Genomic DNA, 266,126 nt, shown 5'->3' on the forward strand with positions numbered 1-266,126 from the left:
TGTATTTTTAGTAGAGACAGGGTTTCGCCTTGTTGGCCAGGCTGGTGTTGAACTCCTGAGCTCAAGTGATCTGCCCGCCTCGGCCTCCCAAAATGTTGGGATTACAGGCGTGAGCCACCGCTCCTGGTCTGTTCAAGCACTCTTGATACAAATGTTAGCGTTTTGTTTTTAAAACAAAACAATGATCCACAATAAACATTAAAGTGTCAGATTCCAGCTTTCCAATTTCAGGGAACAGCTGACAGTGACATCAATGAATGGATCAGGTAGGCTTTTCTGATTGCAAGCAGTAGAAACTCATTTGGGCTATATCTTCAGCAAAACAAAATTTATCCAGGACAAAAGATAGCTTATAAAGTCTAAGAAAAGCTGGGTCCACAGCCTTAAGAAAGATAAAAACCAGAGTAACTTTAGAAATCTTAAGTTACAGAAACAGGGACAGTCCTAGAGCCCTGCCATCAAAATATCTCAGCTCCTATATTTTCTATCTTATCTCATTGTGCTCATGAACCAAATTTCTAGCAGTCTTTTCACCCTAACTAGGATTATGTTCCTACCCTATGGCTCTAGGGGCTTTGATTGACAATCCTACTGTGATGGCCTAGAGTGAAAGAGTCTCTCAAGGAAAACTTAAGTGAAAAGATGAATGCTGGTCAGGGTGAAAGCTGTCCACTTACAGTCATAGATTATATTGCTTTAGGGCCTGGTCATTCCTTCCTAGGCCTAGACTGGTTACCATTGCAGAGTTGCAAAGTGACCATGTTTGTGTGATACCCGGTTACTGGCATACAATCTGTGGACAGTGTAGCAAGAAGATGCTGGTGGTACAAGAGAAATTATTGCAACCAAACAATATAACTGTGCTTAGAAGTTCAAGGTGATGTCAATGGAGGTAAAAAGGTAAGTCCTCATTTAAAGTCCATTACCTGTCTGGACCTCATCCTGGATGGCAGAACACCAACCAGGTGTTTTTCCTTTGAGAAACTGGGTCATTCCTCAAAGCTGCCTTTCCCAAACATGCCCCAGCCTGATGTTTACATTCTTCTGAGAATAGTGTGTGTGTGTGTTTTCACATGCTTATTACAGTAAATTAATTTCTATATAAATTAGGTCTCATAGTGCTCATTTTTGAGCCACTACAAATTGGTGTTTTTGTTTGTGTTTTTTTGTTGAGATGGAGTATCGCTCCATTGCTCAGGCTGGAGTGCGGTGGCACGATCTTGACTCACTGCCACCTCCGCCTCCTGGGTTCAAGCAACTCTTCTGCCTCAGCCTCCTGAGTAGCTGGGACTATAGGCGCATGCTGCCACACCCAGCTAATTTTTGTATTTTTAGTAGAGACGGGGTTTCACCATGTTGGCCAGGTTGGTCTCGAACTCCTGACCTCGTGATCCAACCGCCTCGGCCTCCAAAAGTGCTGGGATGACAGGCGTGAGCCCCCATGCCTGGCCCTACAAATTGATTTTTGACATTAATGAACATAAACCCTAATCCGTTATCACTAGGATCAAAGCTTTCATCCATTTCAACACCTATCTAATTTTGAAACTTTATTGCTAAATATAGATGTTTTAATATGTTTGATTTCAAAGAACACTTTTAATATTAGCTCTATCTGGAGACAGTATAGGTCATAAAAAGTTGGCTCTGAATAGTAATATCTGGAGTGACACTTTAAAGATATGTATTGTTGTGGAAAAATATTTTTGAATTTTTGAATTCAGTGATGATTGCCTCAACATAGCAAACTGATCATGTTCACCTATTTCTCTACCTGTTCCAAGTCCCATTAAACATCCACTGGGGAGGGGAGGGAGGTACATGAGGGAGGAATACACAGGGTGCATTTCAATGCTATTTGTGATATAGTATTTCTCAAGCTAGATGTTGGACACTGGGTATTCATTTTATTAGAGTCCATATTATGTGCATGACAAAATTCTGTTATCTTTTGTAAGATTAAATCCGTAATTCTAGTAAACAAAAAGAGTACTACTGATGTGGAGAAGTGTCTAAAATATGGAAAACAAATACAATTAGATTGTTAGAGAAACAAGAAAACCCATATCCCAAATCAGGGCAGGAGAAAACTACCAAAGAGGTAAGAACAATTCCACAGATACTTTAATCTCAGGACAAATACAGAGAGTAGGAGAAGGCTGGGCATGGCGGCATGTGTCAGCAGTCCCAGCTACTCAAGAGACTGAGGTAGGAGAATTGCTTGAGCCTAGGAGTTTGAGGCTGCAGTGTGCTACAGCTGCACCTGTGAATAGCCACTATATTTTAGCCTGGGCAACATAGTGAGATCCTGTCTAAAAAAAAAGAGTAGAAGGAGATCATGGGTTAGCCATTAAAAGATTGAAACCTACAGCTGTGCCCTATTCCCTGTCTTGTTATTGAGGCTGGGCAGCAAAAGGGGTTAAAGTGTAAAGGTTGGAAAGGAAAGACTAGAACCTGAAATAATTTCATATCCCCTAAGGGCATCAAAGTAAGAAAAAAATTTTAACGGAGCAGTGGGTTGTGTCACTGAACTCTGATTAAAGCCAAGAGCTTGGACCTCATTAGACAGAATTCTGACAGGGCAGGGCTGTAGGAAACTCAGCACATCTCCTTCCTGTTTCCCTCTCACCCCCCACAACAACCAGAGGCAAAACACCAAATTAGAACTTGGATTGGCCAGGCATGGTGGCTCACACCTGTAATCCCAGCACTTCGGGAGGCCGAGGTGGGTGGATCACCTGACGTCAGGAGTTTGAGACCAGCCTGGCCAACATGGTGAAACCCCGTCTTTACTAAAAATACAAAAAATTAGCCGGGTGTGGTGGCAGGTGCCTGTAATCCCAGCTACTTGGGAGGCTGAGGTAGGAAAATCACTTGAACTTGAGAGGCGGAGGTTGCAGTGAGCCGAGATCGTGCCATTGCACTCCAGCCTGGGCAAAAAGAGTGAAACTCCGTCACAAAAAAAAAAAAAAAAAGAAAAACTTGGATTCACCCATGGGTAAACAGGAATTCAGAAATGAAAAAAAATGAACAGACAACCAAGCATTAAATATTTGAGGGATACTTATCACCAGAGAGGCCCCAAATCTAACAAGAATGAATCCCTAAGGGAAGAAAACAAAGGAAAAAACAAAAACTAATATCCTCTAAAGGACTGATGGGGTCACTGTATCTATTGTAAAAAGAGCAGGTTGCTATAACAAAAATAGTTCTTAGAAATTAAAAATAAGTTATTAAAAATAACTTTTGGGCCGGGCGCCTGTAATCCCAGCAATTTGGGAGGCCAAGGCAGGCAGATCACCTGAGGTTAGGAGTTCAAGACCAGCCTGGCCAACATGGTGAAACCCATTCTCTACTAAAAATACAAAAACCAACTCAGTGTGGTGGTGCACACCTGTAATCCCTGCTACTTGGGAGGCTGAGGCAGGAGGATTGCTTCAACCCAGGAGGTGGAGGTGGCAGGGAGCCGAGATTGTGCCACTGCACTCCAGCCTAGGTGAAGAGTGAGACCCTGTCTCAAAAAAAAAAAAAAAAAAAAAAGACAAAAACTTTTGCTTAATAGATGGATTGAACAGCAGAATGGACACTAGTACTGTGCTGAAAAGCTGGGCCAGGCGCAGTGGCTCACCCATGTAATCCCAGCACTTTGGGAGACCGACGCAGGTGGATGGCTTGAGCCTGGGAGTTCAAGACCAGCCTGGGCAACATGGTAAAACCCCTTCCATACTAAAAACACAAAAATTAGCTGGGCAGGGCAGTGCATGCCTGTAGTCCCGGCTACTCGGGAGGCTGAGGCACGAGAATTGCTTGAACCCAGGAGGTGGAAGTTGCAGTAAGCCAGGATCACACCACTGCACTCCAGCCTGGGTGACAGGGACTCTGAAAAAAAAAAAAAAGAAAGAAAAAGAAAAGAAAGAAAGAAAAAGAAAAAAGAAAAAAGACTGAAAATCTGAGTTAGAAAGAAGCTGAGGGAATTTTCCCAGAATGTAGCATAACTGAGCAAGCACTGGGATGGCTGGGGAAAGAGGCTAACCAATGTCCCAGTGTATGCTATGCTGTCCATCTAAATATTAAGAGCCTTACCTACAGAAGATGGCTTTTGATAAGAAAGCTTTTGATAGGCTTTCACACAGGAAACAAATATCCTTGCATTTGGGGCCTATTTTGAGTTTGTCCACTTACTTCCCTAAAGCTTCTACTTCCCAAATTTCTTTTTTTTTCTTTCTTTTTTAAAATTTATTTTTATTTCTTTTTGAGATGGGGTCTTGCTCTGTCACTCAGGCTGGAGTGCACTGGCATGATCCTAGCTCACTGCAGCCTGGAACTCCTGGGCTCAAGTGGTCTTCTCACCTCAGCCTCCAGAGTAGCTGGGACTAAAAGCTTGCGCCACTACCCCTGGCTAATTTTTTTATTTTTATTTTTAGAGATAGGGAATCTCACTATGTTGCCCATGCTGGCCTTGGACTCCTAGCCTCAAGCAATCCTCCTGCCTTGGCCTCCCAAAGTGTTGAGATTATGGGCCTATGCCACCATTCCTGGCCTAGGTTTCTTATCTTGTAGTTGTCAAATCTCTGACCCTTTGGTCAAATCATTAACTGTCATCTCCACCCATGTCTTCATGTAAGTTGAACCACTAGAAATATTGCTCTGATTTCTCCCTGAGATAATTTCTCCTCCCCACTGTGGATTAGGTGTGCTCAGCAGCATGTGCTGCCATCAAGTGGAAGTGGCATATACAGGACTGGACTCAGACTGGTCTTAAGGACATGAGTCAATTTTATGAGCTACTCTCAGCTTCTCAGGAGGCTGACACAGGAGGATTGCTTGAGCCCAGGAGTTCGAGGCTGCAGTGAGCTAAGTGCACCACCGTACTCCAGCCTGGGCAACAGAGTGAGATACCGTCTCTTAAAAAAAAATGTTTTTTTGGCCAGGCGTGGTGGCTCACGCTTGTAATCCCAGCACTTTGGGAGGCCGAAGTAGGCGGATCACAAGGTCAGGAGATCGAGACTATCCTGGCTAACACGGTGAAACTCCATCTCTACTAAAAATACAAAAAATTAGCCAGGCATGGTGGCGCATGCTTGTAATCCCAGCAGAAGCAGTGAGCTGAGATTGCACCATTGCACTCCAGCCCAGGCGACGAGAGAAACTCCGTCTCAAAAAATAGTAATAATTTAAAAAAAAAAAGTTTTATGTAAATCATACTCAGAACACTGGCTACAAAGGATCTGGAAAATGAGGTTTTTAGCTTTCTACTCTCCGAAGTTTAGGAAGACACACTATAAGGAAGTTAGACTAAATGTTGAGCAACAGGAGCCGCAGTCCCTGGTCAAACCAGTATTCAACGCCTGGGGGCAAAATACAAACTTTTGGATAAACAAGGACTCAAAGTGCCACTCTTGAGACTATTTCTGAAATAACTGCTTAAGGATACAGTACTGTAGTAAGATGACAATGAATCTAAGAAAGCAGGGTAAGGATTCAAGAAAACAGTAGGGGCCCAGCAAGATGGCTTATGCCTATAATCCCACCACTTTGGGAGGCAGAGGCAGGAGAAGAACTTGAGCCCAGGAGTTAGAGGCTGTAGTGAGCTAGGATCATACCACTGCACTCCAGCATGTGTGACAGAGCAAGACCTTATCTCTAAAAAACAAACAAAAACACAGTAGGGAAAAAATAAATCAGGAAAATTAATTTGAATAATTATAGAAGCGCTAAAGAGTTAGCAATTGAAATACTGAATTGTGTAATTTTATAATTTGTATATCTTATTAACACAAAACATTTTTCAAATTGTGTTCACTCACATTTTCAATATATATTTAAATATATATTTATTCAATTTTTTTTTTTTGAGATAGAGTTTCGCTCTTGTTGCCCAGGCTGCAGTGCAATGGCACGACCTCAGCTCACTGCAACCTCCGCCTCCTGGGTTCAAGTGATTCTCCTGCCTCAGCCTCCTGAGTAACTGAGATCACAGGCACGCGTCACAATGCCTGGCTAATTTTTGTATTTTTAGTAGAGACGGGGTTTCACCATGTTGGTCAGGCTGGTCTCGAACTCCCGACCTCAGGTGATCCTCCCACCTCGGCCTCCCAAAGTGCTGGGATTACAGGTGTGAGCCACAGCAGCCGGCCTTCAAAATAGTTGAATTGCTAGTTATACCCCTTTTATTCTGAAGTATAAGCCCTAACTAACTTAAAATAGTTTCTAGTGACAATCTTTTTTTTTTTTTTTTGAGACTGAGTCTTGCTCTGTTGCTCAGAGTGGAGCGCAGTGGTGCGATCTCCGCTCACTGGAACCTCTGCCTCCTGGGTTCAAGGTATCCTACCTGCCTGCTTCAGCCTCCCCAGTAGATGGGATTACAGGTGCCCGCCACGCCTGGCTAATTTTTTTGTATTTTTATTAGTCGGGGATTCACCATGTTGGCCAGGCTGGTCTCGAATTCCTGACCTCAAGTCAGCACTTTGGCCTCCCAAAGTGCTGCGATGACCGGTGTGAGCCACTGTGCCCGGCAAATTATTTTAGAGTGTGTGTGTGTGTGTGTGTGTGTGTGTCAGGGTCACATTCTGTTATCCAGGTTAGAGTGCAGTGGCTCGATCACTCCTCAAAGCAAGTGATCCTCCCACCTTAGCCTTCTGGGTAGCTGGGACTACAGGTGTCCACCACCACGCCTGGCTAATTTTTTGTAGAGATGGGGTTTTGCCATGTTGCCCAGGCTGATCTCCAACTCCTGGGCTCGAGCAATCTGCCTGCCTCAGACTCCCAAAGTGCTGGTATTACAGGCGTGAGCCACCATGTCCGGCCCCTAGTGACAATCTTACAATAAAACACACAACAAATAAAACAAAGGAATAACTTTATCAAAATATCTTTGTCAATTTTAGCGTTTTATTAACTTTTTGTTGCTAATTTAATGGTTAGTATTTAGCATTCTTGAGCCATCTTTAAAGCACCTAGTTTTACTCTGAACTTGGACTTTAAGAATTAGGAAAATGGTGAAACCCTATCTCTACTAAAAATGCAAAATTTAGGTAGGTGTGGTGGGTCATGCTTGTAGTACCAGCTACTCAGGAGGCTGAGGCGGGAGAATCGCTTGAACCTGAGAGGCGGAGGTTGCAGTGAGCTGAGATCACACAACTGCACTCCAGCATGGGTGTCAGAGAGAGATCCTGCCTCAGAAAAAAAAAAAAAGAATTAGGAAAATGTCTCATATATTCATTTATAACTTTCGAAGTATCATATTCTTTCTGACAAAAGGTTAAGTAGTTTCATATTTTTAGCCTAAATGAAAATGCTAATAGAAACTTGAGTCAGTGAACAGTTGTGTAATTAGAAGTCTTTGCCAGGTGCAGTTGCTCACGCCTGTAATCTCAGCACTCTGGGAGGCCAAGGCGGGTAGATCACCTGAGGTCAGGAGTTTGAGACCAGCCTGGTCAACATGGTGAAACCCCGTCTCTACTTAAAAAAAATGCAAAAATTGGCCAGGTATAGTGGCATGCACCTGTAATCCCAGCTACTAGGGAGGCTGAGACTGGAGAACAGCTTGAACCCAGGAGGTGGAGGTTGCAGTGAGCCAAGTTAGTGCCACTGCACTCCAGCCTGGGCGACAGAGCAAGACTCCGTCTCAAAAAAAAAAAAGTCTTTGTATATGGGTTAATTCACATAATTTATATACCTCACAACTCCAATGTGATGGTTAAATTTCATAGTTTCAAGCTCCATCTCAGTAAATTAATTCATTAGGTATGGAAAGGCGTCATTGTGTAACAAGCACTCCAGGTGATTCTGGTGCAGGTAGACCTTGGGCCACTTTGAGAAACACTGGCCTAAGGCTGGGCACGGTGGCTCGCGCCTGTAATCCCAGCACTTTGGGAGGCCAAGGTGGGCGGATCACCTGAGGTCGGGAGTTTGAGACCAGCCTGACCAACTTGGAGAAACCCCATCTCTACTAAAAATACAAAATTAGCCAGGCGTGGTGGCGCATACCTGTAATCCCAGCTACTTGGGAGTCTGAGGCAGAAGAATCGCTTGAACCCGGGAGGCAGGAGGTTGTGGTGAGCCGAGATCGCGCCATTGTACTCCAGCCTGGGCAACAGGAGCGAAACTCCATCTCAAAAACAAAACAAAACAAAACAAACAAACAAACACAAAAAAAGAAACAGGCCTGGAGGGTGAGAGGATAGCACTTATTAAAATAGCCTAACCTGTGACAGGCAATGTATATACATATCATTTAATCCTAACTGCAACAATTGTATACTAGCTCCATTTTGCAAATGAGAAAACCTAGGTTCAAAACAGTGAGTAAACTGTTCAAGGTCACATTAGGTAGTGGACTTGTGAGTCAAACACAGGTGGGTCTAATTTTGAAGTTTATGCTTTACCACACCTTCAATTTAGATGTTCACAAGTATTTCACCCTAAACATATCAAAGTTAAATTTACCCTCAACTCCTCATCTTTCTAACCCAATCTGCCATTCCTATATACATACATATATATAATTTTCATGTATGCATATGCATACAGCCCCCTGAAAGACGGAAATATGTATAAAATGTTCTTGGCAACCCAGTCCCTTTAAACATTCTCGTCCCTCTTCCAGAGATGCTGTTACAAATTCTAACTCCCATTCAGATTTCACGACCAACTTTAAATACTGCTTCTCTTTCAGATGCCATAATAAATTAGTTGTATAGAGTTCTGTATTCATACCTCTATATGTTTACTACATTGTTAATGTCATGTTTATGTTCTCTGTATTAGAGTTACTTTTCCAAGGGTGGGACTATGACATCCACTTTATGTCTCCTACATCATACCTGGCATAGCTGAAAAGCTGAATGATTATACTCATGAATGAATGATTAGGTAGCATCATTGGTTATAGGGTTGCTAAGCATCAGAGACGAGGCTTCAGCCCCAATTTTTTTGATTTTCGTGTTCCAAAAATCTTTTTAGCATGCAAGGAATCAGCAAGTAGAAGAACTTCCAATCTACTTGTAGAGTGTACAGGAAGGAAATATTTCCAGGAAAAAGATCTCAATAACAGATTTCAGTCTTGAATTCTTTATGGATAAAAGTTATATAAGAAGAAAAACGTTTTGTCTCAAAAAAAATTTTTTTTTGGAGTTAGAAAATCTTTCATGAGCTTGGGCTACATAGCGAAACCCTGTCTCTAAAAAAGAAACTAGCTGGGCTTGGTGGCATGTGCCTGTAGTCCCAGCTACTCAGGAGGCTGAGGTGGGAGAACTGCTTGAACCCAGGAGGCTGAGGTGGGAGAACTGCTTGAACCCAGGAGGTTGAGGCTGTGGTGATCCATGATCACACCACTGCACTTCAGCCTGAGTGACAGAGTTAGACCCTGTCTCCAGAAACAAACAAACAAACAAACAAAACCTTTTATTTATGTGGCTAGTACCTGTCAACAAAAAAATTATTCAATGATATTTGTTAAAAGATGATTTTATTCAGGACCATCAAAATAGGTACAGGGACCACTGCTATGGGATTCTGTGGTCAGGGAGAGATACTAGCCTCAAATCTGAGTACGGCATGGCCAAGTAGTGGGAATTTATAGCCAAGAAGCAGGTCAGGGTTCAATGAAAGGAAAATTACTGAGAGGAAAAACCTCAAGGGTAAGGGAGATTCTGACTGAACTGACCTAACAGGATTCTCACCGAAGACTGGCCAGGATGATGACACATAACCTCTGGGGAATGATAAAGGATGAGGAACATGATTGCATATTGAGTATGATGAGATATTGACGGTGGGGGCTTCTTGCTAAACTGACACAGCAGGGTTCTTTGCTAAAATGGGATTTAAGGAAGAGCACAGATGGGACTAGAAGAAGATTCAGGAGCCTGACTAAAGTTTGGTCAAGCAAACAATCTTTGTCATCTCGTAGAGACTGAATAATCTAAGAAGTTTAAACAGTCTCAAGTGTTATGAATCAGACTGTTAATGGTCATGGAAATTTACTGAATATTCTATCAGGAGGAAAGTTTTCCAGTAATTGAAACTGGATTTATTTATACAGAGAAAAAAATGCTTTACATGTAAGTCCCTCCAAAATGTTTAGCCTAACATTGAATGATGATACCCTTGGGAACTTAATTCTTTTTAAGCCTAATAACTGTGCTTTATGAAGCTGTCACTAGGTGGCATGGCAATGCTTGGTTAGAAATTTCCCTTTAGAAATTAATGCCTCAGAACCTTCAAAAACTATTCAGTAGAAGTCAGTTTCTTTGTAAACAAGTTTTATTGTTTACAAAGTTTCATTGTTTACAAGTTTCATTTAGTAGTATGTATGGATGTATATATATTTACACACACATATACATATATATGTGTGTACATGTTGATAAAAATAAGCTCCATTAGGGAATGTTGTAGGAAATACTCAATTTAAATAATAACAAAATAAGACATTTAAAGTATGCTTAACAACTCTGACTTCTGGTAATTCTATTTCTAAACTATATTTTATCCTAATCTAGAATACTCATCTGATAGTATTTTCCCTTTTAACCCAAACAGGTCAAATCGTAAATCCAGGTCTATGATTCCAGAGCCCACATTCTTTTTTTTTAAGGTGTTTTTTTAATTCTCTTATTTTTAAAAATTCTTTATTTCCATAGGTTTTTGGGGAACAGGTCGTATTTGGTTACATGAATAAGCTTTTTAGTGGTGATTTGTGAGATTTTGGGGCACCCATCCCCCCAGCAGTATACACTGAACCTAATTTGTGGCCTTTTCTCCCTTACCCCTTTCCCACCATTTCACCCCCAAGTCCCCAAACTCCACTGTATCATTCTATTTTTTCCCCCCCAAGGTGGAGTCTTGCTCTGTCACCCAGGCTGGAGTGCAGTGGCATGATCCCGGCTCACTGCAGCCTCCGTCTCCTGGGTTCAGGCAATTCTCCTATCTCAGCCTCCCAAGTAGCTGGGATTACAGGTACCTGCCACCGCGCCCAGCTAATTTTTGTATTTTTAGTAGAGACGGGTTTCACCATGTTGACTAGGCTGGTCTTGAACTCCTGACCTTAGGTGACCCACCCGCCTCAGCTTCCCAGAGTGTTGGGATTACAGGTGTGAGCCACCGTGCCTGGCCCACTGTATCACTCTTAGGCCTTTGCATTCTCATAGCTTAGCTCCCACTTATGAAGGAGAATATACGATGTTTGGTTTCCCATTCCTCAGTTACTTCACGTAGAATAATCGTCTCCAATCCCATCCAGGTTGCTGCGAATGCCATTAATTCATTCCTTTTTATGGCTGCATAGTATTCCATTGTATGCATATACCACACTTTATCCACTTCTTGATTGATGGGCATTTGGGCTGGTTCCATATTTTTGCAATTGTGAATTGTGGTGCTATAAACATGTGAGAGCAAGTATCTTTTTGGTATAATGACTTCTTTTCCTCTGGGTAGATACCCAGTAGTGGGATTGCTGAATCAAATGATAGTTCTACTTTTAGTTCTTTAAGGAATCTCCACACCGTTTTCCATAGTGGCTGTACTAGTTTACATTCCCACCAGTAATGTAGAAGTGTTCCTTGTTCACCACATCCATGCCAACATCTATTATTTTTTTATTTTTCTATTATGACCATTCTGTGGGAGTAAGGTGGTATCGCACTGTGGTTTTGATTTATATTTCCCTAATCACTAGTGATGTTGAGCATTTTTTCATGTTTGTTGGTGATTTGTATATCTTCTTTTGAGAATTTTCTATTCATGTCTTTAGCCCACTTTTTGATGGGATTGTTTTTTTCTTACTGATTTGTTTGAGTTCCTTGTAGATTCTGGATATTAGTACTTTGTCAGATGTATAAAGATTTTCTCCCACTCTATGGGTTATCTGTTTACTGTGCAGACTGTTCCTTTTGCTGTGCAAAAGTGCTTTCGTTTAATTAAGTCCCACCTATTTATCTTTGTTTTTTTTGTATTTGCTTTTGGGTTCTTGGTCATGAAATCTTTGCATAAGCCAATGTCTAGAAGAGTTTTTCCCATGTTATCTTCTAGAATTTTCATAGTTTCAGTTCTTAGGACTTAAATCTAAAATGATTTTTGTATAAGGTGAGAGATGAGGATCCAGTTTCATTCTCCTACATGTGGCTTGCCAATTATCCCAGCACCATTTGTTGAAGAGGGTGTCCTTTCCCCACTTTCAGTTTTTGTTTGCTTTGTTGAAGATCAGTTGGCTATATGTATTTGGGGTTATTTCTGGGTTCTCTATTCTGTTTCATTGGTCTATGTGCCTATTTTTATACTAGTACCATGCTGTTTTGGTGACTATGGCCTTATAGTATAGTTTAAAATCAGGTAATGTGATGCCTCCAGATTTGTTCCTTTTGCTTAGTCTTGCTTTGGCTATTCAGGCTCTTTTTTGTTTCCATATGAATTTTAGGAGTTTCTTTTTCTTTTTTTTTTTTTTGAAACGGAGTCTCGCTCTGTTGCCAGCCAGGCTGGAGTGCAGTGGCGTGATCTGGGCTCACCGCAACCTCCACCTCCCAAGTTCAAGCGATTCTCCTGCCTCAGCCTCCAAAGTAGCTGTGACTATAGGCATGTGCCACCACACCCAGCTAATTTTTGTATTTTTAGTAGAGATGGGTTTTCACCATGTTGGCCAAGCTGGACTCAAACTCCTGACCTCAGGTGATCCACCCGCCTTGGCCTCCCAAAGTGCTGGGATTACAGGCATGAGCCACTGCGCCTAGCCTAGGATTTTTTTTTTCTAGTTCTGTAAAGAATGATGGTAGTATTTTAATGGAAATTGCATTGAACTATAGACTTCAGAGCCCATATTCCTGTTACCACACCACAGATTCTCCCTCACGAACGCACTATTTACAGATGGAGAGATGACTGTTATCCACCAAAGAGTTGGAAGGTACCTTTGGTATTACCTGGCCCAATCTTAAAAAAAATTTTTTTAAATTTATTTCTTTTTTTATTTCTTTGTTTCAACCTTAAACTATTAAAGGAATAGCTCAATCTTAAAAATATAGATCTGTGCATGTGTATTTTTATTTTAGAGATTTTTTAAAAACTGAGGCTCAGTGCAAAGATATTTGTCTAAGGTTATAATTTTCTGAACAGCAGACGCAAGGACGTGGTAATATCCTTAAAGCATTTGTCAAAGTATCCACCATTCATAGTGATGACTAGCAAATCCCTACCTGATTCACACTGAACATTAAAATGGCAACTTTCCAAATAGGAGACTCTTCTATCGAAGAGGGCTTGGTGGCATGTTTCCAGTATTTTCCTGGTATCTCTTCAGGTACCCTCTCAGGTCTTCCACTGGAAGTATATTAACTTCCTCCCCAACTTAAAAAAAGCCATATGCAGATTAGGGCAGTTTTATCTTCCAGTGTCATATAATTGGGTTGCTTTTTTTTTTTTTTGACAGAGTCTCGCTCCATCACCCAGGCTGGAGTGCAATGGCACCATCTCGGCAACATCCGCCTCCCGGGTTCAAGCAATTCTCCTGCCTCAGCCTCCCAAGTACATACCATGCACCATCACTCCTGGCTAATTTTTTGTATTTTTAGAAGAGCCGGGGTTTCACCATGTTGGCCAGGCTGGTCTCGAACTCCTGATCTCAGGTGATCTGCCTGCCTTGGCCTACCAAAGTGCTGGGATTACAGGAGTGAGCCACCATACCCAGCCTTTCTTTTTTTTTAAGTAGGAAGAACTTAAAAGTCATCTAGCTTAGTGCTTTATTTTATTTTTTATTTTTTATTTTTGTGCCCAGGCTGGTGTGCAGTGGCATAATCTCAGCTCACTGCAACCTCTGCTCCTGGGCTCAACTCATCCTCCCACCTCAGCCTCCTGAGCAGCTGGGACTATAGGCACCCACCACTGTACCTGGCTAATTTTTGCATTTTTACTAGAGATGGGGTTTTGCCATGTTGTGCAGGCTGGTCTTGGAACTTGTAGGCTCAAGCGATCTACCCACTTCAGCCTCCCAAAGTGCTGGGATTATAGGCGTGAGCCACCACATCTAGCCAATGCTCTTATGTTAATATAACATTGGGATATTTAATAGTTTATCCATAAGGTAAAAGCAAAATTTGGGAAATATATAAATATACATCAATAAAGACTTTTAGATTCTTGAACCCAGTGGTTCTTACTGTGCTTGCGCCACAGTCCTCGTGAAAATTTGCTGACAGCCATGGATTATCTTCCTAGAAAGATGCCATAAGCACAGATACACAAAAAACTGCCTGCAGTTTCACAAAGTGTATTGTACTTTGGCCCTTTGAAACCTTTTCACAGACTCTTAGTTGAGAATTTTTGTTTGTTTTTTTGAGACAGAGTCTCTCCCTGTTGCTGAGGCTGGAGTGCAGTGGCGTGATCTCAGCTCACTGCAACCTCCACCTCCTGGGTTCAAGCAATTCTCCTGCCTCAGCCTCTCAAGTAGCTGGGATTACAGGTGCCCACCACCACACGTGGCTAATTTTTGTATTTTTGGTAGAGATGGGGTTTCACCACGTTGGACAGGCTGGTCTCGAACTCCTGACCTCAGTTTATCCACCTGTCTTGGCCTCCCAAAGTGCTAGGATTACAGATGTGAGCCACCACACCTGGCCAATAATTTTTGTTTTTTGAGACAGCGTTTCACTCTATTGCCCAGGCTGGAGTGCAGTGGCACACTCATGGCTCATTGAAACCTTGAACTCCTCAGCTCACGTGATCTTCCCACTTCAGTCTCCTGAGTAGTCAGAACTACAGGGTACACCACACTCTGCCCAGCAATTAAAATTTTTATTTTATTTTTTTGTAGAGACAGGGTCAAACTATATTGCCCAGGCTGGCCTTGAACTCCCAGTCTCAAGCAATCCTCCTGCATTGGCATCCCATTGTGCTGGGATTATAGGTGTGAGCCACCAGGCCAAGCCTTAGCTGAGAATTTTTTTTCCCCGCAAGACAGGGTCTTGCTATGTTGCCCAGGCTGGCCTCTAACTCCTGTGGTCAGCCAGGCACAGTGGCTCATAACTGTAATTCCAGCACTTTGGGAGGCAGAGGCAGGAGGATTGCTTGAGGCCAGGAGTTTGAGGCCAGGAGTTTGAGACCAGCCTGGGCAATGTAGTGAGACCCCATCTCTACAAAAACAAACAAACAAACTAAACCTCCTGGGCTCAAGGAATCCTCCTGTTTCAGCCTCTCAAATAGTTGGGACTACAGCTACATGCCACCATGTCTGACTTCTTAGTTGAGAACTTTGAAACTAAGCATTCTAATTCAAGATGACTGATACAGGTTTTATGCAAAAAGATAAAACTGATGACATCTGTCTAATATAGTTTATTTTTCCGAGAAATTAATTAATTATGCTTCTCTTTCCCTGTGATCAACAATATAAACTAAGATGACCACAAAATACTTTTTTCCTTCTTTTTTTTTTTTGAGACAGGCTTGCTTTATTGCCCAGGCTGCAGTACAGTGGTGCAATCATAGCTCACTGCAGCCTAAAACTCCTGGGCTCAAGAGATCCTCCCACCTCAGCCTCCTGAGTAGCTGGGACTATAGGTGTGAGCTGCCACACCTGGCTACATTTTTTTTTTTGCAGTTTTTGTAGAGATAGGGGCAGGGTCTCACTATTACTCAGGCTGGTCTTGAACTCCTGGACTTAAAGCAATCCCCTCTCCTTGGCCTCCCAAAGTGCTGGGACTGCAGGCATGGGCCACCAAGCTTGGCCCATAAGAATTTTTCTGGGTAAAACTTCCCATAGGTATTGAATCTGTAACCTCTGCTACATTAGGGAATGATGCCATAAAGTGAACTAACCAATTTAAAACAAAGAAAGAGAGAGAAGCAGGCAAGAAAAAAGTGAAAGAGCTGGAAAGAGAGAGAGAAAGAGGAAAGAAAAGGAAGGAGCAGAGAAATAATGAGAAGGAAAGAAGATAACCATAAAATATGGACTGAAGAAGAATTAGAGAGAGAAATCTCAGTTTTGATGTTTACGAATTTTAAATTTGTGGCCTTTTAAATCTACTTCATGTAGCCAGGTGTGGTGGCTCACGCCTGTAATCCCAGCACCTTGGGAGGCTGAGGCGGGCAGATCACCTGAGGTCAGGAGTTCAAGACTAGCCTGGCCAACATGGCGAAACACCGTCTCTACTAAAACTACAAAAATTAGCCGAGTGTAGTGGCAGGCGCCTATAATCCCAGCTACTCGGGAGGCTGAGGCAGGAAGAATTGCTTGAACCCGAGAGGCAGAGGTTGCAGTGAGCTGAGATGGTGCCACTGTACTCCAGCCTGGGACAGAGCAAGACTCCATCTCAAAAAAAAACAAAAACAAAAACAACTACTTTATGCATCTTTCCCTATTTCAATGATTCATAGTTATTTAAGTTACAGCAGCTTAAGGGAGTTGCTTGAAAATAATCATATACTAAGGAAAATGCATGCTTTCTTCAGAGAGCTTGTGTATGAAAAGTTCCTTTCCTGTGGAAAAAAAAGGAAATTAACTGTACTAGATCCCTAATAATAGCAGCACATTTATTAAGTGATTTTAGCAGCATAATTAAGTGAATCAGCAAACATGAAGGCTAACTTGTATTCCTTCTTAAAGTTAAAAACTTCCTTAACATATTTTAAGCATGATTAAATTAAAAGTAATATTTTATAAAAATAAAATAATGGCCAAGTACAGTGACTCATGCTTATAATCCCAGCACTTTAAGAGGCCAAGGCAGGAGGATGACTTGAGGCCAGGAGTTCGAGACCAGCCTGGGCAACATAATAGGACCCCTGTCTTTACAAAATAAAAATAAAAAATAAAACACTTAAAATCCTTTGAGATTATGCTTTCTCTGAAGTGTAAGTATGGCAATTTGAGAAAACCACCAGAGAATTGTTTATATTTACAAATTGTAGTTTCTTGTATCAGAAATGTTAATTCAAAGCTTCTGGATGGTGTTTTTGAATAAATTAATTTCTTTTTTCGTTTCAGAGAGATGCTGGGGTTACTATTAATCTCAAGAGCCAACTGGTGTAGATACTGAATTGTCCTTCCCTTCTGCTTTTCAAACTCCTTGTATGTCAAGGGTTGGCAAAATGTAAAGCCTGGAAAAAAAAAGAAAAGAAAAAAAAAAGAAAAGTACCACTGGAAAAGCAAGTTTAAAAACCAGCTAAACTGTACTTATCCAAACTGGTCTTATGGTATGTTACCTATGCCTAGGCTTTCTTTGTTCCACAGTTTCTTTCAAAAGTGCTTTTACTTTAGCAAAACATACATGATGTTATTTTACATACATTATTTGATCTCTAAAATAACTAGAAGCAAGAGAAACAAGAAACTAGTATCCCAGTTTCAAGAGAAATACATAAAATATTTAAGTGACATGGCCAATAAGTCAAAGGCATGTTCAAAACATGAACAAAGAATGTCTGAATTCTATAGCATTGCTTTTTCACACTGCTCTGTGAGCTGTCTTAGCATGTACAGTCAACCTATGCTGATCTACAGAGGAAGCCACCATAGCCTGCACACTCACCAAAGCAGTTCTCAGAGTTAATGTTTGAAATCCTGAAGGCCATTAGTATGAGGGCTTTTTTTTTTTTTTTTTTTTTTTGCCTATCTTCACTATAATAGGACACACCTATGGAAATAGCCTGGAATTACACTGCCTCTGAAAACTTACGCTCCTATACTCAACTCTCTACTCAGAATCTACATTTTTCAAATAATAATAATATCTTACAATGAATGCTTACCATGTGTCAACCTTTTGGTACTTTTTCTCATTAAATCTCCAGTATCCTAAGCTGTAGATGTGTAGCTATTATTTTCAGCCATACCTTAAAGGTAAAGAAATAAAGCTTGACCACATGGCTAGAAAGTAGCTGAGTTAGGATCTGAACCCAGGGTTGTCCATTACTGGGGCTTGGTGTCTTCATCACTATGCTATGCTGCCTTTGGTTCTCTGTCAACTTTCTTCAGTCTCAGAACATGAAAACTTGATGTGCCAGTTTTAGCATACTTCTAGCATTTCTTCTTTCCCATCCTGAGTCCATAACATATCTGAACACTTGAACCACTGCTTCATCAATATGTGTCCTTAATTCTCTTGCACACCTATCCTTCTGCAACACGCGACAAAGCAAAATCCCAGCTCTTAATCAATGCTCTAATCTACTGTGTCCACTCCAACATTCAAGGAAATACAGTAATTCACCCTTATTCCCAGGGGCTACATTCCCCAGTGGGTGCCTCCAACTGCAGGTGGTACCAAATCCTATAGGTACTATGTTTTTTCCCATATATATATACCTATATTAAAGTTTAATTTATTCATTAGGCATCATAAGAGATTAACAGCAATAACCAATAATAAAATAGAGCAATTATAACAATATATTAGAGTAAAAGTTATGTGAGTGTGGTCTCTCTTTCTTAAAATATCTTATTGTACTGTACTCACCTATTTTCTAACTGTGGAACGTGAAACCACAGATAAAAGGGGGGTACTGTAAGTGTTGAAAAAAGATACCGTCTAATCGGCACCACTAAAATTTAGAATCTCCTGCTTTATGTGGTGCTCAGAACTATGCAACAATTCCTGTACTTAAACTTTCTCAACTCCCCTAACCATCACCTAAGCATCTATTTCAAACCATTCCCTTCTTCTCATGTCATCCATTCAGTGCTCCCCCTGTAAACCCTCAGACAATATGGTCTCCTCCTACTTTCTCAAGGAAAATGGATTCATTACTTAATGGTATCCCTCAACTTCCTACCCTTGGCACTACACATTTATTTACATCCATATACACTTGCCTTTACTCTAAAATCCCTCCTCCTGTTCCAGGAAAACCCTTGATCCTATGCCCTCAAACTAATTACCTCCTGCCTCCTCCAGGGCCTGCCTCCACCAGCATCTCTTTTTTTCAATACCCCCTTTCTTCTGATGCCTTCCTCTCAGCAGATCAGTATGCTAAAATCTCTCCTTTGACCTTGCACTGCTCTGGTTATTGCCCAGTTCCTCTCTTCCCCTTCTCACCATACATCCACTCTTCATTTCTCTACCCATTCTATCCTTCTCATCCCACTGCTACCTGGATTTTGCCTCTCAAGTGATTAAGATAGCTCTAATTGGCTCCACATATTCAGTGGCCATTCTGATCTCCCAATACATGGAACCCTCCATCCTAAAATGTTATATTTCTTTGGCTTCATGGGCATGACTTCTTCTCATTCCCTTTCTAACATATTTTTCTCTCATTCATAGGTTCCTCTTTACTCACCCCTTGACTATTGGTGTCAAAGTTTTATCCTTGAACTTTTACTTAGCACAGGCAGAGGTGTCTCCCTCTCTCTCTCTCTCTCTCTCTCTCTCTATATATATATATATACATATATACAAAATACAATAAAATACAATTTTATTTTATGGTTTTTTTGTTTGTTTGTTTTGAGACAGAGTCTCTCTCTGTCGCCCAGGCTGGAATGCAGTGGCGTGATCTTGGCTCACTGCAAGCTCTGCCTCCTAGGTTCACGCGAGTCTCCTGCCTCAGCCCCCCGAGTGGCTGGGACTACAGGCGCCCACCACCAGGCCACGCTAATTTTTTTGTATTTTTAGTAGAGACGGGGTTTCACTGTGTTAGCCAGGACGGTCTCAATCTCCTGACCTTGTGATCCACCCGCCTCGGCCTCCCAAAGTGCCGGGATTACAGTCATGAGCCACAGCGTCCGGCCTATTTTATGTTTGAGACAGGGTCTTGCTCTGTCACCCCACCTGGAGTGCAGCGGCGTTGATCATGGCTCACTGCAGCCTGGACCGCCTGCAGCGATCCTCCTGCCTCATCCTGCTGAATAATTTTTTATGTTTTGCCTGGCTAGTTTTTTATTTTTATTTTTGTAGGGATGGGATCTCACTATGTTGCCCAGGCTGCTCTTGAACTCCTGGGCTCAAGCAATTCTCCTGCCTCAGCCTCCCAAAGTGCTGGGATTGCAGGTGTGAGCCACTGCACCCAGATATTTATTTTTAGCTCTTATCTCTCCCCTGAACTTCCAAATTGTACATCTAGTTGCCCTGCTGAAAATCTCAACCACAACGTCCCAGGCTTATTTTATTTATTTATTTATTTTATTTATTTTTTGAGATGGAGTCTCACTCTGTTGCCGAGACTGGAGTGCAGTGGCGCAATCTCAGCTCACCACAACCTCCGCCTCCCGGGTTCAAGCGATTCTCCTATCTCAGCCTCCTGACTAGCTGGGACTACAGGTGCGCACCACCATCCCCAGCTAATTTTTGTATTTTTAGTAGAGATGGGGTTTCACTATGTTGGCCAGGCTGGTCTCGAGCTCCAGACCTTGTGATCCGCCTGCCTTGGCCTCCCAAAGTGCTGGGATTACAGGTGTGAGCCACCGCGCCTGGCCCCATGCTTATTTTAAATCAAAAGCCCCAAACGGACTCCATCACTCCCCTAAATATGGTGGTAGTCACCCCACCTGGAAACCTGAGATTCATATTTGAGTCACTTTTCTTTTTTTGGAGACAGGGTCTAGCTCTATCCCCCAGACTGGAGTGTAGTGGCGAGATCTCAGCTCAATGCAACCTCCACTTCCCGGGTTCAAGCAATTCTCATGCCTCAGCCTCCCAAGTAGCTGGGATTACAGGCACCCACCACCATGCCAGGCTAATTTTTGTATTTTTAGTAGAGACAGGGTTTCACCATATTGGCCAGGCTGGTCTCAAACTCCTGACCTCAAGTGATCTGCCTGCCTCAGCCTCCCAGTGCTGGGATTACAGGCATGAGCCACTGTGTCCCACCGAGTCACTTTTCTTCCTAACCCACAAGTGAAATCAATTGTTGCCAATTTTACCTCCTAAATATTTCTCAAACTGTTCCTTCCTCTTCATCCCTCACGCCTGTGCATTGTACAGGCCTACATAATTTCTCAGTGTGTTGTCATAGTAGTCTCCCAACCAGGACTGCTTCCAGTCCTCCAGGTCAATCCATTCTCTACACTGCTGCCAGCACTTTTTATCTAAAATACAAATCTGGTCGTATCACTTCCTTAAAAATAATTTTTAATGCCTTTCCAACTGCCTAGAGACTTGGTAGCTAAATATGGCCCTTCGTAAGATGATACCTATCCATCTCTCTAGTTTCAATTTCTGCTATCTCCTTGGCAGCAGTTTCTTTTTACTTATTTATTTTTATTTTTAAATTTTTTTGGTTTTCTGAGACAGAATCTCACTCTGTCACCCAGGCTGAGTGCAGTGGCATGATCAAGGCTCACTGCAGCCTTGACTTACTGAGCTCAAGCAATCCTCCCACATCTACCTCCCAAGCAGCTAGGACCACAGGCATATGCCACCACGCCTGGGTTTGTTTTTTTTTTTTTGTCATTTTTGTTTCATTTTGTTTTGCCTTGTGCCTGACTGCTGTTTCTAGTGCTTACCTATTTTTGCTCACACTCTTCTAATTTTTTAAGCTCCTATTCTTTAAGACTCCTATTATGCATTATCTCTTCTACAAGCTTTGATTCCCTCAGACTAGGTGGTCAGGTAATCCTCCTCCAAGCTTCTGTAATCTCCTCTGGCTTGAACATATCCCTGTCAGATTTTTATGATTCATTGATACAGCTGTCTCTCATTCATCAACTCTTTCACTGAATTTAGTCAACAGATGTTTATTGAACATCTACTATGTGCTAGTCATTTTGAATGTTAGAATGTGAGTTTATTGCAAGCAGGGGAATTATCTTATACATCTTTGTGTTTTGTGGTGCTTATACAAGTTCTGGCACAACTGTAGAGATTCAAAAAATATTAAGTGAATAACTGAATGAATAGATGGACAGACAAATCCTGGCTGTCAGAAGCATTTTAAATCAATACTTATGAATTTCAAGTAATCAGGCCAGGCACGGTGGCTCATGCCTGCAATCCCAGCACTTTGGAAGGCCAAGGCGGGCGGATCACTTGAGGTCAGGAGTTCGAGACCAGCCTGGCCAACATGAGGAAACCCTGTCTCTACCTAAAAATATAAAAATTAGCTGGGCATGGTGGTGCTTGCCTGTATTCCCAGCTACTTGGGAGGCTGAGGCAGGAGAATCACTTGAACCCAGGAGGCGGAGGTTGCAGTGAGCCGAGATGCGCCATTGCACTCCAGCCTGGGCGACAGAGTGAGACTCTGTCTCAAAAAAAAAGAAAAGAAAAGAAAAGAAATTTCAAGTAAGTTACAGAGAAAAAAGCATACAACACAAAGCATGGAGGCAATTTAAAAATTTAAAGTTGTTTACTGATATACTCTGACAGGTTTACTGAGTAAGAGATAAGCTTCAAGAAGAGATAAAATAGGTAAGCTATTTAGGGAAAAATATTATCAGAAAACTCTTTACTTTCCAAGTGCTTGTAGCACATGGCATTGTGCAAAACACTTATATTTATAATCTCCCCTTAGTGTATTTGTTTTTGTTTTTGTTTTGAGACAGCGTCTTGCTCTGTCACCCAGGCTGGAGTGCAGTGGCACGATCTTGGCTCACTGCAACCTCTGCCTCCTGGGTTCAAGTGATTCTGCCTCAGCCTCCCAAGTAGCTTGGATTACAGGCATGAACCACCACACCTGGCTACTTTTAGTATTTTTAGTAGAGACGGAGTTTTACCACATTGGCCAGGCTGGTCTCGAAGTCCTAACCTCAGGTGATCTGCCCGCCTCGGCCTCACAAAGTGCTGGGATTACAGGCATGAGCCACCGCGCCCAGCCTAGCATATATTGTTGAATAGAAATAAAGAGTAAAATGCTGACAATCCTTCTATTTTCCTCAAAAGTAATGAAAAGTTGAATGTGAAAAGATAATGCAGTAATGGCAGCCAATTAATGTTTGCTTTGAAATTAGCCAGATAAGATTAAATTAATCCAAAAGATTCTAAGTACTAGTTTCAGAATACTTCATTAGTATCATTGTTTAATTACAGCAAATAGGATGCATGTGGCAACATACTTGTTGCCATATACTCTGTATTCAAAGAAGAGAATGAGAGAAAATAGCATCTATTAGCTGAGAAATTCCAAGTAATTCAAGCAAGTACACTTATGCCCTCCTCTGTAAATGTTCTTTCCAACAATTAATAATGCCTTTGGATCATTTTTCCCCTGCCACAACCCTTGAAACATTTTTTTAAAGAAAAAAAGTCAAAGATCTTTCTAGTTCACCAAGTTACATAACCTCTCTAAGCTTCAGCTACCTCCCCTATAAAATCAAATAATAATAATATTAATATGCCTACACAGATTATTGTGAAGATTAAATAATTTCATAAGTCTATATGAATCTTCAACAGTTTCTGACACATAGTAGGGCTCAGTATATGTGTCAGCTAATGTCATATTAATTCAGATATATTAATCATAATTAATTACAACCAGCATTATATATTAATAGAATATTTAATATCGTATTAATAGCATAAATATTAAATATTTAACTGCACAAAGAAATAGATATTATCATTCCCATTTCGTAGTTGAGGAAACGGAGGCAAAAAGGGGTTAAATGACTTGCCCAGACAATTTGGTGCTGGCATTCACAGATATACCTATTAGGCTATTTTGTTTCCTGCATGACAATCTTAATAAACTTGGATTAAAAATACGTTATAGTTTTAAACAATTATAAGTTAAAGAATAAGATCAATAGCCTAAAGACACTGAATGAAAAGAATCATGGAGTCTATTCAACTGGGGGCCAGGCTACTCCTCTATAAAATTTGATCCTTCCCCTAGAAAAGAAGCGGGCAAGGGAGAGAGGATGAAAAACAAGAAAAAGAATCTGAGAGAGTCAGAAGACACAACAGAGAGCACAGGAGCAAAGAAGCAGGCACGTGGGTGATAATTGAAGAGGAGGTGAGAATTGGGAGCAGCAGTGAGAGACAGAAGGTTCCTGCCTTCTTAGTAGAAAAGGTAAATAATGGGTTTCAAAAAAGAACTAGAGAAGAACTTGCCCTGGAGATACTAAAAAATAACCTTCCTGTAACCACTTTTTACAACATTTTACATATATTTATTACATACTCATCTTTGATGCCTTCCCAACTCATTTGGCCACAACAGTCACTTAACGATAAAGGAGGAACAAGCTGGAATCCACACCTGATATTGCATCCGCATCTTCTCCATGTAGAAGCTTCTTAAGTTTCTTACTAACCAGATCCAATAAAGTAACTGGTGTCTACACAAAACAGGTATTTTCAAATATTTAATATGATTTTTTCTAGCCAGCATTTCAACATAGAAAGAAAAACATCTCAATATTTTTGACCAATGAGTAGAGGGACAGGATTGTAGATGAGTGGAAAGGGTGGGTGGTAGAAGGCCTCTGAATTATAAATTCTTGAAATTTTTTTAGCACTCTTAAAATCTTATTTTCTGCTTTCATGTATGTACTATATTTAAAAACAGGTTAACCCATCATTAGTGAAATGTTCTCCTATAACAATAAAAATTATTTGTACTTTAATTACAGCATTTATTTAAATAACATTACATTGTAATTACACAGTCCATATGTAAATAGTAGCTCTAAAATACATTAAAATTATCCTCCTAAAATAGGCAAATAGGCCAGGCGTGGTGGCTCACACCTGTAATCCCAGTACTTTGGGAGGGTGAAGTGGGAGGATCACTTGAGTCCAGAAGTTCAAGACCAGTCTGGGCAACACAGCAAGATCCCGTCTCTAATAATAACAACAAAAACCCCCAAACAAAATAGGTATACATTCCTTTTCTAATTTGGTTATACCAAAGGTAATCCCAGACTACTACATGTATCTGGAGAGATAATCCATTGACTAATACTGTCACAGAGGGCATGCCCTAGCCCTACCAATCCCAAAGCTCATGTCTAGATAGCTCCTTCATCCCGGCTCGCAGGCTACCTTTTCATTAGCTTCTACTTGTCCTGCCACTTTCCAGCCATGATGCTGTCCCCGTTACTTCATTCTGTCATTCAATAAAAATTGAGTGAGTGATTGTTATGTGCCAGGTACTGTTACAGGTGATGAATGAGTAGATCAAGTTCCCGAATTTATGGGAAGTTACATTCTCATAGGAGAGAAAGACAATTTAACAATAACAACAAAAATAGGCAAATACATAATACATATAATCTCAGGAAGTGATAAGTGCCACTATGAAAACAAAGCAGAGAAAGAAGCTAGAGTGAAAACAGTGGCCAAAGGTAGACAGCACAGGGACAGCCCTGTAACAGGAAAAAGCGTGGCATGTTCGAGAGCCCCTATCATAAATATCCCCACCTCAGCCTCCCTGAAATACGTCAGCCTCTAATCTCTAGAAACCAACCATCAGGGCCCTTCTCCCTGCTTCCTGATTCCCATATCCCCACTTCCTCCAGCCCATGTCAAGTTCCTTTTCTCCATTTGTGGCCTGGTACAAAATTTGAACCAGTATGTTTCTGTTTTTTTAGATGGAGTCTTGTGCTGTTGCCCAGGCCGGAGTGCAGTGGTGCGATCTTGGCTCACTGCAGCCTCCGCCTCCCGGGTTCAAGCGATTCTCCTGCCTCTGCCTCCCAAGTAGCTGGGATTACAGGTGCCCGCCACCACACCTGGCTAATTTTTTTGTATTTTTAGTAGAGACTGGGTTTCACCATGTTGGCCAGGCTGGTCTCGAACTCCTGACTTCCAGTGATCCACCTGCCTTGGCCCCCAAAATGCTGGGATTACAGGCATGAGCCACTGCACCTGGCTTGAACCAGTATGTTTCCTTATGACACTGCTAGTTTGAACATGAAGCGGGAGGTAGAAAGAGGAAAAAAAATTCTTCCTAATGTCTGTACCATGTGTAGGAAAGAGGCAGATTCATTTATGTAGAGGAGGGGGTAGAGTGAGAAAGAAGAAAGCAGAGAGAGGCTGAGTAGTACAGAAGAGGAGAGAGGAGAGAAGTGTTCTTTCTAAATTGCTAGTTGAAATCTGGGACCCATTTTAGCAGGTAAACTACATATGAGAAAAACTACCTATGAGAATTTTACTTTAGTGACTGTAGCATAAAACATTTACATAACCTGGGCCCTTACTACCATCTGTTATTTATTTATTTGGATGAAAAACTAGGTGTAGAGTACCTAACAACTGACTTACAAATGACCTTTTAAAATATGTTTCATTCAAAATTCATGAATGAAACATTTTTTAATGTTTAATGTTAATGGGGACTGCCTCTATTGTATATACTTAGTACCACCTTTTTCTTGTAAATAATGGAAAAAAAATTTCAGTTAAGGTCACAGAACTGTTACAAAATTTGGATCAATATGTTGTATTATGACATGAGACAAAAAAATTTTTAAAAATAAAATGGGGTCTTGCAATGTTGCACAGGCCAGTTGCAAACTCCTGGGCTCAAGTCATCCCACCCCAGCCTCCAGAGTAGCTGGGGTTAAAGGCATGTATCACTGTGCCCAGCTAGACACATTTTTAAGCCAGAAAACAGAAGAAAGGGAATTCTTTATAGAGGCTTTGGAGAAATAACACCATTAAAAGTATTCATACTATTGTCTGGTACTAAAATATAATAGTGAGGCTAAAAAAAAATCTATTTCAAAAACGTTTCAAAATAAGAATATGACCATGTTTTACTAATGCTACTGCTACTCCTAAGTGTTTTGTTTTGTTTTGAGACAGGGTCTTACTCTGTCACCCAGGCTGGAGTGCAACGGCATGATCACGGCTAACTGCAGCCTCAACCTCATGGGCTCAACTGACCCTCCCACCTCAGCCTCCCTAGTAGCTGGGACCACAGGTGTGTGCCACCACACCTGGCTTTTTTTTTTTTTTTGAGGCGGAGTCTTGCTCTGTTGCCCAGGCTGGGGTGCAGTGGCGCAGTCTTGGTTCACTGCAACCTCCGCCTCCCAGGTTCAAGCGATTCTCCTGCCTCAGCCTCCTGAGTAGCTGGGATTACAGGCACGCACCACCACACCTGGCTAATTTTTGTATTTTTAGTAGACACGGGGTTTTGCCATGTTGGCCAGGCTGGTCTCGAACTCCTGACCTCAGCTGAGTCCACCCACCTGGGCCTCCTGAAGTGCTGGGATTACAGGCGTGAGCCACTGTGCCCGGCCTGTTATTTTTCCGTATAGATGGGGTTTTGCTATGTTTCCCAGGCTGGTCTCAAACTCTTAGGCTCTAGTGATCCACGTGCCTCAGTCTCCCAAAGTGCTGGGATTACAAGTATGAGCCACTGTGCCCAGCCAACAAAACGGTTTTAAGTCTGCTTCCTTCTCTTTTGTGGGTGTTGGGAGTCAGCATTTCTTTAAACTTTGCACATTATAGGTACTTGGTAAATTATTTACTAAGTGAATGATTTGCTTTTCTGCTTGACACAAGCAGCTTAGTAATAAATGTGCCCAGGCAAAATGCCAGAGATACCTTGAAGAGCTCAGAGTGGTACTCCAGTAGAAACCAGATCAGTTGTTCTGCCCGCACTTTTAATAATGACTTGGCTTGCAAAACTGATTTGGCAAGAGTTTTCAGGACCACTGTTTTATTATCATACTGTAAACAGAAAGATTAACATTAGCATAAATGGTTTTTAGGGGAAAAAATAGCAAAAAAAAATGGTAAAACTTATTGCAAAATTTTTCACCTGTTTTTGCAACTTGTAGGCATTGGGCTCTGATGCCATTGCCATAAAAGTAAGTAGCCGTCGTAATTCTTCTCTAATGTTCAGCAACAGCAATCTTAGATATAGTTGTATTGCTTCAAGTGCTTCTGCTCTTTTCTCATTTTCTGTTATATGGGTTACAAAGAAAACAAAGCATAGGATGAAAAATGGAGAGTATAGTAAGTATTTACTTAGTAGTCAATTAAAATGCTACAATGTAGTATTAGTTTGCAGGTTCTTTTCTACAATTAAAATTTTTTATTATGGAATATTTCAAACACACAGGAAATTATCTATATAATTCTATGTAATATGCAATGTAGCTATATCCAGCATTATCAAACAGTATTTTGTTTTTAACATGAAATTATATGGCCACTTACATAGCTAAAAAATGACATATTATGTCACTCAATTTTTATTTTGCTAAAAGGTCATCAAATTAATAACTCAGAAGTTAGTATTTCTAGGTACCTCAGTTCTTAAATCCTTGTACTATAACATATGTTTCTTTCTTTTTTTTTTGAGACGGAGTCTCACTCTGTTGCCCAGGCTGGAGTGCAGTGGTGCGATCTCGGCTCACTACAATCTCCGCCTCCCGAGTCCACGCCATTCTCCTGCCTCAGCCTCCTGAGTAGCTGGGACTACAGGCGCCCGCCACTACACCTGGCTAATTTTTGGTATTTTTAGTAGAGACAGGGTTTCACCATGTTGGCCAGGCTGGTCTCGAACTCCTGACCTCAGGTGACTCACCGCCTTGGCCTCCCAAAGTGCTGGGATTACAGGTGTGAGCCATCGCTCCCGGCTATATCATGTTTCTTAGAATGTCCCTGTGATGTACTGCCTTAGATTTATGTACTATACTATATTAGTTACATTTGATAATACAATTTACAAGGTAGGCAATAGTAGTGAAGTAAAACAAGACTTCTTGAAGTACCCTGACATCATAGAAGAAAAATATTAAAATGTAATACTCATATAGTATACACAATTTTCTATTTCAACTTGTATATTTTAAAATGTTTTATTACACCAAAAATTAAAATGAAACATCCTATCTTACCTAAAAGTTCAATAATTCCTGAATGAATATAAAAATACTCATCAGTTAATATGCAATCTCTCTCTTGAGCATAGTATTTTGCTATGACATCAAAGAGTATCTTCTTCTGACTGTTCAATCTTGTCTCTTCATTTCTGTTTTGCATTAACTGCTGACTAACTGTAACTATTAACTGGTCAGGGAAATACTCCAAGCATTCAATTGCTGCATTAAGCCAGTTATCGATCCTAGAGGGAAAGTGCAAACCAAAATAAAGCAATGGTTAATATTTCCATTTAACTAAAGCACTATTTGATAAAACCTGATACAATCTGGCTTATTTAAGCTAGATAAATCTGAAGAAGAAATTATTTTTTGGGAGAAGAATTTCAACACATTTTGCTGGATGAGTGAAGGACTGTATGAGAGGAAATGGCTGTATTCCTTACTGAATACCACCATACCTTTATGGACCTTTATTTTCAAGAAGTTAAAATAATTTTTAATGAACCCTTCATTATTTATATCTAATTTTGTTAGTAGTTCCCCTCCCTTTTCCTGCTCTGATGAGATGCATAGGGTTCTATTATTATTTGAAAATAAGATACCAAATATTTCCCCAACCCAGATGAACTGTTTACCCCACCACACATTGTTTTCCCTTTCTTATTTGCCCATCCCAATAAGATAAGAAATTTAGGGTCCTGTCACTCCCCTGCCCTCCGGTGACTCCTTTGGAAGGCCTTTATTTCTCCCTTTTCCATATCTGCTGCCCTCCCAACCCCCAGGTTTTGCCAAGATAAGTTAGTATGTATTGTAATTTCCGTTAATGGTATGTCCCTTTTTTTTGACTTTTTTTTTTTTTTTTTTTTTTTGAGGCAGCGTCTTACTCAGTTGCCCAGGCTGGAGTACACTGGCATGATCTCAGTCACTGCAGCCTCTGCCTCCTGGGCTCAAGCAATCCTCTCACTTCAGTCTCCCGAGCAGCTAGGACTATAGGCATGCACCATCACGCCTGGCTAATTTTTGTATTTTGTATAGAGACGGGGTTTTGCTATGGTTGCTCAGGCTGGTCTCAAACTTCTGGACTCAAGCGATCCATCTGCCTTGGGCTTCCAAAGTGCTAGGATTATAGGTGTGGGCCCCTGTGCCTGGCCTGAATTCTTCAAAATCCTCAAATATCTTTCTTTCCTTCCTCTCTCCCTCCCTCTCTCCTTTCCTTCCTTTCTTTCTCCCTCCCTCCTTCCCTCTCTTTCTTCTTTTTTAAATATGACAGACAGTCTTGCTATGTCACCCAGCTAGAGTGCAGTGACATAGTCATAGCTCACTCTAACTTCCAACTCCTGGGCTCAAGTGATCCTTTCACCTCAGCTTCTTGAGCAGCTGGGACTATAGACATGCGCTGTCTTGCCTAGCTCATTTTTAATTTTTTTTTTAGAGAGACAGGGTCTCACTAACAGCCCATGCTGGTCTTGAATTCCTGGCCTCAAGCAATCTTCTTGCCTTAGCCTCCCAAGTTGCTGGGATTACAGGCCCTTTGGCCCTTCTTTCCTCCTTTCTCTTTTTTTCTCCTGACAGATGATTAGTACATCTTGCCTAATATGTGTGATTCATTGTCCTAGTATTGCGGATGAAAAATACTAGATTGTCCTAGTATTGCAGATCCTAGTATTGCAGATGAAAAGACTAATGACAGTTTGATTGCTTTTCTCTTACAGATAACCTGCCCTTTTTGCCTGGAAGCTTTTTAAGGCAGACTGGCTGCTGTGAGTTTCCTGAAGAGGCACCTGCAGAAATCCTGTTTCTTTTCTGGTGTCCCTATACCATCCCTGACTCAAGGGCAGGAAGACTCAGCCCTTTGTTTGGGTCTTTCTTGGCCTACAGCGAATAAGAGAAATCTGCCATGTACAAACAGGACCATAGTTGACTAAAAGGGTCCAGAGGTCTCTGATCACTAACCTCTTCACAAGATCTGAAGTTTTCTGGTCCTCAGCCTTGGTGTCTAATCTTCTTTTCTTGTTTGGCTCACATGGGAGGAAGCAGTTCTCCATCAGTTCTCCCTGCTGGAATCCCAACAGTACTCAAGGTCTAATGCCTATAGTTTCCAGCAGCTGCTTTATTCAGAAGTGAGAAATAGCTTGGGGTTGGGAGTAAAAGGGAAAGGAGCCTCATTCAGGGTTCCGTTAATCTCTTATCTATAAATTAGGCTGATTTTATGATACGGCTTATCTTTCAGACTATAATTTTTTCTCTCATGTATGTCTCCCCCTTCTAGACTATGGATTCTTTTAGGGCAGGGATAAATAAGCTGGTAGAAACTGGGATGGTTACATTATTTAGGGTAATAAAATGGAAATGACAGAATTTTGGATGGTGCAGGGAGAAGATGATTGACATACAAACGAACACGTATGAACCAAACCACTCTGATTTCCAATGATCTTATAGGTCATGACCAGTGGCTTTATTAGATCAAATGAGGATTCATAATGATAATTTATAAAAGAGAGATAGTATCAGCTTATAACATGAATATTTTCTCACATCTTAAAATACCAAGGGCAAATATGTGAAAAAAAACTGTTTATAAATTACTTGACAATAAAAATGGTCACTTACTCAGGTGGACATAAGCTTGGAATAAGTTCTCTGTCTAGGCAAGTGTTAGTGATAACAAGATCTTCCTCTTTGTTTAACTGAAAATTTTGTGTTTTAACTGGAGGCTCCAAAATATTGTCCAAGAATGGAAGGTGAATCAATTGAAGAAGACATAATAATGTTTGTTCTTTCCAAACATCTTGAAAAGTAATGCAATGATCAAGATTGGTAAATAAAACATACACATTCAACTAATATTATAAAATCGTTCTATTTCTAAATAATACAAAAGCAAAACCAGTTCAGTAGTAATATAATGGGTTAATTTAATGCTTAGATAATTTACATTTGTTATATTATGATTTTTCAAGATTGATCTTAAACATCAGAGTTATGAGCCATATTAATTTTATTTTCTGTTATGCTGATTATAAAGATATATTATCTAGCTCTTATGGCCAACATTAATTCTAAGTATAAAAAACTACTAGTCATGCTTATAACTTATATTACACATCTGAGAGAATATGAGATTACTAATTATTTATCTATTTATAGCAACATAGATAATTGTAGTTCATTGTTTTTTGTTTGTTTGTTTTGTGTGTGGTTTTTTTTTTTTTTTGAGATGGAGTCTCGCTTTGTTGCCCAGGCTCGAGTGCAGTGGCGTGATCTCTGCTCACTGCAAGCTCTGCCTCCCAGGTTCACGCCATTCTCCTGCCTCAGCCTCCTGAGTGGCTGGGACTACAGGCACCCACCACCATGCCCGGCTAATTTTTCGTGTTTTTAGCAGAGATGGGGTTTCACCGTGTTAGCTAGGATGGTCTCGATCTCCTGAAATAGTGATCCGCCCGCCTCAGCCTCCCAAAGTGCTGGGATTACAGGCGTGAGTCACTGCGCCAGGCCAGTTCATTGTTTTTAAACTAAAATACAGTATTAGGCTGATTTTATCTTGGATTTCCAGTCATTCCTGTTAAGTTCCTGTTAAGTTTTTCATCACCCTAACCATCATCATAATACTTTGTTTTTCCTTTATTTTTATTTTTATTTATTTACTTACTTTTTGAGACAGAGTGTCACTCTGCCCAGGCGGGAGTGCAGTGGTGCAATCTCGGCTCACTGCAACCTCCATCTCCCCGCTGAAGTGATTCTCCTGCCTCATCCTCCAGAGTAGCTGGGACTACAGGCGTGCACCACCACGCTGGACTAATTTTTGTATTTTTAGTAGAGACAGGGTTTCACCATGTTGGCCAGGCTGGTCTCAAACTTCTGACCTCAAGTGATCCACCAGCCTTGGCCTCCCAAAGTGCTGGGATTACAGGCGTGAGCCACTGTGCCTGGCCTGTTTTTATTTATTTATTTATTTTTGAGATGGAGTTTTGCTCTTGTTGCCCAGGCTGGAGTGCAATGGCACACCACAGCCTCTGCCTCCCGGGTTCAGGCAGTTCTCCTGCCTCAGCCTACCGAGTAGCTGGGATTGCAGGCATGCACCACCACACCCAGCTAATTTTGTGTTTTTAGTAGAGACGGGGTTTCTCCATGTTGGTCTGGCTGGTCTTGAACTCCCAACCTCAGGTGATCTGCCTGCCTTGGCCTCCCAAAGTGCTGAGATTACAGACGTGAGCCACTGTGCCCGACCTATTTTTTATTTTTTAAGGCTAGTCAAGAGAAGCAGTGGAAGTGGAGAAGGAACAAAGAAATCTGTAACTGGTTGTTATCAATTAGTTGTAAACACCATTGCACTTGGACCAGCCTGGTTTTCCTTTTATTTAACAAAATCACAAAAGCAACAGTTATAGTAAGTTTCTTGCAGAGCTCCCAAGCCAGTGGCCTGTGGACTAAATTTGGCCCACAGCCATGATTTGCTTGGTTATAGAGTACTTTGAAGAAAATTAATGTATAAAAGCGCAAGATTTCATGTGAAATTCTAAAATGTATTGATAGACAGATAGATAGGGTCTTGCTCTGTCATCCAGGCTGGAGTGCCATAACATGATCACAGCTCACTGCAGTCTCAAACTCCTGTTCTAAGTGCCAGAGATATAAAAGTAACCAAAACAAGCAACTATAAAACAAAAACAGGATGCCACAAGAAAGGAAATTCTGAGAACTTAAAAGTGATTTTAGGAAAAAGTAAAAAAAGAAGAAAAAAAGGAAAAGTGTTTTTAGGTATCAATAAGAAAACTGGAGGATACATTTGAAGATACTTCCTAGTAGGTAAAACAAAAAAATCCCAAAAACATGAATAATAAGAGAGAAAAATATATACAAATTAGAGGACTAGTTAAGAAGGTCCAATATCTGAATAAGAGATCGGAATTAGAACAGAGAAGGTAGAGTTAGGGAGAAATGGGGAAAATCGCCAAAGAAATTAAAAAAAAAAATTCTAGATTGCAACAGCCCAGTAAGTAAAAATAGATTTACCTTAAAGTATATTACTTTACAATTTCAGAAAGTGTGGAACAAAGAGAAGACTCTTAAGTTTTGGGGTGGAGATGGGGAACAAATCAGATACAAAGTGTCATTAATCAGAATGGCTTTAGTCTTTTTTCTTTCCTTCATATCACAGCCAAGGCTTTGCAACACCAACACAAGAAGCTAGAAGGCAATGGGGAAATACCTTTACAATTATTTGAGAAATTATTTCCACCTAGAATTCTGTCAATCAAATAAGAGGCTAGAATAAAGAAAATTTCAGAAATACAAACAAAAAAAATTATCTCAGGCCAGGTGCGGTGGTTCACGTCTGTAATCCCAGCACTTTGGGAGGTTGCGGTGGGCAGATTGCTCAAGGCCAAAAGTTCGAGACCAGCCTGACCAACATGGTGAAACCCTGACTCTACTAAAAACATAAAAATTAGCTGTGTGTCATGGTGTGTGCCTGTAATCCCAGCTACTTGGGAGGCTGAGGCATAAGAATCACTTGAACCCAGGAGGTGGAGGTTGCGGTGAGCCGAGATCGCACCACCGCACTCCAGCCTGGGCGACAGAGCAAAAATCTGTCCCCCCCCCAAAAAAAAAATATATATATATATCCCATGTACCCTTTCTCAGGCAACTACTAGAAAATGTATGCCACTAAAATCAGCAGTAAACAAGAAAAGGCACAGAAGACAGGACATAGGAGATCTACAATATAACAGGCAAAGGTAATCCCCATGATCACGGTAAAGGCAGACACCAGGATGACAACCATGCACCAAGTATAGAGGGCAGCCAGTCCATGATTGAGACATGAGAAACCTTAGGAAGGGGATTTCCCCAAGAAGATGAACTTGATAAAATACCTGATACGCCTGAGCGTGCCAGCAGGTGATTTGGATAAGTGTTGGAGTGTTTGTAGGTGAAAATGTGTATGAATGTAAAAAACCAAGCAAAACAGAAAACAAAAATGTATTTGGTCTAAGGAAAACAAAACGTTGTAAAGGAAAAGGAATAATATATATTTTTGGTTATAGCAACAGATGATTTATTACATACCTCAACTCTGAATAGCTCTTTTGGACAAAATAATGTAAACATGCTGTATTGCTCTAATCAAAGTAATCTAATTATATTAAAAGATGGGTGCATGGGGAAGTATTCATAAGATAGATACAAGCAGGGAAAGAGACACAAATCCCCATTTTCCCTTTTAGAAAATTAACGGATGTGCCTAAAACTGAAAAATCATAAAGTAACAATATAAGCATGCCATTTAGAGATATGAGTTGTAAATGGCTGTGTCTGGGGAGGAGGGAATGAGAGGGTGGGGAACTGCTATTTTTTTGTAACAAAACTAGAACAGCTATTTGAATGGTTACATTATGTGCCTATAAAACAAGGGTAAGGATAATACTTTTAAAAACCCACATTAGAGTGACAGCTTTCATTCCCTCCTATGTCTTTTTTTTTTTTTTAAACGTGATCCTTCTGATTCTGTTTCCCTAACTATAAAATGCAAGTTTTACCCTTCACTTTACAGGCTACTGTAAAATCATGGATAATAAATATAAAATGCATAACAAATTGCTTAGCACAGAGAAAGGTCCAAAATAAGTGGAAATTATTCTTATTATTACCTATAAATTTTTTTTTTTTGAGACAGAGTTTTGCTCTTGTTGCCCAGGCTGGAGTGCAAAGGCGCAATCTCCATTTACTGCAACCTCTGCCTCCCGGGTTCAAGTGATTCTCATGCCTCAGCCTCCAGAGTAGCTGGGATTATAGACACGCACCACGACACCTGGCTAATTTTTGTATTTTTAGTAGAGATGGGGTTTCATCATGTTGTCCAGGCTGATCTTGAACTCCTGACCTCAGGTGATCCACCCGCCTTGGCCTCTCAAAGTGCTGGGATTACAGGCGTGAGCCACTGTGCCCTGGCCTTTACTGATAAGTCATATCAACTTTTAGTTAGAAATTTCTAGAGGTACGTCATGACCTCAAGAAAAAATAATGGGAAAAGTTATTTTTTCATTTGTAATAGATAAAAACTGTACTTTTGGGGGACTCTGCTGCTTGCCCTTTAAATATTAGTCTTCATCAGAGTTCTCTTACGGCCAGGCACGGTGGCTCACACCTATAATCCCAGCACTTTGGGAGGCCAAGGCGGGTGGATAACTTGAGGTCAGGAGTTCAAGACCAGTTTGGTCAATATGGCGAACCCTCATCTCTACTAATAATACAAAAAATAAATAAATAAATAAAAAATTAGCCAGGCATGGTGGCACACGCCTATAGTTCCAACTACTCAGGAGGCTGAGGCACAAGACTTTCTTGAACCTGGGAGGCAGAGTTTGCAGTGAGCTGAGATCATGCCACTGCACTTCTGCCTGGGCGAAAGAGTGAAACTGTGTCTCAATGGCCAGCCGAGGTGGCTCACGCCTGTAATCCCAGCACTTTGGGAGGCCGAGGTGGGTGGATTACTTGAGGTCAGGAGTTCCAGACCAGCCTGGCCAACATGGTGAAACCCCGTGTCTACTAAAAAATACAAAAATTAGCCGGGGGTGGTGGAGGGCGCCTATAGTCCCAGCTACTCTGGAGGCTGAGGCAGGAGAATCACTTGAACCCGGGAGGCAGAGGTTGGAGTGACCCAAGATCACACCAGTGCACTCCAGCCTGGGCAACAGAGCGAGACTCCATCTCAGAAAAAAAAAAAAAAAAGAGTTCTCTTTTAGTTCCTCTTCTCAATTCTACACCCTTTCTTTGGGCACCCCGTATTTCCTTTATCATGCCAATGTTAACTATTGTTGATAAATCATACTCCTCCAGTGTGCAAGTCATAGCTAGTCTTGCTTCTGTCATGGTTTGACCAAATTGAGTAAAGGACCATTAATGAATTTTGTATGTATCTCTCCTAACTGCCCTGGCTATGGTGCTCTTTTATCTGCCATTAGTGGCATTTTAAGGAGAAAAACAAAAGTAGATGAAGTAAATAGTAAAGAGGAGTGGTGCAACAGGTAGTTTAGCTAGTTTGTTCTGAGAAAGGGAAAGAGTAGGAAGATGTATGGGAGGAGTTTATACAATGGACAAAGGATACACTCATAAGAAGATGGTCTTGCAGTACAAATACTAAGGACTGTGGTGAGTCCGTATGTTTTCACTTGCAGTGCAGACTATAGCATCTCCAGTTAATCTGGTCACAGTCATTGTAAAAAATGAATTAAGTGTTATTAGATGTATATTGCCTCACCTGTCTTATCTGATGTAATTGCTGTGTAGAAGGAAACTCCTACAGGGAAGAGAAGGAGGGAGTCAACACACTAATACACTACTTAAATCACATTTAAAACGTCAGTTCTTAGAAACAGTAAAAATATTAGTGGTTGCCTAAGGTTAGAGAGAAGGGAGGAATGAGTAGGTAAAGCACAGAGAATGTTTAGGGCAGTGAAACTATTCTGTATGATACTATAATGACAGATAATATGGCATCAAAAATTTGTACAAACCCATAGAATGTACAACACCAAGACTGAGCCTTAATGTAAACTATGGGCTTTGGGTGAAAATGAGCTATCAATGTAGATTCATTGATTATAACAAATGCACCACTTGGTTGCAGGATGTTGATAATGGGGAAGGTTGTATGTGAGTGGAAGCAAGGGGTATGTGGGAACTGTACTTTCTGCTCTATTTTGCCATGACCTTGAAACTGCTTATAAGAACCTGTTAAAAAGAAGTTAGTTCTTCCTTACCATGTTCTGAAAAAATAATGAAAACAAATTACCTTCTTTTGAAAGCCGGAGAAAAGGTTTCTGAACTGTGATATTTGGACATAAAGCTGGATTTCCATTTATTGTATGAATAAGTTCCTCAATTCTTTCCTCACCAATCTCTTGTGCTAGAGGATTTGAAATCACTTCATATTCTGGTCTGTTAAAAATAATACGTGGCTCTTTTCATTATACACAGAACCAAAATTTCAAATATATATTTAAATTAATGTATTAAAATTTATTCATACATTCTCTATTTCCAAAAAGGATTTCAGGCAGCTTATAATTAAAGATGAAAATAATTCATTTAATAGATTATCACCAAAAGAGGACAAATTAGAATTCTTAATAAAGAAGAAAAGCTTATATGCTAATTCTAAGGTTAACATAGTTGTTACGATGGAATAGAAAATTTTTGTTCTGAGTTTCCAGAAAACCTTGGCTTTTAGTACATTGGCTAAGTCATTTTTCAAAATTAGAAAGCATATCCATTTCTTAGAAGACATAGTTTTTCCTGGTATAAACTCTGAAAAACTTATGTGATAATGTCTTCAACAACTAAGCAAAACAGAAAACAAAACTGTATTTGCTCTAAGGAAAACAAAATATTGTAAAGGAAAAGGAATAATATATATTTTTGGTTACAGCAGCAGATGCTGCTATATTGGAAACAGTAAAAACTACTGCGATATAACTCACATCCCATAAAATTCACTTTTTTTTTTTTTGAGACAGATTCTTGCTGCGTCGCCCTGGCTGGAGTACAGTGGCACAATCTTGGCTAACTGCAACCTCCACCTCCCCAGCTCAAGTGATTCTTGTGCCTCACTCAGCCTCTTGAGTAGCTAGGAATACAGGCACCTGCCACCACACCCCGCTAATTTTTATATTTTTAGTAGAAATGAGGATTTGCTATATTGGCCAGGCTGGTTTCGAACTCCTGACCTCAAGTGATCTGTCCATCTCGCCTCAGTGTGGGCCACCCTGCCTGGCCAAAAGTCACCCTTTTAAAGTGTATAAATCAATGTTTTCTAGTACATTCACAAAGTTGTGCAGCCATCACTATTATCTAATTCTAGTCTATTGCATCATTCCAGTTTTAGAGGAAATGCGTAAGTGGATTAATTTTCACATGGATTTTTTTTAATTGGCTTCTGAAAAAAAGTACACATTCGAGTTTAGCTCAATAAAGATAGTTCTTCTAGGGTCTAAATAAAATATATTACAGTATCTTAGGTAACACTAACCTCAAGTTTTCATTGAACTCATTCTCAGCATCCTTTTGTCTTTTGCAACAATCGTAAGATGATTTATTGCCTAGAAACCTGTAGAGACTATTGTTGGAATCTTCAAATTCCAATTCCTTTTCTTTTTTGAAAAGCTTCTTCATTCCTACTGGTTCAAATACTTTGTGATTCATTAGAACTTGGCAAAGATGAACTCCTTTAAGACGAGAGATGTCATTGCTACTTAGGCACGTGTTTTGCACAAGATGACTTAAGACCACATCGACAGCATCAGAACCAGTAAAACAGTCTTTGTATGTTTGTAAATGATGCCTCCTTCTTTTTATTTCCACTTGGAACTGAAGAGAGTGAATAATACCATCCCATAGCTGAGCAGCTTGAAAAGGACCAGAGCATCCTGAAAAAAATTAAATATACATGTCTAACAAATCTAGATTATACAAAAATATGCAAATTTTTCAGTTTTGACAACCTTATGCTTGTTGAAGGCATATCTGCTGCTAATGTCCTTCTTACGTGTCATCTCACATCTTACATAAACTATAGTATATTTACTAAGTTGCACCATGTGGGTCTGCCCATAAAAACAGAGTAAACCTAGGAACTTGCTTTACTGATGTGAAATACATTATTATATGAATTTATATACCCTTATTACATGGTTAACTACTAGCTATACTGAATCTTCAAGAATGTTATTCTAGGGGACATTTAAAAGTAATGCAAATACACTTGAGTATTGATTATTACAGAGTTGTGGCTTCACCAAACTCTTTGCCTTTTCCTTTTTCTTTTTGCCCGTTTGAACAATGGTAAGTTCTTCATTAGGGAGATCAAGGCAAGGAACTAAATAATCAATTTTTTTAATTGTTTAAACCAGCTGTTTAAAAAGTTTGCTGAGGCCAGGCACAGTGGCTCATACTTGTAATCCCAGCACTTTGGGAGGCCGAGGCAGGCAGATCACCTGAGGTCAGGAGTTCGAGACCAGCCTGGCCAACACGGCGAGACTCTGCCTCTACTAAAAATACAAAAATTAGCCTAGCGTGGTGGCATGCGCCTGTAATCCCAGTTACTCGGGAGGGTGAGGCAGGAGAATCTCTTCAACCCAGGAGATGGAGGTTGTGGTGAGCCGAAATCGCGCCACTGCACTCCAGCCTTGGTGACAGAGCAAGACTCTGTCTCAAAAAAAACAAAAAAGTTTGCTGAAAAATGAAAGAGGGTCACATACCCACTTGAGTTGAATACTTGAATATAACCCAATTATCTAAATTATGAAGTGAAACTACCAAACATTGTAGAGATACTGGGCTCTAGAAAGTGCTTCCACTGTTGCTCCCGATTAAGTGGTTTAGATAAAGATGTGCCTTATCTTACATGGACATATTGCATAATGAAAAAAAAATTGCCTTATCACATGTTGAACTTACTTTCCAAATAACAGAAATCCCACTTCTCTGGGCAAAAAGAAAAAAAAATTGCTGAGAAATAATGAAAACCTAAAAACAATCAAAATGTCCATTACTAGCCAGGTTCAGTGGCTCATGCCTGTAATCCCAGCACTTTGGGAGGCTGAAGCAGAAGGATCACATGAACTCAGGATTTCAAGACTAGCTTGGGCAACACAGGGAGACTCTATAAAAAATACAAAAAATTAGTGGGGCATGGTGGCATGCTCCTATAGTCCCAGCTGCTCAGGAGGCTGAGGTGGGAGGATCACTTGAGCCGGGGTGGTCGAGGCTGCAGTGAGCTGTGACCTCGCCACTGCACTCCAGTCAGGGCAACAGAGTGAGACCCTGTCTCAATTAGAAACAAAAACAGTTGGCCAGGTGCAGTGGCTCACGCCTGTAATCCCAGCACTTTGGGAGGCTGAGGCAGGTGGAGGTCAGGAGTTCAAGACCACACTGGCCAACATGGTGAAACCCCATCTCTACTAAAAATACAACACAAAAAAATTTAGCTGGGTGTGGTGTCACACGCCTGTAATCCCAGCTACTTGGGAAGCTGAGGCAGGAGAATTGCTTGAACCAGGAGGTGGAGGTTGCAGTGAGCTGAGATCACACCATTGCACTCCAGCCTGGGCAAGGGAAAAAAAACAGTCTATTACCTGAAAAAAACAGTTAAATAAATTATGGTATGCCCTTACTATAGAATAGTAGGCAGCCATTAGAAAGAATGAAGTAGAGCTATGTTTATAGCGCGCAAAGATCTCATTAAGTAGGGAAAAAGAAAAACCCAAAACAAAAATTTTTAAAAATGAGCTGAGCAGAACAACTTGTATATTATTATCCTACTTGGGTAAAAATGAATTCTCAACCTACGTAAAAATGTATGTAAATAAATGGAAAGATCTGGAAGAATAAACTTCAAACAAGTAACCTTGGGGAAGAAGGATTGTAATGGTGGCTGATGAAAGAGGATGTTCATTTTTTAATATATGTTTTTCATTTGAGCCCAGTCAAGTTAACATCATTTTTTATTCTCTGTTTCTGACTTGTTATAATGGGCACATATAAATTCATTTTTTAATTAACTGGAGACAGTAAAAACTACTGAGATACAGTTCACATGCCGTAAAATTCACCCTTTTAAAGTGTACAATTCAGTGTTTCTAGTACATTCACAAAGTTGTGCAGCCATCACTATTATCTAATTTCAGACCATTGCATCATTCCACAAAGAAACCTATAGTTCGTAGTCATTCTTCATTCTTCCGTACCCCAGTAAAATTTTAATTAAAATTAAATTTAATTAAAATTAATTTAAAAAATTAAAGAATGATAAGGGAATAACTTAGAACTTCTAGAATTTTTTTTCTAGATTTGCACGGGGAAGTGGGTAGAAATCAAGAATTTAAGCTCTCTTCTCCGACTATGTATAACCGCAAAAGGTATGCCCAACTATACATATGTTTACGATAAAATGAAAGAAATAAAAATCCACCACCCTCAAATTCCTTCTGTAACAGAAGTAACCCATCTAATCACTCCATAAATCTTATCCCCAGACATTGTGGGCAGAGCGGAGACTGAGGAGGGGAGGCCAGAAAGTGATGGGCGGAGGTGGGCAGGAGGGTACTCGACGGGGTCGGCGGAAAACACAGCGGTGGAGCCTGTTTTCCATAGACAGTGTACCTCTCTAACCTTCATTAAACAAGTAGGCTAGATTAAAGAAATAACTCCTCTAGCTGAAGGAATTTGCCCTCTAGTACTTTAATAACCCCTTGTTGCTGTAAGTGTAGCCTAGGGACCAGCAGCATTGGTGCCATCTGGACATGTATTAGAAACGCAGATTATCAGACCCTACTCCTCAAACAGAATTTGCACTTTCACAAGATCCTAGGGATTCGTATGTATATTAAAGTTTGAGAAAAAATGCTTTCCTGCACGCTCCAAGGGCACTTCACCACAGTAACCCCTAAAAAGCCTCAGTCCCGAGTCCCCCAGTCCAGTGCCTGGGAGAGCAGGAAGGGGGCGGGGCTATGAAATGGGCGGGGCCCTGGACCAATGAGGAGCAGAGTCCCAGCCGCCTGCTCCCTTCAGAGGCCCCCTCCACCTTCACTGCACATTTGCCTAGGATATACAGGGCTACCTGTCCTCCTTTTCCGGCAGAAGCCAACTCTACGGTTCCTGGAACTTGGCCCGTTCAGCCCTGGGCCCGGAAGCTCGTTCTGACTGACAAGTCTACGGAACCGCGGAGTCAAAAGAACCGCCAGAAGCTAGCGCGCTGGCTCCTCCCCCGGCACTATAGCCCCGCCCCCACTGGCACCCGGGGGCGGAGAGAAGTCCTGGCTCCGCCTCTTCCGAACCAGCAGGAAGTGACGTCATGCCCACGGCCGGCTGGTCTTTTAGTCTTTTTCCCCCTCCCTTACTCTTCGTCCCCGGTCCCTCCCCTCCCCACCCCTTTCCCTCCAGCTCCGACGTTTGCGGCCGCGGGGGCGGCGAAGGATATGGAGTAAAGCTGGAGTCAGTGGCCAGGCACGAAGGCAGAGCAGGAACAGCCAGGCGGCGTTTATTAGGGGGGCGGGGGGAAGAGCCCCAGCACCGCCTCTCCTGGAAGAAGGAAGAGGTAAGTGACCGGCCGCCGGCACCGAGCGACCTCCCTCACCGGCCGCGCTCTCGCCTGGGCTCCCGGGGCCGGCGAGGAGGGAATGGAGGACTCGCGCCCGGGGTAGGCCTCCCAGGGCCGCCCAGGCTGGTGAGTGTTGCCTGGTGACGGGCCTGCCGGCGGCCAGCCGGGCGATCGGCGGTCGGCGCCCGCGCAAAGCGGGGCTGGGCGAGCAGCGAGCTCCGGGGAACGGATCCGAGAGGGCCGAGTCCTCGAAAGAGGCCTTGAGGCGACGGGAGACCCGGGATCGGAGTCAGCTGCCGGAGGGAGAGCCCCCCATGCCGGCTTGAGAGCTCCGGTTTCGGTGGTGGAGAACGTCGTACCTTTCGGGGACATTGGACACTACTCTAGGACCGGGTGAGAGAGTTCCCCTCAGTTCTGAGGTCCGGAATCCTGCAGCCTGGGTCACCAGCCAGGGCCCTGCCGCCCGCCGTCCGCCGTCCTTCTTTGACAGTAGCTTTAGTTCTGGAATGGAAGGTTATTGTGTGTGAGGTGGGTGGGGCAGGTATTTTGTTAAGACAAAAAACCCCACCGGTTACTCCTGCAGTCTTGTTTTTCTAAGCGGGAGAAAACGGATGGAGGAAGGTTTAGACCGATAAAGCTTGCAAAAACTTCTTGGACTCTGAGCACATACCTGTGATCCGTAATTAAGGAGACCGTATTATCAAATCCACCCTCTAAGGCACTCGAGGAGGTTCCAGACAAGCCGCTTAAAAGCGCTATGCCTGTAGTGACTTCATTAGAAGGTGTCAACTATTTTTTAGTACGTCAAAGTCAGGAATTATTTGTGATGACACTTTCTAAAAACATTGGATTCTATGAATGAGTTTTCTAAGTAGTATATCTCCGTTCTGAAAAATAAATAGTTTAGCAAAAATGCTCCAAATCAGCCTGTCACTGTAAAACCCCATCGTGTTCTGGTGATGGCTTGAAAGTCAGGTGCTTGAAGATTCCTTTTGGACTTTGCAGGTTTGTTGTTGTTTGGTTTGCTGTCTTATTCTTTAGCACAAATATTTTAAAAATATTTAAAAATGAAATCAGCTGAGTATATAAATTACTTCTTGAGGCAACATTAAACTGTAGTCATGAAGAATGCTTTTGGGGGATTGTGTAAAGGAAGGGAACCTAATGGAAGGTGAGGGCCTTCATTCTCTTTAGATTTACATTACTCACATGCAGAAACCTATTTTGTCTCTAAGATTCATACATACCCAGTAAAATAAATGCAGACACATTGTACTTCTATACTATGGAATACTTTCTAGACAGATCAACCCTGATACTGGGAATAACTACTCATATTCACATGTTTGAAATTCATGATATACCTCCCTTCCCCCACCCCAAGAAGAAAAATAGCTCCTCTTATTGTGTTTAACTCCGTGGGTAGCATCACTATCCATTCCTTTCTATAGAAATTGAAGTTTGACAATTCCTCTCTCATGCCTCATACTCAGTCTCTCATGAAGTCCTGTTGATTTTGCCTCTTGAGTATCTCTTGACTCTTGTCTGCTCTTCGTCTGTAACAGTAGTCCTGTTCCAAGCCTCCATCATCTCTCATCGTGACTACTTCCGTAGCCTGCTGATTATGGTCTGCTTGCATCTACTATGGTCTCCTGTAGTTCTCCAAACCAGACTTAGTGACTTTTTCAAAATGCAGACCTAATAACATTGTCTTAGTGTTTAAAATCTTTCAGTGGCTTCTCACTATTTTTAAGTAAGTCGAACACATTAACATGCCCTACAAGCCCTGCATAGTCGGTCCCCTTTCCAAACTCATCTCCACTGTGCTTTCTGACATTCCCTTTCTCCCCTAGTCACCCTGTCTTTTTTGTTCTCCTGCTTCAAGTATGTGGCCTTGGTTATGCTACTTCCTCTGCTTGGAAATGCCCTTCCTTTCTTTTTTTAGCCAATTATGCCTATTCATCATTCAGCTCACTTCAGGGAAGACTTTCCTGATTTGAATAGATGCTCCTGATTATATGTTCTTACCACACCATTGAAGAGTTGCCATGTTTATTAATACTTAATAAATTAATTAGACGTTCCTCATCTCCTGATGTGTAAGTGCTTAATGTTTGTTAAATGAATGAATTCATTTAATGCTTACTGAGTGTGCCAAGAATTGTACTAAACATTTTACTTCATCATCACTGTTAGTCCTTATAACAGTCACTTGAGGTACAGCTAGCTTTTCCCCTTTTTATAGATTAGAAATAGTGTTAGGGTGGGTAGTTAGTTGGTCATGGTTCTAGTAAATATTAGAATTGGCATTTGAACTCAGATTTCCTTACCACTGAAGAGTGTGTACTTAACCATATAACTTAATTTTAACACTTTGCTGTTCATCAGAATCACTTAGGGAGCTTTCTCGGGATACAGATACACTTCATCTTTATAGGTTCCGATTCCAAAGGTTTGAGATCCTACATAGGCATCTGTATGGTTTAAGAAGTCATCCAGGTTATTTAGATGTTCACCAGAATTTGAAAACCACTGTCTTAGACAGTACTTGTGTTTTATGAGTTTGTTTTCATACATTGTATTTGAGATTTTATACTTTTTTTTTTTTGAGACGGAGTGTCACTCTGTCGCCCAGGCTGGAGTGCAGTGGCGCCATCTCGGCTCACTGCAAGCTCCACCTCCCGGGTTCACGACATTCTCCTGCCTCAGCCTCCTGAGTAGCTGGGACTACAGGCGCCCGCCACCATGCCTGGCTAATTTTTTGTATTTTTAGTAGAGAAGGGGTTTTACCGTGTTAGCCAGGATGGTCTCGATCTCCTGACCTTCGTGATCCACCCACCTCGGCTTCCCAGAGTGCTGGGATTACAGGCATAAGCCACCACGCCTGGCTGAGATTTTGTACTTTATTAAATTAAGGAAGAACTGTAGACTTTAAGGAAGTGATCATTTAGTCTAATTTCCTACCCAGTTATTCCTTGTCCCTCTTCTCTAGCTGGAAGGCCTGAATAGTGAGAAACTGTCACCCCTCTGCTACTGCTTTAAAAAAAAAATTACAATAATTTCCAGAATCTGATTAACTTCTTGTTGAAAAACTATATAGTTCACTGATTACATGGGCTGGAAGTGGCTTCAAAAAACTTGGATGTAATCTTTCCTCAGATCTTACTTATTGTTTAAATTACTAATTTGATATTTAAGCATATGTTGCCTGAAATTTCATGTTTTTTTTTTTTTTTAAATATTTTTATTTACATAGAGGCAGGGTCTCACTATGTTGCCCAGGCTGGTCTCGAACTCCTGAGCTCAAGTGATCCTCCTGCCTTGGCCTCCCAAAGTGCTAGGATTACAGGCGTGAGCCACTGCGCCTGGCCTCATGTTGCTTTTTAAATCTCATTGTACAGTGGTCTTAAAATTTGTGACCAATGACAGAAACTGAATGTTTTACTTCTTGTTTCTCCCACTGCATTTAGCATGGTGCTTTTCACCTAATAGGTACCCAATAATTTGTGTACTAACTTGGCTGTACATTGCTAAGTCTCTTCAGTTTTTTATGTTCGTTTTTAAAATCAGGCTTGTCTTCTGTAATCTGTTCTGGCTCAACTGTGTCTGATAATTAGATACTCTTTGTAATTGTAAAGAGAATGATTATACTCAGCTGGTTTAATCTTTGTTCTGTATAAGATTAAACATGATTTCTGTATAGAACAAAGAAGAGCATTATCCAGTTTTTAAAAACTTTCTTTTAAAAAACTTCTAGTAATCTCTGAGTGCTCCCACAAGCAGAAATGTATATTTCAAGAATACATCTTAAGGCCAACTCTGGCCTTAAGGTTAGCCCTGCTCCTTGCAGAGCAGCAAGAAAAAAAAAAAAAAAAGAGAGAGAGAGAATATCTTAAGATCATCTTTCTTTAGATACAAACAGGTAAGTACTGCATATGGGAGTATAAGCACACATATTTTCCCCCAGATTTTGTGAAGCATTTAACCGTATTTCATGTCTTCTGAATGTAATTCTTGAATGTAATTCTTAATTAGAATTACAAAAATTCGTTGAATAACTATAAATGATTATATAAATGGTATTCTCTTATTTTCAGGCATTTACATACAAATCTCAGACCTTTGTGCCCCTTTAAGGGATAAAGCAAACTATTTTGAGTTTCTTTGTTTTATATTGTTCTTTGTAGTCAGTGTCTATTATTTTGTGCTTTTTGAAAGTCTAGTCTCTGCTAGGTGCCATGAGACTGAAAGTTATTAAATGTAACTTCATTGCCAGATGTAATTACAGTAAGCCTTTTATTTGCATTGCAGTGACTTCAACAAAAATGGAAGCTCATTCTGCTTTATAATATTTTATTCTTGGGATTGTAAGCTTGGGAAGCTGGGGAAAAAATAAAAATATATTGTTGGGGAAGTATAGGACTGTTTGTAGTCATGTTGTTTGAAAATTCAAGAAGTCTTTCTTAAGCATAAATATGATTTTACCTGTTACATTTCTTACTGTATCTAGAATTCATGAGCAGGCAGGACTGAAAGAATTGGCAGTTCCTTTCAGCTACCTGCTGTCAGGTGCTGTAATACTCATCCTACTTTCTGCCAGGTGCACGTAAAATCTAGTATTACAACAGATCTACATACAGGTTCTATTGAAAGCCAGGTGATGGCTGAGCTAGATGGTAGAGAGATACACAATCTTGGTATCATACTGAAGCTACCCCAAATCCTATTTTGACTGAGATTTAGGAAGGGAAGATGGTTGAATTTCAAGTGAATTATAATAAATGGTGTACAATGAAAAATGCCTTACATGACTAAGAATTTCCATCATTTATAACTTTGTCATTGGAAAATATAGGCTTTTTTCTTCATTAATCAAAGGAAAAATGAAAAGCTATCATTTTAAGAAAAGATATTTGGACTCTAGGTTTCTTACATGTCAAATGGCTATGCTAATAATTCAAAATCTCGTTTAAGTTCGGGTCTTATTTTACAGGCTCGTTGGAGGTTACTCTGTCTTTGGCCTTCTGTAATTTTCATGGTATTCTTCTTGGGTCTCCTTGGGTGATATTTTTCAAGGCCATAGTCTACCATACTGGCTCATGGTGCACCAATTTTTACCTTCAGTCTGGACGGTTTTTTCTAAGTTTTTGGCCTGCATGTCTAAATACCTACTAGATATCTCCATCTGAGTGTCATTCAGGCAGCTCAAATTCTACAAGTCCAAAGTTGAGTTCTTCCCCTATAAAACAACTGGCTTCTATATGTCCTTGGTAAATGGCTTCATCTTCCACCTAGACTCTGAAATTGGGGGTGGGGTAGGATTCTTAGTTTTGTCCTTTTCTTCTCTTGGTGTTAACTTATTTCTTAATTTTTCCTTTCTTCTCCTTTCTCACTGCTATTTTTGTAAATCAGCAACCCTTCTCCCTTGAAAATTTTGTTTAAAATGTGAAATATAACACATGAAAGTATATAACGTAGTTTAACATGTAAATACGAAATAAATATCTGTATAACTAGCACCTTTGAAATACCTCCTTTACCCGCCATCTCTTCTCTATCTTCCTTGTCCGTATTTCCTTTATTTTCTTGCTTCATATATATTCTGAATTATAAACATCCCTGAATTGCATATTGAAGTTCTCTTCAGTCTTGCCATATTCTCAGCCTCCACCTTTAGTATATCTTTCACTCTGCTTGATAGAGTGATTGATCATCTTACTGATGCCTGAGACCCTTCTGTGGCTTCCATAGCTTGATTTCTTACTACTCAGTGTCCTTGGTGATCTGGCTTTTTAGCCTCCTTTGCCATACTTTCTTCTTTTTCTTCAGCTTTTAACTGAACTTGGTTTTTACTTTGTGATTTTACTCCTACAGTTCTCCTATCCTTTATCCAGTTTACTCCTCTAGCATTAGCATTACTGTTTTTGGGAAACATTCTATTCCTCTTCTTTTTGTTCCTGTAACACTGTGCATGTATATTCTGTAGCGTTTTATCACTCTGTAGGCTAGTGCTGTGGTGGTTTTACTTGTCTGTCTTTCCCCTTTGTTGTAAGATTTTTCATAGCTTATTTTTCATTTACTTCCTTCCCAGTTTCTCATATGGTATCAGATACATAGTGGATACTCAGTAAATATTAAACCACCAAATGAATTTCCATGCCTGTTCTCTGCCGTACATACATCAGTGTTGACTCTGGATGATGGATAGCATCTCAAATTTGAATATCAATTCTGAAAATATACTTTGTTTTCATATGTAACTCTAGTTTGTAGACCACACGGTAGTCTTCCTCTCTTACATATCTTGGCACATGGTATTATAATCCCTTCCGGAATACTCCTTCCCCCCTTACTTTATAGTTTTGAGCCCATCTGAATATTTCCATAGCATGTACATTCTTACTACAAGTTAATTGCTGTAACTCTTTGGAGGACTGAGTCTGCTATAGGACGGAGTCCCTAAAAAGCAGAACCTCTGTATTCTCAGTGTATAACAAGATGCATGGCATTTAATATATAGCTTGTCAGGCAGTGTTAGAAGAATAGATATGTATGGTTTTACATAGAATTTTATATCCTTTCACCTTCCCATCAAAATCAACAGCAGATGTTCATAGAGAACAACTTGGCATAGCCAGTAAATGTTTTCATAATGCCAGTAGCAACATTTTCTAGCTGCTTACAAAAATGCAGCATTAAATTAAAAAGGGAAAGTGAGTCTCCATTTCCATTTACAGACAGTTCAAATCTTTAATAGAAGAAAGTGGGTTATATTTACGTAAGTATAATTTCATTAATAGAGAAAACAGGATACAAACTACCTGAGATCAGTGGTCTTCAAATATTTTTGCTTGTGTATCCAATAATTTTGAATAACGTGCTCCTTTTGCAGATTTTTTAAGTTGATCACAGCTGGAGTTTTTTGTCAAGAGTTTAAATAGTTGCAAAAGATCTAATTTCTAAATTGTTGTATATTGTGATAGTGCTTTACTTTATCAAAATCTTGGAGTTTATCAATTGAAATAAATGTGTTCCTGTATATCTCTGTGACAATCATCTTCTTAACTGTAGTTCTGTGATAGCTAAGGCATGGGTTCTTGTTGTTATTAACATCTGTCCTGAAAGAAGCAAGGTACAGCCTCCTTCAGTATTTTTTTTTATCAAACTTCCTTGTGCTTTACTCTTAAGTGGCTTTCTTTTAGAATTAAATCCACAGATTGCATCCCCCTCCTCCCACAAAATTTTTTACACCTAGGAAAATGGCCTACAGTAACACTGGGATGGCTGAGAGAAATACTTTGTTTTAGTCAAGTGGGAAAAAATTGTGAACAAAGAAGTGGTTAAGGAAAATCTTCAGGACATAGACTTGGTCTCAGGCAAATCAGTTTTAGGAAAGAGTACACATGGAAGTTGACAATTTGGAGAGTGATAGGGCTTTAAAACCTTGGTTTGTGCCATAGACCCTTTTGACAATTTAGTAAAGCCCGTGGATCGCTTCTCACAATAATATTTTAGAATCAGTTTGTCACTTTCTACAGAAAGCCTGCTGGGATTCTGGTTGAATTGCATTGAGTTTCTAGATTATTGGGGATAATTGACACATTAACCATATTGAATCTTCCAATTCATGATCGCGGTATATCGTTCCATTTATTTAGGTTTTCTTCAGTTTCTATTAGCAATATTTTGTTTTCATTGTATAGATCTTGCATAGCTTGTTAAATTTATTCATAGGTATTTCATGTCCTTGAAACAGTATTTTTAAATTTTATATTTTCTAATAGAAATACATAGAAATGCAATTTCTTTTTTTTTTTTTTTTTTTTTTGAGACAGGGTCTCACCCTGTCACCCAGGCTGGAGTGCATTAGTGTGATCACAGCTCACTGCATCCTCAACCTCCCAGGTTCAAGTGATCCTTCCACCTCAGCCTACTGAGTAGCTGGAACTGCAGACATGTGCTACTGCTCCTGGCTAATTTTTAAAAACTTTTTGGAGTCTTGATATGTTACCCAGGCTGATCTCAAACTCCTGTACTCAAGCAATCCTTCCACTTCACCCTCCCAAGGTGCTGGGATTACAGGCATGAATTACTATGCCCAGCCTAGAAATACAATCTTTTCAAATATGTTGTTCTTGTATTCTACTATCTTGCCAAACTCATGTATTCGTTCTGATAGCTTTTTTGTAGATTCATTCCTTCTGATGTTCTGTGTATGCAGTTGTGTCATTTGGGAATAAATTATTTTCTCTCTTCGCAGTCTGAATGCCTTTTATTTCATTTTCTTGCTTTATTGCCTTGGTTAGGACCTCTATTGGAATATTGAATAGAAGTGGTAAAAGTGGGTATACTTACCTTGTTCTGAAACTTAGGGAGAAAAGTGGTTAGTATTTTATCTTTAAATATAATGTTAGCTGTAAATATTCAGAGGTGCTATTTATCAGGTTGAGGAAGTTCCTTCCTGTTCTTAGTTTCCTGAGAGTTTTTATTATGAATTGGTATTGAATTTTGTCAATTTTTTTTCTGCCTCTACTGAGATTATCTTGCTTTTTTTCATTATTCAGTTAATGTGAATTACCTGGATTCATTTTTAAAAGTTGAATTAACATTGCATTCCTGAAGTGAACCCCATTTGGTCGTGAGGTTGGATGTGATGTTCTAATATCTTAAGGATTTTTACATATTAACAAGGGACATTGGTTTGCAATTTTATTGCCACGGGATTATTTGGTTTGATGTCAAGGTAATGCCGACTACATAACATGAAATGGAAAGTATCCTCTCCTCTTCTATTTTCTGGGGGAGTTTGTATAGACTTGGTATGATTTTTTTCCTTAAATGTTTGATGATATACCCTATTCATTTAGAAGCTTTAGAATTAGAATCTGTAGAATTTCTGTTATTGGTCATTTGTGTCTTTTAAAATTTTTATTTTCTTTCTTTTTCTTTTTATTTTTGAAACAGGATCCCACTCTTTGTCACGCAGGCCAGAGGGGAGTGGCACAGTCATGGCTCACTGCAGCCTTGGCCTCCCAGGCTTAAGCAATACTTCCACCTCAGCCTCCCAAGTAGCTGGGACCATAAGCACACACCACCATGCCCTGCAAATTTTATTTTATTTTTTTTTTTTGTAGAAACAGGGTCTCCTTATGTTGCTTGGGCTGGTCTTGAACTCCTGGGCTCAAGTGATCCTTCAGCTTTAGTGTCCCAGAGTGTTGGGATTACAAGCATGAGTCACTGCACCTTGCTAAAATTTTCTTGATCAATTAGCTAGAGTTTTACTGATTTCATTGATCTTTTCAAAACTTTTTTTTTTTACTTCATTGGATTTTTTTTTCCTCTTTTTCGTTTCTCTATTAAATAAATATTACATTAAATTCAATCTCTTTCATTGATTCCTCCTCTTCTGTCTACTTATTTTAATTTTCTCTTTTTCTGACTTCCTAAGGTGGAAGCTTAGACCATTATTATGGACTTTTAAACTCCCTAACATAAACATTTACAGCTATAGATTTCTTTGTAAGTACTGCGTTAGTTACGACCCACAAATTTTCATTTTCGTTTTCATTCTCTTCAAAATATTTTAAAAATTTCTTTGTGATTTCCTTTTTAGCCCTTGGATTATTTAAAAGTGTTGATTAATTTCCATATATTTGCAGTTTTTCTATATATTTTAATCTATTATTGATTTCTAGTTTAATTTTATTGTAGTCAGAGAATAGTTTGTATTATTTCAGTAGTTATAAGTATTTTGAGACTCGTTTCATAGCCCAACATATAGTTCATTTTAGTGAATGTTACATGTCTACATGAAAACAATTTTTAGTCAAGTGGTTACATGTCTACATGAAAACAATTTGTCATTTGTAGAGGTCAGGTTGTTTGATAGTGCTGTTGAAGTCTATCCTTACTGATTTTTCTCTCTGCTTGGTCTGTGTCTGTTACTAAGTGAGAACTCTTGAAGTCTCCAACTATAATTATGAATTTGTCTGTTTCTTCTGTCAGTTCTGCCACTTTTTGCTGCATTTATTTTGAAGTTCTCTTATTGGGTGTGTACATATTTAGTATTGTTATATCTTTTTGGTGAATTGACAACTTTGTCATTACAAAATGACCTCTTTGTCTTCAAGCTTATTCTGTTACTAATATTGCCACTCCAGCTTGGTATACTTTGACATTCTTTTACCTGTGTTTTTATACTTTTAAAGTGGCTTTTTGTAAGCAGCATATAGTTAGGTCTTGCTTTTTTATCCAATTTGACAACCTCTGCCTTGTAATTGAAATTTTAAATTATTTACACTTAATGTGATTTTTTGATATGGTTGGATTTAAGTCAACCATCTTGCTATTTATTTTGTATTTGCCGCATTTGTTTTTTGTTCCTTCCTCTTTTCTGCTTTATTTATATTCAGTTTACTTTAGGGTTTATTTTATCTCTACAATTTAGTTATATCACTTTATTATTTTGTTGTTATTTTTATTTTGTTATTATTCTAGGGTTTACAGTATATATCTTTTAACTTTAAATACCACAACCTGCCTTCAAATGATACTGTACTGCCTCAAATAAAATGTAAGGATCTTTAAAAAATATGCTTACATTTCCCCTCCTGTTCTTTCTTGTCACAGTTTCTTCTACATATAATAAACACAATACATTTTTATTATTTTTGCTTTAAATGATCAACTATCTTTTAAAGATATTGTGACATGGAAAGTATTTTTTAATATACCCACATCATTTTTTATTTTTATGGTTCTGCTTTAAAAACTTTTAAGTTTTTTTTTTTTTTTTTTTTTTTTTTTTTAGAGACAGTGTCTTGTTCTGTCACCCAGGCTGGAGTGCAGTGGTGCAATCACAACTCACTGCAGCCTCCACCTCCTGGTCTTAATTGATTCTTCTGCCTCAGCTTCCTGAGTAGATGAGACTACAGTCAGATGACACCATACCTGGATAATTTTTCTATTTTTTGTAGAGATGGGGTCTTACTGTGTTGCCTAGGCTCATCTCGAACTGCTGGGCTCAAGTGATCCTCCCAGCTCTAATAGTTTTTATAGTGATTATCTGTTGTTTTTCTGAAAATGTCTTTATTTCACATTGAGTTTTGAAAGTTTTTTCCCCAACCTGTAGAATTCTAGGTTGACAGTTTCCTTTAGCAGTTTAAAGACCTCATTCAGTTGTTCTTTGGCATGTGTTGTTTCTGCCAAATTTGGGGAAATTCTTTTTTTTTTTTTTTGAGATGGAGTCTTGCTCCCTCGCCAAGCTGGAGTGCAGTGGTGCGATCTCGGCTTACTGCAACCTTCACCTCCCGGGTTCAAGCAATTCTTCTGCCTCAGCCTCCTGAGTAGCTGGGACTACAGGCGCTCACCACCATGCCCAGCTAATTTTTGTATTTTTAGTAGAGATGGGGTTTCTCCATGTTTGCCAGGATGGTCTCCATCTCTTGACCTTGTGATCTGCCTGCCTCAGCCTCCCAAAGTGCTGGGATTATAGGCGTGAGCCACCGCGCCCGGCCAGTCTGGGGAAATTCTTATCTTTGTTCTTATATGTAATTTACCTGTTTTCTGTGGCTGCTTTTAAGATTTTTCTTTTAATCACTGATTTTCAGCTATTTGGTATATCTATGTATGGTTTTCTTTGTGTTTATCCTGTGTGTGGTTTATTTAATTTCTTGGAGCTTTGTATAGCAGCAGTCCCCAACCTTTTTGGCACCAGGGACCGGATTCGTGGAAGACAGTTTTTCCACGGATGGGGGGTGGGGGGCTTGGTTTCAGGGTGAAACTCTTCTACTTCAGATCATCAGGCATTAATTAGATTTTCATAAGGAGCACACAACCTAGATCCCTCGCATGTGCAGTTCACAGGAGGGTTCAGGCTCCTATGAGAATCTATTGCTGCCACCCATCTGACAGGAGGCGGAGCTTAGGCAGTAATGCTTGCTCAACTACTGCTCACCTCCTGCTCTGCAGCCCGGTTCCTAATAGGCCATGGACTGGTACTGATCTGCGGCCTAGGGGTTGGGGTCTACTGTTGTATAAGTCACATCGTCTTGCTTCTTGGCATGTCTGATAGTTATTGATTGCCTGCTTAATATTGTGAATATTACATTGTTTAGTATCTGAATTTTTTTGTGCATGTTATGTGTTTTTCATGACTATTAGGTTTTGTTCTGGTAGGCAGTTTAGTAATTTATTATTACTTTGGTCATTTGAGAATTGATTTTAGAGTAGATTTAGATTAGCTTTTACTCTAAGGGTGGTTTACCCCACTATTAAGGCATGGTTCTTACAGGTTTCTGCTGAATGTCTTAGTGGTCAGTGAAGACTCACTACTCTGGCTGACAAGATATCGAATGATTTGTAGCCTTGTGTGAACTTTGAAACTATTCAACTCATAGCTCTCCAGTTTGGTTCTTGCCAGACCTAGTGGAGTGTCACACTATGCATAAGCATGTGTGGGACCAGGGAACAGAGCATGAAGGGGACCGGTTTGCCTTTTCTTCAGCATAGCTTCATTCACTTTGAAATTGTATCTCAGAACTTTCATCTACCTCCGCATTCTTGAATGCCAGTTTGTCCCTCCACCTTCTCAATTCAGCTGGATAGCTACCTGGAATTCTGCTCTATGCTCTGTAGTTTGGAATGTGCCTCTGGGGCAATCCTGGTTCTCTTGTTCTCTTTCTTACTGGGATCAAAGGCTCTTGCTGCCTGTTTAATGTCTGAAAAAATGTGTTTCATACATTTTGTTCAGTTTTCTAGTTGTTAAAAGCAAGAGGGCAAATTCACTCTTTGTTCCTCCCTCATGGCCAGAAGTTAGAGTGATTTATTCATTTATTTACTTAGAGTAATATTTTTAAATGTATGAAATAAAATGTATAGAAAAAATTATTTTGAAATAATTGTAATAACATTTTCATAACTACAAAATGGTTTTATATATGTTTAATGCATTCAATAATAAAACCTAGTATGGGGGCCTAATAATACCTCTAATTCTCTTTGAAGTCTTTACCTGACTCCAGATTAGGAACTGCTACCTTCAAACTGTCTATGCCCATGTATTCCCTGAAAAGTCTTCATGTAACCCTAGAGATACAGACATTCTAGTTTGAAGAAAGCTTCCTTTAGCTTTCTTCAACTAAAGATGTCAACAGACATCATCACAATTAGAGTCTATTTTAATTTACCAAAGGAGAAAAGTTAAGCCTGGCAATTACTAATTATTAATACAGGTTGAATATCCCTAATCCAAAAATCTGAAATGCTCCAGAATCTGAAACTTTTTGAGCAGTGACATGGTGCTTAAAGGAAGTGCTCTTTGGAGCATTTCGGATTTTGGATTTTTGAATTAGGATTGCTCAGTCAGTAAGTATATAATGCAAGCATCCAACATCTGAAAAAATTAAAAAATCCAAAACACTTCTGGTCCCAAGCATTTAGGATAAATATTCAACGTGTAACAACTACTGATCATTATGCTTATTAAAAATTACCAATTAAATGATAAGTATTCATTAATGACACTAGTCATTAATAACAAAGCTATGTAAAATTCTAAAAATAATCTTCTGACTTTATGCTTGTATGTATTTTATTGTCCCTTTACCATCAGTGCTTTGTTTTTTTTTTTTTTTTTTTGAGATAGAGCCTGGCTGTCACCCAGGCGGGAGTGCAGTGGTGCTGTCTCAGCTCACTGCAGCCTCCCCCTCCCGGGCTCAAACGATCCTTCCACCTCAGCCTCCCAAGTAGCTGGGACTACAGGCACATGCTGCCATTCCTGGCTAATTTTCGAATTTTTTGTAGGGACAGGGTTTCTCCATGTTTCGCAGGCTGGTCTCGAACTCGTGAGCTCAAGTGATCCACCTCCATCAGCCTCCTAAAGTGCTGGGATTACAAGCCTGAGCCACTATGCCTGGCCAATGCTTCTCTTTTAGGAAATATTCTTAAATGATTTCATAGTTGAATGTAATTATTATTTTAATAACAAAACTTTTTATAAAATACCAATTTGGGCTAGGTGTGGTGGCTTATTTATGCCTGTTCTCAGCACTTCGGGAGACCAAGATGGGAAGATCACTTGAGGCTAGGAGTTTGAGACCAGCCTGGGCAACATAGCAAGACCCTGTCTCTACAGAAAAATAATAATAAAGAAAATAGGCTGGGTGCATTGGCTCACGCCTGTAATCCGAGCACTTTGGGAGTCCGAGGCGGGCAGATCACGAGGTCAGGAGATCGAGACCATCCTGGCTAACACGGTGAAACCCTGTCTCTACTAGAAAATAGAAAAAATTAGCTAGGCGTGGTGGTGGGCGCCTGTAGTCCCAGCTATTCGAGAGGCTGAGGCAGGAGAATGGTGTGAACCTGGGAGGCAGAGCTTGCAGTGAGCCAAGTTGGTGCCACTGCACTCCAGCCTGGGTGACAGAGCGAGACTCCGTCTCAAAAAAAAAAAAAGAAAGTACAAGTTTATTGCTTAGTAAAGCATTAGCATCTTTTAAGTTGTATATTGTTGTTTTTAATGTGAAGTGATCAACACCTGTGAAAAGGGGTGGAAAAAGAAAAAATAAGAATAAATGTTTAATGTGAAGTGAGAGTCAGACCTTCTATATTTGTTGTTGTTGTTGTTGTTGTTGTTTTTGAGACAGTCTCGTGCTGTCACCCAGCCTGGAGTGCAGTAGTGCGATCTCGACTCTTGACTCACTGCAGCTTCCATCTCCCGGGTTCAAGCAATTCTTGTACCTCAGTCTCCCTAGTAGCTGGGATTATAGGCAAGCGCCGCCATGCCTGGCTAATTTTTGTATTTTTTGTAGAGATGGTTTTTTGCCACGTTGGCCAGACTGATTTTGAACTCCTGGTTTCAAGTGATCCTCCTGCCTCAGCCTCCCAAACCCCACAAACCCCCACAAACCCCACTTTTAGTCTTTTTTTTTTTTTTTGAGATGCAATCTCACTCTGTCACCAAGGCTGGAGTGCTGTGGCGCAATCCCAGCTCACTGCAACCTCCACCTCCTGGGTTCAAGTGATTCTTGGGCCTCAGCCTCCCAAGTAGCTGGGACTACGGGCACCCGCCACTATGCCTGGCTAATTTTTGTATTTTTAGTAGAGATGGCATTTCACCATGTTGGCCAACGGGTCTCAAACTTCTGACCTCAGGTGATCTGCTTGCCTTGGCCTCCCGAAGTGCTGGTATTATAGGCGTGAGCCACCATGCCCATCCCCCACTTTAAGTCTTAAAGGATCAATGTTATACAGTTGAGCAATATTCATTCTCTTTCTTAATGTCATTGTCAAGTGTGAGTATATCTTTTCCTGGTCAGTGAGAACTGAGGTTGAAACGAACAGTTTGATATCTGGACTTACATTTGTACTAAAGTGTATTGGGTTCTCTGAAGATAAAACCAACATACAACTTTTATCTATATAGGATTATTCTGTTCACTGTTTGGGAGATCTTACACTTTTCAAATTAAACTATGAATAAATGCTTATACAGATAAGAAATGATCAGTTCCCCACTATCCTTCTGTTTTTCTAGGTAACTATAACTACCCAATATTGCAGCCATGGAGTCCATGCTTAATAAATTGAAGAGTACTGTTACAAAAGTAACAGCTGATGTCACTAGTGCTGTAATGGGAAATCCTGTCACTAGAGAATTTGATGTTGGTCGACACGTTGCCAGTGGTGGCAATGGGCTAGCTTGGAAGATTTTTAATGGCACAAAAAAGTCAACAAAGCAGGTAAGTTTTAATTCAGCATCCAGTTGGAAAAAACACACATGCTAAGAACCATAAGATGCATGTATGCATTTTTATGTTAAGAAATGCCAAAAGTTCTTTAATAGGTTCTTAAATGGGTTCTTTAGTTCTCATTTTATCTTATGAAGTCATACAAAAAAACAAATGCTTTTAAACATGCTCTGAATCTGCTGGCTACATATATACTGTTTGACATACCATATCATCTTGAAATCTAATTTTGCTTACTTAATAAACATGTCAGTTGAGCAAACGAGTATATTAGATTGTAATATTTAGCAAAGTATATGTTTTAGGATAGAAATTGCCATGTTTCTTAAATTTTCTTTTCATATTTGTCAATATGTTACCGGCAAAATACCCGGTTAAATTTTTCAACGTTAAGTGTGCCTCAGTGCAGTCTTAGTGCTGGGATTACAGCGTGAGCCACTGTGCCCGGCCAAAATCACTGTTTTCAAAAGTCTTTTACTTCCCTACAAGTGAAATATATGGGTTGTAAAATGTAAAGGATTTCTTATATATACCTCCCAATGACTACCACAATCATACAGTTGTGGGTATGCATTATTTGCTACTTTTCCAAGGTTAGCTTATTTCCCAGGTAAGTACATTGAAGACCGAATTGGCTTTGGTTATCCTTTTATGAAATAGGAATCTTGGTCCTATGATAAATTGCTGGTATGTCATTTGTATTCAACCTGTTAAATCTTGTTTTTATTGCCATTTGGAAGTCTTTATTGAAATTCAGAGTTGATCTGCATTTGAAATGCTGACGATTTGTTACTTTTGAACATTGCTTTTTCTTCAGTTCACCATAAGCTCATCCAAAAAAGTAAATGGTTTCTTGAGTATTGACAACCTAAAAACTACTAATGAGGTCATGAGTTTTGTAAATGAACAACCTCCTCTGATTCTAGCACAAATTGCTTTTACAATCAGTTATATAAGGGGAAAACAAAATAACAAATTTATAAAATTAGGCATTTTTATTAAGGATGTGGTAATATATAATAGCATCTCTGTGTGTAACTAGAAAGGTTCTAGGTAGTTGTGGTAATATCAGTAGTTCATATGCTGAAATCTCCTGATGATGTTGGAACTTCTAGAACATGAGAACCAGGCACAAATGATAGAACCCCATTCTCAACTGCTAACTGTCAGCACTGGATTTTCTTAGGGAACTTTTCTACATTCCACTTTTTTTCTATATTTATTGCTTTGGAATGAAAGATGGTACACCAGTGAGCTCAGTGGATATAGGTTCAAATTTTCTTTTTTTGCCTCCTTCAACTTGCAAGGGTCAGAACTGAATAACCTGTCTTTACTACTGGTTAATTTTTTAAAGAATAGCTAAGTCCTTAAGCACCTTGACATTGAAGCATCATTTAAATTTCCCCTTTAATTGAAAAGTTTTAATTCTTTTTCATTTGTCTCATTTTTATTCAGTGAATCATACCAAATATAAGTCTAGAGCTGTGCTACCCGATATGGTAGCCAAAGTTAAATTAATTTAAATTCCTTAGTTGTGCTAGTCACATTTCAAATGTTCCATGGCCACATATGGCTAGTCTAGGACCACTGTACTGGACAATGTAGATATAGAACTTTCTGTCATTACAGAAAATTCTGTTGATAGGACAGCACTGATCTAGATAACCTGGAAGAAAAATAATGAAAAAAGATAACTGTTCTTGATCTCTTTTTCTCCATAAAGAGGCATTAAGACTCAGGGTGTCTTTTGTACCCTCTCAGTCTTTCTTGTGCCATATTGCAGTTGTGTTTTATGGCAGCATATATGATCTTAAATTTGACATTGACTTTGAGGTAAACAATGGGTTAGGGGTTTGGGACGGGGGATTTTCACACATAGTTTTAATATTTGAAGACGGCCAGGTGCAGTGGCTCATGCCTGTGATTGCAGCACTTTGGGAGGCTGAGGTGAGCAGATCACTTGAGGTCGGGAGTTTTAGACCAGTCTGGGCAACATGGTGAAACCCCATCTCTACTAAAAATACAAAAATTAGCTGGGTGTGGTGGCGCACGCCTGTAGTACCACCTACTCGGGAGGCTAAGGCAGGAGAATCTCTTGAACCTGGGAGGTGAAGGTTGCAGTGAACCGAGATGGCACCACTGCACTCCAGCCTAGGTGACAGAGCAAGACTCCGTCTCAAAAAAAAAAAAAAAAAAAAAGAATAAAACATTAAGATTTTTCAGCTCTTATTTGGATAAATTTACCAAATTACAAAATTTGTAAACATGTTGAAATTGATACCTCTTTAATGATAGCTTATTGGCATTTTAAGCTACTATTTGAGTTTTATACTAATGGTGTATGCTATTAATGCACTTCTAGAGCTGTTTAGTTTCTTTTTCTTTTCTTTTTTTTTTTTTTTTTGAGGCAGAGTCTCGCTCTTTCGCCCAGGCTGAAGTGCAGTGCCGCGATCTGGGCTCACTGCAACCTCTGCCTCCCGGGTTGAAGCAATTCTCCCACCTCAGCCTCCCAAGTAGCTGGGACTACAGGTGTGCGCCACCATGCCTGGCTAATTTTTGAATTTTTAGTAGAGACGGGGTTTCACTGTGTTGGCCAGACTGCTCTCGAACTCCTGACCTCAAGTGATCCACCCATCTCGGCCTCCCAAAGTGCTGGAATTATAGGCATGAGCCACTGCACCCGGCCTAGTTTCTTTTTTGAGTGTTAATTTAGAAGCAGCTCTTAGTTTCTCACTATTATTTTTTTTCTGGAATCTCAGCAGGGATGCTAAAGACATCTCCAGGTAATATATAGAGAATAAAAATTGTGTTGGCCGGGCATGGTGGCTCATGCCTGTAGTCTCAGCACTTTGGGAGGCCAAGGTGGAAGGACCCCTTCAGCTCAGGAGTTTGAGACCAACATGCGCAATGTAGGGATACTCTGTCTAAAAAAAATTGTGTAGTCTGATTAATTTTTAAAATATAAACTTATTTTTAATAACATGTTCAGCGTATTATAGAATATTGCACAAATCATGAGTGTACAGCTTGATAAATGTTCACAGTGAATACACCCATGTAACCAGCATCCAGACCAATAAAAAAACACTACTAATACTCGTGTCCTTTCCTGTCATTATCCCTAACCCCCTTCTCTCCAGGGATAACCGCTACCCTGTCCTTTAACACTAGAATAATTTTGCCTGTTTTTGAACTTTATTTAAATGCAATTGTATATACTCTTGTATTTGACCCCTTTTCCTTAATAGTATATGGATAAACTATATCTGTGTTGTTGAACAATGCAGTTTTTCTTTTCATTGATAGAGTACAGCTGTAGACATTCTTGTATGTGCCATTGGCACATATGATGCATTACCTAGGTATGGGATTGCTAGGTTGTAGTGTATGTGTTCATTGCCAAATAATTTTTCCGGTGTGGTGCCAGTGTACACTTCCACCAGCAGTTACAGTTTCTTCACATCCCTGCCAATCTTGTTATATAATCTTTTTAATTTTAGACATTCTGGGTGGAGGGTTTATTTAATTTTTGAAAATTCAGTGGAATATTCCCTGCTCCCCTCTCTTCTGAACTTTAAAAATGTCTGATAGGTAATTCAAACATAGAATTTATACCATTATATTTTTGTTAATAGCTTTCTAACTGACTTAGTCTTTTTACACAGTTTCATGTTTTCAGGCTTAAAATGATCATTTGAATATAGGTATTCTTTTCAAACATTGTTATGTTCTTTGTTATAAATATTTGAGAGGTATTTCTGAGGCAAATACTCTTGGTTGGATTTCACTGACTTTGCTAATTTTTAAGTTATACTTTATTTAAACTAGCCATTAAAGATGGAAATTTTTATTTTGGCCAAGCTATATATAATAATAAATGAGAAATGTTTACCATATACATACATACATACGTACATGTATGTCCTTTAAAAATTGGAATACTGTTATCTGTTAGGTAGGAATATTATGACTATCAAGGCTGCTAATTTGTTTAAATAATTTCCAATAAAACACCACGTACGTCTAATTTCTGTCTCAGCTATGTCCCTAATTTTTACCTCCTTTCAAGTAGAATAATAATTCTAGACTTTGAAATTTCTTTCAACTGTCAAATATCAAGCTAAGGGATTTATTTTGGGAGAGGATGTTTAAAAAAATGTGTGTGTATGTGTATATGTTTATATATGTAATTTTGCCTGGTCATGTGATATTTAAGCATTTATTTATTAAGCACTTCTGTTTAGTTTGACATAAGATTCTGTGTAGTCAAGGAATTACCCTTCAAAATTGATTCATTTAACATTTATGAGTAGTCTTCTAGTATCCTACATTTATTATGACTTCTTATATTTGCTTTTGCAGTAGACCTTTTTTCTTGAAAAAAAAAAATAGGGTAGATTTGTGTTAGTTTGCTTTAAAAGTTGTATTTGTTGATCTGATAGTTTTGCCCTACTTCAGGGGCTTCATAACATCTCCCTGAAATGACTGTTTCTGTGAGGATAGTGAAGATTGATTGAGTTCTAGTAATTATTATATAATAAATACTTAATTGTTGTTCATATTTTATCCACTCTGCCAAATGTTGGGTTGGATGTAATCCCTTCCTTACTACAAAATACACATTGTGTTATCCAGATGCCAGTATTCATGGATGAGGCTTGCTAATATTGTATATACAAAAGCATAATTAAATTAGAATAATTAATAGTTTTAAAATAAAGGAAACTTTTATGTGAAGCCAAATTTGCTAGTCATGTCACTTAGACAAAATATGATCATAGGCTAGTAATTTTAAGGGGTATATGTTTTTACCTTTCATTCTTCTCAGCAACTTATTTTTAATTTAATATAAATAAAAGTTTATATTTTGCTTTACTGTTTTGAAGAAGGAACATTATCCCAAAATCAGATGAAAAATGAAGTGTGTGATGCTTGACAGTCACCACCAACCAGTCATGAGGGTCCATAAAATAGAGATCTCGGGGAACATCTGTGTTCCAGAAGCCACCTCTGGTGCCTCTGAGGGTTAGATTAGTGGAGGTCGTGATCGCTGTTAGAGAATCGTAGACACATTACTATAAATCATGTAATTTAAATTTTATTACTTAAAACTATCTTGTTATCAACAGAGCTCAACTTCGTAGTAAGCAAAATTGCTTCTTTGGTTTTTTTTTGTTGTTGTTTTTTTCCAGAGAGGGAGTCTTAATATGTTGCTCAGGCTGGAGTGCAATGGCTATTCACAGGCACAACCATAGCCTACAGCCTTGACCTCCTGGGCTGAAGCAATCCTTCCACCTCAGCCTCCCAAGTAACTGGGATTACAGGCATGTGCCACCATGCCTGGCTCACAAGTAGCTCTTAAAAATTACAAATTAGGTCTATATCAAATGGGACATATACTGTGTTGTGACAAATACTACGGTCTTTTAGAATACTTTCGTAGCCTTTTTTGTTTAAATTAGGCTATTGAGAAAAAATACTTTTTAGTAAGTGTCTTTCTTTGCCAATGTTTTTAAAGAATATGCAATGAATAAATAAATAATAGGATACCATATATTGCTTATATTTTGTTCTAATTTTTGTATTAAAAACCCTCAATTTAACTACAGTTAACAGTTGTTGAATCTTAAGCAGAGGATGTACTGGATGATTGTGCTATTTGATCTTTTCTGTATATTTGAAATTTTTATTAATAAAAAGTTTAAAAATATTTTAATTAAAGATGATAAAAAGCTTTAATTGCTTATCTTTATTTACTATCAGTAAGCAATGGACATCTGAGTATCTTCTAGGCATAACTGCTGAGTTCTGTGGTAGATACAGAGACACATAAGACATTGTTTCTTCAAGAAGATTGTAATATATATAAGATGACTGGACTTTTGCATAAGTGATATGTGTTAGCAGAGTGGGTAGTATAGAAAAGTAGTAAAAGAAAAATGTAAGTTAGAAATTAGATTATGGTGTATTCTGATGAAAGGCTTTGTACAGTGTAATGGTTTTATTTTAGGAAGTCAGTATGAGGCCTGAGGGTTAACAGCACAACCTTGTTAACATTGGTTAATTTTAATCAACTGATTGAAACAGAGAAAGTATTTTTAAGATAGTTGATAACTCTTCTGACTTATTTAGGACTTACCTTTGACCTAAAACAATGGACTATCTGAGAGAATTTTGTGAGTTTTTTTTTCTTTTCTTTTTTTCTTTTAAGAGATTTGGCCTTACTGTGTTGCCCAGGTTGGTCTCGAGCCCCTGGCGTCAAACCATCCTCCTGCCTCATTTTCACAAAGTGTTGGGATTACAAGCATGAGCCACCATGCCCAGCCAGTGTTTTCCTTTTCTTCATGAACTATAGTGTTCCTCTTTACTTGTGGTGAAACTGCAAGAGCTATTTCATGTAGTCCTTTTTTTATATATACTTAGAACACCTTGAGCTGAGCACAGTGGCTGACACCTGTAATCTCAACACTATGGGAGGCTGAGGTGGGAGGATTGCTTGAGTCCAGGAGTTTGAGACCAGCCTGGGCAACATAGTGAGACCTCGTCTCTACAAAAAAATGAAAAAATGTGCCGGGCATGGTGATGCATGGCTGTGGTCCCAGCTACTCGGGAGACTGAGGTGAGAGGATCACTTGAGACCAGGAGGTGGAGGCTGCAGTGAGCTATGATTGCGCCACTGCACTTCAGCCTGGGTAATAGAGTGAGACCCTGTCTCAAAAAAAGAAAAAAAAAAAAAGACTTGAAAAATAAAACATTTATTTATTTTAATTTTTTTTTTTTTTTTGAGATGGAATCCCGCTGTGCTGCCTAGGCTCCAAAGTGCTGGACACTTTGGAGTACCCAGGCCTCCCAAAGTGCTGAGATTACAGGCGTGAGCTACCACGCCGGCCATAACACATTTAAATTGGATACATTTATAAAATGTGTTATAGCAGAAGACTTACTAAAATAAGATTGTGCACATGAATGGCAAGATGGGAACTTGAAGTTTTAGGTCATTTACTTTTAGTTCAAATTAGTATTATGTAAAACTTACCTCCTGGCTGTCCTGTGCCTCATAATGATCAGGAGTTAAGATTAGGTGTTTATATGAGTGCTATTTAAAGCTGTTACTCAGCCTAAATGACTGATTTCTTTCTTGAAGACATGCATCGTGTTTTGCTTTGGTGTTCCGTATTTTCCCTGTGTTATTTCTGGGGCGACAGAATAATGTCTTGGCTAAAAATATAGTCCTGTGGACTAACTGTGTTTGAAACTCGACTTTTTTTTAATCTTAGAAAACATTTATCTTCTCCACAACATCCTCATTTGTAAAGTTAATATAATATTTGTCTCATAGGGTTTCTGTAAGGAATAGAATAATTTCTGAAAAGTACTTAGCACAATGCTTGGCACATGTAAATATGCAAATGCTATCTTGTTATTTCTATTATATAAATAGTTGACTTGGGAACCTCTTTATTTGTAAGATTTTCTAGTAGACTAATGCCTGAAACTTTAGCTGTAGAGTGTATTATATTTTCATTTTTTATCTCATTTCTTTTATGACTCTGGTCTGAAAATAACAATGACCAAGGTTTGAGTTCAGGGTCAACATAATAAATGGCAGGAGTTAAATTCCATTTTAGGTTTGTGTGACTCTGGAAACTGGGCTCTTGATCACTGTTATATTCTTACGCTGCATGTTTATTTCTGTGTGACATGGGAATGGTATTGAGTTTATATCACATCATTTTGTTTAGCTTAATGTATTAATGTTCCTTATCAAGTTGACAGGTTGTTGAATCTCTGTCTTTCAAAGTTGATTCTTGACCATGGGTCTTGAATGTGTGTCATTGATCATATATATGTGTCATTGATCAGATGTGTGTCAGCAGAAAACTCATCAGTAATAGAAAAATAACAAAATACAAGTCTTGATGTTAGTGGTGTAACGACGTTAGCTAACATTAATTGAATATGTCAGGTGTTACAATAAGTTCTTTTTATATTACTGTGTCACTTATTCTTCAGTGGTCCTTTGAGGTATTCATACTATTATTTATTCTTTTTTTTTTTTCTGTTGAGAAAACTTGCCCAAAGGCAGCTGGTCAGTTGAAGGGAAATTGACTCAAAGTCTCCTCTGATCTAATGCCAGTGCTGTATAAATACATCCTCTGTTGTTTTATTGTAGTAAATGCTGCCTTATTCACAAATGCTTGGGGGAATGTTGTGTTTTAATTGAGTTACAGTGCTAAATAATTCCTTTTTGTTGCCACTTTTCAGAGACTTACTCCTCTAATATCCTTAACTCATTTATATACATAAGGAACCCTCATTTTACAAGTTATGTTTGAGAAATTTATTGGATTGGACTTTTGGCAGTGAATCTCTATGAGACGGTTGAGTTGCCAGGCTGATTTATGAAAATAATAATGCTAATGTAGCAAAAATGCAGAACAGAAGAAAATAATTAGAAGAGAAAAAAATGAGAATAAAATAGAAAACTAATGTCTTGGATATTGATAGTTGAGTAGCAGTAGGTTTAATTTGAGGCTTTCAAAGACATAGAAATTCTGAAAGAGTTTCAAAATCTTTCAAGGAATTTTGGAAGGCTAGCATTCTTTGCTAATTTCTCTTCCAGTTGATTTTGCGTTATTACCAAGAACACACATCAATGATTTAAGACATCACCTATCAGTAGAGCTGTTTTTTTATTGATTTGTTAAGAGGGGGTAACTAGATGAGAACTGCTTTTCTTTGGGTATCTGAGGAATAATGAAAGGAAGAAGATGGTAAGGAGGATGTGTGCTTTTAGTAGTATAAAATAAGCTGTGAATGATTTCAAAGAGAGGTGGTGGGAGAGCAAGTCCCTGTACTAGTAACCGTTTACATTTACTGCCCCTAACAAGATGGGGGATAGGAAGGTATGAGATAGAATATAGATTATTCATATGTAAAAGGTACTACAAATACATTTTTCTTACAAACAAGTACTCCCTGACATACAACCTTTCTTTCAAAAAGCATTTCAAGATTTTGTAGTATACTTCACGATTATCATTGTAAGTTACATTTTAAATTTTTAAACATTTTCTTTGAATTCTGTGTCCATAAGAGATTACTACACAGGAAACAACATATTGTACGTAATTAATATGTACCTGTGATAGCAGAATTCAAAGGTAAGGTTTTTCCTGTGTTCTTTAGATGAGGACTCTAGGTTTTACACCTTTTAAAATGTTTAGATTTACTATCATAAGGAAACCAACTCTTTGATATCAGAAAAGTATTACAATGGTGCTAAAATTTTTATGGCATAGTTATTTGTAGATTGTGACATTCATATAATTTTATTACTTTTCTATATTTCTTGACTAAAATTACACAATTCTTTTATTTAGGAAGTGGCAGTTTTTGTCTTTGATAAAAAACTGATTGACAAGTATCAAAAATTTGAAAAGGATCAAATCATTGATTCTCTAAAACGAGGAGTCCAACAGTTAACTCGGCTTCGACACCCTCGACTTCTTACTGTCCAGCATCCTTTAGAAGAATCCAGGTAAATTTTTATAAAAACTTACATAGTAGACTTCCTGAACAAATAGTTAAAAATAATTTTATATTTGAAATCTGTCTGTTTCAAGTATTGTCAGTGAAAAATTCTTATACTCTAAGTGTTGAGTTCTTATGCATTAGTTTTCTCCCTAAAATTTATTTGCATTGTCTATGTATATGACTCTCTTTGAAATATTAATACTTTCTTTACTTTTGCCATGATTCTGTACTTCAGTGGCTACCCTGTGCTCATGACTACAATAGTCAAAATAGAAGATGCAAGGGTACAGAATACAGTTCTTGCCTGAAAGTAGCTGTCCTTGCTAATTTGCTAGAATTTCTTGTCTCCTTTTCATTGATACAGTATTTAGAGGCCAATTTTGTGTGTGTGCCAACTACTGTTTGAGACACTTAACCTTCTACTATGCCTAGCATGCCAGTCCATAGCCCTCAGTTACTTTACCATCTATTTTTCTCAAGGGTGAGCTTGGGAAGTGTTACTGAGAATGACAAGAAAATGAAATTTATGTAATCTTGACTGGACTCTCAAGCTTGTGGCACTTTTAATACTGCTTTAGATACCCTAGCTTTATAAACCTTTTCGACATTACTTTTAACCCGAAATTTATGCGTTTCTTCCTTCTTTCTCAGCAGACTGTATTCCCCTCTCTTAATTCAGAAAATCTTAATCAGATCATTTGGTATTTGTGTCCTGTGGCCCTGTTGGCCCTTAGGATTTTTAAGGATAGGGGAAGAATGGGAAGGTGGAGGACACAGAGCTGGCAGGGTTCCAGGCTGTGTGGGATGAAGGTCCCATCTCCCTTCAATTGTACAGTTTTGCTTTTATCTTTTATTATATATTGAGTTTCTGCAATTCTTACTTTGGAATCTTCAATAACCTCTTTCTACCATCTCACCCTTCAAAGGCACAAGATCTTTTTTTTAAACATAAAAGGAAAAATACAAACATTTACTATGTGAAAAACTATGCTAAATGCTTTACATTGTTTAATTCATCTAATTCTCACAATTACACAGAACAGAGGATCAAAGAAACTGTATGGTTTTAAGTGCTGGAGCTAGGATTCATTTTGTCATTCTGATTCCTGAGTCTCTGTTTTTATTTTTTACTGCACCATGCTGCATCTACCCAAAAATATGCTCATGTGTCAGTTGATTGATTGAGACAGAGTTTCACTCTGTCGCCCAAGCTGGATTATAGTAGTGCCATCATAGCTCACTGCAGCCTCGAACTCCTGGACTCAAGTGATCCTCCTGCCTCAGCCTCTCAAGTAGACTACTACAAGTATGTGCTACCATGCCCAGCTAATTTTTTGATTTTTAATTAAAAAATTTTTTGTTTTGTAGAAGTGGGGTCTTGCTGTATTAGTCAGGCTGATCTCGAACTCTTGGCCTCAATTGATCCTCCCTGAGATTACAGGTGTGAGTGACTGTGCCTGGCCTCTTCTTTTTCTTTTTTAACTTTTGGGGTGGGGTTTCGCTATTGTTGCCCAGGCTTGTCTTGGACTCCCGAGCTTGAGTGATCCTCCTGCCTCAGCCTCTCAAGTAGCTGGGACTACAGGTGCATGCCGCTGCACCTGGCTTGCTCATATGTCTCTTGTCATAAAAATATTTTTTATTGCCCTTCTTTTCATGGATAAACCTACAACACTATAGTTTCTGTCTGTTATGTAATACTATTGTGAATCCTGTATCCCAAAGTAGACTGGTTTTTTTTCCCCACACTTATCCTACACTTTCCTGACTCTGTATTTGTTGGTGCTATTTCCTCTGGAGTGTTTTCTATCAGTGTCTCTAGTGTCACCTATTAGAATCCTACCTATCCTTGTTACTTTATGTTGTATTTACATGTCTTATATCTCATAATTACATTTCAAGTCTCTTGAGGGGAAAAGGACTATGAGTTATACTTTTCTGTGTCCCTGCAGCTTTTTGTATGGTGATTTAACTATTATAGAATTAGGAATTTATTGGCAACCATGAAGAGAGACAATTCAAAGATTACTTTAAGGTATCCTAATTGTTAGGTTGTAAAATTATAGTAGCATTGATAGAAATAGGGACACTTTAGGGAAGAAAAAGAGAACTTCCAGTTTTTAATGAATTAATAATACTGACATGACACTGGAATTACCCAAAGGAAATGCACTACAGATAGAGTAATTCAGATGACAGTCCAGAGTTGGTGATGTATATGGGGGTTAGTCACTTACAGGCAGTAATTAAAACCTAAAAAAAAGTGAGTGAGTTTTTCAAGAGTATGAGTAAAAGGAGCAGAGTACTGAGGAAAGAACCTTGAAATGTAGGGAAAACAAGAGCCAAAGAAAAAATTAGGAGGAATATTGTCATATGGCAGGAGAATTGGCAGCATGTCATGGAAGCAAAAGGAAGGAAAAAAGAACCTGCTAACACTGGGGAATACAGAATAAAAAAGAAAATAAGGACAGAGAAGAATCCATTACATTTGACCAGTGAGAAGTTGTTAGTAACATTCAGTGATTTTAGTAGGATGACAGTTTGGAAGCTAAAAAAAATAGATTCAAAGGGACCTAGCAGAGAAGACACTATGTGAGTCTGTAAGACAGTTTTTTTTTTTTTTTAAACAGTACAGTTCAACAAAAGCATGCCTTATGGTCCAGTGTGTTAATGAGCTAAGTGTTGGGAGTACAGCACAAGGCAGCTTCCTTGATGATGGCTGAGCAGGGAGCAGGACAACGTGACCCTTTCTCTCATTCAACCTAAGCTCTGTTTTTATTTCTTATATATTAAGCTTCTGCATATGCTCTCATTTGAAAAACAGATTTAAGGCAGAAGAAAAGTTATTCACGTATTGAGACAGATGAGACATCAGTTAAAGGACATAACTGCCATTTAACAGTTACTATGCAGGCCCAGAAGCTTGTTATGTAGCCACATTACTGTACTACTTTGTAGTTCTTAATTGCCAGAGCCTAAAGCCCAAGGCCTAAAGTGTTAGGGCTTGGGTGGCAAATGCTTGGTAATTATAATAGCAATGGTAAGCTTATTGAGCTTACATGCTTTATGTATTTTACATGATTTTCTCATTTCATCTTTATACTAACCCTTCAAGGTGGGTCTATTATCACCATTTTACAAATGGGTGAAGTGAGGTTCAGAACAGTAGTGTCCGTTGTTACCAAGACAGCACATAGGGCTGCTGGGACTTAAAGTCAGGTATCTGTCCTCAAAGCCTGAGCTCTTGATCATTACCCTGTAAGGCCATTGAATGTTAATGTCTAACATTTTCTGAGTTTATAATCTTCTTGTACATGAAAGACTAGTAACTTAAAAAATTTAATAACTGTGACACCTTTCAAAATGACATATATAGATCAAAGCTGCTTTGTGAAGTGGGAACTGGGCTACTGGAGCTAGCTATGCCTTGTCTCTCTTCCTGACTACTGTTCCAGGGTCATCTGTGGGAAATCCAGAAGTTCCTTTGAGCGTATTCTGAAAATTAACAGCCTTAATAAATAAGGATAATACCATAAGTGTAATGTAACAGTATTTTGAATTAGTTTATTGGTTTTCCATAAAGAATATCAATCATTTGAACAAGGTGGTTGAAATAGTGTTTTATTTTCTCACTTTTTAAGTTTTAAAAAAAATCACAGTTATCACAACACTTAGTTTAAAAGACTGAGTGATTTATCTAGTATAATTTGTATGCAGAGGCTCCTAACTTTGTTGGTTTAAGTGGATTATGTCTATGCTGAAATTAACAAATGTAAAATAGTCTACCTTCTAATTGATAGTTTAATAGGAGCACTAATATTTTATGTATATTTGATTTTGATAATGTGTAATAATATGATAGTAAATAACTTTTTCTTTTTTAAAACAGGGATTGCTTGGCATTTTGTACAGAACCAGTTTTTGCCAGTTTAGCCAATGTTCTTGGTAACTGGGAAAATCTACCTTCCCCTATATCTCCAGACATTAAGGATTATAAACTTTATGATGTAGAAACCAAATATGGTTTGCTTCAGGTATGTATTTTTATTCATCATGTAAAAAAGAGTTGTTTCCTTTAAAATTGGTTTTGGCATTTCGAACTTATTAACCATGTAAAACTACTTTATGTAAACTTTTGGTTCTTGTTAGTAATTTAGTCATTATTCTTATGTTCTGGAAATTTTTTCTGCAGTTTGTTGTTAGGCTTAAATAATGTTTTAAATATATCAAACTGATAACATTGGTAACCTTTGGGGGGTCACTTATTGGCTAGTGGATGGAGTGGGTTCCTTTTGATTCTTAAACTGAATAAATTGTATAAAATATTCAATTGAAATAAAAAAGTATGATAAAAATAAAAATTTTATCTTTAAGGAATTTAGTTAGTGATATCAAGAGGTATTGTTACCCTTTTCTTTTCTTTTTTGAGACGGAGTTTCACTCTTGTTGCCCAGGCTGGAGTGCAATGGTGCGATCTCAGCTCACTGCAACCTCCACCTCCCTGCAACCTCCACCTCCCAGGTTCAAGCGATTCTCCTGCCTCAGCCTCCCCAGTAGCTGGGATTACAGGCATGCACCACCACACCTGGCTAATTTTTGTATTATTAGTAGAGATGGGGTTTCACCATGTTGGCCAGGCTGGTCTCGAACTCCTGACCTCATGATCCACCCACCTCAGCCTCCCAAAGTGCTGGGATTACAGGCATGAGCCACCACGCCTGGCTAGCCTTTTCATATATGCTCATTTTTTCAGATTTTCCTTTCCCTGCTTACCAAAATAATATCCTGACAGCTGACTTTGGTGGCTTATGCCTGTAATCCCAGCACTTTGGGAAGCTGAGGAGGGAGGATCACTTGAGCTCAGGAGTTGGAGACAACCCTGAGCTCAAACATAGTAAGAACTTGTTTCTACAAAAAAATTTTAAAAATTAGCGGGACATGGTGGCATGCACCTGTGGTCCCAGCTACTCAGGAGGCTGAGGCAGGAAGATTGCTTGAGCTTGGGAGGTTGAGGATGCAGTGAGCTATGATAGTGCTACTGCACTCCAGCCTGGGTGACAGAGTGAGAGCCTGTCTTAAAACAACAACAACAACAAAAAGAAAAACAAAATAATATGTTCAGCGCCATAGAATAAATTTATATAGTAGATTCTAAGTTCCTTTTGGGCAGACATTATTTTTATTACGTTTTAACAGCTTTATTAAGATATAATTGGCATACAGTAAACTACACATATTCAAAGTATATGGTTTTATAAGTTCGACATATACTTACCTATGAAACCATCACCACGATCAATATACTGCATCTATTCGTAACCCCCAAGAGCTTCTGCATACCCTTTGTAATCCCTCTCTCCTGTTCCTTGCAGTTTTTCTGTCACTTGTCTCAGAACATCATTGACCTGCTTTCTATCACTATGGGTAGATTTGCATTTTCTAGAATTTTATAAGTGGAATCATATGATACCTATTCTTTTTCGGTCTGGCTTCTTTTAACCAAAATAATTATTTGAGATTCACGTGTTGTGTGTATCAATAGTTGATTCTTTTTTTTTTTAAATTGCTGAGTAATTTTATGAATGTACCACAGCTAGTCCATTTGCCTGTTAATAATATTTGGGTTGTTTCTAGTTTTTGGCTACTGTGCATAAAGCTGCTATGAACATTCATGTACAAGTTTTTGTATGAACATACACATTCGTTTCTCCTGATTAACCAAGTACTTGGGAGAGGAATGGCTAGATCAAATGGTATGTGTATGATTCACTTTTTAAGAAAATGATACTGTTTTCCATAGTGGTTGTACCATTTTACATTTCTATCAGCAGCATATAAGAATTCCATTTTTTTCACATCTTTGCCAAAATCTGCTATCTTTGGTCTCTTTGGTATCAGTCATTCTAACAGGTGTGCAGTAGTATCTCATAGTGCTTTTAATTCGTATTTCTCTGATCAATAATGATAGCGAGCACATTTTCATATGCTGCTTTGCCATCTGAATATCTTTTTAGGTGAAATATCTCTTCAGATACTTTGCTCATTTTTTTGAGGGGTTGTTTTCTTACTGACTTACGTGTGGACACAGTACGTAATTTACATAATTTACAAAGATTTTCTCCCAATCTGGCTTATCTTGTCATTCTCTTAGCTGTATTTTTTAAAGAATTGTGGCAAAATACCATCTTAACCATTTTTAAAAATTATTTTTAATTTTTGTGGGTACATAGTAGGTATATATACTTATACATGAGATACTTTGATACAGGCATGCAATGCATAATAATTGCATCATGGAAAATGGGGCATCCATCTCCTCAAGCATTTATCCTCTGTATTACAATCCATTATACTCTTTTAGCTATTTTTAAATGTACAATTAAATTATTATTGACTTTAGTCACCCTGTTGTGCTAGCAAATTCTAGGTCTTATTCATTTTTTTCTAACTATTGTTTTTGTACCCATTAACCATCCCTACTTTCCCCCACCTCCTGCAACTGCCCTTCCCAGCCTCTGGTAACCATCCTTCTACTCTCCATCTCCATGAGTTCAATTGTTTTGATTTTTAACTCCCACAAATAAGGGAGAACATTCAAAGTTTGTCTTTTTGTCCCTGAGTTATTTTGCTTAACATAACAACCCCCAGTTCCATCTATGTTGTTGCAAATGACAAGATCTCCTCCTTTTTTATGACTGAATAGTATTCCATTGTGTATATGTACCATATTTTCTGTATCTGTTCATCTGTTGATGGACACTTAGTTTGCCTCTAAATCTTAGTTATTGTGAATAGTGCTGCAACAAACATGGGAGTGCAGATATCTCTTTGCTATACTGATTTCCTTTTTATTTTTGAGTATATACCTAGGAGTGGGATTGCTGGATTGTACGGTAGCTCAAATTTTAGTTTTTTGAAGAACCTCCAAATTGTTCTCCATAGTTCATGTACTAATTTACATCCCCGCCAACAGTGTACGAGGGTTCTATTTTCTCCACATCCTCTCCAGCATTTGTTATTGCCTGTCTTTTGTATGAAGGCATTTTAATTAGGGTGAGATGATATCTCATTGTAGTTTTCATTCGTGTTTCTCTGATGATCATTGATGTTGGGCACCTTTTCTTATGCCTGTTTGCCATTTGTATGTCTTCTTTTGAGAAATGTCTGTTCAAATCTTTTGCCCATTTTTGATCAGATTATTAGGTTTTTTTTCGGTAGAGTTGTTTGAGCTCCTTATATATTCTGGTTATTAATCCCTTGTCAGATGGGTCGTTTGCAAACATTTTCTTCCACTCTGTGGGTTGTCTCTTCACTTTGTTGTTTATTTCATTTGATGTGCGCAAGCTTTTTAACTTGATGTGATCCCATTTGTCTGTTTTTGCTTCAGTTACCTGTGCTTATAGGGCATTACTCAAGAATTCTTTGAGAATAGTGTGTATTCTGTAGCCATTGGTTGAAATGTTCTGTAAATATCTATTAGATCCATTTAGTCTATGGTGCATATTAAGTCTGATGTTTCTTTGTTGATTTTCTGTCTGGAAGATTTGTCCAGAATTGCCTTCAAGAGCCTAGGCCTGGACTTGGACACCTTAAGAACCCACTTGGTGCTCTTCTCTGCTATGGTCAAGCTGGTACCTAAGGTGCAAGACAAAGTTGCCTTTGCTTTTCCTCTGCTTTCTCAAATAAAAGGAGTCTTTCACCATAGCCACCGCAGATGGGAATGTGCTGGGTCACTGCCCTGAAGCCAGCACAGCCCAAGACCCATGGCGTACTATGTGGGTATCACTATTGGTTATTCAGGGCCCGATGGCTCTTTAGTCAGCAGATGATGAATCCCACCAGGACTGGGTCCTTCCCTTCAAGGCAGTGGGTCTCCTTTGGCCTAGGTGTGTCTAGAAGTGTCATCCATGAGCTAGGGTCTATATTGGGGCCCTTAAGACTGCCTGATGCTGTATTCTACTGTGGCTGAGCTGTTACCTAAATGCAATATGAAGTCCTTTTTACACTTCACTCTCCTCTCTTCAGACAGAAGGAAGGAGACCCTTTTGTTGCTGCCAGCTACATTGCCTGGGGTTGGGTGGGGGGGTAGTACAAGCACTCCCTTATCTGTCCCAGCTGTTGTCTCCCTAGATCTCCCTAGGACACTTGCCATCCTAGTCAGTTGACTCTAAGCCCAGCCTAGGACTAAGAGTTGCATAGAAATTGCAGTGCTTTACAATTTGGTATGTTTTTGCAGTGGCTGGTACCATTATTTCCTTTCCATATTTAGTGCTTCCTTCAGGAGCTCTAGTAAGGCAGGCCTGGTGGTGACAAAATCTCGCAACTTTTGCTTGTCTGTGTAGGATTTTATTTCTCCTTCACTTATGAAGGTTAGTTTGGCTGGATATGAAATTCTGGGTTGAAAATTCTTTTCTTTAAGAATATTGAATATTAGCCCCCACTCTATTCTGGCTTGTAGGGTTTCTGCAGAGAGATCTGCTGTTAATCTGATCAGCTTTTCTTTGTGGGTAACCCGACCTTTTTCTCTGGCTGCCCTTAACACTTTTTCCTTCATTTCAACCTTGGTGAATCTGGTGATTATGTGTCTTGAGGTTGCTCTTCTCAAGAAGTGTCTTTGTGGTGTTCTCTGTATTTCCTGAATTTGAATGTTGGCCTGTCTTGCTAGGTTGGGGAAGTTCTCCTGGATAATATCCTGAAGAGGATTTTCCAACTTGGTTCCATTCTCCCTGTCACCTTCAGGTACACCAGTCAAACGGAGGTTTGGTCTGTTCACATAGTCCCATATTTCTTGGAGGCTTTGTTCTTTCCTTTTCATTCGTGTTTCTCTAATCTTGTCTTGATGCTTTATTTCATTAAGTTGATCTTCAGTCTCTGATATCCTTTCTTCCGCTTGATTGATTCAGCTATTAATAATTGTGTATGCTTCACGAAGTTCTCATGCTGTGTTTTTCAGCTCCATCCAGTCATTTATGTTCTTCTCTAAACTGGTTATTCTAGTTAGCAATTCCTCTTTTTCAAGGTTCCTAGCTTCCTTGCATTGGGTTAGAACGTGCTCGTTTAGCTTGGAGGAGTTTGTTTTTACTCACCTTCTGAAGCCTACTTCTGTCAATTCGTCAAACTCATTCTCTGTCCAGTTTTGTTCCCTCGCTGGTGAGGAGTTGTGATCCTTTGGAGGAGAAGAGGCATTCTGGTTTTTGGAATTTTCAGCCTTTTGGCGCTGTTTTTTCCTCATCTTCATGGATTTATCTACCTTTGGTCTTTGATGTTGGTGACCTTCAAATGGGGTTTTTGTGTAGACATCCTTTTTGTTGATGTTGATGCTTTCTGTTGATTCTTTTCTGTTTGTTAATTTTCCTTCTAACAGTCAGGCCCCTCTGCTGCATGTCTGTTGGAGTTTGCTGGAGGTCCACTCCAGACCCTGTTTGCCTGGGTATCACCAGCAGAGGCTGCAGAACAGCAAAGATTGCTGCCTGATCCTTCCTCTGGAAGCTTTGTCCTAGAGAGGCACCTGCCAGATGCCAGCCAGAGCTCTCCTCTATGAGGTGTCTGTCGACCCCTGCTGGGAGGCGTCTCCCAGTCAGGAGGCACTGGGGTCAGGGGCACACTTGATGAGGCAGTCTGTCCCTTAGCAGAGCTCGAGCACTGTGCTGGGAGATCCGCTGCTCTCTTTACAGCCAGTAGGCAGGAATGTTTAAGTCTCCTGAAGCTGTGCCCACAGCTGCCTCTTCCCTCAAATGCTCTGTCTCAGGGAAATGGGAGTTTTATGTATAAACCCCTGACTGGGGCTGCTGCCTTTCTTTCAGAGATGCCCTGCCCAGAGAGGAGGAATCTAGAGAGGCAGTCTGGTTATAGTGGCTTTGCGGCTGCAGTGGGCTCTGCCCAGTGTGAACTTCTAGGTGGCTTTGTTTACACTGTGAGGGGAAAACCGCCTACTGAAGCTTCAGTAATGGCAGACGTCTCTCCCCCAACCAAGCTCGAGTGTCTCAGGTTGATTTCAGACTGCTGTGCTGGCAGCAAGAATTTCAAGCCATTGGATCTTAGCTGGCTGGGCTCCTTGGGGGTGGGATCTGCTGAGCAAGACCACTTGGCTCCCTGGCTTCAGCCTCCTTTCCAGGGTAGTGAATGGTTCTGTCTCGCTGGAGTTCCAGGCACCAGTGGGGTTTGAAAACAAAAACAAAAACAAAAAAAACTGCAGCCAGCTCGGTGTCTGCCCAAACGGCGCCCAGTTTTGTGCTTGAAACCCAGGGTCCTGGTGGTGTAGGTACCCAAGGGAATCTCCTGGTCTGCAGATTGCAAAGACCATGGGAAAAGCATAGTATCTGGGCCAGAATGCACCATCCCTCATGGGACATACAGTCTCTCACGGCTTCCCTTGGCTATAGGAGGGAGTTCCCCGACCCCTTGAGCTTCCCAGGTGAGGTGAAGCCACACTCTGCTTCAGCTCACCCTCTGTGGGCTGCACCCACTGTCTACGGGCAAAACCAGCTAGCATCATAATGACAGGATCAAATTCTCACATAACAATACTAACCTTAAATGTAAATGGGCTAAATGCCCCAATTAAAAGACACAGACTGGCAAAGACCAGTCAAGATGGTCTTTGATCTTGACTCTTGGATGAAGACTTAAGACCCATCAGTGTGCTGTATTTAGGAGACTCATCTCACATGCAAAGACACACACAGGCTCAAAATAAAGGGATGGAGGAATATTAACCAAGCAAATGGAAAGCAAAAAAAAAAAAAAAAAGCAGGGGTTGCAGTCCTAGTCTCTGATATAACAGCCTTTAAACCAACAAAGATCAAAAAAGACAAAGAAGGGCACTACTTAATGGTACAGGGATCAATGCAACAAGAAGAGCTAACTATCCTAAATATATATGCATCCAATACAGGAGCACCCAGATTCATAAAGCAAGTTCTTAGAGACCTACAAAGAGACTTAGACTCCCACACAATAAAAGTGGGTGACTTTAACACCCCATTGTCAATATTAGACAGATCAACGAGACAGAAAATTAACAAGGATATTCAGGACTTGAACTCAGCTCTGGACTAAGCAGCCCAAATAAACATCTACAGAACTCTCCACCCCAAATCAACAGAATATACATTCTTCTCAGCACTACATCTCAGTTATTCTAAAATTGACCACCTAATTGGAAGTAAAACACGCCTCAGCAAATGCAAAAGAATGGAAATCCTAACAAACAGTCTCTCAGACCACAGTGCTATCAAATTAGAACTCAGGATTAAGAAACTCACTCAAAACCACACAACTACATGGAAACTGAAGAACCTGCTCCTGAATGACTACTGGGTAAATAACGAAATTAAGGCAGAAATAAATACGTTCTTTGAAACCAATGAGAACAAAGACACAACATACCAGAATCTCTGGGACACAGCTAAAGCAGTATGTAGAGGGAAACTTATAGCACTAAATGTCCACAGGAGAAAGCAGAAAAGGTCTAAAATCAACATCCTAACATCACAATTAAAAGAAAAGCAAGAGCAAACAAATTCAAAAGTTAGCAGAAGATAATAAATAACTAAGATTAGAGCAGAGCCAAAGGAGATAGAGACATGAAAAACCCTTAAAAATAAATCAGTGAATCTAGGAGCTGGTTTTTTTAAAAAAAGATTCACAAAATAGACCACTAGCCAGACTAATAAAGAAGAAAAGAGAGAATAATCAGACGCAATAAAAAGTGATAAAGGGGATATCACCACTGATCCCACAGAAATCCAAACTACCATCAGAGAATACTATAAATCCCTCTATGCAAATAAAGTCGAAAATCTAGAAGAAATGGATAAATTCCTGGACACATACACCCTCCCAAGACTAAACTAGGAAGAAGTCAAATCCCTGAATAGACCAATAACAAATTCTGAAATTGATATAGTAATTAATAGCCTACCAACCGAAAAAAGCCCAAGACCAGACGGGTTCACAACCAAATTCTACCAGAGATAGAAGGAACTGGTACCATTCCTTCTGAAACTGTTCCAAACAATAGAAAAAGAGGGACTCCTCCCTAACTCACTTTATGAGGCCACCATCATCCTGATACCAAAACCTGGCAGAGCTACAACAAAAGAAGAAAATTTCATGCCAATATCCCTGATGAACATTGATGCAAAAATCCTCAATAAAATACTGGCAAACCAAATCCAGCAGCACATCAAAAAGCTTATCCACCACGATCAAGTCGGCTTCATCCCTGGGATGCAAGGCTGGTTTAACATATGCAAATCATTAAGTGTCATCCATCACATAAACAGAACCAATGACAAAAACCACATGATTATATCAATAGATGCAGAAAAGGCCTTTGATAAAATTCAACACCCCTTCATGCTAAAAACTCTCAATAAACTAGGTATTGATGGAACATATCTCAAAATAATAAGAGCCATTTATGACAAACTCACAGCCAGTATCATACTGAATGGGTAAAAGCTGGAAGCATTCCCTTTGAAAACTGGCACAAATGCCCTCTCTGACCACTCCTATTCAACATTGTATTGGAAGTTCTGGCCAGGGCAATCAGGCAAGAGAATGAAATAAATGAATATTCAGATAGGAAGAGAGGAAGTCAAATTGTCTTGCTTGCAGATGATGTGATGGTATATTTAGAAAACCCCATAGTCTCAGCTCAAAATCTCCTTATGCTGATAAGCAACTTCAGCAAAGTCTCAGGATACAAAATCAATAAAAAATAACAAGCATTCCCATGCAGCAGTAACGGACAAACAGAGAGCCAAATCATAAGTAAACTCCGATTCACAATTGATACAAAGAGAATAAAATACCTAGGAATACAGCTTACAAGGGATGTGAGGGACCTCTTCAAGGAGAACTACAAACCACTCCTGAAGGAAATAAGAGAGGACACAAACAAATGGAAAAACATTCCATGCTCATGGATAGGAAGAATTAATATCGTGAAAATGGCCATACTGCCTAAAGTAATTTGTAGATTCAGTGCTATCCCCATCAAGCTACCATTGATTTTCTTCACAGAATTAGAAAGAAGTACTTTAAATTTTGTATGGAACCAAAAAGAGCCTGTATAGCCAAAACAAACCTAAGCAAAAAGAACAAAGCTGGAGTCATCATGCTACCTGACTTCAAACAATACTATAAGGCTACAGTAACCAAAACGGCATGGTACTGATACCAAAACAGATATATAGACCAATGGAACAGAACAGAGGCCTCAGAAACAATGCCACACGTCTATAAGCATCTGGTCTTTGACAAATCTGACAAAAACAAGCAGTGGGGAAAGGATTTCCTATTTAATGAATGGTGTTGGGAAAACTAGCTAGCCACCTGCAGAAAACTGAAACTGGACCCCTTCCTTACACCTTATACAAAAATTAACTCAAGGTGGATTAAAGGCTTAAACATAAGACCTAAATCCATAAAAACCCTAGAAGAAAACCTAGGCAATACCATTCAGGACTTAGGCATGGGCAAAGACTTCACGACTAAAGCACCAAAAACAGTGGCAACAAAAGCCAAAATTGACAAACGGGATCTAATTAAACTAAAGAGCTTCTGCACAGCAAAAGAAACTATCATCAGAGTAAACAGGCAACCTACAGAATGGGAGGAAAATTTTGCAATCTATCCATCTGACAAAGGACTAATACCCAGAATCTACAAGGAACTTAAACAAATTTACAAGAAAAAACAACCCCATCAAAAAGTGGGTGAAGGATATGAACAGATACTTCTCAAAAGAAGACATTTATGCAGCCAACAAACATGAAAAAAAGCTCATCATCACTGGTCATTAGAGCAATGCAAATCAAAACCACAGTGAGATACCATCTCACGCCAGTTAGAATGGCAATCATTAAAAAGTCAGGAAACAACAGATGCTGGAGAGGATGTGGAGAAATAGGAATGCTTTTACACTGCTGGTGGGAGTGTAAATTAGTTCAACCATTGTTGAAGACAGTATGGCAATTCCTCAAGGATCTAGAACCAAAAATACCATTTGACCCAGCAATCCCATTACTGGGTATGTATATCGAAAGGATTATAAATGGTTCTACTATAAAGACACATGCACACGTATGTTTATTGCAGCACTATTCACAGTAGCAAAGACTTGGAACCAACCCAAATGCCCACTGATGATAGATTGGATAAAGAAAATGTGGCACATATACACCATGGAATACTGTGCAGCCATAATAAAGGATGAGTTCACGTTCTTTGCAGGGATGTGGATGAAGCTGGAAACTATCATTCTCAGCAGACTAACACAGAAACAGAAAACCAAACACCGCATGTTCTCACTTATAAGTGGGAGTTGAACCATGAGAACACATGGACACAGGGAGGGGAGCATCACACACTAGGGCCTGTCTGGGGTTGGGGGGCTAGGGAAGGGATAGCATTAGGAGAAATACCTAATGTAGGTGACGGTTGATGGGTGCAGCAAACCACCATGGCACGTGTATACCTATGTAAAAAAAACTGCACGTTCTGCACATGTATCCCAGAACTTAAAGTGTAATAATTAAAAAAAAGAGAGAAGAAATTGCAGTCCTTGTATAGTCCTAGAGTGCCTTTCAAGTTTATCTGGGTCCCCAGAACACTTTGGTCCATGGTGCAGAGGCCTGCCAAGAAACTCAAGTTCTGACCTCTGTGATGGGTGATTCTCATCTGGCTAGGTCTGGTTCAAATGCTCCCTTAGAGCGCGTGTGCTAGTTGAGCCCAGCATGGCTTTGCTTTCTGCTGTTACAGGGTAGCACTGAGATCAGTATAAAGTCTCCTAGTCACTACGCTGTCCCCCAAGTGCACAGATTATGTCTCTTTGCTGTACAGCCCCAGTAAGGGACTGGGGAGAGATGGTGTAGGCAATTGAGGACTGACTGTCTAACCAGCTATGAAAGAGCACTTCTTCAGTGCCTCTTTCAGTGATACGAAGTTAAAACCAGGTACTGTAAGTGCTCACCTGATTTTTGGTTATTTTGATTTGTGTGTGTGTGTGTGTGTGTGTGTATGTGTGTGTGTGTGTGTGTATGCAGGTAGTTTTTAAAATTTGGTGTTCCTGCACAGGGAGGATATACAGTGTAGGATTCTATTTGGCCATCTTACTCTGCCCTCTTCCATCTTAACCATTTTGAAGTGTACATTTGAGTCCGTTCATTACGTACATTCACATTGTCATGGAACCATCACCACCATACATCTCCACAACTGTTTTCATCTTAGACGTCTGAAACTCTGCCCCTGAAACAATATCTCCTTATTCTTCCAACTCCTCCCTTCCTGCCCCTGGCAACCACAATTATACTTTCTGTCTCTATGAATTTGACTACTCTAGGTACTTCATATAAGTGGAATCATACAGTATTTGTTATTTTGTGATTGGCCTGTGTTAGCATAATGTTCTCAAGGTTCATCCACGTTGTAGCATTTGTTAGAATTTCCTTCCTTTTAAAGGCTAAATAATATTCCATTATATGTGTATGCATAGCAATTCAAGTGTCCATTGATAGATGATAGTTGCTTATACACATTATAAGCAGCTTATGTGCCCAGTCATCTATCAATGGACACTTGAATTGCTTCCACATTTTGGCTATTGTGAATAATGCTGCTATGAAAATGAGTATACAAACATCTCTGTAAGACCCTGCTATCAATTCTTTGGAGTATCTACGCAGAAATGGAATTGCTGGATCATACACTGATTCTATTTTTAATTTTAGGGAGAACAATTATACTGTTTTACATAGCACCTATATTCCCACCAACAGTGCACAAAGATTCTAGTTTCTCCATATCCTCACCAGCAGTTATTATTTTTTTCTCTCTCTCTATTTTAATTATCCCATGGTATGTAAAGATGTGGATTTTCTTTTTTCTATTTTTATTTTTTTGGAGACGGAGTCTTGCTCTGTTGCCCAGGCTGGAGTTCAGTGGCGTGATCTCAGCTCACTACAACCACCACCTCCCAGGTTCAAGCGATTCTTCTGCCTCAGCCTACCGAGTAGCTGGGTCTAGAGGCGCGCGCCACCACGCCTGGCTAATTTTTGTATTTTTAGTATTGATGGGGTTTCACCATGTTGGCTAGGCTGGTCTCGAACTCCTGACCTGTGATCTGCCTGCCTCGGCCTCCCAAATGGCTGGGATTACAGGCATGAGCCACTGTGCGCAGCCTGGATTTTCTCTTTTTTTAAATAGTAGCCATCCTCATGGGTGTGAGGTGAGAGCTCATTGTGGTTTTGACTTGCATTTCCCTAATGATTAGTGACTTCAAGCATCTTTTCATGTGTTTATTGGCCATTCATATGTCTTCTTTGGAATGTGTGTTCAAGTCCTGGAAGTCAGTGTGCATTGGCTTGCCAAAAGCTACTCCTTGGAAACAGAAATCTAACCTTTAGTTTTGGTTGACACATTCCGTGGTGATGTCAGGGACAAATATAAAAATTACCAAATATTAATCCAATGTGAGAATAAGTGAACTTCAGTTGAATATTTGAGAACTGAGTACAATACTATTCAGGAAAACTGAATTTCAATCTGAAGCGTATGTATATAAAAATCTTAATATTCACTGTCTGCAACTCAAGAATCAAAGATTCCCTCACTTTTCAATCAGGAACTGAATAAATTTGGGCATCAAAGGATTCTTTATCTTTTCTTCTGTTTATATGCATATAGGAAGGAACTTAATAAATAGGTGTACTCTGGTTTTATAACTAGATTTTTCTCACTAATCTTCAGATTGTCCTGGCAATTGACTACATCTATGTATACTTTGGTATTTATGATGAAATTTGATTTTTAGCTGACACGCAAAACTTTTATTGTGAGGAGTAGCAATAATTATTATTTTTATGAGACATTTTATTGTAATTGAAAGGAGTTTTATTTAGTGTAAATGTGTTTTTTCCATTTACAGGTTTCTGAAGGATTGTCATTCTTGCACAGCAGTGTAAAAATGGTACATGGAAATATTACTCCTGAAAATATAATTTTGAATAAAAGTGGAGCCTGGAAAATAATGGGTTTTGATTTTTGTGTATCATCAACCAATCCTTCTGAACAGGAGGTAATGAAACTTTTAGTCTTCTCATTTTTGAGGCCAGAGAAATTTTGATTGCATCTGGAATGGACTAGAAATAGGCTATGTGGTACAGTGGTATGTTTAGATGTACAGCTTTAGAGAAAATTTCTAGTGTTCATTGCACTTAAGAGTATTCTTTGCCACATTACTACCACAGTAGTTAATGTTATTTGAGAAAAGGATGCCAGAGTTAAATAAATTTAAGAACTATTTGATTAAATAGGGTTTTTTTTTTCCTCAGGATGTCAAATGCAATAACACATGTGACTCTCTAGCAGTGTTTCCCATTTATTGGGTCATGGAATATTCTTTAGGGAGCATAATAATAGCAATGGCAATAGCTAACGTTCTTATTGAAACTTTTCCACACACTTTCTCTGTACTTATTTAATCCTCACAATAACTCAGTGGGGTATAGGAATAATACAGATAAGTTAAGTAGGCTCAGAGAATAAAAGAACCTGCCTAAATTTAGGTAGATGGTAAGTGATAGAGCCAGAATTTGAACGCAGCCTTTCTGCTTCCAAAGCACCTTTTCTTAATGATTAGGATACCTGCCTATTCATACTTAGAAAAACACTGCATTAAATCAATTCTGCTTTGTATTGATTGGGTCTGCATGGCATAGAAGATCCTTGGTGATATGGCACCTTATGATCCTTGGTGATAGGTTTTTATTATATGTAGTTGTTAGAGGGCCCGTAATTTGACCTAAGATTTGTAAGTTAAGCAGCCATTTTTAAGGTAATCAGAACTAACTAGTATTGGTTGAATATATATCATGAGTGGGTCAGACACTGCTAGGTCAAACTTCCACACATTTGTTTAATCCTTACTACAATCTTTTGAACTTTTTAACTAAATCACATAGCTAATTAGTGAAAGAACAAATTGCAAACAACAGTCTCTATCTGAGCTCATACAACTTTTGAAGACTGTGTATCATAAAACATGAGCCAGACCTTCACATGTTCATATTACATATTACAGTGATAATTTGTCTTCTGGAAGAGCCTCCAGTAATCTCAGTTGTAACAGTTCTTATTTCTCAGTTTGTTGCATGAACTTTTTTACATTTAGGAATTTGGGAATTTTGGGATTGAAGGTGTGATGGCATTTTTACTTGCATGACTGAGTAGAAATTTAAAGATAGATTGCTACTGCTTGATAGTTGTTTGGTTGAATTTGAAGTAACCCATGTAATTCCTTTTCTTACTACAGCCTAAATTTCCTTGTAAAGAATGGGACCCAAATTTACCTTCATTGTGTCTTCCAAATCCTGAATATTTGGCTCCTGAATACATACTTTCTGTGAGCTGTGAAACAGCCAGTGATATGTATTCTTTAGGAACTGTTATGTATGCTGTATTTAATAAAGGGAAACCTATATTTGAAGTCAACAAGCAAGATATTTACAAGAGTTTCAGTAGGCAATTGGATCAGGTATTTGCCTATAAATAATTTGCTTGCATTAAAAAATTTATTAAATGTGTCTTTGATTTTTTTCCAAAATGTGTTCAGGAAATTCTCTGAATGACATGAGTATCTCATTTTAAGTTTGCATAAGATCAGCTTAATAATTTATTATATTTTTATTTTAACAAATTTATAAGTAACCCAGACTAGGCCAGGTGCTCTGGCTCATGCCTGCAATCCCAGCACTTGGGGAGACCCAAGGTGGGTGGGTCACTTGAGTCCAGGAGTTCGAGACCAGCCTGGGTAACATGGCTAAACCACTTCTCTACAAAAAAAAAAAAGAATACAAAAAGTTAGCTGGGCTTGGTGGCACATGCCTGTAGTCCCAGCTACTTGGAAGGCCGATCGGGGTGGGAGGATCACTTGAGCCTGGGAGTTTGGGGCTGCAGTGAGCTGTGATTGTGCCACTGCATGCCAGCCTGGGGTGACAGAGTGAGACCCTGTCTCAAAAAAATATTTTTTTCAAATAAATAAAGAGGACTAGTTAAAATTTGTTGCTAGAACTTTACTCATGGCATTTGAGTAAATGTAAATACTGGAACATTTTACTGTAGGAATAGAAACAATTTTGGGTATTAAAGATAAGGGTTTTGTTTTGCAACAATAGAATTAACAATTTGTTTAAAATGTAGTCAGTATATTTGTAGTAAAATATTGAGTAAATTTTTAAATGTTTTCTTAAATGTATGTATCTTTTTAAATATTTTATACTCATTTAATGTTATCACTCTTTTGAATAGTTGAGTCGTTTAGGATCCAGTTCACTTACAAATATACCTGAGGAAGTTCGTGAACATGTAAAGCTACTGTTAAATGTAACTGCAACTGTAAGACCAGATGCAGATCAAATGACAAAGGTGAGTACATGTGGATTTCTGCCTAAGACGGAGGAACAAAAAATGAATTGAAGTAGATTAAGTTTTTGGGTTTTAAAAAAATGTTTTTCCCCAGAGATCCCTGTTCTGAGATTAAGTTCTTCTAAAGCAACAGTCAGATATAGCCCCAAATAACATCTGTGTCCCTGAATGTATTAAATATTCAACTTTGCTTAATCTTGCACAGCTAAATATGTACGTAATTGCTCTGATAGAAAATTAAGATTTCAAATAAGCAGAGTGCTAACAGTCACAATTAAGTAAACAGATGTTCTAGACTCCTAGAGAATTCATAGTCCTTTATTTCACTCATATAACCATGGATTTTTTTTTTTTTTTTAGACAGAGTTTCGCTCTGTCACCCAGGCTGGAGTGTAGTGGCACGATCTCTGCTCACTGCAACCTCTGCCTCCCAGGTTCAAGCGATTCTCATGCCTCAGCCACCCAAGTAATTGGGATTACAGGCACCCACTATCACACCTGGCTAATTTTTGTATTTTTAGTAGAGTCGGGGTTTCACCATGTTGGTTAGGCTGGTCTTGTCCTGACCTCAGGTGATCCGCCTGCCTCGTCCTCCCAAAGTGTTGGGATTATAGGCATGAGCCACTGTGCCCAGGCCAACCATGGATTTTAACTAATAACTGGTATTTTTATGCCTTCAAATTATTTAATTTTTCAATATTTTAGACTTACATAAAAGAAAGATTTTACCCAGCCAGTTCACAGGTACAGATTCCAAAGATTTGAACTTGAAAAATAATTTATTTTCTTATTCAGAGTTTTATAATTAGAATTTCTAAGGTGACCTTCAGCATTTTGCTAAATGTTTCTGAGTACTTTTTTTACCATATTGTGACAGTTTCAGGTATGAGAAGTACTTTCAATTTAACATTTATCAAAATACTTTATTTCCATTTTTTTTAGATTCCCTTCTTTGATGATGTTGGTGCAGTAACACTGCAGTATTTTGATACCTTATTCCAAAGAGATAATCTTCAGAAATCACAGTTTTTCAAAGGACTGCCAAAGGTTCTACCAAAACTGCCCAAGGTTTGCTGTTGTTAGTTTCTTATTAATAATCAGGATTTTAGAAGTTAAAGTTTATTTTGACTTACTACCATAACTCTTCCAAGGAAATAATATAACTTTGCCTGAGGTACATAAATGACTATGAAACACTGCCGACTGAAACCAAAAGTTCAGTGGACCTTTTTTTGCATGGTCCAAAAATAAATAGGCTAAAAAATTTAGAAGGATACTAACTAGGCAGAGACAGCAGTTGGACATTAAAGGTCAGAAGAAGAGTCCATAAGCTATCATGTGGAGTTCATTGTCTCACCAGCAGTTAAAGGGGTACTTCTGTTGATGTTAGCCTTTCCAATTCCTTTACTCCTTTTCTGACTTATTAAATGATGAGTGTAATACAGTTTTTAAAATGTTGGTGAATGCTTAAGAGGCACTGGTTGGAATACTAATAATTCCTGGTTGTAAAAACATTTCCAGTGTTTAATCTATCAGATATTCGTTAGTTACCTACTCTTTGTCTGACTCTTTACTTAGATGCTATGGAGAGTAAAGAGGAGGCATAAAATATTGTCCCTGCTCTCAGGCCCTTATAGTAAGTGTAGCTAGGGTTAACGTGTGAAACAGTTAACAGTACATGGTAGTGTTTATGTTGTGTGATATGAATCATAAGTAATGAAGGAATTAAGAGGAGAAACAAACATAGCAGTGGAGACTAATTAGGGAAAGTTTCCTACAGGTAGGGTGACCGTGTGTCCCCTTTTACCCATGACCTTTCCAGTTTATGCTATTTATCCTTGCATAATTAGCAATAGCATCCCACTCTACTCTCAAAATATACCAGTTTCAACTGTAAATTGTATGGTCACATTACCTAAAGGGAGTAGAGGTTTTAGACTTTAGCGTTAACTAATACTAAAAACCTTTAATACATTTTTTTTATAAAAAACATTTTTGCCTTTCAGCGTGTCATTGTGCAGAGAATTTTGCCTTGTTTGACTTCAGAATTTGTAAACCCTGACATGGTACCTTTTGTTTTACCCAATGTTCTACTTATTGCTGAGGAATGCACCAAAGAAGAATATGTCAAATTAATTCTACCTGAACTTGGCCCTGTGTTTAAGCAGCAGGAGCCAATCCAGGTATGTTATAGATATTTTTGTGTATTTATCTACTGTTATTTATGATGGTGACTATCACTGAAAACAGAAGGAATGAATATATGACTTAAAAAAAACTGAGGTAAGTGTATGAGACTTTCTTTTCCATTAGTCAGAAAGCTGCTTTACATCTTTGAAGCAAACTATTTTTAAAATTATGATTGAACTTTGCAGTTAAATGTCTGTAGCTCTCCATAAGTTACTATCTCAGAAAATAAACTGCAATGAAATTTTGCATGTGTTATACTGTTCTATATGTACCATATATATAGTTTGTAGAACGTTACAGGTTTAGGAAAATAAATACTTGTTTTTCTCTTGCACTTTGAAGTATCTGAAATATTTTTGATTATTTTGTTATTTAAGTCTTTAATATATAGGTGCTTTGTACCAGTTGTTTCTCTCCATTTTATTGCTAATAACTACTTCCACTAGAATAGGAAAATGCTTACAGCACCATGGGAATAATGTGTGTGTGTATTGTAAGTGAAAAAAGTAATCAGTCTCTCATGTACATAATATATATTTGCTAGATTCAAGGTAATGTCGGATTTAAGAACAGTAGGGTCACACACCTGGGTTGAATTGGGGCTTCTTTATCTCCTTACTTGAAGTATGACTTGCGTCGTTACTGTCTTAAAGCTTCTATTTCCTCATTTCTAAAATGAAAGGATTGTTGAGATTAAATGAAATTTTCTGGCACATAACAGGTATTATTACATGATTCTACCACTGTATAGGAATAGCTTATTAGTTATACTTCAACTATCTAATTTAATGGTTTTATGATTCTTTGTAGTCCTTCCCTTGAAAGGAGGGGAACAGAAGGAAGTATGTGGTGGTAAGGTGAGAGTTTCTGTGGATTAGGGAAAGAACAAGTGAGGGAGCTGTAGCCTGCGAAGCAGGGTTCCCCCAAATGGTCAAGGTGTCATGAGGGAAAGTTGGTGGAGCCACTGTTCCCTAAGCTATGCATCAGTCAAGATAGTACCCTAAGGGACCTATAATCTGAATTCTTATTTGCCTCCATTCTTTTTTCTCTTAGTTGTCCAGTTAAAAATACCTTTTGGGCCAGGTGCAGTGGCTAACGCCTGTAATCCCAGTTCTTTGGCATGTCAAAGCAGGCAGATTGTTTGAGCCCAGGAGTTCGAGACCAGCCTGGGTAACATGGTGAAACCCTGTCTCTTCAAACAAATACAAAAATAAGCCAGGTGCCTGCCTGTGGTCCCAGCTACTCAGGAGGCTGAGGTGGGAGGATCACCTGAGCCCTGGGAGGTCGAGGCTGTGGTAAGCTATGATCGCGCCACTGCGCTCCAGCCTGGGTGACAGAGTGAGTGAGACCCTGTCTCAAAAAAAAAAAAAAAAAAAAAAAAAAAATTTCTTCCGAATATTCTTCCCTGAGTCTTGGCAAAACTAATTTCTGTATAAATAGAAGGAGCAGTATGTTCCTTATAATTTAGGTATGTGGAAGAATGACCAGGGACAACTTAAAAACATTTTTTTCTAAAATAAAAAACAATTTTTTCAGAGAGAGGGTCTTGCTGTGTTGCCTTGGCTGGACTCAACTTCTGGGCTCAAGCAATTCCCCTGTCTCAGCCGCCCAAATAGCTGGGACTGCAGGTGTGTGCCACTGCACCTGGCGTCTAGAATTTTTTCTTATACTCCTTCTCAGTTCTGTACTTTATCTTTTTCTCTTGAGCTTCATAGAAGCCAAGTGATGGAATTTACTTCTTTGGGATATCTCACTTCACTGGCTTTTTTCACCCTGTAGCTTTCCAGATAGTTGGTATCTGTGGGCAAATGATAGATTACTGTAGATATGTGAGAGGAGATTAGTCTTTATTTAATTAACATTTAAACTCAGAGCAGATGTTAAATATTGTGCCTCCAGAAATGTAAGAGACTTGATTTGTATGTTTTTGTCTTCCACGCCTTCAGGCTAGCAACATGGTGAGTGTCAAAATATATGAGTTATTCTTTTGAAGAAGCTTTACATTTGGCATATATTGAATCTCTTAAAGATTCCAGGTTTTAATACATTGTTTCCATTTTCTAAACAGATTTTGTTAATTTTCCTACAAAAAATGGATTTGCTACTAACCAAAACCCCTCCTGATGAGATAAAGAACAGTGTTCTACCCATGGTTTACAGAGCACTAGAAGCTCCTTCCATTCAGATCCAGGTACAGTATCTGATTTGTTTTTCTTTAATGATGATTTTGATTCTTAAAGCAGAAGAACAGGTGTAAAGTACATTTTGGATTTAAGTCATAAAATACATAACTCAATAGTAAATATATTTATCTTTTGAATCACATTATTGAAATACTGTAACTAAAATATATTCACTCCTAACTAATTAAAGAATCAGTGTATTGTAAGTGAAAAAAGTAATCAGTCTGTGTACATAATACCTGCATTATGAGGTAGATTTGTTGCTTTTATCTATCAGAAATGTACTATTATGGAAGAAGATTTGATATATTGCAGTTTGTATTATTGCATACCTTCTTCTTTCTGCTTCTTTCTAAACTGATAATTATGAACAAAAATTCCGAAGATACATGTGTCTTTTTCTTTTCTTTCTTTTTTTTTTTTTTTTTTTTTTTTTTTGAGACTGAGTCTCACTCTGTTGCCCAGGCTGGAGTGCAGTGGCACAATCTTGGCTCACTGCAACCTCCCCCTCCTGGGTTCAAGCGATTCTCCTGCCTCAGCCTCCCTAGTAGCTGGAACTACAGGTGCCTGTCACCACACCCGGCTAATTTTTGGTATTTTTAGTAGAGATAGGGTTTCGCCATTTTGGCCAGGCTGGTCTCGAACTCCTGACGTCAGGTGATCCTCCTGCCTCAGCCTCCCAAAGTACTGGGATTATAAGCCTGAGCCACCGTGCCTGGCCACATGTGCCTTTTTCTCATGAAAACATTGAGTAGGTATTTTCCCATACTCATGATTTTTCTTCATGCTTGGTAACTCAGTTTTCTATGTAGAGATGCTGTTTCTTCTGCAATGAAGTTAATTTGTACAGCAGGTAGATGGAAAAGCAGACAATAATTTAGTGTGACCATTCTTAATGCATGTATAGTCATAACTTTTGTTCCACAAAGGCAATCTTAAAACACCATATACTTTGCCAAACTGTTAGTTTTGTAGTCTTTGTGATTAAAATTTTGGTTCTATGAGTTCTTTGTCTGAAAGAAATTCTGGATCACTATTAAAAGTGTAATTTAGTTTTTTCACTTTGAAAATACATACTTACATTAAGAACATCTCACTGCAGGATGGTTTTGTAGTAAAAGCTTATAGTCTCTGCTAGTATAGACATTTTAATAAAATAGGATTTTTTTTAAGTTATTTACTCTAAATATGAACCTAATACTACATATTTAAGGTCACTTTTTGGACTTAATTCAGTCTTTGTCTGCTAAGTTATTTCGTTTGTTCAAGGCTGTGAGGTTGATGTTAACATTTTTTTCCTTATAATTAGATTTGCCTTCTTAAAGGTGAGGGTATGCTGCGTTTGTCCAAATGACATGGATGAGTGGGGAAGGTGTGTCTACCTCTATTTCTTAGTTCTTTCTAAAGAAATTGTGAATTATAGCCTCACAAAACATTCCCACAGGCTCTGTGCAGCCAAACTTTTTTTATATTTAGTGATATTAAAGAAGAGGGAGGGGAAGATTAAGTGACATGAAATCGATTTTTCTTTATAGTTACTTTGGCCAATAAGTGTCAGCAAGTATTTTATTGAAGTAGTATATAATTCAGATTGACTTTTGTAACTTTGTTAAGATTCGGAAACCAGCATTTCTTCCTTTTTTTTTTTCCAGGCTGGAGTGCAGTGGCGCAATCTTGGCTCACTGCAACCTCCGCCTCCTGGGTTCAAGCCGTTCTCGTGTCTCAGCCTCCCAGGTACCTGGGATTGCATGCATGGGCGACCATGCCTGGCTAATTTTTTTTGTATTTTTAGTAGAGATGGGGTTTCACCATGTTGGCCAGGTTGGGGAAACCAGCATTTCTGGTATCATTCAGTGTTAAGTCTTTAGTCACGAAATTAGCACTGCTTAGTTGATAAAGCATATCTAAACAATTAGGAGAATCCTAGAGAAAGCAAGAAATAAGAAATCTTTTCCTCAAGGTTCTTGCAAATAGTAGGCTAGAAAGTAACATCTGAAATTCATTTTTAAATTGAAATTTTTAAAGTTAAATTTGATTAGAAATATTTAAGAGGCTAGAGATGGTTCTGAAAACATTTGGACAGGTAGAAGATGGTTTGCAAAAGGTAGAGTTCTTAAAAAGAGGCATTATAAACATGTATTTCAGACACAATTTTTGAAAATTAATTTACCTTTTAAATGGATATCGAAGTTATCTTCATCGCCACCACCCACCACCCATTATAAAGTGTAAAATAAACAGATGTTTCTGAGAATTTGCTAATTAGACTCCTTTGAGGTTTGATTTTGTGTTTTTCAATCTCCTGTTATTGAGTTCCTCATCCCGGCTGTTATTAAGTTCCTCATCCCTGGCTGGGTGCGGTGGCTCATGCCTGTAATCCCAGTGCTTTAGGAGGCCAAGGCAGGCGGATCACCTGAGGTCAGGAGTTCAAGACCAGCCTGGCCAACACGGCGAAACCCCGCCTCTACTAAAAAAATACAAAAATAAGCTGGGTGTGGTGGCGGGTACCTGTAATCCCAGCTACTCAGGAGGCTGAGGCAGGGAGAATTGCTTGAACCCGGGAAGCGGAGGTTGCAGTGAGCTGAGATTGTGCCACTGCACTCCAGCCTGGGTGACAGAGTGAGACTCCGTCTCAAAAATAAATAAATAAATAAAGTTCCTCATCCTGTCTCCTCTTCGGGAGAGAGCTCTCCCCTATGTTAGCTAAGTGATTTAGACAGAATTTAAGATTTGCCTCTTTGTAACCTGCTCTGAGTTTGATTGGATAGCATGGCACTTTCCAGTCGCTTTTTAATAATTCAGTTGTTAGGGGTTCCTTTCCTGTAAGTCTGCCTGTCTCTGTCTCTTTGTCTTGAAGGCTGGTCTTCTGTAAGGAAGCTCCTTACGGGAACATAGGAACATAGTGTCCCACTGACTGCTTACACTTGCCCATTCTCTTCTCCCTCTGTGGTCCTTAATTAATTCATTAATTTATTTATTTTTGAGAGAGGCTTTCACTCTGTTGCCCAGGCTTGAGTACAGTGGCCCAGGCTTGAGTGCAGTGGCACAATCTTAGCTCACTGTGGCCTTGACCTCCCATGCTCTCTCAGGCTCAAGTGATCCTCCCTCAGCCTTCCTAGTAGCAGGGACCGCAGGAACATACACCACCATGCCTGGCTCATTTTTAAATTTTATCAGTCACTTAATTATTAATAGTTCTGAGTGGATACAAACAATTAGCTCTCTTACATTTGCCTTTTGGAAGCCTAAGAATAAGTTAAAGCAAATAAAATATATCCAGTGTTCTGATAACAGATTCTTAGTAGTTAATTTATTTCTGTCTTCTAACTATAAATGTATGTCTTGAAGTTTGCCAGTATTTTCAGTAGTGTCCTTCCTAATTCACATTTGTGCTTCCATTTTCCTCAGTGATCCCTTCTCCTATGCTTTGCTACAAGGATCATCTCTCATAAACTGCCTGAGATGTGTGTACTTTAGCCAGTTAGTTCTCAAGCCATTTCCTCTTTTCATTTTCTCATTTAGTTCCCTAACCCCCAATCATCCCTCCATTTTCCTGTTATTCCCAGAATTACCAGTTATCATTTCTACTATGGCATCACATTAGTTAACAAGAATGTTTTAAATCTTTTTTTCCCCCATTTCTGAGTTATGCCTGCTTTGAGTTTCAGAATTTGGAAGTACTTACAAATACAAAAAGAAGAAATTAAAATTCGCTCTCACAGATGACTATGGTTAACATTTTCAGATATAGCCTTCTAGTCTTTTTTCCTAAGCCTACAGATAGACACAGGTACCTACACATTTTAGAACTTGGAATTAGGTGTGGTAGCTCGCACCTGTAATTTCAGTACTTTGGAAGACTGAGGTGGAAGGATCCCTTGAAGCCAGGAGTTTGAGACCTGCCTGTGCAACATAGTAAGACCCTGTCTGTACCAAAAATAAAAGATGATAAAATTAACCAGGCATGGCAGTGCATGCCTGTAGTGCCAGCTACTTGGGAGGCTGAGTTGGGGAGTAGGATCACTTGAGCCCAGGAGGCTACAGTGAGCTATGAATTTGCCACTGCACTCCACCCTGGGTGACAGAGCAAGACTCTCCAAAAAAAAAAAAAACCCAAGAAAACTAAAAAAAAAAAACAAAAAACTATTGGGATTATGTAATACTCTGTCCTCAATTTTCTTCTAAAAATTATTAAACACTCTTTTAAGGCCGGACTCAGTGGTTCATGCCTGTAATCTTAGCACTTTGGAAGGCTGAGGTGAGAGGATTGCTTGAGCTCAGGAGTTCGAGACCAGCCTGGGAAACATAGTGAGACCTTGTCTTTACAAAAAATGGAAAAATTAGCTGGGCGTGGGCCAAGGTAGGTGGATCACCTGAGGTCAGGAGTTTGAGACCAGCCTGGCCAATATGGTGAAACCCCATCTCTACTAAAAATACAAAATATTAGCTGGGTGTGTTGGCACGTGCCTGTAATCCCAGCTACTCGATAGGCTGAGGCAGGAGAATTCCTTGTACCCGGGAGGCGGAGGATTCTGTGAGCCAAGGTCATGTCACTACACTCCAGCCTGGGCAACAAAAGCAAAACTCCGTCTCAAAAAAAAAAAAATTAGCTGGGCGTGATGGTGTGTACCTGTAGTCCCAGCTGCTCAGGAGGCTGAGGCCAGAAGATCTCACAAGACTGGGAGGTTGATGCTGCAGTGAGCTATGATTGCGTCACTGCACTCCAGCCTGGGTGACAGAGCAAGGTCCTGTCTCAAGAAAAAAAACAAAACAAAACACTATTTTCAATATGTTTTTTTAAAAAAGTGTTTGTATTTTATCATATGGATATATGTAACAGCTAAGAGAATTACTTGAGAGGAGTATTTTTACATGATTTCATACTTGATTTTCTCTTCTTGTGAGAGATAGCAAAACTTATGTGTTCTTGTTATTTAAAGATAAACGAGGACTTGTGTTATCAAAGAAAGAGATTAGGAATGAGATCAGGGAGTTTGGATGTCATACACTAGTTATTATGACCTAGTATGACTTTGAGTAATGTCTTCTGAGCTTTTTTTCTCATCTGTAAAACTGAAAAGTGATTATAACTATTCATTCATTTTTCAAAGAGTTGTTGAAAGGACCAAATAATATATATGAAAATTTATTGCAAACTATATGACAGTTTTGCCATGCAAATGCAAAACTTTATAATATCGGAGAGGATAATATTGATTCAGTTTATTTTCTTGATAGGAGCTCTGTCTAAACATCATTCCAACCTTTGCAAATCTTATAGACTACCCATCCATGAAAAATGCTTTGATACCAAGAATTAAAAATGCTTGTCTACAAACGTCTTCCCTTGCTGTAAGTAATTGCATATTAATTTTTGTTTTTCTTTCACTTGTCAGTGCTTTAAATCATTTTATTATTGCTTAATAACCCTTTTATAGATTGTTGATGTATTTCATCTTGGCTGTAGATAACTTGTATATAGTACTATAAAAATAAGCTGTAGTTTTCTTTGATACATAATTTATAATATTGCATTCCTAACCTTACTTTGCTGTCCCTTTACTTTGAGTGCTTCAGTAAAAAAGTTGGGTGATTATTTTTTTCTTAATGCTTTTCTGCTTTAACTCAATTTATTTTGTTGTTTAAAAATATCATGAGAGTTTAACTTGTTATCTAAGCCTAAAAACTTGTTGAATAGTTTCCTTTTATAAATAGCCTTTATTTTTAGTTACTGGTCTCTAAATTTCTTATTTCTCACTGACTTGCCCACTTTTTAAAAAAGTAGAGTAATAAATTAATGTGAATACAAGTAGGATAAATAGTTGTACTAAAAAATGTAGACAAGGGAATAGTTACCTTCTTTGAATACAAAATTTTAACATTCAGTTACTTGTTAGTCAAGGAAGGTAGAATTAATAACGAAGTTTTCATTATCTCATATTGAAAGCAATAAATGTCCCCAGCCTTTTCTCTAACACTAAATATAATAGTTTATCACATTTATATTTCTTTATAGAAGTAATATTGAATGCTGTCTTCAAAATAGCAGCTTTAAAGAGGGAGAAATGTTCTCTTTTGCCTGACCAGTTCTTTATATTGATTTTCGATAACAGGTATATTATTAAATTTGCATTTTGTAAAACTAGTTCTCTGGAGATCCCGTCTTTATCTGGTGGAATGTGAATTTAAATAAAAATAAACAGCTTAATAAAATTATAAGCAAAAGTAATTTGAATGATATGATTTTATCTTATAGCCATTGAATCTATTTTAGTTCGTTTCTTGGTTGAAAGGCTTTGAAATGGAAAATGTAACACCAAAGTAGAAAAAAAAATCATTACTGAAACAAACAAGTATGAAATGAAATAAAGTCAAGAAGTTTTAGTTCTTATTCTCACTTTGTTACTAACAACCCCCGTGACCTTGAAAAGTCACTGTGCCTCTCTGAGTCTTCACCGTCATTAAAAGTAGCTGTTTTCTCTGAAATTCTCAATTTTACGATTGAATTTTCAAAATAGGTGGTAGTAATATACAGCTTAAAATTTAGTTTTCAAAATGCCCTTTTAAAGATCTTATAATCATACTATATACCTTATTTTATGGCAGCATAAATTTATTTTAACATACATTTTCTCAAAGTACATGTTGTAGGCTGGGCATGGTGGCTCACGCCTTTAATCCCAAACACTTTGGGAGGCTGAGGCGAGTGGATCTCGAGCACTGAGTTCAAGACGAGCATGAGCAACACAGCGAGACCTCGTCTCTACTAAAAATAAAAAAATTTAGCTGGATGTGATGGCATGGCAGGAGCATCACTTGAGACCAAGAGGTCGAGGCTGCAGTGAGTTGTGATTGTGCTGCTGCCTTCCAGTCTAGGTGACAGAGGAAGCCCCTGCCGCTCCCCCACCCCCCCAAAAAAAATCCAAAACCAAAGCAAAACAAGAGTACCTATTCTAGTTCAGTTCTGAGTATGTGCAGGGGTATGTAGAAATGGGAAACATGGATACTTAAATGATGTGAATTGCTGCCCAGTTATATATATGTTTCTTTTTAAGATGCCAACTGGCCGTTAAGGCATGTTGTTTACAAGAAGTTATAATGAATGTATTTGTATTTAGAGCAGTAACTAGGAATGGATTTACATTTTATATGTCACCTTTTAAGTGGATTTTGGATAGTATTTTCAGTGCTTCTGCCTACCTTCAGACTGGCAAATAGGAATTCCCAAATTGTATTCATAGTCCTGTATCTCTAAAAGTTTAAAATTCTGACTGGGAAATTCCTGAATCATGAGTTAGAATTGTATCTTAATACTCTTCCCTGAAAATAGAATTTTTAAAAATTCTACACAGAGTTAGGTAAAATCCTCCAAGAGCTATATTTATTCATTACTTACATGACTTAATATTTTATATATCCTAAAAGTAAATAAAATTAGTATTTTCAGTTTTAATTAAAATATATATATATCAGTAGAATGCAGCTGTTCCTTTTATAAAATGAATTATGAGTACAAGTTAAGCGTTCAGATACCTTTTTGAATTTATAATATCTCTTGTGTTTTAATTTCAGAAAACAATTGTACATTGTTTTTTAGAAATGGAAAATTTTCCCAATTTTTCCTGTAGAACTATGGTGCTTTATTAGCCAACAAAATTATTTTCTGCCTTTCTTGCTTTACTTTTTTTTGAAAACTGGAGTTTTATTAATACTATGGTCCTGACTTAAAGATATTCTGTCCTAAGAAATTCCAAATAGAAGTAGGGTATGATGTATTTATCAAATAGTCAAGTATATATGGAATTTTGATAAAAGCTTCTAAATAAGAGGTCTTAATAACTGTATATTTAGAAATAGAAAACAAATGTATGGATACCTTCACATGTTAAAATATTTAGTTTAAGAATGAATTGAACCCAAGTTAGAGTAAAATACTGGAATGTGGGTGAAAATGATCACTTGGTGCAAAGAATGTAGTCCTTTTTATTATTCAAATGTCCCCAAAGGAGTGCTCTTATGATAGTAACACATATGTAGTAAAAGTTTCTCAAATCCTAATCACTTTAAAATGTTACAAAATTGTAGTCATTCCTTGTCTTTAGCTCACTAGTAACCTGGTGAAGCAATCATAAATTCTTTGTGAAACAAGCCAGGAAAATTAGTAAATAAGTGAATTTCCTATGTTGATAAAGGATGAGGGCTTCTAAATCTACATTTGTTCTTGAGACTTTAACATATTTATATGAAGATTAAGTTTACACTTAAATATTTTGTTCTAGATTTTGAAAACTTTAAATGACTAATGCAATTTACCTCTTTTAATAGGTTCGTGTAAATTCATTAGTGTGCTTAGGCAAGATTTTGGAATACTTGGATAAGTGGTTTGTACTTGATGATATCCTACCCTTCTTACAACAAATTCCATCCAAGGAACCTGCGGTCCTCATGGGAATTTTAGGTAGCTGAAAATTTAATGTCATTTGATGCTATTTTATCATGCAAATAAAGTTTCCAATCTATAAAACCATTATACTCTCCTTTCGTGTATATAACATTTCATAATTGAAGAATGATGTGATAAATACCATAATATAACTTTTCTCTTTAAGTTTAGCAAAAGCAGTAGAATCTTGACATTTATAAAGGAATAAGATATTTAAGAATTCTAGCTTTACAAATATCATGGTAGCATGTAGTTTTCCCCATAAAATGATACAGAGTGAGAGAGGCAAACAAAGCTAATGGAAATGCTGATACTGGTCTTAGTAGTAATATCTGAGGTTTATTTGATACTCAATTTGTAAGAGGCAAAGTATTTTCTCTGCATTACCTTATTTTATTCTTCCCCAAATTCAATTAAATAGGTACTATTATTTCTATTTTACAAGGAAACTGAGGCTCAGAGAGGTAAAATAAGTGATTCAAGATCATACAAGTGATAAGTGGTAGGAGCTGGTTTTCTAATATGTTTAAGTCTTAATTAGTATATTTTGTGGCTAAGTGATATGCTGATGACGCATGTTAACCTTATAGGACATTCTGTTCTCTCAGCATAATTACAAATTACTAAGAAACTCTGAAATCATTTATATATAGTTATAGAAGTCCAATCTGGAAATGCCAGGGGTCTGCTGCACTAATAAAATAGGCATAGCTATAGAGTCACAAAAACATTAACAAGGTCATTTTTTATTTAATTTAAGGTATGTTAATTTTTTTTTTTTTTTTTGAGATGGAGTCTCACTCTGTCGCCCAGGCTGGAGTGCAGTGGTGCCATCTTGGCTCACTGCAACCTCTGCCTCCCGAGTTCAAGCAATTCTCTGCCTCAGCCTCCTGAGTAGCTGGGATTACAGGCACCTGCCACCACGCCTGGCTCATTTTTTTGTATTTTTTGTAGAGACAGGGTTTCATCATCTTGGCCAGGCTGGTCTTGAACTCCTGACCTTGTGATCCACCTGCCTCGGCCTCCCAAAGTGCTGGGATTACCGCCTGGTTCTTTGTTAATTTTTAAGAAAAATTATATTATTCATCCATGTATTCTTAACACCTAATGTAGTGCTTGGCCTGCAGAAACTGCTCAGTAAATATTTGTGGGAATGGTTAGCAAGTATTTATTGTGGGCCTCTGTAGACATGGAAGGTACTCTAGGGATATCGCATGAATCTTCTGTGCAGAAAGAAGTTTGTCTTCTTGGCTGGATGCAGTGGCTGACACCTGTATTCCCAGCACTTTGAGAGGCCAAGGTGGGCAGATCACTTGAGCCCAGGAGTTCAAGACCAGCCTGAGCAACATGGCAAAACCCCATCTCTACTAGAAATACAATAATTAGCCGGGTGTGGTAGCATGCGCCTGTAGTCCCAGCTACTTGGGAGACTGAGGTGGGAGAATCACATGAGCCAGGGAGGTTGAGGCTGCAGGGACCCATGATCGTGTCACTGCATTCCAGCATGAGCAACAGGGCAAGACGCTGTCTCAAAAAAAAAAAAAAAAAAAAGTCTTTTTGAGCAGGAGTTTGGCATAGTAGAAATTCGAGCTCTGGCTCTAATCCTGGCTCTGTCAGTTCTTGAGGTGACTTTGAAAAGTTTATTTATTCAATAAGGATGAGACTAACGTCGTTTTAGGATTCTTGTGAGACTTCACTGAAACAAAGGGAAAGTAACAAGCATAGTGCTCAGCAAATAAGCATTTAGTAGTTGCCCAATAAAGTGACTCTTTGGGTATATAAGTCATGTGCACATTAACAGAATAATGGGGGATGGTATTTCACAAAGCTTTGGATTATATACAAAACACTTAGAACTCAAAAGCATTCAGAGAATGAGGAGGAAATGTACTCAGTTTACCAAATGAAGGCTTTGTGGATAGATGTAACAAGTGGGGTCTTGAAGATTGAGTAAATAGGTGAGACAATAGGGAAGGATTTTGTGGAGTTGATTTCAGTTATTAAATTTCAAACATGTTGAGTTTGATTTGCTGAAGAAGTGAATAAAAGTGTAGGACTTATATTTTGACTGTACCTATACTACACCCTTTGAAATAGATGCCTTGAGTATGATTTCTGAAATATATATTTAGTTGTTTCAGAATAGAAGGCCGTTCTGTAACCTTACTGCCATACAATAAGAATTGAACCTGGTTCTGATAAGCTTCTAATGTTATGCTATCATTAAATGTACTCCTAAACCAAAAGAACACAGGATGAATATGTCATGGTGTTTAAATCTGGCCTGATGATAAAGGCTGAAATCATTCTGATTCATATGTAAGAACATCATTATTCTAGGCATTGATTGGGAAAAATTTGTACTACACAGATTATCAAGGGATTTCATATAAATATATTATTTTCATGATTTCTATGAATTTATGGTGTTAACTTATAAAATTCGTCACATTCTTTTCTATCAGGTATTTACAAATGTACTTTTACTCATAAGAAGTTGGGAATCACCAAAGAGCAGCTGGCTGGAAAAGTGTTGCCTCATCTTATTCCCCTGAGTATTGAAAACAATCTTAATCTTAATCAGGTAGGAGTATTTTTGTGCTTTATTCATTTTATTCAGCTTACTTTTTTCTTGGCATTAGATGTATAAATATATTACAAAGATTGGTTAAAAAAAAAAAAAAAGGGTGGGGGGAGAATATGCCACAGAACTAAATGAAGAAAGTTTGTGGGTGGAAGGATAGGTTGTTAAAGACGTCATTGGTAAATAGTAAATGAGCAGGATGTTGAAAAATATGTAGGATTTGGGACTACTTTAAATTTGGGGCTGGGAAATTGACATGAATGAAGAACAAAGTTATAGAATGTGTTTGGGGAGTATATTCATTATTTATTGATTGCTACAGAACAAATCACCACAAACTTGGGGGTTTAAAGCAACACACATTTATTATCTCACAGCTTCTGTGGGTCAGGCCAGAACATGGCTTAGTTGGATTCCCTACTCAGGGTTTCTCACAGTGCTGTAGTCAAGGACTTGGGGCTCGTTCAAGGCCCAGCTACAGAGTGATCTACTTCTAAGCGCACTTACATTGTTGTTGGCAAGATTCAGTTCCTTTTGGGCTGTTGTACTTAGGGCCTCCATTCTTAGCTATTAGCTGGATGCCACTGTCAGTTCCTAGCCACATGGGACTTTCCAACATGGCAACTTGTTTCATCAAAGCTTGCAAAAGAGAGTCTGCTAGCAAAACTGAAATTACAGTCTCTTGTAATCAAGGAAGTGATATCCCATCACCTCTGCCATAGTCTGTTGCTTTAGAAGCAAGTCACAGGTTCAGCCCACACTCAAAGATAGGGGATTCCTCAAGGGCATGAATGGCAGGAGGCGGAGATAATTGGGGACCATTTTAAGAGTCTATATACCACTGGGAAGGAATAATTCAATTTGATTGGGAGATATATGTAATACAGTAGGAGAATAATGGGAGAAAGATAAATTGAGACTAAAATAGGTAGACTTTAAATGCCTGTCTGGTTTAGGTATTTGAACTTTCAAGGTGTGGTAAATGTTTGAGTAAAGGAATAATGTGTCCAAAGATTATTGTGGAATTGTCTCTCTGTATGCCTCTATCGCTGTTTGTCACAGCTGTGTTCTTATGTGACTGATTCTTCCTGAAGATTAGAAACTCCTCAAAGACTGGTTATTAGAGCTTATTCTTCATTATAGCCCCAGCACTTAGTGCAATGACAGAAGCAAAAATATTAATTGAATTGAGAGAATATTGAGATATAGAGTAGAGACGAGTCATTTTTGTTCACAACAGAACTAGTATTTAATGAAATATAATGGAAAAGACTGAGTTGGGTTACTGTTTAACTGAGAGCATCAGAGATGGATAGGCAGGGAGGATGTAGCACTGAGAGTGAATTACAGCAATGAGGGAAGCAGAAAGCTGGAAGTTGAGAGCTTTTGGCGTTGAGGAGCATGCTGAGTGAGCAGAGTTTTGGAGGCAGAGAAATTTATAAAACTAATCACAACGAACATTTCATTTGAATAGGGTAAGCCTCTGAAAATTTGTTCCTAGGTTTTGATTTTTTTCTTTTTCTTTTTTTTTTTTTTTTTTTGAGATGGAGTCTCGCCCTGTCACTCAGGCTGGAGTGCATTGGTGCAATCTCACCTCACTGCAACCTCTGCCTTCTGGGTTCAAGCAATTCTCATGCCTCAGCCTCCCGAATACCTGGGATTACAGGCGTGAGGCACCATGCCTGGCTAATTTTTGTTGTTTTAGCAAAGACAGGGTTTCACCATGTTCCAGGCTGGTCTCAGACTCCGGATCTCAGGTGATCTGCCTGCCTCGGCCTCCCAAAGTGCTGGTATTACAGGCGTGAGCCACCATGCCCAGCCCCCTAGATTTTAATTTTTGGTTTGGTAATTTCTTCATATCTTGGATAGCAGAGTTGAGGTTAGGGTGGGCAAGAAGGGAGACAGTGAATATTGGGGAGGAATAGGATAATAAGCCTAAAACAGCCTTCAGCTTTTTGTCATTTCTGTTCTTAGTTCTCATGCTTCTGATTTAGTGTTTTTAAATATTCCCAAATGCTTATTTTAGGATATATAGGCTCACTCCTGTCATCCCAGCACTTTGGGAGGGAAGGGTAGGTAGATCACTTGAGCTCAGGAGTTTGAGACCAGCCTGGGCAACATGGTGAAACCCCTTCTCTACAAAAAATACAAAAATTAGCCAGGTGTGGTGGTATGCGCCTGTAGTCCCAGCTACCAGAGGGAGCTGAGGTAGGAGGATTGCTTGAGCCTGGGAGGTGAAGGTTGCAGTGATTTGAGATTGCACCACTGCATTCCAGCCTAGATGACAAAGCAAGACCCTGTCTCTAATTCCGTTTGAAATGTTGTGTTAATTTACTTCAGCTTAGTGGTTTTTTTGGGGGTTGGGGGGGTGGCTATTTTCATCAACAAATATTTTGTTTCATATCTTCTTGTATTTTACAGTAGTTTAGCATGGATGTGGTCTGCCTTCCCATTTGTTTCATGGTCAGGGTTTCTCATTTAAGACTGCCTTCTTAGTTCCTTTCTGCTTTAAGATGATTTAAGTGTATTATACATTAAGTGACAAAGATAAGTAACTTAGGAAAATACATTTTCAGCATTTGAATAAAAAACGGCAAATGCCCTGCAGCAGTCCACTGAATAATCAATAACTTGTGTTTGATAGGGGTTCCTAAGACCACCCCCAGAATGGATGATTCAGTAGGAGGACTCACAGGACTCAGCATATAGTTATGCCCAGGCTGTGCTCTATTATGGTGAAAAGATATAAAGCAAAATCAGGAAAGGGAAAAGGTTCATAGGACAAAGTCTAGGGAAACCAGGCACAAGCTTCTAGAGTCTTTTCCCAGTGAAATCACGCAGGATTCCCCTTGTAATGAATTGTGGTAATACATGTGAAATGTTGCCAACCAGGAAAACTTATTAGAGACTCAGTGTCCAGAGTTTTCAATGAGGGCTGATCAAGTAACACCCTCTGCCTGGCATGTACTCAAATTCCAAACTCCCAGAAGGAAAGCAGGTGTTCAGCATACAACATATTCTTTGTACAAACAGTTTAGGCAAGTAAACCACTGTTACCAGTTAATAATAGGAACCTTTCTGAAATCTGAGTTCCCAGACACCAGCTAAAGGCCAATTTTGCAAGCAGGAGTTTTCGAGGATAGCAGTTTAGGCCTACAATGTTAACTCTTTTCTGCACAAACTACATTTAACAATACGGTTAAATCTCACAAACATGTTGAGTGAATGAAGCCAGGCATAGAAGAGGATCTGCTGAATGATCCATTTATATAAAGTACAACAGTCTAAACTATGCTGCTAGAAGTCAGAATAAAGTTTACCCAAAGAGTATGAGGGTGGAAAATGACTGGAAGGGGATATAAGGAAGCTTCTGGGATGTTGACCACGATTTTGCTTTGTTTTTGTTTTGTTTTTGTTTTTTGAGACAGGGTCTCACTCTGTCTCCCAGGCTGGAGTGCAGTGGCACAATCTCATCTCACTGCAGCGTTGACCTCCTGGGCTCAAGTGATCCTCCCACCTCAGCCTCCCAAGTAGCTAGGACTACAGGCATGTACCACCACTCCTGGCTGATTTTTGTATTTTTTTGTAGAGATGTGGTCTCTCCATGTTGCCCAGGCTGGTCTCAAACTCCTGGGCTCAAGTGATCTTCCTGCCTTGGCTTCCCAAAGTGCTGGGACTACAGGTGTGAGCCACATGCCTGGACCGATGTTGTTTCTTTATCTGGCTGCTAGTTACATTGGATATGTTCAATTTGTGTGAATTGTGATTTTTTTTTTTTTTTTTTTTTTTTTGTCTGTGCACTTTGACATGTAGACTTTTCTGTTAGTATATTATACTTCAATAAAAAGTTTTAGGAACCCTAATCAGTGGAAAGTCAGTCATAGTAAACTGCTTTGGAAACATGCCTTTTGACTTTCTCATAAGATGAAGAAGCTGCTGCTGATAGCGCATGGTGAAAAGCAGTATAATGTAGTAGAAAAGGGTGCAGACTTTGGGGACAGGCTTAGAATGAATTCTAGCTCTGCCACATGAGCTCTCTAGCATCTGTGAGTTGCTTTACCTCTCATTGAGCCTGAGTTTCCTCATTTATAGATTAGAAATATTAATGAACCTACTCTGAAGAGTTGTGAGGATTAATAAAATAGTGTATGTATAAACACTCAACACAAAGATGTAGTTATAAGATTTGGGGAAAGGAGGAGAGCCATTTCTAGATTCTTCCTGTAACATGTGGTGTTATTCAAATAAGTTGTTTATGATGATCCTGAAGTACCATAGGGATGAATGATCAGCAGTTGACCAAAGTTAACCAAAGCTTAAACTATGTTAAGACATAGTGCTAGGTATGCTTTATGAAATCTAATTATTTGAAAATTGGATTATGTACATTTGATATTTCGACTGTCAGAAAACAGGATTTATTTTAGCCAGATATGTCATTGCAATCTGAATAAGCAGGAATTTTCTATGCATATAAATGGATTATTTCTAGATAGGCACAAATTCAGATGGTTAATTTTGAATTATCCCAAGAAGATCAATATATAACTGCTAAGGGTGAATTTATACAAGGCCCCTGAATAGTAGCTATTAAACAACTCCGGATATAAAACTCATTATTGAGACATGTTTTCTGGAACTTAAAAGCCTCATCAACTATCATATCATCACCAAAGATATTATAAAAGCTTGCTATGATATGCCAAATTTAAATGTATCATTCTTATTGAATATCAGCGCTATGACTGGATCCTATTCTACTGGTAAAAATGGAGAATATTATGATTAACTTACTGAATTATTTTAATTGATTACATTTGTTGCTAACTTGAAACATTGTAACCATATCAATTTCTCATTATACCAGTTCAATTCTTTCATTTCCGTCATAAAAGAAATGCTTAATAGATTGGAGTCTGAACATAAGACTAAACTGGAGCAACTTCATATAATGCAAGAACAGCAGAAGTAAGTAGGTTGCACATGAATTATATGTGGTCCAGGAGTGAAACTATAGTTGTCTTATGATTGATCTTCTGGAATATGGAATAGAAAACTTGCTGGATTTAAATTTGACCATATGTAAAACATTTCAAAATTTACCATCATGTTAATAAGTTGAACTGAATTAAAATAGAATGTGGTTGAAAAATCTAGTGTCACTTCTGAGTACAAAAGTGTAATATGATATAATTTTAGCATTTTATCTACATAAAGAAAATTCTGTTCCTGAAAAATTTCTTGTCAGCAATAGCCACTAGCATTGTAAACTCAGGTTGCTGAAAACTAAAAGCACCACTTAGGAAAATTTTTTAAATTTATGAACTTCTAGTGTTTTGAATTTTTTTTTCATTCTCTCTTCTCTAGCCCCAGAAACATTTATAGAGCATTCATTTCATATTTAGCATCACAACATTCACCTCTTTTTATTTTTAGGGAGGATTTTCTAAATCATTTGCAGAAAACTAGTATTCAAAGAAGGCAAAGATGGAAATCGTTGACTATTGAATCTAGTTTATTAAAATCAAAGCCCCACTATATTCTTTGCTCCAGAGTGAAACACATGAATTTAGGATACCTATTAAAGTTTGATCCTGAATCAAAAAACATCTAAAAATCAGTAAAATTGATATAAATCATGAACAAGGTCCCCAAGTAGAAACTCTTTAGCTTCTGCCCACAAGATGAAGACTTAAAGTAAATACACGTGGTATAGAAATAGCCCTTTGTATGCTTGAAGTATTCTGTAGTGTGTATGTATGTGGTGTTTGATGGATTGACTTTGTTAATGTAAAAATCTGGAGAAATAATTTTTAAAATGCATTATAGGTAGAAATAAATTTTTAATAAGAAGTATTTATATTTGAGTTGGGAAATGAACCCTTCCTTTTTCTTCCTCCTATCTAAATCTTACCTATTTCTCAGGACATAGATCTGGCTCACATAACAGTGATTATAGCATTCATTGTTAGTATCACAGACTCAGAACTTAATCACATTGAATTCCCCATATTATATCTTGTCTTTGAGTGAGATGTTAAGCTCTTTGATAAGAGAACCATGCTTGACTGGTTTTATGACACCTTGAATAAATTCTCCAGTAAATCCCAAATGTTGAGTTTAAGAAATGGTCTTACATACAAATGTTATTTTTGGGGCAAGCAAACATTAACAGTAGAAAATAATGGAAAGGATGACTCTTCTTAATGAGTTTAATTGGGGTCTAATAAATTCCATGTGGATAAATAATTTTTGGCATGAGTAAAAATATGCATTTCTTTTTATTGTTTTATCATAATTCAACTCTCCTACAGATCTTTGGATATAGGAAATCAAATGAAAGTTTCTGAGGAGACAAAAGTTACAAATATTGGGAATCAGGTAAGAAGCAGCTTAATTTTTGCAGAAAGTATGCTTCATTTGGAGGGCTTTTAATCTTTAAGCAGCAAAATCACATTTTTATTGAACTTATTTAAATTATTGACATTTTTCTATTTCAGCAAATTGACAAGGTTTTTAACAACATTGGAGCAGACCTTCTGACTGGCAGTGAGTCCGAAAATAAAGAGGACGGGTTACAGAATAAACATAAAAGAGTGAGTTTCCTTATTGTTCTTTCAGCCCTCTTATTTATGCTGTAGGACTTCCTGTAAACCACAGAGTTTTGTTGGGAAATACTGTTCAGCAGCTTAACAAGAAACATTTGTAATTATCTTTCTGAAATTCCTTTATCAGTTAAACATGACCCTAACCCATTTTGAGAATAAACGTACTTAAGATTTTTAGCTTCCATTATTACTTGACTTGCCACAAGGTGATATGTATAGGATCCTTGACTCCTTTGTCCTTTCTCTTGTACTTTACCAGTCACACCCCTTGGTGAATCCCACTGTCTCTCTTCTCTGCTTCTGCTCCTGTGTTGATGGATTCCACTATAGATTTGTGCTGTCCAGCTATCCTAGGCTGTCTCTGATTGTTGCTCTTCAGTATTTTAATTTCTGTCCCACTCACTACATTCCCAACGGTTTGAGTTCCAAACTCTTTCCATTCTTTTTGAGCCTAGCAACCTCATCTTCTGTCATTTCATGGTGTCAACTTTTATGGTCCATCAGATTTTCACTTTGACACTTTCACAGAGTATTGGTCAGTTATTTGGTAGCATGGCCATCAATTTGAGTTTGTCTCATGTTTTCTCATAATTGGATTAAAGTTGTACATTTTTGGCAGGCATACTACAGAAGTGATGATGTACCCTTGGTTTATTCCAGCAGGGGTACATGATGTATACATGACTTATTAATGGCAGACCAACAATATTTTAAAGAGGATTTTCAAAATAGATCTGATTCCATCTCATAAGTAGATAAAAAATCTGAGCACATTTTTTTCTTCTCTATTTCTTGCTAAAATTTTGCTCCCCCTCTGATTTTGAATATTAAACTATAATAGGATGCTTTTCTCTTGGTTAGTATCCAATAAAAAAAATTTAAGTCAGTTTGTGACTTCTGCTGAGGGCATTCTTCTATTCATTCATAAATGTGAATACTGTGTGTGTAAAGCTAAGGGACTACTGGACATAGTAGTTTACAAAATTGTAAGAGAACATTGTGAGCTTTTAGTTTAGCAAAGTTGATAAAAGACAAGACATCAAATTTGCTGTAGACATCAGCAGTGAAAGAACTGCTAATGTTGTTTCATTCCTTCTTCGCTTTTTGTGAGTTCCTAAAATATTCTTGGGGTGAGATACATTAGAGTTTAAATAGATTTCCCAATTTTCAAGAATGAAATCACTAAATCTTATTGTCATTGTCTGGAAAAAAGTGATTCTAATGAATGGTTTAAAAATAATAATTATTTTCATGCTGGAAATACTTTTGCACAGATCCTGTGAGTTTTTATCTAAAGTTAAATTATATAGTAATTTGAAATACAGCTTACTGTGACAATCACCAAGACAAGAGTAGTTTGCTTTTCAGTGAAGTAGTAAGATGGCCTTTACCTGAAGAGATTATCTTTTGTTTTACAAATGGACTTAAGAAATTGCCAGTTGATTTTTTGCTTTATTTTGTTTTAAGGCATCACTTACACTTGAAGAAAAACAAAAATTAGCAAAAGAACAAGAGCAGGCACAGAAGCTGAAAAGCCAGCAGCCTCTTAAACCCCAAGTGCACACACCTGTTGCTACTGTTAAACAGGTCAGAGTTCATTCTTTTGTGTAATTTCAAGAATACTACTGTTAAGGAGTAAGGTGGTATAGAACTTAGTCTACTAGTATTTGTGTAAAAATATATCTCAAATAATACCTTAATATGTGGCTTCTAAGAAGTATGGGCATAAACGATTTTCCAACTCAGCTATAATCTGCCTAATGTATAATGTTTTGTGACAATGCTTGTTACCAATAAAGAAGAAGCTAGAAGAATAGGAAGGGTTCTTAAAAGAGATTAGGACTCATAGTACTCATTCAACTCTGTTCACTCTGAAATGATCAGAATATTATATTCATGCTCTTAACATATTTTTGAGCTAAAGTTATTTTCTATGTTTGACTTTTCAATTATAGTTAGATTTGTAACTTGATTTAAGATGTACCTACGTGACCTGGCTAGTATTTATTTTCTCCTGTGTTCCAGGTACTGTTCCAGGTATTGGTGCTATGGCAGTGAATAAGGGCCCTGCTTGTAGAGAGTTTACACTGTTACTGGTTTCAGAGATAGCTTTATCTTAAAAGCTTTCTTTAAATTATTTTTTTGTTACCTCTTAATCACTAACATTTTCTCTGAGAAAAACATCTTTGTGGGGCAAGAGGCAAAATTGAGAATATTTTGTAGGTACTTTTTTAAGAATAGAGGAAACAAATTCCTATAAAGTTTTGATGAAATTCAAACTATACAAATAATAGTAAAAAATTACTGTATTTTTTGTAATATAGAATAAGAAGAATGCGATTCTTTTTTTGACAAATAATATTTTGCTTAATTGGAGTTTAAAGTTAGTGTTCCCTATCATCAAATCGATTGCAAATATTCATCTGTAAAAAACATACAAAAATAGGTGGCAGGCTGTATTTGACCTGCAGGCTATAGTTTGCTAATTTGGTGTAGACCATTGAGCTTAATTCTAACTTGTCCTTTATAATCTATCAAATGTTTACTAATTATAAAGTAATTTATATTTCTTAGAAATAAAGTAATTCTCTCATATTTTTCAGACTAAGGACTTGACAGACACATTGATGGATAATATGTCATCTTTGACCAGCCTTTCTGTTAGTACCCCTAAATCTTCTGCTTCAAGTACTTTCACTTCTGTTCCTTCCATGGGCATTGGCATGATGTTTTCTACACCAACTGATAATACAAAGAGAAATTTGACAAATGGCCTAAATGCCAATATGGGCTTTCAGACTTCAGGATTCAACATGCCCGTTAATACAAACCAGAACTTCTACAGTAGTCCAAGCACAGTTGGAGTGACCAAGATGACTCTGGGAACACCTCCCACTTTGCCAAACTTCAATGCTTTGAGTGTTCCTCCTGCTGGTGCGAAGCAGACCCAGCAAAGACCCACAGATATGTCTGCCCTTAATAATCTCTTTGGCCCTCAGAAACCCAAAGTTAGCATGAACCAATTATCACAACAGAAACCAAATCAGTGGCTTAATCAGTTTGTACCTCCTCAGGGTTCTCCAGCTATGGGCAGTTCAGTAATGGGAACACAGATGAACGTGATAGGACAGTCTACTTTTGGTATGCAGGGTAATCCTTTCTTTAACCCACAGAACTTTGCACAGCCACCAACTACTATGACCAATAGCAGTTCGGCTAGCAATGATTTAAAAGATCTTTTTGGGTGAGGTGTCTTACTTCTATTTTGAAGGATTATTTCAGTTTCAATCATGGGTAAGCTGATTTACATCTTTATATAGTTGGCTTGGAGGAAGTACTTCTATGGGAAAGTGAACAGTTCTGTGACAGGAAACATCTCTGTCCATGCCAGCATAGTAGTTGTATGGACTTCTAACCAGTTGAGTTTTTTTAAAGCATTGAGGATTTTTTTCCTCTTACCAACTCCTCTTCAGGTTTTTAAAGACCCAGCCCTTCCCAATCTCAAAGAGAAAAAGGACAACTGAGTTATCTTGAATAACATAACTTTTTAATCAAATGTTTATTTTGGCTTGTGGATCTTGGTGTTATTTAAAAAATTGAGTTGATGGTCATTGCAAGCTCATCTGTTAAGTACTATATGGTACACAGTCTATGAGTCATTAGTCTTCATTTTAATATGTAAAAAATCTTGATGCTGTATTGATTTGCTTGCATTTAAGATGACAGAAAATGATAAGCATAAAGAGAAGTATCAGGTTATTTGCTTTTTCCAAACTTTTCAGATGAACTATTGTTTAGTACAGAGACTGAGCAAATACTACAAAATTCAACTTAACCTTAATTTCATTGGTTTAAATGCGTTATTAACCATCTTAAGTGCAAACTAATCATTGTAAATTATATTTTAGCATGGTCTGCCTCAAATAGTAATGTATTTTTCTGCATTCACTTGGATATATTTAGAATCACTTTTTTCCTCCTGTATCACGGAAGAGGTATGTGCTGATTTGTTTGGATATTTGACAAAGCACTCTGATGTGACTTCCCTGACTACTACCTTCATATTTCATTTCAAATTTAAACTTCTGAGGTTGCAGCATATATGAATTGCGTTTTCAAAAGAAGATTTGTAAGAATTAAACTATATTTATGAGTAAACTTTTGAGATTTCTGCTGTATTGTTTCAAATGTAATAAACTTTACTTCTCTAAAAATTGAGCAGTTGTATCTTCTGACCACCAACAGATTTTCAGCTTGCCATGATAGTCTGACCTCATTAATTACTGCTACTGAAGTTCAATGTTTTTCTAGGAATTTTAGGAACCTTTTAAACATTTTAATTTCTATTAGCCATTTTTAGGAAGGAAAGAATCAATTCTCTTAACAGGAAACATGCTTTATTTTTCAAAACCTTTCTCTGATATTTTTCTTTAATTTGCTGATTATTCAACCACAGAGCCTTATGCTATAAATGTCATTTGTATTTTAAAAAATAATATTCCAATCATAAAACTTTAAAACCATCTTTCAACGAACTATATATATATTATAGTTGCTGCCATAGAGTTGATGGTTTTTAATTATCTGGAACCAGCAATCATTTAAAATAAACCATATTAAGTTTAGTATGCTGGTACTAAGTTTATTCATTTTATATGAATACTCATTGAAAATATATACACATACTATATATATGTAATACACAGCACTTGATTACAAAATGTAATTTGATTACATTATTGCTGGCAGCATTCAGTTAAGAGGGTACTTTAAAAAATAGAAGTCAGCTTTCACATCTGATTTCTGTATGGGCTGTACTTGGTTAACTGGATTTTAGAAAAAGGACTAATAGAATTGCTAAAGAAATGTATCCAATAAATGAAAAACAGTAGGAAGATCAAATGTTTTTGTCAAATATATTCACAACTTGACCAGATTAGCTGTCCTGTTTGTAATGCAATATTAATATATCTTTTGGGAAAAAGCCTACATATGGAATAAAATAAGTATTGAGGAATTTTTCTTTGTAACAATTTAGTAGTCACTGTTTATTGAGAAATTGTTTTTTATTTTGTAAAATAACATGATGTTAGTGTTGAACTCTTAAACAGAAAGAAAGCTTAATATAACAACTTATAGAACTTGAACTACTAAATATGAAAATAAGTCATTTGAAAAAAATACAGTATGTAAAATTTGCTCGTTCGTTGAGGTAATGGTGCTATGTTTTTACAAAATTGTTCCTACACCTTTTTTCTACTTCTCAAAGGTATTTTATTTCAACCATTTCCATCAATTGAACTGTTACCATTGCCTTTTTCTGTTGAGAAATTGCCTCTGAAAAATAGTGCTATTTTTAGGCTTAAGTGTTCTTAAGTGAATGAAATTTTCAAAGTACTAGATCACCTTAAAATTATTTCACGTGCTGAAAACAGTTAAGTCCCTTATGTTTAGAGTAGAAAATGTTTAGGTTAAGAGCATCTGTCAACAGAATCTACAAAAAAAGATTCCCTTGCATTTGAATTAGTTCTCTATTCTCCTATTGCTAAAATGTGTGATATATATAGAGGATGTATAAAAGGAAATGGAAATAGACTATGTACTTGTCTGGTTTTTGTTTGTTTTTATTTTGGAATGCTTATAAGCCTCCTTTACACTGAATAAGGAAGTAGTTTTTTTTTTTTTTTTTTTACCTGTAAAATACCTCACATGGTTGTTTTTACACATGAAAGAAAAAGGTATATGCGAACATACCTGATATCAAGAGGAGTATGCACCAAATAAATTTTAGCTTTGATAAAACTTTCCATATTAAGTTGTGATTTCATACTTTGTGATTACTGGTCTTAAAATGATTTTGGAACAAATGAACCTGTAAGAATTCAAACTATATAGGATTTTAAGAGATTATCTACATCAGTGGCTTTCAAACTCTGTGACACTCAATAAGAAAGACATTTTACCCTGCAACTGCTATATAAAATATATACCTGAAGCAAAAGTTTCAGAAAATGTCTTCAATAGGTGTAGTGTACTCTTTTTATTCTATTAATTAAAAAAAAAAGTTGATTACAATTGCTAAATGATTTCATGACTTAGTTTGAATAAAACTAAATAGGCCAGGCACGGTGGCTCACGCCTGTTATCCCAGCACTTTGGGAGGCCAAGGCGGGCAGATCACAAGGTCAAGAGATCGAGACCACCCTGGCCAACATGGTGAAACTCCGTCTCTACTAAAAATACAAAAATTAGCCGAGCATGGTGGTATGCACCTGTAATCCCAGCTACTCGGGAGGCTGAGGCAGGAGAATTGCTTGAACCCAGGAGGCAGAGGTTGCAGTGAGTCGAGATCACGCCACTGCACTACAGCCTGGACGACAGAGCAAGACTCTGTCTCAAAAAAAAAAATAAAGTAATTCAGCCCTATCTCTCCCAGCAGAGGTAGAAACAGAGGGCCTGAGGCTTGCATGGCTTAACCCGAAAAAATCAGAGCCTGGATTTTTTCCTAATCTGCTCTCTACCACCTTGCATCTGTTATTGTATGAATTCTTCTGGAAGTGCTTTTGTTAAGACGGACATATGTAGCAAGTAGGTGTTCAGTACTTATTGGGTATCATAAATATGTTTACATTGAGAAAAAATGGCTATGAAGAGGGGAGAGTTGAGATGACAGAAATGTACATAGTCAAAGTCAGCCTCTGGCTGCTGGTTTGAAATATGAGTGAGGAGAGTTGGGGGATCTGGGTTAGCAGTGTTTATAGTACCCAGACATATAGCGGAATTAAAGCTTTTAGACTTGGGGAGAAGGGAGTGCAGTAGTTAGAATGGTGATCATTAAAAAGTCAGGAAACAACAGATGCTGGAGAGGATGTGGAGAAATAGGAACATTTTTACACTGTTGGTGGGACTGTAAACTAGTTCAACCATTGTAGAAGACCGTGTGGCAATTCCTCAAGGATCTAGAACTAGAAATACTATTTGACCCACTCATCCCATTACTGGGTATATACCCAAAGGATTATAAATCATGCTGCTATAAAGACATGCACACATACGTTTATTGTGGCACTATTCACAATAGCAAAGACTTGGAACCAACCCAAATGTCCATCAATGATAGATTGGATTAAGAAAATGTGGCACATATACACTGTGGAATACTATGCAGCCATAAAAAAGGATGAGTTCATGTCCTTTGTAGGGACATGGATGAAGCTGGAAACCATCCTTCTCAGCAAACTATCACAAGAACAAAAAACCAAACACCGCATGTTCTCACTCATAGGAATTGAACAATGAGAACACTTGGACACAGGAAGGGGAATATTACACACCGGGGCCTGCTGTGGGGTGGGGGGAGGGGTGAGGGAAAGCATTAGGAGATATACCTAATGTAAATGACGAGTTAATGGGTGCAGCATGCCAACATGGCACATGTATACATTTGTAACAAACCTGCACGTTGTGCACACGTACCCTAGAACTTGAAGTATAATTTAAAAAAAAAAAAAAAAAAAGCCATTTCACCAAGTTGGAACTTGTTGAAGGTTAGAAACTTTTTCTGTCCAAAGAAGCAAAGTTGCTCAAGCCACTCAGAAAGGATTTAACTACCAGGGGTAAAAACCACATATGTAACTTAAAATTTTCTAGTAATCCCATTAAAAATAGGTGAAATTGATTTTTTTTTTTTTTCCTTTGAGACAAGTCTCCTTCTGTCGCCCAGGCTGAAGTGCAGTGCTGTGATCTCGGTTCACTGCAGCGATCTCGGCTCACTGCAGCCTCTACCTCCCAGGTTCAAGAGATTCTCTTGCCTCAGCCTCCTAACTAACTGGGACTATAGGCACCTGCCACCACTCCTAGCTAACTTTGGTATTTTTAGTGGAGACAGGGTTTCACCATGTTGGCCAGGCTGGTCTCGAACTCATGACCTCAAATGCTCCGCCCACCTCAGTCTCCCAAAGTGCTGAGATTACAGGCATGAGCCACTGCTCCCAGCCCTGAAATTGATTTTATTATATTTTATATTGCCAGGTATGGTGGCTCATGCCTGTAATCCCAGCACTTTGGGAGGCCAAGATGGGTGGATAGCTTGAGTCCAGGAGTTCAAGACCAGCCTGGGCAACATGGTAAAACCCCGTCTCTACAAAAAATACACAAAATTAGCTGAGTATGGTGGCATATGCCTGTAGTTCCAGCTACTTGGGAGGTTGAGGTGGGAAGATTACTTGAGTCCAGAGGTTGCAGTGAGCTGATAACGCACCACTGCATTCCAGCCTGGGTGACAGAGTAAGACTCTATCTAAGAAAAAAAAAAAATTAAAATATTTCTGCATGGAATTGATATAAAAAACTCACATTTTACATCTTTTTTGGTAGTCTTTGAGATGCAGTGTGTATTTTACACTTAGCACATTTAACTTCAGACTAGTCATATTTCGGGTACTTAGGAGCCACGTGACTAGTAGCTGCTGTATTAGATAATGTGGATATAGGCTGGGCTCAGTGGCTCATGCCTGTAATCCCAGCACTTTGGGAGGCTGAGGCGGGTGGATCACCTGAGGTCGGGAGTTCGAGACTAGCCTGGCCAACATGGTGAAACTCTGTCTCTACTGAAAATACCAAAAATTAGCCAGGTGTGGGGCCCCTGTAATCCCAGCTACTTGGAAGGCTGAGGCAGGAGAATCATCTGAACCCAGGAGGTGGAGGTTGCAGTGAGCCGAGATTGTGCCACTGCACTCCAGCCTGAGTGACACTGAGACTCCATCTAAAAAATAAATAAATAAGACAATGTGGATGTATATGGAAGCTCGGTGACCAAAGGAGTGAATGATGGCAATTATCAACTTACGGTCTCAGTTCCAAACCCATACTTTGCCTTGCCTTGTACTGTTTTTTTCCTTTGCCAGCTGGGAAAATGAGGGCCCCAGAGTGGCACTGCAAAGCAAGAGCTGCAAGAAGATACTTTACTTATGGTTGTGGGTCTCCCATTATTATCCACCATAGAAGCCCAGCAGTCCAAACAGAGGAGCTCCAGCTGCACCTCAGGTTACCTTCTCCCAACCCTGAGCCACTGTGGAGCAGCTCCCATGGGCTGCTTCCATGCCAGCCCTGCCACTCCATCACCCCTGACCTCAGGTGATCCACCTGCCTCGGCCTCCCAAAGTGCTGGGTGGCGTGAGCCACCGCGCCTGGCCTGCTCCTACCTTTTAAAGTCTGAATAAAGTAACAGATTAGGTAATACAGCTAAGAGATTCAGCCAAATGTGCCGTTTACCTGTAGCAAATGTATAGGACAATAATAGTATGCAATATTCAATGCGTACCTTCTGGCTTTATCTGATTTTTAAAAAATCCTTATTTTTCCTTTGCTCTGATTTCCTTTTAAAAAAATTTTTTTATCTATGTTCATAGAAATTCTCTTTTGGAATCAGGTAGAGTATAAACAGTTACATGGACTGAATGAGTGTAAATCTTGTCTCTTTCACTTAACTGACCAGAATAAGTTTTCTCAGCTATGACACAAGATCACACTTTACAGGCTTATTAGGATTAGATGAGGTAAAAGTGTGCAAAGCACTAGCACAGCTCCTGGCACATAGTAGGTGCTCAATAGATTTTTCCACTCACTTTGTGATGATATAGATCTCTAAAATAAACTCTGCTTTAATGAAAAACAAATACTTCACCTGGCTGGGTGCTGTGGCTTATGCCTGTAATCCCAGCACTTTGGGAGGCCAAGGTGGACGGATCACTAAAGGTCAGGAGATTGATCAGCCTGGCCAACATGGTGAAACCCCATCTCTACTAAAAATACAAACATTAGCCGGGCGTGGTGGTGCACGTCTGTAACCCCAGCTACTTGGGAGGCTGAGGCCTGAGAATCGCTTGAACCCGAGAGGCGGAGGTTGCAGTGAGCTGAGATCGCACCATTGCACCCCCTCCAGCCTGGGCAGCAGAATGAGACTGTCGCAAACAAAAAAAGCCATCTGGCACCATTTGAATGCACTTATTTTTCAATAAATACATAAATAAAACTAAGCTATAAAATACTATAGGCTTGGCACTGTGAGATTCTTGGGACACAAATAGAAATGAGATATAGGCCTTGCCCTCAGGGGTTTGCACTGTAGTTATAAAGGTAGTTGACTAAGCAGACAGGTGCAGAACAGTGTGATACACACTGTGAGCAAAATCCATGTAGGAGGGACACGCAATCTAGATAGTCGGGAAGGCTTAAAGGAGACAGGGCCCGAGCTCAGCTGCACAGAGCTTTTGTAATGTTTTTTACTGTTTTTTTGTTTTTTGTTTTTCTGTGTTTTTTTTTGTTTGTTTTGTTTTGTTTTGTTTTTATGCTACCAAATGATTACTTTGGTCACATTTTCTCAAATTAAGTTTGAACTACTGGGGAGCAGATTAGAGCAGGTAACTCCCAAAGTCCTTTTGAATTCTGAGATTTTATGAAAACTTCTCAAATTAAGGGAAATCTGGTCAATTTTTGATGACCAAGAAAAGCGGAATTAATGCTAGCTGCCTAAATTAGAACATGTGGAGAAACACCAAAAAAAAAAAAAATGTTAGCTGATTAAAACATTTCTATTAGAGCCAGGGATGACAGCAAGGCAAGGAGCAGAATAAGTGAGCTATAATGTTATTTTTTAGCTGGTTTATATTTTATTGACTATTTCACACATTTAAGAATCCACACTTGGGGGCTTAATGTATATAGAATAAATCTTTTAAAACCGTGGCTGGATTTTGGGGTTGTGGGGGAAATGTCTGCCATAAACATATTTAGTCTGTAAACTACCAGAAGATGTCACTATCTCCCAAGTAATCATCCATTACAGTAGCCCTTTTACAGGTGATTTTTTTTTAACATGAATAGGCTAGGGAAGATATTGGGAAGAATATCTGCCTTTTGGTGTAGCATCTACAAAAGGATGGGATAATGAGAAATACTTGTGAATGGTGTGTGGGTTTGTTCTGCCTTGACCTTTAACCCCCAAAATATCATCCTTGTTCACTGCTCTATATGGTAAAATTATCTGGACACGCAGGGTTCTATCTGCACCTTCAAGAAAAATGAAGGTGGTAAAAAAAATCCTTCAAAATATTATCTCTGGTTTTGATCTTTCAACATTTCAGTTTGCATTATTACAATACAACTGTATTTAACAGATTAACAGATTTTCTAGTATATCCCTGAGTATTTTTTGCAAGTCACCATGCATAGTGCATAAACCAAATCTAGTGTTTCCACACTGCAGTAATACCAAATGAAAGGAATCCATGTTTCCTCATTTCCTCACAAGGGGAGATTTCGGAGCGTATGGGTAGTATAACACATGTTTAAAAAATAAGCCTGTAATTCCAGCACTTTGGGAGGCCGAGGCAGGCAGATCACTTAAGGTTAGGAGTTTGAGACCAGCCTGGCCAACATGGTGAAACCTCATTTCCACTAAAAATACAAAAATTAGCTGGGCCTGGTGGCACACACCTGCAATCCCAGCTACCTGGGAAGCTGGGGGCAGGATAATTGTTTGAACCCAGGAGGTGGAGGTTGCAGTGAGCTGAGATCGCGCTCACTTCAGCCTGGGTGACAGAGCAAGACTCTGTTTTCAATAATAATAATAATAATAATAATAATTTTATTGTCTTTACAGCCAGAAAGACTAAAAAATCGATAATTGTCTTATGTTGGGATACCCCAACATGAGCTACCTTACCTTGGGGAGAGATACCCTCCAAGATGAAATGAGAAATAATTTGTTATAGGTAAGCAATGGCAGCAAGCAAATGAGCACATGAGTATGACTCTTGTTGCGTCTCTGCCTGATACCTCAAAGTATCCCTGGCCTTCTCCATGCCCTGGGCTTCAACAATAAAGTGGAGTAGTTGGCTCAACATAGTTCTTTCTATATGTAGTTATAAGGCTCAAAGGAGCAGTGAAAATGAAGTTAAAAGTTCCTCATAAATATAAGGAATTCATGTTCAAAGCAAATTCTTGACGTTTACCATATGTGAAATACTTAATGAATGATTCCATGCTGTGTAAAAAAACACTCTAAAGTTCTGTATTTTGGTTATCTGACCATTTCTTTTCAAATTTCATTTAATATATTTGGGAAGAAAATGAATGACACCTAATATTTAGGCAGTTACAGTGACAGACTGAAAATGGAAATTGATATGTTTCCAGGCTCTCCATGTATGCATGTTTATATTTGCAAAGTATTATGGAGATGTCTTTTATATATAGAGTAAAAATCCTGTAATTTAGGAAACTAGAGTCAAATTAATTGAACTCCAAATTAACTGAGTAGCTGACTTACAGTGAGCTGAAATTAATGGGACTAACAGTGTTTTATTATGGACTGGAAGCAGCGTGTAAAAATAAAGTGACATTTCTAATCAGGCGGGGTTAAATCTCAGCTCCACCAATAACTATGTAATTTTGGACAAGTTATTGAGTGAGCCTCAGTTTGCTCACATGTAAAATGGGGATAATATCAATTTGGCCATTCTACTTTGTCATATACACTTTTTTATTCTACTCTGTGAGAATAAAATGTGATCATGAAACTCAAGTCAGAAAGATGATATGGAAGCAATTATAATAGAATGGGATAAAGGTTCCCACTAGCCTTCCCTTAGAAGGGGAGTCTTACCCAGAATGGGGTGGGTGGTGGCAATCTTAATCCAGAGGCCAGTATATCAGTGTTTGATATTAATTTCTCTTCACTCTGCTGTCAATTTGCCTTAATTTCCAGTGGAACATTTTAATGAAAGATAGATAATATGTAACCCTAGAAACCAGCAGCCTATTTTATTATTTTAGAGATGAGGTCTTGCTATGTTGCCCAGACTGTGCTTGAACTCCTGGGCTCAAGAGATCTTCCCCTCTCAGCCTCCTGAGTAGTAGCTGGGACTACAGGTACACACCACTGTGTCCCACTCATACTTTATTCTAAAAATGTCCATGGTAGCTAGGACAAGCATACCTATAGTTAGGTGCTCAATAATGTTTCTAAAAGCTCAAAGATTCTGAGTATATCTTTCCTGAGTTACACTAAAGACACTCTTTACTACTCAGAGTAAGATTATATGATCACAGTGTACCATGTACCATGGTGGTACAAGTTCAGGAAATGATCTTTAGGACCTAGTCCCAGCTCTCTGAATTCTGCTGGCCAGGTTACCTTGGGCAAAATTTGCATCTTTATTTCTTTATCTGCTTATTTGTTTCATAAGGTTATAGTGAGAATCAAATGAGATATTTGAAAATGCTTTGTATATAAGTTTGACTATCAATAGAAGAATTAATGTCAAATATGGGAGTTCAATGAAAGAAATTGAGTTTTTTATATATATAAATAGGTTAATACTAATGATAGTTAACAATATACCAATTTTAAAGGATTGAGAGAAGTCCTGCATAAAAGAAATTTTTATGTTTGTCTCAGGACGTTATGGGGGTGAGAAGGAGGAGTATGGAGTTGGGATAAGGAATAGGGTTGGCTGGAAAAGCTGCCACAGAATTTAGGAATTTAGGAGAACCCCAAGATGACCAGTTCTCTTCATTACTTTTGTTTCCTTATGAAGTCTCTTATCGGAAGGGTGAATCATTTGGTCATTACCTCTGATCCTGGTTAAAATACTCTATCTAACACTTTGGTTGGATTTGATGAGATAATTTTCTGGAGTAACTATTTGAGTTGCTTGTTTGGGATTTGCTGGTTTCCTTTTTTTTTTTTTTTTTTTTTTTTGTCTAGGTGGCAGATTAGAACAACCTGGCTCACGACCAGCCTATGAGCTCTCCTTGTTTTGTTGTTGCAGACTGGAGTCCTCCATATCACCAAACTGGGCAGTCAGGCTCACCAATCTGGTGTTAGCTAGAGAAATGCTTGGCGTTACAGGGTTTGGGTTTTAAATCATCGCAATAGTCAAGACTCTTTATTTGTAAGGAGCAGAAACCATCTTGGGCAATTTGTTATAAGGATGTGAGTATTTTGTGAAACCCAAGGGTAAAAGGACAACTGAGTCTAGGCAGATGAGGCCTGGAAGGCCATGAGAAACATCCTCACCCCATACCCTCGCCCTGTTATAGTTTCGTTGTCTTATTTCTCACTCTTTTCCAAGATCAGTGTTCTCTGCATCTCTACACCACAAAGTTAATGTAACCACCTTATAGTTATAATTCCAGAGTCCTGCAAGATTAACTAGCAGTCTTGTAATTCCAAATTTAAATTACTAGGAGGGTCGGGTGCAGTGGCTCATGCCTGTAATCCCAACACTTCAGGAGGCTGAGCCGGGTAGATCACTTGAGGTCAGGAGCTCAAGATCAGCCTGGCCAACATGGCGAAATCCTGTCTCTACTAAAAAAAAAAAAAAAAAAAAAATAGCTGGGCATGAGGGCACACACCCGTAATCCCAGCTACTCAGGAGGCTGAGGTGGGAGAATTGCCTGAACCCAGGAGGCAGAGGTTGCAGTGAGCCAAGACTGTGCCACTGTACTCCAGCCTTGGTGACAGAGTGAGACTCTGTCTCAAATAAATAAATAAATAAATAAAATAAATGAGTAGGAGAATCTCACATCTGACTGGTTCAGCTTGGTGCAGGTGTCTACCCCGGTCCATTCAACAGTGCTCAGGGGGATGAGAAACATTATAGTTAACTACAGGACTTTTGGAGACCTGTCACTATGAGAGGGAGGGGGCAGGGGACCCTGGAAGTTCCCTGAGAATGAAGAATTGCTATGATCTGGGAAAGCACCCCTAAAGATGCCTTAGTTACTATTATTTTCCCTAAGGGAAGAGGCATTTTTAGTACAGGACAATGGGAAGTCATTAAATATATATCAATGGCTGTTTTTTTTTTTTTTCTACTGTATCTACAGTCTATATATCCCCAGCACAGACCCAGGCTTTTGTTTCACACCCCCACAGAGAATTCCACACTGCACATAATTTCCTATCTTTGCTACATTTGATATTTTGGGATGGGGAGCACATGGTTTTTTTTTTCTTTTTTAAAAGTTTTGTCTTTATTGAGATCCTTATTTGTTGAATTATTGTCATTGCTTTTTTCCTTTAATTTTTTTAACTTTTAACTTCAGGGGTACACGTGCAGGTGTGTTACTGTGCCATGGGGGTTGGTTGTACAGATTATTTCATCACCCAGGTATTAAGCCTAGTAGCCATTAGTTATTTTTCCTGGTCCTCTCCCTCCTCCCACCCTCCAGCCTCTGATAGGCCCCAGTGTGCGTTGTTCTTCTCTTTGTGTCTATGTGTTCTCATGGTTTAGCTCCCACTTGTAAGTGAGAACATGCGGTATTTGGTTTTCTGTTCCTGTGTTAGTTTGCTAAAGATAATGGCCTCCTTCTCCATCCAGTCCCTGCAAAGAACATGATGTGACTGTTTTTATGGCTGCATACTATTCCATAGTGTATATGTACCACATTTTCTTTATCCAGTCTATCATTGATGGGCATGCTGGTTGATTCCATGCCTTTGCTGTTGTGACCAGGGAAGCACATGTTTCAGTGCTCTTCTGCAACAACTGAATTGCATAGTGTTCAAGATCATCATTCCAGTTGTGTTTTCTACTGCATGGGCATTCCTACCTGACTCTCTAACACTATGCAAGGTTCCCCAAATGCCATGCTGTCTCATGCATGTCTTTGTTCCCCCGTTTTTTCCCTTTGTTTGCCTCAGTCTTTCTCCTCCCTGAAGGTTTATACTATCCTCCCCTCATCTAGGAAGCCCTCTCCCACTCCCATCTGCAGGCTCAGGTGGGTGTCCTTGTTTGTGCTCCCCCAGCCCTCTCTTGTGGGACTCACTGCACTGTAATGGACTCATTCATTTTCTGGTTGATTTCTTTCTTCAAGGGGAATATCACAGCTCAACCTATAGCACCAGTGCCTAAGAAGGGCCTGCTACCAGGTAGGTCCTCAAGAAAAGGAAGCAATGAATAAATGAATGAAATGAGCCTTACTTCTGTATAGTCTTGGTTTATATTTTGTAGTCCCTATTATCAACCGTTCTACTGTAGAAGGTAAGAGCACAAGCTCTGATGTCAGACTTTCTGGGTCCATATCCTGTCTCTGCTCAGTTTCCTAGAAGTGTGAACTTGAACAAGTTTACTTCACCTCTTTGTGCCTCAGTCTCCTCATCTGTGGTTGGTATAATGACACTTCCTACCTCAGGGTCATTGTGGGGAATTAAATGAGTTAGTGCATGTTAAGTGCTTAAAGTCTGGCATCTAGATAATTCTCTATAAATCTTAGTTATTATTATTATCAAACATCTAAATCACCACAAGAAACTGCAGATCTAGGTATGCTTCCTGAGCAATACATTCTGCAGGAATGGTTAGTGCTCTCAGAAGTCATTGATCCTCAGGAGAAATGGATGTGGTCTTTGCCTAGTATTGCTTCCATTATGTGCTCTAAGAGATAAGGAACATAAGGGTATGCTGGGCTGGAGGAATGGGTTAGAAGCTCCACCAGTGAATGCTTTTGGTAAGAGAGTATGTCTATCATGGTTTATTGTGATTGTATTTGCTTTTAATGAATAAGTGAGCTTTCTGAGGACAGGCAAATACTTGGTGGAATGACTAGACATGCATATTCCTGGGGACTTCCTGTTCTCAGTCTTGAGGGGTTATGATGGGAAGGTTGGTGACCAGAAACTATGTTTTTAAAAGCCAGGGCTAGACAGAATTTTGTTGTTGTTGAAACTGAAGTGTTTAGGAACAGGCTGAGGGCGGGGCACGGTGGCTCACGCCTGTAATCCCAGAACTTTGGGAGGACAAGGTGGGAAGATCCCTTAGGCCCAGGAGTTCAAGACCAGCATCGGCAACATAGTGATAAAAAATTATTAGCTGGGCGTGGTGGTGCACACCTGTAGTCCTAGCTACTTACGAGGCTGAGGTGGGAGGATCGCTTGAGCCTGGGAGGTTGAGGCTGCAGTGAGCTGTGATCGAGCCACTCACTGCTTTCCAGCCAGGGCAACAGAGTAAGACCCATCTCTAAAAAGAAATAACATAATCCTGAGGTAGGAACAAGCTGTTCCTAAAATTTATAGGAAATTCAAAAGATCTAGAATAGCCAAAACAATTTTTTAAAAAGAGCAAACATGGAAAACTTTCATTTTTCAATTTAAAAACTTACTATAAAGCTACAGTCAAGGCAATGTGGTACTGGCATAAAAATAGACACATTGGGTCTGGTGCAGTGGCTCACTTTTGTAATCCTAGCACTTTGGGAGGCCAAGGCAGGTGGATCACTTGAGGCCAGGAGTTCATTTAAGACTAGCCTGGCAACATCTCTACAGAAAATACAAAAATTGGCCAGGTGTGGTGGTGCACACCTGTAGTCCCAGCTACTTGGGAGGCTGTGGTGGGAAGATGGTCTGAGCCTGGGAGGCAGAGGTTGCAGTGAATTGAGATCACACAACTGTGCGCCAGCCTGGGAGACAGAGTCAGATCTTGTCAAAAAAAAAAAAAAAAGAATAGGTGTATAGATCAATAGAACAGAACTGATAGTCTGGAAATAAATCCTTATATTCAGTAGATTCTTGACAAGTTGCCAAGGTTATTTATTAAAGAAAGGATAATACTTTTAACAAATAATGCTGGGACAAGTGGATATCCACATGATGAAGTTAGATGTTTATTTCACATTATACATAAAAATAAACTTTTTTATTTTTATTTTTTTTTTTTGAGACAAGGTCTTGTTCTGTTGCCGAGGCTGGAGTATAGTGGTACAGTCACAGTTCACTGCAGCCTCGACCTCCTGGGCTCACGGGATCCTCCTGCCTCAGCCTCCTGAGAAACTGGGACTACAGGCACATGCCACTACACCTGGCTAATTTTTGGTATTTTTTGTAGAGACAGGGTCTCACTATGTTGCCCAGGCTGGTCTCAAACTCCTGGGCTCAAGTGATCCTCCCACCTGAGCCTCCCAAAGTGCTGAGATTACAGGTGTGAGCCACTGTGCCCAGCCTAAAAATAAACAAAAAATAGATCATAGACTTAAGAGCTAAAACAATATAACTTATACAAGAAAACATTGGAAAACATCTTTGAGACTTCAGGTTAGGCAAATATTTCTTAGATACAACAACAGAGGTACAGTCTATAAAAGAAGAAAAACTGAATAAATTGGACCTAATCAAAATTCAAAGTTTTTGCACTCCAAAATGAAGAATAAATAAAATGAAAAGACAAACAGCTGACTGGGAGAAAATATTTCTAAAACATGTATCTAATAAAGAACTTGTATCCAGAATATATACTCATATACCTCCGTAATAAACAGATAAAAACCCACTTACAAAAATGGGCAAAAGGCTGGGTGCAGTGGTGGCTCACGCCTGTAATCCCAGCACTTTGGGAGGCTGAGATGGGTGGATCACCTGAGGTCAGGAGTTTGAGACCAGCCTGGCCAACATGGTGAAACCCTGTCTCTACTAAAAATACAAAAATTAGCTGGGTATAGTGGTGTGCACCTGTAGTCCCAGCTACCTGGGAGGCTGAGGCACGACGATCACTTGAACCTGGGAGGCGGAGGTTGCAGTGAGCCGAGATGGCGCCATTGCACTCCAGACTGGGTGAAAAGGGTGAAATTCTGTCTCAAAAAAAAAAAAAAAAGTCAAAAAAAGTGAATAAAAATTTTACCAAAAAAAAATATGAATGACTATAAAGCTCATGGAAAGATGGTCACTAGTCACCATGGAAACGTAAATTAAAACCACAATGAGATACCATGTTACACCTATTAGAATGGTTACTCCAAAAAAGACAGAAAGCAAAATATGGCAAGGATGTGGAGAAATGAGAACCCGCCTACATGCTCCGGGGAATGTAAATTATCCACTTTGGAAAATAATTTGGTCATTTCCTAAAAAGCTAAACCTACACTTACTTTATGATCCAGCAATTCTACTCCTAGTTATTTATCCAAGAGAAATGAAAACATATGTTCATATAGACTTATATGCAAATATTCATAAGTCTTATCATATCCAGAAATTGGATATTATGAATATCCAATATTTAAAACGGGTAAATACTTAGTGGAATGATTAAACTGTGGATTCCTGGGGACTCATGTTCTCAGTCTTGAGGGGTTATGATGGGAAGGTTGGTGACCAGAAATTGTCCTTTTAGAAACAAATGTCCTTTTAGAAACTATCCTAAATGTCCATCAACAGGTCAATGGAGATACAAAAATGTGTTATATCCTTACAACGAAGGATTACTCAACAAAAAAGAGAAAAGGAACAAACTACTGATACATGCTATGACATGGACAGACCTCAGAATCATTATAGTGAGTGGAAGAAGCCAGACACAAGCAACCATAGATTGTATGATTCTATTTACATGAAATGTCCGGAAAAGGTAAATCTATAGAGATAGAAAGTAGATTAGTGGTTGCAGGATATGGGATAGGAGATGAGGATTAACAGTGAAAATGAAGGATCTAGTTGGGGTGGAAATATTCTAAAACTGCTTTCTGGTGATGGTTACACAACTTGGTAAATTTATAAGAATCTGAATTGTCCGCTTGAAATGGGTGAATTATTTGAAATGCAAAATATGTCTCAGTAAAGTGTGTGTGGGGAGAAAGAGGGAGGGAGGGAGGGGGAGACAGACAGAGAGAGATAGCAAGAGAGAGAGAGAGAGAAAGAGAGAGAGAGAGAAAAGGTTGGAGCCAGGCTGTTTGGATCTGAAACCTGGCTTGCTACTTAACTAGCTGTATGATCTCAGGCAAGTTTAACCTCTTTTTGTCTCAGTTTCCTGCCAGTAAAATTGGGGAAAATAAGAAGTTATTTACCACAGAGTCGTGCTGGGAAGATTGTGGTGATACTTAAAGAGTGCTTAACACAGAGCCGGGCGGGACCCTAGAAAGAACTCAAAAGATATTAGCAATATTGAGCCTACCAAGGATTCAGGACGGACTTAGTTGAACTTAATTCAAATTTTGGATAATTTGGACAGTGGCTTGCAGAGGATATTGACTGGTCTTGTGGAAATGACTCCTGGGGAGCCTGAGAGCCTACAGCCTATGATTTGTCAGTCGCATGCAGACTGGGGAATTGGAACACAGGAGCCTCAAAGATGAAGAGCTTTTTTTTTCCGCCGCAGCAGCATTTACAGAGGCGTCATCCTGCTGCCCATAAATGTGGCCACAACGTGCAGCGTTTCAGCCCCAGTTCAACAAGTATTTAGGTAGCACCCACTCCCTGCCAGGTTCTGCTGGGGCAGAGGACAGGTGATTTGGAGGCACAGAGGAGGGACATCTCACCTTGCCCATGCAGTTTTCTAGAGGATTGATATCTTAGCATGACCTTAGAACCCCTAGAAGTTACCCAGATGAAGGGGTGCAGAGAGTTACCCAGGCAGAGGGCGTAGCTTGAGTAAAGCCCAGAGGCGATAGGGAGCTTGCTGAGTTCAGTGAAATGAGGATGTGGAAAGCAGAATGACAAGAAGAAAGACTTGGGGTCCCAGGGAAAGGCCTTGGGTGCCATGATAAAGAATTTTATTGTAAATAGTGCTGCAATAAACATATGTGTGGATGTGTCTTTATAGTAGAATGATTAGAATACATGGATACAGAGAGGGGAACATCACACACCGTAGCTGGTCCGGGGTTGGGGGACAAGGAGAGGGAGAGCATTAGGACAAATACCTAATGCATGTGGGGCTTAAAACCTAGATGATGGGTTGATAGGTACAGCAAACCACCATGGCACATGTATACCTATGTAACAAACGTGCACGTTCTGCACATGTATCCTGGAATTTAAAGTTAAAAAAAAAAAAAAAAGGTCCATCTAGAGGGAGAAAAGGGGAAAAAACAAAAGTAATTTTATTTATCCTGAGGACAATGAGGAGTCAGTGGAGAGTTCTAAGCAGGTTCTAGATATCTTCCGGCTCAGAAATCTTCAATTAGATGGTCCCAAATGGCGTCTACGTATCATACTTTGAGAGAGCCTGCTCTGTTGATTAGGAGCAAATAAATGTCCTCCTGGATGTATGTGGCCTGGGTTTTGCATTTGGGCTACTCAAATGCAAGTTCCTCGTGGGACCACATCCATGCTAGTGGCTGGCTGAAAAACGGCTTCATGACTCTCATGAGGCGAATAAAAGGCATGGAGTGGTGGCTGTGAGCCTGTCTGCAGGGCCAGACCTCAGAAAAGCAGAGGGCTGTAAATGTTTCATAAACTTCTCTCTGGGTGCCTGCTCTGGCTGAGAGCCCATTCATAAGCCCAGGCGGCTGAGGGGCAGGTATTGTGCCGGTTACTATAGCATCACCTTGGAAAGGCTCACTTGGTGAGAGCGGCAGGCGAGCTGGGGTGGGGTAGGAGGGGGACGCGGCTGTCTGGAGGGGCTGGAGCTAGGCCACGGATGCTGCTGCTGGTCTCAGGACTTCTGGTGGTCCGGAGCTCATGTTAGCGTCCCCAGCTGCAGCCCAGGGAGGGAGAGAGGCTGCGCTCAGTCTGAGAGTGGCTGCCTGAGACAGCGGCCACAGGCTGCTGCAGAGCGTGCAGCTTTTGCAAGGGACTGAATTCCCAGCCAGACACCCCTTGGCCTCTTTTTTGGAGGGTTGGGGAGCAGAGAGAGGAGGGAGTTGTCTTATCTTGGAAGATCCGAGCTGGGTTTCATCTCCTTTTTGATTTTGAGTAGTTCCCTCCATGAGAACTGACTTCCAGGTGTTCACCAAGGGAAACAAGGTGGTTCTCACACTGGAAATGAGAAAGGATGACAGTTTTTGAGACTGACTGTTAACGGCTCAGAGGTGCCCTTCATTCAAAATGCCTTTTAAAGCATTTGATACCTTCAAAGAAAAAAATCTGAAACCTGGGAAGGAAGGAGTGAAGAACGCCGTGGGAGATTCTTTGGGAATTTTACAAAGGTAAAGTTTGAATGCGAACTTTAGTTCCTTTCTGAGTAGCTTCGTATTGCCAATGTGTGAGAGACTTGGTATCACGTTTTTAAAACCACACTTTAATGAGGACGGGATGGGTCAGATTAGATCCTTCTGGACACCCTTCTAGCTCCAGTAGTCTATGCCTGGAGGAAAAACAGATTCATGAAAAGTATTGGGTTGTATTAGGAAAAGATCAAGACAAGTATTCTGTTCATATAGCTGGATTAGCACTTTCTGGAGGTGATGATATTGCATATGGTATGTTTGGCATTGAATTAGAAAATATTTAGGGAGATAATATTTTATGTTAATTCATTAGTAATGACAAATATGCTTTGAACTGAAATAATTTTTATGTTTTTCACTGAATCTTTCCACTAGAAATGAAAATTAAATATTTGCAATTTTTAGCTTATTTAATAAAATATATAAAGTGGTTCCTGATTGTATAGTTTGCAAAGAGAAGGATAGTTACACATTAGTTTGAAGGAACTAACTTAAAAAATTTCTTTGAAGCAGAAAATCTCACATAATTGCAGTGGGAAAATGTTAAGTACTATCATTGAATTGAATGAGATTTTAGTCCAAACCAAAAAGTAAATATTTTTTAAAGTAAAATATATTAATGGAAGGAGAGTTTGCCATAAATGATTGAATTAATGTGACATTTTAATTTATGAATTTTTATAGACATAGTAAATGCCTTCTCAAATTATATAAATGATTTCATAAGTGGTCCTTATGTGCAAGGTAAAATGACTGCTTTATCTCTCTGATATAAATAAATGTGAAAAATACCTTTGATACGCTTTTTATTTGTTTGGATGATTATTTCTAATCCTGGTGAGTGAAAATGCCATCTGGTGTGTCCTTTTAACTTTTCTATTATCTCTTAAATTTAAAAACTTTTTCATTTAAAGGACTATTTCCAGGCAATCTGAGATTCATCCCATTTCTTGTGTTTTAAAACACATATGCTCCTGTCAGTGTTAAATTTTCCATTGTATCACTGTTAATAAACTTTCCTAATAAGAAAAAAAGAGTTGGACACCTTATTATTTTAGTAATTAAAAACAAAAAGGCTTCAATCAGACCTACACTGAATTAGCATGTCTAGATGAAAACCTAGCTCAGTGACAGCAGCATAAACCAGCCAAATATAGAAAAAATTACAATAACATTTTTTTCAGAGTGTTTTATCCTTCCGTTGAGCACTCCCCAGGTAACATCTTATTGTGATGGCGTTCATTTGATTAGAAATGCAAAAATAATTTTTGCATAATAAGCACAATAGCTTAATTGGCTTATTCAAGTAATGACAAAGGAATCTGGCAAAGTCAAGAATAAAAACCATAGGCCGGGCGCAGTGGCTCACGCCTGTAATCCCAGCACTTTGGGAGGCGGAAATGGGAGGATTGCTTGAGGCCAGAAGTTCGAGACTAGCTTGGGGAACATAGAGAGACCATGTCTCTACAGAAATACAAAAAATTAGCCAGCATGATGGCGCATGCCTGTCATCTCAGCTTCCCAAGAAGTGGGAGTATTGCTTGAGCCCAGACGTTCAAGGTTACAGCGAGCCAAGATTGCGTCTCTGCACTCCAGCCAGGGTGACAGAGTCAGACTCTGTCTCAAAAAAGAAAAAAATAAAATAAATTTAAAAACCCATGACGTTGGGCCATAGTCACCATTATAAACAACGAACTCTGCCTTAGTTTATAAAATACTTGGTATAAAAAATACTTAGGAGTTTTCTTTTCAAACTTAAGTTTAATTGCTTTTTTGAAATTTGATTGCTTTTTTCAATAGGAATTATTGATCGAAAAACCGGTTTTGCTATGTTTGATTGGAGGAGCTACATGGAGATCTTTTTGTTTACAAAATTGATTTGCTTAGGGATATAACAAAATTGGCAATTTTCCAAATTGTGTGACCTCAACCAGAAATTGGGCTATGTGTCTAGGACTGTTTGAATAGTTTCCTCAGAACAATAGAAAAACAGCTAGCACAGTGCTAGGGACAGAGAATGCACTAAACAAATGCTAGATATTGTCATGGTTGTCCTAATTGTAGAATGGCTTTAGAAAAAATAAAGCCAAGGTCAAATCCCTTTTTTCAGTGATCTATAGAGAGAAATTATTGGTAGAAGAAGCGAAAACAGGCATTGCTTGAGCGGTGATCCAAGTTGATCCTCAGTTCTAGTGAGGAATTATCAAGACCAGCTCTGCCACGTGTTTGGCATTAACCACAGGTGTATAAGGTAATTGTATGTAAATGACCCTGCCCAGAGCCTGGCACATACTGGGCACTTCCCTCTCATTTCATTGCTTTTCATGTAAAACCAGTTGACAGAATCCCATGTAAAAAAATCACAAAGAACTGTTTTCTGTTTTGTAGGAGCATTTGGAAGCTAGAAGCCCCTACATTCTAACTTAGAAGGCAATGTAAATCACAGCTGTCTAATAATGTTTGAGGCTGAGGTCATCATCTAAATGGAATTCTTGAGATGCTTTTTAATCACAGTGTTCCTCACAGTCAGGGGAGTGGCAATTGCACAGGGAAGCATTTGAGAGTTCGCACACAGGGTTGATTACAGTCAGGCATGATTAGCTTTCCTGGAAAACAGTCATTGATAAGAAGCAGCTGAGCAATTAATCAGCTAAAGGTAAAATAATATTTTAGAAGTGCAGGAAGAAAGAAGATGCACTCATTTATAGTTTAGTATTGAATTATATAGATGACATAGAAAGCATTAAACTTGGAAATTAATGTCCAGAAAGTGACATGCAGATTTGTTCAATTTAAATTACAATTTATGTGTCCTTTAATTGTTCATGTCTAAAAAAAGTAACAGTGACAAACAAAACAGTATCTTTCAGACACTGTAAACTCATTTAATTCTATTAAAAACCCCATGAAGAGGGGATTACTATAATTACAACTTTTCTTTTTTTTGAGATAGGGTCTCTGTTGCCTAGGCTGGAGTGCAGTGACGTGATCATAGCTCACTGCAGCCTCAAACTCCTGGCCTCAAGCCATCCTGCCTCCTTGGCCTCCCAAAGTGCTAGGATTACAGGCATGAGCCACAGCATCTAGCAACAATTTTACAGATGAGAAAACTGAGGCACAGAGAGGTTAAGTAGCTTGCCCAAAGTCACACAGCTTGTAAATGGAAGAGCTAGGTTTCAAACCAGATGTTCTATGCCCATCATTCCTAATCACTACATTATGTTACCTCTCTAATCAAGTGTCTTTCCTCTTCCCACTCACTGTCTTGATATTGGGCCACTTATTTAGGTTTAGGGAGGTCTACTTGGACTGCAATGTAGCCAGCAACTTCTGGATCTGCTAGCAAGTGTGGGCTATTCTCCTAATCAGTTGTACCTTTATTGAAGGCTTTCTCCAAGGGAGGCTTAAGGGGAGTCTGGTCTCCTTACAAGTATGTCTATCTTCCCTTTAAATGAAACTAGTCCCTGCATTGTGTCTGTCCTCAGCATTCAGGAGTGTGCCAGATATGCACTTCCTGCTCCATCAACAAAGGTGAGTGTGTTAAAGCTTGCTCTGAGATCAGGCGATCCTGGGTTCCAATTGCTGCAACATCCTTTACTTCCCTGCCTGCATGACCTCAGGCAACTTGGCTGCAATGGGGTGACTCTAGGAAACCAAGTCAGATCACATCTCACCCCTGCTCAAAACTGCCTCACTCAGAGTTAAAGCCAGTGCCCTTTCAATGGCCCTCAAGGTCCTCTGTGATCTAGGACTTTTGGAAGGCTCTCTGAGTTCATCTGTGACATTTTCCTGCCTCACTCTACTCTGGATTCACGGGCCTCCTGGCTGTTATTAGAACTCCCCAGATTCACTCCTGTCCCGGCTTTCGCCCTGTTTCTTTTGCTTAAATGTTTTCCTCCCAGATAGCCTGATGGCTCATTCCCTCGCTTTCTTCAAGTATGTGCTCAAAGATCCCCATTTTCCTGGCCATTCTATTTAAACATGAAGCTCACCTGCCCTCCTCCTCCTGCCCTCTTCTCTGTCCCTCTTTCCTGCTTTACTTCACCTCTGTCTTAGGTAGCTTCCCTAAAAAGCACAGCCCGAGACAGGGATTTGGGTGAGCCTAGAATGTGATTTAATGAGCTCTTCCTGAAAAAACTGGGAGGGAGTAAAACAAGAAGGGAAAGGAGAGGCTGGGTGCGGTGGCTCACGCCTATAATCCTAGCATTTTGGGAGTCCGAGGCAGGCAGATTGCCTGAGCTCAGGAGCTTGAGACCAGCCTGGGCAACATGGCGAAACCCCGTCTCTACTAAAAGACAAAAAATTAGCCAGGCATAGCGGCATGTACCTATAGTCGTAGCTACTCAGGAGGCTGAGGCAGAAGAATGGCTTGAATCCGGGAGGCAGAGGTTGCAGTGAGCCGAGATCACACCACTGCACTCCAGCCTGGACGACAGAGGGAGACTCCATCTCCAAAAAAAAAAAAAAAAAAAGAGAAGAAAGGAGAAAGAGCCAAGCAAGGATGCATGCTCACAATGCCCAGTGGCCAGATCCAAAGGGGAAGGCTCTGGAGTGTAAGCGATGTGCTGAGTCCTTCCTTTGGGGCAAGTGGGGCAGCCTTTTATATCTCTGCCTCAGTCAGTCATCAGCTCTGGGCTGATGGGGGTGGGTGAGGGGTTTATTTGGAGGCCACTGAGCAGTGGGAAGTTCTCCAGGGTTCCTCATGCCAAGACTAGAAGCCCAGGCAAGGAGTCACCATGGTGGCAAGGGTCATGGGTCCTGATCTTCAGGAGGAACCAGAACTGTCAGCTCATCATGGGAGCAGGAAGAAATGTGTTTGGTACCTAGGTGGTCCACTCGGACATCTCCTGATACTGCCTGGGCTAGTTTTATTTTTTTTAATTTTAATTTTTAAAATAATGGAGATGGGAGTCTCACCATGTTGATTAGGCTGGTCTTAAACTCCTGGGCTCAGGAGATCTTCCTGCCTTGGCCTCCCGAAGTGCTAGAATTACAGGCACGAGCCACCACACCCTGCCTAGTTTTAACTGCAAATAGGAAAATACAGCAACCATGACCTGCTAGCAGCTCTGGAAGTAGAAGTGTGCTTGCCCATCAAAGGGAATTGGGGAGTGCACTATGGTGTCTATGACAGCCCACCCACTGCACCGCTCAGATCAACTTGCTTCTCACATGAAGTTCACTCCATCCAGGTACAGCTTCTCCAAGACTCTATGGTTGTAATTCCCGAGGAGCCTTCCAAAGAAGAGTTTTAAGACAGACTCCAGGCCCCACTATGATGACTGGTCCCTCCTCTCCACCCGTTTTTGATTCCCCTCACTTTTGTTTGCTTGTCTGATGGGTTGCCCCAGATCTTCATCCCTGAGAGGTCTAAATCCCTGGTTAACATAACCTCACCAGGTCATGGTTGCTGTATTTGCCCACTGACAGTTAAAAACTAGCCAAGGAAGTATCAGGAGGTGTCCCAGCAGATCATCTGGGTGCCAAACATATTTCTTCCTGCTCCCATGATGAAGTGACAGTTCTGATTCCTCCTGAGATTAGGATCCATGACCCTTACCACTGTAGTGACTTCTTGCCATGTCTTCTGGTCTTGGCACAAGGACCCCAAAGTGACTGAGCAGCAGTCATAACCATATGTTGACTGGGATTTCCATTGTGTTCCTAAATGGAAGAATTCTTCCTTGTGAATCAGGATTTCTAACTCCTCAGAGCCTAAGTTGAAGAGATGAGATATTCCTCAGGTGGGTTACTGGGAATGATGGCGAGTGGTGCCACTCCTTCTCTCATGCCTTGTTTCTTTGACCTGTGTGTTCTGCCCAGTGGGCACACAGCACCATATCATAACTGTTGGGTATTTTGTTTATTTGTTTGGGATGGAGTCCTGCTCTGTTGCCCAGGCTGGATGCAGTGGCTTGATCTCGGCTCACTGCAACCTCGGCCTCCTGGGTTCAAGCAATTCTTCTGCCTCAGCCTCCCGAATAGTGGGATTACAGGCATCCACCACCGTGCCTGGCTAATTTCGTATTTTTAGTAGAGATGGGTTTCGGTATTTTGGTCAGGCTGGTCTCGAACACTTGACTTCAAATGATCCGCCTGCCTCAGCCTCCCAAAATGCTGGGATTGCAGGTGCATAACTGTTGGTTTATGGAATATACTGCATCCTGGAGGATAGCACCTTACCCTCCCAGGGCTTCATCTCCAAGCTGATGTCGCAGCTGCATCTTTAAGAAACTTCTTCAGAGGCCGGGTGTCATGGCTCACACCTGTAATTCCAGCACTTTGGGAGGCCAATGCAGGTGGATCATTTGAGGTCAGGAGTTGGAGACCAGCCTGGCCAACATGGTGAAGCATGTATTTTCTACTAAAAATACAAAAAATTGCCAGGCGTGGTGGCGGACACCTGTAATCCCAGCTACTCAGGAGGCTGAGGCAGGAGAATTGCTTGCTTGAACCCAAGAGGCAGAGGTTGCAGTGAGCTGAGATAGAGCCACTGCACTCCAGCCTGGGCGATAGAGCAAGACTCCGTCTCAAAAGAAAAAAAAAAAAGCTTCTTTAGCTCTGGCAGGCTGTCAGCTTCTGGATGGTGTGGTATATGGTGGTGCTTGTGCATCCCATTGTCATGTGTCCACTGCTATGCCATCTTCACCATAAACTGGGTGTCTTGGTCCGAGAAAATTTGATGTGAGATCCCATGTTGAGAAATCAGACACTGAATCCTCAGATAGTGACGCTGGCTGAGACCTGTAGTCTGAATAGGCAAACTCATACATGGAATATTTCAACCCAGTCAGGATGAATTGCTACCCTTTCCAGGATGGAAGGGGTCTGTTACAAACAACTTGTGACCAAGAGACTGGTTTGTTCCCTCAGGAATTGTGCCATCTCAGGGGCTCAGCATTGGTCTTGTTGCTGACAGCAGCAGGAGCTAGCTCAGTCCTGGTGAGTGGGAGCCCCGACATAGCCTCCATCCCTGCTGCCATGGTTACTCTGTTCACAAGTGCACTGCTCTAGCACTGGGTGGCTGAGGACGGAAGCTAGCTGACATCAGCTGGCCAAGTCAGCCTGCCTATCGTCTGTTTTGTGCCTCTTCCAAGTGGCATGTGATAGTGTGCAATCAGGAGAGCTCATACTAGGCATCCACTCTTACAGATTGATCCACATCTCTTCCCCAGATCTTCCTCCCAGTCCTCCAATATTGCTTTATCTGGCCCCTGACTTCCAGTGAACTCATTCACCACTGCCTATCAGTCCATGTATATCCTTACCTTTGAATGTTTCTCTTTTCATACAAAATGTGTGGCCAGGAGACTGCTCAAAACTCTGCCTATTGGGAGGCTTCCCCTCTCACTGTCCTTCAGGGCCATCCCTGGGTGGGCTGAAGTATAGCAGCAGTCCATTTGCAACATGCTCTGACATACCAAATTGACCAGCTCTGGACCAAACTCAGTTTTTTTCCTCCTGGAATTTGTTCACAGGTGTGAGCTCATGGAGAGGCATTGGTATAGCAGATATAGGTCATGTGGAAAACTGGCCCCTCTGACATGGGATTACTTGTGTCCTGTGGCCCTGCTGGTGTTAGATTCCAGATGGACCACTTCCGTCTTACGATGGACAGTTGGACTTCGCAGATCTGATAGTACCTAGCTCATGATGGTGGTTTTGGCTGCATGGTCTCTTGATATTCCATGGTCAGATGCTGTGTCTCCACCAGGACTCAGTAACATGCCATGAGATGTTTTTTGTCTGTTGTATATTTCTCTACTAGAGATGACAAGGCCTTGTCCCAGAATCCTAAGGCTCTATGCTATATTTCTCCTATTGAGTTTTGCCAGAAACCTCATATAGTATCTTTTCCTATTCAGATGCCTTTGGTACCAAGGGTATGCTGGAGAATACAGCTCTAGTGGCAAGATCACTCTTATTGCAGCCTAGACTTGCTACAGAACATTTTCTTGTTTTGAGATTTCGTTAAAAACCAGCAGCCTTTTATGTCACGGAATAAGTGGGTTAGAACAATATTCCCAAGTGTTGAATACACAGCCTCAAAAACCCAAAGAGGTCTGCCAACCATTGTGCTTCTTCCTTAGTGGCAGGAAGTTCAAAGCACAATAACTTTTCCTTCACTTTGAAGGGAACGTTCTGGAATGTCTCAAACACTAGACTCCTGTGAACTTCGCCCATGTGATGGACCTGTGATCTTTGTAGCAATTATTTCTCACCCTCTGGAGCACACATGTCTTACTGAGGCATCCAGAGTACTTGTCAGTTCTTGCTCCTGAGGTCTAAACAACATAATGTCATCTATTGGTCATAATAGATCAATGTGATGTTCTGCAGCAGGTCCAGAAGGTCTCTCTGACTATATTATGAGAGAGAACAATCCACGGATATATACTGTCATTCATCTCATGTCATTGTGAACTTCTTAGCCTCCTTTCTAATGGATATGGAAAGAATGCACCAGATCAAGACAGGCAAGCTATGTACATGAGTTAAGAGTGTGTGGTAGTTCCCTGTCATCCACCGTAATCCCTTCTTTTTTTTTTTTTTTTTTTTTGCAGGGGGCTAGGCTGGTGAATTACATTAGGATCTAATGGGGGCTACCACCCCTGCATCCTTTAAATCTCTGAAGGTGCAATAATCTCTGTCATTCTGCATAATATAATACTGTTTTTGATTTATCTTCTTACCCAGGGATGACAGTTTTAAGGACTTCCATTTGACTTTTTTCTATTACAATAGCTTTTATTCTACAAGTCAAGGAACCACTGAAAGCGTTTTCCAAATGCTAGGTGTCTCTCTTCCAATTATACATGTGGGAATTATACATGGGGAAATGACCACTGGGTGGGTCCATGGACATGAACTCACTATGAGACAATCCTGTGCCAGGACTCTACTTATTACCTGACCTCCATAAGCCCCACTCTAATGGAGGAAGAATAGTGCTATAAATCCCTGAGTATCAACATCAATTTGCCCCTTTATCCAAAAGTCTGCAAAAGATCGAGGTATTTCTCTTTCTTCAGTGTATGTTTACCCAAATTAATGGTGGTAGAGTCCTTTGGGGAAGGACTGTGGGCATTACGACTGCATTTCCTTCTGTGGTGTTGCAGGTTCCTTGGTCACGGAACCTTCGGTCTTCTCCTTCAGTCTTTGGATTCTGGCCTAGAAACTGGGCAAGAGAGTGTGACTTTCCATTGGGGTGGCCAGCCTTAGCCTACTGCCCACTTATCAGCTCTTTATCTTTTCTGGTTTTATGTATATGAAGCAATACCCTTAGTGGCTGCCCATTTTTTTTTGTTCCTTGGAGCACCATGTTCTGTGAGTCATCTCTGAAATTCCTATGGGCTGATTCCCTAACTGTCGTTCTGAATTTTCTGCCCTTACCTATGATGGTTAAGTGCTGCCAATCATCCCAATTGCCACTGGTTCTGGAGCAGCACCTTCTACTGTGAGCCTCAGCCAGCAGAGGACAGCAGCTTCTGAGCATCAGTGGTGCCTGTGGCCCCATCACCACTGCATTCCTTATTATCTTAGGAGCAGGAGTATTCCTCAGGCCTCCTGAGAAATATAGTTCGTTTGTGGGTTTTCTGGTCTTATATAGAAAATCCATTCCTGCATAGTCATTTATTTGAGCCTTTTGATCTTTCTTTATAATCTGCTATAACAGTTCCCAACATTTCTCATTTTTAAAGAAAATAAGTTAAAGAGAGACCTTTTAATTGATCAAGAGTGTGATCAACATTAAAGATATATCAATTATGGAATTCTTATATTCCAAATAATAGAGATCAAAACTTTACTTAAAGGAATAGAAGATAGCCAATTTAATTATCAGTAATTCATCTCTATGACTGGTTCAAATTCAGCAATTTTTATACCAGGCATTAAAAAATGAAATAGGCTTATAAATTAGGTTTATATAACAGTGAAGGAAAAGAGAGGATGTAGACCTGGACCAACAAAAATAAGGACACTCTTGTGGCCTTAGGCATTCTCTCCTGGAATGGATAATTTTTTATTCTTTTATTTATTTATGTATTTGAGACAGGGTCTTACTCTGTCACCTAGGCTGGAGTGCAGTGGCACAATCATACCTCATGGCAGCCTCAACCTCCCAGGCTCAAGTGATCCTTCCACCTCAGCCTCCCGAGTAGCTGAGACTACAGTTGCGAGCCACCATGCTTGGCTAATTTTTAAAATATTTTGTAGAGAAGAAGGTCTCGCTATGTTGCCTAGAATGGTCTCGAACTCCTGGGCTTAAACCATCCTCCCACCTCAGCCTGTCAGATTGCTGGGATTACAGGCATGAACCACTGTGCCCAGCTTTCAAGTTATTTTTTTTTAAAGTCATGGTGGCCATATCCTATATCTCTGTGTATAATGTAATAATGACTAGAAATTAGTACAGAATTATATTTTAAAAGTCACCAGGCTACTCTGGACATATCTATTTTGTTTAAGTTTCCAAGAACTGTATTAGCAGTTTATCAGGACCATTTCTCTTAAGGCCTTTGCCGGGATGTTAGACCCTGTGTCATGGGACCATGCCCCCTTTATTAGTTTCCTAGGGCTGCTGTAACAAAGTACCACAAACTAGGTGGCTTAAAACAACAGAAACTTATTCTTTCACAATTCTGGAGACCAGAAGTCCAAACCCAAGGTGTTGGCAGGGCCAAGCTCCCCCTGAAGGCTCTGAAGGAGGCCTCATGCTTGCCTCTTGCTGGCTGCTGGTAGCTGCTGGGAATCCCAGGCATGCCTTGGCTTGTGGATGCATCGCTCCGATTGCTGCATTTGTTGTCACATGGCCTTCTCCCCTGGTGTCTGTGTCTATGTGTTCAAATTCCCCCCTTCTTATAAGGACACCAGTCATGAAATCAATCTATTATGACCTCATGTTAACTTGATTATATCTGTGAAGACCCCATTTCCAAATAAGGCTACATTCACAGGTATCGGGGGTTAGAACATCAACATATCTATTTTGGAGGACACAATTCAATCTACCTCCCATATTGACGAACTCTCCCTTATCCAACTTTATTACCCTACTCCCTCCAAATCTATTACATTCAGGATCCATTCCCAGGCATACTTTCCTGCTTCTTGATGTAAATGTTCATCAGATTATACGACTCCTGCTCCCAATATCTTTTCTTAGCTCAAAAGTATATTTTCTCATCTAAAGTTTATATTCTCTCCTTTTACAACTTCTCCCAAATACTTTTACAACAATCAAATTTTCTAAGTGCTTCTTAAAGGTTAGTAAGGTCTATAGATTCAATACCTACAGAGTAAAGCAACCATATTATATATCTTGACATAGACACACTACATATTAACACATAGAAATAGGCTCCACTTCTGCAAGGAAATATGTTGTATCATTCAAAGTTCTTAGTTGCAATCAACAGAATCCACTCTAGCTAAAGTGGAATGAAATTTCGTAAGGAATGTTAGGAATTGGGCTGGGGGCAGTGGCTCACCCCTGTAATCCCAGCACTTTGGGAGGCCAAGCCCGGCAGAGGATCACCTGAGGTCTGGAGTTTGAGACCATCCTGGCCAACATGGTGAAATCCCATCTCTACTAAAACTACAAAAATTAGCCAGGCATGGTGGTACGTGCCTGTAATCCCAGCTACTTGGGAGGCTGAGGCAGGAGAACTGCTTGAACCCAGGAGGCAGATGTTGCAGTGAGCCGAAATCCCACCACTGCACTCCAGCCTGGGCAACAGAGCAAGACTCCATCTCAAAACCATAAATAAATAAAAAATAAAAGAATGTTAGGAATTGTTCAGACTTCCTGGAAGGATCAGGTCTGGATGCTGTATCTCCAGGAAAAAGCAGCAGAGAACATTTACCACTAGACTGTTCTGGATAAAACACAGCTGCCACCACTGCCTGACTCTAAGTGCTGATTATATTCATGACTTGTTCCAGAAATTCTGCCACAGCAGTCACAGAGAAGCCAGTTGCCTCTGTTGCATTTGAAACCATCTGCACTGCCATTCCCCTGCATGCTGTATCCTCTTCTTGTTCTGTCCCGTATCTAAATCTCATTCAAGTGCTTTGGATTTAGCAGAGTCCACCTCTCATGCCTGCATTGTAGCTGCAAGAGAGCCTAGGAAAAGTAGGGTTTTTTTTTTTTTTTTTTTTTTTGCTGCTCCAGCAAGATTCAAAATATCAAGAAGTCATTAAGATATTGGACAGCTATAAACGATGGTTGTCTGCTACATATGTGTGCTACTAGTCTAATTTTTATTTTTTAACTTTTGATACAGACATGGGTACAAAACATATTTTTCTAATATCTTGATTTTAACTACTAGAAAAGTAACAGTGCAAGTATAACATTAAATGGCAACTGAGCTCACTGTGGAAGTGATAATAGGGAGTGGTGGGGACTGTGGTAAATTGAGAGCCAAGTGTAGCCATGACAGAGTGAGAGCTTGATTATTTCAGGTCTTCAGATTTTTCAAAATGAACAAGAAATCCGAGGTTTTATATGTTTGCTTATTTCTGCTTTTTTAAGCTATCTCCTGGTATTTATTTATTTATTTATGTATTTAATACAATTTTTAAAAGTAGAGATGGCGGTCTTACTATGTTGCCCAGGCTGGCCTCAAACTCCTGGCCTCAAGCAATCCTCTCACCTTGGCCTCCCAAAGTTCCAGGATTACAGATGTGAGCCACTATGCTGGGCCTTGGTTTTTAAACTCTGTCAATTAATCTAAATTCTTTTTTTTTTTTTTTTTTTTTTTTGAGATGGAGTTTTGCTCTTGTCACCCAGGCTGGAGTGCAAAGGCACAATCTTAGCTCACTACAACCTCTGCCTCCTGGGTTCAGGCGATTCTCCTGCCTCAGCCTTCTGAGTAGCTGAGATTACAGGCATGCACCACCATGTCCAGCTAATTTTGTATTTATAATAGAGACGGAGTTTTGCCATGTTGGCCAGGCTGGTCTTGAACTCCTGACCTCAGGTGATCTGCATGTCTTGGCCTGCCAAAGTGCTGGGGTTACAGGCATGAGCCACCGTGCTCAGCCAATTAATCTAAATTCTAAAAAAAAAAAAAAAAAAAAAAAGCAAAGACCCATACACACATTATACCAGATAAACAAAACATGGCTATGGGCCACATATGGCCATTGGGCTTTCAGCTTGTCATCTGTGACTTAGGCTTTTAAAGCCATAGAGACTATCTTTTTTTCCTCTTTTTCATCTAATGATCCCTGCTGAGGTAAGAAGCAGTGACTCTCTGCTTAAATGGGGGGATAAGAAAGGGTCAAATTACCAGGAGAAAACAAAAACAGCATAGGTTAATACCTCAAAATCTATGAAGCTGGGCTGAGTGCTAGGGATTTTTGGTTCCTGACTTTCTGAACTTATAATCTACTGGAAGAGGCAAATATTAATTTTAAAAATGAGAGGCATAGGTACTGTGAGAGCATTGACTGGGCTGGCGTTGGCCAGGTGCACTTTATTGAGCTACTTTTGAATGTGGTGTGCTGAAATCCATGCTGATAAGATCCTATTTCAAATCTCAAACTAGCTCTGGAGATCGTATTTTAAAGCCTCCTTCCCTTCTTTAAAATTTACCATTTATTGATTATTTATCAAGTGCCAGGAATTACGCTAAGCGTTTTGTAACTCGGTCTCATTTAACGTTCACAGTAGTCCTATCTTCCTTTCATAAATGAGGGAACTCAGGTTGAGGGAAGTTAGGTAATTTGCTCAAGGCCACATACCTAATAAATACCACAGTCAGCATTGAACCCAGGACTGTCTGTCTCCAGGGCATGTTCTCTTAATCCCACTGCAATACTCCTTCTCCAGAACCTTTAAAAAAAAGTCTCTGTAGGTAAAGCACTCGCTATTTGTCAGGCGCTTTCTGATTAGTTTCTGTGGCACACTGGTAGCAATAGGCTGGATAGCAAATCTCGGTTGTGTTCTCCCTTCACCAGCTGCAGCTGGATGATCCTTGGACAAGTTTTTTTGCTTGTTTGTTTTGTTTTGTTTTTGTTGTTGTTGTTGTTTTGTTTTGTTTTTTAAGTCCGAGTTCTCAGTCTGTCACCCAGGCTGGAGTGCAGTTCACTGCAACCTCCACCTCCCAGGTTCAAGTAATTCTCCTGCTTCAGCCTCCTGAGTAGCTGGGATTACAGGCGCTCGCCAGCACACCCGGCTAACTTTTTTGTATTTCTAGTAGAGATGGGTTTTCACCATGTTGGCCAGGCTGGTCTTGAACTCTGAGTTCAGGTGGTCCACCTGCCTTGGCCTGCAAAGTGTTGGGATTACAGCCGTGAGCCACTGTGCCCAGCTGGGCAAGGTTTTAAATATTCTGAGTCTCAGTCTTCTGAGCAGTAAGATGGGGATAACTCCTATTTGTCAAGACTATTTTGAGGATTAAGGGAGATAATATATATTTTATAGAAACCTCCTGGAGTGCCTAGAGTATAGCAAGTAGTCAAAGTCCTTCAGTTAATTTTCTTCTTCCAGTAGAATAGCAACTGAAGGATTGTGTAAAAGACAGCATGAGCTAAATGGGACCTTTTCAGAGGGCAAATTTGAATGCTGTATTTGTTTGCTAGGGCTGCCACAACAAAATACTACAGAATGGGTGGCTTAACCAACAGAAATTTATTTTCTCACAGTTCTGGAAGCTAGAAGTCCAAGATCAAGGTTTGATTTCTCCTGAGGTCTTTGTCCTTGGCTTGCAGATACTGCCTTCTTGCTATGTCCTCAGATGGCTTTCCTCTATGCATATGCATCCCTGGTGTCTCTGTGTGTCCAAGTCTCTTTTTATTTATGTATTTTTTTGAAACAGGGTCTCACTCTGTCACCCAGCCTGGAGTGCAGTGGCGAGATCATAGTTCACTGTAGTGTCCAACTCCTGGGCTTAAGTGATCCTCTCCCCTCAGCCTCCCAAGTAGCTGGGACCACAGGCATCCATGCCACCACACCTGGCTCAAATGTCCTCTTCTTATAAAGACATTATGCATATTAGATGAGGGCCCGCCCTAAGGGCCTCATTTAACCATAATTACTTCCTTAAGCACCTTATCCTAAACATAGCCACATTTGGTGGTACTGGGGGTTAAGACTTCAACACATGAATTTTGGGGCACACATTTCAGTTCATACCAAATACGGTGAGCAAGTAAATTGATTTAAAGATATTGTTTTATATATATATATTTAACTTTAGACAGGATCTCTCTATATTGCCCATGCTGGTCTTGAACTCCTGGGCTCAAGGGATCCTCCTGCCTCAGCCTCCCAAACTGCTAGGATTGCAGGTGTGAGCCACCACGCCCAGCCAGTAAATGGATTTTTAAAATTCGTAAAATTATCTGCAAGTTCTCTCACTTTGTGCTCCAAATGTTGATCTTATTACCTATAAAACGAAACAAAACAAAACCTTTTCTGCAATTAGTGGGACCATTTGAATTGCAAAGAAATAGTTCTTTAAGTGCCTAAGGGCTAGTTAGCATATCTTAGGCAATTAGACCCCTGGGGCTTGGATGTTTGCTGGACAACTGTGTCTGAGAACAGAGAGCAGGCACCTCCCTAGTGTGCAGAAGGCCAGCAGTCCGCAAACCACAGCTGTCTATATTTGGAGAAACAACAATGAGAATGTCACTCTAGAAAGAATGAAGATTCTCTGATCTAAAAGACCAACTTCAGTCAAGCAGGGAAGGAAAACTAAATGGGATAAATAGCTATTATGGGTAATTAAAGTCCTCCAACTCCTAAGAAATGAGTTCGTTTTTCTTCTCTTATTCTTAAATAACTTTCTCGTCTCCTCCCCTTTTTATAAAGCTTTTTTTCTGGGCAGGGATGAATAGATCCTTAACCCTGTCTATAAGTGCTTCAAGCCAGGAGTGATGTCTGGAATTGATCCACCAATTCCATTCAGTTGGACAAGGATTCATTGCTTCCAGGCACGATGCTGAACATGGAGAATAAAGATGAGTTGGAAATGGTCCTGGGATCAGGGAGACCTTCATTCATATATGGACACAAATCAGTGACTATTTTTTTTTTTTTTTTTCCCGAGACAAAGTCTCACTCTGTCACCCAGGCTGAAGTGCAATGGCGCCATCTCGGCTCACTGCAACCTCCGCCTCCTAGGTTCAAGAGATTCTCCTGCCTCAGCCTCCCGAGTAGCTGGGATTACAGGCGCCAGCCACTATGCCCAGCTGATTTTTGTATTTTTAGTAGAGACAGGGTTTCATTCATCATGTTGGTTAGGCTGGTCTCTAACCCCTAACTTCAGGTGATCCACCCGCCTCAGCCTCCCAAAGTGCTTGGATTACAGGCATGAGCCACCGTGCCTGGCCCAAATCAGTGGCTATTTACTTAGCACCTACGCTGCTGAATGAAAATGACTCTAACTCCATGTGAGAAGTGTTCTAACAGAGGAATGTATAAAATGCCAAGGAAACACCAGGGATGGCAGAGACCCTAACGTTCAGGCAATGTCTATTCATTTATTGGTGGTAGTGTGTTAGTCTTTGTAGGGTCGGCTCATGTATCTCTGTGAGATAAATATTTATTGTACAGAAGAGGATATGTGAGATTCAGAGAGGCCAGGTTATTTGCCCCCAAGTCACACAGCTCGCGTATCAGTGGCAGAGCTGGAAATCAAATCCAGGTTATCTGACTGCCCAGAAGCCTGGTGTGTTCCATGATACAGGGTGAGGGGGTTCTCAGTCTTCCTCTGTGAGCTAGGCTATACAAGAAATGGCCATTATGCCATTATACTTTTAAAACAAATCAAATCTGGTCAGGCATAGTGGCTCACACCTATAATCCCAATACTCTGGGAGACTGAGATGGGTGGATCACTTGAGGCCAGAAGTTCGAGACCAGCCTGGCCAACATGCTGAAACCCTGTCTCTACTAAAAATACAAAAATTAGCCAGGCGTGGTGGCCTACGCCTGTAATCCCAGCTACTCGGGAGGCTGAGGTACAAGAATTGCTTGAACCTGGGAGGCGGAGGTTGCAGTGAGCCAAGACTGTGCCACTGCACTCCAACCTGGGTGACAGTGCAAGACTCCGTCTAAAAAAAATAAATAAAACAAATCAAATCTGACTCTGAGCCCCCTGCCTAGGGGAAGTTAGATTTCTGTTCATTTTGGTGCTCCCCTTTTGCCACAGCAATGTTGTGTAAAGGACTCACAAACAACTCAGGAGGTCCTGCTGATTGTTGATCCTCATTTGCTCCTGAGCCCATGATCCCTTGAAGTGGTGGCTCAGCTGCCACTTTGGGCAAAGGAAAGTGAGATCCTGTGCTCAGACCCCTCCCCACAGCTCCCGATATCCCATCTCCAACTGGAGAGCTGCTGTGAGGGGCTGGCTTCAGGTCAGCCAGCTATAGGTCCTACTTCTTGGGGAGCCCACAGCTCCTTCTTTCAGGGCTTTCCCTTTGATCATTACTTTCCCCTTCTTTCTCCCCATCTCCCGTACTGTATATCTTCCCTCTGGAGAGTCTTGGGATGTCTAAAATGACACTGTGCACACAGAGGGTGCTTGTGTTGGTTCAGGTCTTCCAAGAAAGCAGATACCAAGACAGGACTCGGCACATATGAGACATGGTCTCGCTGTTTCCAAGGCTGGAGTGCAGTGGCACAATCACAGCTCACTGCAGCCTCAAACTCTTGAGCTCAAGTGATCTTCCTGCCTCAGCCTCCCAAAGTACTTGGATTACAGGCATGAGTCACTACACCTGGCCAAGAGATTTATTGAGGGAAAATGGGGAAGGAGCTGGAGGAGGCTGGGAGAGCATTCAAACTGCTACCTGTGTAGGAGAGAGGGAAAGAAGAAAAGCTAGGTGGGAGGTGGGAAGACTTTCAGACTATACTACAATACTGGGAAATTTTGGCATGGCCAGTGCGGAGTCCTGGAGCCAGTCACTGTCAGAGGAGTCCTGCCTCTGGCAGGAAAGAACAGCTTCACATCCCTGCGGTGCTCAGTTCTTGGCAGAATAACAGCCTGTGAGAAAGAAGCGCTGTCCCCACGCCAAATGGGTGGTTGATTCAGAGCACAGCAGCTGGGGCTGTCTGCAATTAAGCACTGCAAAGCCCCACAGCGCTTTCAGTTTTCATTAGCCTTCATCTAAAGCATCTGCATGTATTTAGAGAGTGCTAAGCTTATGACTGGTGACACTTTATTAATAGCAATAGTGATAGTACTTACCACTTATTAATATAAAGCACTTTTTACATACCAGGCACTGCCGTGAATCATTTACATGCATCAATCATTGAACAACCCTATGAGATACCCATTACGATTAGCCCAGTTTAGAGATAGGGATTCTTACAGGCTGAATTGTGTCTTCATATGAATCTGCCCAAATTCATTATGGTGAAATTCTAACCCTCAGTACCTCAGAATATTACTATGTTTGGAGATAGGGTCTTTAAAAAGGTAATTAAGGGTCTTTAAAAAGGTAATTAAGGTTAAATGAGGTCCTTATGGTAGGCCCTAATCGAATATGACTGATGTCCTCATACGAAGAAAAAATTGGGACACACAGATACATAGAAGGAAGACTATGTGAAGGCACAGGGAGAAGACAGCCATCTGCAAGCCAAAAAGAAAGGCCTCAGAAGAAACCAAGGCCTGCTGAAACCTGGATCTCAGATTTCTGGCTCTAGAATTGTAGGAAAATACATTTCTGTTGTTTAAGCCACCTAGTTTGTGGTGCTTTGTTACAGCATCCCTGGAAGACTAGTAGAAGGTCAAGTAACTTAGCCAAAGTCACAGAGCTAGCACATGGGAGAGACAGCACTGGGCATCTCTCAGTCCAGAGTCCATTCTCTTACCCTGCTCTTCTGAGTCATGATGGCTGGGCAAGGACTACAAGGTAACAGGTGCAGATGACAAAGTGACTCAGGAAGATCATTGAGAAGGAGCATGGCCTAGTGTGCTGGGAACACACAGGAAAGGCGCCCAAGGGACCTAGACGGCAAAGGAGAAGGGTTTCATATCTTGCCTCTACCCACTAAGGGCTGTGTGACCTTGGCCAATTTGTTCTTGCTTTCTGAACTACAGTTGTATTTTGTGTCAAATGGGAGCATTAGATTTCCCATGTCTCACTGAGCTGTATTAATGATCAAATAAGAGAATTACATGAAAGTATCTGTAGAGGAGGGCAGAGGGAGAGAACTGAATTTGCCTCATACAAGCATAACTGTGGTTGTTACATATTATCCTTGTTTTAGATGCTAGGAATATGCTATTATAGTAATGTGTCAATATTACAGCATGACTTTTCTGTCTTTTCTTTTCTTTTTTTTTGAGATGGAGTCTCAGTCTGTTGCCCAGGCTGGAGTACAGTGGTACAATCTTGGCTCACTGTAACCTCTGCCTCCCAGGTTCAAGTGATTCTCATGCCTCAGCCTCCGGAGTAGCTGGGAGTACAGGTGTGCGCCACCATGCTTGGCTAATTTTTGCATTTTTAGTAGAGACGGGGTTTTGCCGTGTTGGTCAGGCTGGTCTCGAACTCCTGACCTCAGGTGATCTGACCACCTCAGCTTCTCAAAGTGCTGGGATTACAGGCGTGAGCCACCACGCCAGGCCTAGAGCATCAGTTTTCCATCCTACTTAAGTTATACATATTTGGTAGCCAGAAATTCATGGAGACTACTAGGGCAGCCCATTATAAAGTCCTATCATCCAACTGCCTCTCAGAGCTAATGGCATCAATGCTTAGTCTAGCATCATAGACTCATTAAGTGACGGTGAGGATTAATGCAATAAAAATAGCTGGCATATGTTGCTTTTTATTATGTGGTAAGTTCTGTTCTAAATTACCTAAGTTTAATAACTCATTTATGACAATCCTAAGAACAACCCTATGAAGAAGAAACTATTATAATTCCTAGCTTACAGATGAAGAAACTGAAGTCCAGGGAGTTTAAGTAATTAGGCTAAAGTCACACAGCTGAGTAAGTGGGAGACTCAACATTCAAAGTAAGGTACATGAGCTCCTCAGTTGGACATAGATTGGAGAAGTGAGGCATCCAAGATGGCTTCAAGATTTTTTTTTCTTTTTTTTTTTTGAGACGGAGTCTCACTGTCATGAAGACTGGAATGCAATGCTGCTATATCGGCTCACTGCAGCCTCCGCCTCCCAGATTCAAGTGATTCTCCTGCCTCAGTCTCCCGAGTAGCTGGGACTACAGGCGCATGCCACCACGCCCAGCTAATTTTTGTATTTTTAGTAGAGACGGAGTTTGCCATGTTGGCCAGGCTGGTCTCGAACCCCTAACCTCAGGTGATCTACCTGCCTTGGCCTCCCAAAGTGCTGGGATTACAGGCGTGAGCCACTGCGCCCAGCCTGATGGCTTCAAGATTTTTGCTGGAGCAACCAAAGTAGCAAAATTGTCATTACTTATGATGAGAATAACTTCAGGAATTAATTTTTTTTAGGGGAAGTCAGTTTGGACATGTTAAGTTTAAGCTGCCTTTTAGGTGTCCAAGGAGATGTCAGATAAGTCTAGTTATAAAGATTGGGAGCTGTTAGCATATACATGGTATCTAAAGCCCAGAGCCTGCTTTAGATGACCTAGAGGGCGTAGATACAAAGCAAGAGACCTGAGAATGGAGTCCTAGGCATTCTAGTGTATACAGGTCCAGGAAAGAAGGAATCAGCTATAAGAGACAAAACAGAAGAATTAGGAGGATGACCTAGTGTTTTCCTGGAAAAACATAAAATGGCCAAGGAAGAGAAAGTGGTCAATTGTGTCAAATGCTGCTGCTAGGTTGATTAAATCAGATGAGGACTGAGAATGACCTTTGGACTGAGCCATGAGGAGGGCATTGATAACCTTAAGAAGAGCAGTTTTGGGGGCTCAGGTTGGGAATACCTGGCTGGAGTGGGTCCAGGAGAGAACAGGAGGAGAGGAATGGAGGACAGTCATTTCTTTCTTAAAAAAGGAAAATGAGAAATACGAGGATAACTGAAAGAGAAAATGTCTTTTATTTTAGATTCTAATATGGGAGGAATAAAAGCTTATTTATAGGCAACAGGAATGATCTATTATACTAGGGAGGAGAACATAATGGATGAAGTGTGGGGGTGGGGATTTCTGGAGCAATATTCATGAGGGGATCAAAGGGGACGAGATCTAGTGTCCAAGGAAAGGGGCTGGCCTTAGCTAGAAGCATGGACAACTGCATAGACCCCATCAGCATAAATGCAGGTTGGCAGGTAGGTAGGTACATTGGTAGGGTAATGGTTAGAGTTCTTTTCCAATTGCTTTAATGTTCTGGCACATTTACTAAGCTTCTACTCTGGGCTCACAAGTTGAAATTCAAAGCTCCTTCCTGTGTTTTACCATTGCTTTTCACTTTGATTTCAATAAAACCCACATCATCCAGTAATTATAGCTGCTTGTATATGTGTCTTTCTTCCCCACCAGCCTAAGAGCTGGAAGAAGGCAGATAACATGTCACATTGTCTATTGCTCCCCAATACTTAGCCCAGTACCTGAGACACGGTAGGCGCTCAATATATATCTGACGAACTGAATTGAATCCAGTGTATTTGTTTCTCTGTATTTGTGCTGGAAATTTGATTTCCTTGAGTCATAAGAACCTGCCAAGGTGCCGGGGGCGGTGGCTCACACCTGTAATCCCAGCACTTTGGGAGGCCAAGGTGGGCGGATCACGAGGAGAGGAGATCGAAACCATCCTGGCCAACATGTTGAAACCCCGTCTCTACTAAAAATACAAAAATTATCTGGGTGTGATGGTGCATGGCTGTAATCCCAGCTACTTGGGAAGCTGAGGCAGGAGAATTGCTTGAGCTAGGGAGTCAGAGATTGCAGTGAGCTGAGAATCGTGCCACTGCACTCCAGCCTGGCGACAGACCAAGATTCCGTCTCAAAAAAAAAAAAAAAGAACATGCCAAGGTTATCTTTCGTATGAACTGGTGGGAAAATGACTTGTGTTTCATCCAAACTATTGGGTTAACCATTATATTAGCTATTTATCACTGCATTTAATATTTATGAAAACTTGCAAGCTTTGATTATTTTTAAAAAGACTTGGACCTTAAATGGGCCATGACAGCATCCTCAGAAAGATGACAATAAGTAAGAGGATACAACTTCCTTTATAATTGACAGATAGGGTTCAGTTTGCCCAATTACTCTTTTTAAAAGAAGAGACAAATTCACTGTAATGAATGTGCCATAACTGGAATCTATAGAGGTCAGTGAAAAATTCTACCGTTTGAATAAAAGGTGCTGGAGGATCACCTCCTTAGAGGAACCATCTAAGGAGAAAAGGATATACAACCAAATGGGTGTGCATTGTGATAGAAAATGTCCCTCTCCACCTCCACTTAGTATTTTATTAAGACTTAGAAAAATTAGGCCGGGCACAGTGCCTCACACCTATAATCCCAGCACTTTGGGAGGCTGAGGCGGGCGGATCATCTGAGTCGGGAGTTTGAGACCAGCCTGACCAACATGGAGAAACCCCGTCTCTACTGAAAATACAAAAATTAGCCTGGCGTGGTGGTACAGACCTGTAATCCCAGCTACTCGGGAGGCTGATGTGAGAGAATCGCTTGAACCTGGGAGGCAGAGGTTGTGGTGAGCTGAGATTGTGCCATTGCATTCCAGCCTGGGCAATAAAAGCAAAACTCCGTCTCAAAAAAAAAGGACTTAGAAAGATTAAGGTCAACTGTATCAGCTGGGTCGAGCAATGTGAACAAAGTCTGTCAATGCTCCTTCAGCAGGAAACGCAGTATAGTATATTGTTTTAGACATAGACTCTGGACTTGGGCCTCTATCCTACCTCAAATGTCTTAGTTTCCTCATCTATAAAATGGCATGATGACACTATCTACCTCATGGGGTTGTTATAAAATTTAAATGATTGATTGAATGTTTATAAAAGTCCCACACAATACCCAGAACATCAGTGGTTTTAGCCACTATAACTTACTTCAATAATAATAATAATAATAATTAACAATAATAAAAACTTACTTTAATAATAATAGTAATACCCCCATAGTATTCTACTATGGGTCTTCCTTTTTGTTTTTCATCTGTTGGTACCTTTTTTCTTTTTGCTTAGTATACTTTCTTTTTCCTTTAATCCTGGCTTTTATTTTCTGCCTATCCTTTTTCCCATGTAGAAAAATCGATGGGACCACTGAGGAAGAAGATAACATTGAGCTGAATGAAGAAGGAAGGCCAGTGCAGACGTCCAGGCCAAGCCCCCCACTCTGCGACTGCCGCTGCTGCGGCCTCCCCAAGCGTTACATCATTGCTATCATGAGTGGGCTGGGATTCTGCATTTCCTTTGGGATCCGGTGCAATCTTGGAGTTGCCATTGTGGAAATGGTCAACAATAGCACCATATATGTCGATGGAAAACCGGAAATTCAGGTTGGTATCAATCTGTGGTGGAAGACTTTTCTCTTTGAGACAGGGTCTCACTCGATCTCCCAGGCTAGAGTACAGTGGCATGATCTTGGCTCACTGCAGCCCCAACCTGCCAGGTTGAAATGACCCTCCCATCTCAGCATCCTCCCATTTCAGCATCTCAGGTGAGTAGCTCCTCCCATCTCAGCATCTCAGCATCTCAGATCAGTAGCTGAGACTACAATCCTGAGGAAACTGTTGACTGCAGCTGTGTCAATAATTTGCTCCTTGAGAGAAAGCCCTGCAATTCCTTCAGTGACATGACAAAAATGGAGAGTGGATACTTATGCTGGGCATGGGGCAAAGTGATGGGGATAGAAAGGTGAATGACCTAGACTGGGCCCTGTCCTCATGGAGACAAGTAAGTGATGACAGTTTGAGGGGGTAGGTGCCGTGTTGGAGGTACACAGGATGCAAGGGCTCATAGGAGAGGGCCCAGCCCAGGCTTCGCTATTGTGAACAAATTCCCAAAGTGATGGCTGGACCAGGCAAAGAGAGTGTGGTGTGGTGGGAAGAAGAATGTTTGAAGAAAAAGGTACTGTGAAGGACTGTAAGAAAGAGACAGAGAGAGAGAACGTACACATGCTATGTAGGTATATTTTAGGAACTGAAACAGGAGCTCATCATCTTTTCTGTGTCATGGACTCCTGGAGATGACTAATGAACCTTTGCCAAAGTAATGTTTTAAGTTCTTAAAATAAAACACAAAGGATGACAAAAGAAGCCAATTATATTAAAATATAAATATCAAAACATTTAAAAATCACATTTGTGACATAGAAACATATGGGTTTCTTTAGTAGTACATCAGTGACAAAAGTCTAGCATAGGGTCTAACATTTACTGTGATTTTAAGTTGGAATGTAAGCCATTGTTGGAAATAGTGGCCATGAGTGTAATACGATTTGAACATATTTACAGTTTCCACGTGGGACAGAGTCATAGGTACTAGTCATATGACTGTGGCTTGTTGCCTACATTCATAATGGCAGAAAATGCTAAAATTTTGGTTAAGAGTGAAAATAAAGATGCATGTTTTTTTCCCATCCAAGTTCTCAGATGCACAGGATTCCATCCACAGACTCCAGGTTGAGAACTCCCAGTGATTGGGTAGAGCACGTTGAGGTGGAGGCAGCGAAGTAAATAGGGGACTGATCATCCACAGCCTGGTAGGCATGTAGCAAGGGGCTGCAAGCATGGAATGATCACATCTGTGCTCCAGATTGGTCACTGCCCCATCGCAGGGGGCCAGATTGAGGTGAGATAGGAATGGAGGCCACAGGGCCAGTTCAGAGGCCATCATAGTTATAAGCAAGGATACTTCGAAGTGACTTAAATAGTATTGTTTTAGGAATCACTGGAAACATAAAATCTGGTTTGCTGCTTAAACGATAGACCTAGAGAAGTACTGAGGTTATGGGGGAAAAGAAACAAACAAAAATGTCTGCCCACTGGACACCCCATAAATGCATGTCTCATCGTACTAAACTCACACACTGCAATGACTCATGCAGAAATCCGTTCATCGGCAGAGAGACATTTAATAGTTCTCTGGTCCCTCTCTCTATTTGAAGAAACATTTAGATCACAGTTTTTTGAACTAGTGTCTGGGAAATCACTGCGCTGCAGGCTGTGCCACGAAGAAGGCAGTGTGAGACCTGGAGGCCATACTGTGCTGTGTCCTATGAGACTTTCCAAGAGGGAGACGTGGTAGGCAGTATTTCCTGGACTGACTTGATCATAGAATGCTCTCTTTCATGCCATATCTATTAGCATCATCTGGCACAGTCTCCTGCCAGACACTGGTTTGAGAAAATTTGATTTCAATCTGACAAAAAGAAGTCTTTAGTTGGTCTGCAAGCTATTTGTTTTTGCTTTTTTCAAACCAAGAGATTATTCTGCCAGAGGAAAACAGCACCATGGAGATCCTCCTAACTAGTCTGTATTTTATGCCACAGCCAAATCTGTCCTAAAAGGATATCCTGTCTTTTGTGGGGTGTGGGGGATAGAGGTAAAAGGGCATATCATGCATTTTTAAAATAAAGAATGATGTATATTAGCAAGGTTTCAGATGTGTATCACATGCATTCTTTCAGCCTTTTGTGAGCAAGACCAGCTAATTAAAACTTGTCTGCTGAGGCCCAGATCAAAATGAGATGCTGTTTTGCATTTGTTTGTTGCCTGAAAAGATAGACCTTGGTCAATAGAGTCTGCTCTGAGGCATATGGAAAAGACATTTTGATAAACCCGAGGAACAATGCTAGTGTGCGCTCTCTAGTTTCTATGGCTGTGCCCTCTGGAGTCTTAGAGAAACTGATTAAAATCTGAAATATGGTTTAAATTTTTTTCCTCTGGACTCAGGAGTAGGGATTTAGTATCAGTAACTCTAGTACAGCTCTAATTTATAGCAGATTATTTCTCTTGTCCGCCTAGAACAAAGCTTAGATATCAACTGAGCATGTTTAACCAAATGACAAATACTTTGCTAATTGTATTAAGAAAGGCTCTGAATGGCTGGTATGTTTGTTTGATTTTTCTGTTTTAAGGGAAAAACTAGATATTTGGCACTGAGATATCTTTAAATCTTTATTTCAGAAGAAGGATAGAAATAAGCAGTATGAATAGGTAGATCTTTCAAATATGTGGCATATGTTCTACAAGGGGTATGAAGAGTGATTTTAACTAATGCGTGAACACTTTTTTTTTTTTTTTTTGAAACGGGATCTCTGTTGCCCAGGCTTCGGTGAAGTGGTGTGATCATAGTTCACTGCAGCCTTGACCTCCTGGGCTTAAGTGATCCTCCCACTTCAGTTTCCGGGTAGCTGGGTCCACTGGCTCATGCCACCATTCTTAGCTAATTAAAAAAAAATTTTTTTAGAGATGGCATCACGCCATGTTGCCCAGGCTGATCTCAAACTCCTGGCCTCGAGGGATCCTCCTGCCTTGGCCTCCCAAAGTGCTGGGATTATAAGCATGCACCACTGTGCCTGGCCCATATTTTAAATTTAATAGTTATGAGTTAAAACATGTGAACTCTTAGAAAAGTGTTTGGTATATAGTAAGAAAAAAAAATGACCAAAGTTTGAGAAACTTGTGATTTTGTTTTCTCATTACTCTCAGGAAAAGTCTAAAGTTCTTCCCATGGATCATGGGCCCTGTAGGATTCAGAGCATGGGCTTTGGAACTGGCCAGACCTGGTTTTAATGAGCTCTGGGACCTTGAATAAGTTGCCCTTGTGTCCTGGTCAGAGATTGCTGGTTGCAAAGAAGAGAAGTGCAGTGAAACTGGCTCAAGTTTAAAGGGGATTACTGGGGCCCGGCATGGTGGCTTACGCCTGTAATCCCAGCAATTTGGGAGGCCAAGGTGGGTGGATCACCTGAGGTCAGGAGTTCTAGACTAGCCTGGCCAACATGGTGAAACCCCATCTCTACTAAAAAATACAAAAAATTTAGCCAGACATGGTGGTGCACACCTGTAGTCCTAGCTACCTGGGAGGCTGAGGCAGGAGAATCCTGGGAATTGGAGGTTGTAGTGAGTTGAGATGTGTGAGACTCCATCTAAACAAACAAACAAACAAACAAACAAAAAATGGTAGTGGGGATTATTGTCGGGCTGTAAGAGGATCTCGTGAAAGCCAAGGGCAGAAAGCAGGTCTGTGGTGTATGTTTGTGCAGTCTGCACCCAGGACACAGAAGCCAGCCTGAGTTGGGGCTGAAACCCAGGCTGTCCTCCACCCTGAGGAGGGAAGGGAGTCTTTATGTAATTCTTTCTGAGGTCGCAGGACAGGCCCTGCCAGAAGTGCTGAATGCAGCTTTCCCTCATGGGAACTAGAGAAGCCTTTGCTAAGGTCTCCAGCTTGCTTGCCCCACAGAGTCTTTCATCTGCTTTTCTTGGAGTCAGCTCCATTTTCCCCGGTCCTTCACGGACTGCTTTCTTTCCTGTTCCCTGGCTTCTCACTGCCCTCCACAGTGGAAGTGCCTTGAGCCTTTGTCTTGCCGGGAAGCTGATTTACTTTGCCCTGACTCTGTGACTCCGTGGGACTTATTTGGGTTCAAGAGTGCACTATTGTCTAACTAGAATCTCTACGGGTTTGGGTTGCTCTCTCTCTCTCTCTGTGTGTGTGTGTGTGTGTGAGAGAGAGAGAAAGAAAGAGAAAGAGACAGAGACACAGAGAGAGGGAGAGGCTGACTGGCTGAGCCTAGGCTGTGGCTTGGCTGTCTTAAACTTTTTTTGTTGTTGTTGAGACAGAATCTTCCTCTGTTGCCCAGGCTGGAGTGCGGTGACATGATCTCGGCTCACTGCAACCTCCACCTCCCCAGTTCAAGCGATTCTATTCCTTAGGCTATCAAGTAGCTGGGATTACAGGTACATGCCACAACACCCAGCTAATTTTTGTATTTTTAAAATAGAGACAAGGTTTCACCATGTTGGCCAGGCTGGGCTTGAACTCCTGACCTCAAGTGATCTGTCCAACCCGGCCTCCCAAAGTGCTGGGATTACAGGCGTGAGCCACCACACCTGACTGGCTTGGCTGTCTCTACTCAGGTGTCCAGTCAGCTGTGGTGGTCAGTTGAGGAGAATCCCATGTTGCGGGGGAAGGTGGAATCCTCTCAGAAGTGTGAGCAGACAGGAACTGACATTTCTAGAAGTTCTTTGCTAACTCTTATTGCCCTTATTGGGAAATGGGAATAAAAGGACTGCTTTGAAGATCAAATAAGCTAACCTATATTAAGTACCTATATTAGTTCCCTAAGGCTGCCGTAACATATTACCGCAAACTTGATGGCTTACAACAATAGAAATTTATTCTCTCAGAGCGGTGGAGACCGGAAGTCTAATAGATATTTATTCTCTCAGAGCGGTGGAGACCGGAAGTCTAATAGAAATTTATTCTCTCAGAGCGGTGGAGACCGGAAGTCTAAATCAAGGTGTTGGCAGCACCTCATGCCCTCTGAAGACTCTAGCAGAGAATCCTTCCTTGACTCTTCCAGCTTCTAGTGGCCGCAGCAGATCCTGGGTATGCGACGATGTCACTCTCATCTCTGCCTCCATCTTCACGTGGACATCTTTCTGCGTGTCTCCTCTTTTGCCTCAAATCTCCATCTGTCTTTCTCCTATAAGGACACTTGTCATTGGGTTTAGGGCCCAGCTGGATAGTCCAGATATCTCATTTTAAGATTCTTGACATTTTCACATCAGCAAAGACCTGTTTTCCAGATAAGGTAGCATTTATAGGTCCCAGGGATTTGATGTGGATATCTTTTGGGGGCCATTTTTTGGCCTTTCACAATATCTGACACAGTGTTTGGTTTATTATAGTGATGGTCCATATACAGGGCCATTTTTTTAAATTTTATAATTTTAAAAAATTTTATTGTGATAAGGATGCTTAATATGAGAGCTACTTTTTAATAAAGTTTTTAGTGTACAATACATTATGGTTGACTCTAAGTACAATGTTGAATAGCAGATCTCTAGAGCTTGTTCATTTTGCTTGACTGAAACTTTTTGCCCATTAATTAGTAACTCCTCATTTCCCCGTCCCCCAGCACCTGACAACCATCATTCTACTCTTCGAGTCTATGAATTTGACTATTTTAGGTATGTCATGTAGGTGGAATCATGCAGTATTTGTCTTTCTGTGACTGGCTCATTTCACTGAGCATAATGTCCTCCAGGTTCATGCCAGTTGTTACATCTTGCAGAATTTTCTTCTTTATAAAAGATGAATAGTATTCCATTGGTATATATACCACATTTCCTTTTTTTTTTTTTTTTTTTTTTTTGAGATGGGGTCTCACTCTGTCACCCAGGCTGGAGTGCAGTGGCACAATCTTGGCTTGCTGCAACTTCCACCTCCCAGGATCAAGCGATTCTCCTGCCTCGGCCTCCTGAGTAGTTGGGATTACAGGCACGTGCCACCATGCCAGGCTATTTTTTATATTTTTAGTAGAGATGGGATTTCACCACGTTGGCCAGGCTGGTCTCGAACTCCTGACCTCAAGTGATCTACCCGCCTTGGGCTCCCAAAGTGCTGGGATTACAGGCATGAGCCACTGCGCCCAGCCACATTTTCTTTATTCATCTGTCAATGGGCATTCAGGTTTTTTCCATGTCTTGGCTATTGTGAATAATGCTTCAGTGAACATGGGGCTACTAATATCTCTTTGGATCATGATTTCAGCTCTTTCGGATAAATACCCAGAAGTGGGATTGCTAGATCATACATTAGTTCTGTTTTTAAGTTTTGGAAGAACCTCTGTACTGTTTCCATAGTGGCTGCACCCATTCCCACCAACAGTATATAAGGGCTTTATTTTCTCTTCATCCTCACCAACACTTCTTGTCTTTTGTTTTGTTTTTGATAATGGTCATCCTAACAGGTATAAAGTGACGTCTTATGGTGGTTTTGATTTGCATTTCCCTGATGGTTAGTGACATTGACCGCCTCTTTATGTAGCTACTGGCCATTTATTGGTCTTCCTTGGAGAAATGTCTATTCAAGTCTTTAGTCCACTATTATGGTTTTAATGGGTCTCAAATGACAATGAAAGTCAGTTCTCAGCAGCCTAGGGGCTCTTCTTCATGTATCATTTCCTTCAGAGATTGACAGAAGCACTATTTCCCCAGAGAGAAAGGCATGAGAAAGGGATGTTGTGATTGACAATTAGCAGCTGGTTGAAGTGGGAGTTAGAGAAAGGGTCTAGTTCTCCCTCTGTCTTGGATCCTCAGGTAATTCTGTGGATCTGGGCAAAGAAGTCTTGTCTCTCCTTAGTGAGAAAATCAAGTCTCTCCAAGCAATAGAAATAATATCGTGTTTTGGGGTTAGGCAGATGAGAGGTTTTGCGTCCCCTTTTCCTTGCAAATAGTTGTATGACCTTGGACAAGTAAATTAATCTCTCTAAGCCTTAGTTTCCTCATTTGCAATTACCTCTAGGTGTTTTAAAGATTAAAGGAGGAAATCTGTAGAAAGCACCTTAGTGAAATCATATTCCACCTCTGCTCAAATTTTCCAATGGTTTTCATCTCTCTTTGTTTAAAAGCCAGAGTTCCTATGATGTCTTAAAGAACCCTTCATCATTGTAACCTCTCTTGCATTAACACCTATTCTCTTCCTCCTCATTCATTACCCTCCAGCTGTACTGACGTACTGCTTTTCCTCTAACACGCAAGACACAGCCCTACCTCGGGTCCCTTGCACTTGCTGTTTCTCTGCCTGGAAAGCTCACATCTCAGATGACCATATGACTTGCTCCCTTCCTTTCTTTAGGTCTTTACTTAAAACTCATCTTCTCAGTGAAGCCTTTCCTGGCCATTCTATCTAAAATTTACCCCACCTCACTGCCATCCAACACTTCATATTCCCTTCCCTGCTTTATTTTTTCATCTTATCGCTGGTTACCATCTAACTCTGCCTGTAATTGTTTATTGCCCGCTATCTCCACTGGCAACTTCAAAAAGGCAGGAGTCACTACGGCTGTTCACTGCTGTACACCAGTGCGTAGAACTATGCGTGTTACACAATAAACACAAAGTACAAATTTGGTGAGCTCATTTGAATTAATGATAGTTAGCTAGTTCCTTTTTACCATTGAGCTTCAACTTTCTAATCCGTAAAATGAGAATAGAGAGTATAGGCCAAAGTGGCTTGGACTGTGAGCTCCTAGATGGCAAAGACAATGCTTGTTTGAGTCTGTATTTACACTGTCCAGCACCTAATATTGCATTCAGGAAGCACAGGATGAACGTTGAACAGATGGGCGGATAAATATGTAACAACTTGTGACAGGAAAATAAGCAGTGATGAAAATTTATAAAACATAGTGTGTTGATAATTAGGAACCCTCTTACTCCATATTTGCATTTTGATATCAAAAAGCTTTACAAAGCCTTTCGTTTATTCATTCATTTGGCGAATACACACTTGTACCTTCTATGTTCCCAGGCGTTTGATTTAGGTACTAAGACTATAAGTCAAACAGGACATGGCTGCTATCTTAGAGTTTCTTGGTGCCCTGTGTGGGAAATTGACATGTGGACGTCCATTCGCTGAAGACAGCACCGTGTTGGTGCCATGGCTGTGGGACCAAAGGTCTGTAAGACAAGCCCAGGAAAAAGGGACCAGTTCAATTTTGGGGATTCAGGAAGTTTCCTCCGAGGAAGGACCATTTACAATGAGTCTAAAAAGAATGAGTTACTTTACCTGGGAAAGAACATGAGGAAAGGGATTCCAGCCCTAGAGAATCACATTTTCAATGGCCTAAGAGTTGTGGAAGGTTGTGTTGTTGCCATTGCCATCAGCATCGTATCAGTAATGGCTGCTAACGTTTATTGAGTCTACACTGTGTGCCAGTCACTATCCTAATCTGTTACATGCAAAATCTCTAAGCAGAGAGATAACCTACTAGAAATATTCATGCCATTTATCCCCACACATCGTATGGGTAGGTAGAATGGGCTTTATTGTCCTCATTAAGAAATTAGAGACTGAAGACTCTAATTCTCTTTGTGCTATCACAAAACTGTCATCTGAATAACGTAGTAAGTAACTTAGTAGCCCCCTCAAAACCCCATTTTTTGTTTTATTCACAAGCTATTTTATTTTCTCCTTAGCATTCATTGCTATTTTGTGTTTTCTCTCTCTATGTATATACATATATACACACACATTAGATATATTTTATATATATATATACACACACACATTAGATATATGTATTTTTAGAGACAGGGTCTTGCTCTGTCACTCACACTGGAGTGCAGTGGTATGTTTGTAGCTTACCTTAACCTTGACCAACTCCTGGGTTCCAGGGATCCTCCTACCTCAGCCTCCTGAGTAGCTAGGACTACAGGCACGCACCACCACACCTGACTAGATTTGTGTTATTATTATTATTATTATTATTATTATTATTATTTTGAGATGGAGTCTCTCTCTGCCACCCAGGCTGGAGTGTAGTGGCGTGATCTTGGCTCAGTACAACCTCTGCCTCTTGGGTTCAAGCGATTCTCCTGCCTGAGCCTCCCAAGTAGCTGGGATTACAGGCACCTGCCACCACCCCCAGCTGAGTGTTGTATTTTTGGTAGAGATGGGGTTTCACCATGTTGGCCAGGCTTGTCTCGAACTCCTGAACTCAGGTGATCCACCCACCTCTATCTCCCAAAGTGCTGGGATTACAGGCATGAGCCATTGCGCCTGGCCTAGCTGGCTAGATTTTTAAGTTTTTGTAGAGATGGGGTCTCTCTACGTTACCCAGGCTGGTCTTGAGCTCCTGGCCTCAAGTAATCCTCCTACCTAGGCCTTCCACAGCATTGGGATTACAGGTGTGAGTCACCATAACCATTAATATAAATACATATATATTTAAATTTGTACATAATCTCTTATTAGAAGGTGAAATCTATGAGAGCAGGGACTTTGTTTTTTTTTTTTTTGAGATGGATTCTCACTCTGTTGCCCAGGCTGGAGTGCAGTGGTGTGATGGCTCACTGCAAGCTCTGCCTCCCAGGTTCACGCTATTCTCCTGCCTCAGCCTCCCGAGTAGCTGGGACTACAGGCGCCCGCCACCACACCCAGCTAATTTTTTTTTGTATTTTTAGTAAAGATGGGGTTTCACCGTGTTAGCCAGGATGGTCTTGATCTCCTGACCTCGTGATCCGCCTGCCTCGGCTTCCCAAAATTCTGGGATTACAGGCGTGAGCCACTGTGCCTGGCCAGTTTTGTTTTTTAAGATGGGGTTTCACTCTGTTGCCCAGGCTGGAGTGCATTGGCACTATCTTGGCTCACTGCAGCCTCGACCTCCTGGGCTCAAGCCAGCCTCCCACCTCAGCCTCCTAAATAACTGGGACTACAGGCTTGCACCACTATGCCTGGCCCAGGACTTTTGCTTGCTACTATCCCCAAGTATGTAAGATGCCCTCCATAAATATGTGTTGAATAAATGAAAAACGAAAGACCTCATGAGGTTATTATTGTGTAGGCTCATTGGTGAAAAATGGTTGTCAGCCTTTTTCTAACAAGCACAACTATATCTGATTTCTCATTTCCAGACAGCACAGTTTAACTGGGATCCAGAAACAGTGGGCCTTATCCATGGATCTTTTTTCTGGGGCTATATTATGACACAAATTCCAGGTGGTTTCATTTCAAACAAGTTTGCTGCTAACAGGTAAGATAAATTGATATAACATGATAGAAACCAATGAAATGTGGCTTTGTACCTATAAATTCTGCATAGCTGGCTCTCAATTTGGGGGTGCAGAATGAAAAACAGGAGCCATCTGGATAGATGCAATTCACAGATACTGATCCCAAATGACCCTGCTCTTAATTTATTTTTATTTTTATTTTTGAGGCGGTGTCTCACTCTGTCATCCAGGCTGGAGTGCAGTGGTATAATGTTGCCTCACTGCAACCTCTGCCCTGCCCCCTCCCCCACCCCACTGAGCATTCAAGCAACTCTGGTTCCTCAGCCTCCTGAACAGTTGGGATTACAAGTGTGTACCACTACACCCAGCTAACTTTTGTATTTTTGGTAGAGAAGAGGTTTCACTGTGTTGGCCAGGCTGATCTCAAACTCTTGACCTCAAGTGATCCACCCGCCTTAACCTCCCAAAGTACTGGGATTGAGTACAGGTGTGAGCCACCAGCGCCCAGCCGAGTTTCTTTTTATTTTGTTTTTCATCCAATTAAATTTACCTTGCAACTCTTCAAGTGATTATGTGGTAAAAGGAGCAATCAACTCTGAGTCAGTAGAAATGGTTCCTGCCCCCTAATTGGATCACTGGGTGACCTCTATTGAGTCACTTTCCTTCCCTCCCTGGGCCTCAGTTCCTTCATCTGTGAAATGAAACATTGGACTAGACTGTATTTCAGTTCCCCTTGACCAGTGACATTCTGTAATCTTATGTTAATATTACCCAGTACTATAAAGGTTTTCTCAGATGAGTGGTGGGGGCACGCCTTTAGACTGCAAGATGTGTCTCTAATGTCCTTGAGACTCTGTAGTGGGTGTTTGAGCAATTAAAAGTACCCAAGAACAGAGTGAGCTGTCTCAAGAAGCAGTGAGTTCTCTGTCACCAGAGGTATTCAAGCAGAGGAGGATGGCCACTTGGGGGAGATGTTGTAGAATGTATCATGTATTAGGAAAGGCGTGAACTAAATCTCTCCGGGTCCCTTCCAATTGTATTTCCCATATGACTTTCCATAAATGGATTTAATGAAGTGCATTCCATTTTTAAAAAGTTTTTTTTTCAAATTCTGAAGCACATCTCATTAGATAGTTGTGAAAACAATATAATGATTTACCATATATTTATTTAGCATATATTTATTTAGGTTCTTGTCTAATTTATGTCTTTTATTTATTGTTACTTACCTATTGTATTCTTTTTAAAAAGTGATAAAATATTGGTTGCTATGGTTTCCTGGGTTACTGCTTACACCTCTGCCTTGAAAAAAAATCACACATAATATAATTTCCCAGCACATAAAAAGAGTGGAAACATCATTAACATACGTAAGAGGGGAAGAAAATGCTGCTTGCTCTCTTTTCCACGGGCACCCTGGGCTGGCCAGGAATGGGAGCTAAGATAGGTACACAACCTGTCTTGCGCTTGGCTGGTCCCAGGACATACAATGCTTCTTGGGTAATCAGTGTTTCTGACTCTGGGAAGCAGGAAACAACCTCAAACATACAGTAACAGTCAGAAAAGGTCAGTCAGTGGGGAACCAGGCAGGATGGTAGGTCTCTAGCAAGCTTACCTGAACCTGGCCAATCTCCAACTTTTCAGGACATCATCCAAGCAGGACATCCCTGTGCTGCCAAAAATGTGTTCATAGTTGGTCCAGGGGCCAGAGCTTGGGAATCAAAGAAGCCCGAGTCTAGCCTGGGGTACACTAGACCCTAACACATCTGTTTCTCCAAATTACAGGTGCCAGCCACCACGCCTGGCTAATTTTTTGTATTTTTAGCAGAGATGGGGTTTCGCCATGTTGGCCAGGCTGGTCTCAAACTCCTGACCTCAGGTGATCCACCCACCTCAGCCTCCCAAAGTGCTGGGATTGTAGGCGTGATCTTTCCACAGGGATCTTTCATGAACTGTTAGGTTTGTTTCTGGTGCTTAGCTGAAGTAGCACATCCATCAGCGGGCCTGCCGAATAACACAGTGCTTTGGTCCCTCAGGGTCTTTGGAGCTGCCATCTTCTTAACATCGACTCTGAACATGTTCATTCCCTCTGCGGCCAGAGTGCATTACGGATGCGTCATGTGTGTCAGAATTCTGCAAGGTTTAGTGGAGGTAGGAGACACCTTCCTTACAGTTTTTGACATTGCTAGAGACAGCGCAGTCCTTTAGAAAATTCAGCTTCTGAAGAAAATCCCCTTTACACAGTTTTTTTCTATATTTTCTTCCTTTTCCTGCTATTTTCATTCTCTGGTAATGGCTAAAATTTCAAGAATTTTAATTAAAATGCCTTGTGTGATTTTACATTTATGAACAATAAAGTACCCTTCCATAATGATCTTAGAGATAATCTAACCCGACCCTCTTCATTTTAATAGATAGCAGAACTGAAGCCCAAATCAGTTCACATAGCAAAGGCTCATTCCACTAAAATAATTTAAGTGGATTCATTAATAAATCTGTACATATTCAAGGGTGTAGTCTGATGCAGAGATTTAATTCAATGAAGGAGGCAGCATGATATGGAGCCAGAAGGTAAATATTTTGGACTTTACAGGCCAGTGTCTGTTGTACCTACTCAACCCTGCTGTTGTAGTGCAAAAGCAGCCAGAGACAATATGGAAACAAATGGGCATGGCTACGTTCTAATTAAACATTTTACAAACTGAAATTTGAATTTCAAATGATTGTTGTGTGCTATTAAATATTATTCTTCTTTTGATTTTTTTCTCACCATTTTAAAATGTAAAAAACATTCTTAGCTTGTGAGCTACACAAAAACAGATGGTGAACCAATTGGCCCATAGTTTGTCAACCCCCGATATACAGCAATGTTTCCCAAACACAGTCATTCACCTCTGACCTTTGTCAGTTTGTTATGCCCATGTACAACTTGTACTATTATTTGCCTATTATTTTCCCCTAGATCGACTCATTTCAAACAAAAAACAAAAGATACCTATTACTCTAAGCAATACCATCTTTGAAATCATGGGTTTGATGTGCTAGTTACATCTTTTCCTTTTTTTTTTTTTTTTTTTTTTTTTTTGAGATAGAGTCTTGCTCTGTCGCCCGGGCTGAAGTGCAGTGGTGCGATCTCGGCTCATTGCAACATCTGCCTCCCAGGTTCAAGCGATTCTCCTGCCTCAGCCTACTGAGTAGCTGGGATTACAGGTGCCAGTCACCACACCCAGCTAATTTTTTGTATTTTTAGTAGAAACGGGGTTTCACCATGTTGGCCAGGCTGGTTTCCAACTCCTGACCTCAGGTGATCCACCCGCCTCAGCCTCCCAAAGTGCTGGGATTACAGGTGTGAGCCACCACACCCAGCCACTAGTTACATCTTTTTCAAAGCATATATATATATATATATATATATATATAGTATAATTATATATAAATTTAATTATATATAGATTAATTATAACATATATACTAGTGTATATAATATATATAATATATATTATATACACTATATTATATATAGTGTATATTATATATAATGTATATTATATATTATATATACACTAGTATATATGTTATAATTAGTGTATAACATATATACACTAGTATATATGTTATAATTAAGAATGTAAGTTGTTATATCATTTCAAATTCAACTCTAGTCCCACTAGAGGGACATATACTACACTTTGGGATGTACCCGTGTAGTGGAAAGAACACGATATTAGCATCCATGAAGACTAAATTTTAGTCACTTAACAGCCCTGAGCCTCAGGTTCTATATCTTGAAATGAGTGGATGGACCAACTGATTGTGGAAGGCTCTTCCTACACTGATAGTCTATGATAATATGAAATATAAACATAAAGACCTTTTCCCCCATCTCCTACCATGCTTACATGTGAACTGTATTTGAATTTCAGCATCTGTACTGTGAGTCAAAATAGCTGAATCATGCTGTTTAGTGTCTGTCTTAGTCCATTTCGGCTTCTACAGAATACCATAAACTAGGTAGTTTATAAACAAAAGAATTTTTTTTTTTTTTTTTTTTTTTTTTTTTGATACAGAGTCTCACTGTGTCACCGAGGCCGGAGGCAGTGGCGCGATCTCAGCTCACTGCAACCTCTGCCTCCCAGGTTTAAGTGATTCTTCTGCTTCAGCCTCCTGCATAGCTGAGATAACAGGCATATGCCACTGCACCTGGATAATTTTTGTATTTTTGGTAGAGACAGGATTTCGCCATGTTGGCCAGGCTGGTCTCGAACTCCTGACTTGAAGTGATCCGCCCACCTCAGCCTCCCAAACTGTTGGGATTACAAGCATAAGCCACTGCGCCTGGCCTTTTTTTGTTTAAACAGTCTCGCTCTGTTGCCCAGGCTGAAGTGCAGTGGCACAATCTCAGCTCACTGCAATCTCTGCCTCCTGGGTTCAGGCGATTCTTGTGCCTCAGTCTTCCAAGTAGTTGGGATTACAGGCATGCACCACCATGCCCAACTAGTTTTTGTATTTTTAGTAGAGATAGGGTTTCATCATGTTGGCTAGGCTGGCCTTGAACTCCTGGCCTCAAGTGATCCGCCCACCTCGGCCTCTCAGAGTGCTAGGACTACAGGCGTGAGCCACCGCTCCTGGCCTAGAAATGTATTTCTTACAGTTCTGGAGGCTGAGGAGTCAAAGATCAAGGTGCTGGCAGATCAGTGACTTGGGAGGGCCAGCTTCCTGGTTCATAAACAACTACCTTCTCTTTGTCTGCTCATGGCAGAAGGGATGAGGGAGCTCTCTGGAGTTTCTTTTATAAGGGCACTAATCTCATTCATGAGGGCTACACCCTTATTACCTAGTCATTTCCCAAAGGTCCATCTCCAAATACCATCACATTGGGAATTAGGTTTTAACATAGGAATTTGGTGGGGACACAAACATTCAACCTACAACAGTGTCTATAAATTGGGCTTTTATATTGTAGCCTGTGTGAAGAAGCAGCATCAATATTTTAAACACAAGCAGAAACTAGAGTCAAATCAACTAATCTATTTTCAACTCTTCTGCCAGGGTGTGACCTACCCAGCCTGCCATGGGATGTGGAGTAAGTGGGCACCACCTTTGGAGAGAAGCCGACTGGCCACAACCTCTTTTTGTGGTGGGTATATTAGAATCGTAACAAATTTTATTTATGAATGCTTTTTTGGGGTTCATGCGGTGGCTCATGCCTGTAATCTCAGGACTTTAGGGAGGCCGAGGCAGGAGGATCTCTGGAGCCCAGGAGTTCAAGACCAGCCTGGGCAATATAGTGAGACTTTGTCTTTAAAAAAAAAAAAAAAAAATTAGCCGAGCATGGAGGTATGTGCCTGGGATCCTAGCTAGTAGGGAGGCTGAGGCAGGAGGACTGCTTGAGCCTGGGAGGTTGAGGCTGCAGTAAGCTATGATGGCCACAGCACGCCAGCCTGAGTGACACAGTGAGAACTTGTCTCTAAAAAGAAAAAAGAAAAAAGGAATGGAATGCTTTTTTGGCTTCAAGTAACTGAAAACCCTACTAAGGGCCTTAAAATGAGTCTATTTATTTTATATAACAGAATTCTAAAGGTGAGTGGTTGCTAGTGTTGGTTCTGCTGCTCAAAAATCCATCCAGGGCCTAGGCATGTTCTGACTTTCTACTCTGCTATCCTCAGAGATAGCTTTTTATTTACTCCTGTGCTTATTCCATCTGTCCCTTTCATCAGGAAAACAAAAGCTTTCCCAAAGCCCCCTACCAACCTTCCACTTTAGTTTCTTTGGCCCTAACTGTATCATATGCTTTACTAACTGCAGAGGAGCCTAGACAAGCAGATGCCTAGCTTCACCAGCCTCTTCAGGAGGGAAGGGGAAGGGAGAAAGGGTTGGAAGTGGTTGTTGGATTAGCCAACAAATGACATTTGCTAAGGAGAAAAGTGGAAAGATGGGATCATCAGGCATCCCACGCCTCTTCTTTTTATACGAAACTAAAGTTCAGTGACTTGCCCAAGATCATGGAGCAAGAACAAGACCTGACTGTTGATCTGGAACTTTCCTTACTTCACACTCCTACCATGTACACATTGTCATATAGACATGTAAATTAATTTTTGTCATTATATCCCAGATAATAAGAAGTAGAGACCATCCATCTTAGCTGAAAGTAAATGAGTAGCCCCCAAGTAGTATGTGACTTTAATTCCTGCGTCTCCAAACTTCACCTTGCTGAGGTTGCCCATCTCCAAGCTACCCCTATGGGACTGGCCTCTCTAGGCATGCCTAGGTCCCTACGGATCAATCAACAACAGAACAACAGTGGCACATGCTGCTGCCTTCAACACAGTGGTAAATGTGTTGGAGGAAGGGGCCCATGAAGGTAAAAGTACCTTAGACCAGCCAGGCACGGTGGCTCGCACCTGTAATCCCAGCACTTTGGGAGGCTGAGGTGGTGGATTGCTTGAGCCTAGGAGTTTGAAAATAACCTGGGCAACATGGTGAAACCCCGTCTCTACCAAAAATACAAAATTAGCTGAGTGCGGCAGCTCATGCCTGTGGTCCCAGCTACTCAGGAGGCCAAGGTGGGAGGATCGCTTGAGCCCTGAGGCGGAGGTTGCAGTGAGCCGAGATCACACCATTGTACTCCAGCCTGGGTGACAGAGTAAGACCCCTTCTCAAAAAAAAAAAAAAAAGTACCTTAGACCACAAAAGTCACAATGTGGCCTAGGCAGTGTGAATTACAGTTTATGTCTGTCTGATTTTCAAGCTAGCACACCTTTCCTAAGATATTCTTCTTTGCTAAAGGGAGAAATATAGCTTTCTATTTATTTCTGCATATGTTTTTAATTTTCCTCTTCCTGCTGGCCTTTTACCTCCTTGAAATAATAATAAAGTAATCCTGAGAATGTGGTGTGAGGTATTCACCAATATGCCTACTTTGTGCTTAGTTGGGAATTGCGTGATCAGCTGAGATGTCTTTACATATTCAGTGTCTCTTGTCCTTAGAAACCATCTCCATCCACTCATTTGCAGTTTAAGAGCATCTCCATCCCTACTACTGTGCTTATACCAATTCTAGAAGAGGATAAGACTCACCCCAGCTGGACTTGTGGCTTGTTAGATCCCTGACCTTACTTTCTTTGGATGGTTTATTTGTAAGACCTTTCGTTTTGATTTGCCAGCAAAATGAGAATGACTAGCAGCCACTCCCCATTCTTAGTGTGTTTTTATAGCCCTAAAAGGGCTGATTTAAGAAATGGTTTGACTCTCAAGGAAAGTTACCTGATCAAGGACACAGGCCTCATTACATGTCCCAGCTAAGGTGTGGCCTTGGTTTCAAAGAACAGTCAAAGGAAAATGTTAAAGAAGGAAACCCAGGCTTGGAGCGAGTCAATTCTTAATCTCAAAATATATTGGAGTTAGAAGGGATTCTAGAAAACATCCAGAGATATGGTTTGGCTCTGTCCCCACCCAAATCTCATCTTGTAGCTCCCATAATTCCCACGTGTTATGGGAGGGACTCGGTGGTAGCTGATTGTATCATGGGGTGGGTCTTTCCCGTGCTTTTCTCGTGATAGTGAATGGGTCTCATGAGATCTGATGGTTTTAAAAACGGGAGTTTCTCTGCACAAGCTCTCTCTTTGCTTGCCGCCATCCACGTAAGATGTGACTTGCTCTTCTTTGCCTTCTGCCATGATTGTGAGGCCTCCCCCGCCACATGGAACTGTGAGTCCAGTTAAACCTCTTTCTTTTGTAAATTGCTCAGACTTGGGTTTGTCTTTATCAGCAGCATGAAATCAGACTAATACATCCAGTTACAACCCATTGTTTTATAGTTGAGGAAACTGAGGCTGAAGGAGGAAAAAAAGATTTAAATTCTTACAGCTAGTGAGGACCGAACTGGGGGCTCTTTCTCACCCCCAGTTCTGTTCTTCCTTCTCCACATACCATTCAACAATCATCTGAGGCCCAGGGGACTGAGCTGCAGTCTGCTCCCCAGGGCAGTCTGGGAGCAGCTGGGGGCAGCTGCAGTAAGGGCTGAGTGCCCTGTTTTTTGCTCAAGGGGCTGTGTCTAATAGGAACTGACATTGGAGAATGTCTAAAAGGATGAGGAAGATTTTTTCTGATAGAAAAGAAGGGTAGTTTAGGTCACATTGTGTATTAGTCTGTTTTCACATAACTATAAAGAACCACCTGAGACTGGGTAATTTATAAAAGAAAGAGGTTTAATCAACTCACAGTTCTGCATGGCTGGGGAGGCCTCAGGAAACTTACAATCACGGCAGGAGGTAAAAGGGACGTCTTACATGGTGGCAGGAGAGAGAGAGAGAGTGAAGGGGAAGGTGCCACACTTTTAAACCATCAGATCTCATGAGATCTCACTCACTATCATAAGAACAGCACGGGGGAAATCCACCCCCAAGAACCAGTCACCTCCCACCAGGTTCTTCCCTCAACACATGGGGATTACAATTTGAGATGCAATTTGGGTAGGGACACAGAGCCAAGCCATATCACATTGTAAAGTTTCCCCAATGAAAGAATGCTTTTTACTATGTAAGGGGAATTATCAGGTGCTTTTGAGTGAAGGAGGCATGACTGAATGATTAAATAAGAGTAAGGGCTTTAGGGTTCCACAGACCTGGGCTCCTGTCCTGTGACTTGTCACTTCTACCTGTGTGACCTCAGGCAATCTGCCTCCCCTCCTCCAGCCTGGCTTTCTCCTTATAAAATAGGGGTCATATTGGTACTTACCTTGTCAGGTTGAAGGAGGGTTAAACAAAGTCATAGGTACAGTATACTTAGCATGGTACTAGGCACCCAGAAAGCACTCAGTGCATCTTAGTTGGTGGGGTTATTCTCTACCTGCCCCTGTCCCAGGCATTCTTTTCCATTACCTAAACCAGACTCGCTCACTCCACCTCCCAGGGTATTTGGCCTGAGGACAAAGGCCACCCTATCTCCACGCACAGCAGAATGAGACCTGCACCCATTCTCAACACATGCCTGGAGTACTCACCTTATTGGTTTGAGGAACCCTGAGATTGTTTTTTGAGTGTGTTGTCATTCTGTACATGATAATAGCGGTAATAGCTGGCATTTGTGTAACCCTTTATAGCTTACAAAGCATCTTCACATACATAGTTTATTTGAATCTCAAAACAACCCCTTGAGATGGATATTTCATTCCCATCTTATCTCTGAGGAAAATGAGTCTCTTGACTTCCTCGGGTGTCATGATGTTCAGATTCCAGATCTCAGGCTGGGCCTTTCACCGAGGGTCAGGCCCACCTTGGAAAGATGTGATTTAATCTATTTCTCTGGAAGATCCCCAACCTCCCATTTCCTAAAGATCTTCCTTAGTATCAAATTCTGGGATATAGAATTTCCTTTCACCACTCACTTTTTCTAAAGCAAGAGTTTTTTCATTCACAGCCCAGGAGGAGTTTCAGAGAGTAACTTCTCCTTTCAGCTAATAACTCCCAATAATGGGAGGTCACAGGGCTCATCTTTCCCTACCAGACGTCCAGAGGATAGCAGAGGTCAGCTCACTGCCTCTAGTCACAATTATCTTGTCTAGACAAGATAAACATTCACACACAGGTAAGCATTTGCAAGGTTAAGTTTTACAAAGTAAGCAATACATGTAAAAATGTACCCATTCAGGAGCTGAATGGATACAGCAGCCCTCTTGTCATCTGGAATTTAATTGTTCACCCCTCACATTTTTTTTTTTTTTTTTTTTTAGATACAGTCTCACTCTGTCACCCAGGCTGGAGTGCAGTGGTGAGATCTTGGCTCACTGCAACCTCCGCCTTGCAGGTTCAAGCGATTCCCGTGCCTTGGCCTCCCAAGTAGCTGGGATTACAGGCATGCACCACCATGCCAGGCTAATTTTTTGTATTTTTAGTAGAGATGGGGTTTTGCTATGTTGACCAGGCTGGTCTTGAACTCCTGGCCTCAAGTGATCTGCCCACCTCAGCCTCCCAAAGTGTTAGGATTACAGGCGTGAGCCACCGTGCCTGGCAACCCTCTCCTTTCTTTTTTTTGTTTTTAATCAATACTTTACAAATCATGATCTTTTAAATAATTCAATGTCCCTCATTTAAAGATCTGGATGAGAATCCTCCCAGTCTTCCTAAGCAAATTTTGTATGTTCCTTTGCTTGCTCTTTTTAGCATCCAATATTATGCCTGGTTGAATTTTCAAAATTTCTCTTAGATTTTTTTCATCTTCTGATTCCATTCTCTCATGTAATTCCAAACTGTGGTGCTAGAGCAATCTTTGTATAAATCCTGTGTGGTCTCTGGATGAAGTTAAAGGGCATCTTGGTGACCTTCCTCTCCTGGAAGCCCTGTTCTGTGGCACACTGGGAGTTTGCCTGTCTCTCTGCATAGAGGCAGTCTGACTCCTGCTCAGTTTGATTAATTCCTGACTTTACCACATGAATTCTAAATGAGCTGAAAAGGCTTGCATGATGATTGGTCAGATTCCCTGTCTTTTCTTGTTCCAGGTTCCTATGCAGGGGCAGTGGTTGCCATGCCCCTGGCTGGAGTGTTAGTGCAGTACATTGGATGGTCCTCTGTCTTTTATATTTATGGTGAGTGATTTGACTTCACAAGTTCACATGTGACTCATAGAGATGGTATTTTACTGCATATGGGTTTGGCTCAGAGTTCATTACATCAAAATAGAGATTACTAAAACAAGTTTATTGTATAAATGGAATACTTTTTCTATGATTTGATTAATGTTTATATTAAAGTTGACCTAAAAAAAATAAGCAGAACATTGTCTTTCTTTAAATACCAGTTAACAAGAGGAACGTCAACAAAATACTTTCCCCTAGCTGAACATACTGCCATTTGGAAATATTGTAAAGATCCTTTTGTAGTTCATAAATGTGATAAATGGGTGTTCACGTGCATGTGTGAGATGTTTGAGTCCCTCAAACCTTGTTACAACATTGGTACATTACCCATTTTACATGAAAAAAACATATATGGTAAAAATTGAAAAATTTAGAAATGGAAGAAAATGAGACCATATAACCCAGCCTTTTCTTTTTTAACTGCAGGTATGTTTGGGATTATTTGGTACATGTTTTGGCTGTTGCAGGCCTATGAGTGCCCAGCAGCTCATCCAACAATATCCAGTGAGGAGAAGACCTATATAGAGACAAGCATAGGAGAGGGGGCCAACATGGTTAGTCTAAGTGTAAGTATAAAAAGTCAGATGAAGACTTACCTCTTTTCATGAGTGACTGTATTGCCTTCTTACAGAAAAAATGTCAATATCTTTACTAAAAATATCATGGTATTTTTACTCCCTAGAAATTTAGTACCCCATGGAAAAGATTTTTCACATCTTTGCCGGTTTATGCAATCATTGTGGCAAATTTTTGCAGAAGCTGGACCTTTTATTTGCTCCTCATAAGTCAGCCTGCTTATTTTGAAGAGGTCTTTGGATTTGCAATAAGTAAGGTAAACACACAGATGCTCCAAATATTCTTGAACTTTAAATCTCTTGATTCTGCAGAGAATAACTTTGTATGATAAAATAATTAAATTGCTGATCGTAATTCATAACAGTTCTGTGACACCTAATAGCCTGGCTGTCAGGCAAGTTATACATTCTATGCATAGTATGCATAGCTGTTTAATTTCTTCTTAGCAAGGATCAGAGCCGTATTAAGCTGCTTTAAAGATTTATGTTGTACCCAATCTTAGAGTGTTTTTGACGTTAGCTCAAGGACGGCATATTAGGCAAGGATAAAAAGATTTGAGGGTGTGGGTTTTCTTTTTTTCCTGTAAGCTACTCAGAGAGTAGCAGTAAGATCCTTACCTTTCATTTTGCAGAACACCCCCTCTCCGTAATGGTGGCTATAGCAGTAACAATCATTGCTTGCAATGGGTTAGAAAGAACCTCTTTCTGCCAGGCATGATGGCTCACGCCTGTAATCCCAGCATTTTGGGAGGCCAAGGTGGGCGGATCACCTGAGGTTAGGACCAGCTTGACCAACACGGCGAAACCCTGCCTCTACTAAAAATACAAAAATTAGCTGGGCTTAGTGACGCACGCCTGTGATCCTAGTTACTCAGGAGGCTGAGACAGGAGAATCATTTGAACCCAGGAGGCGGAGGTTGCAGTGAGGTGAGATTGTACCACTGCACTCCAGCCTGGGCAACAGAGCAAGACTGTCTAAAAAAACAAAGAAGAAGAAAAAAGAAAAAGAAAAAAAGGAAAGAACCTCTTTCAATGCTCCCAGACATTATCATCAAGCCAATTGTGTTTTAGGGAGGAAGGGTGTGGATAGTGAATCATAAACCATCATCATAAGATAAACCTCTTTCCTACAAGGGAAAGAACAGCAGCCGAGCAGACACAAATGTCTGTCTAGCTACAGATACTGTCAGAAGTGACCATAGAAGAGCTGGCATAGTCATGAAATGGTGGCTGTCATCAGTCATCAGTGCTCACTGGGTGCCAAGTGCTTTATCTCCCATGTGCCATGCCCTCTGTGATGAATAAAAGTCATCTCTGCCCTCAAGGAGCTTCCAATCTGTAGAGGACACAGATAGGTCTAAAATCATTTGCTCATTCATCATTTATTTATTATGAAATTCAGGCCTACCCCAGCTCCCACATAATTAGATGCTTAAATTTGGTGGTGGTAGGTAGGGGGGCTGTGGAGTGGAGGTGGGCAAGGGCATTAGTGAGGCCTCTCTCTCAGAAATAATGACAAATCGCTTATTGTTTCTTTCCTTTCCAGGTGGGTCTCTTGTCAGCAGTCCCACACATGGTTATGACAATCGTTGTACCTATTGGAGGACAATTGGCTGATTATTTAAGAAGCAGACAAATTTTGACCACAACCGCTGTCAGAAAAATCATGAACTGTGGAGGTACTGTGGATTTCATAGATGACTTAGGCAGCTTTTGTAGAATTATGGTAAACTGAACTGCGAGCATATATTAAGAAGTGACATTTAATCATTGGAGTGGATCTTAAAGACCTCTAAGTCTGTCCCTCAGCAGATACTTAAGTGTTGTCCATCACAGTGCTGCCAAGAGGTCATCCAGCTGGGACCCTTCCATACATCCTTCCACATTTATTGTTTGCTTATGTAGTTTATTCCCTTCTTTGCTTACCTTTCTACCTATCCATATGTTTTGGTAAGAAACAGAAGAAAAGTAGTCTTTCCTCCTAGCCTATGCTTGTGCATGGGATATATGCACACACACACACACACACACACACACACACACACCGTTCTCTTTCCTGGTTTATTTAGCTCCTGCTTTATGTTTTAATTTTGTAAAGACAAGGTGAATGTTAGGTGATTTCCCAAAAGAGGTAGGCGAAAGTAATTGTGAACCCCTACAATATTCATGAGTGCTTTTTTAAAAACTCATCTTTTTTGTTTAGCTTTTAAAATTAACATTTATTGAATGCTTTCTGTGCCAGACACTAAGCTAAATCTTCTACATACATTATTTTATATAATCTTCATAACCACCATGTGGAGCATGTACTATTACTATATGCAATTTTCAGTGAGAAAACAGAGGTAAAATAAAGGGACTTGCTCAAGTAGCAGATCCCTGCAAGGTATCAGGTAGGCCAGAGCCTACTGCCAAAGCTCTTAGTTTGCTGCTACCCCTCTGGAGGACTAGTCAGGATGAGCGAGCAGGAGGTAGAGGATAGCGCCACCTATGGGCAAGAGCTCACAACTGTGATATTAAGTTGAAAGGGACGGATTGCGTGTGCTCTGACGGATAGCTAGGTCTGGCATGTTTAGAAGTGAAGACTATACCGAGGGACACAGGAGCAGGCATGATCTGATCCCACAGCATTTCGGGAAGAAAGCCTAAGAGTCTGTTGGCACCTGTTCTCCCAGTTGCTTGACTGCTGGTCCCGGGCAGGGATGTGTGGGCCTGACCTTAGCTTGAACTTTCTTGTAGGGGACTGAGGGTTAGGGGATGTAGGCCTGCTTATCTGGTGGGCAGGAGGTGAAGCTCTGGGATATTGCATTCAAGTCCTCTCCAAGAGAGCTGTAGCAGCCAGAATAATGCCCATGTCCTGATTCTCAGAAGCTGTGACTATGTTTCCTCACATGTCAAAAGGGACTTTGCAGGTGGGATTAAATTGAGGTTCTTGAGATGGGAGTTTATCCTGCATTATCTAGGTGGGCCCAATATAATCACAATAATCCTTAGAAAAGGAGGAAGGAGGGTCAGAGTCAGAAAAGAAGATGTGATGGTGGAGGCAAGAGTCAGACTGATGCAGCCACAAGCCAAGGAATGCAAGCAGACTCTAGAAGCTGGAGAAGACAAGAAGAGATTCCGCCATAGCACCTCTAGAAGGAATGCAACTTTGTAGGCTGCTGCCTTGATTTTAGCCCTGTACCATTTTGGATTTTTGGCCTCCAGAACTGTACAATAGTGCAGAGCATATTTTAGAGGTGACATCTAATCATTGGAATAGATCTTAAAGACCCCTAAGTCTATCCCTCAGCAGATACTTGATATTTGTGTTGTTTTGAGCCACTGAGTTTGTGGTAATTTATTACAGCAGCAAATGAAAACTAACACAGTGGTAGGCTGGGCGCAGTGGCTCACGCCTGCAATCCTAGCACTTTGGGAGGTTGAGGCGGGCAGACCACTTGAGCTCAGGAGTTCGAAATCAGTCAGGGCAATATAGTGAGAACTTTTCTCTATTAAAAAATAAAACATTTTAAAAATGAAAACTAATACAGTAGCGAAAGCCTCACCCTTCTAATGATAAAATTCTGCTCTAGCTGAACAGCCCTCACCCAAGCCCTGAACATATTTTTCTGTCTCTGACTTTGCCCACTCCCTTTCTCTTTCCCTGTGAGTTCTCACCTTCACCTCTCAACCCAGTCCTCTCTATACATCCAGCTCAATTCTTCTTCTCTTGTGTTTCCTTAAAGCCATGCCAATCTCCAGTGATCCTTCTGAATATGTCCACATGGCTAGATTGGCAACTCATCATGTGCTGCTTTATTACAGCTCTCTCAGGAAAAGATTTTAGGCAGAGGGAATAATATGTGCAATGACTCTGGGGCAGGCAAGAATGTGGCCTGTGTGAGAATAGAAGGAAGGGGAGTCAGAATGGCTGAGTGACGGGAGATGGGATCGGGATGTTTTTCTAGGGTCAGATCATGGCAGGCCTTGTCGGCGTATGCAGAGCTTGGGTTTTATTTGAAGTACATTGAGATGCAGATGATTTAAAGCATGGAATGGATATGATCTCTTTTTTTTTTTTTTTTTTTGAGGCAGAGTCTTGCTCTGTTGCCCAGACTGGAGTGCAGTGGTACAATCTCAGCTCACTGCAACCTCCGCCTCTTGGGTTCAAGTGATTCTCCTGCCTCAGCTTCCTGAGTAGCTGGGATTACAGGCATGGACCACCATGCCTGGCTAATCTTTTGTATTTTTGTAGAGACAGGGTTTCACTATATTGGCCAGGCTGGTCTCAAACTCCTGACCTCAAGTAATCCGCCCGCCTTGGGCTCCCAAAGTGCTGGGATTACAGGCATGAGCCACCTTGCCTGGCCTTATTTATTTATTTTTAATCTGGGGAATTATGCAGGGTACAAGAGTAAAAGAAGGGAGACCAGGTAGGAGGCGATTTCAGTTGTCCTGTCTAGAGAAGATGGTGGCTTGGACAAATGAGGCGGCAATGGAGATGGAGAGAGGGGGGTCAATTTCTAAATTCTTGGAGCCAACATTTCTCATCCTTAAAATTACATAATAATATTTACTTCAGAGGATAGTTATGAGAGTTAAATGATACAACGTATAAATGCACCTAGTGCGGTGTTCAACCTATAAACAGTTCTCAACAAATGTTAATGCTGCTTTTCTTCTCCTATGTTCAAGACACAAAAAACACAGAAGTTTTTCAAAGAGTTCTTTAACAAATATCTGCGATTGTATTGCCTTTGGCCAAAAAAATGTACTTCTAAACCAGCAACTTTAAAGAAGTTTCTGGATTTAAACACTATTTGCACAACCTCTTCTAAACCCAGATGCATTGGAGATTCTTGAGCATATTTTGTGGGAATGTCTTGTTCCTACTTAATTCTGCCCCAATACCTCTGCTGTTTCTCCATAATTGGTGATGATTATGTTATGTTGTGGTGATGAGAACTTTCAAAGATGTTTAATTGCTAACAAAGTGCCTGTTGAGAGGAAATAGTTTTTTCTGCAGAAACTAGAAGGCATATGTGGAATCTTTCTGCCTCATCTCCTATCTTTAAAAAATACCTCTTCACATGGCTTTTCACGTTCATATATATATATATTTTTTTTTTTCTTTTTTTTTTTTTTGAGATGGCGTCTAGCTCTGTCGCCCAGGCTGGAGTGCAGTGGCGCGACCTCGGCTCACTGCAAGTTCCGCCTCCCAGGTTCACACCATTCTCCTGCCTCAGCCTCCCGAGTAGCTGGGACTACAGACATCCTCCACCACGCCCGGCTAATTTTTTGTATTTTTAGTAGAGACGGGGTTTCACCGTGTTAGCCAGGGTAGTCTCGATCTCCTGACCTTGTGATCCACCCACCTCGGCCTCCCAAAGTGCTGGGATTACGGGCATGAGCCACCGTGCCCGGCCATTCTTTTATATTTTGACATAGTAGGACCAGTGAGTTATATATAGAAAATAAAATTTTTAAAAAGACCATAATGGTCCAGCTTTTTCTGCTTAAATACAGAGATGCTAGAGCAGAGATAACTACATGAAAACAAAGTTTTGTGCCATCAGTGAACAATGCAGGTTGATTTGGAAATGATGAAGCACTGGCATGATCTTCCAGAGAATTTTGGTTGGCTTTTTGGTTTCCTAATAAGAAATATAGAAGACATTTCTCATCTGAGAAGGATCACACATACCTTGGAGCCTGTCATCTTTTCTTTTCCATGGATTTTAATGTGCCATTAAAATCATTTAAAGCAAAACAGATCACTTAAAACATGATGTTCAATTCATTCTGAATCAGGGTCTATGTTTATGATACTTAAAAGACAGATGCCAAATGCTTGTCCTGCCCCCTCTATAGAACATGTAAAGTGTAACTGAGGTCAAAAATTCTATTCTGGCTGAATCAGTTGCAAGTGTGAACTTCAGACTGTTTTAATATGAAATAAAATATTTCTTAGGCCTTTAAGTCCTAGTTTTGTTTTTCTTGGCAACTCTAAATAGGTTCAATTTTAAGGATCTCCCGATTACCCCTAAAGTTCAAATTTTATCCTTAAGCTCCTGAAACATGCAGCCCTGTCTCTGTATTTTAACTGTCAGTAGAAACCATTTAGGCTCTTAAATGCTTTTTTTTCCACTGGCAATCTGCTATTTGGCCAAAATATTTTTTCTTACAGATGAACTGATGTATCATTTGTAAGTTTTATTCTTTATACAATGTCATCATTCTAATTCTTTGGGGGAATTGACTTTCTGCATGCTTCTGTTGAGAGTGTTAAAATAAAAGAAGTTTCAGCCAGATGCCTTGTTATTTAGGATAGGCACTTCTAAGACACACATAGTTAGTATATGAAACAGTAGCAATTTTTCCCTATGTGTAATCTTAAATATTGAAACAAAATTAAGAACAAGTAGCAATGATATAAAGCCTGTAGTTTTAAAAGTAAGACTTCCCTAATTACATTTCATCCTCTTTAGAAATCATTTAAAACAATTATTAGTTCTTGCCCTTCTTTATAGTAGTGTTGAAGAAATAGGTTCAAAAAGGTAAATATTAATAACTTAACCATAATTTACTGTAAGTACTTCAGCTTGTGAATCTTATTTTCTTGTTTCTGGGTCCCATTTCCTTTCCTTTGCTTTAATTCATTAAACGTTATGTATGTATGTATGTATGTATGTATGTATGTATATATGTATGTACGTATGTATTTAGAGACAGAGTCTTACTCTGTCGCCCAGGCTGGAGTGCATGCGGTGGTGCAATCTTGGCTCACTGCAACCTCCACCTCCCGGGTTCAAGTGATTCTCCCGCCTCAGTCTCCTGAGTAGCTGGGATTACAGGCACATGCAACCATGCCTGGCTAACTTTCATATGTTTAGTAGAGAAGGGGTTTTGCCATGTTGCCCAGGCTCGTCTTGAACTCCTGACCTCAGGTGATCCGCCTGCCTCGGCCTCCCAAAGAGCTGGAATTATTGTATTTTTAAAGGCACCACCATGCCTGGCCAAACATTATTTATTGAGTGCATACTACATGCTAGACAGACTCTGTGTTAAATATACAGTTTTGTGGGAGAGGCAGAAACACAAATGAAAAGTTACAAAGCAATATTGAAAAGTTCTGTAAAATGATGAGAAGGTGATGTCAGCTTCATTGGTTGAGGGTAGGGAGAGGGTTGTTAGGGAAGCTTTCTAGAGGAGGCACTATTTAGTCTGGACTTTAAAAATAGTAAGATTTATCCAGAAAAAGAGAAAGTGATGAGAGAAGAATATCCCAGGTAAAGAAACAATGTGTGAAAATATGTAAGGGCATGAGACAGTATTGTGTGGTTAGAAAACACCTAATAGAGGAGTACGTAAGGGCACGAGACAGTGTTGTGTGGTTAGAAAACACCTAATAGAGGAGTACGTAAGGGCACGAGACAGTGTTGTGTGGTTAGAAAACACCTAATAGAGGAGTACGTAAGGGCACGAGACAGTGTTGTGTGGTTAGAAAACACCTAATAGAGGAGTACGTAAGGGCACGAGACAGTGTTGTGTGGTTAGAAAACACCTGATAGAGGAGTACGTAAGGGCACGAGACAGTGTTGTGTGGTTAGAAAACACCTGATAGAGGAGTATGTAAGGGCACGAGACAGTGTTGTGTGGTTAGAAAACACCTGATAGAGGAGTACGTAAGGGCACGAGACAGTGTTGTGTGGTTAGAAAACACCTGATAGAGGAGTACGTAAGGGCACGAGACAGTGTTGTGTGGTTAGAAAACACCTGATAGAGGAGTACGTAAGGGCACGAGACAGTGTTGTGTGGTTAGAAAACACCTGATAGAGGAGTACGTAAGGGCACGAGACAGTGTTGTGTGGTTAGAAAACACCTGATAGAGGAGTACGTAAGGGCACGAGACAGTGTTGTGTGGTTAGAAAACACCTGATAGAGGAGTACGTAAGGGCACGAGACAGTGTTGTGTGGTTAGAAAACACCTAATAGAGGAGTACGTAAGGGCACGAGACAGTGTTGTGTGGTTAGAAAACACCTAATAGAGGAGTATGTCTGTGGGACAGAGGGCACAGAGTGGGGGCAGTAAGCAAAGAGATGAGGGCTGGAAGAAGATGAAACTGGAACAGCAGGAGGTATTCATTATAGAACACTATACTCATGATATGGAGCCCATGACAAACACGTTAAGCACAGGAGCAAATAATGAGGTGTGTGGCTTAGAAAGACAGCGGTATTGAGAATGCATCAGAGGAGGATGAGTTGGGAAGACTACCAAAGTGGCTTATTGTGGCTGAGCATGGTGGCTGAGGCCTGTAATCCCAGCACTTTGAGAGGCCAAGGCAGGCAGATCACCTGAGGTCAGGAGTTCGAGACCAGCCTGGCCAACATGGGGAAACCCGGCCTCTATTAAAAATACAAAAATTAGACTGGGCGCGGTGGCTCACGCCTGTAATCCCAGCACTTTGGGAGGCTGAGGCGGGTGGATCACGAGGTCAGGAGACTGAGACCATCCTGGCTAACACGGTGAAACCCTGTCTCTACTAAATATATAAAAAATTAGCCGGGCGTGGTGGTGGGCGCCTGTAGTCCCAGCTACTCAGGAGGCTGAGGCAGGAGAATGGCATGAACCTGGGAGGCGGAGCTTACAGTGAGCCAAGATGGCACCACTGCCATCCAGCCTGGGTGACAGAGCAAGACTCCGTCTCAAAAAAAAAAAAAAAAAAAAATTAGCTGGGCATGGTGGTGGACTATAATCCCAGCTACTGGGGAGGCTGAGTCAGGAGAACCACTTGCACCTGGGAGGCAGAGGTTGCAATGAGCTGAGATTGCACCACTGCACTCCAGTCTGGGCGACAGAGCACAACTCCATCTCAAACAAACGAAGAAAGAAAGGTGGCTTATTGCAGTTGTCCTGGTAAGAGGTCATGGGGCCTGGAACTAAAGCAGTGACGGGGAGGGGAAAGTGGCAGTTGCACTGGACAGATATTTCTGAGGACATACCTGCAGATTTGTATATGAAAGCTGAGGCAGGAAGAGAAGTCCAAGGCAGTTCTGAAGTGTCTGCGTCAGACTTCTGGCTACCATTTGTTGAGCTGTGCCCATGTGCCACACTCAGTACCTCATATACCAATTTCATTTACTTTTCCAATACCTTACAAGGCTGTGGTATTATCTCCATTTTTTGGATGAGGAATCTAAGACGTATAGTAACTTGTTCAAGGTCACAAAATTAGTGATTTTGAAGTGGAAAGTGAACCCATACCAGTTTGACTCTAAAGACTGGGTTCTAAACACAGAATATGGAAGATTAATTTAGAGAAGGAGAAGAAAGGTGGCGATGGTTTGGCGATGGTTTGCATTGTTTGTTTAGGAGTAAAAAAATAGGGGAAGAGGCCAGGGGTGGTGGCTTATGCCTGTAATCCCAGCACTTTGGGAGGCTGAAGTGGGCGGACCACCTGAGGTCAGGAGTGGCCAGCCTGGCCAACATGGTGAAACCAGCCTGGCCAACATGGTGAAACCCCAACTCTACTAAAAATACAAAATCAGCTGGGCGTGGTGGCACATGCCCATAATCTCAGTTACTTGGGAGGCTGAGGCAGGAGAATCATTTGAACCTGGGAGGCAGAAGTTGCAGTGAGCCGAGATCATGCCATTGCACTCCAGCCTGGGTGATAAGAGCAAGAATCTGTCTCAAAAAAAAAAAATAAATAAATAAATAAATAAAAATAGGGGATGAGATAATTGATTTGGGCATGTTGCCTTTGAGGTACTGTAGGACAATTGTGTGGAGATATCTGGAAATCAGCAGACAGTCTCCAAATGAAGCACCACTAATTGTCTCTTCCCCCTCCTAAGGCACTCTATATAATTGGAAATGATATTTTTATCATTTTTCTGTCTGTTGTTAGCTGAACTTTTTTTTCTGGTGGGAAGGAACTTCTTCATAATTTCCTCATTCTTTTTATTTTTTATTGTGCTAGACTCACTTATTCTGAATGAAAGGAACAGAAAGTACTTTTGTTCTGCAATATTTTCTGTGCAAAAATCTCATGTATTGTTTGTTGTTTTTTTTTTTAAGAGGCCTGAGAGCTTGGTGAACTTTGAAATAGAAAAATTTTGACTTTTGCTTTACAAGGGGTGAAGTGCTCTTTTTTGTTTGTTTGTTTGTTTCAGATATTTGCTACAGTTTTCTGGTTGCTTTTGGCAATAAATATTAGAGTGTTGTCATTTTACTTTTATGGGAAAGGCCATAACTAGTCATTATCACAGTTACATAGTCGAGTTTTAGTATTTAACAATGGCAGGGGCAGCTACCCATGAAGCAACTAATAATTAACATCCCTCATCTCAGGAGTATCATTGGAATCTATTGGGACCGTGTGATGTTCAAGGTGCACTGGGTTAAAAAGTTCGCGAACACCCAGGGTATATTAGCAGAGTCATGTAGTCGTGAAAGACCTGGGTGGCATTGTAAGCACTGTACCAGAATGTAGGTCTGTGGAGGAACAGAAAACCAAACACTGCATGTCCCCACCCATAAGTGGGAGATGAACAATGAGAACACATGGATACAGGGAGGGGATCATCACACACTGAGGCCTGCTAGGGGGCAAGGGGAGGGAGAGCATTAGGGCAAATACCTAATGCATGCAGGGCCTGAAACCTAGATGATAGATTGATAGGTGGAGCAAACCACCATGGCACATGTATACCTATGAAACAAACCTGCACATTCTGCACATGTATCCCTGAACTTAAATCCCAGAACTTCAAGTAAAGTGAAAAAAAAAAAAAAACAACAACTTAAATTCCAGAACTTAAAAAAAAAAGAACAAAAACCACATACACAAACAAAACAAACTTAGGTCTGTGGAATTATAGGCTAGTTCTGATTTGATAAATAAATGAACTTGGGTTGACTGATATGAAAATGACAATTTTTTTCCTTGCTGTTTCTGTTTGCAGGTTTTGGCATGGAGGCAACCTTACTCCTGGTGGTTGGCTTTTCCCATACCAAAGGGGTGGCTATCTCCTTTCTGGTGCTTGCTGTAGGATTTAGTGGCTTTGCTATTTCAGGTAATGTGTCTTTTCGGTTTCCAGATCTTGACTATAGATTCAACAAGTCCCAGGAATAAGGAAGGACAAGGATATTGTAGCACCTTCTTTCAGTAGCCAGTCCATTCTCAGAGAGCAGGACCACCGCCCAGAGAATGTCATCTAGTGGGGGTGATTTTGTAAGATCACTGAGAACTGGGCTTGGGAGCTCAGTTAAGGTGGAATGTTTCCTACTTACTTTGTTACGGGAAAAGACACAAAGTGCAGATGATCCTTCTGAGACATGAGCAGAGGCCCAAGCGTATGTCCTGGGTGAAGTGGACTTCCATACTTTAGCAGCATGTCACCCTACCTGACAGAGGCTCCTGTGACTTTTTCAAGCCATGCCTCTTGCTAGAGAATTGCGAGTGTCCTTACAGTCATAGAATCAGAAGTTTTTTTAAGAGTGAAAACCTTCTTTAGATTTTTGTCTACTCCATTGCTTTCATTTTCCAAACAAGAAAATGCAGGTGCAGAGAGAGGGGAGGTGACTTTCTGAACAGGGTGAAGAATAATGACAATGATGATATGAGCTAGCGATGACCAAGCACAGATTCTGTGCCAGGGACTGTTCCATGCAATCTGCGTATTTTAAGCCCTGTCTCTCTCACAGCTACCCTGCTGGGTATCAGTGCTATTACGATCCCCATTTTACAGGAGCAGAAACCAGTCTACTATATGTGAGAGAGAGGCCAGAGTGCAATCATATCAGAAGCTTCCTATGCAAAACTGGGTCAAAGAGTGAAATTTAGTTGTTTGTCTATCTTTAAAACATCGTAATAAGAATATGGTTATAGGCCGGGTGCGCTGGCTTACGCGTGTAATCGCAGCACTTTGGGAGACCGAGACGAATGGATCACTTGAGCCCAGGAGTTCGAGACCAGCCTGGGCAACATGGCAAAACCCCATCTCTACAAAAAATACAAAAAGTTAGCTAAGTGTGATGGCACACACCTGCGGTCCCAGTTACTCAGGAGGTTGAGGTGAGAGGATGGCTTGAGCCTGGGAGTTGGAGGTTGCGGTGAGCTGAGTTCGTGCCACTGCATTCCAGCCTGGATGACAGAGCGAGACCCTGTCTCAAGAAAAAAAATAAATAAATAAAATAAAAATAAAAAATGTTTACTTAAAGAAAATTTTACATATATTGTATATATGTCATAACATTGTGAAGCAAGTAGTAGTATATCACTACATTACTGGATTTTTCACTATTTTACTAAAGCTCAGAAAAATTTTATACTTTCTTAATATCACACAGTTAGTGGCAAAGGAAGGATGACAGAACAGTTCTGCCTGGCCCAAAGGCTGTGCTCCTTCCATTATTCCAGGTTGCCTTAAATATCAAATAGTGTTAGTGTCCCAGAATAGAAAAATATGGAACCTCTGGTCTAAACTGCCCTAAGACAGCGGCTTGTATCTATCAAAATAAATAGAGTTGATGAATAAATTAGAAAATAAAGTAAAAGTCTAAATTAAAAGTAACTTGCAGCTAAGTAATTTGGTTTAGAGATGCATAGACCCAGGTTTGAGGCCCTCTTTACTACTTACTATTTATAAAAGAAAAAATTTGCTAAATTATGAAAACTCTCAAGCTTCAGTTTTCTCATCTAGAGATTGGAGAGATGAAACAGCAACCTCATAGGGTTGTTGGGAGGATAAACTTAGATAATTCATGCATTTCCTCACACTTCTTGTGGGCTGGGCATTATTCTTAGCACTGGGGATATTGCAGTGAATAAATGAAAGAGTCCATCCCCATAATGCATTCTAGTGGAGATACTTATTCAAATAAAAACCTTAGCTGTATTTATTTGAAGTCCTTAGCACAGTGCCAGATGCATAACAAAATTAACGAGTGTTCACCATTATTGTTCTATTAGTACACACACCAGCCCAGTGCCTCTCAAAGTGTTATGTGAAATCACCATAGGATATTTCAGAATGCAGATTCTGATTTGGTAGCTCTAGGGTGGAGCCTGAGATTCTGCAGTTGTTAGCAAGTTCCCCAGCGCTGCTGCTGCAGGGCAGTCCACACTTTGAGTAGCAAGGGCAGAGCAATCACGATTTGCTTCCAGTAGGAAGCTGAGGAACGCCTTCCCTTGATAACTTTGTGATGCAAAAGAGATCCATATCCTGTTCCCAGAGATACTGAAATGTTCAAGCTCATATTGCTTCCTTTCCCCCGATTGCCAATTAAGTCACAATCTGAAGGAGAGAAACCCAGTACTCCAAATCACAGAAGCTGCTTTTTTTTTTTCTTTTTTTTTAGACAGGGTCTCTTGCCTTGTGCAGTGGCTCATGCCTGTAATCCCAGCACTTTGGGAGGCCGAGGCAGATGGATCACCTGAGATCAGGAGTTCGAGACCAACCTGGCCAACATGGTGAAACCCCATGTCTACTAAAAATACAAAAACTAGTTGGTTGTGGTGGTATGTGCCTGTAGTCCCAGCTACTGGGGAGGCTGAGGTTGCAGTGAGCCAAGATTGCACCACTGCACTCCAGCCTGGGTGACAAAGAGAGATTTGGTCTCAAAAAAAAAAAAAAAAAAAAATAGACAGCGTCTCACTCTGTCACACAGGCTGGAGTGCAGTGGCATGATCATGGATCATTGCAGCCTCTACCTCCCATGCTCAACTGATTCTCCTGCCTCAGCCTCCTGAGTAGCTGGGGCTACAGGCATGTGCCACCACTTTCAGATATATATATAATTTCAAGAGTCTCACGATGTTGCCCAAGCTGGTCTCGAACTCCTGGCCTCAAGTGATTCTCTTGTCTTGGCCTCTCAAAGTATTGAGATTACAGGCATGAGCCACCACACCTGGCCTTCTTGCCACTTTTTAAACATGATTTCATTTAATCCTCATTGCAACGTTGATGAGAAAGTTATTGCTATATTCACTTTATTGGTGGGGAAACCAAAGTGTTGTTTAACTTGCCTAGTGAAGTGGCTGGGAGTGTGGAATAAAGGTCTGTTGGTCCCAGCAATGACACTGTGGGAGGGATTGCAGCCACGGGGGCAATAATTCCTCGGGATCTACTGTCGCCAACTTTTAAAGGAATAAACATAGATGCCAGGGAAGACTGACAGGCACAATTTAGGAGCTGATTATAGACAAGACTGCTGAGATAGATGAAGTTAAATATAGGCAAGGGATGAGTGATGCCTGTTTTGGGAAATGTCCTATACAGAGAAGATAGATTCTCTCAGTTTGTGTGTAATTTTTTTATCTGCTATAAAAATCTATCAATATCTCAATTTCTCAGTGATTTCCCCCTCTCCCCAAATGACAGGATTGTGCAGCTAGAAACCTAAATGGCTCTTCCCACATTATCTTTAGCTGAATGCAGATGCCCAGGCTTTGTATCAGAGCATAATACTCAACAATCATATTAATTGCTTCTTATCTCTGGATTCTTTTCTAATAAAGTGTTTATCACATTCAAATCAATGGTAAGATTAATGAACTTGCAGCTGTTTTATATTCTGATCATTTGGCACACTGACTGAAAGATAAGGTATGTTTATTATTACCAAAAAGTTTTCTCAAAATTTCTCCCTGAAGGGAGGTAGGAAAGACAACCAACCAATGTGCCAGATTAAAACAAAAAATGTTTTAAGTCCTATTTTCAGTTTTTTTTTTTTTTTTTTTTGCACAGAATAGAGAAATAAAAAGCAAAGCAAAGGAAAACAAAAAGATGAATAAAGCCTACAACCCCTTGCTATAATTTCAGTAGCTGAAGCTGGTAATTAATTTAGCAACTATTTATTGAGTGACTACAATGTACCAGGCACTTTGCTAGTTCGGGGTAGATGGTGGTAAACAAGACGGATGGCTAACCACCTGTAAAGAGCATGCATGTTGGTTTACACATCTATGTACTTATGTAGTTAACATACATTATTTAACTTAATTCCTACATCAATTTTATAAGAATCGTTATCCCGTTACACAGATGAAGAAACTAAGGTTCAGGAAGTTTAAATCCTTGGTCTAGGCTTGCATCTCAATTAAGCTGCCAGAACTGAGGTCTGTCTGATTCAAACATGCACCCCTGCAATATATTGACAGAGTCGGATCTCGGCTCGCTGTAACCTCCACCTCCTGGGTTCAAGCGATTCTCCTGTCTCAGCCTCCCAAGTAGCTGGGATTACAGGCATGTGCCACCATGCCTGGCTAATTTTTGTATTTTTAGTAGAGGTGAGGTTTTGCCACGTTGGCCAGGCTGGTCTCAAACTTCTGACCTCAGGTGATCCACCCGCCTCGGCCTCCCAAAGTGCTGAGATTATAGGCGTGAGCAACCATGCCCGGCCAGCAGCATTATCTTTTGATAGAAGACCTCAAAGAGAGGGAGTTACTTTGCAATGGCAGCAGAAGGTAGCAGTAGTAGTAGTGGTAGTTAGCATAGCTTTGATATTTGCCAAAGGCTTCACATACGTATTTCCCCTGAGTCTATCACGGCACCTTTGTGAAGTGAGTAGTAATATTATCCTCATATTGGAGAAGAAGAAACAAAGGCCCCCAAATTACTTGTTTACATAGTAGAAATAAGATTCAAGTCCAGATTTACAGACTCCAAATCAACTAGGTGTGTGAAAGTGTTTCGTAAATTACAGAAGATTCTCCCAATGTTTGTGCAAATGTTTCATTAAAAAGCACCCTGTTCATTGTGTGAAAATGTGGCCATGTGGCCAATAAAGTAGGCTTACCCTTGGCTGCCTTTTAAGAGTAAGTCAGGGGTAGGAGTGGGAATATTATAAAGCAAGGTTTGGTCTAGTCATACTGTATGTGATTGTATGATTATTTACTCTAAATAAATGTGGTTCAGGCTTTAGGCTTTTCAATATTGTGCCAAACACCGTATTTGGAATTCAGAACCTACAAGGTAAAGATGCCATAATTCTCCTTGTAGAGACAGCCCATGATAGATATCCATAATCAATTCTAGCATTGTCTACCAGTGCTGCTTTGTGCAGACACAGCCTCTTGAACCCAGTCCTCTTGGTCTGGAAACTAGTCGTATACTAGAAGAAACCAAACAGATTGGTAAAGGTTGGGGCAACTGAGTATTTTCCAAAGCGTATTTGAAATTCTGTTCTTGACTCTGATTTTGAGGTTTTGGCTTCACTGTAGGTTTTAATGTGAACCACCTGGACATTGCCCCCCGCTATGCCAGCATTCTCATGGGGATCTCAAATGGAGTGGGAACCCTCTCTGGAATGGTCTGTCCCCTCATTGTCGGTGCAATGACCAGGCACAAGGTAAAGGTCTCCTTTGTGGCTATGGGTTACAATATCAGAGGACTGGAGCTCTACACAAACTTGAGATTTCAACGCTCTACCGCAGTCTGTAAATGTGTATGTCCTTGACCTTGACTGAGTCAGCTGAACTTCTTTTTTTTTTTTCTTTCTTCTTGTGATTTTCAAATCATTGCTTATCAATGGCACCAAGGCTAGTTGTTGTTTTGTTCTATGTTTTCTCAATTGAGGAATAAAAGTCTGGGGAGAGGGGATGGGCCATAGAAACTGTTTAGAGACCCAAAGAAGAAACTGAGGCAGTCAACTTGGGATAAATGAGTTACTGAAGATTGTTTTCTCATTCTCAGTGATTAAACCTTATAGCCTATTTCCATCCATTGCTTAGCATGTTTCAGCATAAAAAGATGAGTGCTATTCTACTTCCTTGTTAAGAATAAAATAAACAGGACATTAATAACCTACCCAGTTGTTACTGAGCCTTTGTGAATTTAGACTAGGGTGGGTGGTAGAGGCAGATCCATCCAGAGTTCAACCACAGCCCACGTGATTTCTTTATCTTTGTCATTGAAACGTTTCAAGATGCTGCTTTCTGCAAATAAGAATTCTTTGATACCATGGGATTTCTTTCCCCCATCTATTTTCTTAGTTGGATTGCCTATTACAAATATAACTTCAGAAGTTTTTTCAGCTTCCTGCAGAAGAAAGTGTGAGATAAATGTTCTTACTTTTTGACAGAAAAGGTAGGATTTTATAGGCAGGGAATTCATGTTTTCCCTCTCTGTTCATGAAACGGTAGGACTGATAACCTGACTATTAAATCCAAGATATCTTCCCCCAACCTTAGACACAAATTCCCATTATTTTTTGACATACTTTTTTTTACACTGAAAATATGATTATAAATAAAGTTCTTGTCAGTCAAGGGTGAGAACTTTAATGGCTCAAATATTGTTATGTATCCAACAACAAGCAAGAAGGAGACTTCTGATATTTAAAACAGCAGGTTCCTAAAACAATTTTAATTTAGCTGACTATGTGAAGGGAAACCCCATTTGAGTATTCAAAAAGCTATGCAATGGTGCTGCAGGTATTAATATTTTTATATGTTGTTTATTTTAAAATGTATTTTCTTGTAATCCCAGCACTTTGGGAGGCCAAGGTGGGCGGATCATGAGGTCAGGAGATTGAGACCATCCTGGCTAACACAGTGAAACCCCATCTCTACTGAAAACACAAAAAATTAGCTGGGCATGGTGGCGGGTGCCTGTAGTCCCAGCTACTCGGAGGCTGAGGCAGGAGAATGGCGTGAACCCAGGAGGCGGAGCTTGCAGTGAGCCGAGATAGCGCCACTGCACTCCAGCCTGGGTGAGAGAGAGAGAGAGAGACTCCATCTCAAAAAAAAAAAAAAAAGAATTTTCTAAATTAAAAAAATACATATTTATTGTTTTGTCTAACTTTCATATTCATTGTTGTCTTAACTTTCATTTTTTAAATTTTTCTTTTAAATTTGGTTTGAATCCTGGATGGTGCTTCTGACACACTTCCTCCTGCCCAAGGAGCAGAGCATCGCCTTCCAAATGGGCAGGTGCTTTTTCACAGTGGAGGCCTCCAGGACATACTAGTAATCTCTAGTTTTAGTTAAAACATTAATTGGCACTTTATTTCCTTACTTAGACCCGTGAAGAATGGCAGAATGTGTTCCTCATAGCAGCACTGGTGCATTACAGTGGTGTGATCTTCTATGGGGTCTTTGCTTCTGGGGAGAAACAGGAGTGGGCTGACCCAGAGAATCTCTCTGAGGAGAAATGTGGAATCATTGACCAGGACGAATTAGCTGAGGAGATAGAACTCAACCATGAGAGTTTTGCGAGTCCCAAAAAGAAGATGTCTTATGGAGCCACCTCCCAGAATTGTGAAGTCCAGAAGAAGGAATGGAAAGGACAGAGAGGAGCGACCCTTGATGAGGAAGAGCCGACATCCTACCAGAATGAAGAGAGAAACTTCTCAGCTATATCCTAATGTCTGAGAGGCACTTCTGTCTTCTCCTTACTTTAGAACCAGAAAGTATCCATACCTATTGCCTTTCTTGTAGCCCAGCTTGCCAGAGGTCCAAATATTGGGAGGGGAGATCTAACCAGCAACAGGGAAAAGAGAAATATTATCTTTCAATAACACGTATAGGTAAGGAGCTGCGCTCAGTTGATAACATAGTTGATAATACATATTTTTTTGAATTGACAGTTGACCCTTCTCTCAAAGAGCTGAACTTATTCAGAAAGGAATGACTAGAAGAAAAAGGAGACAATACCATGTTGTTCAAAGAAACACTGAAGGAAATTGGGATGTTTGGCCAGAAGGAATGTAAACAGTAGCAGTAGCTGCCACCACATCTCTAGGGTAGCCATGCAGAGGAGGGCTTCCTATTCCCAATAAACCCCACGTTGTGGCAGGTGCTTTATAAACACTCTTATTTAATCTCCACACCTTTATGACACACATTTCTTATCCCCATTTTACAACCAAGGAATCTAAAGCAACAAGAAATGAACTTGCCCAAGGTCATCTGCCAGGGTCAGTGCTGAGACTGTTGAAGCTCCCAATAGGTGGCAGTTTTAGGGAAGATTTCCATTCAGTGTAGGGAAGACATTTGTAATAATGAAAACTGAAAATGGAGTAATTGTGAGTAATTCACCGTTTTAGCAGGTGTTGGGGAAGGGAAACATTTGGGTTGATGAGGCAGAGGGGATTCAAATGTGTGAGAGGCTAGATTCAAAGACCCTCAGTGTTCTATGTTATCTGAAGAGTCAAATGGTTCTGTGACTCCATAGTTTTTAAAGTAATAAGGGTCAAAGACTACATGAGACATTCAAATAGGTTTTTTAAGAAAAGCTAAGCAAGAGAGCCAAATTTTTAGGAACCTGATGGTCAAAATAGCTGAAAGCAGTAAACAAGAGATTGGCTATTATATTTCAACTTTCCATAATATTAAGAATGTAGCTAAATGATGTCCCAAACTACTTATAAACTTTTAAGACATTTAATAATTTAAGAAGTAGGTTCATGTGTTTTCTTAGGTAAAGTTCTCCTGAAAGAATTTTCTATTTTTAAAAAATGTATCTCTTTAGCCTTTTCTGCTGGAGATTATATTAGGAAGTTTCATCAGATTATACAAAATTATGATTTTGTATCAAAAGTATTCATGATGACTGTATTTGGAATGATATTCAGGGAAATCACAATAATATAGCGGTAGTTATACAGAGAAATACTGCAATGAAAACATTTGGGACAATTAGACCTACAGTTACCGTTGAAAAATTCACCTTTGATTGCATAAGGCAATCACATGGATACTTTTAGATATATTTAAAATTTTAACGTTGGCATCTAAAGGGTTATTTGAAAATAAAATTATTTTCCTGTTCATTGGTTTTGAAAATTTTATTTCTACTTTTGGAAGAAAAATATAATACGGAAAAAATTATAGATTTACTTGTATTTATTATTGTAAAGTGTTTTTTTTTTTTTCCTAATTTCTCCCACATGTATTTCTTGGTCCCTAGTGATACTAGCTGAGTTGTAGTGTATTTTATAAATGGAATAATCTTGGGGAAAAATTGCAATTCTTCATTAAATAATATTCTTTATGTCACTAGCATACAATTTATGTTAGTAGACATCTTTAAATCTCTTTAATGAGTGAATCCATGCAAACCCCATAAAACAGTTCCTAGCATGCAGAAAATGTCCAAGTAAATAGCTGTCATCATCATTATCTTTTAACATTTTGGGGGACTTTCCAGTTGAAAAGAAAACGTGCTATGTCATTTTTATCCATTATCCCTGGAACTTACTGTGAAAGTTGTGCTGTTTTCTAAGTAAAATAAAAAATAAAAAATTAGCAATTTATGATAGCCAGTGTTTTATTTTGTGTGTGTGTTAATAAAGTCAAATAATTGTATTTTAAAAACTCATGATAATCCTTAAGGTAGTATTGTATATTGTGACACAAAGTTGTATTTATCACATTGTTTGAAGTTGGTGTCACATGCAGAAAATCCACATTTTTCCTGTAACTTGCCCTTATAATGTATATATATTTTTTAAATGAAGTCATGGATCAAGGTGTTAAAAACTAAAAAATACATTATTTTGTTGTGATGGGTTTTTCTCTGTATAGGTTGCAATGGATAAATAATTACATCTTAACACCAGACAGATGCCATTTGCAAGTCATTGTACATTTTGCCGCAAATGTCCATTTCTAGGTCAATTCATGGATGCAAACCATGGAAGCTAGCAGGAAGGGAAGGAGGCCTGTAGGTGCAGGGTTCTTGAGACAAGAAAGATCTGATGATCCTTTCCAAACAATCAAAGTTTTGGAAATTCCTTAATATGACAAGAAAAGTAAGTATTAAAGAAATAATGGCCTATTCGTTATCCCTGTCTGGATGTTAAATTCAACAGGTAAAAATTGGAACCTACTATGTGTATTTCTATTTTACTCTGCCTCCTCCCAACCCCAATAAATTTGTTTTTCTTTCTCTATTTCTTATCTCGGTCACATTATCTTTTGCTCAAGCTAGAATTCTTAGAGTCATCCTTGACTTAAAATATTTTTCCCTTTCTCTCTCTTCTCTGCCAAGTTCATGTAATTTAATTTTCAATCTGTAGATCTATGGCTTACATCAGCTTGGGAAAACTCTCTCCATTACCTCTTAATATACTGCTTTTGCTCCATTCTGTCTCTACTGTTTTGCTGGGCATTCAGTTAAATGTATTCTAGACTGTATGTAGGTCTCTGATCACCTGTTCTGTATTTTCCAATGCTTTGCCTCTTTATATGTCATGCTGGATATCTTCTCCTGACTTATTTTTCAGTTCTTTATCTCTCTCTCTTCAGTGAAGTCTAACCTGTAAAAATTCATCCATCGTGTTCTTAATCTTAGTGATTGTATTTTCAGTTCTAGAATTTTTATTGTTTTTTTTTTCGTTTCTGCTATGTCTTTTAAAAAATATTTCCAGCTCTCTGCTGAAATTTTCAATACCGTATTTTATTTTCTGGGACATAGTAAGCTAATTATTTTAAAGTCTGCTTAGTGCCAATATTCGGAGACCATGTTAGTCTCTTTTGTTGTTGTTGTTGGTTTTGCTGTTCCTTATTCATACTCTCTTAACTGCATCTATGCCTGGTTTTCTTTGGTTTTATCAGACATTGCATTTGAAAAATTATTTGTAGAAATAATTTTTAGCAATTTTAGCCATGAAATAATGCTGCTTCTTCCTTTTTTTTTTTTCCTTCCAGGAGGTTTTTGTTTGCTTCTTTCATGAGCCTAAGGGCATTAACAGTCTGGGATCACCTTAGTACAGTTGCAGGGCCTTAGGTATTTTGTGCTATCCAGATGATTTGAAGCTGGACAACAGGATGTATGAAGGCTCTTTAACTTCCTGTTCACCCTTACTGCTAGAGCATAATACTTCAGGGTCCCAACCCACACTACAATGTTTTTACCAGGATCCAACTCTTGTTTCTATACCAGGCCATCAAAGACACTGCTCAGCCATCAAACCCTGGCTTTGTTAGAATTAACAAATCCTCCCAGGAGAAAAGAGTCACTTCTCTGGATTTTCATCTTCTGTCAGACGTCAGATGGTAGCCTGGAAATTTTTCACTACCATTTTGGCTTTTCAATGCTTTTGAGCAGAATTAAATTTTTTTTTTTTTTTTTTTTTTTTTTTTTTTTTTTTTAGTTCAGCTTTTCTAGTAGGAAGGTTGGTCTGAATTACCTAGTCTGTCATTAACAAATGCTGAAATATCTTTTAATTTTAACTTCACAAGTTCTCTCAAACTAATCTACCTCCTTAGGGAGAGTGTGATAACAAATTAAACTTAGATCTCAGTGGTTTAATATAGTAAATGTTTAGTTCTCTCTTGTGTTACAAGTTGAATGTGGGTTGGTTGGGGTCAGGTGGAGGGGAGGCTTGTTCCAGACAGTCACTCAGGTATTCAGGATGTATTTTCTCCATTCAGCATCTTGTAGTCAATTATTGGGAACATATAAATTCTGATATCACCATGAAAGGGGAAGGGAGAAGGAGGCACACTGGGTTTTACTGCTTCACTCGGAAGCAACACAATCGCTTTTGGTTGTAGTCCATTGACCTACGCTAGCTACATAGCCCCAGCCTAACTTCAAGAGTGGCTAGGAAACAAAGGGGAACATGTAGATTGCTGAGCAAGCATGAATTACACCTTCCATTCATCTCTAGCCTTGGTTCTGGGTCTTATGAACTCTCACTTAGCACATTGAAATAGTTTTCTAACCCCAACTGTTATAAATGATGTAAACCTGCTATGTGTCATTCTGAGAGATCTGAACTAGGTTGTAAGGAGCAAATCTTTGTAGGGAAAGGGGCCGTGAGCTTCCTCCAGGGAGGACCAGAGGCCTTAAAAATATCAATTCCCTGGAATAAAATAGATTATGGCCTGATTCTAACTTGAACTAATAACCACGTGGGCCAAACTGAAGGGGCAGTGAAGTTGACTTTTCTTTTAGATTACAAGCAGTACTGTATCCCAGGCCTTATACTAAATCCTTTCCATACATAATCTCATTTAATTCTCATGGCAACCCAGTGACAAAGGGTTAATGATTTATTCCCAAGCATTTATTAATAAGTAAATGGTATTTCAGAGAAGAATTTGAAGTCAGATCCCTAAACGCCATATTTTAATCTTAATTCTTAATTAAGACTAATAATCTATTCTTAATTTTTAAATTCTTTAACCATAAGTCTAATTAAGATCAAACTCATATTTTAATCTAATCTTAGTTGAATCATAATCTTAATCCTTAATCTTTAATCTGTTCTCTATGGCTTCTACTCGCTAGCAGTAATTCCAGACAGTGGTGTTCTCAAAGTCAAGAGTGTTCCAGTTACTTCAGTGAAGTATGATCAAAGTGACGGAATGAGCTCTGGCAGTTTACTCTAGACCCAAGGAGATAGGAACAGGTGAAAAGCCAGATGAACGTGTGAGATCTTTTTTCTCATCAACTGCTGGACTGCAGAGAACCAGGGGCCCCTGTATTTCCCCTATTTCCATAGCTACACACATAGGTAAGATAGGAAAGTTGAACCCAACGCTTACTGGGTGTGTTTGTGTTGAGTGAGGGTTGGTTTGCAAGGGGCTGATTTTTTCCCAGGAATCCCAAATATAGACACAACAAACATGCAGCCACACAGTACATGCCTTGCATAAACTGGTTGCTCAACCAGTATGATCTTCAAAATCTGATGTGGTGTTTAAGGAGATTATGCTGGTGATGGCACTCAGGTTGTCTTGTTAAACATGGCAGAAAAAATGCAGTCATTTCTAGCTGATTTCTAAAATTAAAATAAAAAAACACATAAACTTGCCAGGACAAAGTGAAAGAGGGAGAAAAATCACGTTTAGAAAGCTGAATGGGGATGCATGAGTCTTAACTGACTTCAGCAGAACTGAGTGAAAAAGAAGAAAGCTCTTTCATGTTACTGCACCCAAGAAAAGTTTAAAATGGAAGGTACCAGCACCAGGTACCTCTGGAGGACAGAGTGAAGAGTGGAGTGGGGTTGGAGAAGGAGGACTGAGAACATAAGGACTGGTTGAAAGTTATCATTATCAGATTTAGCAATGCTGTTGAAAGGGCATGTAAGAAGCAGTTATCACCCAAGGGTCTCTCTCCCACCAGCTCAACCAAGAAACTGCCCCTCCCCATACCTAGTGGAAAACAGGAAGTTCATTTTCTGGATGGGGGCACTCTGGATTCAAGAACACCCATCACAGCTGAGTATCGGCTCCAAAAGCTAGAGAGTTTGGTCCATTTTGGTTACTGATGTATCTCAAGTATCTAGAGATGCCTGGCATTTAATAGCCACCTGGTAATTATTTTTCAAATGCATGCATGAATGAATGAACCTTATTATACACAGGGAAATTAATCAAAAGTTTGCATACTGAACACTGAAAGCTTCCAGCTGCCTTCTTGGGCTGAGCTTCCAAAATGCTGCCAGTCAGAATCATATCCCCTAGGCAGGAGATTATAGGATTCATGGGATGAGTGGTGGGAACTCACAAATAAGTAAAAGGGCTTATAGCTATTGACATTTGGGGCTTTTCCCATCAAAATAAAGTGATCCTTGCCTAGTCACTCCCTGTGGGACCTACCTACTAAGCCCTGCCCAAGGGAATTATTCATTCATTCATTCATTTATTCATTCAATAATTTTTTTTTTTTTTTTGAGACAGGATTTCACTCTGTCATCCAGGTTGGAGTGCAGTGGCACCATCATGGCTCACTGCAGCCTTGACCTCCTGGGCTCAAGCGATCCTCCCACCTCAGCCTCCTGAGTAGCTGGGACTACAGGCATGTGCCACCCACCTAGCTAAGTTCAACAACTATTTAGCACCTGTAATGAGCACCTCTAATATTCTAGGCATTAGGGCTAGAAAATAAGTAAACAAAATAGGTCTCTGCTCTTACGGAGCTTATATTCTGGGGGAAGGCACAAAAAATAAGGCCTTTAATGAGTAAAACCAGGACACAGTATGTCAGTGCTAAGTGCTGAGAACAAACATAAAACCAGGTAAGGGGGGGTGGGGAATATGAGGGATGATGTGTTAGGTCAAGTGTCCAGGGATAATGTGATCTTTGAGTACAGAACTGAAGGCTGTGAGGAAGCAAGTCAAGTGCATTTTGGGGGAAAGGGTTCCAGGCAAAGGAAAAAACAAGGACAAAGGTCCTCAAGTGGGGACATGATGGGCATATTTAAAGAACACTAAGTCCCTTAAAGTACTCAGGTTCTGGACATGTTTCGAAGGAAGAGGGAACATTTTCTGAGAGGCAGAAGACTGGGGAGGAGCAGGACAATACTGGGGGAAGGAACTTGGAATTTTGACTTGTTTGATTTTAGAGCTTTCCTTGCCTATTGATATCTCAGTGGCAGTATCAGGTAGGCAGTGGAAATACAGTCTAGGATTCAGGCCAGAAGTCAGAGCTAGAGTTGTACATGGTGAGTCACTATCACATCACATAGTTGGTCTGTAAAGCCAGGAGACCACATGAGATCATCAAGGTTCCAGTGCAGAGAAGAACACGACTGAGCCCTGGGGACACTCCAACATAGAGAGATCAGGAAGACGAGAAGGAGCAAGTAGAAGAGATAGAAAAAGGGAGATAGAGGGTGGGGGTGATGAAACCCCAAGAGAGTGGTGTCCTGTGGCTAAGTGAAGCAAGTGTGGTGTGGAGGAGTGCATGGTCCATGTGTCAAAGCTTCTGGGAGATCAAGGAAGATGAGGACTGAGGATGGGCCATTGGATTCAGCAACATGGAGATCATTGGTGACTTGACAGGGGCAGTTTTAATATAGTGGTGATGACAAAAGTCCTGAACAGTATGTGTTTAATCAAGGGTGAGCGTTTTATTGTTTTCCTCTTACTTATGAACAGACAGCCAAGGATTGCCAGATAGTTCGGGGAAGTTTCCAATATGAAAGACAGAGACCAACGAAAACAGGAAGAAAGGTACTTGGAGGAAACCAGGTATCATAGGGAATAGAACAAACGTGAACTTCAAAGAGAAGAAAAGATACTGCAAGCTTGAGACAAAAATAGAATTCTAGTTTCAAAAAAGGAAGATACATTCAGAGGAGAAGAGATTGGGCTAGAGAGAATCTTGAGTCTAGGAGGTCAGTTAGGAGTCTATTACAACAATTTAGAAATGAGAGCCTAGACTAGGATTCAGGGAATGGAAATGGGAAAAGAGGCTTGTTAGAGAAAACCTAAAAAAAAATTTTTTTTCTAATTGGGTGTAGTGGCGCACACTTGTAGCCCCACCTTGGGAGGCCTAGGCAGGTGGATGGCTTGAGGCCGGGAGTTTGAGACCAGCCTGGGCATCATAGTGAGAACCCATCTCTACCAAAAAATTAAAAAAAATTAGCTGGGCATGGTGGCATGTGACTGTAGTCTCAGCTACTTGAGAGGCTGAGGCGGGAGGATTGCTTGTGCCTAGGAGTTTGAGGCTGCAATGAGCTGCGATCATGCTACTGCACTCTAGCTTAGGCAACAAAGTAAGACCGTGTTGAGGTCTTACTTTGACTCCTTTGACCTCTTCAAAAAAAGAATGAGGGGGAAACCTCCCCCTTTTTTTCCTAAAACGTATAATATATGCTTCTTGTAGAAAAGCTTCAATATATAGAACATGTATTGAAGAGAATAAAAATGACCCTAGTATTACAGCCGATTTAATAACTCTTGAATTCCTCAAGCAATCCTCTTGCCTCAGCCTTCCAAAGTGCTGAAATTACAGGCATGAGCCACCAATCCCGGCGTCAGATTTAATAACTCTTAACATTCAGGCTTGTATGCCTCTAGTCTTTTCTCTATGCCAGGGGTGTCCAATCTTTTGGCTTCCCTGGGCCATACTGGAAGAATTGTCTTAGGCCACACATAAAATACACTAACACTAATGATAGCTGATGAGCTAAAAAAAAAAAAAAAAACCGCAGAAAAACTCACTTTTTAATAAATTTGTGTTGGGCCACATTCAAATCTGTCCTGGGCCACATGCGGCCCATAGGTCATGGGCTGGACAAGCTTGCTCTACACACGTATTTTTGAACAAAATTGGGATCATACTATAGCTACAGTTTTCTATCCTACTTTTTGCACTTAACCATACATAATAAGTCCTCATGTATTTAAATATTCTTTGAGAACACAATTTTAAAAAATTCACATACAATAAAATGCACAAATCAGGTTTACTGCTTCGTTGATTTTTACCTTCGTATACATATACCTGTGTAAACAGTCCTCAATGGTAACCACTGTTCTGATTTCTATTATTGTGGATAAATTTTTTCTGAACTTAAGCTTCATATAAATGGAATCATACAGAATCAGCTCTTTTGAATCCTATTCCTTTCCTTCAGTTAATGTTTTTAAAATTGATCCATGTTTTGTGTTTATCAGTGGTTCATTTTTTAATAGATGCGTCATACTGCATTGTATGGGTATACCAAAATTTGTTTACTTATTCTATTGATAGCCATTTGCGTTGTTTCCAATTTTTGGGGGGGAAGGGTGTTATAAATAAAGCTTATATAAGTATTCTTGTATTTTTGTGAACATGTTTTTATTTCTTTAGGGACAGAATTGCTGGATCCTAGGGCAGGTATATGTTTAGCTTTATAAGACACTGCCAAACACTTTTCCATAGTGCTTGTACCATTTCACTTTTCTACCATTTATGAATTCGAGTTCCAATTACTCCACATTCTCATCAGTGAGAACACGATTTTAATGACCAAACGTGTAACAGCTGGACTAGTTGTTAGATGTTTAGATGTCAGTTGTTAGATGCTTTAGAGAGTTTCTACATTTTCACCATTATAAATAGTAATAATGAAGTTCTTGACTATAAATCCTTGACTTCACCTGTAAGAGATATTTTCAAGGGAAAATTAACCCGACTTTTTATTTCTATATGGTATATCATTCAGTGAGTAACTGGTTAAATTTACTAGCAACAATAATAGAACAGATAATGTAAAAGTGCAGCTGACTGAAAAACTTTGATGGGCATTTCTTCCATAGTTACATTTGAAGTGAACAGATGACAAATTCCAGGGCTCGAAAGCACTTCAAACACAAGAATAACCCAAGGTAATAGTATCTCTATTTCTCCGCGCTCCTTTCCCTTCCCTTCCCTCCCTTCCTCTTCCCTTCTCTTTCTTCTCCTGCTCTCTCCTCTTCTTCTCTACTTTTCTTTTCTCCTCTCTCTTCCTCTCTCTCTTCTTACCTCTCTCTTTCCCCATACTTACATCCATTCATCATGTCTGGATTCTGAAATAAAGTTTGAGTTAAGCCATATCACAAAAACATGCTACTGACTTGAGAGAACTTTGATCCTTTCAACCATCTGTGTGGTAGCATTTGCAGAAACGTGGCAGCCAGGCTTGAGAGGAACTGCCAGGTGAATCCACTTCCCTTTCCTCCTCAGCTTTCTCCAGTGGGGCTGGAAGGCATGGCCCTTTCAGCCAGGGCTCATGGCAGAGCAGTACTAACCTCCCTTATCAAAACTGGGGAAGGGGCCGGGCGTGGTGGCTCACGCCTGTAATCCTAGCACTTTGGGAGGCCGAGGCGGGAGGATTCACGAGGTCAGCAGATCGAGACCATCCTGGCTAACACGGAGAAACCCCGTCTCTACTAAAAATACAAAAAATTAGCCGGGCGTGGTGGCGGGCGCCTGTAGTCCCAGCTACTGGGGAGGCTGAGGCAGGAGAATGGCGTGAACCCGGGAGGCGGAGCTTGCAGCGAGCCGAGATTGCGCCACTGTACTCCAGCCTGGGTGACAGAGCGAGACTCTGTCTCAAAAAAAAAAAAAAAAAAAAAAAAAAACTGGAGAAGGAGGCAGAGCTTTTCTGGTAAACCTCCCTCTTTGCCACACATTTCCTATGGAAACACTGTCACGGGGACGGAGGAGCTGTTATAATGAGATCATGAAGCCAGAGAAGCCATGGTTGTTCTGGATAGTGTTGGTGTGCGAGTAGCTATCTCAAGTGCCTTGAGGTGAGACCTTTAGAATTCTCAGTTTGGGGTCCATGGGAAGGGTCTCCAGAAAACTCTCAGAAAATATGAACTAAACCTAAGGGTATATGTGCACATTCTTCTGAGAAGAGGGTCTGTCTACACAGTAGACCCTTGAACAACGTGGGTTTGAACTGCATGGGTCCACTTATACACATATATATTTCAATTAAAGTTATATCAGCCGGGTGCGGTGGCTCACGCCTGTAATCCCAGCACTTTGGGAGGCCGAGGCCGGTGGATCACGAGGTCAGGAGTTCGAGACCAGCCTGGCCAAGACGGCAAAACCCCGTTTCTACTACAAATACAAAAATTCCCTGGGCGTGGTGGTGGGCGCCCGTAATCCCAGCTACTCGGGATGCTGAGGCAGGAGAATTGCTTGAACCTGGGAGGCAGAGGTTGCAGTGAGCCGAGATCGCGCCACAGCGCTCTAGCCTGGGTGACAGAGCAAGACTCCGTCTCAAAAAAAAAAAAAAAAAGAAGTTATATGAAGTGTGCCTACCTCTCCTGCCTCCCCTTTCACTCTTCTACCTCTTTTACCTCTTCTGCCTCTCCCACCACTAAGACAGCAAGACCAACCCCTCCTCTTCCTCCTCCTTCTAAACTTACTCAACACGAAGATGATGAGGATAAGATCTTTATGATGATCCACTTCCACTTAATAAATAGTAAATAGTAAATAAATTGTCTCTGTCTTATAACTTTCTTAACAACATTTCTTTTTCTTTAGCTACTTTATAGTAGCTTTGTTCTCCTGCTCTCTCCTCTTCTCCTCTACTTTTCTTTTCTCCTCTATATTTTATATATATGAATATATACACACACACATTATATAATACATGTAGTGTACAAAATATGCATTAATAGAGTGTATATGTTATTGGTAAGGCTTTGAGTCAGCAGTAGGCTATTAGTTATGTTCCTGGGGAATCAAAAGTTATATGCAGATTTTTGACTGCGTGTCAGTGCTTCTGACCACTACCTTGTTCAAGGGTCAACTGTATTCTATAGCTGTCACCATATTCTCAAAGTTATCCAAGGGCCAAAAGAGGCTAAGATTTCCCAGAATGAGCTACAGATAATGTGCTAAGCTGAAGGAAACCTAATAATTATGTAGTGGCTTTGTGACCACTGCCTGAGATGCCCTTTGTGAAAAAGCCTAATTATTTGGCTTAAGCATCTGACTTTCTCTTTTCACTTTCTTTTTTCCTCATCTGACTTCCTTGGTTTATTCTCTATCATATTTCACCTGTATCCTTCCTTCATTTGGAGTTGTCTTCTCTTTCTTGTCCTTCTCCATATCTCTCTTCTTCTTTCTCTAATGCAATAGATAACCAGAGGAGTTTGGCTTATAGTGGTGAGGTGGTCAGGTAGGTGAGAACATGTTCGATTGATTCCTCTTTCATATTTCCCACCATTCTAAATAGTGAATATAAGATATTAGAATTAAATAGATAAAGTCATTTTGAAAGAGTCTGCATAGTTTCCTCTCAAGCCATGTAACATCTGACTATAATATAAAGCATAGTGATGAACACCCCAGAAGGATAATGCTAACATCCTTCAGAAATTAATGGGAAATACTATGAATACTGTGAATAAACAGCCATAAATTATGGCTGGTTAAATCTTGTTACTTAAAGAACTATTTAAAAAATAATGCTACTTATATAACCAAAATGAATCTCATTTTTCTGAAAATCAAATAATTATGCACAGCAAGGGCAAACATCTTGGCTTTTGCTAACTACAGAATTTTTTGACAAAATAGCTTTTTATGTTTTCAGAGTGCTGGTTGTTTTAAAGTTGTTTCCAAGATTGCATGCCCAAAGATCATCATCTTTAATTTCTTTTTTTTCTTTAGCAGTTTCAACTGAAAGATCAGTTTTCAATCTTTCACATTTTAAAAAATGATGTAATGCTTCCTTGATTATTTCAGCAGAACATAGAATCAGAATAACACAGTTTAGAGTTCTCAGATACTTCCTTTTTAATCTTCTTTAGGAACATATTTCATAATGAGTTCTGGCCTAAAATGTGATCCTGGTTTTCATCAGATTTCAAAAGTTCTATTCTCAGCTAAAATGAGGTAGAAAGTCAAATGACTTTTGGCTTTTTAATTTAGTGTTCGTGGTTTCACACAGTTTTAATATGTTTGAGGACAAGATTTCATTTTGAGGAGAAGGGTTTAAAGCCCCAGTAATCCAACATAGCCCTGTGAGTTGCACTTTCTCAAATGGAGGCTATAATATTTTTATATTTTTTAGAAAGATTGATTAAGACCATGGTTCTTATGGATAAATCCATCAACGTATGTGGGACAAAATTGGTCTTTAAAACATATAAATGTTATTTTGCTCCCTATTTAAAGCTCCGAAGATGCCTGTATCACTTGTCTATCACTGCACAACACACCATCACTGTTTTTATGTTGTTAGAACACAAAACTATTTTCTCATAATTCTGTGGGTTGGGCTCAGCTAGGTGGTTGGTCTGCTGGTCTCCCCGGTCACTCTTGTGACTACAGTCATCTCAAGCTCGACTGAGGTTGGGTGGACTAGACAGCCTCCCAGGGAGCTGATGCTATTTGTTGATCATGGTGCTCTGGTTCTCCTCCAAATGGCACTCATGCCCTAGTTGGCTAGATTAATTTTTTTTTTTTACATGATGGACTCAGAGCAGCATTGTAAGGAAAGATGAAAGCTGCAGGGCCTCAATGTCACTTCTTCCACATTCTCTTGGTTACAGGGCCAGACCTAGTTCAAGGAGAAGAAAAATGGACTTTACCTCTTAAAGAGAGGAGCCTCAAAGTCACATTGCAAAGGAGCATCCATAGAGAGATACGAAGATTGTTTGGTCATCTTTGCAAACCAACTACCATAGCTCTTCCTCACAGGTAGAACAGAAAACAAATATTTACTATGGCCTACAAGTCCGCACATCACCTGATGCCTGCCTTCCTTTTCAATCTTCTATTGTTCTACTCATCCTGTTTTTTCACAGGCCTTCTTTCCATTATTCAAACTAGCCCACCTTGCAGTTCCCTCGTCTAAAGTGCTCCTTCCTTAAATCTTGGCTCCTTCTCACCATTCAGTTCTCAGTTCAATGTCATTTCCTCAGAATGTTTAAAGTTGCCTCTTCAACTTTCTTAGCTTCTTTTTGTTTTATTACTGTATGCACTTTTATCTATTTTATTTATCACTCTCTGAAATTACCTTATTATTTATTTACTTATTTATCTTTAAATTTTGATAGTTTTTTGGGGGAACAGGTGGTGTTCAGTTACATGGATGAGTTCTTTAGTGGTGATTTCTGGGATTTCAGTGCATGCATCACCCAAGCAGTGTACACTGTACCCAACGTGTAGTCTTTTACCACTCACCCACCTCCCACGTTTTCCCTTCAGTCCCTAAAGTCCATTGTATCATTCTTTATTATTATTATTATTATTGTTATTTGAGATGGAGTCTCACTCTGTCACCAGGCTGGAGTGCAGTGGCGTGATCTTGGCTCACTGCAACCTCTGCCTCCTGGGTTGAAGTGATTCTCCTGCCTCAGCCTCCCAAGTAGCTGGGACTACAAGCACGTGTCACCATGCCCAGCTAATTTTTGTATTTTTAGTAAAGACGGGTTTCACCATGTTGGCCAGGATGGTCTTGATCTCTTGACCTCATGATCCGCCCGCCTGGGCCTCCCAAAGTGCTGTGATTTCAGGTGTGAGCCACTGCGCCTGGCCATTGTATCATTCTTATGCCTTTGTGTCCTCACAGCTTAGCTCCCACTAATAAATGAGAACATATGATGTTTGGTTTTCCATTCCTGAGTTACTTCGCTTAGAATAATGGTCTCTAATTCCATCCAGGTTGCTGTGAATGCCATTATTTATTTCATTCCTTTTTATGGCTGAGTAGTAATTCCATGGTGTGTGTGTGTGTGTGTGTGTGTATGTGTGTGTATATATATGTATATATGTATATATGTGTATATATGTATATATGTGTATATATGTACATATGTATATATATGTATATATATCACATTTTCTTTATCTACACGTTGATTGATGGGCATTTGGGCTGGTTCCATATTTTTGTGATTGCAAATTTTGCTGCTATAAAACTGCATGTGCAAGTGTCTTTGAAATTGCCTTATTAAAAATATGCTTATTGCTTATTTTCCTACTAGGATACAAGTTCTATGAAAGCTAGGGCTTTGTCTGTTTTGTTTATTTATTCTATGTGCAGGGACTAAAATAGGACTATAATAATTGTTCTCAACATTAACTACACTTTGGAACCACTCAGAGGGTGCACCCAGGCTGCACTCCAGACAACTGGTGGTGCCAAGTGATCTCAAAGTGCAGCTAAGGTTAAGAACCACTGGCCTTGCCTGAAAAACTTTATAGAAGAGATAGAAATAGGACTAAGTCTTAGAATGTAAGATTTCAACAGGTGGAGGAAATGCGGCCTTCCTGTCAGGGTAGGCATAGGAGAAACAAAGAGGATAGGAAACGGAAGTTGCACAGTGAGCAATGCCAAGACAAGCCCTGTAAACTTGATTTAGTAAGCAGTTGCTACCTTGATTATTCTTCCTGAATTTTCCAAGCAAGCTCTGATTTGAAATATTTTATTCCATTTTCCACTTAAACCAACACAACATCTTTTAACATTTCAGCATCCAAACTTCATTTCTTTTTCTTTCTTTCTTTCTTTTTTTTTTTTTTTTGATAGGATCTTGCTCTGTTGCTTAGGCTGGAGTGCAGTGGCATAATCATGGCTCCTGCAGCCTCCACCTCGCAGGGCCCAAGCAATCTTCCCAGCTCAGCCTCCCAAGTAGCTGGGACTATAGTCACACACCACCACGGCTGACTAAATTTTTGTAGAGATGGGGTCTCTCTTCATTGCCTGGGTTCAAGTGATTCTCCCACCTCAGCCTCCCAAACTGCTGGGATTATAGGCATGAGCTACCTGACCCCCAAACTCCATTTTAAATGCCTGGAGGAAGCCACGCTAGATTTTGTTAAATTGATCAATGTTAGTGTTTACCCAGAACAATTTAACTCAAAAGAGTAAGGCCACCCTTTTCTTATAGCCGTGACACTACTGAGCCATCATCAGGGGTTGTGACTTGCTTCTTTCTTCCAAATGCCTCTCAGATCTACCTGTGACTTTCTGTCCCCATTACCATGAGCCATTTCCGCTTTACCGGATAAAGGTAGCAGCCTGGCTGAGGTTTCCACCTCTTTCCTCTTCCTGTCTCCAATCTCCAATCTGTTCTAACAGATCAATTATAAGACACCACTCTCATCGCTTCTATGCCCTCCTTAAGAACCTAGAGTGGCTTCCTCCAGGCATTTCCCATATTAGGGAATATATTTTCTGAAGAAAAATACAGGAATTATCACCTGATGCATGCAGTTTATTTGGTAGAAAAAAACTTTGAAAACTTGGATTTATGGGTAGGAGGTATGGGAGCAAAAAGGGGAATACCTAGTGGTGAGAAATTTGGGGACAACTACTCTAAACAGCTGCCTAAGAGGATCTTGATTAGAGCAGTTGGTTAATTACTGAGAAATTCCAGGAAAAAAAAAAGCTGCATTCTAAATAAACGTTTATCATCACATAACATTTGACTAGTCTGTTCAAAGGTTTCTGTTGCAACTCATTCTGGCAGCACTTGTGTAAAACCAAGGTAGAGCAGTAAGTGACAAAGGTTTTATTTATCTCCTGTTATTATCTGTTGACTTTTAAAGGGCTCAGTAATGAACAGCTGCAGATTAGCTAACCCGTGGGAAGGGTGAAGCAATGTCTTGTGAGGCCCAAGGTTCCCGTCAGCCCCTTTGGAGCCCTCCAAGCCACTCAAGGTCATGGGCTTATACTGAGAGAGAACACCTCAATGAACCCTTTTATTGTAGAGCTATGTGAATGAGGCCCAAAGAGTGGAAGGAATGTATTCAAAGCCACACCATTAGATAAGAATCTGGCCAACGTAAAATGAAACTACTAATTTGAGAGAGTTCACATTAATTGTGCTCTGATCAAACCAGACACTTTCTGTATATTATATCCTCTCTTCAGTACTGCAGTCTTGTGATATAGGTATTATTTTTCCCATTTTATATTCAAGAGACCTGAGACTCACAGAGACCAAGTATTAATATCTCACCCAACGTCCCAAGTAAATGGCAGAGCTGGGATTCCAATCTAATATCTTTGACTATGAAAACATTTGATCACATTTTCTGAATTATAATGTCTCCAAATGGAAAAAATTTCTTTCTGTATAAGCCTCATAGTTCCTGTTCTTTGGAATTTACAAACAATGATGATGATGATGATAATAATAATAATAATAATAATAACAACTTATATTTGCTGGGTGTCTACCAGTAATAGCAGGCATTGTCATAGCTTCTGGGAATACATAAGTGAATAGAAGAAAGAAAAATTCCTGAACATAACATATAAGCAATTTCTGTAGTTTTTTGTTTTAAAGGGTGGTAAGTGTGATGAGGAAAATAAATAGGGCAAGATAAAGGGGAATGAAAATATTTGAGAGTGTGGCAAGTTCAAAAAGGAGAATCAGGGAAGGCTTCGCTAAGAAGGTGATACTGGAGCAAAGACCTGAAGGACGTCAAGATGCAGATATCTGGAGTGAAATCTTTGAGGCAGACAGAAGAGGATGTGCAAAGGCCCTGAGGTGGAAACATGCCCTGTGGATTTGAGGACATCGAGATGATTACTGTGACTAGAATGATTACAGTAAAAGGGAGAATGGTGGGACATGAGGTGAGGCGAAATGGGAGCCAGATTGTGTGGGGCCTTGTAAGCCATGGTAAAGATGTTGGCTCTTAATTCTTTGTGAAAGGAGGGAATCCTTTGCAGGGTGTTTCGCAGGGTAGAGACAAGATCTGGCTTCCAAATTAAAAATATTCCTCTGGCTGTTGTGTTGAGGAAAGTCAAGGGTAAGAAGGACAGTGAGACCACATAGAAATCTACTTCAAATATCTAGATGAGGCCGGGCGTGGTGGCTCACACCTGTAATCCCAGCACTTCGGGAGGCCGAGTTGGGAGGATCACCTAAGGTCAAGAGTTCAAAACCAGCCTGGCCAACATTGTGAAACCCCGTCTCTATTAAAAATAAAAAATTATCCAGGTGTGGTGGCACATGCCTGTAGTCCCAGCTACTCGGGAGATTGAGACAGGAGAATCACTTGAACCCGGAGGCAGAGGCTGCAGTGAGCTGAGATCACACCATTGCACTTCAGCCTGGGTGAGACCGTAAGATTCCATCTAAAAAAAAAAAAAAACAAAAAAAAAAGATAGAAGAAAAGAAAAAAAAATCTGGATGGGAGATGTTGATGGCTTAGATTAGGGTGATAGCAATGCAGGTGGAGTAAAGTGACGGTTCTGGGTAAGATTTGCTGAGGGATTTGAGAGAAAGAGAGGAATCAAGGATACCTACAGCTTTTCCTGCTTACCTACAGCTTTCCTCTAAATAACAATGCCACAGAGGATGTGTGTTCAAGAGCCTTCACAGTGTGTGTGTGATAGATGGCAAAGCATTTTACAGTAAACTATTTCATCAAAACAATCTTTTCATGTCATAGTGTTGTGAATTCTAAGTAGTAAGAATCAGAATACAGTGCCATTATCTCTCTGCTTGATCCATGATCCGAGTCACTTAACCTCTCTGAGCCTCCATTTATTTTTCTGTAAAATGGGGATCTCTCTTCTGCTGCCTCAATTGTGAGGGAATGTGAACTCTATGAGAGTAGTGACTGTTGGAATATTGCTGTACCCAGGCATTTCCAAATGTGCCCAACACATAGTAGGTTCTCAATAAATAGTTGCTGAGTGACTGAATGAATGAGAAAGACCTTTGGGGAAAATACATACATCTATGTGAGGTTCATTATTAGTGAACTAAGGTAACTGCTGAGACAAGGAGCTTTTGGGGAGGCCTGAATTAACAGGATAATTACTTTGCTTTGACTCTGCCTGTCATTTCTAGTTGTTCATATAATGGAATAATGAGGACATCCCCTCAGAGTTTCTAGCCTCTGGTGCTCATAAGCCTTTTCAGAAGCCAACAGCACCTGGACAACTTATATAAGAACAGCTTTGATGAACACCCTTTTTGAAATTAAGAACATCTGCTCCTTTTTTAGTCTCATTAGAGAGTTTCTTTGCACCATGAATCTGTTCGCTAGTGAAGTTGACAATACAAATGTACGAGATACACAAAGCCAGAGGGAATTTAATCCTAATCTCAAGTCAGTGAGGGAATGTGAATCCTGTAACAGTGACTGTATTGGATTACCGCTGTACCACGGCACTTAAAAAGGTGCCTGACACATAGTGGTTCTCAATAAATAGTTGTTGAATGGCTAAATTAATGAGAATGTACTTGAAGACTTTTGGGGAAAATATATAAATCTATGTTAGGTTTATGTATGTTAATACATGAAAACACTTAGAATGCCTGGCACTCTAAGTATTTTCTATAAAATACTTAAGAAGCACTAGCTATTCTTATTACCTGTAAATTCTCTCTTTCCTTCCTTCTTCCCTCCTTTCCTCCCTCTCTTCCTTCTTCCCTTTCCTTCTTTCCTTCCTTCCTTTCTTCCTTCCTTTCTTCCTTCTTTCCTTCCTTCTTCGTTAATCCATTTGTTTTACAAATGTTTTCTGATACCTGTTTTGTGGCAGGTGTGGGGGAAATGAAGGTGAATGAGACATTGCCTCTGCTCATGAGATATTTGCATGAAGCCAATTAGAAAACAATTTGGAAGTGGCATTTGACCAACCCATCTCTTTCCTGACATATTAATGTAACATAAAGGCTTGAGTGGGTAGCCTTATATTCCCCAGACTTTTGAGGTCCCTTCTCTCATCATAGTGAAATAAAATGACTCAAGCCTCCATTGTATGCACTGTGGGGAACCCAGCACCCTGCCCTAAGCTTTCTGAGTGGTCACTTCTTACTCCAGTTTCTCTCCTGCTCTGTTTGTCATTTTGCCTCCTACCTTCTCTGTGCTCTCTCTGAATGGATTTACCACAAGCAACCCCAAATCACACCAACTCAAGGCGACGATGGATAAGAGATTTTTTCCTGTGTGTTTTGTGTGGCTAATGGCAGGTGAGGTATGTGATTTAAACACAGAATCGGAAAACATCTGCAATGTCAGACTTCCGTATTCCTTGAAAAGTTCTAGCCATTTTCCTCAATTCCCCCATTAGAGATGTTCCTCTTTAGACTTTGGCTTGTTGCTCTCTAAATGGGACTCTCTTTTACTCCTCATAATGTTCTTTTATGACCCCTCCTGCTCTTTCTAGAAACTGGGGTGTGGGTGGGGGTGCAAGTGTTGAAACAGGAAGACCAGAAATAAGGCTGTGGCAGAAATCTAGGCTACCGATGATGGTGATTTGGACCATCGTGAATGGAAGTGGTGAGAAATGGGCAGGTAGATTCGGAATTGTTTTAAAGGTAGAGTTGACTGGTTTGCTGATAGATTAGATATGGGGTTTTAGAGAAATAAAGTCAAGGACGGCTCCAAGATTCTTGGCCTGAGCAACAGGAAGAAGAGAAGTAGTAAAAGTAATTCATGTTTAAAGCAGAGTATCTGGAAAATATCTGAAATATATGTAAGGAAACAGGAATTGCTCACAATTGCTATAATCTAATGATAATCTTTGTTAACATTTTGGTATGTTTCTATCTGATCATTATTTTCTTCTTTATTAATTGTTCCAGGATGTGTGTGTGTGTGGCAGGGTGTGTGTGTGTGTATAATATGCATATTTTATACATATACATACTCAAACTTACATATTTATCTTGCATTAAGAAAAAATTTAACATAATGAAAATATATCTGAGCTATTGATACCCAACATTTTTCTGTTAGCAAGCAGGATATGGAGACACACTTCTCTGTAACATTATTTTCTAACATTCTGTCATTCTGTCATTAAAACCTTCTAGAGGCCGGGCGTGGTGGCTCACGCCTGTAATCCCAGCACTTTGGGAGGCTGAGGCAGGCAGATCACTTGAGGTCAGGAATTTGAGACCAGCCTGGCCAACATGGTAAAACCCCGTCTCTACTGAAAATACAAAAATTAGCCGGGCATGGTGGCGCATACCTGTAGTCCTAGCTACTTGGGAGACTGAGGCAGGAGAATCACTTGAACCCAGGAGGTGGAGGTTGCAGTGAGCCGAGATCACACCATTGCACTCCAGCCTGGGCGACAGAGCAAGACTCCATCTCAAAAAAAAAGTTTTAGAAAAAAATAATTTTTAATAATGCATAATATACCATAGCATAGCTGTGACATAATGCCTTTAACTATTTCTCTATTTGTGGACATCTGGGCACTTTCCATTTTTGTACTATTAAAGATAATGCTGCAATCTTTGTATGTAAATATTTGTGTATGTCTCTGATTTCCTCATGAGAGGAAATACTGAATGGAAAATCACTGGGTCAACATTTTTTAAACAATTCTGATCATTCCTCAGGATTATACCTAACACATGGTGGTGATAAGCTAAGAGTTTAAAGTCCCCAACAGTGAAAATTTAAACACTCGCTTATTCAGTTTCTCACCATGCTTTTAAAACCGGTGCCTACTTCTCTTCCAACTTTGATTAAAGTATTGATTAAAAAGCTAACTATTATTAATCTGTGTTAATGAGCATGAAGAGCATTTGAAAGTCATGTAGAAACTGATGACTATGAAATATCCAACACAGTGCCCTTTATTTCATAACAGAAGAATTTTCTTTTTGATCGATGCTATGTCGATTTCTTTCACTTGTAGACCTCTGTTTGGCAGGGCATGGTGCTGGGCCCAATATTAGATATTCCTTCCTCCCTCCCTCCCTCTTTCTTTCTCTCTCTCTTTTCCTTCCTTCCTTTCTCTCTTTCTCTCTCTCTTTCTTTCTTTCCTTCCCTCCCTCCCTCCCTTCCTTCCTTCTTTCCTTCTTTTTTTTTTTTTGACAAGGTCTTGCTCTGTTGCCCAGGCTGGAGTGCAGCGTTGTGATCACAGCTCACTGCTGCCTCCACCTCCTGGGCTCAAGTGATCTTCCCACCTCAGCCTCCTGAGTAGCTGGGACCACAGGTGTGCACCACCACACCTGGCTAATTTTTTATTATTATTTTTTGTAGAAACAGGGTCTTTCTGTTTCCCAGGGTGGACTCAGACTCCTGGAGTCAAGTGACCCTCCCACCTTGGCCTCACAAAGTGCTGAGATTACAGGTGTAAGCCACTGCAACTGGCCAATTTTTCTAAAACTACAAACCAAATCTAAAAACAATGAGTGTTTTTCTAAACTGACGGCTTCTCCAGCTGCTAACTAAGGATATCGTTTAGGATGATGATAAACAACTGAGACCTAGTAAAACAATTGGGGAAATTCAGATGTGCAGGCAAGAGAAAACATGAGAACAGAGTTAGATCTCTGGCTCTGAGGCAGACTTAGGCTTCCGCAGTCCTCGCTGTATTGTTTGGTTTCTGATTTGGCTTGGCAGAGGTACAACAAGTGTGGTTATATTATTTATATTTAATATAGTTAGGTTCATTTGTTACTGTTTGTATTTCATTTTCTGTTCCCCTTCCTCTCTGCCCCCATGGACACACTCATCTTAGTTGGTGTTAATTGACTTTATTTTTTGACATGTGAAACATTACATTGATTCTAGAGTCAAGGCTGTCCAAAAGGTATATTCAGAGAAGTGTCCCTGCACCAGCTCCACCCCCATCCCTACCACCCAATACCTCTTTCTCCACCTTCTCTACTTCATTCCCACTTACTCCTTGCAGGTAATAATCTCATCAGTTTCTGGATTATCCTTCCTGCATTTCTTCTGTGCTAAGGAGCAGAAAGAGGTATATTTTTTTACAGAAGCTTCTTCTTCTTTTTTTTTTTTTTTGAGACAGTCTTGCTCTGTTGCCCAGGCTGGAGTGCAATGGCACAATCTCAGCTAACTGCAGCCTCCACCTCCTGGGTTCAAATGATTCTCTTGCTTCAGTCCCCTGAGTAACTGGGACTACAGCTGTCCACCACCACACCTGGCTAATTTTTGTATTTTTAGTAGAGACGGGGTTTCACCGTGTTGGCCAGGCTGGTCTCGAACTCCTGACCTCAAGTGATCCACCCACCTCAGCCTCCTGAAGTGCTGGGATTACAGGCCAGCCTGGCTTAGAACCTTCTTTCTTACTTGAAGGGTAGCAAATTGTATATACTCTTTTTCATTTTGCCCTTTTTCATTTGGTAATATAGCCTGTAGATTACACCCTTCCAGCTCATGGAAATGTTCCTCATTCTCTTTTTTTTCTTTTCTTTTGTTTTTCTTTTTTTTCTCCTTCTTTTTTTTTTTTTTTTGATGGAGTCTTGCTCTGTCACCAGACTGGAGTACAGTGGCATGATCTTGGCTCACTCCAACCTCTGCCTCCTGGGTTCAAGTGATTCTCCTGCCTCAGCCTCCCGAGTAGCTGGGACTACAGGCACGTTCCACCACATCCAGCTAATTTTTGTATTTTTAGTGGAGACGGGGTTTCACCATGTTGGCCAGGATGGTCTCCTCTTGCCTTGGCTTCCCAAAGTGCTGGGATTATAGGCGTGAGCCACCATGCCCAGCCTCCCATTCTTTTTTTACAGCAGCATAATATTCCCTTGTGTAGATACATCATCGTTTATCCAACCAGGGTCCTAAATATGGGTTTTAGGTTGTTCAATATTTTTCAGTTAAAACAATGATGTAATAAATAACTATATATATATGCCCACATATATATACATATATATAGAGAGAGATACACACACACACACATGTTGGAGATGTATCTTCAGTGGGATCGCTGGTTCAAAAGGTAAGTGCAAATGTGGTTTTGTAATGCACTGCCAAATTTCCTTCCAGGATTGTTTTACCAGTGTGCATTCCCACCAACAATGTATAAGGGTGCCTGTTTCCCCATAGTCTTGCCAACAGAAAGTGGGGTCATACTCTTTCATTTTTGTCAGCTGAGAAATGGTACCTCTTCAAACTCTGACTTCTGTCCCCTCAATTTGGCAAGACTGCCAAGTGAGTTCTGTTTGGATAACTCTTCATGCACCGGAGTCTGGAAACTGCCTCCAGGAAGTAAGATGGGGCAATTGCAAGGCTTACCTCATTTGTTTCACTTTTCTCAGGGATGATAGCCCTAAGCCCTATTACCCAATGTCTAAAAGCCATCATTTCACGTATTTTATCTAGTTTTCTGGTTGCTTAAGGAAAGAGCATAAAGCCTTTCCCTGTTACTCAGTCATGGTTAGAAATGGAAGCTGGTTCAACATTCATCTAAGATTTCCAGACAGAGAGAGGAAAGAATCAAAGATTAGCAAAGCAACAGAAAAACATTCTAGAGCTAAATAGAGATATATTCTTAGATTGAAAGGACCCAGAAAATTCCAAGCAGAATGAATGCAACCAAAATCCACCTGGTTAAAATTCCGAACTCTAAAATGAAAAAAAGGAAACAAAATAGAGAATGTCTACAGAGGAACAGAAAAGAAAAGAGAAAGGGAAGCTTTCTCTACAAAAGGAAGAGAAGTTGAGTAGTAACAGACTTCTTGTTGGTGGAACACTAAAATACAGTGAGCCAAATTCTCAAAAGCCTGAGGGAATTTGATTTGGAACCTAAAATTCTGTAACCAGGCAAATTAGAATACGACTGGTAGTAGGAATTTTTTTTTTTTTTTTTTTTTTTTTTGAGACGGAGTCTCGCTCTGTCACCCAGGCTAGAGTGCAGTGGCCCAATCTCGGCTCACTGCAAGCTCTGCCTCCCAGGTTCACGCCATTCTCCTGCCTCAACCTCCTGAGTAGCTGGGACTAGAGGCGCCCGCCACTACGCCCGGCTAATTTTTTGTATTTTTAGTAGAGACAGGGTTTCACCGTGTTAGCCAGGATGGTCTCGATCTCCTGACCTCGTGATCCACCCACCTCGGCCTCCCAAAGTGCAGGGATTACAGGCATGAGCCACCGTGCCTAGCCAGGATTTTAAGAGAATATTGTGAACAGTTTAACAGCAACAAATTTGAAAATAAAGTTGAGGCTGGGTGTGGTGGCTCACGCCTGTAATCCCAGCACTTTGGGAGGCCCGAGGCAGGTGGATCACGAGGTCAGGAGATGGAGACCATCCTGGCTAACACGGTGAAACCCCATCTCTACTAAAAATACAAAAAATTAGCCGGGTGTGGTGGTGGGCGCCTGTAGTCTCAGCTACTCGGGAGGCTGAGGCAGGAGAAAGGCGTGAACCCAGGAAGCAAGGCTTGCAGTGAGCCAAGATTGCGCCACTGCACTCTAGCCTGGGTAACAGAGCAAGACTCCGTCTCAAAACAAACAAGCAAAAACAAAACAAAACAAAAAAAAGTTGAACTGGATAATTTTCATGGAAAACACAAATTACCAAAATTGACTCAAGAAGATACAGAAAAATTGAATAGACCTACATTCATAGAGGAAATTGAAAATTAATTTCAAAACACACCTATTAAAGAGACACTAGGGCCAGAAGTATCTATAGGAGAGTTTTATTGAATTTCAAGGAACAGAAGAGAAACTATGGAAAGCCTTGTAACTCATTTGAAGAGGCTACCATGGCCGGGTGCAGTGGCTCAGACCTGTAATTCCAGCACTTTGGGAGGCTGAGGTAGGTGGATCATTCGAGGTCAGGAATTCATAACCATCCTGGCCAACATGATGAAACCCCATCTCTACTAAAAATACAAAAATTAGCTGGGCATGGTGACGGGTACCTATAATTGCAGCTACTTGGGAGGCTGAGGCAGGAGAATCGCTTGAACCTGGGAGGTGGATGTTGCAGTGAGCTGAGATGGCACTATTGCACTTCAGCCTGGGCAACAAGAGCAAGACTCTGTCAAAAAAAAAAAAAAAAAAAAAGGCTACCAGACTCTGTTACCAAAGTCAGACAAGGATAATGGGAAAGAAAAAGCTTGCCAGTTATCGAAAAATGGTAAAATAAAGGAAAAAATACGAAACTAGATATATAACACTGTTACTCAGGTAACTGAAAGGACAGAAAGAGAACTCTCAGTTACCACAATTTTAGCAGCTGCAGAAAGCAGCTTCTACTTCAGGGGGTGAAGGAATAAAGGGAATAAGTTGGATTTTTAGTATATAGAAGTTCGGAGGAGGAGCCCCATGAACTGAAACTCAGATCTATGAGGAGGGGCTGCTGCCCCGCCTGTACTGGTGTCTCTGAGGGGAGGGGCATGATGAGGCTGGTTCTGCAAGTGTCGGAAAACCCCAAACTGGATTCCGTTGTTGCTATGGGAAAAGCCACTGTATGGATAAAGAAGCATTGCTGGGCTACCGCACACAGGAAAAGGAAGCAGACAGAAGAACATAGCAAGCTGTCAGGCAAGAGCAAATCCTTTCTTCCTCTTCTAGCCCTGCAGTCTCCTTTGTTAGTCTAATAAGAAGCCAGCTGGCAAGACAGAAATACAGGTTGCAGAGTTCCAGCTCCAGCATCTCAAATCAAAGCATGGAAGGGTAGGCTTGGAGCTGAGAGGCAATCATGGAAAAAGGGACACAGTGAGCACACTCAGAAGGAAATTTATGCCCATCCCACTCATAAATGGATGAAAAATCTTAAGCAAATCATTTGTATAAAAATGGGATTTTTTTGCCCAGAGAAATACACTATAGACAAAGCTGAGAAATGTGTGACTGGCTGGGTGTGGTGGCTCACCCCTCTAATCTCAACATTTTGGGACGCCAAGGCAGGAGGATTACTTGAGCCCAGGAGTTTGAGACCAGCCTAGGCAACACAGTGAAACCCCATCTTTATTAAAAAAATACAAAAATTAGCCAGACATGGTGGCACACGCCTGTAATCCTAGCTACTTGGGAGGCTGAGGTGGGAAGATTGCTTGAGCCCTGAAGTTCAAGGTTGCAGGGAGCCACGATCACGCCGCCTGGGTGACAGTGACAGAGCGAGACTCTGTCTCAAGCGAAAGAAAAGGAAGGAAATGTGTGACTGATTGGGAATAATGTTTTTGCAACATAGTTAACAAATATTTAGCCCCAATAACCTTTTCCAATATTAAATCTATAAATGTATGGATTTAGAACTTTTAGTTATTTTTTAACAATGTACTATGAGCCAGGCACTATGCTAGCTCTTTGCAGACATGATTTAGTTCTCAGAACTACCCTATGGAGTTGATATTATTATCTCCATCTGGCAGATGAAAAACGGACACTCAGGAAGTATAAGAAACTTGCTTAATTTCTCACAGTTTCTAAGTGGTGAGGCCAAGATTCAATACCAACTCTGTCTAACCAGAGCTCTTTCCCATGCCCTTTCCTCTTCCTTGTGCTAAATTAGTTTACCTTGAACATTTCTAAAATTGCACTATTATCTCACATAAAGTATTCTCTGACCTCATCTTTTATGCTATGATCCAGCAGAGTATTATGCCCTTAAATTATCACTAACACAAGGAAAGAATAAATGCATTATAAGGATAGTGTAATGTCACTGAGTCTACAAATATTTATTCTAAGTGAAGGGAGAGGGATAACTTATCACATCCATTCACAATTAAACACTTGGCAAAAACAGTAGCTAATAGAGAAATTGAAGTTGGCCAGTTCACTAATTTGGTGCATGATGCTGTCAGAATTATTCATCAGCTTGGCTTCATGCTGACAAGCAATTATTTCTCCAAGGCCAAGTGAATTTCATGACCCAAACTCATAGGAAACTCTTAAGCATGGAATTTAAAGATGTTCACTTTATCAACAAATGACTCCAAACTAATTCTTGGTTTGGAATAATGTGGTGAAACAAAGAATGAAGGTCCCAAAAATTTAAAAATCTTTATTTAGATTTTAAAAACCTATGGTTTCTGTTTTTCACCTTATCTTTGGCTAAATATTTGAACAGATTTGGAATTTCAGAGCCAAATGGATCGTTTTGAGTTACATTCTTTATTTTTTAGAGGAGTTTTAGATCCACAGCAAAATCGAACAGAAAGTACAGATTTTCCATATACACCTGCCCTTAAATGCATAGCCTCTCCTACTAGCAACACCCAGCACCAGAGTGCTACATTTTTTACAATCAGTGAACCTACACTGACACATCTTTTTCATTCAAAGGCCATAGTTTGCATTAGGGTTCACTCAGTGTTGTACATTCTATGAGTTTGGACAAATGCATAATCATTTGTATCCACTATTATAGAATCAAGAGTATTTTCAGAGTTACATTTTAAAATATTTATTTCCTTGTGATACTGCTAGATTATAACTACTGTTAGCTTTGTGATATGGGATGGTTAACATCTCTTGAGCTAGTTCTTCTCATACCCCTCGGCAGATTCCTCTATGTCCTTTTAACATTGGCATTTTTCTGAGTTCTATCCAAGACTTTCTCTGCCAGCCTCATCTACTTCTATGGCTCCATTTATCAAGGGTATGCAGAAGGTATTTGTGTGATGTTGGGAAACTGGCTGCAGATGTCAGCGTCCCCAGTAATGGCCTAACAGTGATGATATTTAAGTATGTCAGAGAACAATAAGTCTGGAGAAAGTCTGTTCCAGGGTTGGCTCAGGGGCTCAGAGGTGTCATCAGATACCTGGGCTGTTTCTGCCTTTCAGCGCCACCATTCAGAGCTGTCTCATGGTTTCAAAATGGCGGCTGAAACTTCAAGCTTTAGATTCTCACGTAACACATTTAAAGTGAGAAGGCAGGGAGTTTTGAAGGCAGAAGTGAGATTTCTTCTCATGCTGTTTTATCAGGGAGGAAAATCTTTCTTAGAAGTTCCCCAGTAGATTTCCCTTGTCTTAGAAATGGATTATATGTGCACCCTCAACCAATCAATGACAAAGAAATGGGGTTACCATGATTGGCTTAATCAATTTTTATTCATCACATAAACCGAGTATATCACTGCCTGAATAAAAGCGGGGTTCTGTTAGCAAGGAAGATGAAAGAAGAGGTTGTTGGTCAATTAGCAGTGTTCATCATAGCACTCAAAAATCAATGACTCCAACTCAGATCTACATGAAGTTTAGACCCATTTATGCAAATGCCTACAAAATATCTCAGACCCTTCAGATTCCATGAACTCATTATCTTCCCTGACAGTCCTTAGCCCAAACCCAGTCTTCGGCCTTCCCTGACAGTCTTCAGCCCTAACACACACACACACCTCCTCCCTCTGCTTTAATGAAGTGAATGGGCTTGCCATTCATTCAGGTGCCCAAAACAGAAACCTACGGGTAATCCTTAATATCATCCATCCCTTAACCTTCACACTGAGTTCATAACAAATTCCTATCGGATGTATCTTCTAAATAGTACTCAGATTGCTGGACTTCTCTTTGTCTTCCCTTCTACAGAAGCAAGTCAATTCTCCACATGATTGACTTGCCAATGAACCGACTCATTTATACAGTATTTACAAAATTTATTGATCGTAGTTTTAACATCTTTAATAGAACTTTTTACAGCTTTAATAAATATTTGAATTTTGGTTACTGATAAATAACTTTTTTTTAAAATTTAAGCCAATTCTGTTAGTCTGGAGTCCCTAGAAGGAGAGTATGAAACAAAACGTACATGCTATGGCTTATTGAAGAGAGGGATACAATCCTACAGAAGACAAAAGAGAGGGAAAAGGGCAGATAAGGAGGGAAAGCAATACAAGCTGGTATGCTGCCAAGTTTAGGCACGGCTTCTCAGGAAAACATCACTGACTAATGTGGGACTTCTCCAGAGTGGTCACATGGAGTCACTGATTCTCAGAACAATATGCTGTGGAAGAAGAATAAGGGCAAGAAATTTATTTGCAAGTTTGTTTTCATCTTCTGCCTCATTGGTGAAAATCAGCTCTTCAGGCCATTGAGTCTCCCTCATTTGCCAGTCCCTCTGGGCAACTGTGAGCTGGGAAAACCAGAGACTCCATGGGGTTTAGTCAGGTTGAACCTGCACACAGGACCTGCTGCAGCTCCATGCCTAAGTCCAGTCCTCGTCCCTGAGGAGGCTATGAAAATGAGAGACATTAGGATATGAGGCGATGGTGGCAGCAGCTGAGATGTGAGCCTTCTCTGGGATTGCTCCAGCCTGGGAAGAAAGGCAAGTGGCACAGGCTGGAGAGGGAGTGAGGATGAGCAGACCTGGAGTAGTGCACCCACTGAGCTCAGTACATAAACCAAGGATCACACACTGCATGAGAAATTAATAAGAAGATCCTAAAAGTACTTAAAATTTGACCCCCCTCCCCAACATATGACAGAATTCTTTCAGCTACTTATGATATTTTTCTGGATGCTTTTGAATGTTATTTCTACTTTTTCAAAATCTGGTTCCTTTTATTTTCTTTCACCAATCCCTCAAATGTCATAAGACCCATAATTTGTTATTCCTAGAATTAAAACATTTAAACTCAAATTATATTTACTTCTCCATGGATTAAAGATCTGTATTTGAAAAACAAAACTTTAAAATTATTAGCTTAAAATATATAGGAATGTTTTTATGATTTCAGGTAGGAGAGGATTCTTCATCAGAAGACAAAAGCACAATTCATAGACAGAAGTAACATTAAAATGTTTAAATTATGTACATCAAAATTAAAAGACAGCTTATAGCTTGGGAGAAGATAATATTTGCAATGCATATAACTAAAAAAGGTTAAGATTCTCAAAATGAAAAGAATAGCTACAAATGAACAGAATAGCCAAATAACCCGATAGTAAAATAGGCAAAGAGGCAAATCACAGTAAGGAAACTAAATGGTGAGTAAACCTTGCCAGTAATCAAAGAAATGCCAATTAAAATGATAATGAGATACCATTGAATACCCATTATATTGGCAAAAAGTAAAAAAATCTGACAATATCATATACTAGTAAAGATATAGAGTAATGAGAGTATAAATTGGTAGAGCAAGTTTGGAGAGCAGTTTAGCAAAGTTTATTAAAATTTAAAATATGCATACACCATAACACTACCATTTCATTTCTAGGCAAACATTCTAGAAAATGAGCCTTCGCATCTGGAGTTAGAAAGTTCATTGAAGCATTGGTTGAAATAGTGGAAAAGTAAAAACAACCTTAATGTTCATTAATGGAAGAATGAATACATTGCAGAATAATTATAAAATAGAATTAAAATTAATGAACCAGAATCTAATGTTGAATAACAAAGCAAGTTGCAGAATGATATTCCTATAATTTATTTATTTAAAATTTGAAAACACACAGAAGAGTACTATACATGGCTTATGATTAGGTAGATAGTAAAAGTGTAAATATACATGTAGGAGTGATAACACACAACATTCCTGAGAGTGGCTACCTTAAGGGAAGAAGGATGGAGAATGGGATCCGGGAGGATATACAGGGCTTCCAACTATATGTAAGTTTTTATTTATTTAAAATAAAAAATCTAAAGAAATCTGAAAAAATCTTAAGGTTTCTTGAAATTGATTGCTAGTGATTTTCCAACTGTACATAGGGTTTTCTTTCCTTCAAATAAAGAATTGAAACAAATCTGACAAAATCCTAAGATTTCTTGAATTTGATTGCTAGTGATTTCTTGGGGTTAAAAAATTTTTTTTTCTGAACATTTGAAGATTATACTTTTTTTTTCAAAAGAATCTGAAAGAAAAGTTATAAGCTAAATAAAATCTACATAGAAATTTTGAATTGAACTTAAATGTAAACTAAAGTTAAATTCAGCAACATGCAAGATTAATTGGAATTGGTTGAGAAAAATCCCATCCCATATAAAATGCTAACATTTTAAATTTATAACCAAAAACAATAGAAGTCTGTTAACTTGATAAGAGTCTGCAGAATGATTCTACATGAAAGAAGAAAACAATAAAGCAAGAGAAATGAGCAGGGCTCACTCTAATGGATAACCTGATTAGAATGCCTGTCACATATCTATTGATGCTGCTGATGTTTGCCAATATCTGGGTAAAGAGGTATATTTGGCAGGATACAGTGTTAGTGGCTGTCACCAAGAACCAAAATAAAAGTAGCTTAAACAAGGGAAAAGTCTATTTCTCTCTCACATAATAGTCAGAGTATAAATAGTCCAGGACGGGAACAGCAGCTCTGTAGTGCTAGGGACTCAAGCTCCTTCTATCTTTTTGCTCTGTCATTTTCAACACATACCATTCATTTATGGTCCAAGATGGCTGCTCCAGCCTTCACCATCATGTCCACATTTCATCCAATAGGAAGGAGGTAAAAAGAAGGTGGAGGACGAAGTCCATGACTAGTAAGTTGCTCACATGAGGTCTGCTCATATTCCTTGGCTACTCTTAGCTGCAAGAGAGGCTGAAAAAGACAGCCTTTATTCTGGGTGTCCATATACCCAGCTAAAATTAAGGGTTCTGAGTGAATATAGCAAGAATGGATATTGAGAAACAATTAGGAATCTCTGTTGAGGTGGCAAAAATAATTCTTTAATAGCTGGTATGAGATTCATCTTAGGGAAGGAAGTGCCTTTGTTTAGGAATATAAGAGCCATTTGGGTGTGAAAATATAAGCATTGGGAGAGAGAAGTTAGAATAAAAGGAGTTTGGATGTTTCTCTGTATAGGTAAATGAATATATTTTAATTTTTTTTTCCTACGAAGAGGAGAGAGGAAGGGGTACCAAGTTACTTGACAGAAATCTGGACTCCCCCAAGTTTTTTGTCTGCCACACAAAGATAGGCTTTGTGACGTTGTGTTTTATGTATGGGTGTGTGTGTGAAAACCCAGGAAAGGAGCTGAGGTTCATGTGTGTGCCAGGATCGTGAGTGACAGGGAGAGCACTTGAGTAAGTGATGAGTGCACAATTGGAAAGACGTAGAACCACCCCTCAGCTTTACACTGGCTTGTTACCTTTGAATCCAATTTTGGAAGAGTTATTTCCCTAGAGTCTCCTGGGTTTCTGTACTAAATGAACTCCTGGCAGGCTTCCTTTAACAGTCTTCCAGCTGTGCCAAGTCCTAGGAAGAACAAAGCCCAGGCTCCAGCTATGGGCCCTGCTAAACTCAGTCTCCATCTTGGGCGGGGGTCCATTTACCCCTCTCTGTTCTCTGCCCAAGCTTCTCCTGTCACTAAGGAGAAAGTACAACACCAAGATTACACACCAAAATGTTATATGAACTTGATAATTTTGTATTAGTAGTAATGTTTGAGAATTTGGTGAAAATATGAAGAAAATAGTCAATCTCTTAAACACTGGGCGTGGCTTTGAAAGTTCTCTAAAATAAATTGACTCTGAGATTTTAAAAAGTTCTTGTTTTGTGGCTGAAGGTAAAGAATCATGTTTAAATTGTTCTTATTTTAAAAGTTATTTGTATCTCAAGTGGACTCGGTTAAATGACATTCATTTGCCCATTCATTCATTCACTATGATAAGTGCCCCAGAAGACAACACACTGCATTAGATATGGTCTTTGTCTTCATGTAGTTTTTCATTAATTGACTGGTTCATTCAATGATTCAACAAATATTTATTGAGCACCTACTATATGCTTGCTACTGGGCTAGGAACAGAAGATGAATGGGGAATGAGATGGTCTGCCAGCCTTCAGGAAGTTTTTGGATGAGGCAGCCATGGAAATAAACAATTATAAGACAGTATAATGTGTGCTATAGAAGAGAAAGGCTTAATGTCCTTTGCTTGTTGAGAGCAAATACACAACTTTTAAAGTCAGAGTCATTTGTGGTTCTTTAAGATTAAAAAAAAAATTGCAGACTGGGAGAGCACTCCTGGTTTTCAAGGCATCTGTGATTTCTCTGGTATTGTTTATAAAACAGAGCCTGAGAAAAATCTTTCTTGCTAACAAGCCAGAATTTAGTTTATAATTAGACAAGAGGACTCCACAACAAGGGGTGATGGAACATGGCCGAGAATCTTGGAGAAGACCAAAAGAAAACAGTTTAAAATTAATTTAAAATGTGAGGCTTTAAAAATGTCCATTTATTTTTCATGGAAACCAAGCTCAACCGACCTCAGAGACAAGGTATTTATGGATAGAATTATTTGTTGTATGTTTACCTGCTTTCACACAAGTAGTGACTATTAAACATTTACCATGTGCCAGGCCATGCTAGGTGCTTTTTATACATTATCTTATTTAATCTTCATAAACATCTCATGTGGGAATTCTTAGCCCCATTTTGCAGATGGGCAAAGTGAGGTTCAGAAAGCATAGTTTGTCTCAGTTTATACTGCTAGTGGAGCAGAACTGAGATTTGACTCTAGAGGCTATGGGATTCCAAGCCCTGTGTGCTTAGCTCCTATGCAATAGTATGTCCCAGGACTTATCATATTTACAATAAAACTATTTTAGTTATTTATTATTTATATTTATTCTCTACTGGCAACTTCCAAAAGATGCATGTAATAAAAATACATTGTACTAAACATATAATAGAAAAGCAGTTACAATAATGATAAAAAGGAAATCAAAGCTCTATGAGGCAGGGACAAGATAATGAAACTAAAGTAATCATTTTCCATAAATGTTCACTGAATGAATAAATAAATGAATTAAACTACAATTAGTGGGTTCAAACTTGGAAGTTTCTAGAAGCTGGAGCAAAAAATAGAAACATGATGAGTTACATACCTAACATAAGAAAGCATATAATTGCGAAACAATTTTCTGCATGGACTTTAATAATGAGGGTAACATAAATGACCATGTCTTCATGGTCATTTCAACTGTTATATTTCAGAAGAAACAAAGATGATTCGCAGATAAAAGTTGTTTATCCAATGGTCTCTAAAAAACAGATGGCAAATCCTTACAAAACATTTCTATGAGGAGCTAAGAGAATATGCTCTAGGTATGTCTCCTTCGGTTATGCCAACATGATGCAATACTTGAGCTTAGAGATTGTAGAATTATAAGACTGTATTTGATGGAAAATAGAAGCCCCAGAACACCTGACAAACTGTGATGGAACCAGCTGTGAGAAACTCAGTGGATAGGGACTAGAAGACCAAGGGCCAGACCTACTCCCACTTCCATTTGCCTTTGCTTTTTTCTTCACCCTCTCATCTTACATTTATTGAGCACCTGGGCTATGTGCAAAACCTGATGGTCAACCCAAGGATAGATACCAAGATCAATAAGAGTGGCCTTTGCACTTAAGGAGCTTATATTCTTTTCTGCTACATAATACAGAAAGAAATGTTCTCGCCTTCTCACAAAGCAGCTACCACTACGGGTTTCCTTCCAGGAATCTACTAACTGCACACCTGGGTGGATCCCATCTCATTCTCCCTACTCACATTCCTGGAAGGAAACCCTTAGTGGTAGCTGCATTGTGAGAATGCAGGAATATTTCTTCTCTGTTCTGTGTATTAGTTGTGGTTTTTGGTGCCTAAAGTGCTAGAAGAATAGCTATGTTTCATGTCCAGCAGACACTCCCAGATCCCTCTGATTCTTAGTGAAGGAAAAATCCTCTGCCCAGAGATTCCCCTGTATAGGGAAAGAGTGTAAGTGTTGGAAGATTGATGGGCCTTGGCTCACACCCCACTGTTTGGACTTTCTAGCCCTTGGCTTTAGGCAAGCTCCATAGCCAGCTTCAGCTTCCTTGGCTGTACAGAAGGAAACAGGATCTATTTTGGAAAGTTTGAATAAGTATTAATTACATGAAAAATGGCAGGTCAATACATGACAAGTATGATGATTATCTAATTTTCTTTGATTCTTCTATTTGCAGCCATGGAGGTTTATATTAAGATTTCCCTCAGCCAGGTGCGGTGGCTCACGCCTATAATCCCAGCACTTTGGGAGGCTGAGGAGGGTGGATCACAAGATCAGGAGATCGAGACCATCCTGGCTAACATGGTGAAACCCTGTCTCTACTAAAAATACAAAAAATTAGCCAGGCTTGGTGGTGGGCACCTGTAGTCCCAGCTACTTGGGAGGCTGAGGCAGGAGAATGGCGTGAACCTGGGAGGCGGAGCTTGCAGGGAGCCGAGATCGGGCCACTGCACTCCAGCCTGGGTGACAGAGTGAGATTCTGCATTTTTTTTCATTTTTTAAAATGTGAAGTAGGTTTACAGTTTGCTAGATAATATGCTTCATGAAGACAGAAAATGCATCAGCCTTGTGTTGTATGACCAGCGGCTGGCCTAGCACCATGACTCAATAAATATGTATTGAATGAGTGAATTAATGGATGAATTAGGGCAAAGTAGGCAGTGCTTGTGCCATAACTGCACTCATCCTCATTACACTATGCATCAAGGTTTCTGGTGTGGAAAATAGAGTCCTTCTCATATTACACTGTACCAGAAGATAACTTCTGTTTTTGAAGTGGCTGAGGAGTCTAAACACCCCCCACCCCTCACTGGCCTGATTGATATTCACATATTCCTTTTCCTGCTATTGCTAAAGATCAGTTTGATTTTTGTAATCCTCTTCTTCATCTTACTTCTTTTTACACCTCAGTGGGGAAACAATGAAGTCCAGGTCTGATAATAACTTTAGACTTCATATGTGGTTGCTATAGACACATTTGCTCATTTTACCATGTAGATAATATCTTTGCTTTCAATATTATGCGTTCAGCAATCAAGTCCAGGGAACTCACATTTGCTGATAGGTGATTTAATGTTATGCTATAACGGCAATACTTTAACAAATTAGCCATTAATGAAAAATCCCACAGTTAGTTGTATTTGATCTTTGGCCATGGACTCACAGAGAAGATATTACGAAAGTGATTCATAGAGACTGGTGTTTAGAACTGAATTTTAAAAATCAATTAAGAAAAAATATTAATAAACCAGGAAGGTAGTACTCACAGATACATAATAATAACATCAGAAGGGATTTTACTGAGGAAGAAACATACAAGAGTTTTCTTCAGAAGAAGAAAATTAAAGTAGGCATCAACAAAATTAAACCCAGTAATTAAAACCCAATGAGTAATGATCTAGCTTTCTTTATAAAATAATGCTGGGCCTTGTTCTGATGATAATTTGATTCTGTTTGATAAATACAGTAGCAGGGAGGGATAACCTTTGAAAACGAACTTTGATAAAATAACAAAGCATTCACTCTTCTCAGCTTCATGCACAATATCTGATCCTCAAGCCTGATACAGACACACTCACTTCCTTCGCCTCGAGACCGGAAGGAGAAGGCTGGGATGACAATGTCTTATGTCTGGAATAATTCATCATCCCACAGTAAGATGTGTCTCCCCACAGTATTACCTTGTCTTATATCTTCCCAATATGATGGATGATGATGAATCGTTGTAGTAGGAGGATGAGTTTATTTCTGAAACATAAAATCCCCTGGGAGTCTGGGGAGGGTGGTGAAACATAAAATCTGAAATTAGTATAGATCTTTTGCCTATTGTCCCAGTCCTGCTTGTAAGACACCAACCTGGGAGCATATACTCAAGGGGTAGAGTCTGATTGGCTGGGCTGGACCAGGGGAGAAACTTCTCTGATGTGGCAGAAGCAGTGCTCTCAAAAGCCACAGTCTGCATGGTACAGGAAGGAAGATTTCAGCCAGAGCTGCAGAAGTACCACCAAGGTCCAAGAGTGGGCAGGTTTAAAACTCAGACCAGAAACTCAAGTCTGGGAAAAAAATAAACCTGTTTTCTGTTCTGTGAAGCTGGCTAGAAAATAAATCTTGATCATCATTTAAGATTCTGCTCCAGAGTTGTGTCAAGATCTTACCTTGCCCACCACAGGACACCATCCATAATGTTCGCAATTAGACTATCCATTGTCGCAGTCTGCATGGGACCCTGCAGTTCGGTGGTTTCTGCACCACACTTGGGGTGCCCAAATACTTAGCAGGACTTGGAATCCCTGGGAGTAGTGCCCAATCTTTCTAGAAGCCCCATGTAGCTATTCCTTGGAGGTCCTCCCCGCTACCCAAGGTAAAGTGGAGTACGCATTCTCACTAACCTACATCCACTTCCCAGTCTTAGGAATATCTTTCCTCTCAAACACTAAGTGGTAGATAAGCTCAAAGGTAGAATAAACAGGGCACTTGCCCAGCAGGGGTGCACACACGTATATAAATACACGCAGAAGCTTTTAAAAGAAACTTTTAAGAATAAATAAAATAAAATCATAATATTCATCAAAAGGAAAACTTTGAATGTGATTGCACTTCTTTTACTGATATGGATAAATATTGTTTCTTGAAATCAACCTAGTGGGTCAGAATAAGTGTTTTTAAAAAATGAAAGAGTAAAATAAAATAGAAAATATCAAAATAGGTGACACATAGAAAGCCTAAGTATTTTCTTGTAAGCTTTCATTTCAGTTACATGTATACAAATGTGTGTGTCACCATGCTGTGATATGAAAGTTATTACTGTAAGTCATAGTCCAAATTTTTGAAAAACTCTGCTCTGTATGATATGCATCCAGAGAGTGAGGTTGTTAGAAATGTGATTTTTGGGAAAATGACTGACACCAGAACTTACAACCAAAGCAGATGAAATGAACGATTTAATGTTTATTCCAATGTTAGCTATTCAGGAGGCTGAAGTGGGAGGCTCCCTTGAAGCCATGTGTTCAAGGCTACAGTTAGCCGTGATCATGGCACTGCACTCCAGCCTGGGTGACAGAGCAAGACGCTGTATCTAAAAAATGAAATAAATAACATAAATATTTATTCCAGAAAAGTCAAGGTCTAATTTTATATATATAACATTATCGATGATGCACTTGGGATATTTTCTTGAATCAAAGAGACCTTCAGACCATCCCAAGTAACTGTCTCAATCACCTAAAACCATAGCTAATAGCCACTGTCTCTTTTGCTCTAAAGGGCACTAGCTGCTATTTAATGACAGTTTACTATATGTAAGGTCCTGTTCTAAAGGCTTTATATACAGGATCTCTTGGTCCTTATGACAACTTTATGAGGCTGGTATTAATTCCCAGAGTTTAAGATGAAGACACTGGGAAGCAGACAAGGTGACTGACTTGTCCAGCAGAAGAAGAATTCAAACCCTATTGACATCCACATCCCCAAGTCTAATCTGGAGGGAGGGATAGCGATACCACATCTTCCCTGAGAATCTGTCCCCTCGATGCTTAGCAACTTCGCTTTTTTCTGACAGAAAGATTTTCTCTGGGTCTAATTTAAATTGCTCATGCTGCAGTCGAAGCCCTTTGCCTCTTTGTCTCCTATGTGGCGGCCAAGAACAGCTGGTCACTGTCCCACTAACAACGATGCGTCGTCAAGTAGGGGACAGTAATTTTCCTCCTTCAGAACCAACAATCCCAACTTCTTGAACTGTTTTTCTTTGGTCCTATTTTCTCCCAACCCTTCAATTATTTTCTTTGTTTTTTTGCCCAGTTTCTTGGGGATAGCTCCACAGCTTCACTCCTTGTCAGCAATGAATGTGAGGGCAGGATGAGGTTTGGGCACTTCTAGTTTCTATTCCTCTGAATTCCCCTGGCTTCTAATCTCATTCAGCCACTGGGGGCCCTGACAGCCCCTCTTAGAGGCCCTGTGCACACAGATCTTGGCTTCCACGCATCCACTTGGAATTGTACAGGGCACGGGTGCCTCCAGGGCCCTTCACCTCATGTGTGGATCGCTATTGTTAAAGTTTGTCACAGTCTCCCTAACTCAGCCTCTCCCCTTAGGATGCCCTTCCCTCACCCTCCAAATATCCTTGAAATCCCCTACTCAAGTGCTCAGCAATTCCTGGTTACCACGAGCTTGGAATCTCGCCCACCCTTGGCTAGCTACATGCCTTTTCTATTTCCCTCTAAGCTCTTTTTATTTTCTGCCTCAGAGTTTTTATGTATGTGTCACATCGTTCTTTTTTATGATCAATTTGTAGTTTAACTTTTAAGACAGACAAAACTTTCACATGGTATAAAATTCAAAAGGTACAAAAGGCACACACAGCAAGCAGTTTTCCTAATACCTTGTACCCTAGAGGCACGTGACTAGCGTTAGCAGTTTTTTTGTATATCATTCCAGACATATCCCACTTATCTATTTTGTGATTTTACATATACATACACACATGTATATGTGATACATATCTAATTTTTGATAGATATACATATGTACACATATACATATATATATATATATATATAATCCACGCATCGGATATCTACTGCACAAGGTTTTTGTGCTTTATTTTCAATTAGAAGTGTAGCTTGGTGAGTATTCCATCATGTTTATACAGAGCTTCTCCATCTTCTTTATGCCTGTATAATACTCTGTTCCATGGATAAACCCTAATTTATTTCATCAGTCCCTCCTGAAGGACTTTGATTTTAGGAACATAGACTTTGGAATCAGACTACCTTGATAGAATTCTGGCTTGATCACATATTAGCTATATGATCTTGGACAACTTATTTAACTTCTCTGTGCCTCAGTTTTCTCACTTGTAAACTGGCAATTACAATAGTACCTCCTCTTAGGGTTGTTGTAAGGATTAAACACATTAATCAATGTCAAGTACTTAGAACAGTGAATGGCACATAGTAAGCTCCAGGAAACATTAGCTATTGATTATTTCTCAAGTTTTGCTATTGCATTCTGTGCTGCAGTAAATAACCTTGAACATAGGAGTGATACCCAACAACTATTACAGCATGGGCACTGATGAATCAGAGTAATGCTGGCCATAGTGCTGAAGCAGGGTTCCAGAGGTCCCATGTGGTCACAGGCATTTACCTCTTGATTTGCTGGGCTGCAGCAAAGGCTAGGAGTTCTTGGAGAGGGGGTCGTATGGCAGGACAGCAGCATTTACTTATCAATAAGTAAGCATTTTTTTTTTTTGAGACGGAGTCTCGCTCTGTCACCCAGGCTGGAGGGCAGTGGCAAGATTTTGGTTCACTGCAACCTCCGCCTCCCACGTTCAAGTGATTCTCCTGCCTCAGCCTCCCGAATAGCTGGGATTACAGGCGTGCGCCATCATGCTAATTTTCGTATTTTTAGTAGAGACGGGGTTTCACCAGTTCAAGGCTGGTCTTGAACTCCTAACCTCAGGTGATCCACCCGCCTCGGCCTCCCAAAAAGTGCTGGAATTACAGGCATGGCCAAGCATTTCAATATTCTAACAACCAGCTCTGGAGCATACCAGAACAGGTGCAGTTAGTTAGCTATGTGTTCACATATCACTTCATACATATGTGCATATATCTTTTAGGATAAATTCTGGGAAGTGGAATTGCTAAGTCAAAGGTTATGAACACTTGCAGTTTGTCCTCCTTGGAGATCATACCAATTTGCGGAATTTCCAGCAATATATGTGGGTAGAGCTTCTTTTTATCTTTGCCCATCTAATAGGTAAAAATGATACCTCAGTGTGGTTTGCATTTCTCTTATTGTGATTGAGACTTAACAGCCATTTAGGCTGGGCACAGTGGCTCACGCTTGTAGTCCCAGCACTTTGGGAGGCCAAGGCAGATGGATTGCCTGAGGCCAGGAGTTCCAGATCAGCCTGGCCAACATGGCAAAACCCCGTCTCTACCAAAAATACAAAAAAAAGTTGCCAGGCATGGTGGTGTGTCCCTGTAGTCCCAAGTACTCGAGAGGCTGAGGTATGAGAATCGCTTGAACCTGAGAAGCGGAGGTTGCAGTGAGCTGAGATCACACCACTGCACTCCAGCCTGGCCGAAAGAGCAAGACTGTTGAAAAAAAAAAAAAAAGATTTAACAGCCATTTACACATTTTCTTTTTCGTCTTTTATTATGGTTCATATTATGATTCAGTTTTAATGTCCTTTTATGTGTTTAACAGTCCTTTACATTTCCTTTTCTGTGTACTGCCTTCTCATATGCTTCACCTATTTCACTTTTGTGTTGTTGGTCTTTTTTATATTGATTTGTAGGAGCTCTTTATATATCATATGCCATTTGTTCTTTTATTTAACTATACAAATTTATTGAGCACCTACAGCAGGCTTAGTGCTGTTCCAGGACTAAGAATACAGAGATTAAAAAAAAAACAACACAGTATTTACCTTCAAAGAACTTGCAGACTAATGAAGGAGACAGGTAAAAAAATTAACATTCACAATAAAAAATAAAAAATAATTTGAGAGGGTGAGCATGGGGTGCTTTGAGAGCACAGAGGAGAGAGAAAACTCACATGAACCATGTCTGATTAGGACATTCTGCAAAGGGTGTTCAAAGCCTTTGAGTGGAAGATGCTGGATAAACACTTGTTCTGTGTGTAAAGACTGATTGGCTCCTGTGGTTAAGCACCTGGTCGGCTCCTCTGTTTCAGACTCATTTCTAAGGAGGTCAGTATTCTGATCGTCATCATATCTGACTTTGCTCCACAGTTACGACCTATTCCCAGCCCTTGAAGCACACAAAGAATAGTGTAAACATGTCATTACCATCACTGGGAAAACTCTAACTTCACACCTTTTTGATGATAAGTAGCTTTATCTCTGTTGAAGAAAGATAGTTTACTATTGAGCTATCAGCTAGATTTCACAAATAGATGGGGGCTTTTCCAAATATAAAACAGGCCATATCCCCAAATGTGGTATTTTATTCTACCTATTAATCATTTAGCAACCTTTGGGTTTTCAATGCTGGTTGGACATAATATAGCACTCAGGCCCAACAGTGACCTTCATCTTTCTATTATATCTTTTATTGAGGACCTGCTGTGAATGTTTCACATCCAATTAACCCATATAGCAGCACATGGTATTAAGTGGGCCATCCTATTTTAAGACTTTTTTATAAGAGTTGAATGCAGTTTGGACAATCTATTCCAGCTGGGACTGAAACAATTGAACATAAGCCTTGCGCAGAACAAAAGTTCTAAACAGCTACAGATTGTCTTTTGTGAGGTCTAGTGCACAGCTGATTCCTTGCAATGGTGTATGTCATAAACCCTCAAAGCAGCTCCTACCTTATCCACCAAGGTTGAGAGTTCTTGCTTCAGCTCTCAGCATTGCCAAAGAAATGAATTCCACTTTTCTGTCAGGAAGACAGCATGTTGTCTGAATTAATGGATAAGAATGGCTACATAATTTGTGGGGGCTCAGTGCAAAGTAAAAATATGGGACCTCTTGTTTAAAATTATTAACAATTTCAAATGATGACTGCAGAATATTAAACACAGCTGGGGAGAGGCAGAGCCAGATCTACAATCATAGATGTAATGTGACTAAAATACATGGCGAAGGGAGGTGCAGATTATTTTCCATGCCCTAAAATTTATAATTTCCTCTATTATAAACCATAACTTATGGTATATATTTTTTAGTAGCTAATTTTGTGTACCTTCCTTCCCCTTCAAATTAGGCCCAGAATCCAAGTCTTTTGGGCCCCGATTCAATGAACTTTTGACTCACCAGTACTTTTCAAACTTTCTGAACTGTGACCTTACAACAGTGTTACCTTGAAATCTAGGTCTCATCAACACACACATATACAAGTAAATAAAAGCTCCATGAATGGATGTTTTTACTCACAATGCAAATATTTGCTCTGCCATTCTTTTACATACCATTTCATTGAAAACAAACAAGTGCCAGTCATGACCCCCTACATTGATTTTATGAACCACTAATGGGTCATATCACACAGTTCAAAAAATACTGCTTGAATTTCTGCGTTGCTTATCTGTTGGGAGTGGTAGGTGAAGCCTGAGGACATTTCACAGAAAGCCTCTTCTAGAAAAAGAACCACCAAGGCCCAGATGTGCTGGTAATAGGGCAAGAAATAGACATATTTGAACTCTAATAGGGGAATCTAAATGGGAATAACCTTTCTAAAAGTAGTTTGTTAAGTTTACTGTAAGTTTACCATAGAGTCTTAAAAATGTGTTCACTCTGACTCAGCGATTCCACCTTTAAAAATCAGGCCAAGGAAATAATCATTGATGTAGACAAAGACTTAGCTACAAAGGATGATCAATGCAATATCATTTATATAATGGAGGAAAACTGGAAACAACTTAAATGTCAAGAGTTGAGAATTAAAGGAGGGCCTATATCTATGAATTGAATGTACTGCCATTAAGTCATATATGTAATGAAAGGTTTAGTGATAAAAAATATTTATGATTCATTAATTGAGGAAAACGGCTACAGGACAGCATATACTGTCAGTATGAAAAAGATGAGGATTTATATAAATTTATATGCATTTAAGGCCGGCCACCGTGGCTCACACCTGTAATCCCAGCACTTTGGGAGGCCGAGGTGGGTGGATCACTTGAAGTCAGGAGTTCAAGACCAGCCTGGCCAACATGGTGAAACCCCATCTCTACTAAAAATACAAAAATTAGCTAGGTGTGGTGGTGCATGCCTGTATTCTCAGCTACTAGGGAGGTTGAGGTGGGAGAATTACTTGAACCCAGGAGGTGGAGGTTGCAGTGAGCTGAGATTGCACCACTGCACTCTAGCCTAGGTAACAGAGTAACACTCTTTCTCAAAAAAAAAAAAAAATTGTGTTTAAACATTTAGAAGAAAACATATCAACTATTAACAGTGTATATTCTCTGACTCTACGGTGTATTAGTCTACTAGGATGGCCATAATAAAATACCACAGACAGGGTAGCTTAAACAGTAGACATTTATTTCTTACAGTTCTGGAGGCTGGAAGTCCAAGCTCAAGGTGTTGTTAGGTTTGTTTTCTCCTGGGGCTTCTCTCCTTGGCTTGAAGATGGCCAACTTCTTGCTGTGTGTTCACATGGTCTTTCCTCTGTGCGTGAAACCTTCCAGTAGGTCTTCCTCTTCTTATAAAGACACCAGTCCTATTGGATTAGGGTCCAATCCTTATGATCTAATTTAATCATAATTATCTTCTCAAAGGCCCTATCTCCAACTATGATCACATTTGAGATTAGGGCTTCAACTTGGGAATTTTGGGGAGATATGATTCAGTCCATAACATATGGGTTGTAAGATTATGGGGGAATTTTATTTTCTTGTTTTTGATTTTCTATACTTTCTAATCTTTCTACAATGACCATTGTATATTTTAAATTTAAATGACTTGTTTAATTAAAAAAAAACCAATATACAGCTCTTCTAAAAAGAAGAGTGGGGCAGGGAAGATAACGAAAGCAACATGCATTTGATGTAGGATAAGTGAAGAAACTCATTTGAGACTGTCTAACTACAATATAGTAATATTTTATCTCCTGGGTTACATAGCCAATAAAGCAGTTTGTGAATATTTTCTTTTTAAAGGGTTCTAATCATTAGCACTGGCTGTCCAAGCTCTGATGAAGCTTCAGCTCCATTTTTCATCTGTCTGTAGAAGAGTTTCTCCACAACATGAACCCAGGGACTTCAGTGAGTCACTTAAAATAGCTTGATTTCAGTCACTTAAAATAGCGTGATGGCTCACACCTGTAATCCCAGTGCTTTGGGAGCCTGAGGCAGGAAGATCTGTTGAGGCCAGGAGTTCGAGACCAGCCTGGGTAACAAAAAATTTTAAAATTACCAACAAGGGCCAGACACGGTGGCTCACGCCTGTAATCCCAGCACTTCAAGAGGCCGAGGTGGGCAGATCATGAGGTCAGGAGTTCGAGACCAGCCTGACTAACATGGTGAAACCCCGTCTCTACTAAAAATACAAAAATTAGTCAGGCGTGGTGGTGCATGCCTGTAATCCCAGCTACTCAGAAGGCTGAGGCAAGAGAATCGCTTGACCCTGGGAGACGGAGGGAGGTTGCAGTGAGCCGAGATCGTGCCATTGCACTCCAGCCTGGGCGACAGAGTGAGACTCCATCTAAAAAAAAAAAAAAAAAAAAAAAAAAAATTGTCAACAAAAAATAAAAAAAATAGCCAGTCATGGTGGCACAGACCTGTAGTCGCAGCTGCTACTTGGGAGGCTGAGGCAGGAGGATTGCTTGAGCCCAGGAGTTCGAGATTACAGTGAGCTATGGTCATGCCACTGCACTCCAGCCTAGGTGACAGAGCAAGACTGTCTCAAAAAAAAAAAAAAAAAAAAAAAAAAAAAAAAAAAAACCCAGCTGACTGCAGGGGTGGATGGGGCTCCCATATGGCTATTAGCTTCTGGAAGATTTCATATCTAGTGGGGTATGCCATTTTCTTCTCTTCAATGTTTTTTACCACACATATTCATGTGATATTTCAGGTTGATCCTTACAATAACCCTATGACATAGGAATTCATTCTCTACTATTATATATATTTTTTGTATGAAGACACTAAGGTCCCAGAGATTGACTTGCCCAAGGTCATATGATCAGACCCAGAGTTCAGACCCAGGCCCCTGACCCTAACATCCATGCTTTCAACACCACCCTACCATGTTGCGTTTAGGTCTTGGAAATTTTGTCTGGTTCTGAGAACTCAGCTTCTGGAGGGCTGTGGTGTCTAATAAGAAAAAAGAAGTTGTTAAAGGCTGCAGTCACCAAGCACTTTCCAATAGATTGATTCCGTGTTGGGACAAAGACTCATACCCACAGCCAAGCCTGAGCCAGTGGGGACAGAGGCCAGTTGGATTATCCATGCTCTTTCTCCTTCCCTCTCCTTGTCCATTTCAGTGTCCCCTTCACGGCCACCCCTTGTGAAGCTGAATGCCCTGACACTATACTCTGACTGTAGTGCCCACTCAGGCCTCAGAGTCTGGCATAGGCCCCTCCCTTGATATACCAATATTCAAAGTTTGGCTGTTTTATTTGCTGTTTGTTTCAGAATCTTACAGTTCCTGACCTGTTGTGAACTAATTCACTGAGGGGGAGAGGTGAGGAGTGCAGATGTTTAATTGAAAAGAGAGAATCCTGGAAAGGGCAAGGAAGTCAAAATCTTAATAAAAATAATAATAATTTCTATGGATGCAAATCTTTTTTGGCAGGATGGCCTTTCTGCTATATTTGTAATATTATACCAGAGTTGATCACTAAAAACATGTTAATGACTTCTATCTCTATTCTATTCAGCAATTAATTAAAATGTCCCAGTACTGATAAGCATTTCACAGAATAAATATTTTGATCTCACTTTCCCTGGGTTGATAGTGGAGTACAGGATAGGAGAAAGACTATCAGCTTTGGAGAAAACAAACCTATATTTAAAGCCCCTGCTTTGTCTCTTTTGCATAAGTCTTTGTCTCTTTGCCTGAATCTCTCAGGCTTAGTCTCCTCATTTGTTAAAGGAAGATAATACTGTCTAGCTCCTAACTCGTAAGGGCTAAGTGAAAGAAGCTTTCATTCTCCCAGTGCTGCCCTGGAGCCAGCTTACCCTGGTTCATGAGAGTCAGTTGTTAAATTTTCAGGGCGTTCTGAGCTGGTTGTTGTTAAACATAGCTCTTATCAAAAATTAAATTATATAAACTTATAATTAAAGACATTAAAACAAACAAAAGTAATAAATACTCAAAACTTATCATGCCCTAATTATTTTGCTATTTTGTGATCGTGTATGCTCTTGTGGTTATTTATGCCTAGTGCATCTGTGTGGTGGCATATAATGGTGTGCCAGTTTGCATCCTCCCCAAGTCCATCGTTAGGTGACATTACACTGGTAGTTTGAAATTGGCCACGATTAGAATATTTACAACATGAGAAAAACTTACAAATCAAGACCTCATTTATTGTATTGTCTATTGTCTAAGGCAGGCCTGTTCAACTTTGGTACTATTGACATTTGGGGCTGCATAATTCTTGGTTGTAGAGGGAGAAGCTATGCATTGTAGGATGTTTAGCAGCATTCTGGCCTCTCCTTACTAAATGACACTCTGTTCAAGTTGTGACAACCACAACTGTGTCCAGATATTACCAAATATGCCTTGGGGAGCAGAATTGCTCCTTCTCTCCATTGAGAGCTACTGGTCTAAGGAGTTAGCAAATTAAAGTCAGTGGGCAAAATTTGGCCCATGGATGTTTATATACAGCCCTCAAGCTAAGAAGTTCTACATTTTTAGAGGATTGTAAAACAACAGAGACTAGATGTGGTCTGCCAAGCCTAAGATATTTACTTTCTGGCCCCTTAAAGAAAATGTTTGTTGACCCTTAGTCTTAGTGATAAAGAAACTGTTAACAAAGCAGATTAAACTTAAAAGAGCTTCATGTTAGTAGCTGTTACATTGTGAAGAACACACACAATACTGAAGAAATGTTCTCCCAGTATATGAAAACTATTATTTGATTCAGCAAAGAAGCAACTCACATTACCAACGAACAAGTGAATTTCCAACATACGTAAAGGTGGAACTCAAAGAGGGTTCAGTTTAACAAAAATAATTTGTGTGAAAATCATAGTTTACCAGTAGATCACATATAACATTTCAGTATGATATTTATATTGGAGAAAGGATTAGTGGTCTGGAATGCAATTCCATTTGTCAACCCATGGTTGAACGGCAACCATAAGTTGGCTATCAATACAAGAGTTCGGCAAAACTCAATGAAAACATCCCAGTTGACTCACTGGCTACATGGAATTTACAATATACAGAAATTGTATATTTATTATTATTTGTAAAACATGTGTTACTTACCTGTTCTATCAGTACAATTTAAAATAAATGTTTATATGTATATATTCACCCACCTCTCTGAGAACTGGTTGTTAATCACTTACCAGCACACCACTGCTCCCACCTCCTGTTCTACTCCTATTTCTTTGTTCCTCCCCCACATTCTTCCTTGAAAGACATTGTCCTTCTCTTCCTTTCATGGGATTCTCCAACCTCTCTCCTGTCTCAGAGCCTTTGCTGCTGTCTTTTCCTTACCCTAAAATGCTCCTTTTTTTCCTTCTCAACACCTTTCACTCCCAACACATCAGAGATCCTTCCATCTTAGCTAAAACATCACTTTCTTAGAGGAAGCCTTTCTAAACCCCTCTGACATGGTGAGGACTCCCTGATAAATACAATCGCAGAACCCTGTACTTCTCCTTCATAACATGCTGTCACAAGAGAACTTATAAGATTATCTTTGTAGTTTTTATTAATTGTCTGTCTCTCACACTAGGCTGTAAATTGCATGACTGCAGGAAACATATCATTTTATTCACTGCTGATTTGCCAGTGCTTAACAGACTGTTTGGAAGATATTAGCTGCTCAATAAATGCTTGTTCTTTTTCCACTTCTTTCTTTCCATGCTAGTTAAAATTAATCCGATGAATAGAGAGCACATTTTCTGTTTGTTACGATTAATGGAGAGTATTTTATGACACCCTGAACTTTTCCATCTTATCACATAACACAAGTGAATGTTATTCATTCTTTATATGATTTACTTTATTGTTATGGTTATTGCTGTTACTATTTTGCTGAGTCTCCCTCCTTCATGGGATGGTGAGCTTTCAGAGCTTGGGTTCTGGGCCTCTCCTACTCAGCACTAGCACAATGCCTGGGGCATCCAGTTATCAGGGACACAGTGGTGAACAAGATAGGTGTAGTCATCTATTTATGTTCCATATAGTGAGAGAGACATGAAACATGTCCATGTATGCTAAGTGGTGCTCAGTGCTTAGTGCTACAGGGTAAAATAAAGCAAGGTAAGAATGAGAAGAGAGGCCAGGTGCGGTGGCTTATGCCTGTAATTCCAGCACTTTGGGAGGCTGAGGCGGGAAGCTCGCTTGAGCTTAGGAGTTTGAAACAAGCCTGGGCAATGTGGCGAAACTCCTTCTCTACTAAATACAAAAAATTAGCTGGGTGTGGCAGCACGTGCCTGTAGTCTCAGCTACTTGGGAGGCTGAGGCAGGAGAACCACTTGAACCCGAAATGCTGAGGTTGCAGTGAGCCAAGATCATGCCACTGCTCTCCAGCCTAGGTGATAGAGCCAGACTCTGTCTCCAAAAACAAACAAACAAACAAAAGGAATGAGAAATGAGAAGTGATATCCTGTACTGGGGAGAGAAATGGCATTTATTTGGTGTGTCCAGGAAAGGCCTCTCTGGTAAGGTGAGTAGAAACTTGTAGCATGCAATGGAAGGTCTCTGGGCAAAAATCAATCCAGGCTATGGAACAGAAAGTACAGGGCCCCTGGGGAGAGAATGTGCTTTATGAGTTCAGAGAACAACAAGGAGGCCTCATGACTGGGGTAAGTGATAGATGAAGTTAGAGCTATGGTGGGATGGGGTAGGATTCAGGGTCATTTAGATCCTTGGGGTCACTGTGAGAAGTTTGGCCATTACTGTGAGAGAGATGGAAGCCAGTGGGGGTTTTGAGCAAAAGAACGACATGATCCTTTGGTTTTGGTAGGATCACTCTGGCTGCCATGCTGGGAACAAATGACAGAGTGCAAGCATGGAAATAAGGAGGCCACTTAAGGGGCCATGGCACAAACCCAGGCTCAAGAAACCTGGCATGGACCAGAGAGATGACAGTGGAGGTGGTGGGAAGGTATCAGATTCAATACATATATTGTGAAGGTAAAACTTAAACATTTTCTAATGGGTTGATTGTGTGGTGTAAAGAGAAGAAAAATAATTGTTGACATTTTTGAATGGGCTCTTATGTCATGCCCAGCACTACGTGTTACACCACTGGAGATCCAAAAGGATGGGAAATACATGCCACCCTCAGGGAGTATCCAGTCCAGTGGGCAAATACGATTGTCAGTGTGAAGGCCCAGAGAAAATAATAACAGCTAACCCCTACACAGCACTTTCTGTGTGTCAGGTACCAGCGCTTTGCATAGATTAATTCATTAAATCCTTGCAATAACCTCATGAAATACATAGTAATTATATCTTTATTTTACAGATGGGGAAACTGAGACAGATGTTAAGGAAAAGCCTAAGGTCTAAGGTCACACAGCTTGTATGTGGCAGAGCTGGGATTTGAACCCAGCCAGTCCAGCGCCAGAGTCTGTGTCTTCAGTCATTGTCTCCATCTCTGCTGAAGAGAATGAAATCACAGTACAGGCTCTTCTCATCCAAGAAGAAATGGGCTTGGTGTCACATAGAAGTCACACAGGAGTCCCTCAGGCAGCCCAGAGCTGCAGAATGCAGTGAGTGTCAGTGCAAACTCTCTTCAAAAGAAAATGTACAGGCCTGGGGTGCCCCTCTTCCTTGTGCCGAAGGGGCTGGAGGATGCACCATAGTACATCGGGAACTCCCAGAAGTAGGTAGGAAGTGGGAGCCTGTAGGACCTACAAAAATGCTATTTTATGAGAGAAGCAAAATATAACATTTCTAACAGGTTTGAATGTAGATCTTCTACTAGCTGACCTTGTGACGGGAAACAAATGACACACATCACAGATGGGAAATGCACACATCACATACACACACACACACACACACACACACACAGATGCATGTGCAGCCATGCTACTTTGGGAAGTTGTTTCTCAGCTCACTCGTTAATTGCGTTAACAAAGAGTTACACAATGCTTTTTCTGTGAGAGGCACTGTGCTAAGCCAAAGGTAGATACAAAGACAAGTCTGCTACCATGCCTGGTTTTTGTAAAAGAGATAAAACAAGTAGAAAACGATAATATATAAGGTCAGAGGAGTTAAGGGACAGCAAGGAAACTACAAATAAAAGATCAGGGGAGTTTGGCGGGGAGAGTAGGGGCAGATGAGGAATGGGGCTGGCTTCCGGAAGAACTCTGCTTCTGTTCCACGCCTGGAAGATGTGTGGGTGTGAAAAGAAGGTAACTGAGGTAGAAGGAAGAGCTTGTGCAAAGGTGTGGAGGCGGGAGAGTTTGGTACAGGTTGGCAGAGGTTGGGATGTCTGAAGAGACAGAATGTGAGAAAATCCTAGAGACATTAGGGCTAGATCTTCAGGTGCAGAAGGGGTTCTAAATGTCATGCATTTTGTGTTTGTTTTTTAGGCATAGAGAGTGCATTGAGGATTTTTGATGAGGGGAGCACCTAGCACGTTGCTGGGTGCATAGTAGGCTGAAAATCAATCAATGATGATTCAACTAATGAAGGAGAGAAATAATAATGGCCACAAATTATTGGGTGATTGCTATCTGCCACACACTTTTCTAAACATTTTCACTACTCATGTAATTCTCACCACAGCCCATGAGATGGTTTCTCCATATCCATTCTACAGATGAGGAAACTGAGACTCAGAGAGGCTAAGTGTCTTGCTCAAGGCTGTGACTAAAGAGTGGGCATCTAACCAGAGCCCGTGCTTCCACACTGCTGTGCAATTTGGAAAACAGAAGAAGGGGAGAGAAGAAAAAGGGGTTGTGGGACCAATGTCATCCAGAAAGGAAGCTATGATAGGCCCAAAGTAGGAGAAGAACAATGTGGGTTGGAAATAAGAGACATTCCAAAGATGCAATCAACCAAAATCTGTTATTATTTGATATGGGCGGCTGGGCAGAGGGAAGGGTCAAAAAGTCTCCCAGATTCTAGTTCAGTCCCTGGGAAGTGATAGAGCTATTCAAAGAAGTTGTAGTGAGAGAGAGGGAAGATGACAGTTTGGTTTTAGTTGATGTGTACAGAAACACGGGTGCCCAGGAGCCCACAAAATGGCCAGAGGAGAAGTGCTTTCAAAGGCAAGCTGCAGGGCTCCTTGGTTTTGTCACATTCCTCATTCTGGGGCTCTGCGGTTTTGTCTTGGGAATCTCGAGGCTCTCCCAAGGTTCCTTTCTATGTTTATATCATTTAGCAGGGAAGGATTGTTAATGACTAATCTGTGTCCATGAGGCACAGAGCCAAGGAAGAGATGCTGCTGCTAGCCCGGAAGGCCGCCTGTGATCATGCACAGTACACTGGAACTCTCTCCTCCTCCTCACCTCATTGTCTCCCCGACTCATCCTAATGCGAAATTGGATTTTGAGCGTTTGTAGCAAAATCGCTGGGATCTGGAGAGGAAGACTCAGTCCAGAATCCTCCCAGGGCCTTGAAAGTCCATCTCTGACCCAAAACAATCCAAGTAAGTACCTAATTCCTTTGGGAGTGGGTTGTGTATCTCACAGCAACAGAGAAAAAATAGTCACTTAAAAGTTTCTGTTTGACATCAGTAATGTATGTCAATAAATGAATTCTAAGTTAGTAGAGTTTGATATAAAGTCCTGAAAATTAAAAAAGAAAGAAACTCAAAAACAAAAAGAAGCAGAAGCAGAAGTTAATGAGTCTTAACAGTTGCTTACCCATTGAAAACTTATTTAGAAATATTCTTTTAACATTGTGGTCACCTGAGTAAATCACTGGAGACAGTAAATTTCAAAAGTGTTTCCGTTCTGATTCCATAAACAATTTGACCTGTATAGTGTGCTATATTTTGGCGATTTATCAAATCTTGATGTGAGTTTGGGAGTATTGCTAATGTCAGATGACTTGGGAACTAAGAATAAGACATTTAACCTATGCTTAATTGAAATGAAATTTTTCCCTAGAAGAAGAGTAGGTGGAAAAAGTCTTCTTTCTTGACTTCAGTTGTAAACTCTTCTATTGCTTTCCATTTTGAATATTAAGATCACAGGAAATATCAGATGGAAATATTTTTAAAAGATAGAAGTGTGAGTATGAGGAAGAACTTTAGTAATAAAATTGTCCAAGGACTAAATCTATAGATAAGATACCTCTTTGTCTCCTTATTGACAAAGTGAATGGGGCAACTGTGGAGCCTGACTTACTTCTTTTAATTCGGTTTTTATTCAGAAGGGAAGGGCGGGAGGGAATGACAAGTGACTCACCTTGAATTCTTCCTCTAAGAAACTCACACCTGAGCTTTGAGCTACAAAGAAATCTGATGCTGTTTCTGGTGCTGTCTTAGAACCACTTCAGGAGTATTGACAAGAGGGGTAGGGACCCTTAGAAATAATATTAGTGATAAATAAGAAGGCAGGAAGAAACTTTTGGAGGTGATGGATAGGTTTACGGTATAGATTGTGGTGATGATTTAATGAGTGTATGCCTATCCCCAGACTCATCAAAGTGTATACATGGAATATGTAAAGCTTTTATATGTCAGTCACACCTCAATAAAGTGGTTTACATATCTATCTATCTATGTATCTATACAAATTTTTTTTTTCTGTTCCTAAAAAAAGGAAGGGAGAAGAGAGGAAAAGATGTTCAGGGAGCTACCATTTTGTTTCTAGCTGTGATTTTATAAAATGATAGACACTTTTATCTTTGTGTTACCTTCCTACCCCCAGTCCTCCAAATTATGGATCTGTGCCATTTGTACCGTGGACTTTTCTGTTTTCTGAGGATGTTGCAACAAATACTGATGCAACTCCTGGTTAACTGATGAAGTACTGGCCAGGGACAAAGCTCTCTTGTCCTGAGACCCCTCCTCAAGATTTGCAGCAATTTCCCACCACGTACCTCTGCCCTCTCCCCACAGCTGGAGAGGGAAAGTCATGGAATCCTTGTCCTTCCTCTTGTTTCCACCTCTCCAAGATCGGGCCAGTTGCAATGGAATATCCAATGGTTGTGAGGCCTTTGTACTCTGCAAGGAAAAGAAAAGAAATGTGTGTATGCATGAGTGTGTGATGGAGCTAACTTTTCTACAATGTCTACTAACATGTCCTAGCCTTTACTTCATTCGCCTGTTTCCTTCTCACAAAAACCCTGTATGGGAGTTTTTCTTTACTTTTTATTATTATTTTTTTTGAGACAAAGTCTCGCTCTGTCTCCCAGGCTGGAGTGCAGTGGCGCTATCTTGGCTCACTGCAACCTCCGCCTCCCGGCTTCAAGCGATTCTCCTGCCTCAGCCTCCTGAGTAGCTGGCACTAAAGGTGTGCACCACCATGCCACTATTTTTTGTATTTTTAGTAGAGACGGGGTTTCACTATGTTGGCCAGACTGGTCTCGAATTCTTGACCTCAGGTGATCTGCCCGCCTTGGCTTCCCAGAGCGCTAGGATTATAGGCGTGAGCCACTGCGCCCAGCCAGGAGTTTTTCTTATACTCATTTTACAGATGAGAAAACTGAGACTCAAAAAGGACAAGTGACCCGTCCACAGGCAGATAGTTAGGAAGTAGCGGGACCTGAATTTGAGGGCAGGTCTTTCTGACTCCAAAGCCTCTTCCTGGCTACTCCGATATTGGCTATTGGCAGAGGCTGGGAAAACTTGAAATGGGGAATGATGGGGGAGCGGCGAGGGGGATCAGCCGTTAAGCATTCCAGCCTGACAGGGGTGATTTGTTAAACCTAGGAACTAGTTAGACATTTCCTGAAACCTCCTGCCTAGGGCATTTTCGAGAGATTGCACCATCAGTATGGAAACTGGAAAGTTTGGAGCACTATTTGTTTTAACCCAGAGACCAGTCTAAGATAGCTGGTTGAATATTTCCATTATCAGCATTTTAATTAAAGACCACAATGAACTCTCCATGCTGCTGTGATTAGGGACATCTTAGAGAGGAGCTCAGAACTGCTGTGGCTCACAGTCTCTGGATTATGAGTGCCATGAGAATGCATATCATGATGTGATAGATTTTCAAAGGCTCACATTGTCATTAGGTGGGTGCATAAAGGACAGAAAAGGTTCTTTACTTCATAGAAAGAGATTTCCCTTCCCTTTGCTCTCAGTCTCATTTTTATCTTAGTCTCTAGCAACACAGATTATAAAGGGGAATAAAAAAAAATAGGAACAAGCTAGACACAGTGATGAGTGCCTGTGATCCCAGCAGCTCGGGCGCCTGAGGTGGAAGGATTGCTTGAGCTCAGGAGTTCAAGGCTGCAGTGAGCTATGATAATGCCACTGCACTCTAGCCTGGGTAACATAGTGAGACACCACCTCAAACTTTTTTTTAAAAAAATAAGAAATAGAAACAATTTTCCTCCCAGGTATTTTTTATTTTCACAGTAGTTTCTACCAGTGACGATGTAGCTAAAAGGCATCACCATACGAGTGTCCTTAGTCACCAAGCTGTATGAGGAAGCAAAAATCATTATTACATACAAATATCCATCCTTTTATCTTTTCTGTTCCTTCTCTCACCCTGCTCTGGAATCCTCTAACCCCTTTGCTCTTCACAGTGAATTATTTTCTCCCTCAGTTTGCCCATTTCCAATTTTGGCCATAAAAGAACATCTACTATTCCTACTCTCTCTGCTTTGTAAATTTGTGATAAGATGACACCAATATAATGAAACTTGATTGCAAAATAAAATTGCAAATATTGCACAGGAAAAAAATAAGACTTATTCTTTGTTAGGATTAAGAAATATAACAGGGTTCTGGTGATTAAAATAAATATGTATAAATATAAAATAAATTTTTATTAATTTTCATTTTTTAATATAAAATCCTAACAAAACTTTGAGATTTTGCTTCCCATTTTAAAGAGATTTAGATGACCTTTTCCAGGTCTCAATGAACCTGAGACATCCTGGGTCTCTTACACTTTAATTAATGTTATTAATGTAAAGAAAAGGAGAAATGGTATGGGTTTGCGTTTTCAAGTCCTGTAGATATATTTAACACAGTTATCTGGAAAACATGGTAAATAATATAGTTGTGCATGGAGAAGATAGTCCTGCTGTGGGATGTTGCTGATTAGAGAAAATAAAAACACTGCTCTGGGCTGAGACTGTTCCTAAGCAGAGAGCTATTTGCTGCCATGTCCTAGAGAGCTATGGAAGCTGCCAGTGTAGACAACAAGTTGATACCAGCCTGGGGCTTAAGGAGCAAAAGCTGATTGCCATCCAGAATTTGCAGGGCAGAGACAGGACAAAGAAATGTCATTCCAAAGTGGTCATGTAAAAGATTCTTGCTCTCCTGGAGTCCCGACTCTGAATCTGAGGCTATAATTGGGCTTCAGGGGGCCAGGGTCGCTTAAGACTGCATTTAAAAATCTATGCATTTTACAGAGAATTTTTAGGGCAGTGAAATCATTCTAGATGATATTACCAATGGTGGGTACATGTTATTATACACTTGTCAAAACCCATAGAATACACAACACCAAGAATGAGCCCTAACTATCTTTCGCTGATAAAGTCTTTCGCTGATAAAGATGTGTCAGCGTAGGCTCATCGATTATAAAAAAATGTGCCACTCTGGTGCTAGTTGTTGAAAGTAGAGGAGGCTGTGCATGAATTTGGGGGGGGTGGAGGAGAAGAGGTATATGGAGGCTCTCCGTATATTTTTTTCAATTTTATAGTGAACATAAAACTTCTCTTAAACATTTATTAATTTAGAAAAATATCTGTATTTTGTGTATGTCTTTCCTAGAGAGAAGTTTATAATTTTTGTTGAAGCTCAAAAATGCTGCACAATCTTAAAATTGTTGTAAGAAAATGAAGCAAACCCTTATTTTCTAGAGAATCTAAATATACCTGCTTATAGCATCTGATTATGTAATTGGCAAAGTTGAGGACAGGAAATGATACCCTAGGAGACTGACATATCTTAATGTAGTCATTGTGTTAAAAGTTTCAACATTATGACTAAGTCTAAAATATTTTTTGACCTTCCCCTAGCCCCATTCTCCTCTACTTCACTGTTTCAATGTTAATACATATCAAAACACTTTAATCTTGTTTAACCACTTCCTAATATTTGATACTATAGAGCACAGTTCATTTAGCCATTCCACTGTTGATGGTTTTTTAGGTGGTTTGCCCTCTTTCTGCATTAGAGGCAATGCTACAATGAACCTCCTGGTGCACACCAGCAAAGATTTCTCCAGGAAAGATACCTAGGAATTAAAATTGCACTTTATTTTAACATACACTGCTAAAGAGCCCTCCAAAAAGACTAAAACCTATGCCCCCACTAGCAATATGTGAGAATACATATTTTCATACACTTTGAATATTATCAAAGTTAAAAATTTTTGATAATCTGATAGGTGAAAATGGTATTTAGTTATAGTAATTTCCATTTTTCTAATTATTATTAGTTTCAGCTATTTTCTGTGTTTACTGGCCACTTGTGTTTCCACTTTGGTGAATTTCCTTTTTGTATCCTTTGCCAATTTCTCTCTTGGATTGTTTATCCTTTCTGTTTTTATTTATAGGAATCATTTATATATCGTTTGTACTAATATTTTTGGTGTTATTTATGTTTTAAATATTTTTTATCAATTTTTATATATTTAGGTTTGTTTATGATGCCTTAACCTCTGTCTTACATTTCAACGTTCTCAAATGTATTCTTTTCCTATTTACTTCTTATTTAATAAAGTCCTTCTCAATCCCCAAATCCATAAAGATCATAAATATATTTTCTCCCAATAATTTTATAATTTTCAGTCTTTAATCCATCTGAGATGTATTTTCCAAAAATGATGCATAAGGATATCTTTATTTTTACCCTCAAAGCATAGGCAATTTTCTTGCCACAATTTCTTGAACAGGTCATCCTTCTTCCACTGATTTGAGCTGAGTCCACTAGCTACAGCATAGACAACTATTTAGGGTTGCTCAGAACACAGCATGCTATTTTCCCTTCCTATAGCCATCCCTGTTGCATGCCATTTTCCTAGCCTAATGCCTATTCCTTCAAGACTAAGTTCAAGAATCAACCCTCCACGCTCAGAAAGATTTCCCTCATTCTCCTCGCTATACCCTTGTTTAAAACTCATCAATTACTTCCATTTAGAAGAAAATCCAAACTCTTTACCATGACCAACAGGCCATACAAGAGCTGCCTACTCTCAGACCTCATCTCCTATAGCCCCTCCTTGGCTCACTCATTTCCAGCCTCGCTGGGCTTGTGTTTTGTTCTTCCAACACTCCAAGCCCAGGCCTTTAGCTTTTGCTGATCACTCTGCCTGAACTTATTTTCCCTTTGTATGACTTACTCATTCTTGTCCTTCACATCTCAGTTCGAATGTCCTCGTTTCAGAGAGCTCTTCTCTGATTGCCCTCTCCAAAATTGTGTTCAATTACAACACTCTATCCTTCTCTTTTACTTTCTTATCATCCTCATCAGAAATCCTATTATTTGTTGACTTGTGTATTATTCACTTATCCCTCTAGAATGTAAGCTCTTTGTCTTACCTACCACTGTATTTCTAAAACCTAGACCAAAACTTGGTATATAGTAGAGAATTAATGAATATTGGATGAATGAATGTCCCTGCTTGTGCTCCTGATGGCACCTGTGCTTAGCTCTGTTGTAGCAATCCTCACACTACTATAATTGGGTTTTTCTTGCCTGACTTTTCTACTAAGCTTTCTGAAAAATCATTATTTTTTACTATGTCCAGTGCCTGTCAATAAATGTGCACTGACTAAATAAATGAGTGAATGAATGGGAAATTGATGTTGAGATGCCGTTTTTAAAGAGTAAGTACCTTATCACACATAGCTAAAGAGACCAACTGAAACATCCACCATTCTAGTGGGAAATCTTAGATCTATAAGTTTATTAGAAACATTTCTATCTTCCAAGTTACCACAGGAGACAGTTTTACTGATTGTTTCATGATTATAAACAGGACCCCCATCTTCCCACCTCCTGTGGGAATTTTCTTATTGCTCTTCCAGTTTCCACTAACCAGTCTCCTCACTTCCCTTCTAGCCTCAGATCATCCCCCAATCGCAAAGCCCAGGCTATATATGTTAGGGGTTTTTTTAGACAGCATCTCACTTCCAGCTACTGATTTCTCTACCAGTTATTTATGTCTTTGTAACAACCATCCCAAAGCTTAGTGGCATAAAACAGGAATGATCCATTAATTCTCATGGTTCTGTGGGGTGGCTGAGCAGCTTCTTTGCTGGTTATGCCTGGGTTCACTCATGTTGCTCATTCAGATGTGAGATCAACTGGAATGAAAGGACTGAGATGGCCTCACTCATGTCTGGGGTCTTGATGTGGCTGTCAGCTGGGATAGTTGGAAGAGCTGGACTTCTTTCTCCACGAGATTTTTAAATCTCAGATATCTGCAAACAGTATGGCAATCTCAGGGCAGCATTCTTTCTTAGATATGGAAAACAGAAGCTGCAAGGTCTCTTAAGTCCTGGCTTAGAAGTCCCCAACCTCACTTCCACCACATTCTGTTGGTCAAGGAAGTTATTAGACCAGCTCAGGTCCAAGGGCTAGCGAAACAGACTTTGTGCATTGGTGAGAGGAGTGGCAAACTCACATTGTAAGAGCGTGTGGAAAGGAAGCAGTTGTGGTGGCCATCTTTGCAAACAATTTCCGTGAGTAAGAGGCATAATGTTTCAAAGATCCAATGAAGTATTTGAAAAAAAAAATGACAAGTTAGTCACAGAGAAAGCATTAAACAAATAGCTTCTTGACCATTTTGACTAATGTACATAATGCAAAAAAAGAAAAAACAAACTTTCCTAATTATGAAGAGTGAACATTGAGAAGACCAAACAACCACAACAACAAAACTATTCCTGGTAGTTCTGATGGAAGAGAATGAACAACAGGAAATTCATGAGATTAATTAAAACTATTTCCGGCCCAGCATGGTGGCTCACTCCTGTAATCCCAGCACTTTGGGAGGCTGAGGTGGGCAGATTGCTTGAACTCAAGAGTTCTAGACCAGCCTGGGCAACATGGTGAAATCCTGTCTCTACAAAAAATTTAAAAAATTAGCTGGGGCTGGGCATGGTGGCTCACGCCTGTAATCCCAGCACTTTGGGAGGCCGAAGCTGGCAGATCATGAGGTCAGGAGATCGAGACCATCCTGGCTAACACGGTGAAACTCCGTCTCTACTAAAAATACAAAAAATTAGCTGGGCATGGTGGCAGGTACCTGTAGTCCCAGCTACTCGGGAGGCTGAGGCAGGAGAATGGCGTGAACCCAGGAGGCAGAGCTTGCAGTGAGCCGAGATGGCACCACTGCACTCCAGCCTGGGTGACAGAGCGAGACTCCATCTCAAAAAAAAAAAAATAAATAAATAAATAAATAAATAAATAAAATTAGCTGGGCAAGTGGTGCATGCCTGTAGTCCCAGCTACTCGGGAGGCTGAGGTGTGAGGATGGCTTGAGCCTGGGAGGTTGAGACTGCAGTGAGCTAAGATCGCACCACTGCACTCCAGCCCAGGTGAAAGAGAGAGACCCTGTCTCAAAACAAACAAACAAGCAACAACAAAACCCTGAAACAAAACAAAACAATTTCCTGGGGTGGTCAACTCGTGTATAAAATGGTTCCCATGGGGAGACTGGAAAGCCTATGCTGAAGAGATTTCCAATAAAAATGGTTACCGTTCACTAATTAGTCTACATTGTGGGGAAGCAGACTTAGTTGTTAGGTTTCTTTATGTGACAAAAAAAAAAAAAAATCCTTCTTCGGCTCTTGTGTGTATTGTGTTGTATGCCTCTATTCACTTATTTCTGTCCTATGGCCTAAACAAGACTGATTCTAAAGGTGGTTATCTAGTAAGGTATATTATTAATTCACTCATTTATGTATTAGTTACTTTATTTATTCATGCAACCATTTGTTCATTTACTCAATTAACAAGAATTTATTGTGCATCTAAGATGTACCTGGCTGGCGTTGTGCAAGGCATTGGAGATCCAATGTAATCTCTCCCAGAGCTGCTGGTTTAATGGGAGACACAGAAAACCAAATCCACAAAAACAAAGGTTGAATTACAATGGTAACACCACTACAAAGAAGAGGTACCCCGGGCTATGAAAGTCTCCTGGAGTTTGTGCTAATCAAGGAGTTGAGAAGCAGGGCTAGGCCTAGAGCTAGGCAAGTGAGGCACTAAGGGTGCAAAATTTAAGACATTCACTTTCAGGTTCCTGGTCCTAGAAGCCTCAACTCCAGGTGCTTCTTCTACATCTAGTTGGAAATAAAGGTCAGCTGTTGTTTGGGCACCATTGTGTAAGCTCCAGAGAGCAGAGACGCTTCGAAAGCTGTGGATATCTGGTTATCTGGTTGATGCAGGTATTTATTTATTTATTTATTTATTTATTTATTTATTTATTTGAGACAGAGTGTCACTCTGTCACCAGGCTGGAGTGTAGTGGCGCAATCTCGGCTCACTGCAACTTCTGCCTCCCGGGTTCAAGCGATTCACCTGCCTCAGCCTCCCAAGTAGCTGGGACTACAGGCGCGTGCCACCATGCCCAGCTAATTTTTGTATTTTTAGTAGAGATGGAGTTTCACCATGTTGACCAGGATGGTCTTGATCTCTTGACCTCACAATCTGCCTGCCTGGGCCTCCCAAAGTGCTGGGATTGCAGGCATGAGCCACCGCGCCCAGTCGATGCAGTTATTTTTGATGTGTATAGCACCTGAAGGAAGTAGGCCTTTCAATGGAGATTTTAGAAACAGCAAAAGAAGTTTGAGAAGAAACAAAATAATACTGTGGGTAAACCCTCTTCCAGCTTACCTGATTGATTTGTGCATGTGAACAGCTAATGCTGAGTGCCTTAGCAGAAGTGACCTTACGGAACTGCCCAGTGACCTTCACTAAGGATTGTGGGTGGCTGGTGGTAGTCTCAGTGGGAGAGCTGCATGAGAGCATGGATTTAGAGTTAGACACAGGTTACATCCCCACTCTGCTTCTTAGTAGTAACATGACCTAGGAAAGATTGCTTAATCTCTTTGAACCTCAGTTTTCTCATCTGTAAAGTGTTTATATTAGCCCTTACTTAGTTTATGATAGATTAAATCAGATAACATCACTTGGAACCTGCCTACTCATAAAAGCGATTTTAATTTTAATTTTAAAAATTTAATTAAAATTTTAATTTAAATATTAAATTTTATTTTAATCTAGCACCAAAAAATCTATGTAGTGGTTACTAAGATAGTAATAAAAATTGTTTGGTTCTTATAGAGCACCGTCTTCAGAATGATGTGGTCCAACGGCCATATTGGCTCACAGCCATCCTTGTTGGCCATACATTGTCCTTGACGTGTCTCTGGATTTTCGGAAGTATCTATTTTTTCTAAATCTGTATTTCTGTCCTGGAAAGAACTTCAGTTTGAGTGCTGCTTGAAGACCAAATACTTGGAAAAATAAAACGTTTTTTTTTTTCCTAGAGCTCTTTTCTCTTTTTCCTTAAGATTACAGGCACAGTGGCCCACGCCTGTAATCCCAGGACTTTGGGACGCCAAGGCGGTTGGATCACTTGAGGTCAGGAGTTTGAGACCAGTCTGGCCAACATGGTGAAACCCTGTCTGTATTGAAAATACAAAAATTAGCTGGGTGTGGTGGCACATGCCTGTAATCCCAACTACTCAGGAGGCTGAGGCAGGAGAATCACTTGAACCCGGGAGATGAAGATTGCAGTGAACTGAGGTCACGACACTGCACTCTGACCTGGGCAACAGAGCAAGACTCTGTCTCAGAAAAAAAAAAAAAAAAAAAAAAAAAAAGAATGTATTTCCAGCCTTTGGGCAGAATCCAAAGCTTCCTCTGAGCATAAAATGATGATGGTTAGAAAACCTTCATGTTTTTTCCTGCCCTTTAAAAATGGATTACATAGATATCCAACAAAGTGTATACTTTGTTATCAACAACTGAGTTCATTTGAGACAATGTCACCAAGGATGATGTCTTGATATGTAGAGTTCATAGTGAACTAGCGCATGTAATCGGTTTTTATCTTCATCCTCCAAGAACTAAGATTCCTCTAAATCAGAGTCAAAGTTATTTAATTGCAGAAGTGTCTTTCCAAGGTCTCTGATTGCAAATGGTTTATGCTAAATCAGAGGAGCTCCATATGCCATGAACTTCCCGTGACACACGGTATCTAAATAAGTAAATATTGATAACCAGAAAGTGGGAGTCCAAGCTACCAGTAACTATGTGTCTTATCACAATAAAAACAAACAGTGCATACCATTTCTGAAATAATTCCTGGGTCCTTAAATGAAGACTTAGGTTACAGCATTTTAGAAATAAACAGAAAGTAAAATAAACATTTTGTCCCTGCTTTCACCAATACCCAAGGCTTAAACTTTGTATCATGGGGCTGCTGCTTCTCCTTCCTCCTGCTTTTTGTATGCTGTACACAAGTTCCTTCCTTCCCATCTCTACTGACCCCACGCTGCAATGCACTCTGGTCACCACACAACAACTTCCTGAATGTTTCTCCTTCTTTTACTGCTTCCCCTCCCCAGCCCACCTTCTCACTACAGTAATCATAACTAGTGATTTCATTGTGCCACTCAAAATTTCCAGTAGCTCCCCATTGACCACAGTTAGGTTCCCCAAACATTTTATGGGAAGGAATTACTTTTTCCTCAAAGCTTTAAGAATGGTGTGTAGCAAGGGCAAGGATGTGTGAGAAAGAGAGAAGCCCTGTATGAACTTACGTATTTTTACATAGGAAGCTTTCCATATATAATTTCATTCAATCTTTTTCATTGTGAAATATTTTCAACATGCAACAAAATAGAGTAATATAATCAACTTCCTTGTATTTATTGCTCAACTTAGAAGGAGAGCATTACAGATATTATAGAAACTCTCTATGTACCTGCCCACTCACATTCTGCAGCTCTATTCTGAATATGGGGCTCATTACTTTCATTCATGTCTTTACAGTTAAGGCAAGGATCGCAAGCTTTTCCTACAAAGGATAGACGGAATATTTTAGACTTTGCAGACCATATGGACTGTATTGCAACTACAGTACTTAACTCTGTCACTGTGGTTCAGAAAGGAGCCATAGAGAGCAAGTAAAGAAAAGGGCAAATCTGGTCCTTGGCAGGCTGGGTTGGGTCCGAGAGTCATAGTTTGCTGACCCCTGCAGTAGAGTAACAGTAATAATATGTAGCACTGCTTTGCATATCTTTATATCAAACTGTATGTATTATTCTGCAACCTGATTCTTTTGCTCAATATGATGTTTTCTCATTTATTCATATGAATGCATCTAGTTCTAGTTCATTTTATTTTATTTTATTTTATTTTTTAATTTTTTTTGAGATGGAGTGCTCTGTTGCCCAGGCTGGAGTGCAGTGGCGTGATCTTGGCTCACTGCAACCTCCACTTCGTGGGTTCAAGTGATTCTCCTGCCTCAGCCTCCCGAGTAGCTGGGATTACAGGCGTGTGCCACCACCCCCGGCTAAGTTTTTGTATTTGTAGTAGAGATGGGATTTTACCATGTTGGCCAGGCTGGTCTCGAACTCCTGACCTCAGCTGATCCACCCACCTCGGCCTCCCAAAGTGCTAGGATTACAGGTGTGAGCCACTATGCCCAGCCGCTAGTTCATTTTATAGTCATTTATTTTAGTTCAGATTGTAATTATTTTAATTGCTGTATAGTATTCACCTGTGAATGTGCAATTTATTTATTGTATCCATTCTCTTTTTGATGGACATTATGCTGTTTCCAATTTCTTACCATTGGAAACAATGTGGCGAACTTTTTTTGTACATGTCACTGTATACATATATTTGAAAACCTGTGAAAGATTCACTTTTTAATCTTTACGGCAACCCTATTATTTCGATTTAAATCCCCAATCAGGGGAGCCTCTGGGTGGTAGTGTCGGGAGGAGGTGCTGAGTGAATAGTTCCAGGTCATGCGTGAAGCTACGGAATGTCAGAACTGGCACTCCACCCTTAATCTCCTCATGTCTCATCCCCAGTGATATTTATACTAGACCAAAGCTATTATTTCTGCATATGTAAAACATTGCTAGCTATGCAAAGGGAGTATGAAATAAATATAAGCAATGATTCCTCTCTTCTAGAAGTTTACAGTCTGGTGATATAGTAGAGACAAAACAGATGAAATCAAAGCATTAATTACTGTACAAGGAGGAGGGACAGAAAAATGACAAGGAAGCATCAATCAACAAACTGGAACATATAGGGGAAAAATCTATAAGACTGAGAGGTGTAAGAGCACATTTGAGCAAATGGAGACATGCTGTGCCCTTGAAAGGCAAAATTAAATATCAGAAATGAGCAGATTTTCTCCCTAAATATCTACATTTGGCACCATCTTAAACTCCCAAAGAAACTTTTCTTTTAAAGAATGTGATAAAAGATGTGATAATTTTATCATAGAAAACAAGCAAGGGTATCTTAGGAAATGTTGAAAGAGAATGATCGATAATAAGAAAGGATGATATTGATACAAGAAGTAATTGCACAATCAATGGAAAACTAAAGTCTTAAAGAAGCATTATGAACCAATGGGTAAGGGAAAATGTACTCAAGAAGCAATTCTGAAAAAAAAAATCCACCTTGTACCATAAACTAAAAATAAGGAGCAATAAAAGTAACCTTTAAAAAATCAGATATATTTAACTACATACAATGCAAAACTTTTTAGGTAAAGGTAATTTAAAGGCATGTAGTAAATATAATAGAATGCTAATACATTCAACGTATGAAGAACTCTGCCAAGTCAATAAAAAAAAGAACACTTCAATAGAAAAATGGCAAAGGAAGTAAACCCAAAATGGAAACTGTCACACATAGCCAATATAGATGTAAAGAAATTTTTTTGAAACTTACTGCTAATCAGAGTAATTTAATACAACAAGATAGGATTTGTCACCTAGTAAATTAGAGAAAATTGTTCAAAGTGAGAGTGGTTGATGCTAATAAACGTATGATGAGAAAGGCACTCTTACTGCTGGTGGGAGTGTAAATGGAAAAAAATGATAGAACACAATTTGACATTTTTTATGCTTTGCTGTATTGCCTCAATTTTCTGCAATGACCCTTTTATTTAAAAAATACTTTAGCTTAAAAAAAATTTTAATAACTTTTCAGGAAAACAGTGGATGAAGTAATTCTTAAAGTTGAGGTTTTATTAAGTTAACAAACTATTAATTGAGACTGATTAGGCTAACAGAGGGGGCAGCTGGCTAATCTATCCTGCATTCACCCTATCCCTCTTCCAGGACAGGGGTGGGGAATGGGGGAGTCAGGGGGAAGGCAGGGAAGTGATCATGCTCAAATCAGATCTTTTTCTTTTCTTTACCTGCTTTGATTCTTCTTCTTCTTCTTCTTCTTTTTTTTTTTTTGAGACGAGTCTCACTCTGTTGCCCAGGCTGGAGTGCTGGAGTGCAGTGGCGCAATCTTGAGTCACTGAAACCTCTGCCTCCCAGGTTCAAATGATTCTCCTGCCTCAGCCTCCTGAGTAGCTTGGATTACAGGCACCTGCCACCACGCCCGGCTGATTTTTGTATTTTTAGTAAAGACGGGGTTTCACCATGTTGACCAGGCTGGTCTCAAACTCCTGACCTCAAGCGATCCACCTGTCTCAGCCTCCCAAAGTGTTGGGATTACAGGCGTGAACCACTATGTCTGGCCTTTAGCTGCATTTCTAAGGAGATTTGCTTCCTCTGCTTCATGTGTTCTGCCAGCTGTTGACCATGGCTATCACCTGACAATGTTGTTTGCCTTTCTTTTCTTTTTGAGATGGAGTCTCACTCTGTTGCCCAGGTTGGAGTGCAGTGGTGCAATCTTGGGTCACTGCAACCTCTGCCTCCCGAGTTCAAGTGATTCTCCTGCCTCAGCCTCTCGAGTAGCTGGGATTACAGGCCTGTGCCACCATGCCTGGTTAATTTTTGTATTTTTATTAGAGATGAGATTCCTCATGTTGGCCAGGCTGGTCTTGAACTCAAGTAATCCGCCCACCTCAGCCTCCCAAAGTGCTGGGATTACAGGTGTGAGCCACTGCGCCCAGCCATAATGTTGTTTTTCTTTCTGAACTGGTGTTCTCTCTTCCACAATAGACTGCTTTCTCTACTTGTGCCTTTTGGCATGGAAAATGAGCTGCCCCATTTGTAGAGACAGTCTCATGGACAAGGCATAGTTTTGATTAAATGGGTACTCATAATAGCTAGTCATAAAGTAAATCCTGAAATTTTAAAAAAAGTTTAAAATCTTAAAGTCACTAGAAATTAAAAATAATTCAAATTTATATACATTTTTTAGTGGCAGAAAATATGATAAAATGACCAATAACAGACTCTCACATGTAGACATATGATACCTTAGGATAAAATTCTGCCGTGAAGTGGAATGGAATGAAATGTAAACTTGAGGAAGAACAGGAATGATTAAAAAGTTTCCAGCTGTTAAAGAATAACTTCATCTATTTCTTAAAAGGATAAGGGAGGGTATGAAGTTGCTGTGATATTCAGATTTAATCGAATTATTTAAAAGTAATGCAACAACATGTAAAAATGTCAATTTTTATAATATGTCAGAAATTATATTTCTTGCAACTTTTATTTTTTAGTGAAAGACATTAGATGTCAACCCAAAAAGTGTGTTGAAGGAGCATATTGTTTTTCAAGAGTCTTTTAAAGGGTAAAATTCCCAACCTATAACATGACTCCTTTTATGGAAGGGAGGATTTGAAGGAAAAAAGACTTTAGAGCTAAAGTCAAGGGTCTCCTGGGAGTTCTTCTTTTGCAATTCCTTCCCCAACATGAAAGTGAAGAGTGTTAGAGAAAGAAGGGCACCGAAGTAACCATAATTAGACAAATGTATAGGGAAACTCTTGGCAAATAGGCTAAAGTTGCTAATTCCAGTAAGAAGCTGTTAAGAGGTAAAGAAAATCTGACTATTATGAGATGTATTTAATTAAGTGGGTTTATATCCCCAAGGTAATCTTTACATTTATTCATAGTTTACCTCTAACACTACTTTGATTGTTTGAATCCCTTCTGTTATTTGTTTCAGGCAGGGATTAACATACTTTTTCTGTAAAAGGCTAGATAGTAAATATTTTTGGGTTTCTGAACTGTGCAGTCTTGTGTTGCAACTACTGTACTCAACTCTGCTACTGCAAGGAGGAAAGAGCCATAGATATTCCATAAACAAGTGGGTGTGGATGTGTACCATTAAACTATTTATAGGCACTGAATATGAATTTCATATAATTTCCATGTGTCATGAAATATTCTTCTTTTGTTTTTTTTAACCATCTGAAAATGTAAAACCATTGTAAGCTCACAGGCTACACAAAAACAGGCAGCCGACCGGATTTGGCCTGCAGGCAATAGTTTATGAACTCTGTTTTTAGATACAGTATTTGAAGGCCCTTTTATACTGAAGAGTGAGAACAATATTCTGGAAGGATACACAAAGAACTAGCAATTGTAATTGTATTTAGGTAAGGGAAATGGGTGTCTGAGCTGGGAAGACTTTTTTTCAGTATACTGTTTGAATTGTTTACCATGTGCTTGTGTTACCATTTCAGAAAATTTAAAGTTTCCTTTTTTTTAAAGCCCACTCGGGAATTGTAAACCCAATGAATCTGACTTGAGTGGACCCTGCTAACTATCTGAATTCTAAAGAGTTCTGCTGTTAGCTAATCAGGGGCATTCACATGGTAGGTCTCTAATCAGGGATAATAACTTAAATGATGCAGAATTAGGGGAATTGGACTTTTCATTTGGGAGAGCAAGTGATAAATTATGTCCTAAGCTTTTGTGCCAATAGGGCTTATACCATTTCTCCAGGAAGAGCAAGTCAAATGTCATAGAATTTGGCAGAACTAAGCAAGAAAAACAATAAATGCAGATAATTTAATAGAGCCAACATTTCTTGAGGGCTGACTGTATGCCAGGACCTTAATTTGAAGGTGCCAAGTTTATATGAATGTATTGAAGAAAATATATCACAGGAATCCAAAATGAAGATGAGTATGCCTGGAAAATATTAAAAAACTGTAATGTGCAGTGGAAGTATGGGGGAGCCTGCTGAACATGGCTCAAGGTTAAAAAAGACAGATGTGAGACAAGGAGAGCACAGAGGGAAACCTGAAGTCAGAGTCACAGAGCTGTAATATCCTATTTTTAAAGACCAGAGGAAATGGGCCTTAAGTTACAGAGTGTAAGCTTGGGTTGAATATTAGGAAAACTTTCTGACAGTTCACATTGTGGGTTCCTGGAATATTATTATGGGAAATTGTGGAATTTCCTATTCCCAAGATAGGAGAAACTCTAGAACAATAATTGCCTAAATTTTGATGGGGAGTGGGGTATTTAAGCCCATTTATTATACAATATACAGACACATATACACATTTAGTATCATGATTCATATATGTATTCATATATACACATTATATATATTCTTATACAATTGATATGTACATGCTGAAATTTGAATTTCCCTAGTCCTCAACTAGCTTATGAGTATGAATGAGGTCCTGTTAATAACAACAACTCAACACTTTTTTTTGAGACTTTAGCTCTGTCGTCCAGGCTGGAATGCAGTGGCATGATCAGAGTTCACTGCAGCCTCGACCTCCCAGGCTCAAGTGATCCTCCTGCTTCGACCTCCCAAGTAGCTTGGCTGGGACTACAGGTGTGCATCACCACGCCCAGCTAATTTTTTAATTTTTAGTAGAGGTGAGTTTTGTCATGTTGCCCAGGCTGGTCTTGAACTCTTGGGCTTGAGTGATTCTCCTGCCTTGGCCTTCCAAAGTGATGGGATTACAGGCAGTAGCCACTGTGCCTAGCCAGAAACTCAACTTTTACTGGCTTACTCTTCATGACCTCCAGCTCCTATCAGAGCCTCCCTCCCCCACAACTCCCCAGTTATTTCAGGAGTGCCTTGGGGTCTCTTCATGTTTATAACTAAGTCTGCTCTGACTGTTCCTTCCACTCCATTTTGTTTCCATGGGGCAGAGCAGTGCCCAACCAGTAGTCATGATTCCTCTGCTGGGCACCTCTGCTGCCCAGCCCTCTTGGGTTCAAAGTTCCACTGTGATATATGGCATAGTTGTTTGAGGATGAGGGTGAGGTTGAAGTGAGTTCTCTCTCTCTTCTGCTTGTTGCATTGGACGGATCTGCCTTATACCTCAATGTTTCCAGACTTCATTTTTATTTACAACCCTTTTCTTCTCACCTCTGGGTGGTAGGAAGGTCTCCTGAATCTAGTATGGGTTGGTCAAACACAGCTACACTGAAAATTACACATGTCTGTAATGGCTAAGGCTTTCCTTTGGGGTGAAGTTCATGGTCCCTAGCTCCCCATGAGTTTAGAATGGATTTTCTCCCACCAAGACCCTTATATTAATGGATAGTAGAGTTTGGCAGTAGGGCTTGGTGGAATTTGATGGGCTATGCCATGGGTTTACCAGATGGACCCAGATATGTCTGGAACCCACAGTGGACACAGTTTGTGTCTCTTCTCAGAAGACTCTCCCTCATTCTTGCTTCTTCATCTGGTTCCTCTCTGGTGTTTTCCCATCAATGCAGATTGCTCTAGTATAGCCCATCTTTAAAACTTGCCCTTGAATCTACATCCTCCTTCAGCTATCTCTTGACTCCCTATCTCTTCACATCCAAACCTCTCTATTACAGCATCCTGTTATTTGCCTTCATAAACAGCTTTCATAACAATATATAATCATCTATGTATTTGTGTGATTATTTGTTTAATATTTATTCCTAATTAAGCTTGATATCATGGATCATGAATGTTTATTTTCCTTTTGCCATTTTATCTTCAAATATCTAGCACAGAGTTTAGTGCAGAATATGTGCTCACTGAATATTTGTTGCAAGCATGAATAAATGAATAAATGAAGGAAACAGGTTTCTGGTGGACTACCTTCCCAGCAGCCAAGTGCATCTGAAACTTACTTCTGTTTGAGCTAGGACATTTGGTGAGTGAGAGAGAGAGAGACATGAATAGTGGGGAAATACTAGTGAAATACATACTTATCCAAAAAACCCACTATATCCTCTTCCTGGGCAGCAAATATGATAGCTATTTATTTGTAAATAAAGTCATTTCTTGGTGGAGACAGAAAAAAAAGGTTTGAAAATCATCCTCAGAAAACAGCTTGGGAAAGGAGATTCTGACAGCACACATTATCACTTTTCATTATTTAACCTTTCAAATTACTTCTTTAGGGAGGTAGAAGACATCGTAGAAGGAGAGAAAGAAGAAAAGAAGACTTAGAAACATAGCTCAAAGTGAACACTGCTTCTCTTGGGTTCCTGGATTTCTTCTGGACATTTCCTCAAGATGAAACTTCAGACACTTTGGTGAGATTTACCATTATTTTTCTTTTTACGATATCTTTTTAAAAAGCCCCGGATCAATACATGACCAAGGTAGATCATGACAGTGAAAATGAAAGCC

The 266,126-nt window shown here is 40.0% G+C and overlaps 3 protein-coding genes and 1 non-coding gene across 10 annotated transcripts; 3 read left to right on the forward strand and 1 right to left on the reverse strand.

Annotated features, from left to right (window-relative positions):
• Nucleotides 1–15,365: 15,365 nt before the first annotated feature.
• DEPDC4 (DEP domain containing 4) lies at nucleotides 15,366–42,472 on the reverse strand. 4 transcript variants are annotated; one of them, XM_063711863.1, is made up of 8 exons: nucleotides 37,503–37,525; nucleotides 31,319–31,496; nucleotides 30,659–30,762; nucleotides 28,721–28,947; nucleotides 27,637–27,779; nucleotides 27,420–27,545; nucleotides 24,130–24,208; nucleotides 15,366–17,091 (listed from the first exon to the last, which is right to left on the reverse strand). In XM_063711863.1, the coding sequence occupies exons 3-8, from the start codon at nucleotides 30,748–30,750 to the stop codon at nucleotides 16,649–16,651; spliced, it is 1,110 nt and encodes a 369-aa protein (XP_063567933.1). In that variant the 5' UTR covers nucleotides 30,751–30,762; nucleotides 31,319–31,496; nucleotides 37,503–37,525; the 3' UTR covers nucleotides 15,366–16,648. The 4 variants fall into 4 exon arrangements, with proteins under 4 accessions (XP_063567933.1, XP_063567934.1, XP_063567935.1 ...); XM_054545999.2 differs by lacking the exons at nucleotides 15,366–17,091; nucleotides 30,659–30,762 and adding exons at nucleotides 38,739–39,135; nucleotides 42,327–42,472 and having other exon boundaries at nucleotides 23,544–24,208; nucleotides 37,503–37,648; XM_063711864.1 differs by lacking the exon at nucleotides 37,503–37,525 and having other exon boundaries at nucleotides 30,659–30,836; nucleotides 31,319–31,445.
• Nucleotides 42,473–42,551: 79 nt separating this feature from the next.
• On the forward strand, nucleotides 42,552–113,742 carry SCYL2 (SCY1 like pseudokinase 2). Of its 3 annotated transcripts, none has more exons than XM_024257176.3 (18): nucleotides 42,552–42,803; nucleotides 58,339–58,543; nucleotides 67,936–68,093; nucleotides 71,976–72,120; nucleotides 85,023–85,172; nucleotides 86,409–86,630; nucleotides 87,404–87,520; nucleotides 88,463–88,588; nucleotides 89,527–89,703; nucleotides 91,779–91,901; nucleotides 97,132–97,245; nucleotides 100,219–100,351; nucleotides 102,802–102,920; nucleotides 107,788–107,888; nucleotides 109,235–109,301; nucleotides 109,421–109,516; nucleotides 110,996–111,115; nucleotides 112,132–113,742. In XM_024257176.3, the coding sequence occupies exons 2-18, from the start codon at nucleotides 58,367–58,369 to the stop codon at nucleotides 112,774–112,776; spliced, it is 2,790 nt and encodes a 929-aa protein (XP_024112944.2). In that variant the 5' UTR covers nucleotides 42,552–42,803; nucleotides 58,339–58,366; the 3' UTR covers nucleotides 112,777–113,742. The 3 variants fall into 3 exon arrangements, with proteins under 3 accessions (XP_024112944.2, XP_024112945.2, XP_024112946.2); XM_024257177.3 differs by having other exon boundaries at nucleotides 42,775–42,932; XM_024257178.3 differs by having other exon boundaries at nucleotides 42,778–43,199.
• A 17,195-nt stretch (nucleotides 113,743–130,937) lies between these two features.
• Nucleotides 130,938–196,531, forward strand: SLC17A8 (solute carrier family 17 member 8). 2 transcript variants are annotated; one of them, XM_002823631.2, is made up of 12 exons: nucleotides 130,938–131,451; nucleotides 154,639–154,891; nucleotides 164,978–165,096; nucleotides 167,113–167,227; nucleotides 170,126–170,213; nucleotides 175,575–175,661; nucleotides 176,139–176,278; nucleotides 176,395–176,544; nucleotides 177,834–177,966; nucleotides 187,241–187,351; nucleotides 192,502–192,629; nucleotides 194,301–196,531. In XM_002823631.2, exons 1-12 carry the CDS (start codon nucleotides 131,351–131,353, stop codon nucleotides 194,643–194,645), a joined length of 1,770 nt encoding a protein of 589 aa, XP_002823677.2. In that variant the 5' UTR covers nucleotides 130,938–131,350; the 3' UTR covers nucleotides 194,646–196,531. The 2 variants fall into 2 exon arrangements, with proteins under 2 accessions (XP_002823677.2, XP_002823678.2); XM_002823632.2 differs by lacking the exon at nucleotides 176,395–176,544.
• Nucleotides 175,944–176,049, forward strand: LOC112136002 (small nucleolar RNA U13). Its single transcript, XR_002917215.1, has one exon. It is a non-coding gene; the product is annotated as a small nucleolar RNA U13 (small nucleolar RNA).
• Nucleotides 196,532–266,126: the final 69,595 nt, after the last annotated feature.

This window comes from Pongo abelii, chromosome 10 (genome assembly GCF_028885655.2).
Source record: "Pongo abelii isolate AG06213 chromosome 10, NHGRI_mPonAbe1-v2.0_pri, whole genome shotgun sequence".
NCBI classification, from domain to species: Eukaryota; Metazoa; Chordata; class Mammalia; order Primates; family Hominidae; genus Pongo; species Pongo abelii.

What these genes read in the sequence shown, in the direction of transcription:
- DEPDC4 (XM_063711863.1), bottom strand. Translation starts at nt 30,750, where the DNA reads ATGGAGAACTGCTTCCTCCCATGTGAGCCAAACAAGAAAAGAAGATTA. An exon ending in ACCACTCTGAGCTCTTCAAG is followed by an intron (nt 24,209 to 27,419) that starts GTATCTCTGGCA and finishes TGTTTTGTGTAG; the next exon opens with ACACCAGTTACTTTATTGGA. An exon ending in AGATGCGGATGCAATATCAG is followed by an intron (nt 17,092 to 24,129) that starts GTGTGGATTCCA and finishes TTTTTTTTCCAG; the next exon opens with GCTTTACATTTTGCCAACCC.
- SCYL2 (XM_024257176.3), top strand. Translation starts at nt 58,367, where the DNA reads ATGGAGTCCATGCTTAATAAATTGAAGAGTACTGTTACAAAAGTAACA. An exon ending in TCAGTAGGCAATTGGATCAG is followed by an intron (nt 86,631 to 87,403) that starts GTATTTGCCTAT and finishes TCTTTTGAATAG; the next exon opens with TTGAGTCGTTTAGGATCCAG. An exon ending in TTACAAATATTGGGAATCAG is followed by an intron (nt 109,302 to 109,420) that starts GTAAGAAGCAGC and finishes TTTCTATTTCAG; the next exon opens with CAAATTGACAAGGTTTTTAA.
- SLC17A8 (XM_002823631.2), top strand. Translation starts at nt 131,351, where the DNA reads ATGCCTTTTAAAGCATTTGATACCTTCAAAGAAAAAAATCTGAAACCT. An exon ending in ATGGAAAACCGGAAATTCAG is followed by an intron (nt 154,892 to 164,977) that starts GTTGGTATCAAT and finishes TCTCATTTCCAG; the next exon opens with ACAGCACAGTTTAACTGGGA. An exon ending in TTCTGCAAGGTTTAGTGGAG is followed by an intron (nt 167,228 to 170,125) that starts GTAGGAGACACC and finishes CTCTTCTGCCAG; the next exon opens with GGTGTGACCTACCCAGCCTG.